Source organism: Dendronephthya gigantea, unplaced genomic scaffold, assembly GCF_004324835.1.
Source record: "Dendronephthya gigantea isolate DGI-Jeju-01 unplaced genomic scaffold, DenGig_1.0 000224F, whole genome shotgun sequence".
Lineage (NCBI taxonomy): Eukaryota > Metazoa > Cnidaria > Anthozoa > Malacalcyonacea > Nephtheidae > Dendronephthya > Dendronephthya gigantea.
In genome coordinates, this window is record NW_021163234.1 from 1 (window position 1) to 272,353 (window position 272,353).

Sequence of the window (272,353 nt, forward strand, 5' to 3'; positions counted from 1 at the left end):
TAATTTCGAATGAAATTGAGAAACGGATGCAGCATCACGAATGCCAGCATCCAAGGAGTTGTAAAAACAAGGACCCTGATAATTTACGGAAAATTTTCTAATATTGGTTCGACAGCTTGGAACATAAAATAATCTAGAGGCACGAGTTATAATTGTGAATTTGATTGGTTCTTATAAATGAGTTAGCTAGATTTGTAGGCAATAGGTTGTTTTCACATTTATACATAAAAATTCCTAATTGAAATAGGTAAATATTATTCAATTTTAAGATACCTAGATTCCTAAAAATAGCATCGGTATGTGCATCATATGTTTCCCTGTTGATGATTCTAATGACACGCTTTTGTAGTAGATTAATTCGATGTAAGCAAGATGGATACGTGGATCCCCAAATTATTATACAATACTGGAGATACGGATATATGAGAGCATAATAAAGAGTACGCAATGCAGATCTAGAAAGGAAAAAGCTTGATTTGTATATAATTCCTATAGACTTTGATATTTTACTTGCAATATGTGATATGTGACTTTTCCAAGTTATATGTTCATCCAATATTACCCCCAGAAACATAGTTTCCTTAACTTGATCTATCTTTCGACTATTTATCTTTAAAAGTTATCTGTTTGCACCGTTCTTTCAGCTAGTCCGTTCCTTCTAGGATACCCTGGGCTTGATGTAACGTGTTTGAAGTCCCATGCATTCGCAAATTCTTGGAACTCTCGAGAGGCATATTGTGGCCCATTGTCAGACATTATTTCTTCTGGAATCCCATGACGGGAAAATATCTTTCTCAATTCAGTTATGACATATTCTGCCTTCATATTTGTGAGTTTCACCACTTCCCAATATCGGCTATAATAGTCCACCACTAATAGATAGTCCTTATCCTGCCAATGAAATATGTCCGTTCCGACAACTTGCCATGGGTACTGTGGAACTACATGTGGTTTCATTGGTTCTTTCGGATTAGCATTTCTTAGTTCTTGACAATAAGAACACTTTGATACCAAATCTTCTATATCGTTGTTAATACGTGGCCAAAAAACTGTTTGTCTCACCCGTTGCTTAGTCTTTTCAATCCCTTGATGACCCTGATGCAACTTCTCTAGAATTTTTCTTCTTAAGGCTAATGGTACCACTATTTTCTGATCTTTAAGAATGATGCCTTGGTTTTCATTAAGTTCTAACTTGTGGTTCCAATATTCTTTTAGATCTTTAGGTAAATCTTTCTTCGACTGCGGCCAACCGACTCTGTGTAACTGAATAACCTTCTGTAAAACAGGATCTCGTGCTGTCTCATGGCGCATTTCCTCAATTATTCTACTCGAACATGGTAGATTCGCGTAAATGAGATGAACCTGGGATTTCATCTCTTGTTCACTGATTTCTTCTGCAGTTTCAGCCAGCTGAGCTCTTGATAATGTGTCTGCAACCTTTAGAAGTTTTCCTTGTTTGTAAATTAAGTTTATGTCATATTTCTGCAGGCGTAAGAGCATTCTTTGCAATCTCGCCGGAGCCGCACCCAATGGTTTCTTTAGGATACTTTCCAGCGGTTTATGGTCAGAGTGAACTTCAACTGTTTTTCCATAAATATATTGATGGAATCTCTCACATGCGAAAACCACAGCCAACAGCTCTTTTTCTATCTGTGCGTATCTCTCTTGTGTCGTTGTCATCGTTCTGGAGGCATAGGCCACAGGAAACCCGTCTTGCAGTAAAACTGCCCCAAGCCCTTTTTTTGAAGCATCTGTTTGTAGAACCACCGGTTTCGTGACGTCATAGTATCTCAGAACGCGATCTGTCGACAGGATTTCTTTTATCTTCTGGAAAGCTGTTGCATGTTTCGTTGTCCAGTGCCAAGGAACGTTTATCTTCAAAAGTTCTCTCAATGGTGCAGTTATCTCGGACATTTCTGGGATAAACTTTGCCAAGTAATTCACCATCCCAAGTAGCCTTTGTACACCAGCCTTGTCTTGCGGGGCTGGCATGTTGATAATTGCCTCGATCTTCGTCTGATCTGGTCGTATACCCTCTGCCGTAAGTTTGTGTCCAAAGTAAGTTACCTCTGTCACACGAAACGTGCACTTGTCAGGGTTGAGGGTCATTCCGATACTCTTAGTTCGGTCTAGGGCTGCTTGTAACCTCTGATCATGTTCTTCGATCGTTCTCCCCCAAACCAGTATATCATCTATATCGGTCTCAACTCCTTCCAGATCCTCATATAGACGGTTGACTCTCTTATGAAACACCTCTTGAGCTGAGTGGATGCCAAAAGGCATTCTCAGGAAACGGTACCGTCCAAACGGAGTGTTGAATGTCGTCAGCCTTGAGCTTTCATGATCAAGTGATATCTGCCAATACCCTTGATTAGCATCTAACGTGCTGAAGAATCTTGCACCATACAATCTGCTTGAAATCTCTTCCCACATAGGTAACTGGTATTGCTCTCTCTTTAAATATTTGTTCAGCTCCCTCGGATCCAGACAGACTCTGAACTTTCCATTGGGCTTTTCAACAATAACAGGATTATGTACCCAATCTGTAGGCTCATCGACTTTAACAATGACTTGTTCTTCTTCCATCTGATCGAGTTCTTGCTTCAACTTGACACGTAACGTAGCTGGAATCTTTCTTGGAGCTTGTGCAACTGGAACTGCTTTAGGATCCAACTGCATCTGATAACACTCCTCCAGCTTCCCAAGACCGTGAAAAACTTTGCTGTAATTTTCTTTAATCTGCTCTGTTGAACAACCGCTGACTAAGTTGTCCACCACTAGGCTGTGCATTACCCTGATAAGATTCAATTGCTTGCATGTTTCTAAACTGAGGACTGTTCTGTAATTAGTTTCGACTACGAAGAACTTCGACATTATTTGTTGCGTCTTGTACGTACAGGGCAATATGCATGTCCCTTTTACAGGTATCTCTGCTCCTCCGTAACCCGTTAATTTAATTGCTGTGTTTTTAAGTTGCACACTTTTTGTACCATCGTTTTTTTCTACCAACTGTTGATAAACTCTGTCGGGCATAACATTGACTTCTGCTCCTGTGTCTAACTTCACACGAACGTTACCATCCCATATGTTAACAACAGCCAGAGCTTCCTTGTCTTTTCCCACGTTGTTTTCCTCACCGTACACTGCCTCAATAACAAAATCATCGTTCGAATGTGCTGCGATCCCTCTAACTCTTCTGTTTGACATCTCATTTTGCTTTGGCACCGAACGACACATCTTCGCAAAATGACCCTTCTTTTGGCATTTGTAACACTCTTTGCTGTACGCAGGGCATTTTCTCACCTCATGGATTCTGCCATAATTCCTACAAGCTAAATTTGACCTGTCCGTTTTCCCGTCTTTGTTCTGGTCATTTCTGAGAATTTTACCGCCCTTTGTTGAAGACTGATTCGCTCTTTTATCGTCTTGCTTCAGCCCTTTGTTTACGGCATCGATTTCGCATTCCCCATGGAATAATTTCATCTGTTGCTTAGTGACTTCATGCGAGCGACAAATACCCACAGCTTTATCTAACGATAGTTCAGATCCTTCTCCTAAAAGTCTATCTCTTACTTTGTCTGAATGGATTCCTGCAACTATCTGACTTGTTATCAAATCGTTTTGGAGATTGCCATATTCACACGATGCTGCCAAAGTTTTTAAATCTGTTATGTAATGGTCGACTGATTCCCCAGGATTCTGGCGTCTTGTATTAAATTTGTGTCGCTCTACAATTAGATTTCGTTTGGGCTTACAATATTCATCAAACTTTTTAAACAGAGCCGCTACTGTTATCTCGTCTTCGTCTGTTGGTTCGCCCCTGTCATCGACAACTTTTGGGCAGATCCACGTGTTAAATATTTCTCGTCCTGCTTCGCCGATCGAGAACAGAAAAAACGAATATTTCTCTTTCTCGGTTTTCTTTGCCATCGTGGCGTCTATATACAACTGCATGTTTTTTCTCCATCTTCGCCATGTCCCTGCAACGTTGGTTGCTGCGAAATTCATTTCACTCGGACCTTTTCCCGAGAAACTAAATTCCATCATAAGTTACTCACACCTGACACCATGTCATATTATGTGTACGCAATCGGACTTACAAACAACTGACTTTGACTTTATTGTAGTTCGGGCTTATATACAATCAATTAGAAATTCAACTAATTTGAATATACTACAATGGCAACCATCATTTATAATGATTAATATGCTAATTATGATCAAGATTATCATAATGATCATTATAGTTGCCTTGGCAACTATCATTTATTATGATTAATATGCTAATTATGATCAAAATCATCATAATGATCCTCATGGTTGCCAATAAAACCATAATTTATTATGTTTAATATGCTAATTATGATCATGATCACCATAATTATCATCATAGTTGCCATAGCAACTCTAATTTACTATGATTAATAGGTTAATTATGATCAAAATCATCATAATGATCATCACAGTTGCCATGGCAACCACCAATTAATATCATTAATATGCTAATTATGATCAAAATCATCATAATGAGCATCATTGTTGCCATGGCAAATATCATTTATTATATGCTAAATATGATCAAGATGATCATATTGATCATCATATTTGCCATGGCAACCATAATTTATAATGATTAATATGCTAATTATGGTCAAAATCATCATAATGATCATCATTATTGCGATGGCAACCATCATTTATTATGATTAATATGCTAATTATGATCAACATCATCATAATGATCATCATAGTTGCCATGGCAACTATCATTTATTATGATTAATATGCTAATTATGATCAAAATCATCATAATGATCATCATGGTTGCCATAGGAACCATAACTTATTATGATTAATATGCTAATTATGATCAAAATCATCATAATGGTCATCATGGTTGCCATGGCAACCATCATTTATTATGATTAATATGCTAAATATGATCAAGATCATCATAATGATCATCATAGTTGCCATAGCGACTATCTTTTATTATGATTAATGTGCTAATTATGGTCAAAATCATCATAATGATCATCATGGTTGCCATAGCAACCATAATTTATTAGGAATAATATGCTAATTATGATCAAGATCATCATAATGATCATCATAGTTGCCATGGCAACCATCATTTATTATGATTAATATGCTAAATATGATCAAAATCATCATAATGAGGATCATGGTTGCCATGGCAACCATCATTTATTATGATTAATATGCTAATTATGATCAAGATCATCATAATGAACATCATAGTTGCCACAACAACCATCATTTATTATGATTAATATGCTAATTATGATCAAAATCATCATAATGATCATCATGGTTGCCATAGCAAACCTCATTTATTATGATTAATATGCTAATTATGATCAAGATCATCATAATGATCATCATATTTGCCATAGCAACCATCATTTATTATGATTAATATGCTAATTATGATCAAAATCATAATAATGAGCATCATGGTTGCCAGGGCAACCATCATTTATTAGGATTAATATGCTAATTATGATAGAGATCATCATAATGATCATCATGGTTGCCATGGCAACCATAATTTATTATGATTAATATGGTAATTATATAAATTATAATGAGCATCATGGTTGCCATGGCAACCATAATTTATTAAGATTAATATGCTAATTATGATCAAAATCATCATAATGAGCATCATGGTTGCCAGGGCAACCAACATTTATTAGGATTAATATGCTAATTATGATCGAGATCATCATAATGATCATCATGGTTGCCATGGCAACCATAATTTATTATGATTAATATGCAAATTATATAAATCATACTGAGCATCATGGTTGCCATGGCAACCATAATTTGTTAAGATTAATATGGTAATTATGATCAAAATCATCATAATGAGCATCATGGTTGCCATGGAAACCACCATTTATTATGATTAATATGCTAATTATGATGAAAATCATCATAATGATCAAAATGGTTGCCATAGTAACCATAATTTATTATGATTAATATGCTAATTATGATCAAAATCATCATAATGAGCATCATAGTTGCCATTGCAACCATCATTTATTATGATTAATATGCTATTTATGTTCAAAGTCATCATAATAGTCATCATGGTTGCCATGGCAACCATCATTTAATATTAATAATAGGCTAATTAATATCAAGATCATCATATTGACCATCATTGTTGCGATAGCAACCATCATTTATTATGATTAATATGCTACCTATGATCAAGATCATCATAATGATCATCATAGTTGCCATGGCAACCATAATTTATTATGATTAATATGCTAATTGTGATGAAAATGATCATAATGAGCATCATGGTTGCCATGGCAACCATCATTTATTATGATTAATATGCTAATTATCATCAAAATCATAATAATGAGCATCATGGTTGCCAGGACAACCATCATTTATTAGGATTAATATGCTAATTATGATAGAGATCATCATAATGATCATCATGGTTGCCATGGCAACCATAATTTATTATGATTAATATGCAAATTATATAAATCATACTGAGCATTATGGTTGCCATGGCAACCATAATTTATTAAGATTAATATGGTAATTATGATCAAAATCATCAATTGTACGTATAAGAGAAAAAATCAATAAAGTTTTCATATTTATTATTATTATTATTATTATTTAATTATTATTATTATTATTATTATTATTATTATTATTATTATTATTATTATTATTATTATTATTATTATTATTATTATTATTATTATTATTATTATTATTATTATTATATTATTATTATTATTATTATTATTATTATTATTATTATTATTATTATTATTATTATTATTATTATTATTTATTACCCAAAATATAAAATTCTTTTATACAGCCGTTATGTACTTTCAAAACTCTCGTGGCATCTCACAGTAGCATCCATTCAAAAAACCTGGATTTTAGAAAACCTGGACTCAGTTTTCAAACAGTACATCCGAAAATGGCTTGAACTCCCTATCTCTGGATCGCTTAGTTACGTTTACCTAACTAGAAACAAATTTGGTCTTAACATCATTCCTCCTTCTACTAAATTCAACCAATGTCAAACAACTATCCGCAGTGTCTTGAAATCTTCTCCTAACGAATCAATAAAACACCTATGGAAATCTTCTTCTAATCATACTAACACTCAATATGATCAATATAATTCAACGAAAGAAGTTGTTAAGTCATTCAGAAAAAGTCAAGAAGATAAATTAGAAAATCAACTGAAATGTCAAGGTTCGTTCTTTTCCAGCATAACAAAATTCTCTCTACCCAAAGTAAACTGTATTTGGTCAACGTGTCAATCGAAACTACCAAGAAATATTTTCAACTTCAGCATTCGGTACATCAACAATTCACTACCAACCCGGAAAAATCTACATAAGTGGGGACTCTCGTCGTCTTCTGAATGTTCATTCTGCCTTAACCCTGAATCATTGTTGCACGTTGTCTCTGGTTGCAGTTCCTACCTAGAACGATTTACTTGGAGACACGATTCAATCCTAAATTTTCTTGCCAATAACCTTCCCAAGGAATATATTCAAAACATCTATGCTGACTTGCCATCATTCCCGAATCCCTCAATAATTACTGGTGAAGAATATCGTCCTGATCTACTAATTATGACCAAAGACAATTGTCTTTATATCCTTGAACTAACCGTCGGGTACGAAACTAATCTAAGAAAAAATGCGCAGCGAAAACACGTGAAATATAAAGATACGATTACGGAACAGCAGAAATATTTTAAAACAGTAAAGTTCGTCAATCTGTCGATTAGTGCCCTTGGTGTCTTTGAGAAAGAATGCTCAGTCTTCATTGATATGTTGGAAAGTTTAAAATCCGACAAGGCTGGTGTACGATATATAATCAGAAAGATCATTAATATCGCAATAAGGTCAACATATTACGTTTTTTGTTGTAGAAACAAGGATTGGACAAACCCAGATTTACTAAAATTTTAATCTGCTTGTTATACTGTGTACTTGTGTATATATCAAGTAGCCAATTGTAAATTACCTTTAACAGTGAGATTTGCAATTGTAAGTATGTATTAAAGAAAATAAAGTTTCCATTATTATTATTATTATTATTATTATTATTATTATTATTATTATTATTATTATTATTATTATTATTACTTAAATCTTTATTATTATTATTATTATTATTAAATCTTTATTATTATTATTATTATTATTATTATTATTATTATTATTATTATTATTTATATTATTATTATTATTATTATTATTTATTATTATTAAATCTTTATTATTATTATTATTATTACTTGAATCTTTTATATTCAATGTTTATGAGCAGTATTAATATTTGGAATAATGTTTCGCTCAAGTTTTTTGCTTATGCTTTCGGCTTTTGTGTTTTGCCAATTCTGTGAGAACGATTTTGAATCTTTGGGTCGGCACTCTTGGCGTTGCAAACAACGAATACATCGAGAGAATGAAAGGCACGCCGAGAGTACAAGTGTACTAGGCCAGCAATCTCCTGTATCAAATCCTCCGAAGCTGGTAATTCCAAAGAAATGCGGTTTGAAATGTTGCTGTGGCAAGATTTGCAAAGGAGAACGCGGTTTAAAGATGCATCAACGGAGTTGTAGACTGATTCATGATCTAGATGCAGAATTACAACATGATCTGGCAGAGCAAAATGATTCAAATGTCGAAGTTGTTAACGAGGTGAATGAGAATGGTGCGAATAATATCATATCTGTAACAAATAATGAAATTTCAAGTTTAAAGAAAGGTATACGGCTTCCAAAAAGAGATTTTGAATGGGCAACGGCCAACGAATATTTTAAATTTACCTTACAACCAATCACAACGCAGGATTTAAATGCTAGTATACAACGATTTAATAATACAGTTTATGGCTATTTTGCTGAAAACTGTGGTTATAACAATCATATACCTGATACATCGTTTGTCAACAAGTACAAAAGCTGCAGCGTAAAAGAATTGAAAAAATCTCTAAAGGAACTTAAATTAGCCAAGAATCACACAAAAGAAATCAAGTATGTTGCGCATTTACTGCGAGACAAACTCAAATCCCCTAGCAACGACAACTTAACAACCGATGTATGTCTAGACGTATGTGACACATCTAATAATATTAACCACGATAAATATATTCAAAGAAACTTCTGGGGTTATGTAAAAAATGTTCTGAACAAAAGTGACTTGGTACTACCATCTTTTAATCATAACCAGTGTTTTGAATATTTTACTAAAACCTTAGCTGCACTTAATCCAAGCAAAATTTTTACCATTCCAAGTTGGATACCGTCGTTATCTGATCCTGAAATACAATTTGACCTTCAGCCTCCGACCTATCAGCAAATTACAAACATCATACGTAGAATGAAAGCCTCTGGTTCTCCTTGTCCTTTAGACCAAATCTCCATCATTTGTTTTAAACTCTGCCCTTTCCTCCGATCATACCTTACTGATCTAATTCGTGCCGTATGGTCATCTGGTTCTATCCCATCTGAATGGAAGAAAGCTTGTACAGTATTAATTCACAAGAAAGGTGGTACCAACGAGCCGTCTAATTTCCGACCAATTACACTTCAAAGTATTCCTTTAAAAGTGTTTACCTCATACCTCCGTAATTCCATGTATTGTTTTCTCTACGCTAATAACTATATAGAACAACGTATACAAAAAGGTTTTACTCCCAACTTATCTGGAACTCTTGAACACACTGCACAAATGGCCAACATCATTAACAAGGCGAGAATCAAACAACGTTCACTCGTCATAACATTACTTGACCTCAAGAATGCTTTTGGCGAAGTTCATCACAACTTAATAACATCTGTTCTCGATTATCATCACATACCGGAACACATTAAATTGATAATTAATAGCCTATACACGGATTTTAAAACCTCAATTATCACATCAAATTTTCAAACCCCATTTATCTCAGTGGGTAGAGGTGTGTTGCAAGGTGACTGCCTTAGCCCACTACTATTCAATATGTGCTTTAATACTTTTATCCAGCACATTAAAGCAGAAAAATATCGACAATTTGGATTCTCGTTTCAATTACTTAACCCTGTTCACTGGTTCCAATTTGCAGACGATGCTGCAGTTGTTACTACTCAAGAATCAGAAAATCAACACCTCCTTAATCGCTTCTCTGTATGGTGCCAATGGTCTGACATGTTTATTCGTGTTGAGAAGTGCAGTACCTTTGGCATCAAGAAATCCCTGACAAAATCTATCCAATACCTTCCTAAGCTGATTATAACTAATAAACTGATTCCCACAGTCAAATCCGGCAACTCTTTCAAATACTTGGGACGATATTTTAATTTCCATATGTCAGACGAAGAACATAAGCTTGAACTAACCTCACTAACCGAAGATCTAATGTCAGTTATTGACTCTAAGCCACTTCATCCAAAAAATAAACTAACACTCTACAGTCGCTATGTCCTTTCAAAAGTATCTTGGCATTTTACAGTGTCCAACATATCTCAAACATGGGTTAAAGAAAACATTGATTCCATCGTTAACAAGTACATACGTCGATGGCTTGAAATACCAATCTCAGGAACACTCAGTACAGTTTTCATGTCTAGAAATAAATTTGGCCTCGATATTTGTCCCATTTCTATTAAATTTGTTCAATGCCAAACGGTTGTGAGAAACGCCTTAAAAAATTCCCCAAACACAGAAATAAATGAACTTTGGAAAACCACGAGTACCAATAAAAATATCCAATATGACGCTTATACCTGTACAAAAGAAGTTCTCCGAGATTTCCGCACAAACCAAGAGGACAAGCTGCAAAACAAGCTACTAACTCAAGGACTTTTCTTTAGTTGTGTTGATAAATTCGCCTTATCACACTAACAATTATGGTCAGTGGCTCAGTCAAATCTTCCAAAAAATATCTTCAATTTTAGTATCAGATATATCAATAACTCACTTCCAACTGGTCAAAATCTTAAAAGGTGGAATATATCTTCCATCTCTAGTTGTTCCAACTGTTTGTCACCCGAAACCCTGCTACACGTTGTTGCTGGTTGCAAGTCTTACCTTGACAGATTCACTTGGCGCCACGACTCGATTTTAAATTTCTAGCTAAAACCCTTCATTGTGTTAAAAATACCAGCCTGTACGTCGATATTCCTGGATACAAGTGTCCATCAATAATCACTGGGGACCAATATCGTCCTGACATTCTCCTCGTTACTTCAGACAACACATTATATATTGCAGAATTGACCGTCGGTTATGAATCTAACCTTCGAAACAACAGCAACCGCAAAAAACAAAAGTATTCTGAACTTGTAAAAGAGCAAACAAGAATTTATAGAGATGTAGTATTTGTAAATATATCCATGAGTTGTTTAGGTATTTTTGCTGACGAAAGTAGATCCCTTTTTAAAATGCTCGATAAACTTGGCGTAGACCAGAAACAACAGGATTACTGTGTGAAACGTATGGCGACGATTGCGATTCGAACTACATATTATATATTTTGCCGTAGAAATAAAGAGTGGGAAATCCTGAACTTTTAGTGTATAATGTTTATAATGTATTATAAATAGCTTACATAAATGTATAATCGTATTTTGATCCTAATTTTTCGTTCCATATATACATAGTATTGATATATAAGTAGATTCAAGTAGCCGATTGTAAGTTACCTAAAGTATTAGTGAGATTTACAATTGTGTATATATACTATTAAGAAAATCAATAAAGTTTTCCATTATTATTATTATATTATTATTATTATTATATATTATTATTATTATTATTATTATTATTATATTATTTTATTATTATATATTATTATTATTATATTATTATTATTAATTATTATTATTATTTATTATTATTATTATTATTTATTATTATATATTATATTATTATTATTATTATTATTATTATTATTATTATATTATTATTATTATTATTATTATTATTATTATTATTATTATTATTACGGCGCGACTCTCTTTGCCGATCTACCAAATTACAAGAGCCCATCAATCATCACTGGAAACTCCCACCGTCCTGACTTGCTTCTATTAACCTCTAAAGAATGTCTCTATATTGTTGAACTAACTGTTGGTTTTGAATCAAATCTTGAAAATAATAAGCGCAAAAAATGCAATACTTAGAATTAATTAGAGAACAACGCAAACATTACCAAGCAGTAAAATTTATTAATCTATCAATTAGCTCTCTTGGTGTCTTTTCAAAAGAATGTTCGACATTCTTAGAAATGCTTAAAGATATTGGCTTTGAAAGAAACCACCATGAATACCTTATTAAACGAATGACGACAATTGCAATTCGAACAACCTATTACATATTTTGTTGCCGGAATAAAGATTGGTCCAATCCTGAACTTTTAACATTTTGACCTATATTTTATAACGTTTTTATAGATGATGTATTGTAGTTAATTGTAAAATTGTAGTTATTGATTGATTCAAGTAGCCGATTGTAAATTACCTTATATAAGTGAGATTACAATTGTATATACCCTAAAAATTTATTAATAAAGTTTTCATATTATTATTATTATATATATTATTATTATTATTATTATTATTATTATTATTATTATTATTATTATTATTATTATTATTAATCTATCAATTAGCTCTCTTGGTGTCTTTTCAAAAGAATGTTCGACATTCTTAGAAATGCTTAAAGATATTGGCTTTGAAAGGAACCACCATGAATACCTTATTAAACGAATGACGACGATTGCAATTCGAACAACCTATTACATATTTTGTTGCCGGAATAAAGATTGGTCCAATCCTGAACTTTTAACATTTGACCTATTATTTTATAACGTTTTTATAGATGATGTATTGTAGTTAATTGTAAAATTGTAGTTATTGATTGATTCAAGTAGCCGATTGTAAATTACCTTATATAAGTGAGATTTACAATTGTATATACCCTAAAAATTTATTAATAAAGTTTTCATTATTATTATTATTATTATCAGTGCCAAACAGTAGCTCGAAGAGCCTTAAAAACTTCTCCAAATGATTGCATAAAGTATTTATAGAAATCCACCTCTGACAATGTTAACATACAGTACGACGTGTATAACTCAACCAAGGAAGTCTTGAAACGTTTTAACTCCGAACAACAAAAAAAACTTCAAAACCATCTGCCTCTGCAAGGTGCCTTTTTCTCTAACGTCATCAAATTCTCACTGTCTACTTTAAACAACTTGTGGTCCAAAGCGCAGTCAGGTATGCCAAAGAACATCTATAACTTCTCCATTCGCTACATTAACAACACTCTACCTACACGAAAAAATCTAACAAAGTGGGGGATTTTGTCTAACTCGGATTGCTCTTACTGTTTGAGTCCTGAAACCCTTATGCATGTGGTCGCTGGATGCCAGTCATACCTCCCACGATTTACCTGGAGACATGACTCCGTTCTGAATTTTATCGCGAAAACATTTCAACCCATTCAAAACTCAAACTTGTTTGTCGATCTACCTGGATACAAGAGCCCATCAATAATAACCGGTGAAACATATCGCCCAGATTTGCTTCTTTCTATTTCAAATGATTGTTTGTACATCCTGGAACTCTCTGTCGGATACGAATCAAATCTCAAAAATAACGTAGACCGCAAAAAGGGAAGGTACAAGGACTTAATTTCACAGCAAAGAGATCATTTTAAAACTGTTAGATTTATTAATTTGTCAGTTAGTGCCCTAGGTGTTTTCTCGAAAGAATGTAGCACTTTCATCAAAATGTTAAACGAAGTTGGTCTCGATAAGAAAGAACAGAATTTTTGTGTTAAGAAAATTACGTCTATCGCCATAAGAACAACATACTATATATTTTGTTGTAGAAACAAAGTTTGGTCCGATCCAGACTTAATGAATATTTAGTGCTATAAGCAAGTACTTTTTTTCATATATTATATCTTTATTAGGTTCAAGTAGCCAATTATAAATTACCTTCATTAGTGAGATTTATAATTGTATATGTAAATGTAAAAATGTTTAAATAAAGTTTCCATTATTATTATATTATTATTATTATTATTTATTATTATATTATTATTATTATTATTTTATTATTATATTATTATTATTATTATTATTATTATTATTATTATTATTTATTATTATTATTATCATTATTATTATTATTATTATTATTATTATTATTATTATTATTATTAGACAAAACATGGGGCCATTCGTTGCTCATACCATCTATATTATGATAATTAGACCAATTGCTCTCTACTGTTATCCGGTTTTGATGGGTATCTCTAATACTTTGAATGACAAGTTAGAATTAATCCAGGGACGAGCATCAAGGATTATTACCCAACCCGGTAACATCCAATTACATATGGACAGTCTTAAAGTATTACGAAAACGTCGTTCAGTAGTGGATGTTTTTAAATCTCTTAACCATATTAGAACACAATCAAATAAAATTATGTTTGAGAGACTTGTACATGGAAAAAACACTCGCGGAAATGGGTCATTCGCAAAACTCCCAAAAATCCATACGGCAATTGGAAAGAAGTCATTTGCCTATCAGGGGGCACTGATGTTTACACTTAAATATACTGTCTTTTAATATTTTCAATATTTTAGCGTTAAACTTTAATTTTAGGTAATATAGACACAAGTCCTTCATTGATACCAGAAAATAACTGACGAAGTCAACCTGTATAATTGTAAATAGTCATTATTATTATTATTATATATATATTTTTTGCTGGTATAATGACTTGCATTACCGCGAGAACACAAATATGTGGGGAATGTTGGCAGACAATGCCACTTTGTCTACCGAAAAGCTTAACAAACTCCTTAATGGCATTCAGTTTATCACTCAAGCGAGCGGGCATGCATAAAATAGGGCAGAAACAGGGTTTTTTCACACTTTTGCTACGAAAGCCAGCCAGCGGACTTAAGGAGCAATACGGTTGCCCCACCCACCTTCCCTCAGCTGCGACAACTCTTTTCCATGGCGCACAGTGCTCTAAGCTGAAAATAATTTTTCCCTCATTCTTAGTTATTTCGGCAAAGGGCATTGTTTGGCAAGGAGGAGCAGTGAGAATATGATACTAGGCTAATTGATAGCAGAAAAAATTCTGATTGGTCGTTTACGCCTGTATTATCCCAATTAATATGCATCTAAAGTCAGGCACAACGTGATTTATTAAATACAGTCAGCGAGTTTCATCCTTCTGACATGTCAGTCATTACAGATTGCCTTCAAAGGACGCGATGAAAAAAGCCCTGGGTTATAGTCTTTAAAGTTACTCAATGCGCTTTTTATTGGCGGATTTTCTATCACTATTAGTGCAAATTACCCAATTTCTTTCCTCAAAATTATTTCCATATCATAGTCCTTGTTATGTAACTGAACTTAATTAAGGTGAAGCTTTGCGAAAGGAGCAAGACATGCATATAACTTACGTTAATTGATATAAAGTGCTTAAAGAAAGTTTGTGAATCAGTATCTGGTTTGCTGATGTCGCAGTTTGTGAGTTTGCTGATGTCGCAGTTTGCCGAGTTTGGGCATCAGTATCTGGTTTGCTGATGTCGCAGTTTAAATCTCCAACCAAAATTAGTTCCTTACTTCCTATATCGCATTTAGAAAGAAACAATTCAAATCAGTAAATCTATCGAGTTCACAATGGACCTTTTTAATAATGACGTCAAACGCGGAATGTCACGAAGTTTGATTGGTTGGATAGTTTTGTAGAACCAATCAAATTTCGTTTAACATCAGACTTTCCGCGTCTGACGTCATTATAAGAAAGGTCTGTAACTGTAACTTACTTAAGGTGGCGCTTTGCGACAGGCAGCAGACAGTTGCTATAATTGTCACCGATAATATCACAAGATTAAATACAATTCCGTTGAGGTATTTTTGGGCAAAGAATGTCTCGAAGATGAACGGTCCTAGAATTGTCCCAATGCTTCCACACACACACAAGCTCCAACTCCAATGCTACGATTTTCTGTCGGGTAAACCAGCGATGCGAATAACGACATTAAGGCGGATTTCCACTTACAGCGAAATCGTTCGCTAGCGAAATATTTGCATATTTTCTTTTGAATTGAGAACAGTCAAGTCGAACTAATTTATTTATGCTGTTAAAATTCAAAAGAAAATATGCAAATATTTCGCTGGCAACGAATTTCGCTGTAAGTGGAAATCAGCCTTTAGACACGTGTTTGTCGCGAGGAAACTTCGAGATAACATTGTGGCTATGAGTAATGGCATTCTATGGTTTTACGACAAACAAAGCGATAATCTGTGATAAAATTGCCAAGACTATAATAATTAGGGTTAAAATTTTTACTCTAAAAACGTAGCAACTTAAACCAGTTATGAAAACCACCACAATCTCAGGCAAGTTCACCCAGGCCCATAATTAAATGCATATTTTCGCTGTTTCGCGTGCCATTCGTTGAAGATGTTGAATTTTGACTGCCTGCAACGTCAGACGCGGTGTATATTAAACCGTCATACGTCACCAGGGTTCCAAAATAGGCGATACAAGCGCATATTGTGATTTTCTAATAACCTGATCGAAATAGCTGTGTGAAATCTGCCCTCTGTGTCTCGGGATTGTTTTTCCGAAGTCTTGTGTCGCTGAAATCCATTTCAGGCGCCAAATCTTGTAGAATGTTCAAAGCTTTCTGCTCGTTCCCAGCTGCAAGGTGATAATAGGGAGTGTCCGGGAGAATATCATACCGATAAGAAAAATTGCAGTCGGAAAACACACGGTAGCCAGAGCCCAATGATAACCGATCACCGAAAGCTTCGTGGAAACAACAGCCGAAAGTAGAAATCCCAAAGTCCAGAACAGCGTGGGTTAATACTGAAAACATATTTCGATAATTCAGCGGGAAAAATTCCACTATTACAAACATAACTCAGATCTACAGTCGTAACTCCGAATCCGACAAGACTTATCTAAAGCCAGTAATAGTTTGTTGAAAACGCGCTCATCAATGCGAAGACAAATATGAACATTCCACTCCCGATGAATGAGCACTTTCTGCCGTATTTGTCCGACAGCCACGCCCAAAAAGGTGATCCTACCAGGCATACCGACAGACATCGAGAGAGTCAATACCCCAGCCATGATTGGAGACATTTTCCAATCTGATTTAGACTCGGGAGTACAATGGATAAAATGGAATATTCAATCGCATTTGCCATAAGTTGAACGCACATCAACAGGAAAACTTTCCAATGAAAAAAATCTCAATCCTGTTCATCCAGAATTTCGTCGATTGAACGAAATGTAAGAAAGTCAGCATTCAAAATATGTGGTTTTTTCGTCGACGTCTGAGATTTCATCCGAAATACGTTGATTTTGCTTTCGGCTTCTCAGAACTCGTTCCACAAATCGACATAGTCTGTAAGAACTGCTTGAAATTGGTCCGTTACTGTATTTCCAATCAAGTCGTTGATTCCAGTTCGATCTGTATTGGAAAAAATTTGGTAGTATGCTTGTCCGCTGACCAGAAAGGATAATATTTGCGACCAAACTGGTCACGTGCAGTCACTGATCATCCCCGCTGATCTCATAGCACATGGAGTGGCTGGACATGGCCATTATACCTGTTCAAAAACTGAAATCTGAGCATGATTTCACAATGCAAACCACATGCAACTATTGGAAATTGCAACAAGCTATCTCAATGCAGGCTACAAAGGCTGTAAAGGCTACTTTACTCCGTGCGTTATTTGCTGTAACAATTTTTGCGTTGTCGCAAAGTGAATTAGATCATGAATATTTCGTTACGATGAAAAGTTACAGATATCTCGCCGCTGCGACCGCGACCAGGATGAACAGATGACTCTGCGCTACTTGTATTCATGTAACCAATATTTCACGGCAACTCACTTTTGAAATCCGGGTCCTCGATGTAAATCTGCCTAATATGTTTGCAGCGCTATTTTTCTCAGATGTTTTTTTACATACATCACAAACTGGATTTGTGCGACTAAATTTCCTATGTTCAAAATTTTCTCTGCTCGGTTCTCGTTCATATTCATTTGAACCGATAGGAAAGCAATATTGTGCGAGTCACACAGACAGTTCGTCGTATTTCAAAACAACAGTTGAAAATGTAATAAACAAAGCCTTTGTTTACATTACATCAGGAGCAAGCAGCAAGACAGTTGCTATAAATATTACCGATAATATTGCACCATTAAATCAGTAGCATAGCCAGCTTGTCGATTTGTCCCGCTATGCTAATATTTTGGTATTCACTGACTGTGAAAACAATAGATTTCTAAAGACATGAATAATTATAATAACTCGAAATTTACATACCGGGACAAAATCGTCAGCCTGGCTACGCCACTGCATTAAATACGATTCCATTGAGATATTTCTGGGCAAAGAATGTCTCGAATATGAACGGTCCGAGAATTGTCTTAATGCTGCCGATATACCGGAAATTTCCAGTAGCATTTCTACGCGATTTTTGTCCGGTAAATGAAAGATGCAAATATCGCTGCGAGAGTTAACCACTGGAGTAAACTGTATCGCGAGAAAACTTATTCATCAGAATTCCAGAAATTTAACCTAACGTTGCGAACAGCTGGGCATTTTGTTGTCGCTGTCTAAAAATTGCGGGCGCATTTCTTCAAGAAAAATTTTAATTCTTCAAACGCCAAAAACATGTATTTTGAGGAGCTTTTTCTCCATTTTTACTGGTTTGTTCACGGAAATAAAAGGGTTTATTCAAAGATTACGTTCCCGTGCTTGCATACAAGGGTATAACGACATTCTCACGTAAATATTTGCGAAAGATTTTTATTTGCAAATGGGCGACAAGTTGAAGTATTTCACTCATTGTCAAAGTTTCAGGACCAGGTTACAGCAGTATGCAAACAACGAATTTTACTCTTGACAGAAGCTGACATATTGTTGTTTCCACTGGCGTGCTCATTAATCTATTTGTCCCTTCTCACGCGAAATAATAAGTACCTTAACATGCATTTTTCTATAGAAATAACACCTTTTCCTCTTTCGATTTCGTGAAAACTGACCTTTGCCTTCAGTTATAAAGTATATTTTATGAAAGTTAAATCATGTTTTGTTTTATTGAAACATTAGCCACTCATGGAAAAAATGCTCTAGATGTTGTAATTTCACAAACCACTTATGCTCTGAAAATGCCATGTTGTAACATACTTACGAACTTCCTTCTGTATGAGTTTGTTATGATGTAAAAATTGCTGCAAAGTGATTTTAATATGTCCAAGTATTGGTTGTTATGAATTATGAAAAGTCCTATTGATTTGGTAAGTTTTAAGAAACTAACCACAAACTTTAATGTATGGGCATACTTGCTTTGTGAAATTATGTGATGCTGTGGCACATATATAAAAATATTTTAAAATTTTTACCAGTGCCTCTCTCCGAAACATGGCTTAAAACTATCCATATTGTTCAAACTTCATAAAAAAGTTAGTGGGCATGCTGAGAAAAATGCGCACAATACTTATTTTTGTCTGTAAACAAACATATAAATTAGCCTGTGGGATATGTTACTTCCTATTTCTGATCATTTAACTAGAGTATAATAAAATTATTTGAGCAAAAATTTAGTATAACATTGCTTGCATCAAAATACAATAATGGGGATCTTTAGAACCTTTCATTTTCCTAATGGAGGTGGAAATATATATGTTTGAGCTCAATTTGGCCTGAGACTGTTGCTATAGCTGTCCATATTTCACTTTATTTTATAAAAATTATTAAATAAATGATGTAGAGGAGTCGAGATTGTTTGCATAGCACAGTTGTATATATTTATAAATTGATTAATATGGAAAGATCAACATCTGATAAAATGAACATAACATTTTGGTTTCAATACTCTCATCAGTCTCATGCCATAGTTCCACTGTGAAGATTCTGGTGGCTTTTTTAAGTTAATGTCCAGCTGAAAGCTGACAAATGACTGAAAGCTTCCTGCAATAAATGCTTCCTTAACTGCTAACTAACCAACGACGACCACATTGTGACTGAAATTCTTAATTTCCACACGAAAGTGACGAACAAAGTTGTGAGTGTGACAAACCAACGTATTGTTTGCTAATTTAGATCATTCGGATGCTTTCTCAATGCCATGTTTTGTACCACAAGATACAACAAAACCAGCAGTTACACGTACATGATATTCTTCTTTTCGTTAAGTGCCGAATTCTTTCTTTTACTGCAAAAGTTTCAACTATCTTCACTCCTATCAGCCGCCATTTTTTAAATATACGATGTGCGTGGATGCCAAGTTCGCGCATGCTCCGTACAAAATACCCAGCTGTTAACGTTGCGTAGGTCAGTCAGTATTTCATGAATGATAACTCTCGAACCTTTAAGTATCGATAAAAACGTGCCTACGATCAATAAAAAATACAATAGAAACTAAATGAATCTTAAACTTACTTCTGTTTACATAGCGACAGTATATTTCAGGATAGCAAATTTTCGTCTTAACTATAGACGAATATATTCCGTCGTAATGTGATATCATATTACTACGGACATAAACAGACACTGAGAAGAGAGATATCAGTATGGCGTTTTATTGTTTACGACGGACTGAGCGTCGGGATTGTACTTGTTTACAGGGATTGTACTTTTCAGAATGTACGCGATCTTTTGTTTTACATTTTTACATTTTCAACCTTTTATTTTACATTTTTACATTTTCAAACTTTTATTTTGCATTTTCACATTTTCAAACTTTTATTTTGCATTTTTAACATTTTCAAACTTTTATTTTGCATTTTTAGTGCAAACTTTGCAGTATTGTGATGAGTAGGGAAATTCACATCAGTCATTCATACAGTCATAGTGTAAACTTTCCGGGGGGTAGTTTATTTTATGCTTTTAGTAACTTTTTGTACATGATCTGTAATTTAAAATTTTTAAATCAGTTTAACTTGCTTTATTTATTAATGCACTATCCCTTTTGCTAATTTCACCAAAATATTGATGAATTTTGACCGTTACTGTAAATTTTGAAGCATTGTTTTTTCGTGTTTGGGTTTTGTTTTAAAGAGATTTGCCCCCGGAACACCCGATTTTTTCTTATACGTCGCAACTGCGCATGGGCCGTCGAGCCTTGAATATTATTCACAATGTGAAGAAGCCAGGAGCGACGAGCATTGCTTCAAAACATTCGGGCGTAAAAATCGAGCAATTCTTTGAGAATCTACGCAATTTATCAACTTATGTTATGAATTACGAGCATTCAATTCAACACAAGTATAATTTGGAAGGTTTATTCCATAAATAGAGCTAAGAGGATAGAACGAAATGACGCTGTGTTGTTTATGTATTAATAATTTGATAGATCTCTTACACGAATATATATTATGTCAATAGCAAGTCGGTCCTGATATTCTGCATACAGTACATAAATGATACTATACAAAACCGACATTTTGTGCAGTAATTAGATCATTTTAGCGGTATACAGTATTGATTATAAGTATATTGTTTTGTATCGATTTACGCGTCGACGTTCCACATCATAGATATAATATGCAATGCGGTTTATTTACATTACAACGCAACTATTTTTGCTGTTCTTATGAAATGACGAATAAATTGTTGCCATCATATAAATGTAGTGAATGTACACTTCGTCACAGTTGTTTGACGAAGAAAAGAGACTAAACTGAGAAAATCGTGCCCGGTTTACATGAGCAACTAAAATATATCCTAAGGTAGGCAACTTCAATCACAATATTGAATATTCACATGGACACATGCAAACAATCCGAAAATACTTCAATTTATCCCTAAAACTCAGCTAAAATAACAAGAGAAATGAAATCTACGATAATTTTACTATACACTGACTATATTTTAATAATGAAAATAAGTTATGGAAGCGAGAAAAATGCGAAAAGTTTTTGATATTTTATCATAGGCGGCCCAGAACTGATCTTGCTGACCTCGCGCGACGCTCATATGTTGTCTGAACAGTCATAATAAAAGACTGTTCAGACAACATGAGCGTCGCGCAAGGTCAGCGAGATCAGTTCTGGGCCGCCTATGATTTTATACTCATTTTTTGAATAGGCCGATGCTGGACCCGCGCTGTTGACTTTTTGAGAACGTTTGAAAATGACGAGTTTGTAATCTCATTGCCTGTTTTTGTTCTCGCTGTTGTGACAGCCAATCAGATAGCAAATTCGTCATTTTCAAACGTTCTCAAAAGTCAACAAACTTTTCGCATTTTTCTCGCTTCCATTAGTTCCATAACTTGTTTTAATTATTAAAATATAGTCAGTATAGTAAAATTATCGTAGATTTCATTTCTCTTGTTATTTTAGCTTAGTTTTAGGGATAAATTGACGTATTTTCGGACTGTTTGCATGTGTGCATGTGAATATTGTGATTGAAGTTGCCTACCTTAGGATTATTATACTATATAATGGCTACCTACATTGCCTTGTCAGACAAGCAAGTCGCCTGTTGTAAGTAACAAGATTTAAGTATATTAGCATGTAAATAAATGACATATGTGTGAATTTCATGAAAGTGTACATTTTTAAATCAAATAAAACCATTCGCCATTGCATGGGCTGCCTATGCTGCGATTAACGTAACTTCACTAACTTGAGTACTTTGAGTAATTTCCTTTTCATTAATGTTTAACCTAGTTCATTATATTTTACTGGCATAAATCAAAATGTTTGGGCATGGAAACTTTGCACTATCCTTGGATCCCTAGTTACATTTTCAAACTTTTATTTTGCATTTTCACATTTTCAAACTTTTATTTTGCATTTTTAACATTTTCAAACTTTTATTTTGCATTTTTACATTTTCAAACTTTTATTTTGCATTTTCACATTTTCAAACATTAACAAACCGCACACTGCCCGCAGTCAACAAAGAACCGCAGCAAAATGGATGTTGCAGGAAATTTGAGAGGCGGATGTAAACGCCATGGAGCAATGTGCAAATCCTATAAAAGAAAAAGTGCGTCATCGCACAATTGTACTTGCGGGTGCCCTGCATTCGAACACGTAAGTCAAAGATGTGACTATTATTGAAACTTGTAAGCATGCATGTATACATAATTTTGCGTTGCCAGTTGTTTCGAATAAATTAACGAAATATAATAAAATCATAGCTTGTTATTATAGCATATGAGAAGTGCATAATACAGGGTGTCCCAAAAAAAACGAAAACTATTGAAATCACCCATAACAATGCCATTGTTAGAGTTTGAATGCCTAAGCACTCTGTTGGGCCCACAAGTGTATAAATCGAGGTTGCCATAAGCATTTTTATGCATGCATCATGATGCAGTCAAATTTGCTTGTTCGCAAAAATGATATTTATTAAGAATATTTACAATTTACAAATATGGATAACATTATTTAAATGTGCATCTCAAGGACCATGTCCTTCGACATGTCCCCTTTCTCTAGCAGCAAAAAGCATTTAGCATTTTATAAGCTGCATTAAATCCCCACGGGCTGAAATTCGTGAACACGGCATTCAAATTTTAACAATGAGTGATTTCAATAGTTTTCGGGGTTTTGGGACACCCTGTAGAATTCTTATCGATTGTGTTACTGTATAGGAACATTTTGGGCATAGAATATCCCATAAAGTAGGAACATTGGCTTGGATATAGGCTATTGTTTATCAGTTTCTTTATAATTTGCAGCAGAGAATGTGGCAATTGGGAATTTACATTTTAAACTAAATTTAGTAGAATTAACTAATTAAAAGTATCGCCTCATAGGAACTGGAAATAGCAAATTCTGTATAAGTTATCGACACACCTTGTTGTTGAAATTTCCATGATTATAAATTTGCGTGAACTATTTTTAGAAATGCCTGTCGGTGTGGAAAATATAGCTCTGCGAAATTGCGCGAAATGGTTTACGGCATTTCTAAAAATAGTTCACACAAATTTATAATCATGGAAATTTCAACAACAAGATGTGTCGATAACTTATACAGAATTTGCTATTTCCAGTTCCTATGAGGCGATACTTTTAATTCGTTAATTCTACTAAATTTAGTTTAAAATGTAAATTCCCAATTGCCACATTCTCTACTGCAAATTATAAAGAAACTGATAAACAATAGCCTATATCCAAGCCAATGTTCCTATTTTATGGGATATTCTATGCCCAAAATATTCCTATACAGTAACATAATCGATAACAATTCTATTATGCACTTCTCATATGCTATAATAACAAACTATGATTTTATTATATTTCGTTAATTTATTCGAAACAATCGATATAGTGTTCTACGGTCGTTGGACTGACAACGAAAATTATGTATACATGCATGCTTACAAGTTGCAATAATAGTCACATCTTTGACTTACGTGTTCGAATGCAGGGCACCCGCAAGTACAATTGTGCGATGACGCACTTTTTCTTTTATAGGTTTTGCACATTGCTCCATGGCGTTTACATCCGCCTCTCAAATTTCCTGCAACATCCATTTTGCTGCGGTTCTTTGTTGACTGCGGGCAGTGTGCGGTTTGTTAATGTTTGAAAATGTGAAAATGCAAATAAAAGTTTGAAAATGTAAAAATGCAAAATAAAAGTTTGAAAATGTAAAAATGCAAAATAAAAGTTTGAAAATTTGAAAATGCAAAATAAAAGTTTGAAAATGTGAAAATGTAAAACAAGAGATCGAAAATGTAAAAAAAAAATCAAAAATGTAAAATAAAAGTTCGAAAATGTAAAATAAAAATTCGAAAATGCAAAAATCAAAAATAATAAATCGTTGTCGCGTCTGGGCTTCCGTACAACTGCACAAATGAAAGCAAACGATGTTGAAATATTAGAAAGATCTATATGCTATATAATCGAACATTTACGCAAGTATTTATAGGGTAAAATGTAGGATTGATGTTTTAAAACGCAATTAAAGGCATGTACCGTGCGATATGGGTCTCAAATACTTTTATTTTCTGCATGCAGTTAGAAGAAAAGCATTTTTCAACAGTATCCGGTGGAATGCGCCAACAAGCAGGTACAGGAGTACTCTCTGTGTACAATAACAGAGATTTATGAGTCTCAGGCTAAGGTACGTGGCCATGTAGTCCCTCTTTTCTCCAAAGGAGTAAATTTAGAATTAAATGCAGGGGACACTAAAGATTGAGGCATTAGAGTTATTAGTTATTATTATTAGTCATTTTTTCAGGCAGAAGACTGCTATCCCCCTCTTTCATCAGTAAATGTTTTTCACTTTTCACTCCAAAATTGCTGATATGACTATGCTGGTGTACATTAATTATTAGGTTACATGTCTGTAATTAAAAAACGTTGTATTAGACTAATTCTGAATAATCAAGAACTATTCCAATAATTCAAACTCATGCCATTCTTGGGCAAAATGTTAAGCTCACATTGTAAATCAGATAATAAAAATGTTGCTAATTATATACTGTTATAAAGATTTACACACACAACATTAAATTTACTCAAATTTATTTCTTCAAATCACAAATTGTCATTGAACCCTAGGTAGCCCAAAGGTATTTGTGTTTTAATCTAAAGCGTCCATCCAGTTTAATATCGCGGTCTGTGACGTAAACACCAATTGCTATATTTGTATTATAATAAGATAAGGTTGGCAACTAAATATAAATTAACCACGTACACCCTCAAAACTATCGACAAAAAACATTGAAAATATGAAACATAACTCACAAAAAACATCATAACAATAAAATTTGATGTTTTTAATTGCTCCCCAGTACATTTTCTTGTTGAAAACAACTCTAGAAATGCGAAAAATTTTGCGATACTTTTCGTATTGCCATGAATTTTTTCGCCGTAACGATGCGGGATGTCTTTTGCCTAGCGCTGGTTTTCGATTCAAATGGCGAAGCAGCGACCTCGTTGGCTCTTAAAATTGGAGAACACCAATTTAATTATTCGCCAATTTTAAGAGCCAATGAGGTCGCTGCTTCGCCATTTGAATCGAAAACCAGTGCTAGGCAAAAGACATCCCGCATCGTTACGGCGAAAAAATTCATGGCAACACGAAAAGTATCGCTAAATTTTTCGTATTTCTAGAGTTGTTTTCAACACGAAAATGTACTGGGGAGCAATTAAAAACATCAAATTTTATTGTTATGATGTTTTTTGTGAGTTATGTTGCATATTTTCAATGTTTTTTGTCGATAGTTTTGAGGGTGTACGTGGTTAATTTATATTTAGTTGCCAACCTTATCTTATTATAATACAAATATAGCAATTGGTGTTTACGTCACAGACCGCGATATTAAACTGGATGGACGCTTTAGATTAAAACACAAATACCTTTGGGCTACCTAGGATTGAACAAGGTTTCTATTGAACAAGGTTTCTATTTATTTCTCTTGTTATACTAATTACAGACATGTAACCTCGTAATTAATTAATGTAAACCAGCATAGTCATATTAGCAATTTTTGAGTGAAAAGTAAAAAACATTTACTAGGGAAAGATGGGAATAGCAGTCTTCTGCCTGAAATAATGACTAATAATAGTAACTAATAACTATGATGCCACAATCTTTAATGTCCCCAGGATGCATTTCATTTTTAATTAACTCCTTTGGAGAAAAGAGGGACTACTTGCCCACATACCATAGCCTGAGATTCATAAATCTATCTTATTGTGATACAGACAGTACTCCTGTGCCTGCTTGTTGGTACATTCCACTTAATGGGGTTGAGAGGCTGGGAGCTTATTTATTTTGTGTGGATTTATTTAACTATGAAATGATTTGGCACACTGCCATACATACACAGAATGTGTTATTGTAAAGAAAACCATTAGATGTTACAAAAGTACTTGTCTTTTATGTGAAGGAAGGACTTAATAACTTAAAAAATTATATTCTGATGGGGGTGGGAGCTATATATTTAGGAGACAAGACTGGTGTTATGGTAAATCTTTACATGTAATAAACAATTAGTTTCAGCACTGTGCCACTTTGTACTATAATGCAAATCGTTTTACCATTATAAAGGTGGATACAGTTGAAAAAAGTTTTACTTCTAACTGCATGCAGAAAATAATATAATCACCACAGCATAATCACCACAGCAATAGCATGTGCTTGTTTGATGTCCTAATGGAACAGGGCTCTCACATTTGGGGAAATTTCCCCAAAACGGGGAAATTGGTGGATTTTTGGGGAGCGATCTGGGGAATCACTCTTTTCGGGGAAATTTTTGGGGAATTTTTCAAATGTTGCTGAAACTCGTGCTTCAGTTGTTTTTGCCTGGTTTTTATGTTAAATATGATTATTTTGGTCTAATTGGTCACATGTGGCGAGCAGCATTGTTTTATTCGTGACTTGAGAGTATTTTACAAATTGGCACAAAAGGTGTAATGTTATGTTATGCAATTACATAGTAAAACATGTTTTAAATATTTTGACGCCAAGATACTTTTCGTTATTTCACTGTAGTAGCAATATAACTGCCAATGTAAAATTTTGTATGAATTATTTTTTTTTAAACAATTTAAAGTGTATTTTCTGGAAAATAATTGAAAAGGTGTAAATAACGCAATAGCTATACTTGTGTTATACCATATATACTACGTTATTTGTGAATTCTTTGGAAATCTGGGGAAATTTTTAGAAATTTTTGAGGAATTCATCAATTTCGTTGTGAGAGCCCTGTAAAGGCTGTAATGGATCAAGATCCATCCGACCATCATGGCGGTCATGTCATTATGTGCTCCGCTTATAGTCTTTCTTTTGGCGATTATCGTCAAGCAAAAAGTCGCATATTTCTCTAAAACTGACAATGCAAATGTCCTCAAAGTTCTAAACCCAAATCCGTGTCGTTTATCCAAGAGGAACACTTTCGCTCGTATCCAAGCTGGGCGAAATTATTACGCTGTGCTCGCTGGCCGAGCACAACATCAAACCGAAGTCAATTCAACAAAAATCTGACGATCAACTGTTTACTTCTGCTACTTGGTGGTGACATCGAATTAAACCCTGGCGACAAGTGTGATTTATGCTCTAAACCGGTGAAATCAAACCAACGGGGTGTTCAGTGTGACGAATGCGACAGTTGGTATCATGCAAAGTGCTGCGAAGTGTCGAAGGATTTGTACAACGTCCTTGCAAATACATCCTGCATTTGGTTATGTCCACGCTGTGCACTGCCTAACTTCTCCGACTCGCTCTTTGAAGACCCTTTGGACACGATACTCACACCAATTCTTTCGATTCGCTGCAAGAATTAGACAACAATGATGGCCAGCAAAATTCAAGCTCGTCACGTTGCCACAAGCTCGTCAAAACTGGAAGCCGAGGAAACGCCGAACTGAACTAAAATGTCTATTGATCAACTGCCAAAGCATCAAAAATAAAATACCAGATTTTGCTGCTATTGTTGAAGAACACAAACCAGACGTAATATTTGGAAATGAATCATGGTTGCATCCCGAAATCTTAAATAGCGAAGTCTTCTCCGAAAACTACAACGTGTTTAGAAAAGATCGGAGAACTGATAACCACGGCGGGGTGTTTCAAGCGATCAGGAAGGATATAATTGCTACAGAACGTAATGACCTGGACGCAGAGTGCGAAATAATTTGGACGCAATGCCAACTTAAAGGTAGGAAGGCCAAGTCCATTTTGTTAGGCTCAATACTATCGCTCACATGTATCTGACGAAAACAGTCTGCATGAACTGGAGGCTTCCTTGCTTAAGATGGGAAATTCAATTAACAGTAATAATGTAGTACTTGCCGGAGATTTCAATGCCCCAAATATTAACTGGGTAAACAATGAAATAAATGGTGGCGTCGCTACGTCTGGAAAACTACTTGATATTTTAGATGAGCATGAACTAAATCAAGTTGTTCAGGAACCGACTAGACGCCAGGGAAACTCTCAATCCCTCTTGGACTTGGTACTAACTAACAATACTAGAAATACATGCATGCAGCAACCCCTCGCTATTTCAAACCAAGTACACAATTTCCTGAGTTAACCTGACCTAAACTTATATTATGAAATGACACAAAACTCAAATCAGTCCTTTATATTTTACCGAGTATATTATAGCTAATGTTTCCATCATTCAATACAAAAATAATCATAAAGCTAGTGTAAACATTGCCCGTTCAATTTTGCTGCATTATACCATGCCAGCAATTAAGTAACGGTTTAAAATCGAAGTTTCAAAAGATTAAAACAGTACAAAATCTTCACAGACAAAGAAAAAACATCAAATGTTATTTATTCTGTAATTGCAGTCGACGCCAGCGGCTAAAAGTTTTATACTTTATAAATATAGTGTGTATTTTTGATACCAAAATTCAAAGAGAACCGGCGCCTGTTTTGTGAGTCAAATGAGTCTATGAGTTGTGAGTCAATGAGTTATGAGTCAGCTGAAACTTTTTTTTTCGTTAAATGGAATAAAATATTGAACAAAAGACAACGGAAGTGGTTTTTGGATTTTTCGAACTTATGGTTTACGAATTTACGTTGTTATTTTCATACTTTCAGTTGGTTAGTACGTTACTGGTACGCGGTGTTTCAAACCACCCTTAAGATTTATATTACAGATTTGTGAACTTTTCATTGTCTGTATGAACTTTCATTTGCATTTGTCTGGTTAGAAGTATTCTTCAATAACTATCCAGTATTAATATACAATAGTACTTCAAGGGTTCATATGTACATGCAAGGTAGGACATTGCAGTCACCGCAGTAAGTCGCTTTTGAACATTTGCGACTGATTCCGATATTTTTTGACAGCTTACATGAACTTTTTGTGAACATTTGAAATTGGTTTATATGAATATTTACAACTTTGATCTTGAATCCTGACGTGATAGCTGTGTTTAAAACCCGTCCGAACTTGTATATCAGTTAATAAATTGAACGTTAGTGAAGACCTGCTTATCCCATGCATCCCATTTTTTTTTATCAGTAGATACAAACCCGAGCCGAAGGCGAGTGTTTTTATCTCTGATACAACATCGACGCGAATGTTGTATAGTACTTATCAAACGAATAGATGTATCTAACCTTCTTTAAGAGTTATGTTGGCCATAATGTAAAATGTAGCCGAGAAATTCGAAGGTAAATTTTATGCAAATCAGGCAAAATCTTTATCCGCAGTTACAAAACTGTGGTTAGGAAAATGCAGCAAAATTTTTTGACTCATAACTCATTGACTCATAACTCATTGACTCGTTAGACTCATTTCAACATTAATCTCAAATTCAAATTACACTTTCAAAAACACTTTTTGAAGTTAAAGCAAAGGTGTAATAGCCTTTCACAGGTTTATGCGTTTGCATAAAAGCTGAAAATTTAACAAATAAACGGCATACAAAGCTGAAAAGTATACAAATACGGCTCATTCTTATCGCGTAACAAATACGAAATAAACGGCATGTTGTAAAACATGGACTGGACTGGACTTGTAAACAATGGACTGGACTGGACTGGACTTAAAACATGGACTTGTAAAACATGGACTTGTAAAACATGGACTTGTAAAACATGGACTTGTAAAACATGGACTTGTAAAACATGGACTTGTAAAACATGGACTTGTAAAACATGGACTTGTAAAACATGGACTTGTAAAACATGGACTTGTAAAACATGGACTTGTAAAACATGGACTTGTAAAACATGGACTTGTAAAACATGGACTTGTAAAACATGGACTTGTAAAACATGGACTTGTAAAACATGGACTTGTAAAACATGGACTTGTAAAACATGGACTTGTAAAACATGGACTTGTAAAACATGGACTTGTAAATGGACTTGTAAAGCATGGACTTGTAAAACATGGACTTGTAAAACATGGACTTGTAAAACATGGACTTGTAAAACATGGACTTGTAAAACATGGACTTGTAAAACATGGACTTGTAAAACATGCACTTGTAAAACATGCACTTGTAAAACATGCACTTGTAAAACATGGACTTGTAAAGCATGTACTTGTAAAGCATGGACTTGTAAAACATGGACTTGTAAAACATGGACTTGAACTTGTAAGACAAAGAAGAAACTTGGGTAATTCTGTTACTTATATATATTTCAATGTGCAATGCTTAAAACATTATATTACACCCTCCCTTGCTTGCTACCTCAGCATGTTAATGGGATTAAGTCTAAAGTCTTATGGTAGTATTTTACTTCATAAGGAGCAAGCCATTAAATTCATATATCAGATATTCAAATATAGATGTATTCAAACACAACAATTAGTGCATTGATTTTTTTATTGTCTTAAATTACTTGTTTATTTTTGATACACTAAAAATTAAAGCTTGAGGGTACTATATGTCTGGGTAACTCTGAAGCAACATTTATCTACTAATACAATTTGGATAGTTCAGTTTAGGATTGTAAAATTTACTTTCTCTTTTAAGTGGAGTACCTTTCAGAGCTTATAAGTTCCGCCTACTCAGAGTCATAGTTTCTAAATGATGCACACTTGCATGTCTGTAGTCTACTTGACTCAGTTCTAATTAAAGGTGGAAGGACTTCAGGATATGTTTGCTGTGAATTTTGCTTCTGTTGTAACTTGTAAAACCAATCTTTCTATTAAAATTGTTCCCAACTATAGCCCTTAAAAACTGGAACTAAAGAAGAATTATAATTATTAGTCTCATTCCAATATATAATTAAAAATATAATAAACATATAGTATATTGTTGAAAAATAATAATTTCACATATAGTCACTTTGATTTATTTTCCACTATATAAATTTGAAATTTTACAATGCATGTTACCTTTATTATAAAAATATGGAAGATAACAATGCAGCTTAATACAAGCAGTGAATATCATTTATTTACCAAGAGATTTTTTTACATTAGTTTATGGTGAGTGGTGATCCCATATGACTCATATATGGTTGTTATATAAGCTGATTTCTTGCAGATGTATTAGATAAAAGTTAATATGTAGTTAAAAACCATCAATCCACAAGTACTGTACCTTCACGTTTAGTTCCATCAAGGAAGATACATACTTTTTTACTTTTCATGACTTATTGGAACTGTTCCGTACATTCAGACTAGCCTGCGAAGAATTTATATTATTAACATTTTTCACTCCCGTGCGTCGGCCATCTTGCCTGAATTGTGAACACTATATATTGCGCAATGTTTTCAAATTGCAAGAGTCAAAACAAAGCAAAACAAAGTGTGAGCACACTTCGCACATGCGCAGAAGCGACTGTAACCTGTCCTTTAATCTCTGTCAGTCTCCAACAATGTAAAGGTCTGTAAACCAAAATGTTCAGTAGTTTCAAGCTTCCCAAACTGATGCAAAAGCCAAACGATAAGCCTGTTTTACCAAAATTTGAATGGGCTAATATAATAAAGCAGAAAAAGCTCGGTTCTGGTAGTTTTGGTTCCGTACACCTGGCAAAATACGTTCACGACGCTACCAGCCAACAGGATGTCGTAGTAAAAAACTAAAGAATGTTTCTCTGGATTCTGCAGCTCGATTTGTTAAAGAAGCGACTATTTTGAATAGTATTAAAGGGCACAGAAACATCACAGAATTTTTGGGGCTGTGTACCAAACTATATGCAATCATGATGCAGTATTCCTGTTTCAACTTTGGCATATTTGGAGTTGATAACAGCGTCAGTTCTCTAGCCGATTTTCTCCAGTTTGTAGACGCGGAGTATAATTTTTCATCATTTTCGGAGGTTTTTCCTGTATGCATGAAAGATGTCATTACTGGCCTGGACTATCTTCACAGCCATAATATAGCGCATCGTGATTTAAAACCTGGGAACATCTTGGTATGTAATCAACATATGTGCAATAGCAGTGATGATACTTCTCTTGGTAGAGCTTATCACGCTTGTCCAATTGTCTGCCGTTTGAGTGACTTTGGTCTTAGTCGGAGTGTCGACGTACAAACCAAGTCAGTTCTAACATCGAAGACAGCGTCGATTAGTTGTGGCACGCCGGTGTACATGGCTCCAGAGATTCATTTGAATCAACTTGCTATGGCTGAACAAGAGGATCTCAGACGGGCGGATATGTGGTCTCTCGGTCTTGTAATGCATTCCATGCTTAATCCAGATCTCGGTAGCCCGTATCGGAATGAGTTGACGCAGACTGTTGCTGTAAACCCCCAAGAGGCGCTTAGAAATATTATGGCGAAACAACAACTGCCGCAACATTCTTTAAAAATGAACAGTTGCGAGTTTCAACATGGTGGCAATTAGAGGATATTTTTCTTTCCTGTGCCGATTTTAATCCCTTGTCAAGGCCATCCACCGCACAGTTGCTTTGCAGTATTCGTGAGAATTTTGAAGAATATTTCAACTGTATTCCTTTGTCAGTTAGCCAAAGTACTGTCTTGGAACAATTCGATACACATATCGCTGCAAGTTTTTCCCAATCTACACCGAAACACATCACAGCTCCTGAAAATGACGGAACCAACAGTTGTGCGTTTCTTTCTCTTGGGATTTCCGATCGAGTTTTACACGATATAGAAACTTTGCAACTGAATGCTTTGGAAAATATTCGCGAAATAGCTGAAGATGTAAAATGTGGTCTTCCTTCGAAAGTAAATAAGCATCGAGATATTGGCCAATTTTATGACGTCGCGGAAGCCTATTCCATCATGTCAGACAACGGCATACTTTCAAAAAATACGAAATCTTCGAGTCATGCGTCTCAGCCAATACCGTATTTTCGTCGGACGGAAGAGAAGAATTAATAACTACCTTAACCTCAAAGATTGCCCATAGGAAAACGTCTGTCGCAATTTATACCTGTAGTCCATTCATCTTCAGAATTGGAGTTTGTCTTGATGCTCTTTTTGTCGTCGACACTCACCCGGTAAGCCACGAGCTTGGAGGAAATGGCAATGGACTTCTTCTGATCACCTCCTGATTCAAGTCCTCGATCGTGTAAAATGGTTGTTCAGTGGGTTATTAAGCGATTGAAGATGGCCGGAATAGAAACAACCATGAGACAAAGCATGACATGGCTGAATCCGTATCAAGGTTGGTAAAATAATACACACACCTATGTCGCAGCTTAGTATACACTAGTGCTTAAAACTGTAAATATAGGCACACTACAGGCTTCTACATAGATAAGTAGCTAAGGTGAGCAGAGGCTGTATGTAAAACCCATAAAGATTATAAATAAGTGTAATTCGTCACAAAAATGGCGTCATTTCAGACATTGGCAGGGGGGTGACTGCCTCAAATTAATGCACTTGCCAAGTGACGAATCACACTTACGAAAAAATAGTATAGAGTTCTCCTTCTGATAGGGTATTCTGTGTCGATGCCCCATCTAGTGTTATTTATAATCTCTATAGTAAAACCCTGTAGTGTGCTTATATCTATAGTCTTTTAAAGCCCCTGCTAAACGGGTGATTTTGACGTCTTCTCCTGGTGTATGCTATTAAGTAATTTTAACAGAGTTAAAATACAGAGTTATTGGTCACTTTACATCGCCTTGCTAATACAACTGCGTACATACGTAATTCACACATTAACATAGTCTGGAAAGACAAAATCGCCGATGAAAATCACCCGTGTAGCCGCGGCTTTAAGCGCACGTTTACGAGGCTGCTTTTGTTGATAAAGAAACATTCGACCATTTTCCAGACCAAGAACGAGACTCAAGGGGTATAAAAATGTAATGTAGCAATTCCACTTTTTATGTACAGTCAGCTTGGACCTTGGTCTTTTTGACTCGCATCTATTTGTATTAAAGTTAAAGTCTTGTGGTATACACCATGTAATTCATTTTACAATAATTTTACAATAAACTTTTAGAAAATATTGAAGAACATGATGGATTAAGGAAAAGGCGAAAAAGAACACTTGAAGCTGATGGCCTTGAGATTTTATGTGTTGTGCCTTGTACGCAAGCCATGAACACCGATGAGGAGGATAATGTGATATTTGTAAAGGAAGAACAGAGCAATTTCATATCTAAATTTCCCCAACAGATCTACTTCATGAAAGTAGTTTGGAAGGTATGTAGTTTTAGCTAAACCAAATAGAAATCACTGTGTCGGAAATTTATCGGAGTAAATACCCTAACATATGATGGGTATGCATAATATATGGTATTGCATGGAAATGTTGCCTTATACAATTTTTTTATATTTTGCAATTTCACTCCCGAAATAAAATGATCCGGGCCATCGCTAGAAGCTTAATTGGGAGTGTATATTCATATATTCATGCTCATATAGCAGTAAAAACAGTAGCTAACAACAGAAATCAGTCGAGTTATGTTGATTAGTTCATTCAGTGAGTATAAGTGAAATCAGTTCTAACTGCACGACTATAATTCAACATTTAAGGACATACCAACGAGCTGTTGGGTGCACCATACGAAAATTTTCTCTTATCCACTGGAGTGGAAGACGACAACGATTCAACAGAGGGGGGTATTGAAGAAACACAGCTGTATGACAATGACCCAGCCCTTCCTGTATTTCGGGGTGGGTTGACCAAAGGTGTATCAACAGATGAGGTAGCGGCGATACTTCTGAGAGAGAATGTTGATCAAGCAAAGATAGCCACAAAGGTTCCAACAAACGTGAGTAAAAACACTTCGTTTATTGTTGATACCACGAAGCTTCGGAGTGATCAAGATGTGAAGTGTGACGATCTTGGTGCGTGGAATTATACTGGAACCAAAAGGTTTGGCTACTCATTGGACAACGCAGGAGTGATCCACAGGGAAGATGACTTGGCAAACAAGCCACAATATCAACTAAGTCGTCAATTCTTCAAAAACAAAAGTCTGCCATCACTTCGCAAAATCGTTGTCATGGCCCGTAATATGGTTTCCAGTCTCCCTAAAGACTTATGCTTTATTCAATATATTTTTGAAGATGGAGAACAAGAAGTGGACGTCAAAGCTCATGGGAATTGCAAAAATAACAATTTTGGAAAAACTGGCTTCAAACGAACAATGAAAAGCACAAAGGATATGATTGCGGAAAAGCTTACAGTATATCCACCACGAGAGGCGTCCCACGAAGGTATAATGAGTATTGGCCAGTCTGGTGAATTTCCTCGCAATCGCACCCAAGTGTATAACATCAATAGAAAACTAAATAGAGAAAAGACAATGACACAAAGTAACGATCCATTGCTACAGGTCATCACACAAGCGAAAGAGGACCAGAAAGGAAGGGTAGAAAATGCTTTCATTAGAGAGATTCCACTGTTTCCAGAGCCGATAGTCTTTCTTGCGTCTGAACAACAACTGAGAGACATCGAACGTTTTTGTACCAACCCGGAAAAATTCTGTATTGTTGGTGTGGACGCAACTTTTCAAATTGCAGGTTTCTACTTTACTTTCACCACATATAGGAATCTCATGTTGACAACAAAAAGAGGAAACCATCCTGTTTTTATTGGTCCGGGGATTCTCCACAAGCAAAAGCTTTACACGTCGTACAAGACACTTCCCCTTCTAATGTCTAAATACTGCGCTGGAACAAGTGGGATTTTAGTTTACGGAACTGACGGGGAGGAAAACATGGCCAAAGCCTTCTCAGATGCTTATCCAACTGCAAAGCATCTGCAATGCGACATTCATATGAAGGACAATGTCAAACGAAAGCTGCGTGAGATTGGAATCACAGGCGAAGCTGCTTCTGAGATAGTGTTCGACATTTTTCGCAAGAAAGTGCACGGTGGGATTCAGGGAGGTTTGGTAGACTGTACATCGTCTGAAGAATTTGATACAGCTCTCGAGGTAGTCGTAAAAAGGTGGAATACCCAACATAATCATGGTGCAAAGTTCGTGGAATACTTTCTCAAGGAGAAAGCTGGCGTCATTCGAGAAGCAGCTGGAGCTGATATTCGGTCTGTGTGCGGTCTTGGCTACCCTCCCAAAGTTTACACTCAGAACGCCAATGAACGTGTGAATAGGCTCATCAAAGCGGAAGAGAATTCCAGCTATTCCAAGAAAGAAGCTTCGCTGCTTCCTTATGTCGAGAAAATTAGAAATGAAATCAAACGGCAACAGAACGAACAGTTTCTCGCGGTTCTTGGAAGAAGACAGTACAGGCTAACCGAAGAGTTCTCATTTCTAGGAGTTCAGGAACGTAACTTCTACTCAATGACAGATGGCCAGAAGACTTCCCTGCGGAAGAAATTTTTTTCCATCCATGTTACGGAAACACCAGATGTCCATACCAAACGGCCAAACGAGACGAAAGCAATGTCAATAACTCCTGAAGACTCGGGGAACATCGACGTCCCATTCCCAATTCTCAAAGGAATGTTTGACAAAGCTTCCACTTTGGTAAAAAACCCTTCTTATATCTGACAGACGCCCAAGATAAACCTGGATTCATGGTTCACAGCACCTCGTCCGAGAACCCGCACAGAGTATTGGTATGTTTAAAAAGTGGCAAAGTGATGTGTGACAAAGCGTGTGTAAATTGGTCAACTTATAGCTTGTGCTCGCATACATTGGTCGTAGCTGAAAATGTAGAACGCCTAAAAGAATTTCTAGCATGGTTCAAGAAGCAGAAACGCGTTCCAAACTTGACTAATTAGCAACATTAATATGCCGCAGAATAAAGGCCGTAAATCTGGAACGCGAAAGAGAAAAGGAGCCGCTAATACAACACCAACTGAAGGAATGCCCGTTGTTTCGAGTCGCGTAGTTCAATCACAGCCACATTGACAACCTGGAGCCACAAATACTGCGTTTTTTCAGACTGGCGTAACATCAACAAGCGTGGGCGGCTTTCATCGTGGAGTAACATCGGCATGTGGTCCCCTTCGGCATTTACCGTCAAACATTTCCTTTCAACCTACAATGGCGTCATTATCAAGTGCCTCATTTCTGCCTACAATTGCGTCATCGTTAAGTGACCCCTTTCGCCCTGGAGAAACGTCAACAAGTGTTCCTTTACGGCATGCAATGACATCAGCAAATGTCTCTTTCCACCCTGCAGTACCATCGACAAACGTTGTCTTCCCACCTGGAATGGCGTCGCCCGTAAACGCTGTTGAATCTCAAGCCAATGAAACACATCCTCGTTATCCCGTACGTCCAAAACCTAACCCTGGTGTATTCGTTTTTGGAAGGTTACCATTTCTTGATAGCAGAGTATCGCGTTGCTATGGATGCGGGGATCCGCTAAAACCTATATGCCTTCTCCACCACACGATCTTGTTCTTATTACCAGACCCCACCGAAAATATATTAAGGACGGGGTAACGCAAGTGTCCCCATCGATCTCACCGGTATATATTCACGTTAGCCAGTATTGTGCAAAAAATGCACTACCAGAATTTACACCTGCATCCTGTCACTTGCCTGACGATCTGATCCCATTTCTTCATCAAGAACATTATAATCTTATAATTGTTCAATTGGGACTTAATTTTCAACAACTTAACTGAAGGTACAGCATAAATTCTTAAGAAATAAGTGACTTTATTAGTGATACAGAAGCGTATAGGAACGTTGTCGATGTTACGGGGTCATTTAGATATTTATCGTAAGAAGTCATTCAGTATTCAGACCATTAACAGGCCTTGTCATACATCTTGATTGACAGTGTTGCAGATCTCCTTTTACAGATACAATTCAGTGAATATTTATGATGGATACCAGTAATATTTGTTCAGAACTATCATGACAGTGAAATATTTTGTTAGAAGTTTCGTTTTGTTAGTAAACTGTTCCCATTGCAGCTCATGTTTTGCAAATTGGGCTTAATTAAAAAGCCTTTGTCACACCGCTATATTACGGGTGCCTTTTGGCTAATCCTGCGACTGTAGTGTCGTAACACCATTTAATGGCATGGCAACATTTTATAATTTTATGGGTGTATGATGGTTAATTTACTTCTTGAATAGGTATAGTTTGTTCTGAAATATTGCTTTTCACATTATAATCGTCTACAAAAAATCACAGTACCCCAAACGTAGCAGCGTGAGAAAGGCTAATTACCGCAATCTAACTATATATGATACAAATGTATGCCTGTAAATAGTAGACGTTTTCTATTTCGTTATCGCCGTCCAATTTCGACGACAAATAAAGGTTGGGGCAGAGAGTGGCAAGATATTTTGTAATGTGTTTTTGTGTGTTTAATGAGCTGAAACCAACGAATTCGAAGATTGTTGTTCATGTTTTACCGAAGTGCATGTTTTACGCATGTTTTACAAGTGCATGTTTTACAAGTGCATGTTTTACAAGTCCATGTTTTACAAGTCCATGTTTTACAAGTCCATGTTTTACAAGTCCATGTTTTACAAGTCCATGTTTTACAAGTCCATGTTTTACAAGTCCATGTTTTACAAGTCCATGTTTTACAAGTCCATGTTTTACAAGTCCATGTTTTACAAGTCCATGTTTTACAAGTCCAGTCCAGTCCATAGTTTACAAGTCCAGTCCAGTCCATGTTTTACAACATGCCGAAATAAACAAAGTAAACACGTACCCTTTGTCTTTGAAAGCATTTATAAGTTTGCAGATTATGAATTATTCCTCTTAAACAGCTTTGTCTTGACCGTATCCACGTTCATCTTTGCTAACTGTCATGCTTCATATATCTTGTTTCTTCTCGTTTTACTTTCTTTGCACAAAGTTTATGAAACGCTTTTACAAATTACAAAAATGTTTACGAAATGACAGTTAATTTAAATTGCTAACGTTCTCATTGAAATACAAACTTTCTGTCTTAGCCAATCAGAACGTTCGTTGATTACCAGACGTTACTCGCGCATGCGCATAACTTACAAAACCACCCAACGTCGACCATCCATGACAAAGAATTTGGACAACTTTGGATTCGGCTATGTTCTACCGGGTTCCGGGTGTAAGTCCTAATCTCCGAGCGGAATTAGTACCCTCGCAGGCGCTCCGCGCCCGCTCGGGGACAAATTCTATATGTAAGGTGAAAGTCGTACCCGGTATAAGTGATCACGATATAGTTTCTTTCAATTTGAAAGTACAATGCCAAAGGAAACGTCCAGTTAAAAGAAAAATTTACATCAGGAAGAAAGCTGATCATGATAAAATCAAACACGAATTGAATAAATTCTCAGAGTATTACGCACATTTTTAATAGATGAGCCCATCGACGTTAAATGGGATAAATTTGAATCAACAGTAAAACACACAATGAATACTTTTATACCAAATAAGTCAACTAGCTCACGTTATAATCTCCCCTGGTTTAATCGCCCACTTAGGCGATTGTCCAGGGCAAAACAAAGAGCAACAAAGCAAAAAAATCTGGTAAAGACTCCGACTGGTCAAAGTTTAGAAATATGAGGAAATCCATGCACAATCAACTGAAATCAGATTTTGGACATTCATAAAACAATTAAATCAAGATTACCTAGGGGTAGCAGACCTTGAGGTAAACAACGAAATTATTCATGAAGCTCAAAATAAATCTGAGGTACTGAATAACTATTTTTTCCAGCGTGTATACTGATGAAAATTTAAATTAAGTCCCAGATGTTGGAGAAAACCCTACCCCAGGAATAAACCCGCTGATAATAACTGTCCAAGGTGTCCTGAAACAACTAGACTCACTTAAACCAAACAAGGCAGGTGGCCCAGATGAAATACCTGCTTGGTTTCTGAAAGAATATTGCACAGAAATTGCCCCGGTCTTAACGAATATATTTCAAAGCTCAATTGAGTTGGGTATTGTACCAAACAAATGGAAGAAGGCAAATGTCTGTGCAATTTGGAAAAAGGGGAAAAAGTCAGATCCGACTAACTACCGACCGATATCATTAACATGTATATCGAGCAAAATCCTTGAGCATATTATCCATAGCCACATAATGAAACATCTTGAAAGTTACGGCGTATTAAACGACACGCAACACGGCTGTAGAGCTAAACGATCAACCGAAACACAATTAATCCTAACAATCCACGACATTGCTAGCGCAATTCAACGGAATCAATCTATACATGCTATCGTGCTTGATTTTACTAAAGCTTTTGACAAAGTGCCGCACAACCGACTTCTAAAGAAACTGGAGTACTATGGAATCCGGGGTCAACCGTTAAATTGGTTTACGTCGTTTTTACTCGGAAGACAACAAACTGTAATCTGCGAGGGTATGTCGTCTACGCCAGCTGCCGTGTCATCTGGGGTGCCCCAAGGAACAGTACTTGCGCCCTTACTTTTTCTTCTATACATCAACGACCACCCAGATAGCATCAACTCGACAGTTCGCTTGTTCGCCGACGACGCATTGTTGTATGTTGTTATTTCCAATGATGCAAACGGGGACCAAATACAAAACGATCTAATTCACTTGGAGCAGTGGCAAACCATATGGCAAATGAACTTTAATCCTTCCAAATGTAAAGTCATTTGTTTCTCTACAAAACGAGACCCGCCCAAGAAAACATACAAACTGTGTGGAGCCATATTGGAAGAAGTGAAATCTATTCCATACCTCGGTCTCACCTTAGTTGAAAAGTTGAAAAGTTGAAATGGTCCAGTCATGTTCAAGATATCACAACTAAAGCAAACAGAACACTTGGGTTAATGAAACGAAATTTCTGGAATTGTCCCCATGAAATAAAGGAGATATCATATAAAACAATCATCAGACCTAAACTCGAGTATGCCAGTGCGGCGTGTGACCCATATCTTAAGAAAAACATGTGGAGAAAGTACAAAGGAAAGCGGCGAGATTCTCTACAGAGAACTACAATCAAAGAGCCAGTGTTACGTACATGATAAAAGATTTGGACTGGGATACCTTAGAGTTAAGGAGAAAAAAGTCTCGATTAAATATGATGTATAAATTGAGCCATAAGATAGTTAACCTTGACACAAGTGAACACCTTATGTTCAATAGCGAACAACGGACACACGGCAGCCATAATTTTAAATATGTTTTACATAGAAAAAATAAAGACGTTTTTAAATACTCATTTTTTCCTCGAACGATTAAAGATTGGAACCTTTTACCTTGCAAATTAGTCAATATGAACTCATATGAGTCTTTTAAATTGGAACTTGAAGGTTTTTATGTGAAGGCAAAGTAGTTATATCTACTTTACCATTTTTGGACTATTGTAATTATTAATTAGTATAGTTGGTGTGATACCCTTCACGGTTTTTCACCGACTTAACTTATGTAGATGTAGAAAAGCATTTGAAACCCCATATCGTACGGTACATGCCTTTAATTGTGTGTTAAAACATTAATAACTTTTAATTTTTACCCTATAAATACTTGTGTAAATGTTCGATTATATAGCATATAGATCTTCTAATATTTCAACATCGTTTGGTTTCATTTTTGCAGTTGAACCTAATGAATCTTTGCCTTTGTGATTTGTGAAGTTTGACTTTGAAAATACAGGGTGTCGCAAAAAAAGCAACCACTTAAATATGCAGAACATCAATACAGCTCTAAAGCGCAATAGATAAGCACCTCTGGGAATTGAAAATGGCTCTTAATCCTTCATTTAGGGGCTGTTTACATGAGCCCGGTTACCCGAGATTCAACGAAGCGTGAGAGGACTTTGAGGTATTGAAATAAGTCTTTATGACACCAAACAAGCACATGCTATTGTTGTGGTGATTATAAGACTGCCAGGATCATGTTATCTGCTCATTTTAATACCTCAAAATCATCTCACGCTTCGTTGAATCTCGGGTAACCGGGCTCATGTAAACAGCCCCTTACAATGCTAAAAGTCATTTTAGCTGAACTATGGTGCAAACCCGAACAATAATAATATTCTTGCATATTTAAGTGTTGCGTTTTTTTTGGGACACCCTGTATATCCCAAAATTACAAAATTTCCATTCATTGAGATGTTCTCGCGCTTACCACGAACACACAATAAACACGCAACTAGACCCAGACCTCTCACAGTCACCTACCTCTCGTCCATCCCACTGAGCTATGTTAAATTCCTGGAGGACCGGCCCGTTATTTTTCGGTAAATTCGCCGCCATCTTTTTGTCCGCAAAAACATGGCGGACTTCGCCCTTCTGCGCAACCGCAGAAGCTCTGCTGACGCCACATGGTTCCTTTTGGCCATGGTATTTACCACTGACCGGGCTCAATTATGAGCCCGCTACATGGGTGTTCTCCCCCCTGGATTTAGTAAACAACAGGTTCTCCCCCTGGCCTTTATAAAAAAAAATTGCCGTGAAAACTTTTTTTGTTTTTTTGAAATATAAAGTCATGAAAACAACATTAATTGCATTTTTTTGAAATATAAAGCGTTTTTTTAAGATGAATACAAGTTGTAGACGCTGTTATTGCCAACGCAAGAACAAATATATATTAAAACGTCAAAAAATTGTGGACAAAATTGAAGATTTTAATTCTGACACGAACTGACAGGTGTTTTTTTTATATTTTCATAATTTATACATTCCTATAACAAATGCTTGAACTTTTTGGCACTATTGTCGGACATTTTGGGGACAACTGGATATTTATGGACATCAATTAGACTTTTTTGAACCCTGCATGAACTGCAGAATTACTGAAAGTATGAAATTAATAATGTTTTCTTGAATGTCTTCAGGGCAATATATCTAGGTATATAATCCAAAGAAACAGAGGCCAAAGCTGAGGGGTAAGATGCTTGGCAGCTGACTAAGTGCAAGAATATAGTTTCAACCATGAGTCATACTTGCATAAGTATCATAATATACTTTTCATTAAGGTCATCAGCTTAATTGTACCTCAATGGGCTATAAAAGTTTTCAATATTATCTAATTGCACCCATGGACCCCTGGTCTTATTAGATAACTTTCACCGTAGAACGAGAACGAACGAATATGCAGGAATTTTAATTACTTGTGCATAGAATTTTATGCTCTTTATGCACATATGAACGAGATAAGACAAATACGAACGAGAATACCGACAACAGGAGACAATAGAATGGGCCATTGCATGTGTACCGAATAAATCTGAGTAATATGCATTATTTAACTTTGAATGCCTTTGGCATATTAAAAGGCATATTAAATTACTATCTTCATAGTTCTTCTTGTTGCCAAACCACGTACACGCTATTTTTGACGTTACCACGTATCTATGGTTAACCCTACTAACTATACATAAGCTTATTTACAACTGGCCCTATAGAAGTATTTATCGCTGTATAACACATTAACATGCACTATTTATAATTGAATGCCAGGCTGATTTGTCATGCAATTTTTGGCTATGTGTACTGATGTCCATGCTTTAACAGCTGTGCTTATTTTCATTTGATCACATAACAAAAGCCAACCTCTGGGGAATGAGGATTTCACAATTCTTCTCGCGTTAATGATATTAATGATATTAATGAAGCTATTCGTTCGTTCTCGTGCTACGGTGAAAGTTATCTATTAAATGAATAATATTCATCCCTCCATAGACTCAATTACTCCTGATTAGCCTATTGAATTTAGCCCTCTTGAAGTTTGATAACATGCATAAACAAAAAATTATGAAAGTGGCTGCAGATTGAGGATACACTGCTCCAGTGGCGTAGCCAGCCTGACGATTTTGTACCGCTACGTAAATTTCGAGTTATTATAATTATTCATGCCTTTAGAAATTTACTGTTTTCACAGTCAGTGAACACTAAAATATTAGCATAGCGGGAAAAGAAACAGGCATTTTATGTATAAGACAGCATTTTATTTCCTTTTATTTAAAAGTCACAGCACAGGGTATCTCTTATTCAATGTTCTTTCATTCGTCTTTACTGTACAGGACAAGCGAATAGCTCGGCAATATGGATAGAGTGTTCGAGGAACGAGACCTGTTGTTAGCGATTACAGCTATTCGGCATAACTATAGAATACCCCGCACATCGAAGCTGCGATTTGATGTGGCTACTGGCTACGTGGCTACATTATACAATGATTTTTTACTGTGGACACCAAACGAGTAAATAAAACGACGCAAGTACTTTACACACTATAAATTGGTTTCATGGTATAGGTTCAGGTTTGGGTTGTCAGTTTGTTATGTCTGGTTAGGGTGTACGTTATTAGGATTAGACTTTGGGTTAGGGTTAGGGTTAGGGTTAGGGTTAGGGTTAGGGTTAGGGTTAGGGTTAGGGTTAGGGTTAGGGTTAGGGTTAGGGTTAGGGTTAGGGTTAGGGTTAGGTATGAGTATAGTGGTAGGTTTAGGAGTACGGTTACGTTTTAATTTGGATAGCTTTGGAGCTTTAGTTCATGGGTTGGCGTTTAGATTATGCACCAAGGAACTAATTATTGTTACCTACACTATTATTAGAATAATAAACGTTTTGTCAAATTTCATATTTTTATTTCTTATTTAAATTGATATATTTTTTTCACATCACGCAAAAAAGCCCGAAACAAATCTTCTTCTTTGTGAGTGTACCTCCAAACAAATTCAGCCAAATATGACGAATAGTGATATTTCCTTCTTCCGTGGGTTGGTAAGGAGACTTTCATTTGTTTCCAATGTCCTTCGATTTTATTTGTATGATCACCGTCTATATTCTTAAATTCCTCGGAATGGTTGACGGTCTTGTGAATATAACCGTGTTTTTCCAGGTTGATATAACCTTTCCAGCAGTCGGAAATAATTATTGATTCTGGTGCAATCCATTTCTTTATTAGGGCCAAAAGTGTTTTCTCTGTTCTATCTTCAACTGTTGCGAGGAAACATTTGCGCGAGTCCTCTTCAATGCCCCCGAAAATCCATTGACCTTCTACGTAATGGCCTTAATGGTATTTGCGCTTGCCTACTTTCGATTCATCTATTTGTACGCGCTTGTTTTTGCCTCCTATTTGCTCGCTTTCTCGTTCGATTGTAACTTCGCACCCTTCTCGGGAAAACATAGACCAATCTACCACTGTATTAGTTGAAATTCGTACTTGCGTCATTATTTGTTCCTGTCAAATTATTGCACCACATAGTAAATTGATCACTCTTCTAGAGGAGATTCTTTTTTCAAACCAGCTGTTTTGTCTTATGCTTCTTTCTATTCTATGACGCTTTGGCCCTTTTCCACCACGGCATTCAAACTTGTTGCCATCTGATCTATCTGTACATCTTGTCCAGTTCATAGCGTTTCCGCAATTTGGACAAAACGCGTGTTCGGCGATTAGAGCGAAGTCTTTTAGCCATTCTATTGTCGTTTCGTGGTCTTTCAAATATTTGTCATTAAGTTCATCGTACGTTAATCTTGCTTGTATCGTTTCAGTTCGGTTGTAACTACTCTTGCTTGATGGCGGCTGCGAATATTGGGTGCTTTTAGTGCTCAATGATATTTGTGATTTCGTAGTTTGTGTTGAAGCGTTTCGTGTTCTTTTTACTGTGTACATCTCTATGACTATGCTGTTGTAATTTTTGAGATGCCCAATGGGCAATGGTTTAACAAGCAAATCAAACATCACATTGCATGCACTACAGTATAAATCTATTTAAATTAATTACACTGTAGTGAAATGAATTTATCTGCGGTGATTTGGAACGAGGATAATGACTCAATACGGCGATAAACTAAGTGACGTCAAGCATGATTTTTGATCTAGGACTAGGGAGAGCTAAGCCACAAGAGACCTTCTCTTCGTGATTCTTTCATTGATTTGACTATCCCAAACTGAATTCATTGCATAACTAAATTGATGATTCTAAAAGATTGATCTGAAATCAAATTAGTTCCAGCTGATCGGGGCATAAGAGCCTTAAGAAATTTATTATCCAGTTGACTTTAATGTTGACAATAGTGTGTAGGTGTGCTTTGTTTATCACTGGTATAAATAATCGATATCATTTCGAAATTCAGTTGTTTTTGTGCGCTGAAGTAGTGGTAAAATGTCTTGTTCAAAACTTTCAAAAGTTAGCAAACAGCATCAGAATACATGGGCCCAGCTACATCGTCGCCTTATTTCTATTCCTTTCTCATACGAGAATATGTTCCCGCGAGAAGTCGACTACGAGTTTGTAAAGAATCAAGCATTATCAACAAGCTCTTGCATTGGTTATATGGTTCCTTGCTTGCTAACCACCACTGCATTTGTTGCTGGTATGAACAATTCAGTAATCGCGTTATCGACGGACCACAACATTCCTTTAAATTTATATACTATGGTAGTTGGGCCACCAACAACAGGAAAGTCCCAGTCAATGAGACAATGTTCGGTTGAACCACTAGTCGCAGTACGAGACAACTACGATTTGGGTAATTTTGTGGTTGAGCGATCGACTTCATCTGGTTTAATCAAGTGTATTGCTCAGCAAAGAAAAGCTTTTTTGTGCTCTCCAGAAATTTACGATGTTTTAAACAAGCTTCTCAAGAGTGATGAGGACAGTGGAACGGGAGATGTCCAGCTGTTGTGTAGCTTGTTTTCTGGAGAAAGAACGTCGTTTAGGTATGCAACAGAATCGACAAGGGAAATCTCATCAAATGTCCCATTCTGCATAATGGGATCTACTCAGGTACCATTTGCAGCTCGCTTGATTTGCCGACTAGATCAAGGACACGGTTTGTTGGATCGGTTTCTGGTTTGCTTTCCTGTTTGCTTTCGTCCAACACCGACGGAAACAGAAGATGCAAAGGCGGCACTTGATCGGTTACCCTTAAAGTCATTTACGGACCTTTTTATTGAAATGTATAACTTGCATTTAGAAAAAAAGGTTTTCGACTTCTCTGCTGGTGCTAAAGAAATGCTGGATTCCTTGAATGCGGATTTCATCAAAGCAGTAAATGAGGCGATAGCAGAGGGTGTACCCCCTCCAAAGTCCAAGCGTGTGGAGTTATTACAGAGAATATCGGTTTGTTTACATGTTCTGACGCATACGTTAAATTCACTCGTACGAGGTCGAAAGCCACGAGCTACACCGAAGGAAGTGAGCCTCGATACGGTGAAGAAAGCAATATTATTTTTGGATTATGTAGAATCACAAAAGCAGATAATAATTGATGTAAGTGATCTGTAAGAATTTTTTCGGTCGAATTCCTTGACATCCTTCTGGCATTGGATCATTCTGTTACAGTATTTTCTCTACCGTTAGTAAAACGACTGATATTAACGGGTTGACGACTTAACGTACTTTAACACAAGCTCACATTTTCATTCATATTTATCAGTTTATAGATGAAATAACAACAAGCTGTGTTGATGGAGAGAAACCTCAACCAACAATCCAAAATATAAAGGTAGCTATTCTTCTTTTCCCTGGCAGTGTCGTCACAAAGCGTGCCTTTAAACAGTCAGCGCCAAGACAAGTCCGAGGGATTTCAGACTCGGAGTATGTGAGTGCACTCGAGGCGTTAGAGAGTGAAAGTTGTGGTGTTCTAGTGAAGCTGTGTGCAAAACGAAATTCGAAGAGGGAAACGATTGTGTTTGTGAAGAACAAGGATCTTCCAGAGGCAGTGAATTTGGTTGACCGTGAACAATACGACAAAAAATATGCCCAGTCTCTTCATCGCGGAATCTCAGAATCGACAAAAATGCAGTTACAAGAAAAACAACTTCTATCGTGTGATTAATCATAATCTCAGTCTGGTTTAAATGATTAATTGACTTATTGAGTGACTATTGTTGGTATAAGACGGTTCTTTGCAATTAAGTTTGTCTATTTTCGTGTATCTGTATAACAGCTATATTTAAGCTACAAGTTTAAGCTAAAATATATTTAATTTATATAAGTAAAAATAAACTACTGTTGGCAATACCCTTGGAAATTCCCATATTTTTACGTAAGCACGTAGGCATCAGGAAGGCATCACGTAGCCACGGAGCCACGTGTATTCATGTAGCTTGTAGCCACGTAGCCACGTAGCCACGTAGCCACGTAGCCACGTAGCCACGTAGCCAAGTAGCCACGTAGCCAAGTAGCCACGTAGCCACGTAGGCAAGTAGCCAAGTAGCCACGTAGCAATAAGCCGAAAGAAAAAGGCAAAGGAAACAGGACATGGCGATGTCGACCTCATGTACGTATGTAGCCAGGTAGCCTGGTGGCTGAAGACGACAACAGGTAAGTGTGGCGGGGCATTCTATAGTTATTCCCATTTGACGGGGAAAACCTGCAGTCCGTTATCGTCATGGATAAGCAAATTTGTGTAATATATCAAATTTTACATATTATTTCCAAGCGTATTCTAATTTGCATGTAAATGTTTATGATAATATATTTAAACAGATAACCAGCCAGCGCATCACGTTCAAGATGTTTTCGATCAGGTGTACAACTCTGGGGCCTTGGTTCGTTTTCTACCACCATATAGTCCTGACCTTAATCCAATCGAGGAGGTGTTCGCTAAAGTTAAGCATTACTCGAGGCAGAATGACCTAGTATTGCAATCAGTAAGAGATCCAAGTCCGCTCATCTTTAATGCATTTGGACAAATAACTTCCACGGACTGCAAAAAACATAATTCTCAAATTCAAGACATTTTCACATTAAGCAAATTATAAAATCTTTCAGAAAGAATATCTAAATTCTATTTAACAAAATTACAAAGAAACTGAAGGGTAATAAATATGTTTTGATACATAAAATTTAGATTTTTGTTGCTCGCTGTTTTTTTGTATATTAAAAACGTGTCGTTGTGCTACGTGGCGCTACGCTCACTCGTTCGTTTTGCGATCCTGTGCAACTTGTGCATAAAAATCGTACGCATTCGCCGACCATCAAGTAATATAGCACCCCACTTTTAGACTACCATGTGACGGCTTACGGAAAGAAGTAGGTGTGATACTCAAAAGCTTTTTGAGACGATCAAAAGGTTTAAAATTTCACAAATTATCCCGTTTAGCGCTAACCCAGCATGGTGGCGCCTCCTGAATATGCGCCCCCCCCCCCCCACCCCTCTCTACAGGTATCTCCGTAAGTTACAAAACGATTAGGTCACACCGAACGGTGCAAATTAATATTGCCCCGGAGCAGTCACGACAGCACTACATCTCACATGGCAGCAAAAATTGCAAGAGCAAATTGAGCCCTACGGGCAAGTCAACAATAAAACAGATATCCTTGTCGATTATAAAGAGTCTTAGAGCGAAATATTTCAATCTAAGCACGATTTATCATTCTTCTTTGAAGAAGAATAGTTATCCAGATTTGTAGTTATCGTCAAATCGGGCGAACATCAGAATTTTCTTCTCGGTTGAGCTATTTTCTTTTCCTGTTCAGGGGGATTAAACGTTACCATTACCGTATATGATCGATTAGGCGCCGCTGTCGAATAAGCGCCACACCTCAATAAAAAAATTTAACAAGCGCCGCTGTTGAATAAGTGCCGCGGCGCCTATTTAGAAAGATATAAATAAACGCTAAGAAATGTAGAAATAAACGATTCTTTATTTAAATGCGTTAATCCTAACATTTAAACTATTGAGAACGACGGCCAGTATTGAAACTTTAAAGTTTTATTGTCGAATATCTTTTACAACCGGGCTCATATGACAGTTCTGATATATAGTGTAAAATTTTCCTTCTTCCTAATTAACTCCGTGTCTAACACTTGGGCATGTCGTCGATTCGCCGTATATGCTGTGAACTTAGCGTGAATCACCAGCCCAACTTCACCCTTTTTTTTTCCTGTAACCTCTACCAAAAGTTTATTCGATTCATCGGCCTTCAGAAAAATAATCTATTTGCTCACTTTGAAATAAGCGCCGCTGCCGAATAAGCGCCGCTGTCAAATAAGCTGTCTTTAAATCAATATTTCCAATAAGCGCCGCGGCGTTATGTTTAATTGCAATTAGTTAATTATAATATTTAAGTAATCTGGTCAAAGTAGCTAAATAATGGTGGGAAACTTCATCGTTCCTGAGGTGTATTTCTGTTTTTGGTAAGTTGTTTTGGTGGGCACTACTGCAATTCTAGAAGATGATTGGTTCATAACAATGACGATACTCGACCTCCTTAGGTATCGACGAAACGAAGATTACAAAGATCTTTATTTCAAATATTTGTGAGCTTATTTTCGAATGGTGTATCGTCGATGTTGTAGTTCATATTTAAACCACCAAAGGAAGGAAATTAACAAATGTCTTTTCCTCATCATAGTAATTCGCTCCATTCAGAACCATGAAGCGACTAGAAATCATTCGCTGATCGAGTAACAGATTTTTGCGAGGTATTGTGCATTTTCGTATGTTTATAATTATTTTGATTAACACAGGCCTGAATGACTGCCACACTACGCGAATTTTTATCATGCAGTGACTTTAGAATTACCAACATTAGAGGCCAATACGATGTCTGGAATACAACCCAAGGTAGAAGCATAGTAGCCCAATAATCGTCAAGCGTACTACTTACTAATACCTAAAAATCCTAAGTTTGGCAACTTTATGACGAATATTCAATGATATACTAATACATGCCTATCAAACTTGGAAGTATCCGAGTATCTTCAGCAAATTTCGCTATCTTTAAAATTGGGTGACCGGGGAACTGGGGACAGGGGAACCAAGGAACCGAGGAACGGGAGAACCGGGCCGGGGAGCAGGGGAATGGAGGAACGTGGGAGGCAAGGACTGTGGAACAGGGGAATGGGGGAACTTGGGAGCGGAAGAACTGGAAACAAAAGCACCGGGGAATTCCCCCGCTTCTCGTCGCTGGTTCCTTCGTTCTCTTGTTCCCCTGTTGCCCTGTTCCTAGTCGGTTCCCCAGTTCCCTGGTTCCCTATTTTAAAGATAGCTGCCAACTCAATGAAGAAATACGTCCTCAGTTGTAGTTTGCCGTTGATATTCGAATAATGACACATGTCAAAAAAATTAAATCCTGTAAGAGGAGCTATATCTTTAAAAGCGGAAATGAGACTCATTATTTAAATTAAACCGAATTAAATTTCTTTGTTTTTAAAGGGTATTGGCAATGAAAATTTAGTTTACTTCATTTGAAAGAACACCTTAAACCACATAGCTATCTAAGAGTACTTTTATATTTTAAAGGTGGTCGTTTATTTTGTTCTAAAAATTCCAAGGGATGCAAACTTTAATGTATCCCTGAGCGATCCTGAATATTTTTTCTCCAAAAAATATACAAAGAACGCGAGAATTAATCAAAAAGTTTTATTAAGTTAGGGTTTTCCCCGAAGCAAGCAAAACGGCTTGATTGACTTATTCTATGGTCACGTCATTGTTCTACACAGTTTTGTATTGTTCTCTATAATTTATGAATATATGCAAAACATTTTCGTCGCTTTTCTTATCAAACTAACTTGATAAATTTTTATGGTTGACTTTAGAGACAATGAACCTAAAAGTGTTGCATTCCGTTCAGTCTAAATAAAATAGCGACTGTTTACTTTAGATAGATCGTAGAAGTTTTATGTTTCCAGCCGGCAAAACGTTTAATACTGGACAAGTTTTATTTATTCGAAGTTCAGCTCCGAGACTTAGCTCCAGCTTACAACGAAATAAAACCAATTCCGTTGTTCTAGCTTTAAAACCTAGTTAGTTATCGTGTTTACAAAATTCGTCCATTTCCCACCATTGGGCATGTCTGGTCTTGGTAACTATGGTGATTTAAAATTCATATAGAAGTATTTTTTCATTCGCAGCAACTTGACTTGCAATATTGCATGAACAGATTTTTATATTTCTCAAAATTAAAGAAAAAATTTTTTGTAGTGCACCACCTTAATCACGCTTGTGGCGTCATCAAAATCACACATGAGAGAAACCCGAGATGGCGACCAGCTCATCGATTTCGGTTAAGACTGAGGCATTTCAAAAGCTAGGCAATGATTTTTAACAATTAATTACAACTGTCAAATGACCAGTAATTGATACTTTTGTGAAAAACGCGTTACACCTTTTAATATTATTGATAATTAAAAACAGCACTATTTAACAGCACTATTTAACGCGACGAATTTCATCGACTGAACAGGGAAATTGAAGCCAAAACGTTCCTGCTCCGATGAAAATTTGTCACGGCGACACGTCGCACAGAATCAAGCCAGTTTGATTTTGTGCAAGAAGATATTATATAATTATAATAATTATGGATAATATAGATAATTATAATAATGATTATTATTATATTATAGATAACTATAATAATTATAGCTCTTGCGTACAACGCTATCATCATTGTAGTATAAATCCCGGTCGGTAGTACATGAAAAAAGAGCATTTTCAGTTGGAGTAAACGTACACTCTTTCACATCCTTTAAACGTTACGAACAACATAATTTTTACTTATAAGCAAAAAGTATATAGCCTTTGTCGGGGGATTCCCCGATCTTTTCTAATCGAAAACGTTTCTAAAATTTCCAATATAAGCAGAAAGATAAACTAAAAAGATATTATTAGATATGCATTATGCAGCATATGCATACTACATACAAATAAACCACATAAAAAAACGGGGGGAGAGCAACAGAGGAAAAATAATTGCATTACAGATATAACTCAAGAAGTCATTATAGTTTGTAAAGTTTATTAATATTCGTTTTTTGTAAACTTACGTTCTGATTGGTCGATTTGTACCATGTGAGTAAATGCTATATAACAACAACGCCACGGCAGTGCCGTTATAGGATTTATTGCACTACCAAAATGGCGGCAACAAACAAAAAATTTGCCGAACTTAGCGAAGAGAACGAAGAGGAAAATAATGTAATTATAGCTGAATCCACACCGAAAAATACTAAACGGGAAACCGCTTGGGATGTTTTAGTATTTAAAGATAAGCATGTGTTGTTTAGTTAACTTTAATAATGATACAAAGTCTTTACGAGTTTACTCAAAATGAATATTAAGAGCATTAAAGCACTCTTTGTTTGTGCATTATCGGGTTTTACATGCACTCGTTCACAAACAAGGAACTCGAAATTCAATACTGCACGAGGCTTCGCCTCACAGAGTGCATTAATCGTTAAATATATTATATGTGTATGTAATATAGAATGCGCCGTAAACTTTCAAATGCAAAAAAAACGTAGAGGAGTTCTACGCCTGTAGTACAATGAAACCCTTTTAGATCGCAAAAAGCAATCTCGAGCCAGGCGTAAAAATTTTAAATAAAGCATTCAGGACATGCCAAACTTTTTGCTGATCCCTGTCAGAACTTGTGCAAGGAAAATTTACACAGTCTGAAAAAGAACTCATTTTGCTCAATATTCTCATTTTAGAAATATTTTAAACTGATCATTGACCGAGCGTGAAGTCCGTGTGAAATATCAAATCAAACAAGCATGGTCAATAATCAGTTTATTATTTGCATGAGGTGGATGAGACATCCGGGATACTGGTCCAGATACAAAATATACGGACTACGTGTAATGTATGGGATTTAGTACCATTTGGTGTATGTGATATAGTTAGCTTTAGGTTAAATACCAGGCTGAAGTTAGAGTTGGAGGATGTCCATTGTATATGATTATTGACTCTGGTGCCAGTGTTAACATCGTTGATAGGCAAACTTGGGAATGGCTGAAAAAGAACCGAGTCGTGTGTACGTCAACTCGTTCAGAAAAGAAACTTTATACCTATGCTTCACAGGAACCATTGGAGATAATTGGGACATTTAATTGCAAAGTTTCTGTTGGTCATCGTACCTCTGATGCAGAGATTTGTGTCATTTCTGGGAAAGGAGAGTCACTCCTTGGTAAAGATACAGCCATGAAACTTGGAGTTCTAAAGATGGGCATGGATATTGCTTCAGTGAGGTCAAAACCACAGAATGTCGTTAAAGCCGTTAGTAAGTTGAAAGGTCGGACAGTACAACTTCATATTAATTCAGCAGTAAAGCCAGTAGCCCAGCCAGTTCGAAGGATTCCGTTCAGTTTGCGACCCAAAGTTGAAGAAAAGATTAATGAACTAATAAATCTAGATATTATTGAACCAGTGGAAGGTCCAACATCATGGGTAATACTGTAGTTCCGAAACCAAACGGGGAGATAAGACTTTGCGTTGATATATGCGCAGAGCAAACGAGGCTGTTATGCGTGAAAGGCATCCCATTCCCACAGTTGATGAGATTACACAAGGCATGAATGGAAGCAGTATCTTTAGTAAGCTTGATTTTAAGTGGGGGAAGTATCAGAACCCTTAAGATGTCTGACAAAGAAGGGAGTACCATTTAGTTTTGGGCCGAAGCAAAATAAATCTAAAGGATCTGTTATCAAGTTCCACAACACTTGGTTATTTTGACAAAGATGCACCAACTCAAGTAGTTGCTGATGCAAGTCCAGTTGGATTAGGGGCGGTGTTGACACAGACCCAGAAAGATGGTTCACGAGTCGTAAGCTACGCAAGTCGCAGCCTTACTGAAACCGAAAAGAGATATTCGCAGACCGAGAAAGAGGCTTTGGCTCTGGTATGGGCCTGTGAGAAGTTCCACCAGTATGTATATGGGATTCAATTTGAATTGATCACAGATCACAAGCCGTTAGAGGTCATCTATGGGCCAAAATCGAAGCCTTGTGCACGTATAGAGCGGTGGGTGCTGCGAATGCAACCATAGCAATTTAAAGTAAAATATGCCCCGGGATCAAAGAATATTGCTGATCCGCTATCAAGATTGATAAATGGCCGTCAAACCTTCAGCGAGTATGAAGAAGAAGTTGAAAGTTATGTGCGGTTCGTAACAGTGATGGCGACGCTAGCGTGATGACAACTCAAGAAGTTGAAGAGGCCTCTGCGGATATCGAAGAACTTGCGACGGTCAGAAAGTCTATAAATGATAGTTCATGGGACAAAATGGCCTACAAACAATACATTCCGTGTTGTGATGAGTTATGTGTAATTGGTCAACTGGTACTGAGGGGAACTAGAGTGGTTATCCCGAGGAAATTGAGACCTATGGTGCTGAGTTTGGCTCACGAGGGGCATCTCTGTATTGTGGGAACCAAACAAAAGCTTCGAAGTAAAGTTTGGTAGCCAGGAATGGAAAAGGATGCAGAGAAGTATTGTAAGGCGTGCCATGGGTGACAATTGGTTAGTCGACCTGATTTTGTGGAACCCATTAGAACAACTACTCTTCCTAGTTGCCCATGGAGAGTTTTAGCTGTTACCTGTTAGGACCTTTGCCGACAGGAGAATCAATATTGGTTATTATCGATTATTACAGTCGTTATTACGAGGTTGTTATCATGAGATCAACTGTTACTGATAAGATAATCGAGAGTCTTGAAGAAATCTTTTGTAGATGTGGTCTTCCAGAAAGTATTACATCAGATAACGGACCTCAATTTATCTCTTCTGAGTTCAAAGCATATATGGATTATCAAAGAATTCGACACCGAAGAGTTACTGCGAAGTGGCCCAAAGCAAACGGCGAGGTGGAACGACAAGATCGGTCACTGTTGAAGAGAATCCAGATCGCACAGGCAGAGAAGAAAGATTGGAGGAAAGAAATAAATGTATATCTGTCCTCTCATCGTAGTTTACCCCATCCCACTACGGGAGTGAGCCCTGCAGAGTTGTTGTTTGGGCCGGAAATACGAACGCGTTTGCCAGAACTTCGGGATGTGTACGTTGATCTGGAAGATCGAGATCATGAGCAGAAGAATAAAAGTAAAGAGTATGCTGATGACAAACGAAGGGCTTGTTACTCCGATATTTGTCCAGGTGATAAAGTCTTGGTTCAGCAAGAGAGGAGGAATAAATTCTCAACCCGATTCAATCCTGTTCCTTTTACAGTGGTGAGGAAACATGGGAATAGTTTGGTAGTCCAATCGAAAGATGGAGTACAATATTCACGCAATACCTCACATTGTAAAAAGTTTCTAGAAGATTTTGAAGGAGAGTGTCAGTCAGAAATTGATACGGAACAAGTGGAGTCACCTACCAGTATAGGAAATAACGATATTCAACAAACGACCATTGAGACAGAGGTGCGAGATTTCGTGTCAACGCAGCAAGGAACAGCAGGTGAAGACAGAAGAATTCCAGAAGAGGGAGGGACAATCGGAGTAGTACAGGCGAGTATCGCTAAGAAAAACGTTCCGTTAAGACGATCAGAAAGGATTAAAAAGAAACCTAGTTATTTAAACGATTATGAACATTGAAATTACTTCTAGTTAGTAGGATATTGTAATTTCTAGTTATGTTGTATGATAAATAAGTACATTTGAAATGATGAACTTTTAGGACAATCTTAAACTTTGAAAAAAAAGAGAACAAAACTTTAAATGAACTCAAAAAGAGATAGAAACTTTTTCTGGAAAAGGAGGGATGTAATGTATGGGATTTAGTACCATTTGGTGTATGTGATATAGTTAGCGTTAGGTTAAATACCAGGCTCCTACAGCTCGGTGGTGGCTGTTAACGAAGCCAAAATGGCGAGTATTTATATTATAAAATTACACGTTTAATCGAGAAGAATCCGTGTCATTTACTGACCATCACGGCATATAACACTACGGTCCGGATATGGGTTTTACGGACCGCTCGTTAACGAATCAGAATAGAGGATTCTTAAAAGCCATATAATAATGATCCCCGAGCGGGCGCGGAGCGCCTGCGAGGGTACTAATTCCGCTCGGAGATTAGGAATTACACCCGGAACCCGGTAGAACATAGGCGAACCCAAAGTTGTCCAGATTCTATGTCATGGACGGTCGACGTTGAGTGGTTTTGTATGTTATGCGCATGCGCGAGTAACGTCTGGTAATCAACGAACGTTCTGATTGGCTAAGACAGAAAGTTTGTATTTCAATGAGAACGTCAGCAATTTAACATTTTTGTAAAAGCGTTTCATAAATAAACTTTGTGCAAAGAAAATACAGCGAGAAGAAAAAAGATACATGAAGCATGACAGATAGATAGCAAAGATGAACATGGATACAGGCAAGATAAAGCCGTGTAAAAGGAATAATTCATAATCTGCAAGCTTATAAATTTTTTTAAAGGGTACGGGTTTACTTTGTTTATTTCGTATTTGTTTCGCCGTAAGGATGAGCTGTATTTTTATACTTCTCAGCTTTGTATGCCGTTTATTTGTTAAATTTTCACCTTTGTATAATTTTCAGCCTTTTATGCAAACGCCTAAACCTGTGAAAGGCTATTACACCTTTGCTTTAACTTCAAAAATTGTTTATGAAAGTGTAATTTGAATTTTGGTATCAAAAATACACACTATATCATAGGAACCCCAATAAATATTGTTGAAAGAAAAAGTAAATAGTCCAGTTACGTTGCGAGTTCAGTGACGTCAGTAATCGCGAAGCAGCGCATATAAATATATAACTATATATTTATATGCTTCGCGATCACTGACGTCACTGAACTCGCAACGAAACTGGACTATTTACTTTTTCTTTCAACAATATTTTTTTGGGGTTCCTATGACTATATTTATAAAGTATAAAACTTTTAGCCGCCGGCGTCGACTGCAATTACAGAATAAGATTACATTTGAAGTTTTTTCTTGTCTTGTGAAGATTTTGTACTGTTTTAATCGTTTGAAACTTCGATTTTAAAGCGTTACTTAATTGCTGGCATGGTATAATGAGGCAAAATTGAACGGGCAATGTTTACACTCGCTTTATGATTATTTTTGTATTGAATGATGGAAACATTAGCTATAATATACTCGATAAAATATAATAAGACTGATTTGAGTTTTGTGTCATTTCATAATATAAGATTAGGTCAGGTTAACTCAGGAAATTGTGTACTTGGTTTGAAATAGCGACGGGTTGCTGCATGCATTTATTTCTAGCATAATATAATAATCGACCTCGCTTGTTCGATCTGTACTGTGAAATATCAGACCGAGGATTTTTCCATGAACCTCGCCCCTTCGTCCCTCGGTCCATACTAAAGAGCCTCGGTCTGATATTTCAAAGTACAGACTTCACTCTCGGTCAATAATCAGTTATTACAAACTAGATCTAATTTTGCTTTTTAATTAAGGGTGCGCAGTAAAGAGTGTGGCTTTGCACGAAATCACAATTGTTTAACAGCGTAGACGTTTTACTCAAAAATGGCAGCTTTTGCAAGTGATGATGTTATTACACCCCAGGTCAAGGAGAGTGACATAAATTCAGGTTTTGATGAACCAAATAGCCCGAATACTGACGGGTGGACTGTGCTGCGCGACGCTGTTACTGAAGACGCGCTAGACGTCGTAAAATATCTTGTTGAAACAGGCGCTGATGTAAATGGAAAAAATGTTGATGAGAGGACAGTTCTGCACGATGCTGTCACAGAAAGTACCCTTGAGATGGTTAGATATCTTGTAGAAAACGGTGCTGATGTGAATACCAAGTTTACAGACGGGTGGACAGTGCTGCACTCAGCTGTTAATAAAGATAGGCTAGAAATTGTGAAACATCTTGTTGAAAACGGCGCTGATGTAAACGGGAAGGATACTTACGGGTGGACTGTGCTTCACAGTGCAGTTACTAATGGGTCGTTAGAAATGATAAAGTATCTTATTAAAAACGGCGCAGATGTAAATGGTAAGGAAAATAACGGGTGGACAGTGCTCTACTACGCCGTCACTGAAGGTTCGCCTGAAATTGCAAAACATCTCGTTGAAAACGGCGCTGATGTCAATGGGAAGAGTATTGATGAGACTACAGTGCTTCACGATGCTGTTTTGGAAAGTACACTGGAAATGGCAAAATATCTTGTTGAAAATGGCGCAGATGTAAATAGCAAGAATGCTTGCGGGTGGACAGTGCTACACAGCGCTATTACTACTAAAGGTACGCTAGAGATGCTTAAATATCTTGTTGAAAAGGGAGCTGATGTGAATAGCAAGATGGCTAATGGTTGGACAGTGCTGCACTCTGCTGTTACTGAAGGTTCTCTGAAAATAGTAAAATATCTTATTGAAGAAGGCGCCGATGTAAATGGAAAGGATTCTGACGGGTGCACAGTGCTGCACATTGCGGTCACTAAAGGTACGTTTGAAATCGTAAAATATCTTGTTGAAAAAGGCGCTGGTGTAAATGAAAAGGATACTGACGGGTGGACAGTGCTGCACAGTGCTTGTAGTAAAGGTACGCTAGAAATAGTGGAATACCTTGTCAGAAGAGGGGCTGATGTAAATGGCAAAAATTCTAATGGTTCGACAGTGCTCCATTGTGCTTGTACAAAAAGTACTCAAGAAATAGTGAAATATATTGTTGAAAAGGGCGCTGATGTAAATGGTAAGAAAGATAACAGGGGGGGAGTGCCGCACAATCCTACCACTGGAAATGCGCTGGAAATGGTAAAATTTCTTGTAGAAAATGGCGCTGATGTAAATGGCAAGAATACTACCGGCTGGACAGTGCTGCACACTGCTGTTGCAAACGGTTCCCTAGAAATGGTGGAATACCTTGTTGAAAAAGGTGCTGATGTGAATGGAAAGAATGCTAACGGCTGTACAGTACTGCACTGTGCTGTTTCTGAAGGTACAATGGGAACGGTGAAATATCTTGTTGAAAAAGGCGCTGATGCAAATGGAAACGATAATGACAGATGGTCAGTGCTGTACTGTGCTGTTACTGAAGGTACACTAGAAATGGTGAAATATCTGGTTGAAAAAGGCGCTGATGTAAATGGTAATAAAACTAACTGTTGGACTATACTGCACGCTGCTGTTACGAATGGTAACCTGGAAATGGTGAAATGTCTTGTTGAAAGCAGAGCCGATGTAAATAGTAAAAATGCATACGGGTGGACAGTGTTGCACTTCGCTGTTACTAGAGGTACGCTAGAAATTGTAAAGTATCTTGTTGAAAACGGCGCTGATGTAAATGGTGAAAGCATTAACGCTTTGACAGTGCTGAACGCCGCTGTTTCAGAGGGTACCCAAGAAATCGTAAAATATCTCGTTGAAAAAAAAGCTGAAGTGAATGGAAAGAAGACTGCCGGTTGCACAGTGCTTCACAATGCTGTTACGAATAGTACGCTTGATATGGTAGAATATCTTGTTCAAAACGGCGCTGATGTAAATGGAGAGAAAACTGACGGGAGTACAGTGCTTCAAAGTGCTGTTACTAAAGGCACGCTGGAAATAGTAAAATATCTCGTGGAAAAAGGTGCTGATGTTAATGGTAAGAATGCTTCTGGTTGGACAGTGCTTCACAATGCTGTTACGAATGGTATGCCAGAAATGGCGAAATATCTCGTTGAAAACGGCGCTGATGTAAATGGAACGAATGTGCATGGTTGGACAGTGCTTCATCATGCTGTAACGAATGGTACGCTGGAAATGGTGAAATATCTCCTTGAAAACGGCGCTAATGTAAATGGAAAGAGTGCTTACGGTTGGACAGCGCTGCACGCTGCTGTTACTAAAGGTACGCTGGAAATAGTAAAATGTCTTGTGGGAAAAGGTGGTGATGTAAATGCAAAGGATACTAGCAGGTGGACAGTGCTGCACGGTGCTGTTGCTGAAGGTACGCTAGAAATGGTGAAATATCTTGTTGATAAGGGTGCTGATATGAATAGCGAAAACAACAACGGGTGGACTGTATTGCACAGTGCTGTTTCTAGAGGGACGTTAGAAATAGAAAAATATCTTGTTGAAATGGGCGTTGAAGTAAAAGGAAAGAGTTCTGCTGATGGATGGGCAGTCTTGCACGTTGCTGTCATTGGTGGTGGATTTGAAATTGTCAAGTATTTAGTTGAACAGGGCGCTGACATAACTCTGAAAAGTAAAACCAGCGTTCATACTCTTGGCATTGATATCCTCAAGATGGCTGTTGTAAACAATTCAATTGTTTTGGTAAATCGTTTGTTGCAAAAGAAGATTGCTGTGTGGAGAGCGAGAACATTTCTTGTTGAAGGAAGGCAATTGAGTCTTCTTGAATGGAGTACTCACCTTGGTCATGAAGAAATTACTAATATCCTCAAAACGTCCGTAAAACATCGTGAGAAGATTCACATGTTGAAAACAATGAATTGCAACGAGTTAGGCAAGGTAATAGTTAGAAGATATTTCAAAATATATGATTCGATTATTTTAATATCTGAGATATTGTGTCCAGCCTTTGGCCGGCTGCATATTACCATATGCGTTGTGGTATGAATCATGAACTATTTCATGTGTTTGTTTACGTGTCAAAAATAGTCAATGAATTGTGATTAATTGTTATCTTTTAAACACACAAGTTCACACATGAACCACAAAAAAACAATAAGGATGCTACGCAAACTTTAGTCCTACAAAACTGAACGTTTAAAGTGCACTTTTGCTTGTTTTTCGATGGATACGACACGTTTCGTACAATTGACAATTTTGTGTTTTCCCCATAGACTGAAATACCGATACAGGCTTTTGTTGCAAAGAATCAATTCAAAATTGGCGGTGGTGGTTTTTCTTCTGTCTATGTTGGTCTCATGAAGGATGGAAGTGAAGTTGCAGTTAAGAGAATTTTGGTACAAAGTGAGGACAAAACAATTGAAAACGAAAAGGAGATCATGAATCTTATTGACACAAACAACTCTCCTTTTATAGTCAAATATCGATATTTTCATCGTGACAATGACTTCATGTATCTTTTTGTTGATCTTTGCGAAGAAACCTTGAGGGAACTTGTTCATGCATGCAGTATTGACTATCTACAGGAGCATGGTCCACGAATGATTTGGGAGATTCTATCTGGAATTGAATTTCTTCACGGTAAAGGAATATTGCACAGAGATCTAAAACCATCAAATGTCCTGGTTGATATCGAAGGCCGCATGAAATTGGGTGATCTTGGAATAAGCCGCGTTCTAAATTACGATAAAACGACAGTTGTTACATTCGCTAAAGGAACTCCCGGATGGATGCCACCGGAAGTAATTAAGGCAATCGACAGAAATGAAAAGGGTCCTTTTAAAAAGAAATCGGATGTCCAGGTGGCGGGTATGATTGCTTTCTTTATCTTAACTAAGGGTAAACACCCTTTTGGAGCTAGCATAGATCGAATGAGAAATATTCTACACGGGAAACCCAACAATTTGTGGAAACTTGGTCATGGTAGAGCTAGAAGGTTTGTGTCGTGCCTTATTGATCACAAAATTGACGATAGACCTTACGCTCACGAAGCACTGAGAGATCCATTTGTTAATGGTGACGAATGAAATTGAAAAATCGTGGTAAACACCGGGGGGCGGTTGTTCAAAAGCTGATTAAATCTTTAACCCTAGGTTAGTTAAACGTCGGTTAAAACTGCGTTGTTCACAGCAGGGTTATTAGTGGTAAGGTTAGTTAACCCAGGGTTAAAATATTTAACCTAGGATTATATATTTTAAGGACTAAATTGGATATAAGAACGCTATTGGTAAATAAACGAGCGTCAAAACTTCAACCGATAAGGCAATAATTTATTGTCAATCGAAAAATTATATGCCGTGAGGGCAGTAACGATGTATTGAACTGCAATTTCCGTGCATGGAATTTTGGAAAGTTTCGGAGTGAAAGGCCATTTTGTATGATAAACGATGTGAAATAAAATCAAGCAAATTAAAAACAATCGATTTTAGATTCAGGAGCAACCTCGTACCACTGCCAATCAGGAGAATCGAGATTTTGAGGTTTGAAATACAATGATCAGCTAAGATACCTGATACCATGGCATCCGGGACAAATATTGCCATTACGATGTTTCAAATCCATTTCATTTCATTTAAAATCTTGTGACGTAGTTACCGAAAAGGTCTATTAATTAATTAATGCTCCTCTTGGAGCAACAGGCCTAAGTAAGTAAGTAAGTCTATTAATTAGTCACAAATGCAGTGAACTCAAATAAGACTGGAACGCTAACCGCTGAAAGTTTGAAGTTTGATGGCGGACACTGAAGCCTTTCTTGTAGGTATAATCCAGGCCTCCACACGAAAATTTCGTAGCTAAAATGGCGGCAATTATGATTTACTTTTGAAATTTCCGCGCCAGGGGCCTGGATCGTACCTACGATAAAGGCTTCACAGTGAACTCAAATAAGACTGAAACGCTCACTCTCTGATTTGGCCTCATTAATGAGTGAAGCTAAGTATTATCATGTAATGCATTGAAGCGAAGATAAATAAATCAATTACGTGTTTCCGCTCCTTATTCATCCATTTTGGACCGAAGTTAACCCAGGATTAAAAAGTCAGTAAACCACCTAGCTAGCAGGGTTAATGCATCAATTTAAAAAGCTAGCTGGTTTAAAAAACTCGAATTGCTGTACAGTTCACCATTCTTCACAATTCCTCATTGCTAAAATAGTCACCAGTTGTAATAGAGTTTATACTTGTATTAGTAGGTCTACATTCTTTCACGCCCTCAAAGTTATATATAAAATAAATACTAACTTAGTTTTACAAATGAACTACCATCTAAAAATGAATCACAATATTCTATATTAGTAATATTACAGATATTAAAATAAATCTTTCTTCCTGCATACCCAGTGTACTGGCACGGCCCGTACTCTTTGATGCAAAGATTGGAATGTATTCTCGACTTGAATGTGACTCGATTGATAGTGGTTTTATTCTGACAACAGATTACAACATATTACTAATAGGCGCTTTTACAAATTACGCATTTTAACATTAATTGAATACACTAATACATTAGTACAAACTTACCAAATGTCGAGGTACATTGATAGAAACAACTAGTTAACGCACGGGCGTTTAGGATCCAATAACGCTGTCGTACTAAGGATAACACATGCTCACGACCGGAATGTCCCGAAACATGATGGTAATAAGAGATGATCATTTCCGCGATGTGATGTTGGTTGGGCCGTGCCAGTACACCCAGAGAATTAATGCCAAACTCTGCGTATAGTCCGTTCCTTCAAGGGTCAGGACGGCGAAATTTCACAGATCGTCTAATTAACAGTGGTTTCCCCTCATGCACCCATCACGGCTCTGACGGTGTCAAGATGGTTAAAGAGCGCTCTAGGACTTGCGGGGATTAAACCTTGTTTATATACGAGACATTCCACTCGAAGTGCATCAAGGGTGCATCAACATCCGTTGGCTCAATCTGGAATTCCGCTCGAGATTCAGACTAGTCCATAGTCCTCCTTAGCGCGCCTTGCATTCTTGTGACGTCACCAGTTTGAACGCGCGGGAGAGGACTAGCACAAAATGTTGTTTATTCTTAATTCAAAATGGGGGCAAGAAAATTTTTTCTTGGGACAAAATCAGGGACAATTTTTGAAATCTCAAAATTTTGTGCTAGGTCTCTCAGCGTGGGCTGCCCTTACATAATTAAAGTGCGTGGGACTAGGCTGCTCTCTAGATAGTGCAGGCAGAAGATGGGTATAAGCTGAGCCTTTCATAAGTTTTTTTCATAGACCAGATTCCAAAGATATGTTTGCAAAGACTGTCCTTTCTGGTTAGTTGTATATATACTGCATTACTTCCCCCATTTCCCCGATTCCCTGTTCCCCCTTTTAAAGATAGCCGGTAGGTACCACCACACTGTGGTAAGTACCCTCTGGGGAACTTCATTTCCTCGACTGCTGGGAGGATCTCGGGAGTATTCGGAATATGCTCGGAATTCTTGACGAGTTACGAATGTCTCGCGCATGTCCGTTCTTGACACCGACGTGGCTGACTTGTAAGAGCAAGAGAACATTGTTTTCATATGAAATAAACTGAGAAAACTGATTTAAAAATGTCTACGTACCAAGAATTTATCCAGCAGAATGAGGATAGAGATGGAGTACGATTCAGTTGGAATGTCTGGCCTTCAAGCAGGCTTGAAGCCACTAGAATGGTAGGAAACATCAAATGTTGTATTTGGTCTTGTCAAACACGTTGTTTCATGATATATATATCCTACACAAGGACCTGCTAAACTTTGAATAAATTCTGTGTAGAAAATACATTTAAATTAGAAAGATTCGTGTATATGATTTGGAAGAATAACATTTTGTTTAAATTTTCCATTTAAAAAGACCACAACTTTGAACTCCAAAAGCATGGAACATGTTTGAGATGCCATACTATAAATTTCTGAGATTTGCATTACTACAATTTCCTTCACTTGCATAGTGGTATAGATAATTTAGTATCTTATGTGCATTCCTTTGTGCATTCTGGGTTACAGATTTGCTCTAATTCTAGGAGCATTGTAATGAGACGTTTACTCAAAAAGAAAGTAATTAGAATGGCTGTGCATAATTCAAGATAAGATGGTTTTGCCAAAATAAAGGCTACCATGATGAAATATTTCACCAGAATGATTTTAAATGTTAATGTATCTGAGAGTCAATCCATTACGATTTTGTGGCACAGGATACAGTAATTTCTCAGCGATTAAAGGGTCTCAATTGCAAGTGGAATTCATACACTTTTCAAATTTAAGCCAGGAACAGTCAGAGGGATGTGTAAACTATCTGTTCCCAACAGGAATTGAATGTAATTGCCTTTGCTTGAGTTTGAAAGATTCCATCCATAATTAAGACCCTCTACCCATTAGAAATTGCTCATGTTTCTGTAGCTTAGTGCTTGGTGCATCCTGGATCAGAACTAGTCAGTTTCCTTTTCTTACGTTATAGGTGGTTCCAGTAGGATGTATGTACACACCATTGAAGGAAAGGCCAGATTTACCTCCAATATGTTATGATCCAGTTGTCTGTAGTCGTAACAGTTGCAAAGCAATTCTGAATCCTTTCTGGTGAGTTATCAAGCACATAGTATGTAGTGGATCTAAGTTTTCTATTTTCTCATAATCTTAAAATTATAGATGCATGTATTTTCAGTACGTAACTTGACTGCAGAAATCATGGCTATGTACACAGACATGATTGCCATAATATTGTAATTTATATATGGGGCTGTTGCAGTATTTTGCGATATCAATAAATGTTTTTTTAATATCAGTCCGATGTGAATGACTGTTTCTGAAACAATGCATTGATTGCAATATCTTTTCATATATTACAACACTCCTGTTCATAAGTTTGGTATTTGACTATTCTTCCTGATTAATTGTGTCAATTTACTCTTTATTTAATAGCCAAGTGGACTACAGAGCTAAACTCTGGCATTGCAATTTTTGTTTTCAAAGAAATGCGGTGAGTTTTTTGGAATAATGCATTTGTCATTCCAAGTAACTATGCAATATTTTTGCTTATTTCACTGTTAGCAAAATTTGAAATATGTATATATGATATTTGTATACTACATGTATCACACACAGTAAAATTTCTATTGGTACATGAAAAATCACATAGTGCACCTAAATGGGCCTTAATTGATTCCATTTTTAATTAACTGGAAATGAAACCAAATGCATTTGTTGCTGAAACTGATATCTGGCATTGTTTCTCATCCTTCTTGAGTTGATCAATGTTTAAACCTAAAGCTACAGCAGATAGAGGATTAGTACATAATTAAATTAGCTTGTGGTTAGACCCTATAAGTGCCTTTTCAATGTTGCAATATTAAAAATTATGAGTAGTTGCACTCATGAAGGCCTGGGTTAACAGACTGGAACTTGCAATATTACAAATACTTTTGTGGTGTACCGGCCTATACAAGCTAATTTAGTATAGTGATTTTAATTTAGTATAGTGATTTTAATTTAGTATAGTGATTTTAATTTAGAATAATGATTTTAAGATGTCACCATGCAAATTAAATTACAAGAATATTAATTATTAAGTAGAGAACTAGTTGAAGACATATTTGTAAGCAGCTGCCCTCTTATCTTGTTTCAATGAATTGCCTTTAAATTTTCTGTACTTTATTTCATGCAATTTATTTATGAATATTTTCAAGAAAAAACTAAAAACACAGGACAGTTTCTGATTAAAAATCCTCTACCATTATGTAACAAAAAGAAAACATGATGAGGCAATGTTCATTTTAAGAAGCATTAGTTATATTTATGAAGCATTCCTTGTATAACAAAATACCCTTCACTGAAAATCCTTACCTTTCCATTCCTCTGTCATTCCTTTATTTCCAGACAAAGTAATCCAATGTAGTGATTTTGACTGTGTTTTCTATTATTTCTACAGTTTCCTCCACAATATGCTGGTATCAGTGAGCAACATCAACCTGCTGAACTGATTCCCCAGTTTTCCACCATTGAGTACACTGTTCAGGTAAATTTCTTTATCTATTTGATCTACCACTATATATGCAGCTAAAATTGACCTGGTAATAATGGTTGTCACTTGTTTCCAACCGTCAAAATGACACAGCATTATTATATTACTATACTAGTTTCACCAGCTTCTGGGTTGGCATATTAAAATAATTTTAACTCTTGGTTACAGTTAGGAAGTGGTTAGGGTTAGGGCATTTTCCATGCAAGGCCGAGGATATTCAGTCAAGAGAAATGATGTTATGTCATTATTTTTTTTGGAAAGTGACAACCCCTGGTATTGGCTGGTAATACTCTAAATAAACTGAATAAACTTTATACAGTATGCACATAAAAATCAAAGCAAAAATAAATAAATGAACTGTCTAGATAACTAAGAAAAGTATTTATGTGTTTCACAATCAACACAATATGTCAATACACTAACACAGTATTTAGATCCCTAATCTAACCAATCCTAAAGCATGATTCTCTGGTCACACATGTGACATTGCTGTTTCTTCAGGCTTCATATTTTGCATGTAACAAAATAGAATAGCATTGTCACATGTGTGAGAAGAGGATCACCCTAAAGCTAAAACTTGGACGTATTAGGAAATTACATACCATGCAATGATACTCAAAAAGAAGGTCTGCGGGCATTCATTATTTTAGCTTTGTTTTTAATAGCTACTGAATATATACATCTAGAGTGTTATTTGGACACTAGGTTTTTCATTCAGATCATTAATGGTACTTAATTACTCATAATAACTCTGATTAATAAGTACTTTATGTTTCAACTTGTGTAATTTTCATAGCGTGGCAATCCAGGACCATTGATATTCTTACTTGTTGTTGATACTTGTATGGATGAAGAGGATCTGCAGGCGGTGAAGGTGAGTGACAGCTCTCTCCTTGTATCAGGTTTCCTTGTGAACTCTTATCCAAATGCAACTGCAGGTTAAGGTGGCTCTATACCCTTTCCAAGCAAAGAGGACTAGGTTTGAGAGTGATACATCTCGCACAAGTTTTAAATCTCTCATAAAAATTATATCCATTTATACTGCAAAACTCTATGGAGCCTCCTTAAAATGGTTCGGCAACCTGCATTGTGGCCATATTTGTTCCCTTTGCCCAATGAAAATATGAAGTTCTTTCAAATGTAGCTCATCAGAAGAGGTTAACCTGTTATTTGGAAACAGTGTTTTCGCTGCCCAGTACAATCTGGCATTAGCCAAAAATTGAACTTTTTTTATTTTTTAACATTTGCGCTTGGTTATTTTTATAAGACCAAGTTCCAGTTCATTTTAATATTTCACGTGTAGAACTAATTTAACAAACGGGAAAATAACATTCATGTTAATAGCATGTAGAATTATATTTGCATTTGGAAATATTTCCATGATAAAGATAGAAAACATTTCTTTGGTTGAAGTCTATTTTGGCATCAAATTTTTCATCTTTACACTTTATTAAGACTGTCGCTATTTAAATATTGTGTAAATGGAAAAGGTTACTTTTTTATTTCTTTTGTTTAGGAATCTCTGCAGATGTCTTTGAGTTTAATGCCACCAAATGCCCTGGTGGGGTTGATCACTTTTGGAAAGATGGTAATAATGGCCTTTGTCATTAAACTATATTCCTATTCTGCGTAATGATTAATGTCTATATACTGAATTTTCTAATTCATCATGGTTTCAGGTTCAAGTTCATGAGTTGGGTTGCGAAGGTTGTTCGAAGAGTTATGTATTCCGAGGAAGCAAGGACTTAAACTCGAAGCAAATACAGGTGAGAATCAAGTGTACTGTCACATCGGTGTTCAGTCATTCTGCAACCTGAGTCGATTTAGAGCCGTTATAGGGTATGACGCCGCGTTTAGAGTGTGCCGGAATTGCTAGTTTTAACGTCAATGTCCCCCGTTAGAAGTCATGTTTATCTAAAATAAGGTTAATCTGATGTTAATGTACAATTTCAGCTCTTCAACTCTGGCTCACTGTGCCGGTGCTTGTATCAATAATATCAACGTAAAACTTCAATAAATAATTTTTTGGGGCCGGTTGTACGATAGCCGGATAGTGCTATCCACCAAATAGTGAATTTTTCAACGGTTTTAAAATGCCAGAGAAAAAATGAAATTACAGATTTGGAGCTAGCCATTGTTAAACTGAATTATTAATCTAGGAATTAAACCAGGTTGGGTTATACCTAACCACGGGCAATTTTGAAGCGATCAAAAAACACACTATCCGGCTTTAGTACAACTGACCCCTGTAGTACATGTATATAGTACATGCATGTATATCCTTAAACTATAGTAGTATCAATACTGTAGAGAGAGTACACGCTATTTAGGCTATTTAGAGCTGCGGTAACGATTTATACTGTGGTTTCTGCTGTGCTTTCCTGCCCGGGACAACCTTCTGTCCTCCTCCCCCCCCTGTGAAATCTCTGTTTGCGTCTGTCAGAGTGTAAAATGGTGAAGTTATTCAGATAGTTAAAGTTTATTGTATTCAATATCCTCACCGTTCGTTGTATTTCTGTAGCAAATGCTTGGTTTAGGTGGTGGTGCCCGCCAACCGAATGCCCAGCCTGGTGCTCGAGGCCAGATGCCGTCACAAGGCAGTGATATTTTCAACAGGTTAGACGTTGGTGTAAAATACAAACACATGCGTGCACGTTACTTGTGCATCACCCGAACACGTTGTGCATCATGCACGTACACCCACAGCTAAAAGTTGAGTTCTGCTATTGTAAAGTCCGAGTGTCAAGTGTCATTTCACTCATTTTGGCCCAACGAAATCATTTTCTGACTTCGAAAGTCTCCTCGTAGGCATGATCGCTCCTTGCGTCTTTGATATATGTTTTTTTTAATACAGTCTGTCATTATACTGTAAAATGTTTATGAGACCCCTCACCAGTGAACGAAAATATTCCCTTCAGACATTCAATTTTTTGCTCTAAAGAGAACACGTGCGAATCTTGTCCCTATAGGTTTTTGCAACCGGTACATAAATGCGACATGAGTCTGACAGATCTGCTGGGTGAACTACAGCGAGATCCCTGGCCTGTGGGCACTGGTAAACGACCATTGCGATCAACTGGCGTGGCCATGTCTATCGCAGTTGGACTGCTTGAGGTAAAAACACAATCACAGTCAATATACGCATGAATGGTTGGGACACATGGCAAAATTTAAAGTAATAATATTGAACTAGGATTGAATGTCGGGACGGCTTCACCATGCAAAATCTATTCTTATATTCTTGCACGTTTGCATAGTGACATCAATTATAAGTAAATTAGCTTGTAGGTACACCACGTAAGTATTTAATAGTGCAAAGCTTTCGGTCCGTTAACCCTGGTCTTCATCAGTGCAATTACTTGAAAAACATTTACACGTCACTTAAAATAAATAAAGAAAAGGGCTCAAAATTGATATGAGCGAAAATCTCTTCATATACTCTCAGAGTTGCAAAAAGAGTTCAGCCTTCCTCCGGTAGGATTTCAAGTTTTGAAAACCTTCCTCAAAATGAGGTTACGTGACCGAGTCAAGTGGCAACCAGCATAAAGAAATGTTTGGTTTTTTGGTACATGCATGTGATCAATTAGAGTGTTCAACTTTGAACCTTCCTCACAAACCTAATTCAAAGCAAACCTTCCTCCGGGTGGCACCCGCGTACCCGCAACTTTTTTGCAACTCTGTATATTCTATGAGCGAATAGCTACGAATTACTCTTTTTAATTCTTTACTGAATTTTGGCTAATAAAAGCAGTGAATTATTTAACGTACAAAATTTGAAAAACTCAACTACAGTTGCATTCCCCCCAAATTTGTTATCTTACCCCAACATGGTTCGTGTTCCGTGCATTGTGATACTGGCAAATAAAGATGGAAAAACACCATGTTCCTTTGAGGTGTGTTTAAATGATAAGTAAAATGTGTTTTCAAGCAATTGCACTGATGAAGGCCAGGGTTGACGGACCGAAAGCTTTGCAGTATTAGAAAAAATACTTACGTGGTGTTCCTACATGCTAATTTATTTACTTAAAATCTATTCTAATCTATTTTATTTCTAATATTCACCAGTATCTACATATACATGTATACGCGCTTGTGACTAAACGAAATACTTTTATTGTAAAAAAATAGGAGCAATAGGGTGATGATCTGAAATGGCGGGAAGGACTGGAACTAGTTGTGAAATAAAAATCCATTTCCCGTTTGAAACAACTTGAGTTCTCTTACGATTTCAGTGCTATAGTTCTTATGTTAAACATAATCACAAAACTTCGCCTAGTTTCATAAAGAATAACGAGAGATATAATCGATTAATAACTGCAGAATGGATTTCTATTTTGACAACCCTTTTGGCGCTGATTTGCTAAAATATGAGCCCGTGATTAGCCATATCAGTTCATACAGCTTGTTTACCTCTCGTGGAAATGTTGAAGACTCTGACCATTGTTTGTGATTGTTGGAAAATATTGGGAGTAGAGATATACTCAGGCTACTGTTATATGTTGATCAGTGCTTCCTTCGCGTCATGTACAATTAGGTACTGTTCTGTGTTCATATCATGCAAATTATGTTTCTTGTATAATTTCAGTGCACCTATCCAAACACTGGTGCACGAATCATGACCTTCATTGGTGGTTCTTGTACTCAGGTAAGAATATTTATTACATTACATCATGTTGGAGTCGTTAAACAGCAGTTTAGTTTCAGTTGAGAAAATTAGCGCCGGAATTCAGGAGACGTTTTTAATTGTTTGTAAAATTATTTCATGGTTTTCCTTTTTTTAGGTAAAATATTTTTTGTATTATACAATATGTAATACATCAATGTGATTGTTTATCCGCGTAGGTAGCGTACGAATTTCCAAGGTTCCATGTCAACATGTTTGTTTTTGTTCAGGGTCCAGGCATGGTCGTTGATAACGAATTGAAGAATCCAATCAGATCACATCATGATTTGGAGAAAGACAACGCACCATTTGTGAGAAAGGCGTGCAAGGTAAAATATCGTATGAACATAAAGTATTATATATCAATTCAGATTCCCCCATTTGAGAAATCGGAGCTAATTTAATGTGTTGGGCATTTTGCTCCTTTGGACCATGTGAACAAGGCGTCAAAACGTCAAAAAATTACACTCGTCTGAACATAGCCTTGGTTTTCCTTATACCTGCATCTACAGTACTTCTAGTATATCTTAGTGCTGTTTTCTAATCTTTGCGAGGTTTTGCTTTTTAACTGCAATGCTTGAAGATTGATTATTCAAACAGATTTCTAGAAAATTACCGGCAAGCCTAACTTACATTAACGGGTGACTATAGTGAAAAGGAATGATTCGTGATTTTCCTTCTTTAATGTAGCACTTTGAAACCCTCGCCAATAGAGCTGCAGAGAATGGTCACGTGATTGATATATTTTCGTGTGCCTTGGACCAAACGGGTCTTTACGAGATGAAATATTGTCCTAATCTTACAGGGTAAATATTGGACACATTAATCTTGAGGCCCTTAAACTTTCTCTCTGTTTAAACAACTGAGTTTATCTCAATTCAATTCCTGATATTTAACTTCAATTTAACTTCGAGGTGTGAGAATCCCGATGGAGGCCATTGTCAAGAAACGATTTAATATTTGGAGAATAAAATTCCTTAGGTGGTCTTTATTCTCTCTTTGACCATTGCTCCATCTATTGTTCAGCATCGTAGAATAATTCCATCCATCGCATTTCCTTGCAGCGGTCACATGGTGATGGGAGATTCGTTCAATACAGCTCTATTTAAACAAACTTTCCAACGCATGTTTTCGAAAGACGTTCGTGGCGAATACAAAATGGCGTTTGGAGGAACGCTTGAAGTCAAGGTAGGGCTGTGAAGGGATAGCTACTGAACGGGGGAGAACACACCCTTGTAATAATAACCACTGATACGATAGTAACTATAATATCCTCTTCTTTAATAATAATCACCAATACAAATTAGCAAATCCCCGTCTATGTGTTATGTGCTCGCTCCCCTTATATATATTGTTTCTTTCTATCTTCTGTGTATGTCTCTATCTCAAATTACATGGTAACGTAACTATACTACAATAACCACTGATACTGATTGCGGGATATTGCGAAACTTTGGGAAAGCGTGAAAAAGCACGAGCCGTAGGCGATCCTGCTCGCTAGCATGATTTTCATTTGACTTCTTTGTTAGGTAATTTATACTCGTTAACCCCTACATCATGACTTAATAACACTTCCCTAGTGATCCACTTTTCCTTAGAGTTGAGAGCTGTCATGACGCTCATGCTAAGGTGCTAACGTCCCAAGACTACAGCTATGTGATTACGCACCCTCATTCCACCTCATTTTTGTTCTGTGTCTTAGACCTCTAAAGAACTCAATGTCTCAGGTTGCATCGGGCCGTGTATATCTATCGACAGAAAAGGACCGAATGTTTCTGAAACGGTAATTTAAATGCATCATGGTTTGTTGCCTACGACATTTTGTTTCAGTCTTTGCAGTTACACCACTAAAAGCTATCGCTCAATGACACTGATGAAAGCCCGGCTTAGCGGACTAAAAGCAAACCGTATAATAAATATTCGCTGTGTGTTAGTTAATTCTAATATAACAATTTTTCGTAAGATCTCTTAAATAATCTAGGTCGTTTGAGTGTAATGAATAATGATTATGCCTTCCGAAATGCTCTAGGAAATTGGAGTGGGTGGTACTTCGGCTTGGAAACTTTGTGGATTTGATTCAGCCACGACATTGGCCGTTTTCCTGGAAATAGTAATCAAGTGAGTGAAGATTTCTCTGGTATTTCATATACTCGCAATTAAGATAAATTTTTTACACAATAAACTTGGAAGAGACAAAAAAATAAGGTTACAAATAGCGGCCATTTTGAAACATCATTGTTTCCATAGCAACGGCTTTCATAGTTAATCCATCAACAACGGGCTTGATACAACCGGTCCCTGTCATTATAATCAAAAGTATTATTGATCTTTAGCCTACAATATTGGTGTTTAATTCGGTACAACAAACCTGCTATCTAGAATTTTTACAAAACTCTAGGGAGCCACCCTAAGCCATCCATCGTCTTTACAAAGCCCCCGTCGCAACTTTAGAAGTTTTATCAACCTCTTTATGTCATTACAGCCCCAATAAGTAATTATGCACTGGCTGCTCACTATTCACAATAGTTTTTAATTGACTTCTTCTAATGTATTTTTCACTTTTTTAACTTCAGCACACAGCACCGATACCACAAGGTTCACGAGGTTGCGTCCAATTTATAACACAGTACCAACATTCTAGTGGTCAGCGGAGGATACGCGTTACAACATGCGCACGAAATTGGGTAGATGCCGGAGGTTTAGCGCACGTGTCTCTGGGTAAGTGCTGGTATACTTGACGTTCATATGTGCTCCGGGTACATGTGCATGCTTTTTGGTATACAAAAATGCATTTATGGAAATTTTTAAACGAAATTGATTTCAGAGCAATATTTGGAAATTTAATTTGATTGGGGAAATAAATTGATAAAAGGGGAGATAAATTGATCATGTCAGGGATAATTGTGATTGTGTTATTCTAAGTTACCAACCAGACAGGCCTAAAAATTAGCTTCACCAAGTTCGCTTGTTATATAGGCTACTTTTTACAGCTTTTTCAGCTTACTCGTGAGTCGTGTGAGAGTCGTGTCCCGTGCTAGCCTAGCCTATAAAACCCACAAATATAGAAGAGACTAGATTGAGTCCGAAATATCATGCACGTATTCGAAATGTCTTCAACTAGTGGTAGCTCATGTGGAAGAGCGTTGGACAATAGTCGCGGGTACGATTCCCACAATGGTCAAGCCAATTTTTCAGCTTGCCCGTTTGGTAAATCAGAGCAGCACCATCAGAGAAACAAAAATTATGCATTTACAAGATCCAATTCCGACTTTATCCAGGTTTTGATCAAGAAACATCGTCTGTAATGATGAGTCGTATCGCTGTATTCAGAGCAGAGACAGACGAGGGGCCAGATGTGCTCAGGTGGCTTGACAGAATGTTAATCAGACTTTGTCAGAAGTTTGGAGAGTTTAATAAAGAAGACCCGAGTTCATTCCGTTTAGCAGAAAATTTTTCACTTTATCCACAGGTACAAGGATTTCGTTTGTCTCCTTGTTTTGACTTTTATAGATATCGTGTACTCCACTATAATTGCTCTTACTGAAAAAGTTCCCAACAAATTGACTAGATTTTTTGAGGATGTTTTCAAATTAATAGACGTTTTTGACCAATAAGATATCTATTCGCCAGTGCATCGTCTATTGAGGTTTTCATGAAATTTATTCTGTTAACTTTTCAGTTCATGTTCCACTTGAGGCGGTCACAATTTCTACAATACTTCAATAACAGTCCGGATGAAACATCATATTACAGGTCAGTTAACATTAACATTTTGCTTTCAACATGTAGAATAGACCTTTTCGGTAATCACCTCACAACATCATCGTTTTAAATTTAGAACCACTTAAATGAGATAGATTTCAAGTTTTACTCCCACAATCTATATGTTCAAAGGTTCGAAACATCCTTCTACAACCCGTAAATCAAAAATTATTTTTTATTTTGACTAATATGCAAATAAGCCAGAACGCGGGAACGAGGCTCGTGGCCCCTCTCGCTCACGTGTTAGTGTTATGGCTTATTTCCACATTTTTTGGTCAAAAAAACAACTTTTTCATGCATGCGTTGGAAAAGGATGTTTTGCATCCTTGCACATGGCTCGTGAGAGTAAAACTTGAAATCCATTTCATATAAGGTGGTTCTAAATTTAAAACGTTGTGATGTTAAAATTTTATGACGTAATTACTGAAAGGGTCCATTTAAGTGTTAACGAAATGTTTTTCAAAGTTCTCTTTTCATATTTGAATCATGGGTTAATAATAGTCCAGAAACCTTTTCAGCAGAAAATTTTGCAAAATTATTAAGAGAACACCCGGTAAAGTTGTCTTATGGACTAGCTCAAATAATTTAAGAAAATGCAAGGCAAAATACTCATGGAGGTTTTTGACTCTTAAAGCGAGTGCAAAACCTGTTTGTTTCAGAAATATATGTTATTTTCCGGCTGCGAGGTCCGGTTAGAAAAATATTTTCCCGAGGTATCAATTTCCTAATCCTGAGACTCAGCAATGGCGACAAGAACATACGCTTTCGCTCATATTCCGGACTGTGATCAGATATCGTAAAATTCCGCCCGCTGCTACACCCAATCAGATTGCAGGTGATTTGTAAAAAAATAATATTTTATAATGCCTGTTAAAAAGCTGTATTTTCATAGTTATTTTCTATTTTTTTCAGACACGTTCTCAACCGTGAAGATGTTACGAATTCCCTAATCATGATCCAACCCATTCTATATTCCTATACCTTCCATGGACCACCTGAGGTATGTTTTTAAGTTGAAATCTAAACGTCCAATTCAAGCAAACGTCGAACGGATACATGACTTGGAGTAAGCATGTGGGGTTTGCGTATAGGAGTTTTATCAACTATACGGCCTGCATAGTTTTTAGCACTAATTTAGTTACGCTCTTCAAAAGTTTACAAAATTTTGCCGCCAAACTTCGCAATTTTACTAAGTTTAGTAAATTCGGCAATTCCTTTTTTGTCAGCTTAAAACGTTGTAAAAAGTTGGTCTATTAATGCAAGTGGTCCATTGTTTGTGGCCTTAAGTTGAAGTGAAATTCTTGACTTGCCAACCTCGCTTACATATAAATCTTTTTTTATTTCAGCCTGTGTTATTGGACAGCAGCAGTATACAAGGAGATCGTATTTTATTACTTGATACATTCTTCCAATTGTTAATTTACCATGGAGAGGTGAGGCTGACTAAGAGTGTTTCAATGACGCATTCTCGCATGAACTACAATCTGTTATAAATTCAGGTTTAGCTAAAAATTATTTAAAAGATTACCAAATTAAAATTAAGTTAATAATTATTCAACTTCCTATTAATTTGGAGTCTATTTTCATTTCAATTCAGACAATTGACCAGTGGAAAAAGCAAGGTTACCACAACGATCCACAACATGAAAACTTCCGACAGCTGCTGCAAGCGCCGAAAGACGACGCACAGGAAATTCTACAAACACGTTTTCCAATGCCTCGTTATATTGATACACAACATGGCGGAAGTCAGGTACGATAAGGGATTAGTCTTTTATTCCGGGGTATAAGTAAGGATAAATGGGGACACCTAGAAGGATAGACCCTTTTCTTTTACCTTTCAAGCGCGCAATGTGTGACGGTAGTTGATTTATCAAGGTCATTCTGAGTTGTGATAGCGCTGTATATATGTTCAGGAACTTTTTATAAAATATAAAACAATAAAAACTACAGTCATCGTCGGGAGAAGACCTTATTTATTCTTCTGATGAAAACTATAGTATAAGTCGAAGCGCGTTTTTTTATCAATGTTTACCTTTACGAGTTTTATTGTTCTATATTTTAAAGAATCGAAAGCTATAATTTCAAGCGCCGCTTATTTCCTAAAGTTGAGAGCTCGAGCTTCATTTTGAGGGGCAAATTCCTTCCATGCAAAACAGAAATTCGAATTCGTGATTCGTCGTCACAAATTTCTTACAAATGTTTCAATCTTCTTGGGGCCACCTTAAACGAAAGCTTCGTATTAATTAGATTTGGGCTTGCATTCGGATGACGGCTTGATTATATTATAATATTAATAACATCAAGGATTAGATGGAGTGTAGATAACCACCATCAAAACATTCAGACAATTTTATACTCAGAATTACTATATTTACACAGAAACTTTCTATATATGCGAATAAGTACATGGAAACTTTCCATCATTACGATTTAAAAGTTAAAGAACAATTTTTTCACAACAAGTTCTTATCAATAAACTTCAAAGCTTGTAATATTTACCGCAGCGCATGGCCATAAGAAGAATACGTAGAGGTATTCAGAAAAATAACCTGTGTTGTCCCGACCAAAACAAGTGCACCATTTGCGCTGCAGACAAGACGATAAAATACCATATCTTTTGCTACGGTTGGAAGAACCAGTAAATATGAGTACTGAAGTTCACCTGTTTCAACAGACCAATATTCTATCAATATCTTATCACTTGAAGGCCAAACGTAGCTAATAACATTTTTTGAAACGTGGTCGTAAAATATACCGTTATAGCCAACTCCCTTCTCACTTGGAAAAACTCTTATAGACTTTCTTAATTCTTCTTCTGCGAAGATGTGAAACACGTACGAGAAATTTGAAACGGTCTTCTCGCTCGTTGCGACTATAATTTCACTATTGCTCGAAATGGACAATGCTTTTATATCACGGTCATCGTCATTTAGACCTGTGTCGAAGCTGTTTATCAACTCCCCTGTTTTGGTGCATAAATATACCGTGATATACTTTAGCCAACTTCCACAGGCAATGACAATTCCTTTATCGTCGGTGACAGTGATTGCCACATTCTTATAAACGACATTTCCAAGAAATGTCAACACCCAACGATAGATATATTTTCCATCCGCACTATACGCGGATAACGTGCTGTCGCTCGACAGAACATAGAGTACGTCGTTCTTATCGACAGCCATGCCAACAGGAAAAAATATGCCATTTTCTGATGAACAACTGTATGTCTCCATCTGACCTGTAGTTCTATCGAGTTTCTGAGGACAGCGTCGGCTGCATTTAGAAAAACAGACGAGATTTCCATTATTGGTCACTACAGCCAACTGTGGAATCAAGCATGAGTGTTTCTGAAATTTCGGTAAAATGACCCAGGGTGGTGTTATTTTCATCGCCTCCATATTTGGTGAGCACATTTCCTCATGATGAAGTGCCATAAAGTAAACAACACGTTTTCTGTCGCACTTTATCATCGGCCAATCGAAAGCAACCATTCTTTTCTTCGTGAACTTCGAGATAAAATCAGCCAAGATGAAATTCATCATCTCCAGAGTTTTAACGATTTTCTCTCGGGTATCCTTCTTGAAAAGGGCTTTCACTCCTCCTTTGAAGTGCACAGAAACTATTTCTTGTAACGCAGGCATATCGTGTAGTTCTTCCAGGTAATGCAAGCAGTCATTTGCTGCGGCTTCCGGGTCGTCTACGCGTTCCAATATTCCGCTGGCAATCCGTAATTTACTCGCTAAAACTCTTTCTTCGATACTCAATGCTGTGTTATGAAATGCTTCACTCGCTTTTTCCTCAGCTTTTTTAAAAGATTGTTTGGCCGACACGAAACGTTCATTCGATTCAATCTTCAACTTCCTGATGGCATTGGCAAGTACAGCTGCCTCTCGCTCGGTCGTTGAATGTTCCGCTGACTTTGTTTCAGATTTGAATGTTTGTTGAGATTGCTGTCCGCTTGGTAATTCTAGCGTCCATGTTTTTCCATCTTCAAAAGATTCGGCAAACGACGAATGCAAGCGCTTGATCCCTCGCTGTAGACAACTTATGCTCATAAAAAGATCCTTTCTCGAAGTAGCATCAAGTTTCGATTGAATATCGTCCAATTTACCAACGATCAAACCTCGCAACTTCTGATCCGTGAGTCCGCCATCCTTAAGTTTCTCGGCGGCATAAGCACGAGCCTTGTCAAATATTAAACCGAATGCGGCTTTCAAAACGCCAGTGATTATTTCAGACATTGTTAGCCAGCAAAGTTAAGTTCAACTGTGAGGAAATATTTTGCCGGATCACGAGATTGTCGTGGTGAATTTATGCTCAATTAACCCTCATAGATTCAGTTGTGTAAGCCAACAGGGGGTCTCGTGGGGTCATCCTGCATTACCCAAAATATAGAATTTTATGCCGTAGAAACGCTACACTCGAATTTATCATACTTGCAAAGTATTCTGGTCTCTATAGTGATCTCCAAAGGTTCGCGGCCCAGTGTTTCTTACGTCTTAAATTATTGCAAGGTGTGCCTTAGGTTAAAGCTAGACGCCTAATTGGAGGGATATTCATTATTCCTTTACATTAATATATGAAGCCCCCCCCCAAACTTAAGGTTCTAGCCACGCCACTGTTTTTGTGATCCGACCATTAAAATATACGTACACATTTTCAGAACACTGAAACAGTCTGTTTCTATTTCCATTTACTCATGCATCCAAAAAATATCGCGCAACTCCGAATCAGTATATAACATGGTGTCCCAAAAAAAAGCAACCACTTAAATATGCAGAACATCAATACAGCTCTAAAGCGCAATAGATAAGCACCTCTGGGAATTGAAAATGGCTCTTAATCCTTCATTTACAATGCTAAAAGTCATTTTAGCTGAACTATGGTGCAAACCCGAACAATATTAATATTCTTGCATACTTAAGTGGTTGCGTTTTTTTTGGGACACAGCGAAATCGTTCGCTGGCGAAATATTTGCATATTTTCTTTTGAATTGAGAGCACTCAAGTCGCACTAATTTATTTATGCTGTTTAAATTCAAAAGAAAATATGCTAATATTTCGCTAGCGAACGATTTCGCTGTAAGTGGAAATCCGCCTTAACAACTTAAGTAACAGTCGTTCCCAACTTGGCCTTGTAGCTCAGACGGTAGAGCATCGTTCTAGAAATGCGAAGGTCGCGGGTTCGATTCCCACCGCGGTCAAGTAGAATTTTCTGCTTGCCCGGTTGGTTATACTTGTGTAGAAAAAACATATAAAACACATATCACATATAACCCCACAAGGCCACAAGTGAACACATGGCTCAATTAAGAGCAAAAGTACAAATATATATATATATATATATATATATATATATATATATATATATATATATATATATATATATATATATATATATATATATATACACCCATTTGCAAAAACGTTGGCCGCAGATAGATAGATAGATAGATACTCGAAGTCTAATTAGAATTGCATATGATCACATTTGCATGGGATTTCAATCATATTACACAACATATGCAATTCTAATTAGATTTCGGGTATCTATCTATATATCTATCTGCGGCCAACGTTTTTGCAAACGGGTGTATATATATATATATATATATATATATATATATATATATATATATATATATATATATATATATATATATATATATGTATATATATATAAACAAGTTGAAGTGAAAGCGTGATGTGACAAAATGCAGACAATAAATAGACCGAAGGAAAACAACAAGACTGGGTTGAAAGACTTTAGAATGATGTCATAATGCTATTGTTTACGACACAGGCAATATCCTAAACTATTTCCGCAATATAATCCTATTATTATACTATCATATTAATTAGAGGACAATAAGCTTTTCAGCCCGTCCAACACAATAGCTATACCTACTAGTTGAGCAAACAAACTCACGAAGCGTTAGCTCAGCCAGTTCTCTCAAACATCAAGAGTAATTCATGCACCTCGAAATTGGTGGAGTTACGGGTTAAGTTATCTGAATATCATCGGGGTTTGTTAACCAAACCAAGAGTTCTCGTGCGCGCTGGTCTCGACCATTGTCTTCATTGTAATTACCTTAAATAGTCATTAGTATTTGGAAGCTGTTTATATCACGTTCCACGCCTTTCATTCGCACGACATGCAATAAATAACAGTCCAAATCTATTGGCCTATATACTTTAATATACTAACTAAAGAACTACACTAAAGTACTGTATAAATATCATTAAATTTACTTTTATAGTAAAACCGCAAAGTTTGGGTACGAAATTCTGTAAAATGCGAGAAATGTTGGCCTTGCAAAGTTTGCAAATTTTGCTTGTGTACTTTTCACTTACACGCAGAAATTTTTACCAAAATTGGGTTGAAAATGGTAACAATTTACCCACGTGACACTGACAAACTTCGTAGCCAAAGCTTGAACTTAATTTTTGTGTGTCTTTTCTCGTTCAAAAGTTAGTCCACAAGGCAAATGGCCCATTTTTAATACAATTTTAGCTGCTCGTCTGTATTAAATCAGATTTAACGTGACTTTTCTCTGTTTGTGTGTTATTATAGGCACGTTTCTTGTTATCAAAAGTGAACCCGTCTCAAACACACAACAACATGTACGCATGGGGTCAAGATGCCGGTGGGGCACCAGTCTTGACTGATGACGTCAGCTTGCAAGTCTTTATGGATCATCTCAAGAAACTCGCTGTCTCAAACACGTCTTGATGAAGCAGGCGAATTCAAGCAATCAAATCACGAATTTTATTTTGTTCACTGTTATTTTTCTTTATGTTTACACTACAGAGATCAATGATTAAATTAAAAGTTTATTATATGATTGAGTGATACCAAAGGTGTGAACGTCTGATTAAATGGACTGACTGAAAATAAGACCTTCGTGTTTTTAATCCTGGCCCCACGTAGCCTGTGTGCAGACGTCCTGAACCGTAGGCTAGGCCCACGCGACAACGAATTTGGAAACCTGGAAACGAGGATGGCGCAGTCAGGCGCACGAAATATTTTCTCTTTGAACCCAGTCCCTAACCAGTCCCACCCTTTCCTAACCGCAAATCACGAAACCCGTAGCGCAACGATATAGTCCGATTTTGGTTGAACTAGCGACCTTACGGCTTGAATTTTCTTATTAGTAATATAAAATGCGTACTATGTGTGATATCAGTGAGTTTAAAAAGCACCAAATATACGACGCGGACGTGAAATAATACTGCAAGCCTTTACAATAGTTCCAGAACAGAGTTAGCAGCTGTTTTCATGTGACAATTTACATTTGGTACATCTTAAAAACTCGCTAATCAGCAATTAATATATTAGCCAATAGGGGTACGTGTTTTTCTCACGTGGTTGAATATATCCGTAGTATTTATAGTTATGCTTTATTGTGCTTCAGTGCGCATTTTAGCTCAGCCGAAAGGCGAAAGTTCTTGTCTGCGGCGGACATGTATAGAGCTGAGCTGAAGAGAATGCATGGTCAAACAGCTCAATGGTCGAACCTTCAGGCAATCGCTCGCGTGTGCGGCGAGCTAACGCTATGCTGCGTTCATGGGGGACAAAGAGTTATCCCACATGCGGAGATCTCGCTTGTTGACATGCAGGCGGGCCCAGTGGCTGTGGGCGAGACCTCTTGTCTTGGTGACCCTGCATGGTAATGTTTTGGTAATGTTTTCGCAACGTGAAAACAACTTCCCGCTGGATTGGATAATGTTTTGCCGTGTACGTCATAGCCGGAAACATTTACCTGCTATAATGCGATAATGCTCCCCATATGAAAAAAAATGATTATATATAGACTGAATGCATTGCGTTTTCTCGCCAACCTAAATAGCTTTTTCTCTAAGAAAGTTAAACCCGTCTTCATGCTCCCTATCCAATTTCACGATACCGGGTTCACGACATGAAATATCATCGTCGGAAAGCGAATCAAGCATCAATATATATAGAAAATAGGGAATACAAGTAATACATCTAAAATGTTGTAAGATCAGGCGAAAGCGGCAGACGACCGGCCTTTGAATTGATATTGTGACCGTGCGAACCTCGTGCGTTTAACTAAGGTCGAAACCAGAGAAACTCATGATAACATATGCTCACGGCACATGCTAACGTCAGTTCCAATATTATATATCGCTTTCTTTAATCTTTGGTAAGAAGTAAGCAGGATAATATAATCGGGGTTTAGACGACGTGCGATGAAACCTTTTTCTTTCGCTTTTTTTGTTGTCACTTATGACTCATCGGTTGTTAGGGTGTTTGGTCCTGTCTAATCTGCCCTGGTAAAACTGTCAACTTGGGAGCTTACAAACACTCTCACACTTATTAATCATTCTTCGTTATTTCGTAATGACAAACTTGATACTGTTCCTCGATATCGTGTGTGAGTAAACAGTCAACAAATATAAGTTTCTTAAATCAGGTTTCCCAGATACATTTCATAATTTTTTTTTAATCATGATTTTGTTTCGCCCTGCTCGTAAATTGTAATGTTATCATGCATAGAGAAATACGCCTCTGTGTTTAATAATCGGACCCAGACCGGCGTCATTTTAAAATTGTACTCAATTATTCACATAGATTTTTTAGCAGTCTCTACATAGTACAAAATATCAGCCATCCCACAATTCATGACAATGTCGAGGTTGCTGCATCATTATCAGTATAATTATTCGCGTTTGTTTCATTGGAAACATTGAACCGACGAGAAAAAACCAATCCAAAACAGAAAAATAGCCACAAACTCAAGTCTGGTAGTATTGATCCGAAACAAAGATGACTTGGCACATTTTTTTGTGCCAGAGATCCGATTATATATATTTATCAATATAATATATTTTACGCATGTCAAATTTTGCTCCAGATTGTAATACGTTTTTTTGTAATTAGGCCTTGAAGCAAATATCTTCCTCTATATATTATCGCAGTTGTGCAATATTGTATACCTCTTCGTTGAAATTAGTCAGTTAATTCACGCTATGCACGCATAATGAATATTTGGCTGCAAAATTAGGTTAAGGAAACGTTTTTGATCCAGAGTTTCCAGACAATATGCATCCTTTTCCAGCATTAGAAGTATTAAAATTTCCAGCTAAAGTATTGAAAAAATGCCTCTCCCGAGAGAGAGAGTTGTCAATTTAGATTGGCCTATAGAATATGTCCTATTATTTGCCACGAATCTGCCATTGTTCATGTAGGACACATTTAAACAATACTGGTTTCGAATCATTGCGACATCAGTTTACAGCTTAAAGGGATATGGCAATAAGAATTATTTCTGTTTTGTTGAAAAGAAAATTAACACTTCTTATAGAGCCTTTTTACAAAACTTGTTTATCTTACTTCGCAAGATATTGGCCATCAAAAACATCGGATATCGAGATATATCCGCCATCTTGTTTTATAATGAGATCTAATTACGTGACGTCAAAAGCAGGGTTAACGACTTAACGCTTAGAAAATAACAATTATATGTTTACGCGTTAGTTTAGATTAGAACTCTTACAATTCAAACGTTATAATTCGAGAAACGTGCGATTGTAATACCATGGAACTATCACTTCGAGTTATCGTTAATTTGAGTTGAAGTTAAACGAATTTTAAGCAAGAATATACTTATCCAAAATAGCGAATGGAAGATAATTTCATTCAAAAATATCTTGAGAAGTAATAAAGATAAAAAAAATTCGTAAACGAATTTTGTACATAATCATGACGTTCTTTTAAAGTAGACAAAGATAATTTTTATTGCCGTATCCCTTTAAAGCTCAGTTTCGCACTTAATGACTTGAAATTATGATGTTTATTATATTCATTTTGAAATCAATGGTGTTTCTTGCAATCTGATTGGTTAAAAATAGTGTGATTAATTCCCAAATCGCACTATTTTTGAGCATTAATCACACATTTATAAGGGCCAATAAGATTGAAGCTCAGCACCACAATAACCAATCAGATTTAGTATTTCAGTGTAATCATCCAATAAGATTTAGTATTTCAGAGTAATTATCACAAAATTTTATTATTTTGAATTTTTAAATGCCCCGAAAAAATTTCTTTACAAAAATATATTATGAAAATTACTCACATGTTACACCGTTTACGGTTCTTTTAGCCAATAAATCGTTTTGAATTTGTTTAATTTTTTGTACGATTTCAAAATGAATATAATAAAGTGGAAATTGCACTTCGTGTCCAGCAATTTTGGTGTGAAATCAAACAAAGCCTGTCACATTGATTCAGTAAACTGATATTGATAAATTTACCCCGTCAACCTGCCTGGAACCTGCCTGGTGCTTTTCTTGCTAGCAGCCTATATATCGGATTACCTCGGCGTCGAGTCGGCGGGTCACGTAGAGCCCGTTACAAGAACTCGTAGCAAGATTTTTTAGATTTTACCGAAAAATCATAGGACAGGAGCACTGAGCTGGACAAGAGCTATTAAAAAGTATAACAATTTAAACATTGGGATTAAAATCGTAGAGCTCGAGCTTAAAATGTCCATTCCGTTCTACCTGATTCTACCGAATTGTACTTAATTGTGCAGAATGCATGAAATAATGTTGCAAATATCTAGTAATGTCTAGTACACTACGTGTCCTTCAAATGAAGTTGCTTGACTAAAACCCCGCCCCACACTCTTCACTTGTGTGCGAATCGCTCGCCAAATATTTCCATAGTTGTTTTGAAATATTTACCTTGCATAACTAATGTTTTAATTCCAGGAGAAAACTTAGAAATGTTGAAATTTGAAGAAAATTCATTTTCTTCGAATTCAATGAACATTCCGACATTACTATGCTCCTTTCATAACAGAGTTTGCCACGTCTCGTTTCGAGGTTTTAACTTTCGGTGTTGGTTAATTTTCTCCATGCCTATTGGCATTCGAAAAAATCACGAAAGGTGACTTCCACCCTCCTCGATGGAAGGTGCTAAACCACTGACCTGTCTATATGCTGAACTGTTTATATGTTGATTACTGATATATAAAGCCCAGTGCGCTAGACAACAAACGGCTAAATATGGCATATCTAGAATTTCTAGTGCCTTTTGCTGCCGACCTTATGTGGTAATTTTTTATGTGTGTTATATATTTGGCCAATACCATCTGGCCTGCTTCCATACATATTTTTTAACAGTTTTAACAAAAAAGAACAAGCCTTTTCTCGCAAAACCCTTTTACCATCTACCATGCTGGAGACCTGGAGTAACCCTCGAAAATTGTATATAGCATAGTACCACTACTGGTAGTAGGGTTCATAGTCGCATCAAACTTGTTTGTTTTTCTGCGCACTTTCTTGTAGTTTAAGCACTTAATGCTCTCAAATTCTTGAGCAACCCCCACTGCTTTAAATTATACTTTATTGCCTTAAACAATGCCTGGATTTAGCGTGATCAAACAAGAACAAAAATCTTTGAATACCACGAGTGCAAACGTCCGCATCTTACCTTCTATTGGAATATTAAATAGTTATTGATGTCACGTGGTCAGTCTCCCATCCCTCGAGCTGCTGGGCATCTCTAGTCGCGTTTGAGAAGAAGCAGTTTGATATTGCTGAAACCAATTGAATTGTTTCAAGTATGGCGGACGAAGAGCACGAATATTATGGCTATTATTACGGGGACGATGAAGATCGGGGTTTACTGGATACCGCTTGGGAGAATCAACAGAAAAAGGTACGTACGTTGCTTTGCATCGCTGCCACTCTGGCTTCCACTTCAGTGTGTGACTGTATTATAAAAGCGTGTATTATTAATAATAGATATACTCTTAATTCGTGCAACCCCACCGGTATAAACTCAATTAAGTGTACATCGTGTAATCTGCGACAAGCTGTCGTCTTATCAGTGTTTTTGTTTCGATTTTAGACTTTTACGGCTTGGTGTAACTCACATTTACGAAAAGTAGGCGTGCAAATAGAAACTATCGAAGACGACTTTCGTGATGGCCTCAAGCTTATGATTTTACTCGAAGTGATTTCCGGTGAACGATTGCCGAAACCTGAACGGGGCAAGATGAGAGTGCACAAAATTACCAACGTTTTAAAAGCGCTCGACTTCGTTGTCACGAAGGGAGTAAAGTTGGTTTCTATCGGTGCTGAAGGTTTGTAGGGTTGTAATATGTACATATTCACTTAGCACACATTGTATATCATGATATGACAGAAATTTATATTGATATATACACGTACGCTTTGTAGAAATCGTGGATGGTAACTTAAAAATGACTCTGGGCATGATATGGACTATCATTCTACGGTTTGCAATTCAAGATGTCGCTTTCGAAGGTATTTACTAGCAGTACGTGAGTGTTGAAAGAGGGAACTTTGCGTGTAAGAACATATTTTGCATGGCGTTTGTGTTCCTAATCTCTGAATCTCTTTGCAAACAGAGTTATCGTCAAAGGACGGCCTTCTCTTGTGGTGTCAGAAGAAGACAGCACCCTATAAGAATGTCAATGTTCAAAACTTTCACAGAAGGTATTTTGTAACATATACTGCACTGCTTGTAATTAGTTCCCCCCGTGTGTTTTGCATATTCTAATAAACCTAATTTTGGGTTAATTCAGTCCCCATATTAAAGCTTTTGGTTTTGTCCTTAGTTTCAAAGATGGTTTGGCATTTTGCGCGCTTATTCACCGTCACAGGCCTGAGTTGTTAAACTATGCGGAGCTCAGACAGGTCAGTTATTATTTTGATAATTTCATAGCACGCGAACATTACATTGCCTTATATGGCATATAATGTTCCCCAGAGGTGTGTCTTATTCCAAGCTTTTGTTTTGATTTGCGACAATCTGCACAGTATACTATAAAACGACTTCCGCCCACCGCTTAGCAAAATACTTTCATTGGGCTAATTAAAGCGACATATCTAAGTTGTCCGCATCAAGTAAAAGCACTATTGGTGTTTGAGAATAGATTTACTTGTCAACCAAAATAACAGTCTTTTATTGACTCATATTAATTTATAATGAAATTCATTGGCTCATAAAGAGTTACTTAAACATTTGCAAAATGAGCTTCTTTGTCCTAAAATATGTGACAAGTTTGAAATGATATTTGAGGCAAGGTATTTCATTGCTTTTGACAATGCCTAAAGTGTTCATTTTCAGTTTTCACTTACTTCCTCTTCGTTTGTGCAACAAAAATGAGGTCGATTCTTGAAACCGAATAATTCATTCTTCTGATCAGTACTAGCAAGTTATCAGCCTCTTCTTGGCAGGTTGTTGATAATGTGGCTGACTTAGTGAAAAGCTATCTATTATTTGTCCCATAATTAAACAAGGACATTGTGAGCTTATTAGAATGCCAAATGATTCAAAACGTTTCTCTTAGACCATGTAAATGATTGTTGCATATCATTCAAAATATGGGTTGGGTCAGACCAAGTGTAGATGATATTACAACCTTTGGTTAATTGAGAATTGGGTTAATGCTTCCATAACTTTTCAAGGATTTATTTTTGTCTGTGGGGTTAGTTTGCTATTAGTAAGTTACGTAGGTTTTAAAGTAGTTTGTCTGGGGTAAGTTTGGTTAGTTTTCTATTAATAAAAATCTCTTTCATGCCCACATGTAAATGTTTTAGGCCTTAAATTGGAAGATTATGATCGGCTTGTGAATTAAGCATGTCACTCGACTCAGAAACTTAGATATTCTCACCATGTTTATGTCACAGCAGGCATGTTTATGTCACAGCAAAGCAACCTTACTAAAAGGCTGGAAGGAAATATAATTGTTTTTCACATATATGCACCTTCCTAAATTTCAACACTTTTATTTGACAATTAGCATTGTTTAGTTTTCTCAAATTAGCAACCACACCTCAGTGTCAAAAACTGCTACTGCTTTTAAACTTTTTAGTGAGGTAGCATATTGTACAGAAGTGTTGTAAATACAACATATTAATTTGACTTTTACAGCTGATAGTTTTTCCCTGGTTGTAGTATAGAAGATTGTGGGTATGCAAATGTCCAGAACTTTAGGAAGTATGAATTGTAAACTAATTGCTTTAAATGTAAGCACATTAAAAATGTGAAGTCAATAATTTCATATGCAAGTAGAGGTCTGAGATGTGCTGATGTGCACTAATGACATAGAGGATCAAAATGTCAATGGTTCCCAATTTGGCGCTAAGTTTTTCGGTGTCTTTGGAGTGTATTATTTGTGGAAAATGTCTTTGCCACCGTGTTGTACCATGGCAGCTTAGCATTTGCATGAGAGGAAAACACTCAAAGAACGGAGTAGAAGCAACCAGTTTTAAAACATGCATGAGTTCAATGTGGTTTACTAGAACCCGCAAGGGTATGAGTAGGCACTAAGATTTGAAAAACATCTTCGAAATTCAAGATTTTCGCTTGAATAAAACAAGCCAACAACGCTCTTATGTACAGTTTTTGACTGTATTTTAAAATCATTGTGCTAGTAAAGGCTTTTTAGCCTTTCTATTAGCAACAACTTTTACATTGGTGGGAATATATGAAAATATAGACAAGGAATGTAATGAAATTTATGCATCTTAATTAATATAGAGCTAGTTAATCTGCATGAGACCAGAAGACTTACTAGCATGTTGCTAACAGAAACCCTTATAATTAACTGCTGGGTACATTTCCAAATCATGACATGAAAATTAATTACCAAATAAGGTTCAAGATGGAAGATTATAATTATAATTGATGCTTTATGTGAGAATTTGATTGCTTTCTAATTTCCTATACCATTTCCTTCTACAATAATCGTGAATTTTGATTTTTTACCAGAGAATTTTTTTTCATGAAATTCTCCGGAGCCATATGCATGCTAAAAATGCTAAAACTGTGGGTAGCTACATTTTTTCACGTATTGTGAAAGCATATTGGTGAGAAAATTGCATTTTTTAAATACTGAAGCTTGAACGCGTCTTCTAGCATGAAATTTAATATGACTCTGTCTCTGTTTCAGAAATTCTATTTTCATGAATTATTTCATTGTTAGAAACACCGGACGTGATGTCACAGATGTCACATGTTGATTTCTTGCAGGGAAATCCAAAAGGAAACTAATTTAGTTTTGCAATTCTCGTAACGATATCCTATCCGGTGTTTTTGATGTTGAACCTGAAGAAGTCAATGAGAATGGAATTTCCTGTGACGAAAATATATTGCACTAATTTATACGAGCTTAACTTTTGCCGTGTAAGTGGCTCTTTAATGAAGAGAGGATTCAAATATTTTCAAACATGCTTAGACTACCGTTGAGGGCTTCTCCGCTTCATGTATACGATAGGGGCCACCAGCTTTTTACCAAACATTTATGACAGATATTCGGCTATTATGCACATTCTCAGTTTAAAGCCATTTATAGAAGAGAAAGTAAATAGCGACGTGTGAAATGAACTCACGCGTATAAATCAAAAGGTCAAATTCCTTGATTGTTGGAATCTGTTGGATGAAAATTCACTGCTAAGAATACCCAAACATTAATCGTAAACATGTCATGGTTATTTGTCAGACCAAAATCTCCAACTCTGTATTTAAGAGTGATTGAAATATTTATATTTCAAAATGATATAGTTTCTTAATTCTGATTGTGAGTTCCAGACCCGAACTAATGGTTTTAACCCAAATCTTTTCCTGTCATAAGGATGCTGTTTAAACCAGCCCCTTGTTATAAATCGCCTCAGACGCATTTTATGAAAATCGGACTTTATTTCTCCCGCTAGCTGGTTTACAAGGCGAAATAAGCTTTCATTTTAGATTTTTAGTCTAGCCCTGCAGAGAACAGCAAAAAATTCCTTGTGGTTCTGGAATAACTCTAGAAGGAGTTGTATCTGCAAATGTTCTTGAGTATTACATTTTTACGTTACATAATCTTCTTATCTTCTTCCTACAAGTATCTTATACTTGTGTTTCTGTGGGCCGTTATAGTTTAATATGTTTGACCGATCTGTCATATCTTAGCTAAAGGATGAGGACTTTATACACTATTGTGGGTGGTTTTAATTTAGTAACGGTCCATTATAAGCTGGCAGTTAAATTTGTTGTACTTAGTCTTAGTAATGGAGTCGTGGATGCCTAAATATAGACCGCAGACAGCTGCTAAGATCTTGAATATTGGTCAGTCTAGTTTTTTTGTTTCTCTATTTGAGCTCCAAAAACCAGCGAAACATGTCTTATTTTCTTTTAAAAACAAAATAAGTCAGTTATCATGTGGTAAAAGCGAAAACAAAAATTTAAAGTGATTGAAAACGTGTATGTTTGGACCAAACCTTTTCTAAGTGCTTGAATGATTGAATTTAATTCTCGAGAACATCAATATTTGGGCAATTTAACTCTGCCTTTGGCCCAATATGCCACTTACAATGAAAGCTAAAACGTTACTATGGTTTAATATGGTATTTTGTATTCAGCTTTTGGCTTTTTTCGGGGCAAAATTGGCCTATGTTTTGAATGAAAACCTAAAGTTGTTTTGAAAACCTAAAGTCCCTTCTACATCATAGTAAAATAAAGAGCAACTACCAAAGGTGCCAAATTTAGCCGTGCCGTGACAATAAAATTAAGTGTATAGTCTACGTAAACGTGGCAGGATTTTGACAGCTAGCATTTCTACATGCAGTTCAGTTGTTTTGATTAAGCTCAAGTATTTGCTATGTTAGACTGTTTATGCATGTAATAATTGCTTTTCCTTCCACCTTTCAGGATAATCCCGTTCACAATCTCAATCTGGCTTTCGAAGTTGCTGAGAAACACCTTGATATCCCAAAAATGTTGGATGCAGAAGGTAAGAGAATGAACTAGTTAAACCGATTTCGTATGCTGATTATGCGGTTTAGATCAGGATTAATACCAATCCAGGTCAGTTATCTAAAATATAAACACGCCAACCAACAACAACTTTAAACCATCGCATCAACTTTGTTTTCCGAAAACACTATCATCATCTAATTTAATATGATAAGGCAAAACGAAGCACAAAATCTAATGCTATAGGATTGACTTATATATAAGGGGCTGTTTACATGAGCCCGGTTACCCGAGATTCAACGAAGCGTGAGATGATTTTGAGGTATTGAAATGAGCAGATTACATGATCCTGGCAGTCGTATAATCACCACTACAATAGCATGTGCTTGTTTGGTGTCATAAAGACTTATTTCAATACCTTAAAGCCTTCTCACGCTTCGTTAACCGGGCTCATGCAAACAGCCGCTAAGTCATCTGGGTTCGGGTCAGCCCGGCTGGAACCCTGGTTAATTTGCATATATAGTCTGGCTTTCATCATCGTAGTAGACAATGAAGCATAGAAAGAACATAGTGTGTCGAGTTAGACTGATGTAAATCGGACTTAAGCCTATATATTGCATTCATAACATGAATTTTACCAATGATTTTCATCAGAGTTAAATTCGTCCTCTAGCTCACTAGTTCTCTTGATGGTGTTGATTTCAACTGTAGGCTACAAGTTCCATCATATCTAAACCATTTTCCCAAGCACGTTTTGAGAACATAACTGTCAAATTGTCACAGTGGATAGACCTTTCTCGTAATGACGTCAAACGCCGAAAGCCTATTAATAAGTTTGATTGGCTCCGCAAAACTAACGAGCCTATCCAACTTCGTGTAACATCAGGCTTTCCGGAAAATAGGACAGGCAGTCTGGAAAATATTCCACTTTATTATCTAGAGATGGCAAGCATGGAGAAGCCCGACGAACGTGCTGTGATGACGTATGTCTCCTCATATTACCACGCTTTCTCAAGTTCGCAACAGGTAAAATATTTCGTATTGCCGTAGGCTCGTTTCAAATCTCTCCCTTCTCTTGTGCTGAAAAGGATCAGTTGAAATGACTCGTGTATGGTTTTTTATCAACCACTGTTGTGAAACTCTCACAATTTCTTAGGACTGTATAATTCAACTGACTGCGACACAGCGACAGTTAGCGAAACCATCAAATTTTACGTTTAATTCATATATTTCACAATAGCGATACAAATTTACAGAACCATTCTACTTTTACTAACGATTGGGTTATATTTATAGTGTTTCTAAAGGAAGAATATATTTTAGGACCTACGTTAAAGAAAGAACATAATTTAAGACCGCCTAAGCTAAGAACATTGCTTACTTATTTTAGATCTGTTTATGGGATTTAATCAACGTTTATTGCATTCAGAGGAAGAACCTGTCAATTACAATGCATAAGCATTGTTACAACTTGAACTTTGATAATGCTATATAGTTACCATGACTTTTATATACAACCGTTATATTGAATATGCTATTATACTTAACTGGACATAACAATTTACTGGACAACCACGTATATAATTATTTTAAATTTACCATGTGTTGAAACCATAAACTGCTTGAAGTATTATGAATTCTACTATTATGAATTCCTCATGATTTTTCTGCTGGCGATATTTTTGTTATTTTTACTTTTACCTTTGGGTTATTTCTACTTGAAAACGAGTGACGACTCATTTTACAACAATTTCAAATGTAAAGAGTCGAGTCCTTAATTCAAAATAAAATATAGTGCCTTGTAGATATGGCTGGGTGCATGTGAGCTGTTTTCAGTATTGCTAAGTAAGCGAACTTTTTGTGTTTTTCAGGCTGAAACTGCATCTAAACGAATTTGCAAAGTTTTGGACGTGAACCGGGAAAATGAAGGACGAATGGAAGAATACGAGAAGCTCGCCAGTGATGTGAGTAATTCGAGTGTGCATTTGCCATTTTGGCTTATTTTTCATATTAATCTCTTGATTAACCGGAGGATCAGCGTTGGGATTAGGATTAAGGTTGGGATCCGGGTTTCGGTTGAAGGAAAGGAGTAAATCTCATGATTAAGGTTAGGATTAGATTTAAGATTAACTTTGTTAATGAATTCAGTTTTTGAAATCAGTGGAAACTTATCCAGTATTTCAGTATAATCTTATTCCTAATGGAGTCTGGTTTGTATATTATTCTGTAGCTGTTGGATTGGATTAATAAAACGATGCCATGGCTTCAAGATCATACATCTGACGGTACTTTACCAGGAGTTAAGGTAGGTGTGTCTGTGTTTTTTTTTCATTACCGACTATGTCAAATTTTAGAGATAAAAAGATCTTGAAAGTCCTCGCCTCATAATTTTTAATCATACTTGTTATGTAATTTGTAACACATGCATGTTCCTCAGAGTTTATTTAAATTCATTTGATGCCTACGATCTATCTACTTTACTAAGTGAACTCAATGTAAGTCAATTGAAGCCGATTTAATGTACCCATTGTCCAGTCTCTTTCTAAGTTTTTTTCTCTTCACGCTTGATGATCGCGCAGGGAATAGAACTAGTCCTCAAACTGGGAATAAAACTAGTCCTCAAGATCGGCTTAAAATTGACTGCAAAGAAAGCGGCCAATTAACCTTTAGTTATTGTTCCAGTTTAAATAGAGTTCATTGACTTTACTGAAAGATGACAAGTGTGTGATTTAGGCGATTCAATGATTCTTAATGTCAGCTTACAACTCATTCTGTGAATGTTTATAGTGATAGTTCGTTTTTGGGTTTTTTTTAGAAAAAGTTGGAGGAATATCGTAAATATCGTGGCAATGAAAAACCCCCTCGTGTTGAAGACAAAGCTAGCCTGGAAACACTGTTCAACACTCTTCAAACCAAACTGCGATTAAACAATCGTCCAGCATACCTTCCCAGCGAGGGGAAGATGATTAACGTAAGTTTACTTTTGATATTGCTAATTTGCCATTCATCGGCATCTCTGTCGCTACTTTGTTTGTTTTTTCTTCGACTTTCTTCTCTCCTCTCAGTGGTTCTTCTGTTGTTATCGTCCTCTCTGTTGTCTTTCCATTCTTCCTCCGCTACCTTTTCCACCGTTGTTTCTGCATATCTTCCAAGTTGTTGCTGATGTTGTGTTGATGCTGTCGTCCCAGTTGTCTCTTTGTTTTTCCACCTATACTTACGTTTCTTTTCCCGCTATCCTTTCTGCAGTACTTTCTCTAGTCGTCCTTGTGGTCGTGTCGGCCTCGGGCCGCGTTTTGTTTCGTTTTTGTTGCCAATACTTTTATTGGTATCGTCCGGCAGCGTTTCATTTTTCATACGTTTCATTTATAGGACATCAACAACGCCTGGAACCGGCTTGAAGGAGCGGAGAAAGAATTCCAGGACTGGTTATTACAAGAATTACGAAGGTATCCTGGAAATATACAAACCAATGAGATACCAAGAGTATACTTCACTGAGATTTTACTAGTATAGTTGCTGTATCTATATATATTTGTCGGTCGAATATTTGAGCGATAGTAGCTAAATTGGAGTTGTTCCGAAAAAGGCAACTCCACTACAGGAAAATTAAAATGTAGGTGTTTGTGAATGCAAATGTCTTCAGATTAACATTCGTAAATCCCATCTGCTTCAAACACATGGTACTAGACTTAGTGTATCTGCAATCGAACCGTTAGTTAATAGCGAAAACAAAACTTCTTGGATGTGTTCATGAACGCAATTTTTACTTTCCTCGTTTTTGAACATAGAATGGAAAGGTTAGATCATCTTGCGGCGAAATTCAAGCACAAATGCGATATCCACGAAGCCTGGACAGAGGGAAAACCAGAAATGTTACAACTGGATAACTATTCTGATGCCAGCCTCGCTGAAATTTTGGTATGGTTGATCATGAAATATTTAGTCTTTCACAACAAACGACACAGAAGCTGAAATTGGACACTGTGTACCTTGAGTATATATTAAATCATTTTCCAAAGATAGAAACATAATTGAACCCTATGTTAACCCCAAGAAAATGCCGCCATATTTAGTAATTCTGTGTCACGCGAGGATGCATGTCTACGCGTGTATATATGTTTATCTAGAAAAGATCAAATCCACAGTCAATAGTTACGTCAACGGTCAGAATCGTATATCTCAATATAGCTCCAGATATGTTATATTTTGTTTTTTTTTCTCCAGGCTTTGATGAAGAAACACGAAGCATTCGAAAGCGACCTCGCCGCGCATCAAGATCGTGTCGAACAAATTGCCGCTATTGCTCAAGAACTGAAGTGAGTTGGGAATCATTTCTATATAACAAAAATTGAAATACTCCACAATTTCCCCTTTGTAAACAAGTCAACGAAAGTAAAACTGGAATTATCAAAACAGATTCAGTTCATGCAAGCTTTCGACATCTAGTAAGCCTCAAAGCAAGGTTTATGACCTCGCGTAAATTTTTGAGTGGAGGTACTGTTTTTCCACTCCGGTGGAGGGACTCTTCTATTGTTGCATGAGCGTGAACGCAATTTCTCACATTCATTTTGAACGTCGAACTTGTCGGATGCAATAGAAAAAAATGTATAACGAGGCATTTTAGCTCATCCTCGTATAACTGGCAGGCATTTCTCTCCATTCATTTCTTGCCTTGATATTTAGCGCTCTGAAGTACAGTGAGATTGACGGTGTGAACTCGCGTTGCCAGGTAACGTCTTAAAAGCGTGTATATGGGCAGATCTATACCTCGATGAAAATGGTTATCATCTACCAAAGGCCGACCCACGCTCAGATATTTGTCATTGTATTTTTTTAGTCTATTTGCGATGGTTGGGACACACTAGGCCAGCTTGCTGTCGACAGAAGGCAGGCATTGGAGGTAAACGTTTACGTACTCCGATAGACAGGTGCATTTTTTACCATTTTACATGAAGTTTTTAAAAATTTAGGCATTCTGAGATTGGCTTCGCCTGAAAAATGTAAAAAAATCTGCCGATTAGATTCCTTCATGTTCTCTAAGGAATGACAGTAAAATGTGTTTTCGTATGCGAAATATTCGAATTCCTCCAACGATAGGTGAAATTTTAGCTATGTATTCCTTATTTTTTTTTCAATTCCTGTTTCCTCATAGGATGCAAAAGCTCGCCGAGAACAAATAGATATGTTGCGTTTGGAGTTTGCTAAGAAAGCTGCAGTAAGTGTTTTATTGTGGATCTCCATTATCTTGGATAACAATTTCATATCCATTAGTCCCAGTTGGTCCCAATATGCCAATCTGTATCTATATACTGTACTGTAAAAACGTGTTTCGTGGTAGACTTTTAAAGGTGTACATGAGATTGTATTGCCTTTCAATGCAGATTTTTTATTTATTGTTTTGTCTCCTAATAGCCGTTCAATAACTGGTTGGAAGGTGCTAAAGAAGATCTCATGGATATGTTCAGTGTTCATACAATTGATGAAATCCAGGTGCGTTGCTACGGGAGATGTACTTACTTCAAGAATATTGGTTTCCTTCTCACCCCGACTACACCCCTACAACACCACTACCCTATCCCCAACCAACAATCCCCCTAAAGTCTTGTGAAGTAATGATTGATTGCAATTCTTGTTCTAGGAACTGTTGGATGCCCACGAAGCATTCAAGGCAAACATGCAAGCTGCCAACGACGAATTTGATTCAATTATGTCCCTTGTCTCTGAAATGAATGCACTGGGATGTACTGACAATCCCTACACGACGCTTACACCTGAGGTTTGTGGCCTAAGGAAATATCTTACACATGATAATGCAACGCCATTTATCCATGTCATACAACCACTGGCAGTAGATATTCAATGTTGCAACTTCACGCAATTGCGCATAGTTTCTGCATACCTGTATTTAACATTCCTCTCATATGCTGAGATTTTGAGATTAGTGAAATGACCTGAAGTTAAATTGGCTAGTAAATATGTTTCTCTGTTGATCGAGAAATGTTTTTAAAGATATGTTCATGTGTATAAGCCAAACTTAACTTAGATTTGAATAACTTAGCATCAAATGTGGTATAACAAACTGCCTAAAATAGACAAGACACGCTCTCCATGGTATATTGGATCGTATATTAGATCTGAATACTTAAACTTTGTTATCGAATACAACTATCCTGGCATATGACATAGCCTTGTTTTTGATTATGTACAGGATATCCACAACAGGTGGACCGAAGTTTTGGATTTAGTTCCGCAACGTGAAGAACTCTTGAAGAAAGAACTTCATAACCAACAATGTATCCTTTGGAAGAATATTTTAATCATTCGTACCTGCAATAAATATAGTTGTATCTCGCATTGTTTTTGTAATGCAAACTAAAGACGTCTTAAATTGGTCGGATGGTGGGACGAGTGGGTGTCTTATAGTAATTCAAACCAGTGTAATCTCAAACACGCAACATTTCTACGTTAGTACTCTTTAATTTTTACGTGGTATAATTTAAGTATCTATTGTATACGTGATTCTGTTTCGAATGTAGTATTTTCTTAACTGCTGTGTTCAGCTAACGAACAACTACGTCTGAACTTCGCAAATAAAGCGAACGTTTGCGGTCCTTGGATTCAAACACAGACTGAACAGCTCCGAAACATTGGCATACAAAATCACAAAACGTTGGAGGTAATATTTTTTGTCACCATACCTCATAACCCGTAACAACAGCATAGACGAATTTTCATGTTTTCTACTGGGGTGGTGCTAGAAATCTATAAATATAATCTTGCATTATACGTCAAAATTGGAGAGTGATTTTGTCTACACTCTAAATCAGAACTAGAATTTACCTTTTATTTGACTTTTTTGCTGTTTGGTTCTGTTATGCCTAGCACAAATTCATGATTCAGTTAATAGTCTAAATAAACTTATATGAATTTAACTACCATGCATGCTGTAGAAATTCACAAATTTTACATTCCACGTGCGCTTCAGTCGGAAGTGAAGTACTTCATGACGTACTATTGTGAGAACACTTTCTTTTACGTTATTCTTCGTATATGACAAATTTTATTTTTGCGGAAAATTGGGGGGGGTGATTTATTTTTGGAGGGGTGAACAACTTGTTTGGGGGTTATGACCCATACTTGGGGGTCAATCATAACAATCCGCCTATATTAATCAACGTGGTGACGGCAATTTTTGCAACTTAAAAGAGTTTCTAAATTATAAAAATGCAAGAATGTTTCCTAAATGTTATGTTCTCTTGTTTTCTCTAGGATAATCTCAAAGTGTTGCAGAGCTTTGAAAAGACATGTACTGCTTATAAACCGAACATCGATGAGTTGGAAGACATCCACCAGGTATATAACATGCAATCACTTCAGAAAATATACTCCAGAATGCTAGCAGCTGACTGAAATTGGACAGCAAAAATTAAGTTGTCATCTGTTTTCTTGGCTCTATGCCTGCTTGCCTGCCTGCCTGCCTGCCTGTCATAAGACGGACTGAACAAAACTAGCTTCTCTCAAATACCCAGCTTTAGCTTTTATACGCATGCTTGGCGTGATATCTCTATTTTTCTTCCACCTTAGGGAGTTCAACAAGCTTTGATCTTTGAAAATCCTCACACGCAGTATTCAATGGACGTAAGTCAACAATTCATGATCAAAATGATTACAAACGATGATTATCAAAATGATTACAAATGTTTTGAAATTACGGCATTTGAGTAAGACTATTATATAGCGTTTTGTAGGTCCACATTCGTCTTTCTTCAGACGTTAGGAAATACTTAATATGGAGACATAATAGGGATTCATTTCAGGTCGGTTTTACTTTGCAGCCTACGAGCGCTTTCGTTGCTGCAACATCACCAGTGCCTCATAGAATCCTGGAATTAGCAAATCCTAATGCTATTTATAGGACTTATTTTGTAAAAATTTCGAGGTGCCTTTTAGGTACTTCGCGTCGGCTGGGAACAGCTGCTGACTGGAATAGCGAGAAATATCAACGCCGTTGAGAACCAGGTATATATTCTTCTATTTTCAAATGAAAGCAATATTAACTGTCCGAACTGCAAATATTTTATTTACATCCAATTTATATCCAATTATCAACCAATCACAGCAGAATTTCCGTTTTTCTGTGATGATGGTCCAAATTTCTTATTCCCCGAGCACTCCAACATCCTGAAGTGAAATCTCGCGAATTCTTAAGTCACATCATCTTTACCGCTTCCTGGGCTATTTTTGCATACGACGGGATCTTAACATTAAAACTTTTGTTTGTTTCTAGATATTGACCAGAGATTCAAAGGGAATCACCGAAGCACAAATGAAAGAATTTAGAGACACTTTCAATCACTTCGACAGAGTAAGGAATCCTTCAATTGTGGATAGTTATGTTTTGTTAAGAGAACAAAGCCTTTCAGACTATATTTAGACCATGGTAGAACCATCCATGACACTTTCGTAGGCAGTAAACAGCAGTCAATCAACTACAACTAATTTCTGCTAGCGGACTGGAATTCTGCTAATGATTGATAGAAAGGACTGACACATTGCTTTAATTTACAGGACAAGTCGATGACTTTGGAGCCTCATGAGTTCAAGATGTGTCTTATTAGTTTGGGATACAATTTGAAAGAAGGTGAAAGGGTAAGTGAAATGTGACATATCCTTGCCGTTCTAAAAATGTCAAGTTTAGCGGGCGACGAATGGTGTAATCTAATATGGTGGATAGTCCTATTATAGGTCTGTCACTATGTATTAGTCAAACTCGGAAAAATTACACGGTCGAGGAAGTCTTTCAGATCTTTGCATTTTTAAAGAATAGACCTTATCCGTTATGAACTTTAGTATAAAAAATGATTTAACTACAAACATGCACGAATACTTTGGCAATTGCCAAATCTTGCAATTAGCCTTAGTTCTGGCTTTAAGCGTCATGGTCGTAATTGTGAAATGATGATGCCATGGGACGATAGTGGTCTTTGAGGTCTCTGATCCGGAGATTAATCATGTTTGACTAGTTTATAATAACTTTTAGTGATATGCTAATATTCGCATAATAACTTTTAGTGATATACAATCTGTTAGAAATAACCGGAAATCTTATCCCGCACTTATCTACGGCATGCCCGAAACTAGCTTGTTATAACCATTCAGTTATTGTTTTATAAAATAACAAGGTAGTGTTCCAATTTGATTTCAAAAAGCGAATTAAATTTTCGTGTTTGGATGGTCTGATCCAAATACGGGCTTCGACCAATCAGAACACGCGTTATATACGTTATTTTATAATATGCTTTCTCGCATAGGGAGAGGAAGAGTTTGGTCGTCTTATGCAAATCGTGGATCCAAACGAAACAGGCAAAGTCACATTCCAAGCTTTTGTTGACTTCATGACACAAGAAGTGGCAGACACTGACACGGCCGAACAAGTCATGGACTCGTTCAAAATTCTCGCTGGTGATAAGGTAAGAGTTTACCCATTTCCAGAACCAGAGATTGGCGCTATATTAGCCTAATTTTTTTGTTCTACATTCATGTTCACATACTTTTAAAACAATTGCCTTGATAAGAAATCGGTCAGGCAAAAGGTAATTCCATTCATTCAGTCGTAATTGTCGTGAACATGTAATTTCAACCGATGGTCTGATTAACTGATTGTAACCGAAATAGTCCGAAAGTAATGTTCTTTATTTCTGTATTCAAAACAGTCATTGTTGACTGCACGCACATATTAGTGCACCACGAACCATACTATCCCTTCAACCACCATGGTTCACGGCCCTTACGACTTTATGAAAACCAGACATAATACTACGATATTTTTATAGACATGTTCATGACAAAAAGGAAACAAGGCTGAAATGAATATTTTATCTTCGGGTAACAAAATTTATTTTCCTTTCAGCCATACATTACTGCGGACGAACTACGCCGGGAATTGCCGCCCGATCAAGCTGAGTACTGTATTGCCAGAATGGCGCCTTATGAAGGTGAAGATGGCGTGGATGGTGCCTTGGATTACATGTCGTTTTCAACTGCTCTGTACGGGGAGAGTGACTTGTAGACTGAACACTAGAGGTGGTAGTATTCAATCGTGACAAATTATTGGTTTTTATTCGCAAATTGTAATGTGTCAAAGTATAAAATTTAAGTAGCTAGAGAACCTTCGGAATCGATTCCAGGAAATTTGGTAAAATTTAACCGCATAAAGATGTTTTTGTTAAATTCAGATATCGAATGAGTAGATAGCTTAGACCTCGTGTACTTTGAAATGTGATTTGTGAAAATTTATATTTTTGACCATTTTATTATTAAAGAATTCTTATTGTGTTGATGAAGAACTATCACGATCGTAATGAAATTATAAATAAATATCCCGTTGATAATTAAACGCTAAATTTTGCGTTCCCGAATTTCGTGTTCAATGATTGGTATTTCGAGAAAAACCCTGGTTGTAAGATTTGAACGCTAAAAAGACTTATTGAAGAACCTTAACCTTTCTGTTACCTTGTCCAATACATTCACATTTTCAGTTACCCCAGTACCCCACTATTTTCACTTCGGTCCCACCCTGGCCATACTTCAGTCCCGCCCTGATTGTGGCGAAATTGTCACCTATGCTACTTAAAAGTCCAAATAACTATTCTTAACTGATGGCTTCAACTGTTTCCATCCCTCCTGTCCTGTATGTGGCTGTGTTGCGTACCGTTGTGGCTTAAACTGGGTGGTGTTGGTGTAATCTAAAAAGGGAGTGGGAAATCCGTATAATGTATATTTTGAAATTGTCAGTTGTTACATTAATGCATTTGATGCATTCATTGATGGTCCTCACAAGATGATTAGCAATATATATTCCTTATTTCTCGTCTTTATGCCCGTTTTCATCGATTTTATGTGCCATTTTCTTCTTTTGATGTTATCGAGTGAATTAGTTATGTTCAAATAAGAGCTCTTATACATCTAGAGAATTCGTAACTAATTACTCGTTCATATTTATCAAAAGAAGAAAATCGCAGAAGAAGAAATTCTAATTAGCAATCTTAATTAGCAATCCTAAACAATTTTTTCTCTGATTTCCGTGATTTTCAGACCATCTCGACTCCCCAATTTTGGGATACCTCAATTCCTTAATTCGCATTCCCTCTTGCTTCATCCGTCTTAAAGATAGCCATTTCGAACTAGTGATTTCGATCTGTGAATTTCTATGCCCTGCACATAGGAGCCACTGAGCTCTAACATTATTTATAAGAGGTTTTTATAAAGGGTCTTAATTTCGAGTGGTATCATACACAATTCAAGCCAGGAACAGTTGACAAATAATTAGTCAACTATCGGTCCTCCGGCAGGAATCGAACCTATACGCTTATGTTCTTGTCACTCATTTATAAGAGGGCTATCTTATCTTTAAAAGGGGGAATCGGGGAACCGGTGGAACGGTGGAACTATTGACTCGTTGAACAGCTAAACTAAGAGTAATATTGTTGAACCTAATTAAAGAACAACTGTTAGTATATATATTCTCTTATGTTAGTATATAGTATATACTATCCACATCATAGACATGTATACAGTATTATCGCTTTCTGCATTTAAGATCCTAATTTGAAATATATTTATTGTTACTATTTTGCATAATGCCAACCTGGCAAGTGTTATTGTGAACTTAGGCTTTATTGTATTAGATTTTACCCAAGTGAAAAATCATAATATAAATCCCTTTCAGTGGGGCTTTTAATTAAAAGCATGTGGAAACTATAAGCTTGTGTGTTCATTTAGTTGGCATGCAAATTTTCAATTGAATAGTGATATCTATTCAAAATATAATGAAAAATGCAACAGAACATATGTTATATTGCAGTAATAACATTGCTCAAGAAACTGTTCTGTGTATATAATTTTCATTTTGCTTTCTAATATGTTTTATACAATACATTATACACATGTATAATTGTGATCAGATCCATATCCCGCTCCCGAGTTCCTCCATTACCCTGCGTCCCGGTTTCCCTTGTACCCCGGTTTCCCCGATTTCCCGCTCTCCCATTCCCGATCCTTCTATACCCCGATTCCCCCATTCCCCGATTCCCCGTTACCCCTTTTAAATGTTCTGTCATCGCGCAAACATTGGCCAACATACGAAGGCGAGCCGATTGAAGCCGAACTTGGGCGAAGTAAAGCCGAGTGTTATGTGTGCAGCACGTGCAAGGTTTATTAATCAGGATCAAAAAATATTTAGAAGACGGAGAGGATTAATCATTAGAAACCAGATTTAACAGTAAAAGTAAAGTTATGGATACCTCGACCGAAGGTATGAACGAATCAATGGCAGATGAGAGTGCTAGGCTTTCATACAGCGAACTTGCCAAAATGGTGAATGAAATTGCTAAGCCTTTGGCTGCGAGAAAGTTAACCAAGACGTTACGTAAAACGGCTAAGAAAGGTACGTATGCTTAAAAAAACCTGTCTTCTTCGTTTTTCTCAATCGACCAATTTATTTAACCAACGGACATGGTAGATGTATATTAGTGGCGTAGGCCGCAGCCAGTGTTTAGGGGGGAAAACATGTTAGAAAGTCTGGACAGCAAACGTGATGATTTCCTGCATTTTTGAGTTGTTTTAGTCCTCCAAATGTAGAATATTATATGATTCATGCCAGAAATTATTATTCGTGTACCTATTTATATGAATATGCCCAAGTTGCCAATCTGTAGTGTTCAAAAGAGTACAGCAGTGGAGTCATCAATTTTGAGTAGCATGGTGGCTGAGCTATTATTATAATTTGTTGTTTTTCTGCATGTTCCCAATTTGGCCATTTGGCCTGACTATTTGAAACAAATGAGACTTTAAAACCCAGCTGGTGGCAGAATGGGTTTAAAGCTTGATAAATTTCCAAATGGCTGAATGCACAAGTCAAAATGATTCAAATAGCCTCCAAACATCTGTAATGTACTCAGTGAGTCAGTAGTGGTGGATTCGGATAATCTATGAATAATTAACTAAAATTTGGTTTGTGTCTCAAAACTTTTTGAAGCGGGTAATTAGTAGAGCTGGATCTGCCCCTGAATGTACTAAGCTACTTAAACAATACAAAAAATCAGCATTGGACAGTTGGACCCTGCTGAGTTTTATTCTTACATCAGCAATGATATATCTTGCCGGCAAGCTATGAAATAGATATCAATTACCATGAAATACATGTTGAATAATTGATAACAATATACTTTTTATGGACCCTCTCAATCTATATGTTTTGTCTTCATTTAATACCCCCATTCATTAACACCAGACTGTGACTATAACTTAATCCACCAACAGTGCCATTTTACAATGTAGATATTGCAGAAAATTCAGTGATGATCTGGGGGGTGCAAATTTAGGTATCAATAAAAATTTAGGGGATTTGTACGAAAATTAGTGCCCAAGTTATAAGTAATTTTGGAGTATTTGGAAGTTTAGAGACAATCTAGACAATCCACCTTAATGGTTTCATGCTTTTTTAATGCTTCCCTCCTTTCAATGATATTTTGAGTATTCAGTGGCCTGAATTTAAAATTTTAGACCAAGAAGTTGTTGATTAAAAAACTACTGTTAGCAAAATTGTGTTGAGCAAGTTCCTAAATTGTTTAACTTCAGCTGTAAAAGTTAAAGCAGTGAACAGAGGCGTCAAAGAGGTGACAAAAGCCCTTAGGAAGGGTAAAAAAGGGTAGGTTATCCTGCTGAACTCTACATTCTTTGCTGGTCCAAATGATAGGAAATCATTTTCATGTTTATTTTTACCTATAGTTTTCAATTGTCTGTTTGGGTAATTTATTCATAATTTAAACTGAAATATGTCTTAATGTGTCTGTCATTATTTGTCACTTTTTTAAAAGTGAATAAATATTTAAAGCCTGGTGCAAATTGATATTCCCATCAGAGGGCTGTAGTTAAGATATTGCATCCTAAGCCATTTGAATTTTGGAATATGTAGCTACTGCGATAAATACATGTCCACTATCTGAACATTTTCCCTTCTGAATAGAATTGTTATTTTGGCTGGTGATGTGACCCCCATTGATGTGTATTCACATCTGCCAGTGATGTGTGAAAACCGGAGTATACCATATTGTTATGTTCCATCAAGACAAGTAGGTATTGGTAGTAAATACCACATTCAGTTAGTGTTTTGTGTGTTTATTCGTATATTCAGTTCTTGCCCAACGGATTTCTTTTTAAGTGCAATAGCCTACAATAGAGATCCGTCGGACAGTCAAAACTTAATATAAGAGAAAACATACTCCGAAAATAAACATCTAGTAAACTCAAGATATGAGTTATTAAAAAACAAGACACAATATTTAAGGTGATATTTCGCCTCTATTTCAAAGTCATTGTCAAACCTATAATGTCAGCGTTCTTCTCGTTGATAGCATCATTTAGCAATAGTTTGTGGAATCTGTGTTGTCTCTTCTTCCTTCTCAGCTGATTAATGTTCTTCCATCTGACAAACTTGGGATAGACTTCAGAAATAGAGTAATAAAATAGAAATAGAGTATTGAAATAGAGTCGAAATATATATATATATATATATATATATATATATATATATATATATATATATATATATATATATATATATATATATATATATATATATATATACCCCCAATTACCGTTCTAGTTATGCCCCTGCATCAGATAAGTGCCCTGCATTCAGTGCCATTCACAGCTAGAAGAGAAAAGATAGCTTGAAATCCTCTACATGTTTAACTTTGTGTAATTCTGTAATATTCGTTCAAATAGTAATAATAATTTGGGGGTTTTTCCTAAACAAAGTCGTTTTCTCGTATGTAGAATCTTGGACTAGCTGTTAATTCGAAAAGGCCGACATGTACTGTGATGATCCAATGTCACGATGATATCAAAGACGAATATGAGAAATGCTTTGCTGAAGTAAAGTCATTACCGTTACCTTTGTAAATTGGCTCGTGTTGTTCATAACTAGATTGTTTTATTTCGAACGTGCATGTGTATATTTATAGTTTTGTATAAAAGGCGTAAATTCTTAGGAGTGAAATTATTATTGCCCAAAAAAATCGTGTGGTTCCTGTTTTCTGCAGCCTCCTCCGCAGGCATACCTCTTATGTATTTATATTAGTTATATTAGCCCAAGCCAAATATGCATTTTTTTAATACATAAGAGATGCCTGCGGAAGAGACTAGGTTCTTCAATCTCTGTTGGTGACATCAGCCCGTGGACGTAAAATGATTGCCTGTTTGGAAATATTTTCCATCCCACTAGGACCATATCATCAGAAAAATATGGAAAAATTTTTAAATCAGTTGACTCAAAATAATGCTTGGACAGATGGTATTAGTAAAACTACATTAGTGAAACTACATTCCCGGCGTTACCATCCTATACACATTAACCACGCTTGCTCTTGTCAGCTACCTCTGGCTCTGTATCTCAGTGGCAAGAGCATTGCACCGGCATTGCAAAAGCATAGGTTCGATTCCTGCCGGAGGACCGATAGTTGACTCATTTTTCCATCAACTGTTCCTGGCTTGAATTTGATGTGTGTATAATTCCACTCGAAATTAAGACCCGTTTAAGTTTAAACTTTAAACCTCTACATTCAACAAAGGTTGACTTAAGCCCATTTTCCACTAGGCGAATTTATTCGCTTCCTACTTTTATCAGTTCGCAAATAAATTCGCCTAGCCTGAAAACGGGCTTTACAGAATACAAAAGTGCTAATACGATTACCTATACTAGGGTTATTACCTCGGACTAAAGTAAATTTTTTGTCAATGTCTTTTAAGGCAATTCTATCGGATCCAATTCACTTCTGACGTATGGAATGTAGTCTGCATGTGCTCAATGTGCATGTGCTGAATGCATGTGCTGAATGTAGTCAACAAAGCAGTACTGCGTTGGTTTTGGTTTCTTTGCCGCTCATGAATGAACAACCTCGTACCCGGGGTCTTTGCTTTTCGTATAACGCTCATTCCTATTGCTAGCCAACAGACTATAATACATCCATCTGAAGGGAATTGGATTCAACAAAATTGGATCGTGTGAACAGGTCTTTAAAAAGGGTCTTTTTTATGGGGGGGTATTTTATGATGTATTTGTTTTATTTGACCTAGATGGTGAAACAGTTGCAGGAGTACTTACTCCAGCAACATTTATTTTACTGTATTGAATACCTAAATAAGGACTGCGTTAGCGGTAAAACAGGAAAGTAAAATCTTTGTTGGTAAATTCTCACGACCATTTTAACGTATGATATTATACGGTTGCTTATTACATTACAGGCTATTTATGTGATATGATACAATCTTAAAATCAACATTACTTCTATGTATGCACGATACAATATATGACTGCAGTAATATTCGCTGTTTCTGAATAACAAATGAAAACTTCTCTCCATCTGTTGACGATATCACACAAATTGTTCATCTCATCATCTACTGACCATGCAGGTTGAATTGTTTCAGCACTCGTGAACTACGATAAAATTTTATGAATTCAGTGAGTTGTACATCCAATTTTGCATATAGCCATAGCTGGAAATTAACGAAATGCCAAGAGGACACTAATTCCGTTGGGAGGTTTAAATATATGTTACGGACGGTTGATCCTGGGGGGCTCGTTGCCAATTAGCCTTTCTCACCTTTTGCTTTTCATGTTATAATTTTTAAACCCATTGGGAAAATTGAACTCTTCACTACTATAAAGAATTTCGATGGGCGGCGATCTTAAACTCATGTAAGGCCCCGTTTACACTATACTCGATTTATTGGCACGGCTAAAATAGGTACCCGTGCCCGGCCTTTATTTTGGTAGCCTGAGCACGAATAAAATTGTGAGTGTACGTAGTGTAAACGGGGCTTAACACACATTATGTACTTTCAGTACCTCATCAACAACCTTAAGCAATAGGGAGGCCATCTTCAATATCAATTCGGAATCATATAGAGATAGAAACAAGAAAAAGACTGAATTACGTTATAATTACAGTACAATCCTCCCGTTATTACATTATTCAGAAATGAAATTTTAAAATGGCGCCTCTTAGCGCGCGTACGTTTTCCGCTGTACGATTACATCGCTAACTGCAAACTAAATTGTCAAAGTAAACGTGTTGGCACGTTCACACGAACAAATAAAACTTGTCAAAGAAAACATTTCTCATAGAAAATTTGTTGTGCATAACACTGCAATTGCCATAGAAAACTTGCTCTCTGTGATGGGCTTTAACGTATTGCGTGGGACGTTTTACCCTTCCTTAATATTGTACATAGGCGTACGAGACAGGGTGGCAGGGGGGGCAGTTGCCCCCCCAAAAATTTCGAGAATCAAGAAATTCGGGCAAAGTTCAGCCGAAACTTCGGGCAAACTGAAAGCTAAATTACATAGCTAAAATTTTTAAAACCAAATTTTGTAATATATATAACATATTTGTATTCTATTTCGCTATTTTTGTTATACTTTCTTAAAAGTACATCCGCCGCTTTGCCAAATCTATTGTTACAAATCTGGTAAAAGTTATAATTCGGGCACATTGTGTAATTCAAAAATTCGGGCGATTTTTTTTTGCCCCCCCAAACGAAGTTGCGCCCGTACGCCTATGATATTGTACCATATCCCTTACCACTGGCACAGTTCTCCCATGTCGATACATCATCTATGACGTATGTTGTGGTTCCGCACCAGAATACATTATTGTTGGCCACTGTTGTACACGCGCTATACTTTATTCCACGATAATAAAACGGGAAAACACAGCATTTTCCCGATGTTGTTTTCACTTCGCAAGTCGCTCCTTAAAAATAAAAGTATACTATTGGTATGACTAATAGACCTTATCCGTAATTACGTCACAACATTGTCGTTTTAAATTTAGAACCACCTTTTAAAGAGATGGGTATCAAGTTTTACTCTCACAAGCTATGTGCAAAGATGCAAAACATCCTTCTTCAGCACATGCATGAAAAATAATTTTTGATTTGGACAAATTAGTATGGAAGGCTCGCGGTCGTAGCCCCTTATTTCTACATTTTTTGGGTAAAGTAAAAAAAATATTTTTCATGCATGTGTTGAAGAAGGATGTTTTGCATCTTTCCACATAGCTCCATTTCATTTAAGGTGGTTCTAAATTTAAAACGCTGCGACGATAAATGTTGTGACGTAATTACCAAAATGGTCTATTGTAACTATCAACGGGAATTTGGCATTTTACATCATTTTTTTCATTTACCACATCACGTCCACTGATTACATTGATTGAGTTCCCTTTTATTTTATTAACTGATTAGGTGGACGTAAATTAAAAATAAGGTGGTCGTAAAAAAATTAGGACTTAACCAGTTAACCAGCACTCCTGAAATACTTATTTATCGAACCTCCATAGTTTTACTAGCTTTTACATCTAACATATGTATTTCGTTCTTATAAGCAAACGAAAAATCACAGTTCTTAGATTCTCAAGCAGGATAACTCATGAGTTATTGAAGTCAATTAGATAAAAGTTTCAGGACCGACTATACACACATTTTTCTCATTGGGGCACTGAAATAATTGTATTTCGTTAAGTTGTAGTAAAATGGTGACAGTTTTTGTAAGATAAGTAATTCACGTTTTATGTTTGTGGCTTCACTGGCTTGCTAGACTAGTACTATTGCACCAATCTTAACAGTTGTAGATCATCTCATCATGGATGTTATTTAAGGCTATAATTAAAAGCAATTCCATGTTGATATTCTATATTTCGAAAGTTATCATGTTTTGAAAAATCAGCCATTTTTCATCGTTGGGAGTATAACTGGATTTAGTGATTGACGTCATCTTCCATTTAAAGTAATTTGGCTTGCAGTATGGAATGAAAAGATTCTTAATTTTTTTTCAAAGAATAAGAGAAACAATTTTTTGTATATACGCTTTTAGATTTGGTGTATACTACAATGCATCTTGATTCAAATGGTTGGCAAGTGCTGACTAAGTTTATCATGCAGACGGCAAGAAGAAAGCGAACGACTTTTTAGTTAATATTGTACCATATCCCTTACCGGTGGCACAGTTCTCCCATGTCGATACATCATCTATGACGTATGTTGTGATTCCACACCAAAATACATTATTGTTGGCCACTGTTGTACACGCGCTATACTTTATTCCACGATAATAAAACGGGAAAACACAGCATTTTCCCGATGTTGTTTTCACTTCGCAAGTCGCTCCTTAAAAATAAGAGTATACTATTGGTATGACTAATAGACCTTATCCGTAATTACGTCACAACATTGTCGTTTTAAATTTAGAACCACCTTTTAAAGAGATGGGTGTCAAGTTTTACTCTCACAAGCTATGTGCAAAGATGCAAAACATCCTTCTTCAGCACATGCATGAAAAATAATTTTTGATTTGGACAAATTAGTATGGAAGGCTGGCGGTCTTAGCCCCTTATTTCTACATTTTTTTGGTAAAGTGAAAAAATATTTTTCATGCATGTGTTGAAGAAGGATGTTTTGCATCTTTCCACATAGCTCCATTTCATTTAAGGTGGTTCTAAATTTAAAACGCTGCGACGATAAATGTTGTGACGTAATTACCAAAAAGGTCTATTGTAACTATCAACGGGAATTTGGCATTTTACATCATTTTTTTCATTTAACACATTACGTCCACTGATTACATTGATTGAGTTCCCTTTTATTTTATTAACTGATTAGGTGGTCGTAAATTAAAAATAAGGTGGTCGTAAAATAATTAGGACTTAACCAGTTAACCAGTACTCCTGAAATACTTCTTAGTCTTCTTAATCGAACCTCCATAGTTTTACTAGCTTTTACATCTAACATATTTATATTGAAATCACAGTTCTTAAATTCTCAAGCAAGATAACTCATGAGTTATTGAAGTTAGCTAATTAGATAAAAGTTTCAGGACCGACTATACACACATTTTTCTCATTGGGGCACTGAAATAATTGTATTTCGTTAAGTTGTAGTAAAATAGTGTAAGTTTTTGTAAGATATAAGTAATTGACGTTTTATGTTTGTGGCTTGCTAGACTAGTACTATTGCACCAATCTTAACAGTTGTAGATCATCTCATCATGAATGATATTTAAAGCTAATTAAAAGCAATTCCATGTTGATATTCTATATTTCGAAAGTTATCATGTTTTGAAAAATCAGCCATTTTTCATCTTTGAGAGTATAACTGGATTTAGTGATTGACGACATCTTCCATTTAGAGTTATTGAGCTTGCAGTATGGCATGAAAAGATTCTTAATTTTTTTTCAAAGAATATAAGAGAAACAATTTTTTGTATATACGCTTTTAAATTTGGCGTATACTACAATGCATCTTGATTCAAATGGTTGGCAAGTGCTGACTAAGTAAATTGTGCAGACATGCAAGAAGAGTAATAGCGAAGGACTTTTTAGTTAATATTGTACCATATCCCTTACCGGTGGCACAGTTCTCCCATGTCGATACATCATCTATGACGTATGTCGTGATTCCACACCAGAATACATTATTGTTGGCCACTGTTGTACACGCGCTATACTTTATTCCACGATAATAAAACGGGAAAACACAGCATTTCCCTAAACTTGTTTTCACTTCACAGGTCGCCACTTAAAAATAATTATATTATTCCAGCCTGCTAGCTGGTGTGTGGGCGGGTGCTACATCCCCAGTTTTGGCAAAGTGGTCGGTTTAACGCGATGTCGGTCGGTAACAGCACACAAACGTCGGTGAAAAGTAGAACTTTGCTCACCTTGCTAGCGATAATTTGACAAGTCACTCGTCTGTTGATAAATCGACCAAAAGGCTATATGTTTTCTTTAGACGCACTTAAAGTGCCATGTGTGCATCGGTAAAACCTGTGATTGCACCCCCTCCCCAGTTAAGATAGTGTAACATAATACAAAAGTATACACAATTTACCAACTTGCCATGTCAGCCACTTACAGAATTCATATTGTGCTCAACACTTGCCCAATTCATTGGTGTTCAATTCATAATTACACCAGATCGCTTACCTGTAGCACAGTTTCTCGGGGATGTCGAAGTTTGTTCTGTTGGAATTTGTTCTGTTGAAATCTGTTCTGTTGGAATTTGTGTGGCCATTCAAAAAATAATATGAAAAATTTGTGGGTGGCTTATTGTTGATGAAACCTTAGAAGGCTGGGGAGAGAAACGACTAGGGCAGGGGCAAATACCCCTTGACCCCTTCGGTAGTCCGCCACTGGCTCAACCACATTCAATGATCAATAATTATTAAGACATATTATAGTTCAACTCACTAATTTCACAGTGATCTCCCTTGTATTCGTCTAGACATTTACACTTATATGGATCAGATCCTGGCCCATTTTGAAGGTCAATGATAGTTTTTCCACCATTTTTACAATTCTTCATTTTACTGCACGGCACCTGAGGTGTATTTAGACGTATATTTTAATGTAAATAGAACAAACTGTGCCTTTTCCTGTCTGGGAGTAGACGAGATGAAATTGCATGTTCACGTTCTCATTGAAATACAAACTTTTAGTACCCTCACGTCGCGCCGGTTCGGTGATAAACCCTTACCTTTCTTTCCGTGATTAGATAATAGAATATCCATCCCTTTTCATCTACTTCGCAGTTTGAGAAGTTGTGTTCCAGCGTGTATGTTAACTGGCAGTTTTGCTTCGCTTTCTTCTTTTAGAAGTTGTACCCAACACAGAATGGATCTAGCAAACATTTGTGAGCGCAACTATTTTTCAGACCATACGTAGATTCATAGAGCTTGTTTTTTGTTAGAGAACAGACATCTATAAGTTAGTTGGAAATATGAGGTTAAGAAATGTGCGAATTAGGTATTTTACGAATTTTTTATTTACCTGAGAAAGGTAACCTTAATGTAAAAAAATAAAACAACATCGCGAACAATCTTGAAAAAGTCAATAATCTATTTTTATACAATCAATGTAGAAAAAATCGGATTTAGCCGGTTTGCTGGTTGGGATGTTCAAAAGGTTTTCACCACGAACTATGAATTAAGTCAACTAACAAATATTCGTACTATAATTTCTGTATAACTTCTAGACTCATTTCTTGTCGCGGATTAGCGACGGTACAGTTAATAAGATAGAGATCAGTAGGACATGTTAATATAAAGAAAGAGCGGGAATAACAGTTGAAGTTAGACATTGACTCAAGTACGAACAGTAATCTTATACTCGCGTGTATTTTTTTCCTTTTGCTTGATACGTAATAATATTTATAAACTGACGTTCGTCTGTTGTTATTCGAAGAACCTTAGAAGTGCAAGTTCTCGGTTGTTTACGACAAATCACAACGCAATATTCATAACAACAACACTCAACAATCGAGACAATTTCTATTGTAAATTATACAATTACTTAATGGTTTCCGTGTTTGGATGGCCTGATCCAAACACGGGCTTCAACCAATCAGAACACGCGTTATATACATGTTATTTTATAAATACTAAGAACTTACTGACTGAGAGTGAGGTCTGTACGGTAAAATATCAAACCGAGGTCTTGCCGTATTGACCGAGCGATAGCAAGGTCAATACACCAAGACCGAGGTTTGATATTTTACCGTACAGACCGAACAGTCGAAGTTAGTAAGTTTTTTATTATATGGCATATTTCATGCAGACATTGTAATGATTAATTCTTTATGAGTAATTTTAATGATCAATCTCATCCGGGCACACGACACCAAAACATCGGCCTAAAGTGAAAAAAAAACCGCTCTATTTTGTAAAATATAAATTTATTATTTTTATTTCAAATTCATTATTTTCCGTTTAAGAATTTAATCTGTTTTTCAGTTTAAATTTAGTTAGTTTTTGCCGTGAGTTTTGCCTTGTTTTCACAGGGCAATAAGAATTGCGTATTGCCCGTGGGCAATGCGGGGAAATCCGGACCTGTCAGCAGCCAATCAAATTGCAGAATTAACCAAAACAAGCGCTTGCCATATAATAAAATTACTTAATGGTTTCCGTGTTTGGATGGCCTGATCCAAACACGCGGGAATGTTGCGAGAGTTAAGAAAAGCGCGCGAAACAAGAGCCGAAGGCGAGTGTTTTGCGAGCTTTTCTTAACTCGAGCAACATTCCCAAGTGTTTGGATCAGATCATCCAAACACGGAAACCATTAAGTAATTGTTTCATAAAATAACAAACCATAATAAATTTGTTTTTAAATTCCCGCGAAATTTCCGTGTTTGGATGGCCTGATCCAAATACGGGCTTCAACCAATCAGAACACGCGTTATATACATGTTATTTTATAATAATACAGGGTGTATAAAAAAAAACGCAACCACTTAATATTCATGAATATCCTCTTTGTTCTACAACACAAAAGACGTTTGGCCCCTGGAATGCGAGAAAGCTTGTAATCATATTCTAGCGGCACAATCGTCGGTAAACAAAGTCGGGTGGGTAAACCAACGAGCTGAATTGAAAGTATCTAACGAGTAAAATTTTATTTACAATTTATTTTACAAGGTGGAGAGTTAGCATTCAAGTTATCATGCACGACAATAAAAACTCGTTGTTCGGTTGTTAGCTGCACCATTATTAGTTTAGCTGATTTGACTATTAGCAGTTGAACTGTACGATTAGAAGCCATTTTAAAATCCCAGGGGCATAAAATCTATTGAGCTTATGAACAATATGAATTTTAGAATATTAAGTGGTTGCGTTTTTTTTTATACACCCTGTAGTTCTAATCTATTACAGGCAAATCTTTAAAATGTTATTTTACACGGGAGAAGGGAAAAGTAAATTACAGTTATTATAGAATATACATGCATGGTTTGGAGGCTAGATGCATGGAAGTACAATACAACTCATTATCTATGTTATTGTCCAGGGGCCGGTTGTATCAATCCCGTTTAGCTTAAACGGTGGTTAAGTTCAAAATAGAAAGCAAGTCTATCGTTTTATTCGACGAGCAAACTAAATGTTTTTAACCTTAATACAAAGATACTGTTTACAACTACATATTCAGTGCATAATGTTCAAGTTGACTCATTCAAGAGAGATGTAAGAGTGTTATTTAATTTTGACTTTAAGCTAAACGGGCTTGATACAACCGGCCCCTGATTTATGCAAAAAATGGTTCCTTATCGGCGACATGTCTATTGTATTTTTGCCCAACTAACCAATAGCAATGGCTTAGCTTGGCTTGGCTTAGCCCCTCAACCGTGACTTGAACAACATGTTAATTCAGACCTTTATACTATTGGTTTATTTGTTCAAAATACAATGGACACGTGACAATTTTTTGCATAAATGTTTCCCGACATATAGTTATTCCCCAACCATATATATTCTATTAACTGTCCCCGACCATGTATATTCTATTAACTGTAGTTAAATCAGTTGTTTATACATCTGGTATACCCGACGCTGGAGCTGCCGTGCGCAAACCTGTCACCGTAATCATTTTTATCCCGCTAACAGCGCGCATCATATTAAACAAAATCAATCAGTTATCTATTCATACCAATACATCTAGAATTATCGATGGAATTGTAGAAGGTATTTCATAACAAATTCGTATAAACTATTAGAAGCGATGTCATTGGTTGCTTTGCTGATTACCCGTCTGCATGGTAATTGGCTGAAAAATAGTATCAACACACCTGTTTTAAAATACGATATTTTTACGTCTGTTAATACGATTTTTCTCAAAGGCGAAAAACTAAGGCACTTGATTAAACGTATTTTTTTTAAACTTCATTCCACGTATACGATATTTTTGTACAAATGAGCCATCCCTGTAATAATCTATTGATAAATCATCGACAATTCTATATGTATTGGTATTACTTGATGAAATTTAAAGATGCGGTGAAATCCTACAACATCACAGATGTTGCTTCGTAATAGAACTTGTTCCCGACATACATTCCTATTTTCGGATTTTTTTGTACCGAACAAATCCCTTATAGGTTAGATTGTTCAGATTATATTAATATAATAAATTCATATGGCTACGATACACAAACTTATATTAATTGCTTGGCGAACATATAAAATTTGTATTTCACAATGTCATATACCATCTAGAGATCTAGTTCTTTAAAAGTACATGCATTTTTTACATGTCAATAATTTACGTTACGATACCTTTGTACAAGATACGAAAAGGAATGGCAATGTTTGTTGCATCTTCAAAACTGCAGTGCTCTTCCATTTTAACAACCAGTGGCAACAAAATCAAGAAAACAAGCCTTACCGACAATAAAAACATTTCACGAAAGCGTTTCATTTTCATCACAATTTATTAAGAACTATGAATGAAATGATTGAAATCATACAACTTGGTTAATCATTGTTCATGACTATTGCCGGAGAGGAAGACAATATATTATTAATGATCACGACTGCATGATATGAATTTTGAATACGCGTCAGACAGAAATATTTTTTTACTGTTTCATAATACTCTCTAAATGCCGCAGAAGGCGTGTTTTTTGCGAATATGACTCAGTCTTTCTATACCCAAGGAACTTCTTCTTTTTCAACTTTGGGAATTGAAGGAACGGATGAAAATAACTGTATGTTTTCAGTCTTCGCGTGGAAAGTTTTACATTGAGTTTTACTTGCAAATGTTGTGAAGATTTTACATTCGTGACTGAATTCTGCCCAGCTGTTCGGTTTATTTTTGGACGCCAATTTATTCTACACTAACTTTAAAACCGGGCAACAAGAGGGGAATATATAAACAGATGAAGAAATTATATAAATACGTTACTTTGACGAAAATACTGTACCTGAAAGCACAAAAGAAGCGACGAAATTAGGCATAAAATTATTTTCAAGGTAAGTGTTTACTTGCATTGAACGGCTAATGTTCATGATAGAATTTGGGCGACTTTGAATTACACTATGTTTTGTCACATACACGCGGGTGGAATTCCTTATTTCCGGGTGGAATTAGTACCCGCACGGCGCTCCGCACCGGCTCTGGAATTAGTAATTATTGAGTTTCATTCAAAATTTTGTCGCCCTTATTCAATCTCCATTGTCGCCATCCCCCGTTTTATATACGTCATAGCCTCCACGTGGAGCCACGCGCGCGAACTAGAATATTGACTTGAATTTCATTGTCACTTAACTCCACAAATCTTTCCATCATATTGTTTACCTTTCTTTATGTCTGTCTAAACCTTTATATGAGATTGCACATTAGGTCTTATCCCGCGCTTGTCAATTTACAACCTTTCCTACCAGTTCTTTTTGTTTAATGATATGTTAATATGACTGTTATAATTGTTTTATGTGCTGAAACTGAGCTTTAAGCAATAAGCTTTAAGAAATTCGACACCGGTGATGATGCAAATCTGGTATCCTGCAGGAAACATCTCCACACTGTCCGTATATATATATATATATATATATATATATATATATATATATATATATATATATATATATATATAATATATATATATATATATATATAGACCGAATTCTTGATTAAACCAGACCGGTGTCCCAGGAAATTTGGCCCCCCCAAAATTTGGCCCCCCCGGGCCATATTTCCTAGGAAATTTGGCCCCCCTGGGGGTCATATTTCCTAGGAAATATGGCCCCCCTTTCGGAAATTTGGCCCCCTCGAAAACATATACTTTATATCCATGAGTTCGAGAATCGCGAAGCTTCTAAAAGCAAGATCGTAAATGTTTGTTTGTATTCATACTTAGTTTGCTTCATTTATTTGTGTAAAAACTTTTCATCTCGGCGAAGAGCTAAGACGAATATTGTTAATGTGCACGTGGCTAACTTCTAGGATTATCATAACATTACTAGGGGCTTTAATCGAAAAATAAGTAAATAAGTGGTAATTGCCTAAAACAACCTTTCCTATTTATGTATAACCGCTAAGCCTATAATTTATAAGGTCGCCAAATTAAGAATTTCTGGGGAGGACAAATCACGTATTTCACAGTTCGGAAATTTGGTCCCTCTCGATAACACATACTTTATACTCTCAATATATATATAAAATAGATATAGTTTTGAAATCGCGAACTTTTGACTCAATATTCAACAAGTTTCTGAACTTCGTAAGAATATAAAATTCGTCAGAATAACAACCGCACTTTAGCAAGCGATGACAACATGCGTTGGCGAAAGTGTTAATGTGCATGCGGATAACATTTAGGGAGTAATTAATACAAATTTGCATAAAAACGTTTAAAAACAATCGGCAAACACAAAAACAGGTTACATGAACCATATAAAATCCGTCTGTGCTGTTTGTAAGTTGTAACTCAAACCACGGCTAGATAGACTTTTATACACTTAAAACTTTTATACACTTCTCTAGCTTTAAAATGGTAAGGTAAACTATGTTTTTTAGAGGGGGCCAAATTTCCGAAGGGGGGGCCAAATTTCCTAGGATATTTGGCCCGGGGGGGCCATATTTCCTAGGAAATTTGGCCCGGGGGGGCCAAATTTTCGGGGGGGCCAAATTTCCTGTGACACCGGCACCAATATTCCTAATTATTTATACTTTGGCATAAAGGCCCTGTTACAAGGTGCAATATTTCTTGCAAATTGCAATGCAATTCTTCTTTTGAGAGATGTAAATTTGGCAACTACCGAACTTTTGTCTTTGTTACAATCCATTGCTTTTTTTACACTTAAATTTTAAAGCCTCTTCACTAATTTACATCTCTTAAAAAATGGAATTGCATTGCAAGTTGCAAGAAAAATTGCATCGTGTCACATGACCTTAATCTGCATTAACAATTTTTTAGCGAAATGCAATAGAGTGCCGGGGCGCCGAAACTATGGGGCAGCAGGAGCAATTGCCCCCCCCCCTGCCCTTCGCTTATGGGCGCAAGCGGGAGTAATCCTGTGCCCCGTGCGAACATGCATATTATAGTAGGATACATTCATCATTCGATCTTAAAAACTCATTAATAATTCATAAGCATTTTAAGGCCATGTTACAAGTGATGCGGCGAAGTGGTTCAAAGAGGCGCAAGCAAGCGAAAAGTTCAACACTTATCTTGCCCAACAGTCGATCACATGGAAGTTTAGTGGGGCGGTCAATTTGAACGCTTCAAGCCTCATTCGGCTGATCAAGAACGCCTTTTACAAAACCGTTAGCAACACAACTCTTAGTTGGCCAGAACTCGAAGAACTCGTTCTCAATGTGGAAATAACCTTAAATAATAGACCATTGAGCTACCTTGAGGATCCTACTCTTGAGCTACCTACCTCAACTTACATCAAACTCTATGTTGGGTCTAAACCCGAATGATCTACCGAACCTAGAGCGAGCATGGCAGATTCCCGACAAGGATGTGAAAAAAAGAACAAAGTATCTTGCACGGTGCAAGCTAGGAGATGGTTTGGAAGCGGTGGTCTAAGGGACATGTACCTGCCCTTAGAGAACAACACAGAGAGCGGGCAGTGAACAGACCCCACATCCTACGATTGGAGACGTTGTAATCATCAGAGGAGATGCGAAGAACCGTCGTCACTGGAAACTAGGAGTCGTCGAGGAACTTATGGAAGGAAGAGATGGGAAAATCCGGGGAGCAAAGGTCAAAACTGTAAGGACTGGAAACTAGGACATGCGCAGAAACACGCTATTCGCGCGCTTCTATTTTGTCCTGCTTTATCGTTTTGTAAATATCGTGCTGTTCTTGTTGTTTCAATAGATAATTCATATTTATTGCGTGAGTTTACACTGGTGGCAGCATGGGATCAACGAAGATTGTTCTCCCAGACAAGAAGTTTTCTGGGGAGGAAGATATCCGCGAGTATTGCAAAATGTACTGTAGAACAACCAGCCAGACACCAATTACTAATCCAAATGCGAGCAAAAGATCAGACCAGTCGAAATGAGATTTTCGAGTCAGGTAAAACATTTGGGACCGGTTGTTCGAAAGGCGTTTAGCTTAAACGGTGGATAAGCCAAAGTTTAGAATTACTCTCATGCATCTTGTGAATGACTAAATCTGCATCTTAGGCATTAAATATGAACTTCTATCGACAATTAAGCTATTTACATCGAAATATTTCAGCTCAGCTGTTCAATAAATAAATAGTTTTGCTTTCCATTTTGAACTTACCCACCGTTTAAGCTAAACGCCTTTCGAACAACCGGCCCCTGGTGGGGTACTGCTCTAACTAAAACTGTTGCACAACCAAGTAAGGATGGTAGTTTTATGGTAAAGGCAGTAAATCTGAATTTTCATGATGTTAAATTGTTCAAAAATAAAAAAATTGCGAAACTTTCTGAGATTGAAGAGGTATTTAACACGGCTAACGACTACCAGATTCAGGATGATCAACATCCAACTGTCTCTTCTATCCAGACTGAGAATATTACGGTTTTGCAAGATATTGGGATTGAAATAAGTCAGACTGACCTAAAGGCGCAGGAAAAAGAACAACTTGAAAAGCTTCTCATTTCCTACTCAGATGTTTTCTCCAAGAACAAACGAGACCTAGGGTCTCATTGACATGCAAGTCAGGGACAAAACATCACATACACCTGAAACCAGGTACAGTACCAGTCATGCAACCATTACGACGTATGCATAAAGGACGTTTGTATACCAGAAAGAGGTTATAAACGATTTGAGAAATATGTTGAAAGATGGAATAATTGAGAAATCGTGTTCGGAATGGGCAAGTCCTTTAGTCCTAGTTCGAAAATCATCAGGAGACCTGCGGATATGTGTTGATTATCGAAAGTTAAATGAAGCCACAATGTTTCCAAGTTACCCATTACCTAACTTAACTGAAACACTTGATCGTTTAGCTGGAGCATCCTATTTTACATCAATATATATGGTATCTGGGTACCACCAAGTTGAAATTGTGGAAGAGGACAGAGAAAAAACGGCGTTTGTATCTCCATATGGATTATTTCAATACAGTAGGATGCCCTATGGGCTGGCAGGGGCACCGGCAACCTTTCAATCTGTTGTCGAGGACATGGTTCAAGTATTGGAGACTGAGGATATCATAGCATATCTTGACGATGTTATCTCTTTCCACAGATCTTTTGACAAATATTTGCAAGGAGTTCATAAATTGCTTGAGATGGTAAGAAGACCGGGTTTTAAATTATCTGGCAAGAAATGCCAGTTTGCGAAACGTTCCGTAAGATTCCTGGGTCATGTTATCGACAATACTGGTGTTAAACCACTACCTGAGAAACTGGATATAATCAAGAATGGAAAGCCCCGGAAAGCGAGGATGAATTGCGACGGTTCTGGGAGTATGCACGTTCTGGAGGAGATTTGTGAAAGATTTTGCCGAAATAGCCATTCCACTCCACAACCTTTTAAACAAAGAACAATTTCTATGGACAAGGGAATGCCAGGCTGCATTTGACCTTCTAAAAGAACGGTTATGTTCTTCAGTAACATTGAGACTTCCACAACGCGTTGGTCGTTTCTCTGTGACATGTGACGCTTCAGATTATGCTGTTGGTTACTATCTCAAGCAGGCTGATAGATCTGGCCTAAAGCGACTGGTTGCGGCGGAAGAAAACTACATAAAGCCGAAATGAACTACTCCACCACGGAGAAGGAGTGCTTGGCAGTAGTTGAAGCACTGAAAGCGTATCGTCCTTATGTTTTGGGAAATCAGTTCGATTTATACATGGATCACCAATCTCTTAAATGGCTGCTAACGCGAACAAAAGAACATAGTGGCCGCTTGTGGCGGTGGGTTGAAAAAATTCGTGAGTTTCAGTTCTTGGTTAAGCATATCCCTGGATGAAGTAACACAGTGGCGGATGCCTTGAGTAGGATTCGAAATGTTACAATGCGAGAACCAACACCCTGGAATTTAGAATACATTCGCCAGCGACAAGAAGGTTGTGAAAAGATAAACCAAGTGAAATCCATGTTACAATCGGGAATACGACAAATAAATACCATGGACATGGAATTAAAGGCATTCGAGGACGAACTACCGAACTTATATGTACGGAAAGACAATGTTTTGTGCCATTATGACAGTAACGATGGGAAGAGTACAATAGTGATCCCCCGTAGTTTAATTCCTAGAGTACTACACATGATGCATAATGATTTGGGACATTTCGGTTTCAAGAAGACAGTGCAAAGGATCAAGGATAAGTATTTCTGGCCCCTAATGTCATCCGAAATTGAAGATTGGTGCACAAAATGCAAAATGTGTCAACGTAGAAGAAATCCGGTACCAACACAAAGAGCCCCACTTCAATCAATTTCTACATGCCGCCCCGGGGAACTGGTTACTATGGATATCGCTGGGTACGCACAAAGTTTGCGTGGATACTGTTATTGTTTAGTAGTGGTCGATCACTTTACAAAGTGGTTAGAATTATTTCCATTAAGAAATCAAAAGGCCGAAACAATAGCAAAGAAAGTCTTTGATGGTTGGATCCCTCGACATGGAGCACCCGAACAACTCCACCATGATCAAGGGAAGAATCTAACAGCTGAAATTATCCATGAAGTGTGTTCGTTCTTAGAAATTTGGAACACACAAACAACACCTTTCCATCCACAGTCAGATGGGGCGTCAGAAAGGAGCATTCGTACCGTAAATAACATGCTAGCCAAGGTTGTTGCTGAGGACCAACGAAATTGGGACTTGTATGTGTCGTCTACATGTTTTGCATACAATATAGCAGTTCACAGCTCCACCGGTTACATCCCTAGTTACCTCGAATATGGCAGAGAACTCCGTCTACCATGCGACCTTGCTATGAATGATCAACAAACTGTAAACAAAATATCTCACACTGAGTATGCAACGGAACTGAAGAAAAGAATTACTAAAGCGTTTGAATGCAGCAGGGAAACGCTCGAGTCTTCCCACAGAACACAAAAAACTTATTACGCCAGGTGGGCAAAGGGAAATGTTTACAAAAGGAGATTTCGTAATGTGGAAAGATCAGAAAACCAGGAAAGGGAGATGTATGAAGCTGAACAAACCTTGGACGGGTCCATGGAAAGTTATTAAACGCCTAGGGGATGTAGTATACAGAATAAAGTACGTGGGCTCTAGCAAGGTTGGGCTGAAGCCAAGGATTGTCCATCACAATCAGTTAAAACGATTTTACGAGACCACAGGGTTGCAGGAAGAACCGTACAACCAGAACAAACCCCTAGACAACATGTAGCTGAGGACGGTAACTCGGTAAGACAGTCGAGAACAGGAATGACGTTGTCATTGTAGACGGTCCATGCAGATACCGCCGGCGAACGCGAGGTACAACAGCGTCAAGACGAAGCAGAACCAGCGGTGCCGGAACCTGAAGGAAGGCCTCAACGATAGCGAAGACCATCGGGCTGGCTCGCTCCATACGAAACTAACATTTAATTAAACTGTGGGACACAGTTCATTCTTAGGAAAAGGCAGTGTAAGGACTGGAAACTAGGACATGCGCAGAAACACGTTGTTCGCGCGCTTCTATTTTGTCATGCTTTATCGTTTTGTAAATATCGTGCTGTTCTTGTTGTTTCAATAAATAATTCATATTTATTGCGTGAGTTTACAAAACCAACAATGGTATCCTCCGACACAACATCTTAGTCATCTAGAATTATCGTGCGACCGCCCTTGACCTACAATCCTAAACCCCACAGCAACAGAGGTCACCCCGAACCCACGCAGAAACGCGGCGATTGCAGCAGGGTTACGAACTGATTCAGGGCATCCTCGATACACAAGAAAGCGACTAACTTTTAAGAGAAGGGAAACATTATGCGTTACGCAACATTCCTGTTATGTTTGGACATATTGAGAACAAGAACTTAAGTCATTAACAAATGTACAGATAATTCGAAGAATGTAAACAATTTAAACTAAAAATGGAAAATAAACTAACGACTGTTTGAAATGTTTATGCTATGTAAACGTCTATAAGAAATTATGTAGACTTATTTCAGTGGCGTAGTTAACCTGTCGATTTTGCAGCATACTATATTGTTCATTTCTTTAGACTGAATCCATTGATTTCCCAGTCAATTAATGAACATCGAAATACTAGCATAGCAGGATCATTCGTCAGATTGGCTACGCCACTTAGCCCCTACTAAGTCCCTGAGTCAAAAAATAGGCGAATCAAGATTTTGAATATAGTTTAATCCTCGCCGCTCATATAATATATTTGTATTAGTAAATGAAACTTAAACCATATTGTGAGATTAGGAAACAAAATGGTGTCAGATATTCATAAATGAAAGCAAGCCTTTGTTTACATAGCTACGGAAGCAACTTAGCTTCCACGCGCAACTGAATTGACAGGGTGTCTACGCGCATGGGCAAAAATATAATATAGAAAGCAGTCATTTTATCGTTTGACATGGTAAACCTTACTTGATGTGAACGAAGGTTCAATGTACGTTCTGTTGTATTTTTACTGTTTAGAAAGTAGTATAAACATCAGACACAATATATGACAACTATTCACAAAGTTCCTGACACGTGATCACTGCTTGACGTGTCTGGAATTTGTATGGAGAAGCTAGGAGAAACGTAAACCTTATTGAGAAGATCTAGGGAAACTTGAAATTGATGGTGGTGTTCTTAGATGGTGGTGTTCTTAGAGAAGAGAATTGCAGCCATATACTGCGAGGCTTTTCCGCTTTCCCTTTGGGTTACAAGCTATATGCTCACCACTGATAGCAGATCAATATATCCGTCTCCTATGGCATGGTAGAAAACACGGGTAACGGATAACCGGATAACCGCATAGCCGGATAACAGGATAGCCGGATAACCGGATAACGACGAAAAGTAATATAATAACTTTGCAGTCTAGTCGCAAGTATGTGTGCTTGTAATATGAAGAAAGTATCATGCACACACAAACAAGTGCATAAGACGACCGGTATGGATAATTGAGGTGAAATATTCAGTGTCATATTCTCGCCTTTCTTGAAGCACTCCTAACCAAACATATAACAAACCTTTCTATTACATCTACTCTACAATTTTCTATTTGTCCGGTCTTTTTTTGTCTTTTTATTCCTAACATCATCTAGTTTCGCCTTGCTTAGATTAACACACCTTCCGCCCACACTGGATTGACACGTGCGCTCTCCGTCTCTCTGTGTTGTATATGTTTGCGTTGTAAAGTATTGTATTTCATTCTGTCTTAAGATGGCTTTGAAATACAGTCGAAAATTCACAGTTTCTACCTCTGTCTTGTTTCATTCATATTTTCACTCAACCCAACGAATATTTTTAAAGTTATTATATTCTATAGCGCGTAAGACTTAAGGACAATCCAATTTACCGTTCAGAGTAGAAATATTGTCCATAATCTTTATTTTGATATCGAACATTGATATTTATCAATGATCAGTTACTAGGGTTATTGGCTATCCAGCTATCCGGTTATCCGGTTATCCGGCTATCCGGTTATCCGACTATCCGGTTATCCGGCATTCCGGTTATCCGGTTATCCGGCTATCCGGTTATCCGGCTATCCGGCTATCCGGTTATCCGTTACCCGTGTTTTCTACCATGCCGTCTCCTATTACAATTTGAAAGAATATAATCTCTGGAACTGACAGAACAGATAAGCGTTGACACCTTTAAGGCGATCATTTGGCAAGTGGCAACGCACGGTATCGTATAACACGTTAAACAGCAGGGTTTAATTTTGGTTACTTTTGATATGCGAGACGAACGCACGGAGGGATTCTGATCATTTATATTCCATTCGTCAAATTTATAACTGAGGTTTTGTGACTCCTCGGGAACCTCAGCTTGGAGCAGCATTTCCCATACCATGCCTTGCGAAATATTTTATTAAATAAAAGATTTCCGTTGATACTATAACTCTTACGTTGTTTCATACTTCCTGATACTTGATTCGGTCTAACCGAAAAAAAATACTTGATGTTGATTATTGTAGGCACATTGGCCTGATTCATTTTCGCAGGGGAGAGAATTCAGAAAAAATATCCTGACTAAATCAAGTACAAATTGACTAATCACTGATTTCGGCGACAATTGTCTGAATATTATAGCTCAGTTCGCTGGAGTGAATCATCGCAAATTCACCGAAAGTCCGAACGAAATAATCCCATGTCCTCCAGATACACAGATTTTTGATCTGACATTGAAATCTAGGGGTTAATATTGATTGCACAAATTCAATTGGATTGCTATCTTTTCCTATAGGGCCTTAAGATAATATCGTTAACAAATGATAAAAAATTAAAAATATGGAACCAATTCAGAGATGAAAAAAACCCCAAGCCTCGCGAGATGCGTGTTCCCACGCGTGACTGAGCACGCCAAAATCCAGTCTCAATTGCTAATGATTCTTTTAGCAATCCAGTGTATTTCAATCCTACGCAACACTCCTGAATGCCTTGAAAGTTGAAAACTATTATTTCACTTAAATGTGCCGTTTTAACTTTTAACCAATAACTATTGCTAGTTTGCTACATGATATGTAATGCTACAAGATACATGTTATTACCGCAGGACTCTCCCCAAACCAAATGGTAATTTGGCTAACTTCTCATTGCGAGAGCCCCCATTGGACTGTTTCTAATGACGTATTTTTAAATGTTTGGTTTTTCCGTTTTCCGGGCTCCGAGTGGCAATACAAACTGCAAAGTCACGCCCTGTCAGTACTCAGTAGGCATTAATTCATCGACGCAATAGGACATACATTTGAGTGATTCGACATTCGACACGACTGCTAAGTGTGTTTGGAAATATTACAGTTTGCTGCTCTTAAATCGAAAGCGTGTTGAAAAGGTAATTATTTTGTGTCTAATATCGCGATCATTCTGTGCTTGAAGAATGGTTTATTATAGATCAATATTGATCTATAAACCTAATTGCACTGCCTTGAAGTCTAATGGCATGTAATCTTTGTTGGGATATTGCGGTACCGTTTGAGGGAAATTAGTGTATACATCTATAGATTTATGTATAATCTAGTTACTAATGTCAGCGATTGTGGTAAAAGGCGAACCTTGCCGTGAAAATGGCAATTAACGTTCTGTTTTGTAAACAGCTGTGAACTCAAGAGGCGAGCGGAATTCGTTCACCGTTTTAATGGCGACACTTTGCCGATAACTTGGTATATTGCACGTGTATTTAAAATTGAAACTTTTTTAAGCTTTCGCTAAGTTTCTGTTGAACGAGTTAACGAATTGACAAACGAATTTCAATGGGACGGGTTTGGTGGTCGAAGTGCGTCAACAATGCCTTTGCTAATAGGTTTGATTGTTTATTAATCACAAACGAACGGAGACGAAGACTTCGAATGTTTATTGTATCTAAGTAATTTGATACAAATCCTTGATTCTAAATTCTACATTGATTTAGAAATGTTATTGTGCATGTCTAGATTAACAATTTCTCAAAATTAGAGTGTCCTTAAACGAAGGCATCGCAGCATGGCCAATATAAATATAAAATAGAAAGCGTTTTGTTTGTATTGTTGTGAATTCTTTCTAAACTCGAAAATATATCTGGGATGCCAAAAGCTATTTTGAAGACAAAATAGTTTATCTTAAAAGTGGCATTCGTAGTATATTATATAATGCATCAACTCAATGTGTTTCCTGAATTTATAATATGGATTGAAGGAAATGTCCTGTCATGAGAAGTCAATAATTTTGTGTTATCGGACAACACCCTTTTTAAATTTTGATCTATATTATCAATGAATGTTTTGTGGATTTTGTTTGGTTTGATTTTGTGGAGTGTAAATAAACCACTAAGTGACATAAAACAAAATTCTTCTTAAATAAAAACCTGCACATCTGTGCATTGTAACTGATAGGTTAATTATGTAGTAAAGATCAGATAGGTTGGCCAAACTGCATTAATTTCCATTAGTGCTTCCTTTAACAATTGCATAAATGCTAAAATCATGCTGTAATCTTGATGCAAAAGCTATCGTAAACAGATCAATTATAAATGGTAATGGTTTTTTGCTTATGGTAGTACTTTGGACATCTGATAATAATGTAAACATCGGCTCACAGAATCCAATTTTAGTCAAATCTAATTTGCTTCTGAATGTGGTCTGTTTTTGATATAGCAGCGATGAATTGGCTTCAGTTGATTTGTTGCATATATACATTGTAGATAATCCAAGCATAAAACATCGTAGGTGAATTGGATCCAACAAAATTACATTGTGTGAAATTGGCAAGCTTGTATTGGAGAAAAATGAATAAATTATAATTGTTTTGTGAATAATTTACAATATATATATATATATATATATATATATATATATATATATATATATATATATATATATATATATATATATATATATATATATATATATATATATATATATATATATATATACATATATATATATATATATACATATACATATATATATATATATTATATATAATATATATATATATATATATATATATATATATATATATACATGTGCTGCAATTGCTATCTTTTTTATGCCTAGATACAATCCAAAGATGACTTTAGTAGTGACAACTACACAAGCTTTATTCCTTATCAGCTTAATCAGTGTGGTGTATGGTGGCAAATGTACTGATGATAAATGTGAGAAAGCTTGTTATAAAACATGTGATGGATTGGACTGTGGCAATTCAAAGGAGTGTGTACAATTATGTATTGGTAGGTCATGCTCCTCTTTTACGTGTGAGACAGACAGTTGCACTCAAACTTGTATGAATTGCACCAGTAAGATGGTCTGCAACTCAAATAACTGTCTACAAATCTGCAAAGGAAGTTCCTGTGAAATGGAATGTGGTCCTAAAACTAAAGTTTGTAAACAGGTTTGTCAAACAAATTCAACTTGTAAACTAACCTGTGATAAAGCAAAATCAAAATGTGAGAATTCATGTGAGGGTGCTGAATGCACTGGTTTGGAAAAGGAACCAAAACAAGTTAGCAGTTGTGATGAAAGTACCAAGAATTGTACACGAAGCTGCACAGGAAACTGTAAAGGAAGAAAACTTTCTTGCCTTGGTAATCAGTATGAGGAATGTCGTTTAAGCTGTGAAAATGGATGTAACATGAAGTGTGATAGCAAAGTTAAAAATTGCTACCAGACATGTATTGGTGACACTGAATGCAGTAGCATCTGCGATGCTTCAAATTGTGTCATTATTGGAAAAATCAAGTCCTCTGCTATGGTTTGTAAATTGAACTCTCTTGTGTCAGCATTCATTTCCTGTCTAATGATCATCTTGGGTGGAAAACTCTAAATGAAACATTTGCTGCATATTTTACCTATATACTTTGAGATTTTATTCTTAATCTATAGGGGGCTATTTAGTTTTTCTTAAGGGAAAGTAACTCAATACTCTGCCTATTTAACTGACAATGTCTTCCAGCATTTTTAAGCAAAATATCCAACTAGCATTAATAATGCATCAGTGAACTGGTATTAACTTATCTCTAATTAAGTATACAAACCTACCAATGGATTTTTATACTATTACTGTAATTTAGGGTTTAATAGGCTAATGATGCAAGCTTCATCAATTTATATTGATTAATTTAGATTGGGATATCACTACATGGGGAATTTTCACTTTTGTGACCTGTTCTATTACCCTTATTATATTAATAGTTACATTGAACCATGTGTCGGTACAGGCCTTTATACCTACAGTCGGGTTGTATAGAAACTTTTTTGAATGTTCAAGCTAGGCCTATCACTCAAAGATAGTCATACTGTGAGTGATCTTAACCTCAAAATCTTAACGTTTTAGCTTAACTTAGTGCCTAATATATAATTATTGTACCTAGTTTTAACCGCGTGATTTTTAATATTATTTTGGGTAAATCAATAAACAGTTTACTTTTGCGAAGACTTGTTACATTTTTTTTAGCATGAACGTAACCATTATAATGAATTATTCAATCGAAGTCTCATAAAGTAGTTCTCTTAAGTTATTTTTATTCCGATGGTAGCAGGGCCGTAACTAGAACGATAATTGGGGTGGTGTTTATTCATATATTCAGTTCTGCCCGACGGATTTCCATTGTGAGCTATTGCACTTACAAAAGAAATCCGTCGGGCAGAACTGAATATATGAATAAACACCCCCCCCCCCCCAATTATCGTTTTAGTTACGGCCCTGGATGGAAGACGGACTATGCCATGACGTTTTGTCATGCTATCCCATGAGTCTTTTCTGAATTTTTCATTTGGCCTTCGAATCGAGTTGTTTACGACGTGTATCAATTATCCAAATTATCCCGAATAAGACTACGACCCGAACGCCTAGCTTTCCGGGTTTTCCGTAAATAATAGTCCCGAGTCAGTATCATCCTAGAGACCTTATCATTTAACCATGGAGTACACGAGCCTTTTTATTTAATAATGGAGCATGACGATCACAGACCTCAAGAAAATTTATCCCACGCACTGTCAACATCATCGGTAGCGTAAACGTCGTTCCACGACGATCGTTTTAGTTCATCATTAAAGGACACTGCATAATACCTTTTATAATTGCGACATTAAGGGGCTGTTTACATTAGCCCTACAGGGAGGGCTACCTACTAAAGAACAATTTTGTTTGCCTGAGAGGAGCAGGTAGGGCTGAAAATTTTCCTTATAAACGTGACAGGGAGGGCTAGCCCTCTGACGTTGACGTCAGCAACGACGCTTTTGACGGTTCCGGCTAAATTTTCCAAAGCAATAACAGAGTATATTGTTGAAAAATCATTAAGAAAAGTAAAAGATATTTTAATTGAAATAGTCTCTAAAGGCTCTATTACGCGGTGCAATCTTAAAACTTGCAATGCAATTCTGCTTTTAAGAGCTAGATTACACGCGACTAACATAAAAATTTCGGCAGTAATATAAGTGGAAATATAGAACACGGTCCAGTTTTAAAATCGTCATTCGTTCACGACGTCATGATCGTTTTGGGGGTTTGGTTTGCTCGTTCTGGAGGTGTGGTGATCGTTCTGGGGGTTGTTTGGTTTGATTGTTAGTATGAAAACCAGGCATTTTATATCCACAAAACGTCCCTTTTTAAACCTTCTATTTCAGTGCGAACACAATATTTTGTGGCATTCTATTCTAGGAATTTAGCAGACTAGACTGGCATTACGCTTGGAAAGCATAACTAATTTAATAATTCTGGCGGGGGGGGGGGATGGCGGTGATTATTGGCGACGAAAATTGACCTACGGAAATTTTGACTAACGTAAAAAATCCTAGACCCGGTCCTGGAAGAAACATTTATGTAGTGTAATATTAACGTAAAAGTTCGTAGTTACCAAATTTACATCTCTCAAAAGCTGCGTAATGCTTGTCAGTTACAGACTACATTCCATACGTCAAAAATGAATCGACAAAATAGGATTGTGTGATGTCCTGTCGATTTTACGATTTTATCATAGTTGCAAAATGCTTGTATGCTACGTCAGAGTTACTGCCCTTTCCGTTAATACGGTTAATCCGGCCCTTATAGAGTTTTATCAATACCATTCTCCGTCGATGCCATTTCCGTCTGGTTCATGCGGTATTATGCGGCCAAAAATTCTTATGCGGCCAAAAGTTTTCATGATCATGATTTTTCGTGACAGATTAGTGGCAATTCCCTATTCACACGGGCTTACTGCATGCAAGCTATTAACCAAAGAATATTTGGTTATTAAAAAGTCAAAACTGGCCTTCTAAGGGCCTGTTTACATGGGGCGAGTTATCCCGGCTAGGGGAGGTATAAAGCGCATCACATCAAAGGCTTAACCTGATCAGTCTTTCATCATTATATGCAGTTTTCACCTTGCCTAGCATCCTTGTCCCCAGGGCCTAGCTCCGTTGCTCTCCACATAGGCTTGCCTAGCCCCTCGCCCTTTCTCGCCCCTAGTTGTCCGACAAGACATACGTAGATTTTAGACCTGGGAACGAAAGCAGGAATTTCAGAACTTTTTCATAAGGAATCTTCAACTTTGGCTTGCCTTGCATATTTGAAGATAGAAACGCTGATTTGCTCAGTCAACCACAGCCGATCTTAAACTCGTTGCGACTCACACATCATACATCGTACGTTATTTTGGGGCTTCCATACATTCTACGTCAACAGCTGTCAAAAGGCATCAGCGACCAGCTTCCAATTCTACTGGATTATTCCTGGTAAACTGAATGGTTAGTACTTCTTTAGAACAATGCATATAGACTCATATAGTACCAGTGTATTAGTTATATATGGCTGTTTAATATAGCTAATATATTTGAAGATGTCTGTTACAACTTTGCAAGAAACTAAGATCTTATCCCGGTTTGTTAGCCTTAAGTTTTATGATACTGAATTCAACCTATGTAGACCACGGTTGATCGTCTGGGCACATATTCGAATGCGGAAACCCATCGGAAATCGTGCGAGTCAGTAAAACCTATATGAAAACAAAGGTGCCAGTGATTTTATAATAGCATTTGCCAGCATGCATATATAATTTTGAGGTAGCTTGACAATCTTTGTTCGAATTATTCCTTTTTAGCTCGCCTGCACTTTAGTGCAAGAGAGCTATTGCTATAGTCTTGGCGTCCGCGTCCCCATCCCCGTCCCCGTCCCTGTTGCCGTCCGCGTCCACACTACATGATAAGTAGAATGTTAAGATGCCACTTTTATTTTCCCATTATTTTCAAGGAGTCTATTTGTTGCGAAAGAACCATTTACCAGGGGGGGAGTGAAAATTATACAACAAAATATAATGATAAGGTCAATGTTAAAATGCTATATTTTTTCTATACTTTGGCTTTACATCAGAGGAATCATTATCAATATAAGTCATCAATATGCATTGTGACTATTTAGTGCCATTTGGTACACATTTATACAATAATAAAGGGAGTTTTGCTCAAAATGATCAAATGATAAGGTGAATGTTAAGCTAATTAGCATAATGATAAGGTCAATGTTAAGATGTTATATTTTTTAAATATTATGGCTTTGCATCAGAAGATTCATCATAAATATAGCTCATCGATATGTCTTGTGACTATATGGTGACATTTAGTACACATTTGCACAAAAATAATGGGAATTTTGTTCAAAATTATCAAATGATAAGGTGAATGTTAAGTAATTAGCATAATGATAAGGTCAATGTTAAGATGCTATATTTTTTAAATATTATGGCTTTACATCAGAGGAATCATCATAAATATAAGTCATCGATATGCATTGTGACTATTCAGTGCCATTTGGTACACATTTATACAATAATAAAGAGAGCTTTGCTCAAAATTATCAAATGATAAGGCAAATGTTAAGCTTATTAGCATCATGATAAGGTCAATGTTAGAGTTATCCAGAGTTATCACGCTCATTACGATTTTAAGGGCTATTGTGTAGCCCTGTTTTTTTTTAGTTCAAAGTTGTAGCTGAATCATATTTAACGAAAGTATTTGTACAACCCTAAGCCAAATGAGAAACTTTCAAATATTTTCACCTGTATGCTACCTTTTTTTTGTATTGTACATGTACAATTATCCCCGAGCCGGTGCAGAGCATCGTGCGAGGGTACTAATTCCGTTCGGATATTTACACCCCCGATTTGCAAATGCGAAATCAAAGTTGTCCGCCATTATGCAATGGACCTCACGCCATGGACGGTCTTCTACGTTATGCGCATGCGCCAGTGTGAATCACTAAGCTCTTGATTGGTCGAGACAAAAATTTGTATTTTCAAACGTCAATAAATAACTGTCATTTAGCAAAATTTTGATGAAATTTATAAATTTCATGTTTTCATAAAATAAAGAATATATGTATTTTATTAAATTAGAGGGAAACTTGAATGTGGTCAGGACTTTTCACGGTTTAACAAATAACAAAACCAAATTTTTGACCGAATTCACCGTGTATAATAAAGTCGGAAGATTTTATACTTGATAATATTTAAATATAATATGAAAATCCACAGCTTTAAAAAGTAATTTTTTGCGGTAAACACAACTTTAATATTCTCAAATGTATTTCACTATAAATCTGAATGTGTTATGTGATAAACGACATTATAATTTCATTTATAAACTCCGTTTTCATAATGACAAAAAGAAAAGAAAATCAAAACATTCCCGTGCAAAAACCAATCGAGGTGTAACATAAAACTTCGGAAGTTGTATGAGACGTCTGATGTTATATTTCATGGTAATTAATAATTAAAAAAATTTACTATAACACTGACTATAGATGAGTAACTTAACTTCCAGAAAAAGGTAAGAATCTTGTCGTATTTTTGCCATTTTTTCACAAAAATATGAGGGTAAACTTTGATACTTTAAAAATATACGGCCTTTGTGAGTTGCTATGACCACTGAGCTATATAATAATTCCTGGAGGACCGGCTCCTGTCAAAAAAGTGAAGCCACTAAGATGGCGGATTTTGAGCTTTGCTGACGCCACATGGTTCCTTTTGCTCATGGTAGTTACCACTGACATACCGCGATACACAGTGAAAAACTGTGTCCATCACCCTCCCGATTTTTATGAAAATATTTTCAGCTTTCCGTATATATTTTTTTGTTTTTCATATGAAATGGATAAAAGTGTTTCTCTTTTTTCCCTGTTCAACAAATGGAAAGGACACGTAGCTTCGTGCTCTGCGTCTGACGTTGTGAATGGCTTAATTCACTTATCGGTAGAGTGAATTTTCTCATTTTGCTCTTATTTTATAACATCCAGGTAACTGAGGTAAGCCGTTTCCCAACTTTTTTTACTATAAATAATTTCGTTTTTGGCCTTTCGAGTTTGGACTATAGTATAAACTGATTACCAAAGCCTCTGAGACAATAAATCCATCAAAACGTGTGGTACAAACAGCAAAGATACTATTTTCGCCTTTTGATACATTACAGTGCTGTCAGTGCAATGTTATATACCCAAATTTTATCATTTTTTCTTAACTTGTGTGGGGAAAAAATTAAATTCCTGGCACTGTCAATCTTCTGAGTTTGGGCTATGTTGTTTTCATGATAGCAAATATCAATGTTAATAGGTAAACCATATCCCCAGTGAGTCTACTATAGTCACTCTTCTATTGATATCACCCAACATCAATTAACATGATCTGAGTGCTGATACAGAATGATAAGATGCTGTAAACAGTGTAAATTAATTCCAACCTCTGATAGTGAGCCCTGTTAAAGCCTAGTTAATATATTATATTTTTTACCTTACCTCAAAGTGAAATGATCAATTATCACAGCTTTTAATTTATTTTTTAGCTTCTTGCACCTTGTGAATAAATCTTGATCATATCTCCATTTTTATTTTTCAGGATGAAGTTCATGCATTTTATGACTGTGCATTGTTATTCTTCATTACCATGTTATCTGATTTTGTTGTTGGCTGGTGTTTTTATACCATTTGTCATATTTATTAATGAATGAAATAAAAATAAACATGCATTGACTGAGCAGTGTGTCTTCAATCTGCAGCAACTTTTATAACTTTCTGTTTATGGTATCAACCTCCAAGAGGGCTATATTCATTAGGCTAATCAGTGGAGGGATAAATGTTATTCTTTACTATGACCAGGGGTCCAGGGATGCAATTAGAGAATGCTGAAAACTTTTATAGCCTATTAAGGTTAATTAAGGTACAAGTTGATGACTTGAATGAAAAGTATATAATTATGCAAATATAATTCTTGGTTGAAGCTATATTCCTGCACTTAGTATTAGTCAGCTGCCCAGCATTTTGCCTGAACTTTGGATTGTGCATAGATATAAAGTCTTGAAGACAACATCAGATACTGAATACTGATTACATACTTCCTGCAATTCATCATCAGTTCAGGGTTTAGAAAAGTCAAATTGTTGCCCATAAATTCCTAGTTGTCTTCAAAATATGCGAGGATAGTGCCAAAACATTCAAACATTTGTAAACTTTCATGTTGGAAAGTATAAATAGCAAAAATGTTATTACGAAAATAAAATAATAAACCTGTCAGTTCGTGTCAGTATTTAAAATCTTTAGTTTGTCCACATTTTTCCATATTTTAATATATATTTGTTCCCGCACTGGCAAAAACAGCGTGTATGACTTGTATTCATCTTAAAATAAAACTTTATTGTATGTCAGGGCGAAATATATAAAAAAAACAACCTAAAAACATTTCAAAAACAAAAAAGATTTCATGATCACGGCAAAAAAGTATAAAAACCAGGGGGGAGAATAGTTATTTACAAAAACCAGGGGCAGTGCCAGGGGGGAGAATACTGCTGTAACGGGCTCAGAATTGAGCCTGGTCAGTGGTAAATACCATGGTCAAAAGGAACCATGTGGCGTCAGCAGAGCTTCTGCGCACTGCGCAGAAGGCAAAATCCGCCATATTGGTGGCTTCAAAAAGATGGCGGCGAAGTTACTGAAAAATGACGAGCCGGTCCTCCAGGAATTATTATATAGCTCAGTGGCTATGACTACAGTGTTTCCACGTGCAGAAAAATATTTCCACACTTTTCTCAATTTCTTTTTCTCACATCATAAATTTTCTAACAATCATGTTACCATCCCTATGCTTAACTAATTTTGTTAATCCGAGGCGAGGGGTTTCTGCATGCATGTATTTCTAGTAAATTATGAGATTGTGTTGTGACATGCCGTATCAAAATTCAATCGCTCATCAAATATAGAAATCATTCAGGGAGTGAATATATATAAAACATAGTCCAACGTTAAAGTTTAAAGAATATTGTCTGTATTTATAAGTAGAAAGCCGATAGGCTCGGAATGCAAAGGCAAATGGCAACGCATGTGACATCATATATTTGCATATTATTTATGTAGATACACATGCAAATATATTATTAAAGCCAGTTAAATTGTAGACAGGACCCTTTGAACTACCTATAAGATTTATGTACATACTTTTTCGTTGTTTGATGCATAATCCTTTTTTGTGTAGATATAAAAATCCAATCTTGTTTATTTCATAAAGCTAGGCGCACACACGAAGATTTTAGTCTGCCGATTCTTGTCTAGATTGTCTAGATGGATGTTTTCATCAAAATGTGGCGACTGGCGATCTATACACGCGCGAGGCGCGAGCGCCGCGAGAAGGAAAACATGTCTGGGCAAGAGCTGCCTATATGTCTAAACCTGAATGGACCAACTACCGTAAAATCGTTGTGTGTGCGCCCGGCTTAAAGCAGGGACTTTCGCCTGGTCCGTTAACTTACCTGTTGATATCACGTGCGCGGATTGCGAGAAACGGAAGAAATATTGGTCACAAATAAAACTAATGTAATTCCGAGGCCAGTTTTGGCCAGTAATTCTGAGGTCACAACTAATATCTGAAGTTTGTGCTTAATATTACCTTCCAACGCGGATTTTAGCCTTGTAATTTGTAATGAAAAGATCGGTAATTTGTGCTTCATACAGATACCTTTCATACAGAGTTTAGCCTTATTCTAGACAAACAGTGCAGGCGAGCGTTAGGTGATTTCAGCACCTCTCTGGTAATTATTCTATCGATAGGACGAAATGCTTGATTGAAGTATGAGAAGAGACTAAATTTAAGTTGTTCTCCTTTCATACAGTCCTTTGCATTTCACTACGGATAAAATTAATGATTGTTCAGATTGTTGTTGTCGAAGGACAGAGGACTCAAGACTTTGGTTAACCCTTACGTAGTGTAAAAGAGCAGTCATTTCTCTTTCCAATGACACGTACCATTCTTGTTTTTTGACTGCAACCAAACTACTGAATGAAAAGCGTGTTTTCCATTTTGTTGTGACTCCCGTGAACAATTGTTTTTCACCAATGGGAAATATAGTCAGAATTTAAGTTCAGTGTCGATATTAATGTATTCAAACCAGTGATTCAAACAGGTCATTGTTCACTGCACAAAAGTAGAAATATTCCATTGCATTAGCCACCTTGACATATTCACGACAATTACAACAAAAATCTATGTGGAAGACGGGCAACTTTAAATTAATTATCAGCTTGATAGGCCATGGATATAGCCATTGAAAAGCTGTTATTATCGAGATAAAAAAACTTATATAGCTATAGCCTATAGCTACACTTAGATTTAACCACAGTTATATTTACCTGAACCTATTAATGTACGAATTTCTATCTAATAATGATGAATGTGAGAAATATATCTTACGGAATATTTCAATCATACAGCGTGTAAAAAAAATGCAGCACAAAATATTCGCTTTAGTCATTTTCTATTCGAGCACAAAACAGGTAGTGCTTTAAGTCATTACATACAATGAAACCAAAATCAAAGCGTTTCTTTGTTTAAGTGGGCGCATATAAATTCGCGGCGGCTCGCTTCTGTAAGAATTGACATGCCCTTTCATTTTCAATTAGCCATGCCGGGCTTTAAAAAAAAGAAAATGGAAATTTAACAGGTAATGCATTAAATATTGAGACTACTGATTAAATCACAGTAAATAGAATATACATGGTTTAGAGACTACGTAAAAGTACAGTAGAATTCGTTAACTATGTCGGGGAAGATTTATGCAAAAATTGTTCCTTATTCGTCACGTGTCTATTGTATTTTGAACAAATAAACCAATAGTAAAGTCTGAATTAACATATTGTTCAAGTCACGGTTGAGAAGCTAAGCCAAGCCATTGCTATTGGTTAGTTGTGCAAAAATACAACAGACAGTGACGGATAAGGAACCATTTTTGGCATAAACCTGGACGATAACCTCTGGACGATAAGATAGGGGTATCAAAAAAAAGGTAATCCAACTTCGACACGCTATTGTACGTGAACTGCACAGTCTATGAACAAAATTGTTTCACATTCGGAAAGATCAGGCTTTATATGTATATAGCTATCGGATGACATGCTTTTAATACCAAATGGTGAAAAAATGAGCACATACGAGGCTGTTAAAAAACGTTAGTTACAATTGCATTTTTTCACCTTGAGCCTGATTGAAGCAGTGCATAACAAAAGAAACAAGACGCCTACTATAGGCGTTATGGTCGCGTCGTTCACAGCAGCGTAGCCAGCTCAGCTATGCAAATTTTGTGTCGTAAATGTTCTTAATAATAAAAATGAACAATATATCGAACTATATATAGGTCGCATGTTGAAAGCAGGAGAAACACGGAACAGCCCATTTCAAAACCACTCTACATCTTTTACTTAGGGTAGCCGATGTAGGCTTACTGTGCTCGGCGTGTGCGGCTGTATATATGTGTAATGAACGTAAAGATGAGGAAAGCGTTTGCAAGCATTTTGATCGCTTTCTTGATGATAATAACTAGCAACTTACCTGTGCGCAGGTTCCCAATTAGGGTGATATGGCCTGCAGCTAGCGACGCTGGGGGTCGACCCGAGAGGAAAATAATAATAAAAAGAAACCAAGCCGAAACTATAGGTCGCTGTCTCTACGCGACGCGACCAAAAAACAATTAATTACGAACATGTCTCATCTTGCACTGGTTTTTTTCAACATGTTTATTGCAATTATTTACAGTCACAGTTTTTAAAAAGAGATTATGCGCCGATGCTTCAACTTGACCAGCATTGCTTGGAATGTTCTCCTGATGTGATTTATTCCTACTTAATATGCTTATGCGGGTAAATTCTTCAATTAAGTCCCAAAGGGAGTTAATTTTCAATGGTTTTAGTCAAACTCTCAGAGGTGAAAATATGCGATTTTGACTAACACTTTGTATCAGTCTCATATATTCTCATTTTTTTACCATTTGGTATTATAAACATGTCATTTGATAGATAAGAGCCTAAACTTTTCGCATGTGAAAAAATTTTGTTAATGGAATGAGCAGTTCACGTGCAATAGTGCGCCAAGTTGGATTACCTTTTTTTTATACACTCTGTATATTCTAATAAAATCCTACATTTTCAATACAGGGTGAATAAAAAAAGAAGACTTTTAGAAATTAAACTATTGTTATAATTACGTCACTACGCTAAGGTTACGTCACTACGCTAAGGTTACGTCACTATTGTTATAATTACGTCACAAAGCATTTAAATTATAACAATAGTTTGATCTAAAGGTCTTGTTTTTTTATACACCTTTGCATACGACTGAAAGCATTGCCGTCAATCGTATCGAACGTTAATTAAAGGAGACCATATTCTGCTGTGCCTGCATGGATAATTTCTTTTGGAAACAATTTCAGTTTCAATAAAAACCAGCCTGGCATAAAAGAATATATGAATATCGTCTCCCCTCGATTAGCATTCGATTGAGTACGATCGAATACTGAAGGAATTATGAACACCTATTTGTTAAATAGAAATCAATAGTGTACAGGTAAACTGTATCTTGATGTCAAATACCAAAATAGAGATTTATCTAATCATCATGGGTAATTTTCGTTTCAATCACTGGGACTGTTCCTGGGAAATTTTGCCCGCAGGAAAATCAGTTAGGGGGTGGGCTATGGCAGCGAAGCGTAGCGTGGCGTATGTGATTGTTTCTATATGATTGAAATGACAAATATATGCTATTTTTATACGGTAGCAAAGTGTACAGGCAGTGGCGTAACTACAGAGTGTATGAAAAAGTACCCCCTAATAAATCAAGCATATATTGGAATCACATTTTAAATTACAGCTTCATTTCAAATTATCAATTTCAAATTACCAATTTTCTGACACCTAGGTTGAACACGATGATTCGAAATTGAACACTAGCACTAGCTCCAGAAGTGGTACTTAACAAGGTCAGAGGCATTGTTGTCAGCATGTCAGTACCACAGTAAATTGAACCAGTTTTGACTTTGAGCATCGGTGCCGGGTACTTAGTCTGAACCAGGCCTAACGCAATCACAAGCTTTATACTGGGAACTTTGAAGGGAGGGGGGGGGGGGGGGGGCGGGGGGAGCTATGCATTGTGCTCTCTTGCACGGCTAGAACATTAATTAATTTTCCGTCCTTCTTCCATTAATCAAAGATACATTTTGTAGCTCTCATATTTCATATTAAAACAGGTTAGAGCCTCTGGATCATGATTGTTGAAACTGTTTTCTCCTTGTTTCTGGTGTGGTTCGCTTGGTATGCAGTCAATACCAGGGCGCTTATATAGTGGGCGGTGCAACGCGTAACTGCGCGCTGATCGATGTGTGATGCGGAAATGGCCTGGCACGAGCGTGATTGTCGAGCGAAATGTGAATGGAGTGTGTTTTTTACAAATGCTATATATTTTCTATTTTTTTTCTTAAATATGGCATTTTGGAAGAACTTTTAACGGGTTGTTAAGTAATTCTATTTCATTGAAATTCTGGTAACTTCAATTATTTAAAAACCGCCTTTTCAAATATTAAATTTTTGGATAACAACGGGATCGTGTAATGGCTTGAATCGGGGGAAGATTTCAATTTGAACATATTGCATGTAACTGCTTGTCCACGACGAAATATTTCAGGTATGTTGAATATAATAATAATAGAATGACATATTATACTTTTCATTAGAATTGAAGTGGATGGATTTCAGATAAAATAACTAGAACTTGTACTTTAATCGTGAGTTAGTTTTAGTGCATTTCTTCGCTGCTTGACAACAACAAAACGTAACAATTGTTTTCATTTTGTTGTGTTCTGGTCAACAATAGTCCTTTAAAAGAATTTATAACTTTTTCTAAAGAAAATATCATAATGAACTAGAGGCTTGAGTAATTTTACCCTACTAGCCAAGTTAATAAAATACAAATTGCTTGTAAATATGCCCAGCGCTTTCGTTGATAAAAAATTGCCCAGGCCTTGTAAGTTTTTTGTCAGGAAGGCGAGATGATCGTTTGTCTATACGCACCAAAAAAATAACAAATTGAGTAGATGGTTTCCTTATCTATGTACGAAAGAATTATCCGGCCACAGATTCGATGTGCAAACTGTATTCTATCGAAGGTTAAAGCGTAAACATGGTAACATACAATAACGTGAGCAAAGATGATCTCTCAGTTTCGCGTCATTTTCCTGTCGTAAGCAAGTTCATCTTTTTTCTCACCATTGATTTTCGAGCATGTAAACAACAGTTTTGTAAACAAAATGTCTAATTCTTGCGGCAAAAGAGAAGTTGATGACACGTATGTGTCTCAGTACAAACGAGCAAGGGTGTCTGAATCATTGGAAACTACTGCAGGGGAAGCGACACCTCAGGGAAACGACAGGGAGCAACCCGTTGCTGATTATACAAATTGTTTTACAAACACTAAAACAGCGCAAGTACAATACTCTGGTAAAATTACTTTACAACCTGAAGAACTTCTTCTATACTGTTTGTTGAGAATTTCCTCACCATCTGGCAGCATTAATTCTGCAAAGGGATACACTCCCGAAAAGTTTATTGGCATTACAAAAGCAGTTTATAATGTATATGGCATTCGTTTTGATTGTGTCAGCTTACAAAACTATTTCTATCGATCCATTAACAATCTTAGAAAGGGACTTGGAAAGTATAATGGATATCTGAGATGGGTTTTCTATTCAACTTATATTGAAAGGATTGTTACTACACACCAATCACTCCTTTTGAACCTACTCCTAAATTCTGATGCAAGCCACAATAGTTATTATGATGACTTGTGCAGAGATCTAGAAATGGCATGCCTATCCAGTGTGAGGAGGGAAAGCTCTCACAAAGTCTTGCATGGAAGATAAACAAGGGCAGTGCTGATTGCATGAATAGGTTTCCGAAGTGGAAAGTCATTCCTGATGTCAAAGAATCAAAAGTCAATCTCTATTATATGGGTAGAAGTCCTGTGAATGCACAGTATCAAGTAACCGTGTCATCAGATGGGAGTTATTCTTTGTTTTTATGGGACAGCCCAAAGTTTTGAATTTTGATGACAATTTCCTTCCATCATCAGTTTATGACAAGCATCAGCTTTACTCACTCATGAAATCTCTCGAGAAATTGCGATTATGCCCTGGTGCTTCTGTTGAAAATTACCAAGATTTGTTACCTGAGAATGACAGTACACCAGTTTATAGGAGAGCTAGTGGAGAGCCTGCAGCATTTGTAGAATCTTTGTCAGGAAATTGTTGCAAAAGATGTTTAAGATCCACCAATTGTGACATATTTATTAAGGATGGTGAAAGTTGCAAATCTTGCCAACAGTCAGGTCATTACATGAGGACACTTAAATATAGAAGCAAGAACATAGTCATAGGTCAGAATTCTAAGCATACTCGATATGATTATATGTCGAAAGATAAGCTACTCAAATGTACTAGAGAAATGGCAGGAAAACTTCATGTGATGCAGACCAAAATAAAAAGGCTAGAAGAATACCAAAAGGAAATGAGTACTGTTGGAAGTAATACAGATTCAGATTTTAGGAAGTTATTTCAAGAATTGTATAAAGGATTGGATAAAGTGGTTAAAAAGCATGATAACAACACTTGTTATTGGGTTGGTTGTGATTTGGAAACTGAATTTGAAACACCAGAGTTGCTTCTTGGACATTTGAAAACTGTTCATATTAAAACTGTCGATGATGTTGCACCAATCAACAGGCAATATACTTGTGAGTGGTTAGGCTGCGACAAACGTTTTGGGAAAAAGAAGCTTCTCCACAGCCATGTTGTTGAACATACAGGGAGTGAGTCAGATACATTTTTCATTACCCTTTTGAACGATCAGGCAAAGGCTTTGAATATGCCTTCCAAACAAATGAGGTGGCATCCTTTGATATTGAAATGGTGCCTACGAATGTATTGTAAATCCCATAGCATGTACACTGAGCTTCGAGAATCTGGTTTCCTAAAACTTCCTAGTGGAAGAACTCTTTCCGATTACAAAAACTTCTGTTCATCAAAATCTGGTTGGCAGACATCTGTGTTAGAAGCCATGAGAAACAGCTTTGTAGATAAGAAAATTCCAGAAGCTGGAAAATTTGGTTGTCTTTTATTTGATGAAGTCAAAATTAAAGAAGGCTTACTCTTCGACCCATCATCATGGGAATTAATCGGTTTTACTGATTTGGACATTGATGATAAGTCACCCAATCTAAGAGACAGCCTTGCAACACATGTGCTACAATTTTTCTATAAGAGCTTGTTTGCTGGTTTTCAATTTCCATGTTCCTATTTTCTAACAAGAGGAATATCTGCTCAAAACCTAAACAGATTATTTTGGAAAGGAGTTGGTTTGCTACATGGCTATGATTTTAAAGTCATTCTGACATGTTGTGATGGGTGCTGCTGAGAACAGAAAATTTATGACAATGAATGGTTGTAGTGAAACGACAAGCCAAACGATAAACCCATACTCCAAACTCCCTATGTTCTTCATGTCTGATCCACCCCATTTGATTAAGAAACTCCGCAACAACATTTACAAGAGTGGCTTCAAAGAAAATTCCCCAAGATATACTCGATGCTTATTGTTAGATTCTAAAAACATTTTGTGGGATCACATCTATTCTGTTTATCTGAGAGACAAACAGAGGCATTTGTTTTCAACAGACCTAAGAAGTTCCCATGTTCACCTCGATAGCTTAAGTAAGATGCGGGTGAAGCTTGCTGTCCAAGCCCTGAACTCAAAAGTGCAGAAAGATATGGAGACATTTGAGTCAGATGAAACGACGTCAACCCAGAAATTCATTTTAAACTGTGAGAAATTATGGAATGTCTTCAATGATGACAAACCACTTTCATCAATAACCGATTCTAGAATTTTAGATTTGGAAAATGTTATACAGTTTTTCAATAATTGGAAGGATGAACTTGCTTCTAAATTTAAAACTAAAGCTGAGATATCATCACATTTTATTTCTTGGCAAACAATGTTTGACTTGCAGGTGATTTAATTGGTTATTTATTATATGAAAATGAACAAAATCAACCATTCAATAGACCTTTTGCATAATGACTACTTTTTGATCTATGCAAAATAATCGGATTTGATAGTTGATTTGAAAGCCATAATTAACTATAATCAACCCAGTATTTTTAGTTAACTCTTCACATACATATCTAATAAAATTTAAAATTCATATCAAAACCCTTTTGAACTTAAAAGTGAATGTATGAACTTGGGAATGAATATTATTTGACCAACTGTTTTCTTTGACTTTGCAGGTTTCAATTAACGGCTTTAAGGAACTTGTTAAATTCATTGGAAGTCCTGAAATCCAATCCCTCCAAGGAAGCCATTATGTGATTCCAAAGCGACTAAGTCAAGATCTAGTTGAGTCTTTCTTCTCGGTGCAAAGGCAATCATGTGGCGGTACAACCAACATGACTGCAATTGCTTATGGATATAACGTAAACAGTGCTATCACATATTCTGCCACCAAATTGCTAAGGAAGACACAAACAAATGTTTTGGATAATGATGAAATAGAACTTAGTAGTGAGCAGGAGAGTAGCATCACAAGTCTTCCAAGGAGAGGTAATATGGAAAGTATCTTTACCTCGCAACTGTGGCCAGTTTATCTTTGAGAGTTATTTTGCCAACTATATAAAATGATAATATTAAGTTAGGGAGTGGTCACAATTAATGCCGGGGAGGGGGGTGGAAGATATTTACTCGGGCTTCCATTCCTTTTCATGGCCCCTCATTTCTAGACATTTAGGTTTTGTGCCCCCCTTGATCCAATGATAAAATTTTACACCCCCCCTTGCAATGTAGATCCCACAGTGTCAACATACTAGAGTTCTTAGAATAGAACAAGGATACAATTTTCTTATAAAGTCAATATGCAAGTTAACTTTTGTGGGCCCCCTTAAGTGCATCAGAATATTTTCTAGTATTTTCTTAATAGACTCAAAATATCTTTAGGACCCTTTCACAGCATTAATTGTGACCACTCTCATAGGTAAATGAAGACCTTACCTAGAGGCAGTGCCAGATTAGTCTTTTCAGGGCCGGGGGGCAAAACTTTCACAAGAGCCAGTCATGGCTCACAAAAATATGAATAATTTGGTATAAACAAATAGGTGCTTATATATATATATCTTATATATATATATATATATATATATCTTTTTTAATAAATTTTCTATTTATTTTCTATTAGCAATGTGGTATGGTTTTCACCAGGGCGCTTAGACATGTATATATATACATATTTATAAGTGCCCTGGTTTTCACTTTTATAATAAGACTTACCTCTTTGGGAAAATTTATGCATATCTGTCCTCTCTTTATTGTATCCAAGAGGGTCTGTATTTGTTTCTCTTTTTTTTCCCAAAAAATGCTGGCTGTCCCAATGACTTCAATATTTTACCAAGTTCCTTCCCTTTGAATTTTGTCAAAATATTTTCCTGTTCTGAAAAAGGCAGAGTTTGCAAATGAAGTAAAAACACATGTAATGAAGAACTGTTGAAATTGTTTCTCAAGGTGTTGTGATTGATCCACTGTTGTCTGTGATTGATCCACTGTTGTCTGAGTGTGGGATTGATCCACTGTTGTCTGAGTGTGATTGATCCACTGTTGTCATTGATCCACCTGAGTGTGGATTGATCCACTGTTGTGAGTGTGGATTGATCCACTGTTGTCGAGTGTGGGATACAGCAGAGCATTTTTTATTTCGACTTAATTGCTGTCGGTGAGCGATGCTATTTTTCTTCGGCTTAAGGCCTTCTTTTTCACGAATTATTTGCTGCTTCGACTTAAGGAAGAAAGTGACAATTCTTTGCAAAACCACAACAGATGCTACCATGTCTGAATTCGGTGTTATTTCATTCCATCTACCTCTCAATTCCTTATTTGTTGACATTTCATCAAGACAAAATTTCAGTATGTTTTCCTTTTCCCTGAGAATATTATCCGGACTTAATAGAAGTTCAGTCAATTTGTGCAGATAAATAAAAAAAGGATTGACGTGCTCATAAATAATAAAATTGTAGTTGCCATTAGCCTGTTTCGTATCTTCCCCCAATAGTGAGAAAACTGCTAGTGCGGCTGTTTTGCTGCTGAAAATCACTGGCGAATCGTCGTTAACAGTTTCCTTCGCTGGCACTTTATCTTGCCCCTTAAAGATAACATCTCTAGCTCTCTTTACTGCCCACCCAGCATGGCCCCGGACAGTGTCATTGTCCTGGTGTGCATTACTTGTGGAAGATGAATCCCCCGTATCATGAGAGAACGAGAAATGCTCATCATTCCTATCGAAATACTGCTCCTCTGCCTCCTCAAGTCTATCCGCCATATTTTATTATGCAAAAACAACAGACTCGTTACCATACTTCCGCATCACACATCGATCGGCGCGCAATGAGCGCGTTGCACCGCCCTATATATAAGCGCCCTGGTCAATACATACACAAAGCGAAGAAACATGCCTCCTGGACCGTTCCCATATCCGTTCCTTGGCAACCTTCCTCAAATCATCGCTGCAGATCCCGTGATGCCCTTTACCGAACTAGCAAAAAAATATGGAGATATTTACACACTTACACTCCCCGATGGCCGAGATGGTGTGGTTTTGAACACTGCTTCGCTTGCGCGCGACGCAAGACGAGCAGGACGGCAAGAGGACCTTGCAGGAAGATCGGAAAAGATTTCAGACCCTTGGAGGAAGATGTTCGGTAAAGATGTGCTCACGTCCGATTATTCATCCGAATTTCGTTTTCGGAAGAGGGTGTTGTTATCTGCTCTGCATGTTTTTGGCCCCGCGATAGAACAAGTGACCGATCGTGCCAGACATGCTGTTGATACTATGGTCGAAGAGATCGAGTCGAAGCCCGGACATGCATTTTCGCCTAAAGAACTTATGGAATCTGCCATTCTAGTCCAGCTTTGGAAGTGGCTCACATCGAAAGATGTTAGCTTGAATGATCCAACAGTGAAAAAACTGGCCGAGTTTGCAGAACTATTTGCAAAACAAGCTATCCTCAATCCTGTATTTCAGCTTTTTCCATTTTTGACGTATCTTCCAACGTCATTTTCTCGAGATGTCCAACGGCACAAGAGATCCGGGACTCTTTATTCCCACCGGAATATCGAGTTCACCGGGAAAGTTACTGCCCGAGTGTTCTACGCGATCTTACCGATAGCTTCATCAGTGCTTACGAAAAGGAGATTAGTAAGGAGAATTCGAAAGACGTTGGCTCTATAGACGATATACCATACCTAATGCTGAATGTTGCTATGGGCGGATCAGAAACAACCTCAAGTTCGCTTACTTGGTTTTTTCTATTCATCGTCTTGCATCCCCATGTACAGACTAGGATTCAGGAAGAACTTAACGAGATCGTAGGCAGAGATCGTTTGCCCCGTTGGGCGGATTTACCGAACTTGCCATACTTACAAGCTACTTTGTGTGAAACTCAAAGAGCATCCAACGTAATCCCTGTTGTCACGACGGATGCATATCGTGACACAACAATCGCTGGGTATCACATTCCAAAAGGTACGTCCATTTACCTGAATTTGTCAAAAATTCATCACGATGAACGGGAATGGGTCGAACCAGATGAGTTTAGGCCCAAACGATTTCTCGACAGTGATGGAAAGTTTGTAGGCTGGAACAAACTACACAGTTTTTTACCTTTTGGCGTTGGCCGTAGAGAATGTCCTGGCCCATCCTTGGCAAAGGTGATGATGTTCACGTTTGCGTCAGTTTTATTACATCGTTACAACTTTTTGTTGCCTGATGGAGCGGAAAGACCAACCACTAAGGTTTCTTTCCCCGCAGCAATACTTCGTCCAAATTATTATCAAATAGTTGCAAAGCAACGAAGTTTTAGGATATCTTAAATTAATTTTGGACCGAACCAGACTGTTTCTGCCCACCTTAACGAAGTAACATTGCCAACAATTTTCACTTGTGTAAGCGCTGCACTTAAAATAATTTATTTCACTATTAGCCTGATCCAGAGTTACTGGCTATTCTTTTTGGTTGAGAGAAGTACAGTGTTTTCATTCATTGCACATCAGCCCACTTGATGAATTTTCTAAAAATAGACCAAATAGACCAGAATCTTCAATGCATTGGTGGTGTGCCCTCAGCAACTCGGGAGTTCTATTTCGTTCCTACCAGAAGACCGATAGTTGCACATTTTCCCAGCTGCATGTTCCTAGCTTGAATTTGACATGTGTACGGTATCTTATATTTTTCTCGAAGTAACCGTTTTCTGGATGCCTGGATTGCATGGTTGTGATTCGCTAGTTACTGTATATGAGCTGTTCTGCAATCTGATTGGTGGAGATGCTCACCAGATATCAGCTCATAGATTACGAAAATCACTAAGCTGCCGACACTACCGCTATCATTTTCAAAAGGAAGAAGACCTTTGACATTCAAAGTTCAAATTCGGTTAAATCATGTGATCAAATCGGTTCATTTGTTTTAGTTATAAATTTACGCGCGAATCGTACAGTAGGCTACTACAAAAAAATGCATTTTGACGAACATACAGCTAAAAAAGGCCTCGGAGAAGGATGAACGCCCTCTTATTGCAGTTAAATTTGTTATTGTTAAATTTCATATAATGTTCATGAAATGGAATTCATATATAGTAGCTATATTATAAAACAATTACACCACTCACTCTCGTTGTATATGGCTGATAGCCAACTCAGTGGTACGCATCTCGTCGGCTACAGCTATATACGACTCGAGCTACTAGCACTGAATCCCCGAGAATTTGCTTACGCCCGGGAGATTTTGATTACGCCCGGGAATGCAAATGCGAAATGAAAGTTGTCCGCCATTATGTCATGGACGTTGGGCGTTTTTGTAAGTTATGCGCATGTGTGAATTTAAGACGAGTTAAAACTGGTAACCAGCAAACGTTTGCAAGCGTGCGATTGGCTAAATTAAAATTTTGGTTCGCGTCAGCATAACTGATATTTTGAATTATAAAACTTTTTTAAAAATATTTTTCATTTGGATGGTTTTGAAAATATACGGAAAAATTCACTCGTAAAAATGATTAAAATGTAAAGTAGATGATGCTTTCGGATAGAAAAACTTTGATTCAAATAGATGGTGAAAAATCTACGATTTTAAAGCATTTTTGGAGTGTTTTTGAACAGGTAAATAGGTAGATTTTGTATTTTAAAGCATTCAAGTATTTCGTAGTTTAACTTGTAGATTTATGAACAAACGTACGACACCTCTTTGAATTTATTCGTCAATTTCGTTAAAATGATTTTGATTGGGAAAGCATATATTTTTAAGGTCAATCTGTTTAAAAAGGAATTGAAATTTCGCTAAAAATTGTAGTATTTAAAACTATTCGTAGCACAATTTATAATGAATTACGATTATAGTTGAATGTCGACTTTATAATTGTACCAAGATATAGGATTTTACTTCAACGGGTTCGATCATTCAGCAGAAACGAGTGTTATAGAATTTCAGTGATGGAAATATAAGAAATATAAATATCGCTTCAGGCGAGGGGACTTTGCATGCAATGTATTTCTAGTTGTTAATTATTTCACTTCAAAGTTAACTTTTAAAGCAATTTGTAGACAACATTAAAAACTGTGGGACCTCAATGGATTTTTTAAAACGAGATAAGCTATAGCAAGGATTCAGACGCCTTTGCTATGTTAGCTCGAGCACTTCTTACTAAAATGATAAATCATTTATAAAATTTTATACGTTGAGCTAGTGTTTTGCGAGTAGGGCCACATTAAAAAACTGAAAAATAAACAGTTGCGAAAAAGAGGGGTTTTTTTCTCCTGCATGAGAAAAGCCAAAATACATCGTTCATCGTTATGGCCTTCTCGAACTCAACTTGAAATTTATATTTTTATATTTCCGAACTCACCGGTGAATTCCAGATTTTCAAGATGGCCGCGGAAAATTGTTTGGCAAAATCAGCAAACAATGGCAATTTTTTCGCAGAATACGTGCATTTTCTCCTTCGAAAGTAAGGGAGCATTTTAGATTTTTTTTGCTTTAATTCGAGCGTAATAGCGAGTGTTTATGTTGCCGTGTTTGCGACTAGAATATTCGTTTTTTGAACAAGAAATTACGTACTAAAAATTTTACAATGCGTAACTTTCTGAACTCTTTTTCCCGAAAAGGCATGAGAAAAAAACTAAACATACTTGCAGGTTTCACCTCCCTGCAAGTATCCATGCATGTTTATTATAGAGAGCTTTAGATTTGACTACGGCTCCCGCTACGGCTACGAGATTCGTCACTGTGGCGCGAAACAAACGTTGTATGCATACGCCACCTCGTACTGGCATGATAAATCTCTGCAAACACAATAATAAACGCATGTTTATCCCGTCAAATATTTCGGGAATTTTACCCTCAGCATTTCCAAAAATACACGTATTCAAAGGCCACAGTCATGGAAAACATTTCTCAAAATTTTTTTTCTGGAAAAAAACGAAAAAATGTCAACTTTTATTGCTTTTTAAATCACGTAGTCAGGACTACGAAGTTTTGTTAAAATGCCGTAGTCAGATGAGCGAGGGCTACGTGCCTCTGGCATAAGTACGAAGTATCACGAATATCACGTCAATGTGACGAATCTCGTAGCCGTAGCGGGAGCCGTAGTCAAATCTAAAGCTCTCTTATAAAACCCACTTACCGAACCCCGCGCCGAACTTATTATTACTTTAGTAAAATAACCACCGGTCCAGGCTATCATTCCACATTAAGAAGCTGTTTACACGAACCCGCGGTTATACCCGAGTTTCAAAGAAACGTGAGTGGATTTTGAGGTATTTTTTTAATAAGTCTTTATGCCGAAACCAAACAAGCACATGATATTGTCAGGATGATTACATCACTGATAGGATAATGTTATATACTCATCTCGACACCTCAAGCTAATCTCACGCTTCGACGAAGCTCGTCTAAACGGGATCATGTAAACAGCACCTAAAGCCTGGTTTCCAGTCAGGAAAGTTTAAACATGCAGTCCAGTACGGTTTCTTTTCTGCTAAAGACAATTAGTTGAGAAAAAAATGATAAAAGAGACGTTTCTGCCCGATACGGTCCGAAGAATATGATTTTTCTGACTGGAAACTAGCCTAAGAAAGAGTAGAATATAGTTTGGTACTAGATCGGAAGTAAAATTGATCAAATCAGAATAAAGTGAAGCAAATTTATTTATAAACGTAATCACACGGTATTTTCAAAAAAGGTGGTACAACATATTTAGCCGGAAAGTTTTAAAACTTTAATAGCTGTAACCCAGGATGAAGAATTCACTGAAAATAGGTACTTTTCTCCAACTTTCTGGCATTTCGTCTGGCGTCTGCAAGCAATGCTTTTGCCTTTTGCCCCTGGATTTTCAGCGTCAATCAATTGTACAGTAACTTGCCCTGAAGAAAATGTTAAAAGCTTTTAGTGAGCAGACGTTCTACAAGAACCGCGAAGATTGAAAATTACCTACCGTATCCTGAAAAAACAGGAAGCCAAAGGTTGGCGGAATTGAGAGAAACATCCTTGGATGCAGCAACATTCATGTACTGGGTGAAGGACCGCGTGCCATCTGTGGTTTGGATTCTATAGTAATAACGATGAAATTCCTCGTCACTCTGGGTTGTGGCCCAGAGATAAACGAGAATCTCTCTTGCATTCGGAGGGATCTTGGCATCCGAAAGTTCATAAATGATTGAATTACCGCTTATTTCGGGCAATTCACCATAGTTATGCAGCTCGTCTTCAGAGATTGGAGTGTATGCCATTTCGTGACGTTTTACAACAGTTAAATTCTGAAACAAATAACATATAATGAAAACTATTTAAGAAACCACGAAAATCAAAAAGATATTTATTTTATTTATATATTATAAAACAATTACACCACTCACTCTCGTTGTATATGGCTGATAGCCAACTCAGTGGTACGCATCTCGTCGGCTACAGCTCATATACGACTCGAGCTACTAGCATAATCCCCGAGCGGGCGAGGGTACTAATTCCGCCCGGAGATTTTGATTACGCCCGGGAATGCAAATGCGAAATGAAAGTTGTCCGCCATTATGTCATGGACGTTGGGCGTTTTTGTAAGTTATGCGCATGTGTGAATTTAAGACGAGTTAAAACTGGTAACCATGCAGCAAACGTTTGCAAGCGTGCGATTGGCTAAATTAAAATTTTGGTTCGCGTCAGCATAACTGATATTTTGAATTATAAAACTAAAATCAAAAAGATATTTATCACGAAATATTAGCACGATAATTTATCACGATATTTAGCACGAAAATCAAAAAGATATTTATCAAAAACCACAACGATCCGGAACATCTTGTGAACAATTTGTGAGGTAATGAATATCGCATGTATAATTGTGTATACTAACTAATCATTGTGTTTCATGCAAAATAGCTTTCAACTTTTACTATAAAAACAGCCTATTTAGTCGCTGTTGGCCTAGGCCCTGCATGCCCATCACGGTTTGTCTACCTCTCCTGGATCAACAGAACTACGGTTTCACAGTAGTTTCCGCATTGTTGAGCCTTTTTGAACCATCAATAAAACAACTGGCCGCAACAACATTGATGTTCAACAAGGTTTGTTCTCAGGAATATTTTCAACAATACTGCTCCATGAGGTGGCAGGGGTGCAGCCAATGACCTATATTAGATGGACTAAGCGCTCGCCGCTCGAGGCCTAAATGTGTCCCCGCCGTTGCTCACGTCATATAGGTCAACGCGTCGATGAAAATTACCGCAGACTGATTTTTTTTAGTTTGTGGGCGCGCTTAGATTATTAAAAACGTTTTGAGTGAGTGTATTGTGCAAATTTGACGATCTGTAAAAAAGAAGGATATTACTTCTGATATTCGAGGAGTGCTTTTCAAGATGTTCAAGATGCAGTGTTTTCAATAGTTTTGTCACATCTTCGCGTGCAAAAATATTAACAAGGACAGTACACGTACGCAAACGAATAAATAATTCTGCCCAATATCGATTTAAAATGCTTACATATTTGTAAATTTGTGCATTATATTTACTTGTTGTGAAATATTCTAGTCAATTGTCTGAGTGTCCATGATAGAGCATTAAAAATTTTGACTAAAGAATTGTCGTTATATGCATTTGAATACGTTGATATATGATTAATATGAAGCCGGGTTTATAACTATGCCGCTCTGCAGTTATTGTCATTGTATACCTCGGTATTTAAAAAAATGAAATAAACGTTCCGTTCATGTTTTGTTTTTTCATTTTTCGGCTCGAGTTTATATTTATCAACGGCAAAAATGCTTCGAACGCAATCGCTCGTGAGTTTAACGTAACAAACTTGTTCGTGTTCTTTAGAACAGTTCTTTAGAATAGATCGCGCTTTCAGTCAATAATGTAATAATTATAGGTCACTAAGGTCAGTGGGTGCAGCACAACATTGTTGACTCCTAAAATTCTTTGTTGAATTTTGAAACAATTCGCTAACCATATCCGGGTATGAAATTCCTCCCATAAATATAAGCACTTTCTATATCATAGCTACGTTGAGAAAACACAGCGAAGACTTGAGCGATATATATTAAATTTGGCGGATTGCAGAAGTGCCCAATGTAAAAAAAGCTGTAACCAAACAGTTTTAATAAAGCTGTTGGTCTGATAGGTGATATTTCTGAACTCAATCTAGTCCCGGCCTTCCGTGTCTGTGCGTCTTCGAGTTCAAGTGATTTGCATGGGTCGAATACAATTCACAAAAAATAACCCGTCTGAATACGACCATTCAATATTCATATGATCAGGGGCCGGTTGTATCAAGCCCGTTTAGCTTAAATGGTGGATAAGTCAAAATGAAACAACACTCTTACAACTCTCTTGAATGCGTCAACTTGAATATTATGCACTGAATATATGTAGTTGTAAACAGTATCTTTGTATTAATGTCAAAAACATTTAGTTAACTTGTTGAATAAAACGGCAGCCTGTTTTGAACTTAACTTATCGCTTAAGCTAAACGGGCTTGATACAACCGACCCCATGGGGCCGTTTTATTCAACAAGCATGCATGCAATTGAAGCAAACTATAGATGTTTTTAACCTTAATACAACGATACTGTTTACAACTATACATATTCATGCATTGAATAATATTCAAGTTCACTCATTCAAGAAAGATGTAAGAGTGCATGTTATTTAACTTTGACGTATTCCCCGTTCAAGCTAAACGGGCTTGATACAACCGGCCCCAGATGGATAAATTTATATACGTACGATGGGTTGGGTAATGCTAAAAAGGTATCGTAATTCTTATATATACGGGATAATAATTTTGTTTTTTTCTCTAAGCGTTGTTCCGTCTTTGACCCCGTTGGCGTTGATATTTTAGAAACTCGTCTAATTTACCCATCAAAATACGATTTTAAGACGAGTTTCTCGTCTAGACGGGATTCCCGACCAACTCAGTACCCGTCTTTAGACGGGGAAGTTAGACGGGGAAGTTAGACGGGAAAGTTCGGGAAAGATTCACACAGTTTCCCGTCTTCGATGAGTTTCCCATAAATCTAAGACGAGTTTCCGTCTCTAATCATAATGATTTGGCTAATGATAGCAAGGACTTACCTCAGGCTCAGTTTTGGAATAATGTAACTCGCTTCAGCGAAGTCAAGAGATTCGTCTATGATATCGCAAACGGATTTTGTGGGTAGCCCGTTCGCGGGTTAACCACTATGCTACACGCGGAAAAACGATGAGCGATGATGCATCTGTCCGCCGAGTTTGTTTATCTACGAAAGAGACTGGGCGGAGCTGGAATTTTGTCAGCCTGATCGGTGTAAACTGGCCTAAACTTTCAGATAAATTAATCGCAGAAATGGTATTTCATTGGTATTTAATTAATTATTCTTATGTCTACTTTGTTATAACTGTATCCAACTAGCAAACTAGCCCATTTTTGCCTTTACGTATGGCATTAGAACGTAAAACTAAGCATCATGCAGTTGAGTTTATTAGCGTCTATTTCATCGTTGTCGATGATAATAAGCTTTCTGTCAGTAATTTTTAGCTTGTTGTCGGTTGTTGTCGGTTATTAGTAGGACCCTTTCCCCGCGCCATTATTGCGGCCTGTCATTTGACATTGAACAAAACTTGAAAATCTTTGCCAAGTTTGGGGCTACCCACATGTATGCATTGCATACTTATTTTTGAAAAAGACAGCATATCACGCAACAGGGTGCATTTCTTATCGCAGCAAGAGGACACTTCCGCAGACACACCCCATGCAGATTATTCTTCTAAGACCAAGTTTTCGTGACCTGACCTTTCGCAATTGTAAGTTTCTCGACATGAAAGGGCAGGTTTGTAAAACCAAAGCCAAAGAAGATAACAAAACCACGTAATGGTGCCACCGTGGAGCAAGTCTCGGCCAGTCGGAATTGTTTCATTTGGACGAATTAAGCCAATATAGCTTGACAATATTTTTGAAATCGCCATTTTAACTGTAGTTTACTAAAAGTATTTAATGTATGTATATACGCCCTTTTTTGATACGCTAATCTTATTTCAAGTTAAACATAGTTTATTTTGATCCTATTTTGCTAAAAAGCTATTCCATTAAAACATGCCTGAACTTAAATCTCTTTTAATTTTTTTTCTGATATACTTTTATTAAAGGCGTAGATCGAACCTGTGCATGTCATTGCCCGTCGTTACGAATGGAAAATATAATTGACAAAATATAATTGCACTGCATGAAGTGTAGTTTCCACTTTATTATAATCATTTGAAATTTATATCTGACACTGAAGCCCCGTTACGCCACACTCAATTTACCAGCAAAGAATAGCCTAAATGGAGTCATAACCAGAAATTCAGGATATTAATTACCATAAAAGTTCATAATGCCAGATTTTGCAATCAAAGAAAGCTGCCTTGTTATTATAGAATTATATAAAGCACGAGACAAAATTTGAAATGAAAGCAACTTCTATCTTATATATTGCCATTGCAGAGTTCGATATAAGACGGGCAGAAACTTCAGTTGAACATGCTGGTTCCCAGTAATGTAATCTCAGCAACGCGTTAGCTCCTTGAAATAAAATAGTTGGTGAGATGACATCAAGCAAGTTGCTGAGATGACATCACTGGGGAACCTGTTAAAGGTAATTGACTGTAATGCGAACTTTACAGTCTAACATAAATTTTTGAACTTGCAATTGAACAAAAGCGCTTATCTGATTTATTCAGATAAACGCTTTTGTTCAATTGCAAGTTCAAAAATTTATGTTAGACTGTAAAGTTCGCATTACAGTCAATTACCTTTAACAGGTGACAGATGACATCAGTAATCCATATCCGCGTATAGCATAGCAACAAACTGATATATGTAGAATTGTTCAAAAAAGTTAATATGATTTGGTTTCAACCTCAAGGGCAATTTTTTAAGAAATATCGAAAAAATTTTAGTTAGATTAAAAGTCCAATCATATTCATATAGATTTTGTGTTATTTCATGAGGTTTCGGTATTGGTATAATAATTATGCCCGCTAGATTACAACACAAAATACAAGTGTATACGATGATGTATTTCACCGTTTGATCGTCATTTCAAAGATTTTTGCTTTTTTACATGTCTGTTAAAAATGTTAGAATGTTAAAAATTTATTGTCTGAATTGTCTTCCTAATTGCAGAACTTGTGTCTGTTCTTTTGAATCTTTTCATTTTCTGTTTTTTTTAAACTAATTGCATGGCTATTGTTACACAGAGAAAAACTAAGAGCATAAGAGGTTTCTATGCATGACATAAAATATAAACTCGTATTCCTCTGTTTACAGGTTTAATAATTTAATGATGAATTCAATTTGAAATTGCAACAACTTTAAATTATAAGTAAATTGATTCCATACGTGTACTATAATATCGGATATAATTTGTAACATGAAATGTCCAATATTAATCAACCTATAATATTTTTTAAAACCGGCGTATCTATAAAACCTGAATCTAATTCATGTAATAGAATTGTATTGTATAATTCATTTGGAATTTGGATGTCTACATTTTGAAATTACTTTCTGCTAAAGGCCTTTCCTTTTGTCAAAACCACCCCAAGAACCCCCGCTCGCCTTTTTTCAGCTGATCTACATACAATAACTGAAGAAGTTTTGCAAGGGGAGTTCTGTCATGCGCAAAAAGCCCTTTGTACAAGGTTGGCAGCTACTGGTGCAAATAAAGTTAAGCTGACTAAAGTATTTGCACATAAATCAATGACAGCATGATAAACTGCATGCTGGCAAGTATGTTGTACCTAAGGTACCGGTTGAAAATTTCTCATATGTAACAAAATTGATATAAAAACAATACAATTTAAAAATGAACAAAAATACAAGTAGTAACGTGTGCATGTATAACAATTGGTCATTTTAAAACAGGCTTCTCGTCTTAAAAAGTATTATTTTGATAGGCACTTATAGTACGTATTCCATATAAGGTAACTGATTGCACAATATGCAAGAGCAAATACATGACGCTGAACAACTTATACACGACGCTGAGGAGCAAATACATGACGTTCCCCGGTTCGCCTTGAATTGCGCGACGTATTACAATCGCGCCAAATAAACAAGATGGCGCAAAGTAGCGAAGAGCGCACGGGTTTGCATCTCTCAGTCTATCATGAAAGTGAACCCCGAGATTTCCATATCACGCAGTGCAATCAACAAGCCTGTGGAAATGATATTTGCCAAGGACGGCTTTACCATTGCCAGCTTTGTCCACAGAACAAGTTTGCAAAAGATATACCTTGCAGAGTGAGACAACATTTTGAAAAGGTCCATGTGGAAAACCGAATTAGTATCCAAGGTATAATTATTCATTTATGTAAATAGCATTTTTTTTCACAATTTATGCTTCACTGAATACGGGTTACAAAGCGTCATAAAGCAGATGTAAAGGACGGGTGTAATATCATTTTGTCTTGTATTATTTGTTCATTAAAATTAAGTGTGCTGCAGCCACACTGGATACAATCATAGAATTGCCATCCTTTGTATTGGCTTGTTTGCAAAAATTCAGGAAATAATTTTAGGACCGTTATACACCCTTACTGCCTTATTGGGTTAACAAAACATGGTTTGTACTAGTTATCCATTCATTCCATTGACCATTGGTAATTGGTATTTGGTAATGTGCAATATATGAATGTCATGATGGTGCACCCTACTAGTTTGTTATAACCTTTCTAAAGCCAGGCTATTTTAGTCATTAAGGGAAGACCATTACGGCAATGTGCTAATATCTCATGGTAATTAACCTATTTTTATTATAGGCAGTGGCGTATGGGAGATGATAATGGGGGGGAGGCACATTATATAGTCATGTTGTGCAAGATTAATTTCTTTTCAAATCCACTATCTTTACAAGTCTGTTAAAATGAATATATGAATATGTTTCCCCCCCCCCCAATTATCGTCTCCTGTACGCCACTGATTAGGGGCAAATCTACCCTAGTTAGGTGCACCCTACTTTGCTATTTTTCTGTCTAATTATGATAGGGCATTTTAGTTATCATTTATGCCTTCATGTAACTTCACTTTATTCACCGCCTGCCTGATGAGTGAAATAGTAGGGTAGACTACCATATTGCAGGCAGTGGAAATTTATCTATGTAATAATTTTGGTTAAGAGACAGTAATATATTGTGGGCAAAGCTAGGTCTTTCCTTGACAATCAAATTTGCCTGGTTTTAGATTGGAAAACAGGTCTCCCTTTGACAAACAAAAATTGCCTGGCTTTAGACAGGAAATAACCAGGTGATAGGGAGCATGATTATTGGCTTGTGGCATATATAAATTGCATGCACACTGATACTTAACCCATTGAGTTGCATTGCACCCTGATGTGCCTACTTTAGTATTTACTCTGTCCAATGCCAGATGATTTACTTGTCAAGGAGAGAGTGCTGGTGCCGAATGGGTTAAACTGTACACTTCCTAAATGACTGCTTTGAATATTTATGCTGGAGCTGTGATGATAACTCCCACTATTTTACTTGCACTTGTCAGGGTAGCTTTAATCTGCCCTAAACAGACAAGTTGCAGACTTAATCATATGTAATCAACACAGAGTATAAACGGTCTTGAGGTAAAGAGGTCTTGCTCCTCAATTTCTGTAAGAAGTTTATTTTTGTACTCCCATATGGTGTTACATTTTACCCAGGGAGTGCTGTCATTTTTAATGGGTTAATTGTGTTGAAACGTAATGCTTGTATAGGGATAGGCACTTATAGTACGTATTCCATATAAGGTAACTGATTGCACAATATGCAAGAGCAAATACATGACGCTGAACAACTTATACACGACGCTGAGGAGCAAATACATGACGTTCCCCGGTTCGCCTTGAATTGCGCGACGTATTACAATCGCGCCAAATAAACAAGATGGCGCAAAGTAGCGAAGAGCGCACGGGTTTGCATCTCTCAGTCTATCATGAAAGTGAACCCCGAGATTTCCATATCACGCAGTGCAATTGAGTGTTTCGCCGCCTCTAGGTGTTGACCACTCTCCTCTAAAATCAGTTAATTCCTTTTCGATAAATATTTGAAGCGATTCGAAATCTTTACACCATTTTAACTTTCCCCTTTCTGCAGTCTTCAGATGGTTATTTTCCTCACAAGAGTTAAATTCGTTTGCTAATAAGTCAGAGCTCTTAACGATACGTCCGCTCGTAATCGGACGGTATGAGTCATTGCTGGTCGGTCGTTAAATTAAGTTACACCGCGTACGACGTCTTTGTTTTAAAAGATCGTTTTGTTGGTTTTATCGGGGTTTTTTATTCGGTTATCGGTTTCGGGTATTTTCAAAAACCGCCCCAGCCTAATTAGTCGATAATTACTTGGTTCATTCGTTACACCCAACCTTGCTTTCTTCCATTCATTAGGAAATATTCCAGTATAAATGGATTTTGCAAATATTTCTGTCAAAGAAGTTGCAATTACATGTGCTGCAACTTATTTGGTATGGTCCATCGTAGGAATTTGCAGGGTAACAATTGCATTGGTTTGTGTCAAGGTAGGATTCTGGTTCATACTCAGAGACAGGAATTTCAGGAGCTAATTCATCCCCAACATTCGAGAAATAATTATTGAAAGTTTCGGCTATTTCAACAGGTGAGGTTATTAATTGTTCACTAAGTTATCTTAGTTTTTCCCATTTTCGAGAGTATAACTCATTTATACTCCTTATACTCATGTTTGTTTAGGGTCTCCTTTATGTAAAACGAGACTATTAGTAAAATAAAGTCGTTTCGCTTTTTATTTCATTATTGACTTGATTTCTTATACATTTATACTGGTGTGCGAAATTATGATTATCTCGTTAATATATGTTAATTATGTAATTTATGTAAGCAACGTTTTTTTGACGTTTTTTGACAAGCGCATGATCGATTTAAAATCGTTGAGAAGCATTATAGTGATTACACATCAGAAATAGAGAACAAAAACCTTGTGATTTGTTGTGAAAACATTCTATCAAAGAATTTCCAACACCGGCACCAAATTTGTGAATCTTTCGTAGAAATTGCTACTTCTTTAAATAATCTCGTTTAAAAATCAATTGTCTCAATGCGTTTGTAACCCAGGGGAATCTCTTGCTACTGATTCGCCTGGTTCTAAGTGGTGCGTGTCTATCTATTGCTTCCATCAACAGAGTTTGCATGACTTGACTTGTTACAAAGACCGATGACGTAACTTGGAGTTGGACAAAAGGACTTGGAAGAAATGACCTGTTACCAACGCAAGTCAAACGGAAATATCTACCGATGCTGCAGCGGCTCCCAGCAGTGTGTGAGAATCAAGTTTTCGGCCTCTGTAAATCTTTATCAGATTTGATTTATTGTGCGTTGATTTGATCGATCAGCGTGTTGTCTGTAGCATTTTAGGCACCGAGAGAATTTGCGCCGGGTATTTTCCGACAAAGCAGTATTTTTATAGGAAAACTCTCAGCCCTACTTTCCATTTCGGAGATACATTACGTCCCTTTTGTTGTCATTTACAGCAAAACGTGCAATGTACAAACGAAGTTACGAAACCTTCTTGAGTTCCAAAAATTATTCGTCCTAAATTCTTGCAGCCGGTAGTCTAGAGTAGAGCATTATGGGAATCGAACCCATATACTTAGAAAAGAAAACCATTATGCTCCTTTGAACGGCAAGAATATTTTTTACAATATTTTTGTGGTTGTTCTTGGTAATGCTGGCTTATATAAAATACGAATAAAGAATTTGTTGCATCAACTCAATTATTTAGGCCACAGTGTTCTATAGTTCCCACAAGTTGCAAATAGTATTACCATAAAATATTATAGAATGGGGCAATTTTTGGGTGTATTTAGTGCTTATTTAACACATAAATACAGAAGGCATTGTTAACCTCCGAAGTTATTCTGAAGTTATAAGACTGTGAACTTTGACCGATAGAGATCAATAGAAAACAAATATTTAGTCTGATGTATTATAGAGGCTACCGTTTATTAGCTAATAAAAGTGGCAACACATACATGTGATTAGCCCATCGCAGAAAAAATTGTCTGGTGTTCGACAAGGTAAAAAAATAAAAGATGCATTGCTCTGAGGCTAACCCTACTTTTGATCTTCAGTTAGTAGCAATACATGTATAACTCAGCATATTTACAATCTATGCAATATTCAGCCTCTTACCTAGTGTATTATTTACATACCTGCATGTCTTGAGGGTTGTGTCATAAATATTTCCATAATTCATATATATATATATATATATATATATATATATATATATATATATATAATTATATATATATATATATATATATATTTAAGTAGCAAGGGGAGTGTTACTGTAACAGTACAGATATATTATATTCTAAAAGTATAACAAAACTATTTTGTTTAAAATTGCTGTGAAATGTCACCAATAAACTGATCACCGAACTGGTTTTTTGGGTTAATTGTTTACATTTCAGCTTACATGTAACATGACTGCAACTTTACAGCCTGTCATCTAGCAACAATGGGTAATTTCCAGTAAATACTTTGAATAACAATCAACAAGTCAACCTACTATTTCAGAAGGCAGATAGGAGATGCTATCAAGTATAATAATTACAATTTTAAGAAGACATTATTATGGTGTTGTACAGTATTGAATTGTAATCAATCTTATACACAATTTCTGTGTTGCTAAAAAACCATATTGTAAGCAGAGTTGGTAGATATGCAAATATTTGAGGCCAAATTGTCATTAGTGCTATCAAGAAAACAAAGAAAATAAAAGGCAAAGACAAAGGAAACAAAGAACTAGTGTGATGTTGTTTGGCCTCAAACATGCAGCTATCTACCAACACTGATTGTAAGTACCAAATTTGATATTGGCTCTATGTATATATTTATACACAATGGCTTCAGCAAGCAAATAAAGCTTCTTTTAAGGTTTCTGTGTGAGTAGACACAGCTGTGTAGAATATCATTCATATTTGTTATTGTCTTTGGATGTTACAATAGTATTAACAAGTGTGGCTAGTGCCAGCATCTCAATGAGACAGATATCACAAGCATGCATGTCAAGGAATCTCAATCGTTAATTTTAAGATGCCGCTATTCCACAGCCAGTACAGCTGAACTACGCGCATATAAGAAAAGATCATTGATAATTATTTCACCATGAGTGGCATATGATATAAACTCTGATATATCAAGTTGCCATGTTAATCAAATAGTGCAGGGATGTCTCTATTGAGACATTCTTTTAAACTAATATTCCTCTAGCTCTATCTTAAATAACGGTGTTCTTGAATTTCTTTAGAGTAGTATACCAGCTGTGCAGATAAGGTAATAGCCCAACTATTTCATATAGCACTGTGGCTAAATTGCAGAATACCCGTCCACTAGTCATGGAAATGATGTAGCCACTATTTCACTGGATACGCGGATACGCAGTCGAAAATTGTAAAGCAATGAATAGGTCAGCGGTAACTCGTTTTTTTATGATGGGTACTTCATTCTTCCACAGATATATAGAACTAAAACATTTACTGCATAAGTTTATGCAAATGTAGCAGAATACCCCGCAATTTTTTAAGGGACGCGGTAATACAGCATAAGAAATACATGACGTAATATAAATGTAGGTATTAGTTTAAGTGGATACACGGATACGTGGATACGCAGTCGGTTAATATTCTAAAGTTCATCGACCTTAAATCAAAGACGCTCGGTCGAGCATGCCGATTCCTAGTAAAACTTGGGGAATGTCAACAGATAAACAAATTGTGAATGATCATCACAAGACAATAACAATATTAAAGTTTCTATGTATATAATATGCGCTTTCTAGTCTTAACTTCATATAATAATACCAAATTATGAGGTAGTATAAAATATATTAAATTGTAACACTGTCAGTTTTGTAAATTATTGGCTACTCACTATTCCAATCTATTCCAGAAAAAACAGTAAGGATATCAATAAATTATGTTTATCATTCATTTCAATACAGTTATTTCATGCCTGCAATGCGCGGTCACTGCCATCCAAGAAAACGTATTTATTAAAATTCATGTCAAAATAAAACCATTTCTTCGAATGGCTAGTCCACTGAAATAAAATCCACTTAATTTGATTAAGCCGGCGAACGGTCTTGTTTTGCTCCCAATAACACGATGTCATTATCCATTCTGCAGCGAAACAAGGTGGACACCCATTTCCCACAAGAAACAGTAATAACTTAAAACATTCCACGTCGCAAATAGGTTTTTTCCAAAATATTAATTTCATGTCTTGCGGCCACAAAGCCAGCGAATAGAAAATATCGCCGTCTATAAGCTTCAGTAGAGTATGTCTTCTCTCTGATATTGCCTTCGCTGTCGCGGCGCCCACGAAGTCTTTGAACTTGAAAATATCAAAATCCATTTCACTAAATCTACTTAAAAAAGTTTGAAAAACTTCCAGGTCGTTAATTCAAATACTTTGTTTGTGAAGCGGGATCATTTAATTAACACGTTCACAGAAGTGGCAATCACATCAACCGAAACTTCTCCACTTGCCTGTTCCTCAAATTACAAACGACCGCATACCACACGTATCCGCGTATCCACATAAACTAATGCATACATTTATATTACGTCATGTATTTCTTATGCCCTTACTATCATATGCCTCGTTCTTTAAAATATTAACCGACTGCGTATCAACGTATCCGCGTTTCCACTTAAACTAATACCTACTTTTATATTCGCAGTCTTAAATTTATAAATGATCGTGATCACAAACGGTTTGCGGAAATTTGCATATAAGCTTCAGTATCAGTATGAAAAATCTAAACTTTCACTAGTTTTAAATAGAAACTATATACTGAAGCAAAATCAAAATCTCTTTGAATCTACAATGTCTGTAGTCATGCATGCACGTGCACAAATTTTAGATATTCTCATAACTAACTGTTATTTCAATTAGCGATTTTTTTATTCAGAATATATGCATAATATACTTGTTATAGAAGGGGAATAATGACATTATATATTTTCAAACATTATAGTACTATTTACATAATTACAGTATGGATACACTTTTTTTTTAACGTCTACAAGAAATCTTAAAAATAGGTCACTTCCTTTGTGTTCATAACGCCACAAGAACTCTGCCAAGTGGGACGAAAACATGTATTTTCGTGTGCCAAAGTCAGGCATCTTTGTCTTTGCTTGTCGCCAATGACCTTCTATCTTGTTTGTATGATCGCCATCAGTGTTAACAAACTCTTTTGAGTGATTAACACACTTATGAACATATCCATGCTTCTTCAGGTTCACATACGCTTTCCAGCAGTCTGAGACTATCGTGCTACCTTCGGCTATGTGACGCTTTATTAATGGCAACAAGGTCTCCTCGTCACGTTTCTCAACGGCTACCATAAAACTTCTTCGAGATTCTTCTTCGATTCCCCCAAATACCCATTGCCCTTCAACTTTATGTCCTCGATGGTATTTTCTTTTCCAAACTTGCTTTCGTCGATTTGAACAGTCTTTCCTGGTCCGCCGATCTTTTCTTCTCTCTCTAGAAGTGTGACTTCGCAAATCTCTCGGCAAAAGCTATCCCAATCTACTGCCGTATGTTCGCTTATGTTGACTTCGTGCCGAATGTTCTCCTGGCTTACCCCTCTGCACCACCAGTATGTTAATTTCACAATTTCTGCAAGGGTCAGGTTGCTTTCCTCGAACCAACTGTCTTTTCGAATCGACATTTCAACCCTGTGTCGCTTCCCGTCAATTTGCCTCCTGCATTCCCACTTTAAACCGTCCGATCTGTCATTTGCGTTTACTAATTTCATCATCTCATTGCAATGTCCGCATTTTCGACTCCCGGCTATTAACTTCTCATCCATAAGCCAGCCAATCAGTTTATCCTTATTACACAAGATTTCTTCTTTGAGACGGTCATAAGTCCACTTATTATTTGTTTTGTTTTCCCGGTATTTCTCGTAGCTTTTGCCCTCGCCAAGGTGTTGTGTAGCAGCATCTTGTTTTGCAAACGTAGTCCACTCGGTCTGTGATTGTGAACTCGTTCTATTCGTTTTCTGCCTTCTTGCACACACTTGTATTGCCTTATCCATGGATGTGCTTAATTTTTTCGCTGCTTGATCTAAATGTTGTCGTTTCGCTTCGAGTTTGGCGTCCGAATGCTTTCAAAATGCAAGTTATCAAAATTTAAAGCGTCAGTTTACAAGGTATCCGTTTACAACTGATGCACTACACCTACCATGCTCTGATCAATCAGTTTCGTTAAATTTGCGTAATTTCTCATTATTAAGTCGCTCGTATTTTTCTTTTTCACTAAAACTAGACATGATTGCAGAAACCCCAATGCGTGTGGTTAATTAGATAGGTTTAGAGTAGGGTCAAAGTAAACAAACAATTAAGGAGTTATGGTTGACCCGGATAAAACGTATCATCTCAAACCATTAAGCGGCCAAAATCGTCACACCGGTCAAATTTTTATTTCATGCGTATAAAAGAAGCGCACATATAACCACTTTTTAACAATTCCATTCCATCGATTTGCAATAGTTGCTTACCCTATTGTTACAAGAAGTGGGACACTTTGTGATTATTTAACGTCGTCTATATCAATTGTATTTTAAACTATATGCATTGTTCTAATATAGCTTAGATTTTCTCTTTTCAATGTAACTTGCATTTTTCAGCTTGTCTCTGCAGACCGTCATTCAAGTATTATTAATTACTAAATAAGCCGGTAGCTACACCACGTAAGTGTTAAATACTGCAAAGCCCTCATCAGTGTAATAGGAAGCCCAAATGATGAAGGCCCGGTTTAACGGACTCAAAGCTTTGCAGTATTTACGTGGTGTACCTATACAAGCTAATTTACTTATTTTGCAAACTCACAAGAATATCATTTTTAATTATACTATTACTATTCATCTGCGATATTATGTCATCATAGTGTTGCATCAAAATTAAACACAAAGGAATTATCATGTTTCTCAAACTTGACAAAATTCTTCATCCGCGCCTTCAGCCGCTATTGCCGATTTGCCGCCCCCAGGTGTTAATACCAGGCCAGCCGCGGCTGAAGTAATTGTCTTCAAACGTTAACACCTATACAGGCTAATTTACTTATTAATGTCACCGTGCAAACTCACAAAAATATCATTTTTAATTATACTATTACTATATTCATCTGCGATATTATGTCATCATAGTGTTGCATCAAAATTAAACACAAAGGAATTATCATGTTTCTCAAACTTGACAAAATTCTTCATCCGCGCCTTCAGCCGCTATTGCCGATTTGCCGCCCCCAGGTGTTAATACCATGCAGCCGCGGCTGAAGTAAGTGTCTTCAAACGTTTCCGTTTTTGAATGTTTGCCCGACATATATTCGTTTTCATTGATGTTTTTTTAATAGCCCCTTCAAATTGATGCGTTTTTCTTACACTTAGCGTAATCGTTCATTTTCAAACGATTACGCAAATAACGATGAACGCATTGAGATGCATTTCACACCTCTTGTGTGGCTCTTCACATGCAGTTATCCCATTAAATTCAATACACTATATATGTCTATTCACGTTTTTCTTAATTATGATTAACAATGTTACAACACAACGTTCAATTTCGAGTAACAATATTTCTTAATGCTGTGTGTGGCTGAAAAGTCTATTTTTCTTAGCGACGCTAATTACTCATAATCTGTCAAACACCGATGCCGCTTAGGTGGAACATTACACCGTTATACTACACCATGACGGTGCCGCTCCATGCACATAAAATGCGCAAGCAAGACGTGTTTGGTCACTTTGTTTTTACAACCGAACTCTACCCGCGATATCAGAAAATCGAAATGGCAACCTCGAATCCCATCACGAAAATCGGACGTCAGCATGAAAAGACATGGTCCCGTCTTCAGAAAAGATTGTCCGACTGTACCTTCGATTACTCCAGAATCATGCCGGATAATATAATCACTTTCCTGATCCATAAGGCCACAAGTGTCAACAGCTGCCTCGGCTATCTCCTACCGACGATCCTTGCCACTGTCTCCTACCTATTGAGCAGAGCAAAAGTTACCGTTTCAACAGTGAATCGCGATCAATCCACAAGCCTTTACACGATATTCGTCGGCTACCCTGGCACCGGGAAATCTCCTGCTATTGAACATGGCTGTATCAAGCCACTTCAAAGTGTCCTGCGAGACGACGTTAAAAACGGCCTTCTTGACCGAACAACTTCCTCCGGTTTGATCAAACATCTCTCCGTTCACGGGACTGGATTTATCGTTTCTCCTGAGGTTTCTGATGTTTTAAATAAACTCTTGAAATCGGACGAGGAAACCTGTTCAGGAGACGCTATGGTGCTGTGCAAACTTTTCTCGGGCGAACGAATTTCGTTTCATTATGCGACTGAAAATACGAGAGAGATCGACGCAAACACACCCTTTTCCATCCTTGGTTCAACTCAAATGCCTAACGCTGCAAAACTTATTGCCAAGATGGACAAAGGTCAAGGATTACTGGATCGCTTTTTGATTTCGGTTCCAAGCGCACGGTGCCCAAAATCAAAAGAAATTGAACAATCGCTTCAATACCTATCCACCGAGTGTATTGACGACTTTGACAACATTTATCGCTTGATCACCCAGTTTCATACGGATAATGTTGTTAAATACACGTTTGATGACGAGGCTGAAGACGCGATGAGAAACGAACGGGATGCCTTCATCAGTGACATCAACGATGCCATTGCCGACGGCGAAACAACACCTCCCAAGTCTAAGAAATTGGACCTGTTACCGAGAATGGCCGCAACCCTCCATGTTTTACAACATGCTATGGAATGTGCCTTAGCCGCTCAAGAAGACATGTCAACAATCCCTACGACCATACCTAAAGAGACGTTCGAGAAAGCGAAATTGTACGTGGATCATGTTGAGAATCAAAAACACATGCTGTGTGAGGTTAGTAACATATTGTGCCCACAAAATTTTCATACGGCTTTCATAACATATCTTGCGATTATCGTCTCTACACTAATCATAATATATTTATGTATATAAATTGATGGACAGATATATAGCGACCGTTCCCTTCCAAAACTCCCTATATAGGTTATATGTTTAACCTTCCGATATCTATAACTGCACTGTTTAACAATAATCTCAAATGCAAAATTGCTGTTTTTTAAAACGTTTCAGTTCATCAAGTCCATAACTAATGACACCTGTGATGAAGAAAGACCACAGCCGAACGCGGGGAACATTAAGTCGGGAATATTGATATTTCCAGGCCCTGTTGTTACGTACAGGGCTTTCGTTCAAAGCGGCCCCCGTTTGACTAGGGGAATATCGAACGAAGAATTCGTTAATGCGACAGAGCAGCTAAAGGAAGATTATGGCCACACCATTAATGTCAGAGTTGCTAGGTCATCAAAAACGGCGAGTCTGTTTGTCAAGAAAGCACCAAATCAATTCGAAGAATGGCCCAGTGAAATTTTGTGCAAAAGAGAAGAATACGAAAACAGCTACCATCGACCATGTCACAAGGCTATATCGCCAAGCATACGTAGATTGCTTCGCCAACAAAACATTTTGACCGAGGAACAACTGAACATGTAGATTTGGAAAATGTGCGCATAGATGTGTGCTAAGACATTAACATAAATTTTTTAGCTAGTTAGAAACATTAAAAATATTTTCATTACATATATTCGTCAGTTACTTGTTGTCACCTTGACCTGATATTATATTATTACATTAAACATTTTAAATTGGTTGATGAACAATTTGTTGAATTGCTATTATTTATAACAAAATTATCGGCTACTCATTATTCTAATCTATTTCAGTTATCAGTCATTTGAATAGAGCCACTTCATGCATGCTTGCGATCACTGCCGTCCAAGAAAACATATTTATTGAAGTTAATGTCAACTGAATAAAACTATTTTTTCGAATAGCTGTCACAATTCAAAAAATCCATCCTCACAAAACTAACACCTACATTTATCTTACATCATACATTTCTCCTGTCTTATTAACTTATGCCTCGTTCTTTAAAATCTTAAACGACTGCGTATCCACGTATCCGCGTATCCACTAAAAAATAAAACTGACCTCTAGCTTGAGAATCTGATCTCTTTAAACTAACTGTATGCATCGTTCTTTAAAATCTTAAACGACTGCGTATCCACGTATCCGCGTATCCACTAAAAAATAAAGCCTCATCTAGCTTGAGAACCTGATCTCTTTAAACTAACTGTATGCATCGTTCTTTAAAATCTTAAACGACTGCGTATCCACGTATCCGCGTATCCACTAAAAAATAAAACTACCTCTAGCTTGAGAATCTGATCTCTTTAAACTAACTGTATGCATCGTTCTTTAAAATCTTAAACGACTGCGTATCCACGTATCCGCGTATCCACTAAAAAATAAAGCCTCATCTAGCTTGAGAACCTGATCTCTTAAAACAAACTGTATGCATCGTTCTTTAAAATCTTAAACGACTGCGTATCCACGTATCCGCGTATCCACTAAAAAATAAAGCTACCTCTAGCTTGAGAATCTGATCTCTTTAAACTAACTGTATGCATCGTTCTTTAAAATCTTAAACGACTGCGTATCCACGTATCCGCGTATCCACTAAAAAATAAAGCCTCATCTAGCTTGAGAATCTGATCTCTTTAAACTAACTGTATGCCTCGTTCTTTAAAATCTTAAACGACTGCGTATCCACGTATCCGCGTATCCACTAAAAAATAAAGCCTCATCTAGCTTGAGAATCTGATCTCTTAAAACTAACTGTATGCATCGTTCTTTAAAATCTTAAACGACTGCGTATCCACGTATCCGCGTATCCACTAAAAAATAAAGCCTCATCTAGCTTGAGAATCTGATCTCTTTAAACTAACTGTATGCATCGTTCTTTAAAATCTTAAACGACTGCGTATCCACGTATCCGCGTATCCACTAAAAAATAAAGCCTCATCTAGCTTGAGAACCTGATCTCTTAAAACAAACTGTATGCATCGTTCTTTAAAATCTTAAACGACTGCGTATCCACGTATCCGCGTATCCACTAAAAAATAAAGCCTCATCTAGCTTGAGAATCTGATCTCTTTAAACTAACTGTATGCATCGTTCTTTAAAATCTTAAACGACTGCGTATCCACGTATCCGCGTATCCACTAAAAAATAAAGCCTCATCTAGCTTGAGAACCTGATCTCTTAAAAAAACTGTATGCATCGTTCTTTAAAATCTTAAACGACTGCGTATCCACGTATCCGCGTATCCACTAAAAATAAAGCTACCTCTAGCTTGAGAATCTGATCTCTTTAAACTAACTGTATGCATCGTTCTTTAAAATCTTAAACGACTGCGTATCCACGTATCCGCGTATCCACTAAAAAATAAAGCCTCATCTAGCTTGAGAATCTGATCTCTTTAAACTAACTGTATGCCTCGTTCTTTAAAATCTTAAACGACTGCGTATCCACGTATCCGCGTATCCACTAAAAAATAAAGCCTCATCTAGCTTGAGAATCTGATCTCTTAAAACTAACTGTATGCCTCGTTCTTTAAAATCTTAAACGACTGCGTATCCACGTATCCGCGTATCCACTAAAAAATAAAGCTACCTCTAGCTTGAGACTCTGATCTCTGTAAACAAACTGTATGCATCGTTCTTTAAAATCTTAAACGACTGCGTATCCACGTATCCGCGTATCCACTAAAAAATAAAGCCTCATCTAGCTTGAGAATCTGATCTCTTTAAACTAACTGTATGCCTCGTTCTTTAAAATCTTAAACGACTGCTTATCCACGTATCCGCGTATCCACTAAAAAATAAAGCCTCATCTAGCTTGAGAACCTGATCTCTTTAAACCAACTGTATGCATCGTTCTTTAAAATCTTAAACGACTGCGTATCCACGTATCCGTGATATTTAAAAAGCGTGGCTTGAAAAATTGCGGGGTATTCTGCAATCGCTCCAGCACTGTATAATAAAATACGTCTCTTCTATTTAATGGATTTTAGTCCAGGATGGATTTGCAGTAAGAAATATCAAAGGATATTAAATCTTATAGACAGCTTCACACTGTAGATTACTCAGTAATAAACTACTAAAAGCTTTTGTGTTTGAAACCAAATATTTTGCTATTGCATTTGCTGAAGTTGACTAGCCTAATAAAAATTAGTAATGCAATATTTATTTTTCAATCAGTACAATAAATATAATACAGATTTGGTTCTAAGCCGTTCCTACCTTTAAGATTATAAATATCTTGTCATATATATTGAATATACACAAACATACAAAGGTTTTAGTCACCAAACTAAACAAAACTCCATGCCTTTAGCCGCCATCTTGTACATCCGCGAAGTGGGAAGCTTGGACCCAAGACCAAGCACGCGTCATGTATTTGCTCTTCAGCGTCATGTATTTGTTGTTCAGCGTCATCAGTGTTGCCAACTGTAATTTTGTAAAAATCCCAAGTAACCGCCTGAAATATCCCGAGATTCCCCCTAAAATCCCGAGATTCTAATTTCGACCCCAGTCCTCAGCTTTGGCGCACCCTAGTACCAGGTCCGCTCAGTGTGCGTTTATAAAGCGGTACTTCTCTGCATAACCGATTGTACAAATAGTCTTTATTGAGTGACTTTAAGTAACGTTTTTGCCGCAAGTATTAATTTACGCTATATATTATTTCAATACCTTGGATTTTTAATATGTTTATTTATCAATTTAACGAAAACATTTTTTCCCAAATTCCAAACTTCCCTCTCCCAAAAATCCCTAAAAAAATCCCGAGATTACCATTTGAGAAATAAATCCCAAAAAAATCCCAACTGCTTCAAAAAATCCCGAGATCTCGGGATAAAATCCCGAACTTGGCAACACTGAGCGTCATGTATTTGCTCTTGCATAATAAATATATATTGTGCAATCACTGCCATATATGGAATACGTACGGTAACTACAGATGATTATTTTACCACAGTAGGCCACTATTGTGTTGCTTCACATAAAGTATCCCTTTCCTTAAATTAACTGCTGACATATCATCGCAGGCGCCGCAATTTTTTTCAGTGCACTTCACTTTAGTTTAATTGTGTATTATGATGTTCGGACCTTAAAAGTTAGCCTAACATTAGATATTGCATATTAACAATACGTTACAGGTGGCTCCCTACAATTTTTTAAAATATTGAAAACTTGTGGTTTTGATTTAAAATTTTAGCACGAGATTTCTTGCTAAGGAAAAGAAATTTCCCAAATATATAAACCAACATTCTAACAGTCAGAAATTGCCCATAAGCATGACGTCATTACCGTTGTTATGGTAACAATAGCGATTCAATATGGCCGACATTTTACCTATTGACGCATTTTACTCGAAAACAAGTTCGGTTACCCCAATTTTTTATTTTATGAAACGTTTTCTTACAAAAAAATTGAAAATTTGAACCAGTTAAAAAAAATTCTATACAGCCAAATTTATTAAAAATTAAAAAACGTGATTTTTCGTTATAGAGATTTTTTGGCTCTATTGAATTTTTTTAAACTTGCTCAAATTTTCCATTTTTTTGTAAGAAAACTTTTTATAAAATAAAAAATTGGGGTAACCGAACTTGTTTTCGAGTAAAATGCGTTAATAGGCAAAATGGCGGCCATATTGAATCGCCATTGTTACCATAACAACGGTAATGACGTCATGCTTATCGGCAATTTCTGACTGTTAGAATGTTGGTTAATATATCTGGGAAATTTCTTTTCCTTACCAAGAAATCTCGTGCTAAAATTTTAAATCAAAACCAAAAGTTTTCAATATTCTTAAAACTGTAGGGAACCACCTTAATATGAATACATATTATAATAAAAAGTCAGATTACATAAATAGAAATACACCTTAGCTTATGCGTACCATTGCGACATTTTATAAAAGAATAAAGACTATATTTAGTGGAAACAGGCCTTATACAAGAAAAATCAGGTGAGTATTAGAGACACATTTAATATGTCATAATTGCATCATATCGCTTCCTACAGACTTCCACAATGGCGCCTGATATTTAAGGCCCAGGAATTATTTTATTGGTTGGAAATGGCGAGGTGTGCTGCATGCATGTATTTCTAGTCCAGCTAGCTAAATCATAAGCAACTTAGCTAAATCACGATCGAGATTGCCCTGAGACACAGACGAATAATATAAATTAATATTTGCTGCTCGTCTGTCTCTCATTGCGCAAATTCTAGCAGCCACCTTATTAAACTGTGATATTATCCTCCGACCGAACAATATTCACGTGGGATCCACGCGAGACGGTTCGAATCGCGAATTACATCATACATGGTGTCAGGTGGTATTGCAGCACTTCAACTCCTCTCGCCAAAATTTAAATATTAACTTAGGAAAGTTGTTTATTAATATGTTGGCGAAAGCGGAAATTTACCGATCAGATCAGCCAACCGCATCGAACTTCGTCCGAGTTGGTTATATCGAAGTCGCAAGGCAAGAGGACGAAAATTCGATGGAAGAACTACAGTTGCAGAATATCAAACTCCTTGACCAAGGCGACGGGCAGAATTTCCATTCGCCCGAAGAGAAAGCTTTCATTCGCAAGGCTGAAGTCGACACAAACCACGGCAAAATACATGTGACATTACATGGTACCGAAGGCAAACCGGCCATAATAACATTTCACGATATCGGACAGAATCATGTCTCTGCCTTTCAGAGCTTTCTCAACTGCGGCGAAATGGCGCCCATATTGCAGTATTTCACAATCTATCATATTGACGCGCCAGGCCAGCAAGAAGGGGCCTCACAATTTCCCGAAACATTTCAGTATCCCACCATGGACGACCTGGCCGAAATGATCTCGGACGTAGTGGCGCATTTTAAATTGAAATCTTTCGTGGGACTGGGCATTGGCGCTGGAGCTAGCATTCTTTGTCGATATGGCTTGAAATATCCGAAATTGGTCGACGGTTTGATGCTTATCAATTGCTTCTCGGGGAAAAGTGGCTGGGTCGAATGGGGCTACGAGAAGGTACCGTGATACACTGTTCAATATATACCAACTAATTTAATCCGGTTTGAAATCGAACAACCAACTGATATCAGAACTGACCATGATACATTGGTAGTAATATCAATTAAATGTTGACAAATAGGAATATTTTAATGTTGATACAGAATAGATCCATTGAAGGCTTGAAGCGATTTAACTTTTTTTCTATGCCATCGAGAGTATTTTATTTATTTCAACTTAATTTCCAACTCCAAACTACACTGCTTTTATTCTGTTCGGTTTTAATTAATAGGCATTGGTGGTTATTAGGGCCTGTGATTTAGTGTCAGTTGGTTGTGCATATACTGGCAAAGTTCCATTGAGAGCTAAATTCTTGGTTCTTAATGTTCTCAATTTAGTTTAACTTTCCTTCATAAGTAACCTAGCTTCTAAGGCCAGAACAAAAGTTGCTTTTGTTAAATCTCTTAGAGGCAAAAGATAATAGAGTATTTCACTTTTCTGATCATGCATCCATTGTATATTTGTATTCAATGCATTTTAGATGCAGTGAATTGTAAAACAGATCAAAAGTATTAAGAAAGTTTAAATGGGGCATATTACTTTCTATAAAAACTGCATCCAATTGACAATAGAAAGAAATTGAAGCGAGTTTGGACAGATCAAACCATCTTGAATTTTAAAATACCGTGGTACAAAGTTGAATAAGAAACATAAATTTATGTGCAGGTTTTTCACTTTCAAAGCAACTGTTATACACAATGAATATTATTCTGGATTCGCATACACAGTCAGTAAGATGAATATGCATGCAAACTACCATGTGAAAGTGTTATATTTAGTGTTAGTGAAAGTGTGTTATTTATATGACATACAGTGGTGATCAAAAGTCTGAGTCCAGTCGATAATTTTTCTTATATTACGATAATTTGCAATAAATGATATCTTGTGAGTTGGAGATTGGATATGTTGATTTGAACTTGCGTATTTTATGATAGTAATGCCTCGGGCCATAGATTTCACAAAACGTTTCCAACTTTTCGTTTCACACATATAACCGTAAATCTCAATTTCTCTCATTTTTTTGAGACATTCCATTATTGTTGGCCCTCTCTTTGCCATCTTTGGTTCAGAAAAAGCACTTCTTATTAAACTTCAATATCTGATGAGAATTAACCAGAAATCAATGGGAGGCATTACTATATCTAAGCAAGTTCAAATGAACATGTCCAATATCCGTCTTACAAGATATCATTTATTGTTAATTATCGTAATTTAAGAAAAATTATTGACTGGACTCAGGCTCTCGATCACCACTGTGTAGAATTTATATCTCTAGACTAAATGCTTTAGGTTCTGCAGTAGAAGTGTTTAAACACTGACAGACATGTACATTTTCTGGTAAGGCTGAAGCCTTTAATTTAACTTTCATTTGCTCTCAATTGCTTGTGCATGTATGATATACAGGTATTTTGCCTGCATTGGATATTTCTTCCTTAAAGCAAACTTATAAAGAAGACTATTATGTTTTAAAATGTCATTTAACAAATAGTATGAACTTTTGTTTAAGTAAGAATTCAATATGTGCCAAGGTTACTGTTGACAGTGTTATGTACATTGAAATGAAAATAATAATATATTGTAAGATCTGTCATTTATCCAAAAGTTTAGTTGACACTGAGGTTTTGACAAACCTACACTGTACCTACACTTGCAACCTGGTCTTATTAAACAAATGTTTACCCCTTAGCTGAAAGATTAGAAACATAGAACTATCCTTACAGGTGCAAAAATTGGGAAGGATTTGAACCAAGTTTGTATTCAGTGGGTGAGGTTGGACAGGGCTTCTAAAACAAGGGAGGATATGTTGGGTGATTTATCTCAGGGCTAAGAAGGCTAATGATGGGAGACCTCCAGTGTTTCTTATGGACTTCAAGGTGCATAAGACAGGCTAGATTTCAGATGCGGATGAAGCTGATAATTTATTTGTATTAGAATTTTTGCAACTAATTTTGGTTAGGTTTTTATATTTGTTGTTTACTACCCAGCGACAAGGCTAGCTCTGTTAGCTCAGTGGGCGTGCAACATGACTGTGCAAAATGCCCGAAGCTCTGCTGTTGCTATTTGTGCAATTCTCATTGGTTATAAGCAGGCAGTGAGATAGTTATTGCAATTGTTTGCTATTTTAATATCCTTTATTTATTTAATGCTCTATGAACTAAAATAACCGCAAAAAATGGCGATTGATCATTTTTACAGTAAGTTTATTTTATGATCACAAGCATTTAAGTACACTATGTTCAGACAGTAGTTTTCAGTGTCTTATGCATATATACAGTTTTAGCTATTTGGTTCTATAGGTGGCCCTGCATGTTTTGTGTTTCAAATAATGCCAGAAAAAGAAAGTATATGAATTTCTTCTTCTGTTGCACTCTGCTTACGTGGGAATGAACTAGCAATGTTTTTGAGTGAAATGTATTAAGTTTTATATTGGCTTTCTATGGAATATTCAATATCCGTTGTCATTGATACGAAAACGGAAAATGAATAAACAATATAATATAATCGCGAAGCGCATAACAATATGTAAATTCAGTTGACTGTATACCAAAAATAGCAATTTATGTGAAGATTTTTATACATCCTCGCTATAAAACCACAGACACTAAGTCAAGGAAACTGTCGTATTGCCTTATTTTATATAATATATATCCAATTGACATGTTGTTGAAGACAACAGGTGAACTGCCTTCCTTAATAAACGAGGTTATATTAAAGAACGGATGCGAATTAGCGTGTTTATAAAGTTATTTTTTAAAAAATATTCCATACTGCTTTAAATGCTACTTGATTGTAGAAAGGCCAATACCTCATGATGCTGATATATAAATATCAACATGTCATTTCAATTTTTAGCAGCTGCCTGAAGAATTCGTTTAAAATATATTAAATGAATATTTCAAACATCATTCGTATTTTATGGGACATTCAAAGTCAACAAGGATATAAAAGGTGTTTGTCAATGCGAATTCTCCATACGGATATTTTGAGATATTAGGCTGTGTTTCCCCTTACAATTAAGCCTGGTTTTCAAATAACGCCGGCGTTGGCGTGTCCAATACTCCAATTGTCGGTGACAATGTTTGATTGATTGCAGACAATAAATCGTCGTCATATGAAAACTTAAGCCCGGCCTCACAAGTAGGTTGTTCGTAAAATATTTGCCTGTTTGGAAAACACGGGCAGATGTCGTGAATTCATGTTTCTGTCACCGTAGGCGTCGAGGTAGGCGTTTGGAAATTTTGGCAATAATAAGAGGCTCCAGCTACGGTACAGAGTACGTAAACTACCAAAAGTACAACTAGAGTTAGTTTTCGTGCTCTCAAATTCTTAAATCATGCACACGCCATCACATTTGTTAAGGGATAAAACTAAAACATTGGCGGGATAGGTCGCATAGCGAAGGGCATGAAAGCAATGACGTAATATGACGGGAATATCACGCAACCAACACTTGCCAGTCGCAGTTGCCTTAAGGCCCTGTTACACAGTGCATTTTTCCTGCGACTTGCAATGCAATTCTTCTTTTGAGAGATGTAAATTTGGCAACCACCAAACTTTTGTCCTTATTACATTCCATGGTGTTTCTTACACTTAACATTTTGAAGACTCTTCACTAATTAACATCTCGTAAAAGTGGAATTGCATTGCAAGTTGCAAGAAAAATTGCACCGTGTAACATGGCCTTTATACGGGTAGCATTACTTTAACACATAAACCAACGTAACATGTTTAGGGCAATTACGGCTAAGAAAATCCGCCCTAAGCAGCACTAAGTTTGGCGCGAAAATGACAATACCTCGTAGTTGTCACTGATAAAGTTCTCTATGATGTTCCATAAACGGAAAAATATTTTTGCTCGCCGAAGTACTCTTACTGAAATGAAACTAGAAAGGGGTCACCCCTGCCCTTTTATAGGCTTGGCCCCACTGCCCTATTTTAGCACCACTGTTTCCATCTATTTAGCCGACAAACAGGAGGTAAAATGCAATATCAATTCAATTGGTTCAAAAACGATCAATTTTTATCCGTATATTGACAGTGAATTCTTGGTTAACTTGGCCCGTTTGCCATCGAGATTTAAGATCTTTCGCCAAAATGTGATCAATTTGCCTGCTATTTAATAGATATCTTCTCATCAGCTGAAAAGTAAAGGCATGACAGCATTCACAGAAGACTACCTTGTTTGGCATCATTTTGGTAAAAGATCGACAGAGGAAAATCGTGACTTGGTCGCGTCCTACCGCAAGAGCCTGGAGACGGCTTTCAATAATTTCAATCTTGGTTTGTTTGTGGAGTCCTTCAGTAGGCGAAGTGAAATCAACATGAGACGACCTTTGCCAGGCGAAGCATCGAATATCCCTTCATTGAAATGCCAGGTTTGAAATTCATGCACCATTTCACGATTTGTATTTATAGTTTATGATCCATGATGTATAACAATAACAAAAATACGGGTTTTAAGCTTTTCCGTGCAATTGGTGTTTCACTGTTTATGGCTTCTAGCTATGAAACAGTCCACTAGGGGAAAAGCCCGCTATTTTTTATAGAACTAGCCTGAGATCGTTAAGGTTCAGGGTTTTATACGCTGGCGCTGGATGTATTTTCACGTAGTTCATTTACCTAGCGTTTTGTCGGTGCAATCAATAGTGTCTCGTTTCACGTATAAACATTCCTAGCAGACATATTGGATATTCCAATTTTGAATCGTTCTAACAAGGTATAGGTGAATGACTGCTAAATAAACGTCAAATTTGCAACAACGGCAACGTGAAACCGCTAAGGTGAAACCGCGGCAGGGGCGTAAGTAGGGGGGGGGATGAATAGTCATATATTCAGAACTGGATATATGAATATTTAAAGCCCCACCCCCCCCCCCAATTATCGTTCTAGTTACGCCACTGTATAATGACGGATCACGGATGCCACGTGAACATCCCTGATTTAGTCAACACCTGCCTATAATCAACGTTTTCGTATGCACAGGTTATAGACAATTAAGGTCTCAATAATAAGATTGACCCAATCGCAGACAGTGCAAGCCCTAGCTAGTGAACAATGTTCTGATGTTATCGTATTACCTCCTTCGCGTATAGATCATATACTCGTTAGTAATTTACGTTGAAAGGATTTTATATGATTTTATATGGTGATTTCTTATTTCCTAAGGTCTTACTGGTCGCTGGCGATTATTCTCCTCATCTCGAAGAGGTGTTATTAACAAATTCTCATATGGATCCGACCTGTTCATCTTTGATGGAGGTCAGTGACTGCGGTGGAACTCCGCTGGAGGAGCAACCAGCCAAGATGGCTGGCGCATTCAGATTGTTTCTCCAAGGCTTGGGATATGGTAAGACTACCAGATGGCATTTAATCCGAAAGTTATTTATTTGCTTATTCTATTGTTTCATTGTATATCATTGTTTATATAGGTATGTTCGTATATAATGCGGAAAACTTTAAGCGGTTGCAGGCGAAACGAAAAACGCATTTTCTTTATTTTCCGTACATTATATCTAATAAAACTTTGAAGCTAATTTGTTAGTTTAATATATTTCCTTGGCCGACTATATTCCAGTGGCGAAGGGCTTCTCTAAAGGAAAGTCTTCAACCTTTCTCCGGGAGGAATTCAAGTTATAAAAAAACCGTCATAAAAAACTACTAATTATTAGCTACGTTTCTATAGAAAACTCGTTCCTCGCGATTCGGTTATGTCATGTACTTACGACATAAATCTTATCTGTTATGTCATACATACATCCGGCTGAGGCTATTCTATTTTCGACTATTCCATAATTATGCATAAACATTTTGACATTTGATCACTTTTCATGGCAGCGGGAAAAAAACGACCGAAAAAATTTTGATGTGATTATTACCTTAAGTTAGTAAAAATGATTTTCTGCAAAAGATTGTTTTTTATTAACTACCTTTGTAATTATAGCTATACTATCACTTCGTCTCGGCTCTAATTCAGCGATATTCGCGTCGCATGCGGCGGTTAATTGTTAATTAGATGCATCTTTATCTTTAGTGCCAAGTTTAGTGCCATTGAAACCACAGAGGCCGTACGATCCAAGGGACCATCAAGGACCAATAGGAGTCTAAATATGCGTATAAGGACAATATTCTACGTAGATACATGTCCTATATATGGTTGTGTACAATGATTTTAGAATTTAATTCGAAATGGTTGTTGGAGATGTCACAGAGTAGAAAATTGACAGAAAAGTAACTCAGTGGTGGGTCGTATCTCAGTAATGTTGTTTACTGGTCAGAAATTACCCGGGAAAATGGGAGAGTATAATAGTGGTTTTCCGCACAATGCATGCGATAAACTTAAACAATCTCGACAAAGTTGTTTTTCTGTTAATTTCTTATTCTACGTCTACGAAAATGAGTTGAATGTAACATTTATAGTATAAGTAGCCTGGATATATACTGTACCATAAGGTTATTTATAATTAATCTCTATAGGCCAAGCTTGTCTCTTTTAACAATTTTTACATATACGGGAAATTACAAATATAACAAGTTAATATACTTCGTATAAAATGTTTTGAGAGAGCACAAAAATGTTTCGCGAATGATTTAACGTCTGAAAAAAGAGTTCAATTGCCCAATGTTTAAGAATTGTGATGCTGTTTAGATAATAAGCAGTAATCAAACAGTCACGACTGTTTGCGCTCATTTATGAAGCGTGAACTAATTCACGGGTTTGTTTACGTGTTGAAATAATAGTAGACCCTATTTGTTTCAACCTTTCGCCTTTAAACCGCCTATAGAAAAAAATGTATGTTTCCAATTTTTTGATTCTTCGTTTAATAATTTATTTTTCATGTGAAAACATTGATTGTGCCTGGAGTCCTTAAAAAAGGACTGCGTTTATAGTCTGGATGACATAAAATCCTCGCCTACCGTTTGCCGTTTGAAATATAACCTTAAGCTTAAGCCTGAGCAGAAATAAGCTATGGCATTTTACGATATAGGTTATTGTATTGTCTGCACTCAAGGAAATTGTGTGTGGAAATATCGATCCAGAAGCGTGGGAAGGATAGGAATCTCCACTGTCTTTCGCAATTATTTAACTCAGTGGGGTAGGGATAAAATGCGGATACGGATTGCGGATGGCGGATGCGGATGGGAAAATGCGGATGGGAAAATGCGGATGAGGGGATAAAATGCGGATGGAAAAATGCGGATGAGGGGATAAAACGCGGATGGAAAAATGCGGATGAGGGGATAAAACGCGGATGGAAAAATGCGGATGAGGGGATAAAACGCGGATGGGAAAATGCGGATGAGGGGATAAAACGCGGATGGGAAAATGCGGATGAGGGGATAAAACGCGGATGGGAAAATGCGGATGAGGGGATAAAACGCGGATGGGAAAATGCGGATGAGGGGATAAAACGCGGATGGAAAAATGCGGATGTGTCGCGCCTGTTTTCGATTTCGTGCAAGAGAATCAGCGGATTTGTAAAGGCATTTCTGTCCATCGATGTCTGGTTCTTTCGAGCGAGTTCGCCAGAAATGGACAGATGTCAGTCAAGGCATTAATGATGATAAAAATACGTAATAAGACGGCAAGTTGTGAACTAATGCTTTGCGTGAGTTTGCTCGCAGAACATTCGTTAAAGCAGGTGAGTTCGCTTTTTAACTTACGATATTTTCTACTTCTATTTCTACTTCTACTTGTAACATATTTAAATTGCATCTCAAGTTCCATATACTGGAGGTATAGTAGCATAGCCTGAGCAAATGGCCGCGTGTAACCTGTTGCACTAATCGCCTCAGTAAAAACAAAAGTGGCGATTCTGATCGTGAGACCATAGGCAGTCCAAATTTGCGTGATAATTTTAACGCGAAACATTTAATCATATTATACTTGAGAAAATTTCCAAAATATTTCTCAGCTAAAAATTATCGCGGGAATTAGACCCGATGAACTATTGTTTTAAAACTAATATAAAATTCATCATGTTCATGAATTCCCTGTAACCCAAAGGTTCGCTAAGGCAAAAAAATGAAATTTAAGTATTTGTGTCTGGTGCAAGTTTACCTTTATATACAAACTACAATAGTAACATTAAAGATCCAAAATGCTAATAAGGTTTACTCCCTGGGATGAAGAGAATCACGGAATGTGGATTCCAAATGTTGATAAAGCTTGAAAATGTTCTGGTTTTAGGTATTGGACAAGCCAGCGTGGAACAGAGGTAATTTCTGGATGGAAGTAAGGTTGTCTTGCTACGATACAATCCTTATGAACGTGGAAATAGACGTTGCCCTCTCGAAAGGACAATTCGCTATTCGGTGAAACACGATATGCTCTATTCATTCTGGACACAATGACCAAATCGTACGGCGGGGTGCCAATATAACCACCAGGCTTTAAAGGTTGAGAACAGCCATGGCAGGAACGGACAATAGGGTGGCAAAATTGTAACAAATAGATGACGAATTCGCCTATTCTTGGATTTGGTAGTTTAGGGCCACATGTAGATCCTTGAAGGACTTGTATCGATGGCACTTGCGTAGTTGATGTGGTAGTCTGCGCTTGAGTTGGATTTGGCGTTGCATGGTGGAACATACCTGTCAATGGTCGCAAAGGTTGTGATGGTTGCACTTGGACAGTTGTGGAAAGACTTCGCGCTTGTTGTGGATTTTGCTGGACAATCCATGCTTGTGGAGCTTGTACCGACTGGACTTGGGCTGTTGTTGGAACATTCTTACATAGAGATGCTGCATTTGAAAAGCTGTTGAATGGTCGATCAACGACGATTTCTGTCGCCTTGGCTTGGTTACCTGTTCTGCCACCCTTTCTTCGCGCAGTTGACGCTTTCCCACCCTTTCGTCCAGTCCCACTGTTACTATCGAACGTGACGTAAGCGGTCACATTCATTGAAGAAGGGCCTTTTTCGCGATGCCACTTCAGATAACGTACTGTTGCCCCTGCCGTCTCCGCTGCGGCCACTGAATGAGCGCAAATCTTGGCCGATTTCCAGCCCGGGCAATCATCGCATGTTACTTTGCCATTCTTGGATAATGGGACGTAATGCGGTTTTTTTGACGTGTTGCTTTCTACTAAAAACGCGGTTTTGTCAGATGCCCCAGGTGCGACAACGATCGAACCTTCCTTGTTCAAGAGTTTTAGAGCTTTATCGGCGATGGAATCCAAAACGGCTTGTGGCAAAGAAGGTATAGTGGAGGTTGTAAGGTCGGCGGAAAGTTGGACAATTTTTGATTGTCCCAAAGATGTGTTGTTAACACTGGTACTGAGTGGTGATGGAATGCTTTTACTCGTTGATTGTTGTGACATTCCTGCGGCGTGAAACTTTTTATGATACGCATCTCTATTCTCTACGCTCATAGCAAACCATTCTTTGGCTGTCAACTCGAAGCTAATAAAATCTGACGTTAACCGGTAGGGGCCTTTATTGATTATGGCAGATTCGACATCTTCCTTCTGCCGTACCAACAAAATACTCATCTCACGACAAAAGTCAGCAATCTCGTTTTGCTTGAACCCAACAGAGCGCTTAATGAGAGCATTTGCTGACTCAGGCACGTTGGTATAATATGGCACAGTAGGATCACCCAAGCCTGCATTCAAACGAACCTCCGGTAACATGCTCTCACTCATCATATCAACCTGTTTTTAATATTTAAAGAAAAAATTGCATTATTGCAAATTTATATCATTGTCACCTCTGCTCATGTTTAACTTTCTTTTTTCATTGTTTGTTACTTTATTCCATGATTTGGCTGTTTATATTTATTGGCAAGTAATGATTAATTATATTTTAAATGAAATGATATATTTTTAAATAAGCGTTTCACAAATCTTGTGAGGTTTTGAAATTATCTCTTTTAAGGCGTAAATGTTAACCATGTGCGCGAAAAAGACAACACTGACATATCGCGAGCGCCATTTTTGTGACATTTCGGAAATCTGTACAAACAACGATTGTGACAATACAGTATGCGTATATGCGTGTTTACTATTGCATTTTCCACACGTTCAAAGAAGATGAAACATTTGTAGGCAATTACAGTCATGTCTAGTTTCTACTCGCCGTCGCACGAAGCCTGGGTCAGAATAGAATAATGAAGGCAATATAAATAATTAATAAAGTAACTTACCCTATCGAGGATGTACTGGTAAAATTTGGCCTTTCCTCCGCTGGGAAGGTACTTCTGCTCGACAGTATTCCAGACCTCTCTTCTTGTCAGTAACTTTGCTTTTAGGTCTTCTTTGTCATCAGCGTCTAGAAGGCCTGTCACAAGAATTTATAGCAAGAGAATACTCAATGTTAAAAAGCAGAGAACTGCTAGGCCAATCCAGTTCATTTTACGTCTCAAATAGTCATTTGTTTCCATTAGCTATATGATGTAGTGAAACATAATTTATTAAATATTGTTCTTAATATTATGAAATACTAATATATTTAATGCGGACCTTTCTCCCAAGTTGTTCCAATTCTTCGCCCAAAGATATCATACAAGATTTCTTTCTGCGCTTGTTCGGGGATATTGGATAACCTGAGTTGTGCTTTACAGTTGTCCCTAAAGTGACCAAAGCATCGCAGATGAATAGCATGAGGAAAGTTATACTTCATCGCTTTGAACAGCTCCTCCTCGCCATCCGTTCCAAATGCTAAAATTCCACGTGCCCCTTTGTTGAGACTTACAATCTTGCTGAAAAATTGGTTGTAAGAGTCAAATGATTTTGTTTGGCTTAGAAGAATGGGGCCTATCATTGTTGGATGATTACCACCGTCTCGGTTAACCACTTTCAGATTCGTAAAGGAGGTAACTGTTGCGTTAAATTTGCCCAGATTAAATGTTGGGTCTGCCCCAAATACCGTGAAATTCGTTGGATCGGTGCAGAATGTGGCCACATCTTGAAACTGAAAGTCAAACCCTAAAATGCATCGCATTTCTGGAGCTCCGATAACTTCTCGTATGAACGCCTGTTCGTCATTTTGCATTTGTTGTCTCTTACATTGCTCTAATAAGATTAGCAAGGAGTCAATATGGTTAAAGTCTTTTGCTTCTGTATAACCGCGTCTCCTATATTTCGCCTGTGCTCGATTTCGGGGTAGATCGCTAATTGATGCCGCGTTTTTTAGACCACCTTGTTCTTCATTAACTGAATGATACGCGTTTTTTGGAGTCTCCAACGCCGCTTTATGTTTAAGTGTGCACACTGTACTTTCTTCTACCCGAACATAAGGCGTAGAGTGCTTACGTTTGCTGTTCCCATGGGGAACAGGTGTGACTGAATGTTCTTTGTGGTCAAAAACATACTGAATGAAAATCCACCGTGGGAAACCTAGAAAGGAGGATAAATTATAGAAATTACACCTCCAAATACTTCATGATATTGTAGTTTTAGGTTATTCGTTGTGTCTTTTCTGAAATACCGTTCTTTAACATACCTTCTACATAGGAAACTAATTTTTTCAGGTCGGTTGAGTTGCTGTTCTTAAAATACATTCGCTTCAGAACATGGCGGTCTTTGTTTGGAATGTCTTCTTCATTGCCAAGTGGAAATATATCTCCCTCGTGGATTCCGAAGTGATGGCGTTGTACTCCGTTGTTTCTCCACGACCCCATATCGTCACATTTCCAATCACTCTCTGCTTTTAGTTCATTTCGGTCCAATAAAAAGCACACATTGTTCGACACATAGTTTGGAACTTTTTCGCAAACTTTGGCTCTATCCATAGGTTTTAGGAGTATCTCCATGACTTCTAATGGACTCTTGATTTTGTTAGCCCATTCGTACACTGGTAAGCCAGTGTCACCGCTGTAAGGTTCCCCTGCATACCTTAATAATTATACAGAAAATGGACAAAGAAATTTGTTTTCGAAATTCATCAATGTGCGGATAAATTTTTAATGGTAGCAGTTTTTACTATGTTAATGAATTAGATAAGAAATAGCATAACTGGTGTATGACTATATTAGCTACATCTATATATTACCAACATATCATTTTATATTACCAACACGGTTAGTAACTTTTTTGCGTTAACAAATATATATATATCAATAAAATACCTCTGCTTGGATGCTCCAGAGCAGATAACCTCGTTCTTGCTTGATGTTTCGGAATTACTTCTCTTCTTCAACTAAAAGACGGTAACAGGAAAAAATCGAATGAGGTCATGAACGCATTTGCATCATCTGAAAGTAACTCAGACGTATTCAGGCGCCATAATTTTCTGCATAAACATCTAGCTGTTTTATACAATAAATCGCAATAAGTAAAAGATGCGGATTGAAATAAGACGTGAGCTCTTTTTACTACATAAATTCGCACAAAATAATTAGATGATAAAACGACTCACGAAGTTACTCGACACGTGACGATATGAAACAAAACAATACGTGAGAAAGTATCAAATCAAAGGGAAATATAAAAGAATCAAAATTAATGCATTTACTTTCGCTCCTTCATTGTTTCGATCCACGTTCAATGGTATAAAAGGGATCTCTTCAAATCCATCCACCTCCAGACTATATCTTGCTTTTTTATTTTGATCTCTTTCAATATCGTCTGAAAAATTTCAACATTTCATGTTTCTTGAACAGAAGTTAGCTGACAATTATAATATATGCCCTATACCAAGATGCCTATATATATGCCACATACATGCTGTTCCAGTATGAATAGCCACTTTGTAATATATAAGACAAAGCAAAAGAAATCAAACAAGCATCTACAAAACATACCACATTCACTATGATCATTTTCACTACATGTGGATATTTTATCACCACAACTGTCTGCACCCTTTTCCCTATTAAGTGCAGAAATGATTTGATTATTGCAAAGAAAACAACTCAGTAAAACAAGGCAGAAGATTACTAGATTGAAAAGGTTCTCACATTTTGATTATGATAAAAAAAGGGGTAAAAATATAATTTTGATCCTTCACCTTAGTTAGTTAATAAATAATACAAAGATTGCAATTTTGTCTTTAAAGGAATGAATATAAATAACAGCTACTGCATGATTCAAAATATTCAAATATAATATAAAAAATTAAGTTCAGAGTTAAAATTTATAACCATAAATGGTTATATAAATTTTCATCCATATTTCAGTTGGCAAAGAACACTTACTGTACTTCAACCACACTTGTATTATCTTGATCTTTGGGACAACCTGTTATGCTGATGTGGCTATTGTCTGTAAACTGCTACAAAATTAACATTTTGGTTATGATTATAATACTCTCTAGCCAAAAATACAATGAATCCCCACCCACACTATCATTATCCATACTAATTCAGTGACTAAAGTTATACCTTTGGTGACTTGCTCTCAAAACTTTTAGGTGCTTCTTCATTTAATGTTGTCAAAACTTGTGCAGCTGATAATCTTTGACATGGCTCAAATGCAGTACATGCTTCATACAATTTATCCACAAGGGACCATGTTGACAGCCGAAGGAACTTGAAGGTATCAGAGTGCATTGGCTTTTTATGCTGTTTTAAAAGTTCTTCCAAGACATGTCTTGCTTCAGAAGCATTGGCCACTTTATGTTTCTCTAGTTCTTGACAGTATGGGAATTCTAAATTTGGGTTTATTAACACAAAAAAAAGCATTCCCATGGACCAAATATCACCCTTTTTCAGATTCTCCAATGAATAGACCTTGGTTTCTCCTTCACAAGGAAGCACAAATTCTGGGGCATTGTAAACAAGTGTTCCTCTTTGAAGATTGGTTGTGCTGGTGTGGTTTAGGGTTGCAGTTTGATGTAAATTGGATCTGCTCTCCCCAAAGTCTGCTAATTTACAAATAATTGATTCTTGTGCCCATGTATTTTCTATCTCTTGTTGGTTCTTCAAGTGGCAATAATGTTGGTTGGAGACAAGAACATTAGGTGGTTTTATGTCCCTATGCACTATGTCTTCTTGATGGATGAACTCGATTGCTGCCGCAACATCACTGCAAATCTTCATTTGAAGAAATGGCATTTGTTCCACAAAATCACTTTGGGTCATGTACTCCAGAAAATCGGACAAAGATGATACGCAACCACCATCTGGAATCCCAAGGGGGGTAAAATCGAAATATACGTATTCAAGAAATACAGCAACAGGGTAGGAACAATAACCTTCTACGCCAACGATATATTTGCACCTTAAATTATTTAAAATTCGTATTTCTTTCGCGAAAAGATCTCTTTCCTTCTTGTGTTTCTGACGTCTAAGCTTCTTTACCACGACTAGCTTATCTTTCACGTTTGCCAAAGAAACGTCCCCAAAACTGCCTTTACCAATTTTTGATTTTTCTACAACATCTGCCCACGGGATTTGCTTGATGCCAGCAATTAATATTCCGTCGTTCGAGGGCGATGGAGCCGCTTTGAGAATAGGTAGTTTTAACGCCATTTACATACATGCAAATCACATTAATCACATTGCAATTTTCAAACGCAAATTCTCATTTTCCCGCCTTTTTTTGTTCACTGAGCTCTGTAATAACTGGGGTGCGTAGGTTCGGTTGTTTAAATAAAACCGTCAATCAACACGCGTAGCTTTTTTCACCTTGTTTAAGAAGTTTAATAAAATTGAAAATGGTTTTTCATAATCTCTTGTGGGTCAGTGGAACAATGGTCACAAATAGGCATGCAGAAAAACGTAAACCAAAAATACGAATAAACATAAAATTGTTTTGTTTACGTACAATTTATCTATAAATAGCCTACTTGACAGTTTTATTATTTTCGCCAGCGAACGGCTTTGGATGCGTCAGCGAATATTGCTTTTAATATTAAATTATTAACCGAACAATAACCTTCAATAGTGCCAAAAAACCTCAATACTTGTTCGATCGTAAGAAAAATTCGCAAGTTGGACACAGCCATATTTATCCCTTCAGCCGCATTTTCCCATCCGCATTTTATCCCCTCATCCGCATTTTCCCATCCGCGTTTTATCCCCTCATCCGCATTTTCCCATCCGCGTTTTATCCCCTCATCCGCATTTTTCCATCCGCGTTTTATCCCCTCATCCGCATTTTCCCATCCGCGTTTTATCCCCTCATCCGCATTTTCCCATCCGCGTTTTATCCCCTCATCCGCATTTTCCCATCCGCGTTTTATCCCCTCATCCGCATTTTTCCATCCGCGTTTTATCCCCTCATCCGCATTTTCCCATCCGCGTTTTATCCCCTCATCCGCATTTTCCCATCCGCGTTTTATCCCCTCATCCGCAATTTCCCATCCGCGTTTTATCCCCTCATCCGCATTTTCCCATCCGCATTTTCCCATCCGCATCCGCCATCCGCAATCCGTATCCGCATTTTATCCCTACCCAACTCAGTGTCACGGTATTCTATTAACCTTTTGAAGGGTAATGTCACGTTATCTGACTTGAAGGCGAGCAATTCATGATGTTTAAAATGCGTAATTAATCGCATTGCTGCAATAGTTCACATTTCATAGTTAAATGCAAATGTTATCACTTTGCTGTCATGGACATTGGCATTGACCAACTACATTTATTTTCACACGCATGTAATGTTTGCGACTCTTTTGAATCAATTATCATGCAAGCCTTCATCGGCCAACGTGCATCGATGCATGCATGTACTCCGACGTGCGTGCTCTCTTTAGTTCTTGCGATTGCCATTTTCCACTTATTTATTATTAACTTGATTGTAAAGAAAGGTTTATCAATAAACACACATAATAATTATGGACGTTATATTTTTTATAATATCACACTTATTAAATAGAGATTACTTCATGGTTGGCGAGTGCGTACGATTTTTATGCACGAGTTGTGAAGGATCGCAATACGAACGAGTGAGCGCAGCGAACGAGTGGGTTTGCGATCCGTCGCAACGAGTGCATAATAAAAATCGTACAAACGAGCCAACCATGAAGTAATTTGTTTATTAAATGTGTATAGAGATCAATTTGATAACGACACGCTTTTAATATACAAAAACACAGCGAGCAACAAAATCGAAACTTTATGCATGAAAACATATTTATTATCGTTCAGTTTCTTTGTAATTTTGTTCAATAGAAGTTAGACATTCTTTCCGAAAGATTTGAGAATGCTGAATGTAAAAATATCTTGAATATGAGAATTATGTTTTGAATCTCACTCCTATATTTCGACACCATCTTGAGAGAAAATGTAAACAAATTGCCGCCAAAATGACATACGACAATTTTTCACGTGTGAAGAATATCGTACGTCCAATCAAAAGCCGTGTATGGCATTTTTTCACACGTGAAAAACATCGTACGTCCAATCAAATTGCATGAAATTAATTTGCACGGTGAAATACGATTTTTATTTCATCATTCTGCTGTGCATGAATCTCTATACACATATAATAATAAGGGGTATAAGTGAGATTTCCCCTATACTTTCGCTAACGGCTCCATCTTGGGGCAGGGGAAGAAACAAATTAGCTATATGCACACACGATGCATGCAGGTAATTTTCTATGAAATATTAGTCCATCAGGGCGAACCCCGTATCGACTATCATCTCTAATTTATATAGAAATCATGTTCGCTTCAAATGTGGTATGATCAACTCCCTAAAATAGACAACTTCGTATTATAAAACACTTCTCGATGAAACGATTAAAAGTATTTTTGTCTGTGCAGTTGTTATACTACATTTAACCGCTGCTTTATCATAAGTATTGGAGCATAGAAATCAAGAGCGCTTAATAGTACAGCTATCTCGTGATTTCCCACATTCTTCGCCAAATCTTTTGACGTAGATAAGCGTTAATCAAAAGTCGGTTTATTCCAGTTCCAACAAAAGTTATTTAGTGGGTAAGAAGAATCAATCTTGAACGTCGAGTAAAGCATTGTCAAAAGAAGGCCACTTTCAACGCAAGATTGCTAGCAGAGTTGGCTGCAGCCAAGGAAGTGTCAGTGACATACTCAGGAAGAAGAGACTGACTGGAAGCGTTAAAGATTGCAAGATACCGGGCAGGAAAAGAAAGACAACAAGAAGATAAGACAACATTGTGGTTCGAAAAAGCAAAGCTGATCGCTTTAAAACCGCTCTCGAGATTAAAGCAGAGATGTCAAATGAGCATGGAGTCAATATCTCTGTTTCCACCACCCAACGAAGGTTAGAAGAAGCTGGTCTCAATGGCTGCAAACCAAGGAAGAAGCCACGTCTCATCTCTGGTCAAAAGTAATCTTTATTGACCAGTCACGATTTCTACTCCATAGGACTGATGGTCGGGTGTATGTCAGGAGAATGGTTGGCAAGGACCTCAAAGAATATTGTGTACAACCAACGGTAAAGCATGGCGGTGGCGTAATAATGGTATGGGGATGCATGAATTCAAGGGGGACTAGATGTCTCTCTAAGGTGAACGGTAGGCTAAACGGGCCTGGGTCATTGAGCTCAAAAGAACTGGAAGGCTACCTCCTGATTAAAATAGCCAAAATTATTGAAGCCAAATTTGACGTCCAGACACGCGTGTTTTACCTCCAGACACGCGTGTACATGTTGCGAGACATTCTCGCGAGGGCCTGTTCAGGAGTGATTTAGGCTATAATTTTGTAATCAATGCTGATTAAAGCATACCTCGAACCGCGGCGTGGTGAAATTATTAGGAAAATGTAAACAGTTTGTTCGAAAACGATCACTACTTCAAAAAGGTTTGCAGGCAACAAAACGAAAAATATATATTTTGTTGTTATGTGTTAATTTAATTGCGAGTTTGATACAGATAAATTTAGTATACTTTACTCTGTAGTTTTCACGGATGCTTTTATCGTAAAAATACTGTGCAAAACGTACTTTATGATCTCTAAAAGATGTTTTTAGTGCTTGCATGTTGAAGTATTATTTTTGAAGTCTCAAAAAACCGCGTGTTTAGTTGCGTGAAAAGACTGGGCATGACCCCAAAATTTGGCTTCAAATCTCCGGCAGGAGGTAGCCTTCCAGTTCTTTTGAGTTCACTGGCCTGGGTACATTTCTGTCTTGGAGAATGCAATTATTCCCACAACTCACATGTTGCCTGATGCCTGGATATTTCAGCAAGACAATGCCACCTGCCATACCTCCAGGGTAGCAAGGAATTGGTTTGAGGAAGAGGAAATTACAGTCATGGACTGACCAGCACAGTCACCAGATCTCAACCCGATAGAGAATCTGTGGGAACATGTTAAAACTATGGTTCAAGAGAAAAATTCCCAAAATAACGATTAACTGTGAACCAGTGTCCAAACTGCTTGGAGAGAATTCCCTCAAGATAACCTAAGGAACTTGATAGATAGCATGCCTCGCAGGTGTAAAGCCATCATAAAGGCGAGAGGAAGGCCTACCAAATACTAAATACAAAAATTGTACATATTTCATTTAATTTATAGTTTCAAAAGAGTGAATTTATGCATTCCTGTATTTAGTCGTAAAAAGTAACTTTTGAGCAGTTCTTTTTGACTGCCAGTGTATAATGCATCACCAATATCAATAAGCAAACGATATTCTGTCCGCCAACCCCACACGTGCGACATCAGCTGTGTGTTTTAGGCTAAAATCTTTAATTGACATCACCACCATCACCACCATGCAGACTGCATATAACTTGACGGGGAACCAACATTTCAGTCTTCATAGTCGATATTAACTAGCGATCGAAGGCTCCTGCTACATGATAATAAACAATTATTGGATGGAGGTTTTGTGATATGCAGAGCTTAGCGAGACCTTGATAACTCTGCATATCACAAAAACCGAATTTAATAATTGTTTTATTATACGTTTGAAAAATAGTAAACATAGTATTAACGAATGAAAACCTTGTTTAATAACAACATCCAAAAATACATCAATTATTAATACATAAATACATTCAAATGAATACCGCTTGTTAACCACCGTAGGCTCACTTGCAGTCACTATAAGTCAGTTATCTGCCAGCAGATGAAAAAGATGCACGCGCGTTCGAGACGACGTGGAATAGGCTCTAAAAATACATAATTATAGATTGTTGATTCGGACTAAGAATAAATTACAGGTAAAAACCCCGCTGTTTTAGTGTTTTATTAATTATGATAGTGCAACCAGGTAAAATATTCGTGAATGGGGCAGAAATGTGTAGAAAATGGGGAGGACGCGACGGAGCAATCGACGGAGCTTCCTTTCCCGCGTCCTCCCCAAAACTCCTTGCGCGCTCGCTCAGCTTAGCCACTGATCTATGTAAGAACCTGTAGTGTTCCTATATTTATTTTATTTAAAGGGGCCTGGGAACGAGGCTGGGGACTTATAGTTATATGCAAATGTATATAATCACTCGAAACAGAAAGGATTGGACTAGACAGCGATATTGTGGAGGTCATATACGATCGAGTCGTTAATATTGGGTATGAGCAAGAAAAAAAGTTGTCACGAACATGTAAATGCGCTTGTCAACTAAACTTTCGCGAGTGAAATTTAATTTGTCAAAATATATAAGATGAGGGATATTTGCTCGGTGCGCAAGCTTGTCTGTTTCAACATGCATTGAAACTGGAGGAAAGGCAGATTATTGATAACAATTTTTCTAATTGTATTTGCAGAATTTATTGCAAGCGCTTATTCGTGATTGCTCAATTTCACAAATTCTGTCATGAGTCAGACTGGCTTTTCAGAGTCAACGTAGTTTTTACCGCATGAGATATAATTTAAGGCCAAATTTTTCGTAAGTTATGCTTTGCATGGGTTCAGTATTATCTCTTAAATTACCGACCACTTGACCACTTTGGCAAAACGGATCGTGGCCACTTTAAAAAATTCTGCTGAGGTATCATCTAATAGCTATATTTAATGAAATTCACCTCCACTTTAAACTAAAGTTCATGTAGCAAAGTCCTTGTCGCATGAAACTTCTTGAACTTTCTTTCTGTTTATATCCTTAGTATCTATAGAAGCGTTTATATTATTTATGCGCTCGATATATGGTTTGAGAGACACACAATATCACTTATTTAGGTTATAGAGTTGCCATTTATAAGAGAAACTTTCAGAACAATTATTTTTTAATGCCTTTTACATGCAGATTTGATGCGTGCGTTGACGTTTTACCGCAGTGTTAATAAAACTCTTTATGAATTCCCGCAACTTTAGTCGTGCGCCATCCACAATGGTATGTCAACATCAATATTTTTTTGCCTTCCGATCTGCAAACAGCAGTATAAACTGTCGTATAAGAGCACGCGGGTAAAACTAAATCATAATCATTGTCATTTCTAGTATCAAAAACTATAAGACGTATACGTATATATAAAGTTGCAAGGACTGAATCATTTCATTTTGAGATAAAAATCGATTACGCACGTACACTTTAGCCCGCCATGAATATATATTCATCTGGCTTGATACCTCTGGCTTGATATTTCATATGAACGTCAACACCGCGCGTGACGTCAATTACCTGCTAATTATCAATTATCAGGTGCCGCCTATGCTAAAACAACCCAAGAGTTAAGTCCTGCATGTTCGTGAAATAAAAGACGCAGAGCTTGATTGCTTGATTTCTGTACACAGTTCAGCGGAATTCCCAAGTGTGGGTGGGTCATATATATCAAAGGTGAGAGAACTCTTCCCTACCTTTATATAATATGGGATATTTGTCGACAGAACGATATATTATATAATATTGCAAGTTTTAAAGCCAAAGCGGGACATGCATTGAGAGGAAGGCAACTACGCGTTCCTGCAAGAATCGATCAAACTTACGCAACTGCGACTCTGGGACATTATCCTTACTATTAAACTACAAAGAGGATAATGACTACATGCTGACTGTATCGCACTTGCTTTTTAATTATTCGTGTTTAATCTATTTCAACATTATCTCGAAGTTATTTTATGGGTTTGATGCCCAATTTAGAAAGCAATGGAGTATAGCAAATCAAGGTTGACTCGCCGGTATGATTTCAACGGCGGTTAAAAGCATTTTCATATAAGATTCTGCTTGTACAGAAAATTTTTCTCAGAATTTTTATGCAATGTACCTACACTGCAAATTATTGATAAAGGCTACTGCACGTTGTTTACCTATACTTATAACTTTCCACGGAAGTGGAATAGGAAGCATCGATATCGGGTTGGGAGGCGTATTCCTGATTAAGATCCCGCATAACAGACAAAATTAAGAAGCGATTAGAAGTAATGGTAATTGACTGTAATCGATCGCGCACATGCACCCTCTAAAAAAACAAACTTGATCAACTATATGCTATATTATGGTTTATTTAATACAAGTCATTCTCAGTTTATATTTAACATCGGTTAAAAATGACTTATCAGGACACATGCAATAGAAAATTGGCTTAACCGTTGCCTTTCAATTAAACCTGTTCAGAGAATGTCACCGACGAAGAGTGCATGAAATAATGTGCTTCGTCACCCACCACACACAATTAATTGCCGCCTGTCAGTGACATATGAAAACCAAGCTTTAAAGAGGTTTGGCTGCTTTTACACGATCAAGAAATTTCTTGGTGGCTTTTTGAGTGACACAGAATTCTTTTTCAAAATAGCAAACCACTGATATACTATAGGAATCGGAGAGTAAGTGTTCGCAAAAAACAGCCGATCTGGAGTTATTATATCGAATGAAAATAATAAATTGCCTTAATTTCTTAAGATCATGATTGACTGGACACATGCAGGTGGCAATATTCTATTTTCTTAACCGGTACACTTTCAGAGCTCTAAAACTACAACAAAGTGTTGCTTTGCACGAAAAATACCGAATGATAATAACTTTACATTTTAACTTATATGTATACCGCAGACTGAATTGGTGTTTATGGTTCACATTGGTTCACTGGTTCACATTGTGCATTGCTGTGTCGCTATCAAAGAGAAAACTATTGAATAATTCGGTCTTTCTTCCGAGTACGCATTATGCAATCTTTTGATCATCATACACATCTGACCGCTGTGAAATGGCCATTTTGTTGGTTAAAGTATACCCAAGGTTATTAATTCAGATGATTCGTTTTTATCGTGTGCAAGCTTTTTAAAAATCTTTTGTGCAAGACATATTTTGTGTAGTATCTATAATCTTTTTTTTACCAATTTAAAGCCTATAAGTGTTGAGAAGTTTTCTCAATTTTACCAATTTCCGCCGTGTCTACAGGGATGGGACACCGCGGAAATTGGTAGACTTAGCCGTAATTCTCAATACTTAGACTTTAAATTCGGCAAGCTAAAAGATTTATAAATACTCAACAAAATATATCTTGCAGAAAAGATTTGAAGCTTGCACACGGCAAAAACAAATCATCTGAAAATGTCTGAAAATGTCTCAAAATGGCCATTTTACGGTGGCAGATGCATACGAAGAGCCTTCAAAAGTTTCCAAAACCGATATTGGAAGAAAAATTGAACTTGTTTTCAACTTATTTGATAGTATTTTCTTTGACAGCAGTTTCTGAATACTAGGATTCAAATGTGAGCAACTGATGAGATATTTGACTTCCAACACCAATTTCTGCGGTGTCCAGGGATGGTAACATGATAGTTAAAAAAATTTTGTGGGTTGGAGGTTTGGGGAAATGAGGTATGGAAATGTTTTTCTGCGCGTGGAAGCACTGTAGTCATAGCAACTCGCAAGGGCGGTATATTTTCAAAGAATCAAAGTTTACTATAGGTTACCCGAAAATGTGTTTTTCATGACATTAATCCACAATTAGCATTTTGATCCGTTATAATTTGCATTACATGAAGTAGCGCACGCACTCATTAAAAAATGTCAATGATCTCTTATCTATAAAAGAGTATATTACTGATGTTGTTAAAAAGAAAGTGAAAGAAAAGAAGAAGTTGGGTTTAAGGTAACATCTGGTGAAGTAAAGCTAGTGGATGAACAAACTATATTTTGCTACTTGGATGGGTATGTTAATTGTGTTTGGTCTGTATATTACTTGGCAAGTATATTACTGTATACAAATAATATATCAATAAAAAATACATCAAAAACACTTCAATCTGTTAAAAAAACAGCTCAGTATGAGCATGAGTAAATTTTAAACATCTTTCCTGTAATTTTTTGTCTTAAAAAGGCTGAATTTAGCGAAATTTCACAGATTTATGCCCTGTGATTGGCTGACACTGTGTTGACGTGGGCGCTGCTTGGGCGAATCAAGTGTTTTTGATGTATTTGTTTATTGATATATTATTTGTATACAGTAATATACTTGCCAACCTTGTATATATTTTATACATAAGAGATCATTGACATTTTTTAATTATGAGTGCGTGCGCTACTTCTTGTAATGGAAATTATAACGGATTAAAATGCTAATTGTGGATTAATGTCATGAAAAAACACATTTTCGGGTAACCTATGAGTTAACATCATATTTTTGTGAAAAAAATGGCAAAAATATGTAAAGATTCTTTTTTTTCTGGATGTTAAGTTACTCATTTATAGTTAGCGTTAAATTATTTTATTTATTAATTACCATGAAATATCACATCAGACGTTTCATACAACTTCCAAAGTTTTATTTTACGCCTCGACCGGTTTTTGCACGCAAATATTTTGATTTGATTTTCTTTTTGTCATTGGAATTTATAAATCAAATTATAATGTAATCTATCACATAAAACATTCAGATTTATAGTTAAATACATTTGAGAATATTAAATTTTGTTTATACCAAAAAAGAATGATGACTTTTTAAAGCTGTGCCGGGTGAAATATTATCAAGCGTAAAATCATCCGACTTCATTTTACACAATTTTGGTCGAAAATTTGGTCTTGTTAACTTAATTGTTAAAACGAAAAAAGTCCTGACCATTCGAGTTTCCCTCTAATGTAATATAATATATGTTCCATATTTATGAAAATATAAATTTAAAAATTTCATCAAAATTTTGCGAAATGGCAGTTATGCAACCACTATCAGTTATGCACGTTTGAAAAATGAAAAGTGTAGAAGTTCACAGTGACGCATGCGCATAACGTAGAGGACCGCCCATGACATGAGGTCCATTGTGGGTGTAAATATCCTTTGCGCATCGTGGGTGTAAATATCCGAGCGGTATTAGTCCCTCGCACGGTGCTCCCAACGGCTCGGGGATAAAAGTAGATGCTTGTTTTTTTAGTTTACTTGAAGAAGATATTAAAGTCGAAACGTTGATAACGATTTTGTGATTTACTTATAAATGGCTTTTTGGCAGGTGATTGCCTTTGAAAAGTTTTTTGTCCCTCTTCCTGATTCCAGATCGATGGATCAAACACGATAATCGCACATGTGTTATTATCATGAATAATCGCACATGTGTTATTATCATGAATAATCGTACTTGTGTTATTATCGCTTTTCAAAATGGCGGATTCGTCAATAAAACACTGCATATTATAATAAATAGAAATAATTCGGCTAAAATTTTTATACAAAGAACGACTAGGTTCATGTAATTTGTAAATGTTAAAAGGAGTTACCAATGATATTGATATTATTTAGAATCGGCCAGGATTGCCAGTGAGGATGCAAAGTAATTATACAGATTGTAACTACATGAGTCCAACAAAAGACAATTTCATGGAACGAAACGAAACCATAGAATCGGTAATGATATTCGTTGGGACGTTTACCGGCATCTTAATAATTCTGGGAAATGCTTTGGTTTTAGTTGTGACGTGGAAAAAGAAGAGTCTCCATCAACCGAATAAATATTTTGTCGCTGGTCTGGCTGCCGCTGATCTTTTGGTGGGCGCATTCGTGGCTCCTGTGCTAGTACTGTCGCACTTCAAAATTAATGAGCGCAATGTCCATCTGTGTCGTTTCCTAGTGTGGATCAGTATATTTTCCCTTGTGACATCCATTTATACATTAACATTCATTAGTTTCGACCGGTATCTTAAAATCAGCAAACCACTTCAGTATAGAACACGAATGAGGACTTCCACGTCATTGAAGATAATTTGCTTTATTTGGATTATATCCGCTGTCATTGCCTCGTACGCCGCCGCTCCGAATTCAGGAAGCAACGGATTAACAAAAGGCCTCGACTGTTTTACTATGAAGTCGAGTACCTACATTGCTTTTTCTGTAATATCGATATTTTTACCAATCATATTTATGGCGGTCATGTATTGCCTTATCTTCCATGTTGTTCATAAGCGACGACAAATGCTGCAGAATGGTGAATTAGGGCAAGCGAACAGTCAACTCCGGCACAGAAATGGCTTCTTCCAAGATCTTAAAGTTATACGAATGTTTTTAGTCGTCGTTGGCGTCTTCATGCTTTGCTGGATACCAATTGTTGTTCGTCTTTTTGACATGTTAAATAACCCCGACGTTTACGATCCAAAACAAGAAGATTCAACAAGCTCATGGCATCGTCATGTTATCACGAATTACGTAATAGAAGTGCTTCCACTTGTAAATAGTCTATGTAATCCATTTATATATGCTTGTCTTGACCAGACCTATAAAATTGCTTTCAAGAATATGTTCAGAGGGATGATTTGGGGACAAAGTACAAGAGGAGAACTGCAGCAAAAACGGAATAAAATTGCTAACAAGTGCAACCACGGAAATCTAATAATTGAAAAAACTGAATTGTGTAGTAGTGATTCAAGGAAAACTGATATTGAAAGCATGTTTTAGCTCTTCGCCTCGTTTATGTAAATTATGTCGCACTTCTGTGGAACAAATTAGATGAGAATTTTTGTTTTTCTCTGGGGGGCCGAAAGAGAGGCTGCGGGTCCCAGGTATTTATTTTCGATAGTATAAATAAAACAAGGAGGAATTTCGTCTTAAACTAATCGCCATATTTGTTTACATATTTTAGGCAAAGCCAATCAGAATGCCTAAATTTTAAATACTTCATGTAAAATGGTATATATTGTACTTTTTATAAAAATTTATGCATTCTGATTGGGTTATTTAAAATAAAAACAAATTTGCTGATTGGTCTAAAACGAAATTCCCCTTGTTATCAAATAAATCAAACGAAATGTTTTTATTTAAAAATTTTTTTATTCTGCTTCGATGATCCCGTTTAATTAAGTGAAATAAAATCCCATGCACTGTATGTAACATGCAACTTGCTGTGTTTGTCTTGTAATATGCTAAGTATTGAATGTGATATGTCAATTTTGTAAAGCTTGATAAGCGAAGATTAGTAATATGTTGCAATTTGTTTCTTAGAATAAAACCAATTCAAACCAAATTGTCGAGGATATATATCAGCAGCTACCAATAATACCGGCTGAGCCCGTATACATGCGACAACGATTTATTTTGATTGGCCAAAATGAAGATTGGCCGCGTGGGAGAATAAGTTTTGGGCGAAAAATACCCAGATCGAATTTAAGACTCGCTTTAGCTCGAGTAAAAAGCAAGTCGCGCTTGCTGTGTGGAATCTTCCATGCGCGTTATACAGGGAACCTGAAAAAGATAATGCACAGAAAGTACTTGCAGATTGAACATTGCACACCAGTTTCACCCATTCTAATATGCAATGTGTCCCACAACGAAGCATGATACCACGGTTATTTACAGAGCGAAGACAGCATGGCGTCCAAACGAAGCGGTATTTGCTGCGGAAGACAGGAATCTAGTCCGGCTTGTTATTGTCTAGCTTTGTAACCATGTCTGTTTAATCCATTTTCTATGTTGAGCACTGTAAATAGAACTAAATTACTTTCGAATCCAGCAACGTTACGGTGGTCGAAAGGGGCGCTTGCCCTGCATACGGAACATCCCGGTTTGATTCTTGTTAAGGTCTTCACTATTTTCACTTCTTTTTTTTTCAAAATTCTTTAAACCTCTTTTAAATTTGAACCGCTAAAATTATGATGTTGGACAGGTTTATTTTGAAGTGTATTTGTCTGTTGCAACCGGTCCCGGACTGAACACTAAAACGAATGCATGGAACGATAATTGGTCGCGAACCCTGAGGCCAAATTCCAGGCCGCCTAGTTGAAATTACACATCAAAACTACGCCGGTTTTTATACACAAGCCCATGGCATCTGAGCATGAATAAAGCCTAATTCAAACAAGCAATGACACTTTGATTTTACAAGTTTCTTTAACGTAAAGAGGGTTAAACCTATTTTTTTATTGCTAGTTGAATGCGAAGTTCTTTTTCGGTCCGTTCAAATTCTTTAAATATTTCTGATACAAAGCTTTCGTGAAGTACTTAAAGTGTTTGATTCACATTCACAAGATTTACGTGCAAGACAATCAGCATTATGTTACTGCATGTGTTTTAATATCAGTGGAAGGAGTAGAGATATAATTAAAAAGTATTTTCGAATTTTAAGGTGCAGTGGAGCAAATACTGTATGTAATTTGAGTTAGGGAGTGTAAAATTAGTGCATTAATTGTAATAATATGATACAGTTGTATTAAGTGAACAAAACTTGCCCATTTCAGTTTGCCAAGGCTTATAGCTTTATCGCCACCAGGGGCCGGTTGTTCGAAAGGCGTTTAGATTTAAACGGTTAGACAACATCTTTTGCTTTAAATATGTACTTCCATCGAAAATTTAACTATTTACGTCGAAATATTTCAGGTCAGTTGTTCAATAAATTGATAATTTTGTTCTCCTTTTCAAGCTTATCCCGATGTGCGCGTTGCGTACCCATGCATGTTCTCTTTTTTTGCCAGACACTTTTTCCAAGATGTTAAATTTATACTTTCGTCAAGTATTTTTGCTGTTGCGGGAAAATAGCTATAGATTTTTGTCCTGGTGGGGAAAAACTGTACCTCGTTCGTTCGCAGCTAATAATTCTTATAAAAACATCAAATCTATAACGTATCGTACAAGTGTGTCATTTCGTGTACATAAATGATACTGGTTGACATACAAGATGCTTTGCTTTACTGCATGGTTATAAGCTTTATGAAGACGAATGTTCTGCTTCTCACACCCCGAAAACCATCGGCCATGTAAGTATTAACCATGCAGAAGAGCAGGAGAATAAAATTTAACAAATTCAGTAAAGAAAGTTAAACAAATGTATTTATCAACGTCATCACACCTGATATCGGAAAAAAATAAACAATATGCTTAGGACGATGTTTTAGTTTAAAATTAAGTGCGATAACCCAAGACGAAGAATTCACTGAAGGTCATTTCTCCTTGTCCACTTCTTCCGCCTTTCTTCTCGCATCTGTGAGCAATGCATTTACCTGATTTTGCAGCAGGATCAGCGTCCACCAATTTTACGGTAACTACTCCTAAAGAAGATCAGAGCGTATAGTGTGGAAATTTGCACATACATCGATTTAGGTATCCTTACAATTGACATTTTCCCGTCGGATAACAAAACATTTCTAACTCAGGTTTTAAGCAATCCTGTTGGTGAAATTGAACCGTCTAAAATCCTATTTCGGATTCTTTGTTCAAACCATTTTTAGGCCGAAAATCGCTGTATGATTTGTTTAACGCGTAAGGGTCGGTTGACATACATCCATATACATCTATACAGCATGCATTAGAAGCTCCTCGCGAAGCTTTTCAGCTCGAATTTACGCTTCTTCATATTATACTACTGTAGCCTATATCGCATTATTTACAAAGGTTTGAATTAATTTACAAATATGCCGTGATAATACCGAAAAACTCCAGTTTTAAACATTGGCTCAAATTTACATTTACAGAGGATTACTTATCTGAGAAATCCGTGAGAGGAATTTTCTACATATTAAGTTTAAACCTTTGGACTGTCAATCTAGATTTTAGTGAGTCGTCAAGGCTATTTCAAATTGTTGAAGTCCTATATAAAAAGGACCTCTGAGCTTTAGAAGTTTTAAAAACTCGTTCTTGCTAATCAAAGAATGAGTAACAAACTTTTGGCATAGGTAATCAGGTTCGAACTTGTTCATACATTTATACGTCATAACGCAGTCCCGCAGATACAAAATGTCCTCAACGGGAAGCTAAGATATTTCAGTTGCTTTAAAGCAGGTGTTATATGGCCATATTTGCGGGATACGGTCATTATGGCGCAGCAAAGTTTTGCACTGTCTTATATTTAAAAATGTTTTTTTGACTCGTTGAGGATGGAAAAGACATAAGATTGTATTATCATTTCCAGAGTTAATTTGCCTAAAAATGTTCTTAATTCTATTTATTTGATGCAGTTTCTTCATACAACATAATAATGACTGCTTGACATGTGTTTATTAAATGATAGACTTGTGTCCATAATTATAGGCTAAGATCTTTGGCATGTTGGACTGGTTGTATAGGTCTCCCAAAAAACATAAATGAGGTACCGGCCGGAATGTGTTTCAGCATTTGTTGTGTTCCAAGGAACATAATCTTTGTTTTATCCGGGTTAGCAAGAAGGCAATTGTTACTTAAATATATAAGTAGCAGCTGTGAAAAGATCATTACCGTAAATGATCGATTAAGCGCCGCTACTCGAATAAGCGCCGCTGTCGAATAAGCGCCGCACCTCAATAAAAAGAATTTAATAAGCGCCGCTGTTGAATAAGCGCCGCGGCGACCATTTAGGAAGATATAAATAAACGCTAAAAAATGTAGAAATAAACGATTCTTTATTTAAACGCGTTAATCTTAACATTAAACACTATTGAGAACGACTGCCAGTATTAAAACTAAAGTTTTATTGTCGAATATCTTTTACAAACGGGCTCATATGACAGTTCTGATAGTTTAAAATTTTCCTTCTTCCTAATTAACTCCGTGTCTAATACTTGGGCAAGTCGTCGATTCGCCGTAAATGCTGTGAACTTAGCAGGAATCACCAGCCCAACATCGCGCTTTCTTTTTCATGTAACCTCTACCATACGTTTGTTCGATTCATCGGCCTTCAGAAAATAATCTATTTGCTCCCTTTGAAATAAGCGCCTCTGTCGAATAAGCGCCGCTGTCAAATAAGCGCCGCATCTTAAAATCGATATTTGCAATAAGCGCCGCGGCGCTTAATCGATCATTTACGGTATTTACTGTTGTTACTATAGCTACATCTTCAAGTTTCCAGTACAAGATGATAAAAAGAGTTTGGAGTCATCTACATAACTTTCCAGCTTACTTTTTAAGATCATTGATGAACAGATTGAACAATAAGGGAGGGGTCCAGTATACCAGTTTGGGGAAATCTATTCGTTATGTGAAGTTAGTCCTATATTTCAGCGCCAAACCATTCTGGTGTATTTGACGAGATTCCACAGTTCTGCAACTTGTGGAACAGACGGTCGTGGTCGATATTGTCAAATGCTTTGCTCAAATCAAGCAAAACAAGAACAGTCAGAATAATTTTGGACAGTTACCAACAGGTGAACTATTGTTAAAATAACATAAAGCAGAGATGTTGATTCCTTCGTAACTCGGGTTGGTTTTGAGGCAATCTTTTATAGATTTAACACGGCAGCACACCATCTATTCAAATTGTTACTTCTCCTACGCAACTTAAAAATGTTCTGTATAACTTCTGTTGCAAGCCCGGAACTAGCTGCCACCAAGCTTTCGACAGGCTTTATGGCTGCATATTTGAAGCTTGCGAAATCAGCTATGCATGCAAACTTATTGAAACAAATTACATGCAATCAAAAATTAAAATTACTAATTTAAATGCTCCCACTAACTTATATTATTTTTTAAATTCTATTACTTCTTTTTAATCTCAAGAATATTATCTTTATTATTTGGCTGTCGGAAATGATCTTAAAATAACTTCTCATCTCAAAGTAAAACCCAAATGATGAATTTGTTTGCTACATTGTCAAAAACCTACCGTAATCATGTTACTAAAATTTTGAACAAGCAGTGCTTATATTTCAATGCTCGCAGCATCGCAAGGTGTAGAAACTAACGAGTTACCTACCGTTGCCTGGGAAAACAGGCAGCCAGAGATTGGCAATTAAGAGAAACATCTCTCGACGCAGCAACATTCATGTATTGACTGTATTTTTGCGTTCCATCTTTGGTGGACACTTCATAGTAATAACGATGAAATGCCTCATCACCCTTGGTTGTGGCCCACATATAAACGAGAACCTCCTTTACTGTGCCAGGGAGGCCTGCGTCGTGAAGATTATATACAGTCGAATTTCCGCTGGTGTCAGGAAGTTGACCATAACTATAGATTTTTGGAACGTATGCCATTTTTATACGACTTTGGTTTTCCTCTAAAACAATTCGAATGCAAAGCAGCTATTAAAAGAAGCTATTCAGAATTCCGTTCTTTAAGGATCTATTTGAGAGTAGGGAAAAGGGATTCAGAAATAAAACTATCCAAACAATAATATGTGAAAACCAGTTTTTAATAAACAAAATTCTCCTTGGGACGTGATGTGGTAGCAGTAATAACTTGCGATGCTAAAAAAGTTCGGTACATGAAAATAGTTTGTTATTGTTCAAAAAATACAGCATTGAATTTGTGAAATATGTAACGAGAACTTGATTATTTTTGAATATTTCATCTCAGCTAGGGTAGAGTGATAAATATTGAAATTGATGAGGCATTTCATCTCTCCAAATAAATGAAAATCGAGTATTAGTGTATAACTGAATGCAAAGGGGAAGGTAAAATAGGGCTTCTTTGCGTAGGCAAAGGCGCAATAAGCATTACTAAACTCACTAGTACAACCCACAAGTCTTGAAAGTTATCCTGTCTCTTAGGGGATATTTTTTAAACGTAATATTAAACCCATGCAATTTGCATGTCAAAACGCGCGCTCACATGCACACAATTTTTTTGGTGCCGTCTAGTTGACTAACGTATTGCTAACCATGGTGTCGTTACAACCATGCACAATAATCGTACAGTCTATTAACTCATAGCCTTTTTACAAAAACATCGCTGGGATGTTCTTTATTAGCTACCACCGGGTTTTTTACCATAATCGAAGTTTTCTGAGGGTTTACGGCTTTAGCTAAAACCATTAGCTTTCACGTGTATGCTTTTCCATGCACGCGCTGCTGTTGCATACGTTATCGATGCATGTTATAAACGTTTCTGACATGCATGATCAGCAGCCTCGTTCCCAGGCGCTTTAAATAAAATAAAATATAGGAACACTACAGGCTTTTTACATAGATCAGTGGCTAAGCAGAGCGCAAGGAATTTTGGGGAGGACGCAGAGAAAGAAGCGCCTGGCAGAAAATGCATACAACATGGCGGCTCACGATTTATGAGTTCACTTCGCTGCTGTTAATTTATTATTCAAAAGTGCAAAAGAGGAACTTGTTAAAATATTAATTCTGCCGGACTTTTTAAGAGCGATACACAGAATTATATGCATGGGGAAAATTTTATGCACGAGTGTTTAGGTATCGCACTGTCATCATTTCCAAATAAAGAATTTTCAAGCGGGGCAAAAGGCGAATCCATTCGAATTTGCAAAATTCTACATGAAGAAACAAGAAAATGTATGGATAAGATATTTGATTATTGTAGAACAAAGGTATGCACCTCTATATACATTTATTTTAACTCTTATGAAGTTCTAAAATATAACATTTTTGTATTTTTATTAGAATTTGGGAAACGTCCCTTGATAGTATGCTTTTCTCCTCACTGGACAAATCGAGGGAAGCCATCAACAGTGACTGTTCTACATATACATTTGGATCCATATTATATTCCACAATTCATTCCTAATCTGCAGCCAATCTGTGCCTTCTTTTATTGCATTGGCCACTTGACAAATTATATGCTAGAATATAGTAGCCAGTAGGTATAATGCATTAATGCATTAAAAAAGATTCTAAAGATATTTTGTGTTAACACCCAAGTTCATTAGAAATGTGATAAGAGGTTATATATCAAGTTGAATACATATATTACAAAATGCTTACTTACATGCAAACCTATTGGACTTGGATTAAAATTTCAACAACATGCAGAGACAGCGGATGTTTTCCTTTATTAACTGCTGGTCTTTTATTAACTGCTGACTAGTAGCATCAGGCTCTAGATGTCTTTGAAAAGGTGTTTTAAAAACACAAATTTGTATCATAACCTGTTGAACATAACCCATGAGGTTGCATGTAGATGGCAATAACACAAAGAACACTAAATATAATTATTGTCTAGCAATCTCTGTAACCCCCTACTCTCTTTCTATGACAGTGTGCAACACCATACATGAATTATAATTGTAATATGGTATAATATAATTATTATATAGTGTATATATGAATTATATTATAAATTAAGTTTTAATCTCCATGCGTTATGGTGGTTTATTGACCCAGACATCCATCTGCAAGAGAAGATAGCTTTAGTTGGCTGCTAGACTACATTTAGAGTATTCAAGCACACATCTCCAGCAGGAGATAACTATATGAAATAGCTGAAAGTTTCTAACTAGCACACAGTCATAAACAAAAAATAGCAATTGTTGCAGGATTTTCATTTTGGTTAAAATGCTCTCCTAGATTGTCCAGTTATTTTACACATTACACATTTGTATATTACAGTGAACATGTGTACAGTATTTATTGTTAAACACAGGAACATGTTGGGGCATAGTGACGGCATACGAATGAAAGACACACTGTGAGGCAAATCAATGTAAATGTCAACTTCAGGTTTGACTGGCAGAGCTGGCCCAGTTAACATGCATAAAAAGTATTTGAAATATACATACTGTATGACATTTCAAAACATAGAAACATGCGCATACATATATTTTAATGTCAATTGAAAATATACCAGCTTAATGTACTCAGCAGATAGAATAACATTCCAACGCTTATACCAATTGACTTACTTGGAACATTTTGTTCCCCAAGCGACGATAAATCCAAATCATCAGAACTTGAAGATGCTATTGTAAGGATAATTTTATCATCAAAATATGATAACGGTCGACAGATATTATTATTAGCATATTTAAGAACAACACGAAAGATTCACTGACAGTCTACTCTAAAAACGTACTAAATATTATATAAAATGCAACCAAATTCTGTAATAAAATATTACCGTCAAATGAGAACTTCTTCAGTGATTGCTCCAGGTCATTCATATGGTCACAAACCACCAAAAACGCAAGAATGCACGAGTAAAACACCGAAAAGCTCGATTTGTCAGAAATCGTATTTCTGGCAAAAAATATTTGCATTTTCTGCCAGGCGCTCCATTTCTCCGTCGCGTCCTCCCCAAAACTCCTTGCGTGCTCGCTCTGCTTAGCCACTGATCTATGTAAAAAGCCTGTAGTGTTCCTATATTTTATTTTATTTAAAGCGCCTGGGAACGAGGCTGCATGATCAGTGTTTGTATTATATGAGCGAATTCGCGCGAAATAATTTATAAGACCGAAACACTTCGTTTCTGAGCATCCAAAATAATATTTGGAGAATGTCAGCTGAAGAAATCCGTTGAAACAATGGGTTAAGCAAGAACTGAGATATTCCAAAGTGCTATATACTGACAGAGTTTCACACTTAATACGTATACTAAGGAATACAACAAATACACATATTTACACTGATTTTCACATCGAAATACCTTTCTAATATTTTTTTCTTGAAATATAATACACTGTTTTTTTTATGCAGTCAATCGCTAACAGCTGACACGGGAGTTTACCGCCAAATAATAGGGAGGTTAAGATCGACTTCTGCTACGAGTACCGATACCAATATTCAGTCACGCGCATGCGCAGACGTAACAATCGTCCAAAATGTGATAACACCGGAAGTCGCGAGTACCGTTTTGGGGCTGAAAATGGAAGTGGATAGGTAGGCGAAGTACCGAATTATATTTACTGTATTATTGCATTTCCTGCAGTTTTTTCTAATAATATTATTTAGTTTTTAGTTGTGTAATGTTTCTGCTTTGTTTGTTGAGACTTAAGGATTGTGATTAGAGTTTTTGATGTGAATATAGCCGCTATTCTCCGCCGTGTTTATTTACTTCTTACGGAAGTCACAATCTGAACGCTTTAAAGTTTCCGCGCTGCCAAACAGTAATACGTCATGTATTTTTGTATCGGTACTGGTAGTGGAAGTAGATCTTAACCTCCCTAATGTACGCGTGATACCAGTGTTGCTAAAAATGTCGCTACTTAAAGTCTCCAATACCACCGGGACTTCGCCATCAAAATTTACATAAACTTTTCGTTTGAAGTGCACTTTTAAACTTAAAGCTCATTCAATGATGTTGGTAGCTGTTGCCATTTGCGCCTGAAAGAGGCTAATTGTGGAACATTGTATAGCATACTAACCGGTAGTGATCTAGCCTAGTTCTTGCAGTAATGCGTAAGAGCCTTGAGCTGCACTGACCACAATGGCTAGAAATTGCGGACATGGAACATGCAGATTGCCGTAGCAAATTTGCATATCTGTTCAAATATTATTCGTTTGCAGAACTATAAATTATATTGCGCATTCTTAAATTTCGCAAAATTTAAGAAAATCATTCCATCTTTGCAATTTGCCCTGGTTGTTTCTTGTAATTCGTGTCATATTAAAGATCCTGAAGTAATATTTTGCTGGTAAAGGTTTATGTCGGCTCTGCATTTTTATTTTATTTCTACGCTATTACGGTTTTCGTTTTATATGGTATTCAACGTGATAAATGACCAAAACTTTGTTTTAAAAATGCAGGACGAATACTGATAAAACATTTTAAAATACTGACTCAAAATATTAAGATTAACTTGCTCTGCAACGAGCAACTAAGGCAAATTATAATCGACCTACGTAAAGGTGTATTTTTAGCGTTTAGTACTGTGCACATTACAGTTTACTATAAACTCACCAAGCTTTATTTTGACACCATATGCATGCAAATTTAGGCGGAAGTAGAATGTTAATTATGTCCGAATTTTCTGGCCATGCGGTACGCACATACAACAGTCGTTCGTAAAATATATACGTTATTTATGGCCCCAACGACTCAAGCGCAACAAATATCCTTACCCTTTGCTGCAATACGAAATAAAGCGCGTTATATCTACACAGACATGTACACATGCACGACTATCAAACGCGACTGTACCACATGACACCAACAAACTATATTTAACTGTCGTTGAATGTCATAGACATTGTATGTTGTGATTAGTCTACGAGTTCTTGTACATTTTTTATTTTTAGGCGCATACAGATTTGCAACTCCACAGCAAACGACTTGCTTTTTAACTTTATATTATTTAGCAGTAAATTAATAATGCTCTAAAACGAAGAATAAAAAAGACTATCTAATATGCACCATTTGTTAAAAACTTAAGTATAGTTTCATTCGTCAATCAATGTAGTAAACTATATACTTTTGACCGTGTCTGTGAGGCATTTATTTGTATTAATTGCAGCAAATAAAGTCGGAAATGCTCCTAAACCTGGGAGAAAATGGCCGATCTATCCAGCACCATTCAAATAAAAAAGACGGATAATCTTGATAAATCCTAATCCTTGAGGTGATGGTGCTTTATTTACGAGTTACAAGCCCGAATAGAACAGTACAAACATCAAGAAACTGTTGGAAAACAAAACAATATTACAAAGTTAACTTACTTGGTCTTATATCTTCTTGGTTGAATCTTTCTCCTCTCTTGTCGGTTGTCGGAAAGCTATCTGTGACAACAAGCGCTTTTGAACGCTATATATATATTTTTGATTTTGATTTTTTGATTCCCGAACGCTGACCGGAAGTAAATGAAGCCGGCCAAACCTTGTCGATTATTTAACGATTATTTAATTAATTTTTTTTTACATATCTAATATTTTTTTTTCTTGTTGTTCAAATGTTGTTGTCTCCTGCCATCTGATTGGCTACGCGAGTGGTCCGTGGGAAATATTTCCCCACACGGACCGCCAATCTGGTAAATTACATATATAAATATTTATATTAGTGTATATTATATATACAGTTAAATATACAGGTGTATCGAACAGCGAGTAATTACTGCTTGGGATATAATTCTATGAGTCAAACATTGCTATTATTAGCAACAAGGATGAGGCGGCGCTATAATTTCACAACACCGGATATCGACTGCATGCATGCAGTGCGACCTAGGATGTGGCTCAGCAATTTCTGAAGGCCAAGTTACACGGTACAATTTTTCTTGCAACTTGCAATGCAATTCTTCTTTTCAGAGATGGTAATTTGGCAACTACCAAACTTTTGTCTTTATTGTACTCCTTGGTGCTTCTTACACTATATAACATTTTAAACTCTTCACTAATTTACATCTCTTTAAAATAGAATTGCATACAAGTTGCAAGAAAAATTGCACCCTGTAACAAGACCTTTTCTGAATTGATATACCTATACAGAGTTTCTTAATTCTGCGAAGGCGTTGCTCATTGTAGTATTTGAGGCGATCGATGACAAATTAAACCCACAGTAATTTTTTCACTCGCTGCATGCCGCTCGCTGTATGCTAAATGTATTCATAAATATAACATTACATAAAACAAATATTTACGTACAAAGTAAGAAATTCGTTTAATGTGATTTAATAAACAGACGACTAGGCAATATGTACCCCCAAAAGGATACGCCTTGCCGACGACAATGCAAACTCTTATATGACGGGTTTGGTGCTTATCTGAAAGACCGCGATAGGTAATGGAGTGCACGCAATATGGGAAAGGGGTTCAATAGCCAGGTGCTGGCGGTAATTTTCCTCCACCGTTTCAGTCTGAGCATAAATATTTTGAATTTTAATGTATTCATAAATATCTTTTTTTCGACAGAATAAACCGGCTAAGAGAACCATTATTCCTAGCTAAAATTATCCCAAAACGGCGTAAAATTTAATGTGTCATTATTTATGTTCACAAAACTAAGCAGCAGAAGGGGTATGCAAAATTCAAGGATGGCAATATATCTATGCGTAAATAAATCACATTACATAATTGACATTTGTTTTAATCCAATATTAATTTCCTATAGGGCTTGAATATTGATCGATATCTCAGAAATTTCTCTCAACGATATTGTCACATTATCTTTCAAAGATTTAAGTTTAGCCTTTCTTTTCATTCTACCAAAAAAGTCATTTAAGCATAATATAGTTTGAATGCTATACATCATATCAAACACACACCGCGACTTTATTTATATTTTGTAAATATACGTATATTAGCAACAAGGACGAGGCGGGGCTATAATTTCACTCACAACACCGGATGTCGACTGCATGCACGCAGTGCGACCTTGGAAGTGGCTCAGCATTTCTAAGAGGTGAAACCTTAATTAATTAATCATTGTTTTTTCACTCGCTGCATGCTGCAGCAAATGAGATTACAAACGCTTCAACCCAATGCTATGCATATTTCATATGGCATTTTTAGACGTTCTCTGAGAGGTCAAACCTTCAGGTTATTGGGTTGCTATTTATTGACAAGTGCATACATATGACATCCAGTCCGGCAGAAGACAATATGATATTTCGAAGGTTACCTATGATGAATATGAATATGAATGTTACCTATAGATGTTATATTTAAGAAATAGAAAACATTTTTTCCTGTGTTTCTATACAGTTATAGAAACATGCGTGGGAGTTTGGGAGAACGAGAAATAATCAGTGGGAAAACGAGCCCGTAGGGCGAGTTTTTCCACGTTATTTCGAGTTCTCCCAAACTCACACAAGTGTTTCTATAACTGTATAGAAACACAGGAAAAAATGTTTTCTATTTCTTTTATAATCTAGCTCAATAAAAGATTTTGTACAAATATTTTGATTCGATTCAATTACAAATTCTCATTACATCGCTTCGCTGGTCAAGTTCGGCGGGAAAATTCCCGTGTTTCTGTACAGTTATAGAAACACGCTTCTCGACCAATCAGCACGCGCGTACTATAAATGTTATATTATAAATACATATATAAAATATGTTTTCTTAAAACTGGAGCTTTTGAGACGCTTTAAATAGAAGGTTTAATCTTAACACCCTGTGCCTAGATCATGCATGCAAGCGAACAAAATCAGGTAACCACTGCATGGGTTTGAAGCCATGCTATAATCTGGGGCACTGCAACAACGCCTGTTTTGAGCCATTACCACAATAACATTTAATTTTTGGGAACGTTGAATACGGCTTTGAAACCAGCAGCCTTATAGATCTTGGGAATAATTACAAATAGGACTTTTTCCTATGTTGTTGCACGGGTATGATGAATCATCTCGAAGAATGACATCTAGTACTTAATTAATATACTCCTGATTGCGTCGAAGACTTCTTTTCAATATTGTTATTTCAATACAGAGCTATAGAGCCGGATCTTTTAATTCCTGGAACATATAAAGATATAAATTTTCTCAATTAGGTGGTGAGAGAAGTTTAGATATATATACCGGATATCGACTGCATGCATGTAGTGCGCTCTTGGATGTGGCTCAGCATTTCTATGAGGTGAAACGTTATTTGTATATTTCTCAATTGATATACCACAGGGAATTTCTAAATTCCTCGAAGGGGTTGCTTATTGTACTATTTAAGGCGAGTATGGGGTTGCATTTAGTAATTAGGCGATGGCCAATCAAGCACTCTACCGCTGTGACCACGAATACATGACTACAAGTATATCCACCATTTTTCAACAAATAATATCATCTGAAAAAGTCTTTTGAATGCACAAAGAGTAAATATTCTCCGAAAGCAAATTTATACATCTGACAGGAGGACCAGCAGAAGAAAAGATAGAATAAGCGATGACGAAGAAATTACCTTTAGATGTTATAATAAATTTTATGCTCTAAAATAATCACACAAAAACAGGAAAGGCTATGTTAACTCGAAAAACATTAATAAAATAAGTCAGTGGTGGATCTAGGGTTGTGCAGAATAAATTACTATACAGCTTAAAATCTCAAACGCATTTGCAGATTTTAATGTAAAAATATTTTTTTCAAATCTATAGCCAATAGTGTTGTTATTAAGGTGTTTTGAATTTAAAATGAAGCTGTGTAATTTATTCGGCACACCCCGGCCTAGAGCCGCCACTGAAATAAATTAAGCCATTGCTTTTTGAGGCGGTTGTTCCACATGCATGTAGTACCAAAGACTTAGCGAGTCATGTAATCCCCGCATCGTTTGCAAACCACGCTATAAACTGGGGACACTGCACAATGCCTATTTTGTTGAGTCATTCCCACCATGACTTTACGTCTTACAGCACCTTGAATACAGCTTTTAACCCGCCAGCCTTATAGATCTGGAAAATTTTCGTGTCGTAAATCACGAATTAGCTACTTGCAATCCGCTCTTACATGCCTTGGTTACTATGTACATACTATAATTATTGTGAATGCTGCAACTTGGTCTATTTTGGTCTATTTCTACGAGTCAAAGATACAGACCAAATTAAAAATTGATGTGAATGTGAGTAATTCAAGGTCTGTTTGATCACTCTAACGCTAAAATTTATCTGCATCCAAACCTTACACCTGCACATGGGGGATAATATCACATCATATGATATCAACTGTGTGGGTGGTTTGCCACGCGACTTAGCGTTATGTGGACCAATTTTTGAAATTTCTGTGGCGTCAATCCTTGTTGATTATTTATATTTATTGTTAAGGATACTTGCATGTCCGCCGCTTTTACTAGATGATCTCCTCACGAAATCAATAAATCCTAGCTGTCATTTCTCTGCATGGTTGGAATATATTAGTAATTATAAATAATCAACAAGGTTTGACTCCACAGAAATTTAAAAAATTTGTCGACATAACGCTGAGCTGCATGGCAATGCACCCACGCAGTTAATATCATATGTTGTGATACTATTGCGTCTCATTCTGCATGTGCTGATGTGCAGGTGTTATAAGGTTTGGATGCAAATAAATTTTAGCGTTATAGTGATCCACCAGACCTGAATTACTTACATTCCCTTGAATTTTTAATTTTGTCTGTATCTTTGACTCGTAGAAATAGACCAAAATAGGCAACGTTGAAGCATTCACACATATATAGAATATATTAGTAACCATGCAAGGCATGCAAGAGCGGTTGCACGTAATTCGCAAGTTAGGAGGAGTTACTTTGCGAGATATATTTCAATAACGTTACTGAAATTAAGTTGCAACCGCAATCGCAAAAGCCTATATCTCTTTAAAATTCCCCAGATCCATAAGGCTGGCGGACTCAAAGCTGTATTCAACGTCCTGAAAGACGAAATGTTATGCTGGCGATGGCTCAAAAAGCTAGGTGTTGTTGCAGTGCCCCCAGATTATAGCGTCGTTTGCAACCGAAGCGGGGATTGGACTCTTGAAAAAGCAAATGCTTTATTTTACTAATATTGTTCAAGATAATATAGCCTTTCCTATTTTTGTGTTATTATTAAGTTCAAATTCAAAGACGATAAAGTCCGTTCTGCGTATATATTCTGCGCAGCAACACATTCCATCAGTGGGGGAGCAACTTTTGTAATGTTAATAATATGCGATATTAGCGTGTTGTATTACAAACAGTTCGGAAGCACATTTATTTTATTTTATGTCGCAAGGCGAAGAGGCTCGAATTGCGATTGACGAAGATAAGGCTGCTAGAAAAAAAACGTTCTTTTGCTGAAAGGAATGCTTCAAGAATTTATTTGTTGAATGAGGACACGAGATGGCGAGGCTATTTGTCGTCGCTACAGACGCTACTTTCTCGCTTGTCCTATACAATTACAAATATATAAAGTTTTAAATAACGGTTTATTTACAAGCTTCGCTTTATATCTTCTTCAAAATATAATAATATTTTCTTAAAAATATAATATAAGATACACATATTCATCACAGCCGGTCGAGCGAGAACAAGAAGAAAATAAGAAAATTAAAACGACCCATACGTCATGTAAAGATTATATAACAAACATAAACAAACATGGTTACGCGCGAAATATATGCGCAAACCGGACTTATCTTTATTACATTATCTTTAATGATAACGGCATTATATATTCAATAATTTATCATTGAAGCTAACAACATAGCTACCGACGAAACTAATGATTTACTAACGGATCCTCTTGGATCAAACTCTTAAGATCGCCGCAATATTAAAAGGAATTTTTTTGCGCAATAGGAGACATATTAAATATCAGTTGCAATTTGCTTTGAGGTGATTCATCATAAACTTCTGTCACCACCTAATTGAGAAAAATTATCTTTATATGTTCCAGAAATTTAAAAGATTCGGCTCTATAGATTACAATATTGAAAAGACGTTTTCGACGCAATCAGGAGCATATTAATTAAGTACCATGCAGATGTCATTCTTCGAGATGATTCATCATACCCATGCAACAACATAGGAAAAAGTCTTATTTGAAATTATTCCCAGGATCTATAAGGCTGGCAGTTTCAAAGCCGTATTCAACGTCCGTAAAAATGAAATGTCATTGTGGCGATAGCTCGAAACAGGCGTTTTTGCATTGCCCCATGCAAAATTATAGCGTCGATTCCAACCGATGCGGGGATTGCACCCTTAGGTGCTACATGCGTCTGAAAAAGCAATGGCTTTATTTTACTAATGTTGTTCGAAATAATATAACCTTTCCTGTTTTTGCTTCATTACTATAGAGCATAAAATTATTTATAACATCTAAAGATAATTTCCTCGTCATCGCGTATTCTATCTTTTCCTCTGCTGGTCTTCTTGTCAGATGTATAAATTTGCTTGCAGAAAATGTTTACTATTTGCGTATTTAAAATAATTTTTCAGATGATATTATCTGTTCAAAAATGGTGGATATATACTTGTATTCATGTATTGGTGGTCACAGCGGTGAGTGAAAACAACTCTTGCGAGTGTTTAATTGCATGGCCATCGCCTAATTACTAAATGCAACCCAATACTAGCCTTAAATAGTACAATAAGCAACGGCTTCGAGGAATTTTGAAATTCCCTGTGGTATATCAATTGAGAAATAAACAAATAACGTTTCACCTCATAGAAATGCTGAGCCACATCCAAGATCGCACTACATGCATGCAGTCGATATCCGGTGTTATGAAGTTATAGCGACGCCTCTAGCGTTGCTAATAATATAGCGATGTTTGACTCATAGAAATAGATCAACTTGTAATTGCTCGCTGTTCGATACACCTGCATATGTACGTATATATTTACAAGATAGAAAAAAGTCGCCGTGTGTGTGTTTTCCCCGAGCCGGTGCGGAGCACCGTGCGAGGGTACTAATTCCGCTCGGATATTTACACCCACGATGTGCAAATGCGAAATGAAAGTCGTCATTTTACTAAATTAGACGGAAACTCGAATGAGGTTAGGACTTTTCACGGTTTAACAAATAACAAGACCAAATTTTCCACCGAATTCACCGTGCATAATGAAGTCGGAAGATTTCACACTTGATAATATTTCATCCGGCACAGCTTTAAAAAGTTATTCTTTTGTGGTAAACAAAACTTTAATATTCTCAAATGTATTTCACTATAAATCTGAATGTGTTATGTGATAAACGACATTATAATTTCATTTATAAATTCCGTTTTCATAATGACAAAAAGAAAAGAAAATCAAAACATTCCCGTGCAAAAATCAGTCGAGGCGTAAACATAAAACTTCGGAAGTTGTATGAGACGTCTAATGCTATATTTCATGGTATTTAATAATTAAAATAATTTACCATAACACTGACTATAGATGAGTAACTTAACTTCTAGAAAAAGGTAAGAATCTTGTCGTATTTTTGCCATTTTTTTTCACAAAAATGTGAGGGTAAACTTTGATTCTTTAAAAATATACGGCCGTTGCGAGTTGCTATGACTACAGTGTTTCCACGTGTAGAAAAATATTTCCATACTTTTCTCCATTTCCATTTCTCACATACCATGTACCCTCCAAAACCCGCAACCCACTTAAATTTTCTAACAATCATGTTACCATCCATACGCTTAACTATATATATATATATATATATATATATATAATATATTAATATATTATTATATATATAATTATATATATATAATAATATATATAAATATATATATATATATATTATATATATATATATAATATATATATATATATATATATATATATATATATATATATATATATATATATATATATATATATGCTAGTAATATAGCTACCGACGAAACTAACAGATCCTCGTGGATCAAAATCTTAAAATCTTAAGGAAATTTTATGCGCAATGGAGGCATATTAAATACCAGTTGCAATTTACTTTGAGGTGATTCATCATAAACTTCTCTCACCACCTAATTGAGAAAAATTATCTTTATATGTTCCAGGAATTAAAAGATCCGGCTCAATAGCTCGCAATATTGAAGATAAGTTTTCGGTTTAATCAGGAGCATATTTAGCTAATTAAATACCAGATGTCATTCTCCTATTTGTAATTATTCCCAAGATCTATAAGGCTGCCAGTTTCAAAGCCGTATTCAACTTCCACAAAAACTACTGAATGTTATTGTGGGAAAGGCTCAGGGGCGGATCTAGGGTAAGTCCAGTCAGTTGCGCGACTTACGTATTTTTGGCAGTAAAAATGATAATTAAATATTCAAATTTATCTTGAAATATGAATAATTAACCCCTCCAAGATTGTAATAAGAATTAAAATCATAGTCCAGTTAAAGGGTTCAGTTTCAAAAAAGCAATATTCTTTCATCCAGAGCAGCGGTAAAACGCAAAAAACTCGCAGAATCGGGTGGGTCAGCCGGCTCATTTGATTGGTCGATAAGCCATTTGGACTTATCTCGACTGATTTGTGGGGTGGCCGGACTGATTTGCACCTTAACGGGGCCAAATCAGTCCATTTCTTGCATTGCGATTGGTCAGTTTGAATTTACCGGACTTATCTCGACTGATATGCGGGGTGGCCGGACTGACTTGAACTTTAAACGGGGTTCGATCGCTCTGTCTTCAGGGGCCGGTTGTTCAAAAGCCGGTTAACGCTAACCCAGGGTTAAATTTGCTTAACCCTGGGTTAAATTTTAACTCTGGGTTACTTTGCGTTGTTCAAAACTAGGTTATCTTTAACCCTAGGTTAAAGGAAGGGTTAACTTTAACCCTCCTCGCTAGATGGGTTAACTTACTTAACCCTAGGTTAACGTATCAAGTTCGCAAATAAAACATGGCAGGCTTTCCTTTTAATTTGTTTCGAATGAATCATCCTCGTCGGGAAAGACGATATCGTCCACGTGGCATAAATATTGACGGCCTTTACGACGATGAGCTAAGGGCAAGGTATAGGTTTGGCAGAAACACAATAAATTACATTACAAACCTTCTGCATGAAGATTTAATTCGCAATACGCAGCGAGGCCATGCACTTGAGCCACAACAACAAGTCCTAATTGCCTTGAGATTTTATGCCTCCGGCAGTTTCCTACAAGTTGTTGGAGATAGTTTCGGTGTTGACAAATCAACGGTGTCTCGAACGGTCAGAGATGTATCTTTGGCACTGAATAGAAGACGAAATGATTTCATAAAATGGCCGTCTTCAATAAACGAAATCGAGAAAGTAAAGAACCACTTTTTTGCACAAGCTGGCTTTCCGTCTGTGATTGGTTGTGTTGACTGTACACACATCAGAATTCAGGCGCCACATCATAACGAGAATAATTACGTGAACCGGAAGCGCTATCACTCTATCAACGTACAGGGCATTTGTGATCATGAAGGTACATACTGATACTGTATCATAATATATATAATCACACTGCTATTACTTGTACTGGGCGTCCCAAAAGATTAGTCCAGTTTAATTAATAACTTTTTGAATCAGTAAAGCCATTACACCACACGTTTAAATGTACTACATTTTTAATATACTCCTCTGATAGGACGGTTTACAAACATTGTGGCTCGATGGCCTGGCAGCACCCATGATAGCCACATTTTCCACACATCTCAAATATGCCAGCAGCTTGAGAACAACCACAACCACTTGGAGCAAGGAATTTTGCTTGGTGACAGTGGCTATGCATTGAAGCCATACCTTATGACACCATATCATGAGCCAGCCACAGCAAATCAAAGGGGGTTTAACCGAGCCCATAGGAGGACCCGGGTCATAATTGAACAAGTATTTGGTAGATGGAAAAGACGATTCCATCTTCTGCACTCAGAAGTGAGAATGCACCCGGAAAAGGTTTGCCAGCTTATTGGTGCATGCGCAATATTGCATAATATTGCAATTGCATTTAATGAGCCAATGGATGATGATGATGATGAAGATGATGAACTGGAAGTACAGGAATATCAAGGGCATGAAACAGGCCATCTTATCAGAGACCATATAGCAAACACTTTTTTTTAAACAGCTATTAATTGGCATGAATTTGTGTATATTAAACCACAGGCTATTATGGTAAGTTGATTGATGTGTTCAAGCTTGTAAATGACTGAGTGTACACTCTACTTTTTCCACATACCCATTTAATTAATATTAAATATTATCATATCAAATATTATAATTTAATATACAGTGTCAATAAGTATGGGTTATAAATTATATTGCAAATATGTAATTGTGATTAGTTTATGAACAGTTTATGAATGCTATAAATAAAATAAATATATAACATTAATATAAATACTTTACACACAAAATTATATACAGCTAAATGAAATTTATATTAATAAGTTTTTCCTTTAACGTTGGAGGAATAAAGAATGATAAGTACTTGAGAGTGTGTATTTACAATCATGAACATGAAAATTTGTTGCACAAGGCAATCTGTCTGCTTTTAATGTGTAAATGCCTAGTACCTTACAACCCCTATTACCACTTGCATGCATAGAATTTGAGGTTCTGAAAGTCCAACCATAATTAAGCTGTATAGAAATAATTAAGTTATCAAAGAATGAATAGACACAGTACCCTTCAAAGCTTCAGCATACTATTTTGTGCCTCTCTTAAAGCCTGGTTTTTTAGTTTTAGGTTTTCCTTCTTCAATATTAAAACTTCTTTTGGTGTTGTAGAACTTCAGCTTGCAGCTTTAAAACCTCTTGGTTTGTTATTCTCCTTTTTCGTTCTGTTTTGCTTGGTGGAGGGAGGGCGGGATAAGGGTGGTGGGCACAGGTAAACAATTAGGAGTAAAGACTTCTTCCTTATTCAAAGATGGTGGTATCGGACGCTGTTTTTCACGATCATAATTATCTTCATCTGAATCATCTGAGTCGAGTTGTCCTACTTCTGTTAATTCTTGAAGGATACCGTCTCTAAGTGCGGGCGTGCTACAACCCTCCAAGGATTGTCTATCCTGTCCGTCTGAAAAATGAAGAGACATAAAATACCCAAATAATAAAACATAATACATATACAATAAACAAAATATATGCTTTAAAAAAAGGCGAAACTGCAAAATGCAAAGTGTTGACACAAGCATTTATATATAGCAGAGTCTTGGCAAAGTTAGAATTTCAACTAGAAAAAAACTTATCTTAGTTTAGGAAGCCGTTTTCACTAATGGAGTTGAACAAATATTAATAGTTGAAAACTTGGCAATTTCTTTGCAAACATGGCCGCGTTCGTGCAAATATGATGATATGAAATGAATATATGATTACAATTTAATTAAGCGTTGCGCTCTGGAAACTAATTTAGAGACTTGCCCAAACTTGTACCACAGTTCAGCGCAACAAATGCAATCACTTCCCACCGGTACCTGTTTCAAAGCCGCTTAATCCGGTAAAAAGAGAGAGTATCTTCAAATATTTTGATTATCCTCTCTTGCGCTGCAGTGGGTTCTTTAGGTGGAGGACCACCTCCAGTTTTTCGCATCTGCCTATTCACATCGGCAAACGTTTTCTTAGCGGAGCTGGTCAGGTTCTTCCACTTCTCTTTAATTTCGCTTGTTGTGCGGTTTGCCACCCCTATCGCGTTTATTTCTTTTGTGATATTCTCCCAAATTTTATTTTTTTTCTGATTCGTTACCGCATTGGTTAGTTTTGACTGGATTAGTCCTAAATTTTCTTGCACTCTGCTGGTCAAAGTGTCTATTTCGGTCACCGTAAAGTTGAGCTTTCTTCTTTTCTTTTGTCTCCCTCCTTCAACGTCCGCCATTTTGCAAGAATTCGCGCGCTTTTTAACCTAAGGTTAACTGCCTTAACCCTGGGTTAGTTAACCGCAACTTTCACACTGCTTTGAACAACGGAGTTTTAACCTGGGGTTAGCTAACCTTGGGTTAAGGATTTTAACCCAGGTTTAACGCTAACCCAGGGTTAAATTTAACCCGCTTTTGAACAACCGGCCCCAGAATGATAAAATTACAAAATTTATTATTAAACGAAGCCAGGCTCTCCACTTCTAATATTCTGTTATACGAACGATTACAACTTTATTGTTAGAAAATTATTTTAATACGCGGACATTCGAAGCAGGATTTTACAAGATAACTGGCTCTTGATAAGCATTATCGTGGAGCAGCGATTTCATGCGAGCAACTGTGTTGATGTTAGACTTTAATAGACGAGGGAATTAATCACGATATCCCTGCTGAACATGCAAACTAAGACTGTGTTGGTAAGAGAAACGTTTAACATGGATATAATATAACAAATATAGCAATATACCTAAAAATATAATGATTTAGGAGTGTTCCATGCATGCGACAAGTTCGTTCACAGTTATTGATTTCATGCCGCTTTGTTGTGTAACGTGATCAATTATCAATATATAGTTTATATATCATAATCTTCCTAGTAGTTCCTATGCTCAATATTATAGTTATAAAACTCATCCTGTCGTAAAATGTACTAGAATGGATAAGCCTACTTACTCAACACTCGCTAGAGTGTTTGAGAATTTGCATTATACTGAAGTTTGCGATGCATATTATAATATTCGCGTCTATTTATAGCATATCATGTTTGTTATGATTAGCATGGTTTTGTAAAGTTCTTGTACGCCTAATGCATCTTACGCGAAGCAATGGAATATTTCTCTTTATATTATTTGAGGATATTGTTTAATTTGTGTTAAGTCAACTATTGCTATCATAAGGGGATAATATATGGGAAAGTTGTGTGTTTTGAAATATGACCCTCGCCAGCTCTGTTAATAAGCGGAATCTAGTATGTCTTTCCTGGGCATTGTGATGAACCCTAAAATGAGCCGAAATAATCAAAATTCCGATCTGCCGATTTGAAAAATTTTCTTAAAATTTCACAATTTGGACTTATGTTTGAAAAATCCTAGATCCGCCCCTGGAAAGGCTCGAAACAGGCGTAATTGCAGTGCCCTAGATTATAGCATGGCTTCCAACCCATGCAGTGGTTACTAATTTTGTTCGCTTGCATGCATGATCTAGGCACAGGGTGTTAAGATTAAACCTTCTTTTAAAGCGTCTCAAAAGCTCCAGTTTTAAGAAAACATATTTTATACATGTATATATATAACTACTATAGGTAACATCTTTAGATCATACATTCTATCACCGGCTGATCGACCTACGCCAAATGTTACCGTCGAAATATCATCTTGTCTTCTGCCGGACTGGCTGTCAGATGTATGCACTTGTCAATAAATAGTCATGCACCCAATGATCGAAAGGTTTGACCTCTCAGAGAACGTCTAAAAATGCCATATGAAAAATGCATAGTATTGGGTTGAAGCGTTTGTAATCTCATTTGCTGCAGCATACAGCGAGTGAAAAAACATTGATTAATTAATTATGGTTTCACCTCTTAGAAATGCTGAGCCACATCCAAGGTCGCGCTGCGTGCATGCAGTCGATAGCTGGTGTTGTGAAATTATAGCGCCGCCTCGTCCTAGCTTGTTGCTAATACCTGCATTATACGTATATATTTACAAAATAGAAATAAAGTCGCGGTGTGTGTTTGATATGATGTATAGCATTCAAACTATCTTATGCTTAAATGACTTTTTTGGTAGAATTAGAAGAAAGGTTAAACTTAAATGTTTGGAAGATAATGTGACAATATCGTTGAAAGAAATTTCTGAGATATCGATCAATATTCAAGCCCTATAGGAAATTAATATTGGATTAAAACAAATGTCAATTATGTAACGTGATTTACACTGTAAAAAATGAATGGTTGAAACAACCAAAAAAAAAAGGTTCTCCTGGATGCAACCAGGACAACCAATTAAAATTTGGTTATTTTATTACCAAATTCATTTTGGTTAAAATTACCAATATTAATATTGGTTGAATCTACCAATATTTAATAGGTTGATGTAACCTATATTGAATTTAATTAATGTAACCAATGTGCAATGGTTTTTTTGACCAATTATTTCAACCAATTAAAGATTGGTTAAATTATCCTGAAATTCAGAGCACTTCAAATCAAATTTTGTCAAAACACACATATATATTATAAAAGATCTAATATAATAAATAAATTATCCTAATGGTTATTTGCATACATATATACAAATTACTACATTCAAACACTTATCTTACTAGGATTCATCTATCTATACTTAAGTCATTTCCAGGTTCTCAAAGCTGCGGTAAAAAGTTTTTAACTCCAATTGGAATGTTCGTTTTTCCGTCTGTTTGTAGTAATATCTGGTCCAGAAGAAGGAACACATTCTTTGTCTACCCACCTCCATCTTTAGGGTTCTCTGCGTTGGATACATACAATGCAGTCAGCAAACACACAACAGCATTTAAGATGGAAAACTGCTTAAACTTTATTGCTACCATGCCTTCAGCCAAAAGGTCTAGTGAATGGATGTCACCAAGAGATCCAGTTAATAGCAACTTCGGGAATGTTCTTTTTTTACAATGGTCTAAATTTCAACACCACTGTCATCCTAAAATAAAATTTAAAAATTATAAAACTTTATATTCCTAAGCTTGGAAATAAAACATTTACATATGCGAAAAATCCTGGGACACAAAAGAGCAAGACCCTACACTTGACAAGCAGCCACTTGGGCATATTTTTAGTTCTTATGGAGTAACTCTTGAACTATAGTTTAATATTTACAGGGACAATTTCCCAAAATAATTGTCCAGGTCTTTCTCTGCCTCAACTGATGCAGCGGGGCAGTGTAGATGCAATGGTTTTCAATTTCTATTAAATAAGTTTGATTACAAGATTCAGCAGGCAACATAATAAATGTGATTTGCATAGTTCAACATTGTATATTATATACATATATCTGTAGATACCTTTTTCTAGTTCGGGTGACAATCCTCTAATAGACCAATAATTTGTTGGACATCTTTGTTCTTCTTCTTTTCCAGAGCAGCCAGCATTGATGGCTTCTTTGAATCAATGTTTGGGCATCTTAAACATGTGCATCGAAATGATGCTCTACACACAGAAAAAGTAAAAGTCAACAATTAGCTAAACCAAGATATGTATATAAGATATATTAACTTCCACAAATAGTTACTAACAATTACTACTTACCACATATACTCTTAACTTTCTCTGGGTCGAGTTGGGGTTTTGCATCCTTTTCTTTAAGACATTTGAAAGTTTCCCAGGGATGGAATGAGAGCAAAGTTGTTCTTGCATCCTCGACATGCCCATAATTGCATAAACCAAATTTTGACCTTTGGTTAATATGTTTGGATATAAGAAAATCTGTAAATTTTAACAGTAAATATGAAATTTAAACATTTGACACCTTATTCATTCTTAGCATGATGCCATGATATAGCTATAGAATTTATAAATGTACTGCAAAAGCATTGACAGAAATTGTAATGGCCCTATTTATAATGATATAAATAAAAGGTATATTATATTATCTATATGATTCACCAGAAGTAGGATTTGCAGTTGTTGAGTTTTGACAGCATAAATACAATAATACTTGCCATTTCTGATTCAGCATCAGAATTTGAGGATTTCTGATTCAGCATCAGTCACAAGAATCTTGCACTTAAAGGTGATCTTGAAGCCTTGATGGAGTGAATAAAGTAATCTTTTAAATGACTCAGTGCATGGTTATATATAGAGGGCATTTCATATTTAATTAATACTAGTAGGCATGTGACAGCTAGACAAAGTTTTGAAAAAGTGTCCAGCAGCCATACAAAGTCTGATCTGAAAAAATAGTCAATATTTTAAATATAAACATATACTATATACAAACACACTCACCACTGAATTATAATACTTTAGCTGTACACATGTTGTTGTTGAAATTGTAGATAGTTGAATGGAACCTTTGATTATTTTCTTATCAACTTTAGAAATTCCACATGGCCATGACACAATTACTTCTTCCTCGCGATCACAGTCACTATTCACAAATAATCCGGATCTCCTCGCATATTAATCCAGCGTGTTTCACCAATTTCGCATGACTACTCATTGACAAATTCAAATAACGCGTATTTTATGTTAAAATACGAAAGAAAAACTCACTAAATTCTACTATAAAACCTTGAACGATGACAAAGAGTCAAAGACGCGCTCAAAATTTGAAAATAAAGCGTGTCGGTTATACAAGTCCCACATAACCTTGCGGTCCTTTTTGGGCAAAACGCCCGCCACCTAACCTGCGAACAGGTATATTATGAAAACAGTTTACAATAAGTGTGAAATATGTGTGATTTGTCCTTACAAAACGAGTGATTTTTGCTGAGAATTTTAACTTTAAGATTTAATATTCTTTTGGATTTGTAAATTCTATAGAATACGGCAATGGAATTCTATATAGCATAAGATCATACGAAGTCCTATAGAATATTCTATAGCCATAGGATTTAGAATGTGCTATAGCATTCTAGCATATTCTATTGGATTCAATAGAACATAGAACCAGAGGTCTACAAATATACCCCATTGACCACAAAGATTAATTGGTCAATTTAACCAAATTTTATTTGTTGCTACTAAATATATTTGGTTGTTTTTACCAATATGAGCTTTCATATCCATTTTACCAATTTTTTATTGGTTATTTCTACCATTTTAATTTGGTTTTAACCAATTTAATTGGTTGAAACAACCATTTTATATGGTTGCAACCTTTTTTTTTGGTCATTTCAACCATTCAGTTTTTACAGTGTATTTACGCATAGATATATTGCCATCCCTGAATTTTGCATACCCCTTCCGCGGCTTAGTTTTGTGAAAATAAATTATGACACATTAAATTTTACGCCGTTCTGGGATTATTTTAGCTAGGAATTATGGTTCTCCTAGCCGCTTTATTCTGTCGAAAAAAGGATATTTATGAATACATTTAAATTCAAAATATTTATGCTCAGACTGAAAGGGAGGAGGAAAATTACCGCCAGCACCTGGCTATTCAACCCCTTTCCCATATTGCGTGCACTCCATTACCTATCGCGGTCTTTCAGATAAACACCAAACCCGTCATATAAGAGTTTGCATTGTCGTCGGCAAGGCGTATCCTTTTGGGGGTACATATTGCCTAGTCGTCTGTTTATTAAATCACATTAAACGAATTTCTTACTTTGTACGTAAATATTTGTTTTATGTAATGTTATATTTATGAATACATTTAGCATGCAGCGAGCAGCATGCAGCGAGTGAAAAAATTACTGTGGGTTTAATTCGCCATCGATCGCCTCAAATACTACAATGAGCAACGACTTCGCGGAATTAAGAAACTCTGTATAGTTATATCAATTCAGAAATAAACAAATAAGGTTTCACCTCTAAAGGTCTTGTTACACGGTGCAATTTTTCTTGCAACTTGTATGCAATTCTATTTTAAAGAGATGTAAATTAGTGAAGAGTTTAAAATGTTATATAGTGTAGGAAGCGCCAAGGAGTAAAGTTTGGTAGTTGCCAAATTACCATCTCTGAAAAGAAGAATTGCATTGCAAGCTGCAAGAAAAATTGTACCGTGTAACTTGGCCTTTAGAAATTGCTGAGCCACATCCTAGGTCGCACTGCATGCATGCAGTCGATATCCGGTGTTGTGAAATTATAGCGCCGCCTCGTCTTGTTGCTAATAATAGCAATGTTTGACTCATAGAATTATAGCCCAACCTGTAATTACTCGCTGTTCGATACACCTGTATATATAATATACACTAATATAAATATTTATATATGTTATTTACCAGATTGGCGGTCCGTGTGGGGATATATTTCCGCTCGCGTAGCCATTCAGATGGCAGGAGACAACAACACTCGAACAACTAGAAAAAAAAACATTAGATATGTAAAAAAAAATTAATTAAATAATCGACAAGGTTTGGCCGGCTTCATTTACTTCCGGTCAGCGGAATCGAAAAATCAAAATCAAAAATATATAAATAGCGTTCGAAAGCGCTTGTTGTCACAGATAGCTTCCGACAACCGACCAGAGAGGAGAAAAATTCAGCAAAGAAAATATAAGACCAAGTAAGTTAACTTTGTAATATTGTTTTGTAATATTGATGTTGGTACTGTTCTACTCGGGCTTGTAACTCGTAAATAAAGCACCATCACCTCAAGGATTAGGATTTATCAAGATTATCCGTCTTTTTTATTCGAATGGTGCTGGATAGGTCGGCCAATTTCTCCCAGGTTTAGGAGCATTTCCGACTTTATTTGCTGGAATTAATACATATATAGACGCCTCACAGACACGGTCAAAAGTATATATAGTTGACTACATTGATTGACGAATGAAACTATACTTAAGTTTTCAACAAATGGTACATATTAGATAGGCTTTTTTATTCTTCGTTTTAGAGTATTATCAATTTGCTGCTGAATAATATATAATTAAAAAGCAAGTCGTTTGCTGTGGAGTTGCGAATCTGTATGCGCCTAAAAATAAAAAATGTACAAGAACTCGTAGACTAATCATAACATACAATGTCTATGACATTCAACGACAGTTAAATATAGTTTGTTGGTGTCATGTGGTACAGTCGCGTTTGATAGTCGTGCATGTGTACATGTCTGTGTGTAGATAATAACGTGCTTTATTTCGTATTGCAGCAAAGGGTAAGGATATTTTTTGCGTTTGAGTCGTTGGGGCCATAAATAACGTGTATATTTTACGCACGACTGTTGTATGTTCGTTCCGTGGTCGGTGCAGCTCAAGGCCCTTACGCATGCATTACTGCAAGAACTAGGCTAGATCACTACCGGTTAGTATGCTACAATGTTCCACAATTAGCCTCTTTCAGGCGCAAATGGCAACAGCTACCAACAGCATTGAATGAGCTTTACGTTTAAAAGTGCACTTCAAACGAGAAGTTTATGTAAATTTTGAAGGCGAAGTCCCGGTGGTATTGGAGACTTTAGGTAGCGACGTTTTTAGCAACACTGGTATCAGGCGTACATTATTTGGCGGTAAATACCCGTGTCAGCTGTTAGCGATTCACTGCATAAAAACAGTGTATTATATTTCAAGAAAAAAAATATTAGAAAGGTATTTCGACGTGAAAATCAGTGTAAATATGTGTATATGTTGTATTCCTTAGTATACGTATTAAGTGTGAAACTCTGTCAGTATACAGTATAGCACTTTGGAATATCTCACTTCTTGCTTAACCCATTGTTTCAACGGATTTCGTCAGCTGACATTCTCCAAATATTATTTTGGATGCTCAGAAACGAAGTGTTTCGGTCTTATAAATTATTTCGCGCGAATTCGCTCATATAATACAAAAATTGATCATGCATGTTAGAAAGGTTTATAACATGCATCGATAACGTATGCATGCAGTAGCGTGCATGGAAAAGCATGTATATGAGAAAGCCAATGGTTTTAGCTAAAGCCGTAAACCCTCAGAAAACTTCGATTATGGTAAAAAACCCGGTGGTAGCTAATAAAGAACATCCCAGCGATGTTTTTGTAAAAAGGCTATGCGTTAATAGACTGTTTTTGTGCATGGTTGTAACGACACCATGGTTAGCAATAAGTTAGTCAACTATACGGCACAAAAAAAATCATGTGTGCATGTGAGCGTTTTGACATGCAAATTGCATGGGTTTAATATTACGTTTAAAATATATCCCCTAAGAGACAGGATAACTTTCAAGACTTGTGGGTTGTACTAGTGGGTTTAGTAATGCTAATTGCGCCTTTGCCTACGCAAAGAAGCCCTATTTTACCTTCCTCTTTGCATACAGTTATACACGAATACTCGATTTTCATTTATTTGGAGAGATGAAATGCCTCATCAATTTCAATATTTATCACTCTACCCTAGCTGAGATGAAATATTCAGAAATAATCAAGTTCTCGTCACATATTTTACAAATTTGATGGTGTATTTTTTGAACAATAACAAACTATTTTCATGTACCAAACTTTTTAGCATCGCAAGTTATTACTGCTACCACATTACGTCCCAAGGAGAATTTTGTTTATTAAAAACTGGTTTTCACATATTGTTTTGGATAGTTTTATTTCTGAATCCCTTTTCCCTACTCTGAAATAGATCCTTAACAAGTGCAGAACGGAATTCTGAATAGCTTCTTTTAAATTTATTATATCATTCGAATTGTTTTAGAGAAAAACCAAAGTAGTATAAAAATGGCATACGTCCCAAAAGTCTATAGTTATATGGTCAACTTCCTGACACCAGCGGAAATTCGACCAAATATAATCTTTCCGACGCAGGCCTCCCTGACCCAGTAAAGGAGGTTCTCGTTTATATGTGGGCCACAACCAAGGGTGATGAGGCATTTCATCGTTATTACTATGAAGTGTCCACCAAAGATGGAACGCAAACATACAGTCAATACATGAATGTTGCTGCGTCGAGAGATGTTTCTCTTAATTCCGCCAATCTTTGGCTGCCTGTTTTCCCAGGCAACGGTAGGTAACTCGTTAGTTTCTACACCTTGCGATGCTGCGAGCATTGAAATATGTTGTCACAATTTTTTTTACAAGCTGCGAGAAACCTGCTAAGCACTGCTTGTTCAAAATTTTAGTAACATGATTACGGTAGGTTTTTGACAATGTAGCAAACAAATTCATCATTTGGGTTTTACTTTGAGATGAGAAGTTATTTTAAGATAATTTCCGTCAGCCAAATAATTAAGATAACATTCTTGAGGTTAAAAAGAAGTAATAGAATTTAAAAAAAATAATATAAGTTAGTGGGAGTATTTAAATTAGTAATTTTAATTTGTGATTGCATGTAATTTGTTTCAATACGTTTGCATGCATAGCTGATTTCGCAGGCTTCAAATATGCAGCCATAAAGCCAGTCGAAAGCTTGGTAGCAGCTAGTTCCGGGCTTGCAACAGAAGTTACAGAACATTTTTAAGTTGCGAAGGAGAAGTAACAATTTGAATAGAGGGTGTGCTGCCGTGTTAAATCTATGAAAGATTGTCTCAAAACCAACCCGAGTTACGAAGGAATCAACATCTCTGCTTTATGTTATTTTAACAATAGTTCACCTGTTGGTAACTGTCCATAATTATTTTGACTGTTCTAGTTTTGCTTGATTTGAGCAAAGCATTTGACAATATCGACCACGACCGTTTCTTCCACAAGTTACAGAACTGTGGAATCTCGTCAAATACACCAGAATGGTTTGGCGCTGAAATATAGGACTTACTTCACATAACGAATAGATTTCCCCAAACTGGTATACCGGACCCCTCCCTTATTGTTCAATCTGTTCATCAATGATCTTAAACAGTAAGCTGGAAAGTTATGTAGATGACTCCAAACTGTTTTTATCATCTTGTATTGGAAACTTGAAGATGTAGTACCAACAGTAAATATTGATCTTTTCACGGCTGCTACTTATATATTCAAGTAACAATTGCCTTCTTGCTATCCCGGATAAAACAAAGATTATGTTCTTTGAAACACAACAAATGCTGAAACACATTCCGGCCGGTACCTCATTTATGTTTTTCGGGAAACCTATACAACCAGTCCAACATGCCAAAGATCTTGGCCTAATTATGGACACAAGTCTATCATTTGATGAACACATGTCAAGCAGTCATTATTATGTTGTATGAAGAAACTGCATCAAATAAATAGAATTAAGAACATTTTTAGGCAAATTAACTCTGGAAATGATAATACAATCTTATGTCTTTTCCATCCTCAACGAGTCAAAAAAACATTTTTAAATATAAAACAATGCAAAACTTTGCTGCCCCATAATGACAGTATCTCGCAAATATGGCCATATAACACCTGCTTTAAAGCAACTGAAATATCTTAGCTTCCCGTTGAGGACATTTTGTATCTGCGGAACTGCGTTATGACGTATAAATGTATGAACAAGTTCGAACCTGATTACCTATGCCAAAAGTTTGTTACTCATTCTTTGATTAGCAAGAACGAGTTTTTAAAACTTCTAAAGCCCAGAGGTCCTTTTTATATAGGGCTTCATCAATTTGAAATAGCCTTGACGACTCACTAAAATCTAGATTGACAGTCCAAAGGTTTAAACTTAATAATATGTAGAAAAATCCTCTCACGGATTTCTCAGATAATTAAGTAATCCTCTGTAAATGTAAATTTGAGCCAATGTCTTAAACTGGAGTTTTTCGGTATTATCACGGCATATTTGTAAATTAATTCAAACCTTTGTAAATAATGCGATATAGGCTACATACAGTAGTATAATATAAAGAAACGTAAGTTCGAGCTGAAAAGCTTCTCGAGGAGATTCTAATGCATGCTGTATAGATGTATGGATGTATGTCAACTGACCCTTTCAAATTAAAACCGTTTAAATGGAATTTCGGCGTTAAACAAATTATACAGAAAGCTTGATTTTCGGCCTAGAAACGGTTTGAACAAAGAATCCAAAATAGGATTTTAGACGGTTCAATCTCACCAACAGGATTGCTTAAAACCTGAGTTAGAAATGTTTTGTTATCCGACGAGAAAATGTCAATTGTAAGGATACCTAAATCGATGTATGTGCAAATTTCCACACTATACACTCTGATCTTCTTTAGGAGTAGTTACCGTAAAATTGGTGGACGCTGATCCTGCCCCAAAATCAGGTAAATGCATTGCTCACAGATGCCAGAAAACAGGCGGAAGAAGTGGACAAGGAGAAATGACCTTCAGTGAATTCTTCGTCTTGGGCTATCGCGCTTAACTGTTTTAAACTAAAACATCGTCCTAAGCATATTGTTTAATTTTTAAAACTATCAGGTGTATAATAACGTTAATAAATACATTTGTTTAACTTTCTTTACTGAATTTGTTAAATTTTATTCTCCTGCTCTCCTGCATGGTTAATACTTACATGGCCGATGGTTTTCGGGGTTGAGAAGCATAACATTCGTCTTCATAAAGCTTATAACCAGTAAAGCAAAGCATCTTGTATTTCAACCAGTATAATTTAAGCTATGTATAGGAAATGACACACTTGTACGATAAGTTATAGATTTGATTTTTTATATCAGAATTATTAGCAGCGAACGAACGAGGTACTGTTTTTCTCCACCAGGACACAAAACCAGAAAAAAACCCATAGCTATTTTCCCGCAACAGCAAAAATACTCGACGCATAAAATTGAATATAAAGCATAAATTTAACATATTAGAAAAAAGTGTCTATTTGACTAGCTCAACTTCGAAGAACGAATTTACCCTTTGTAGATAGTTCTATATAAGTTACCCGCAGCATCTAGCTGTAAAATCCGGCAAAGTAGAAGCTTTGTATCAGAAATATTTAAAGAATTGGAACGGACCGAAAACAAACTTCGCATTCGACTAGCAATAAAATAATAGGTTTAACCCTCTCCACGTTCAAGAAACTTGTTTTTCGGAAAAATCAAAGTGTCATTGCTTGCTTCAAGCTTTGATTCATGCTCAGATGCGATGGGCTTGTGTATAAAAACCGGCATAGTTTTGATGGTGTAATTTCAACTCTAGGCGGCCTGGAATTTGGCTTCAGGGTTCGCAGCCAATTTATCATTCCAGTCGTTTTAGTGTTCAGTCCGGGACAGGCTGCAACAGAACCTGTCCAACATCTTAAACCCTTAAACTAACAATACGATGTTTTAAGGGTTCAATTTTGAAAGAGGTTTAAAGAAGTGAAAAGAAAATTAAGTGAAAATAATAAAGACCTTAACAAGAATCGCACCGGGATGTTCCGTATGCAGGGCAAGCGCCCCTTTCGACCACCGTAACGTTGCTCAGTTCCAACGTAATTTACCTCTATTTATAACATAGAAGATTGGACATGGTTAGAGAGCTAGACAATAACAAGCCGGACTAGATTCCTGTCTTCAGCTGCAAAACGCGCTTTCTTTGGACGCCATGCTGTCTTCGCTTTGCAAATAACCTTGGTATCATTATTATTATTATGATTATCATACATAATAAGTATTCCCAATCGGGTTTTTCAATACCTATTTACTTTACAAAATATGAGAGTGAAAAACTAATATATACTGCGTTCGTAAAAATATTACAGGCTGTATGATAATGGTAAAAGGAGAATACAAGTATATTAATACAATATTTACAAGTAATATTAAAAGTTTAATCAGGTTTCAAAGTATTGCCTTAGCATGCATATACCGTTTTAATTTAGTCTTGAGTGATATTTACGGCAGTTATTTTAGTTTTTCTTCCAGACCGTTTCATAATCTCCCAGCTATATATCTGAAACTTCTCTGACCAGTAGTGGTTGAACATAGGGTAATATGTAAAGTATTGTCATTTCTTGTCGTGCGATCTTTTAATTGCATATGTATACGTTTCTGAAATTGGTTAGACAAATATGAGGAGCCAAACCGTTCATACATTTGTACAGTAGATTCTCTTTAACAGGCAGCCAACGAAGGTCATGTAAAACTGGCGTAATGTGGTCAAATTTTTTCCCGTTAGTTATAATTCTGCACGCAAAATTCTAAACAGCTTGTAATTTCTTAATATTTGATGAGCTTGTATTTGACCAGAATGTGGAACAATAATATAATTTGCCCATGACCACAGCACAGATGATATAAGTCAACATATTTCGATCGAAACAATGTTTACGGTCTTCCGTTACCAGAAATTTGCGACATGATAATTTGCATTTATACTAATTTGCATTTAACTTTCAGCATAATGGCCTTCAACTTTTACTATAAAATACATATAGTAAATATACAAAACCTAAAAATGCCGTTGTCCTAGACCGTGCCTACTGTTTGCCGACCTCTGGGTCAATAGAACAGTCGTTTCCCAACGTTTTAATGATCGAATTACTTACCTTAGGTATTTCTACGTTCGGCCAACTGATTGTGAACAAATGTGTATATAGCCTTCGTAATGTTCAAGTTCCTGATAAGACTGATAATATTTTTTAAAGTGATTGCAGGGTACAACTATAGAATACCCCGCATGCGAGAGTACTATGTAAGCTGGCTACGTGGCTACGTGTATATTTTTTGGTTACATTTAGGGTTGTAGGGTATTTAAAGTTTGAGGGTGCTTGTTTAGGAGGCTTTTTAGTGAGTAACACTGTGTTTAAGTTAAAGTAATTCAACTGGTTGTTTTATAGGGGGTTAAATAATAGAGGTTAGCAAATTATTGGATTTAAGGTTCTATTTTAAGAAGTGTGTATTTTAATATTTCGGTATTTTAATGGTTTTGTGCAGAATTAGTAAGTATCGGAATTTTAATTATGTAAGGGGTTGTAGGTTAGGGTTAGGGTGAGGGTTAGGGTTACCAAGTGGTCAAGTAGCCATGTAGCCATATAGCCATGCATGTTGGCAAGTAGCCATAAGGCACGTAGCCACGTAGCCATGTAGCCACGTAGCCATGTAGCCATGTAGCCATGTAGCAACGTAGCCACGTAGCCACGTAGACACGTAGCCATGTAGCCACGTAGCCATGTAGCCATGTAGCCACGTAGCCACGTAGACACGTAGCCATGTAGCAACGTAGCCACGTAGCCACGTAGCCATGTAGCCACGTAGCCATGTAGCCACGTAGCCATGTAGCCATGTAGCCACGTAGCCACGCAGCTATGTGGCCATGTGTTGCCAGGTAGCCACAGGAAAACAACACTTACATGTCGCGGGGTATTCTATAGTTACTCCTTTTTTGGTATATTACACGTCAATTCATCAACTACCTGAATCGAAATATTCGAATCAATGTGAGCGATTTTATAAGTTCGTTGACAGAACACGGATGAAACTTTGAGCAATATATTTTTAAATTTGGCAGATTGCAGAAATGCCCAAGCTAAAAAATTTGGTCACCAAAACGTTTCTAAACAGTTGCTCTACCGATCTAGAGGTCGGCAAACAGTAGGCAAGGTCTAAGGCAACGGTATTTTTAAGTTTTGTATATTTACTCTATGTATTTTATAGTAAAAGTTGAAGGCCATTATGCTGAAAGTTAAATGCAAATTAGTATACATGCAAATTATCATGTCGCAAATTTCTGGTAATGCTTTAGGGTTTACGATGAGCTTATTTAAAGCCAGCAAAGAACTACAACTGTTAACTTAATCTCTCTATATTTTAATTGTCGGGTCTTTCTTATCTTTTCTTTCCTTAATTAAATTAATCTATCTAACATAGTTAATATTCATTTATAAAGGCTATATATATAGCTCAATACCATTACCGGCAGAGCAAGAATATATTTATTTATTGAAAGACTAGCTTAGCTAAGCTAGTATTATATAATATATATATAGGAAGAGATATTCTCAAACAGAAAAAGAGGCGCGTTAGCGATAATTTGGGCAGTTGAACACTTCTATCTATTTTTATTTGGTAGTGAATTTACATTAGTAACAGACCATTTTAGAAATTATAGCTATTAACAGACCCCTTTAGAAATTATAGCTATAAGCACAACGTACAGCTAAAATATCGGCACGTGTCTGAAGATGGGTACTTCGTCTCCAACCATATGCGTTCAAGATACTATAGTTTATAAATCAGGTGCAAATAATCCACCGAATTATCTTCCTCGTCATTCAACTAACGAAAGTAAGCGAAAACAGAAGAAGATGACAGAACCGTACATCAATTTCGTAAATCAGAACAGTGTTCCTAAGGCAACCTAGGGCTTCAAGTTGAGCGCGTTCCGCTCAGATTTCGGCTTGGTGTTCTGCTACAGCTTCTTGTGGTGCGGCATTTGCGTGAACCGCTTTATAAAGGCGTCAATAACTTCTTCAACATTTATATCGGCCGGAACAACTGGGTTATCCATAAGCAAAAGGAAAATAAATCACATTTAATCAGAGCAAGCTAACTGTTTTCTTCTGTCTTCGAATGATGAATTTTAAGTCATTTGACTGGTCCCTATATCGTTTCCTCTTTACATTAATTTAAAATTAAGATTAAGATTAAAGATTAGCAGCTATCATGGCATTATGTGGCCGAAGTCTCAGTGGGAATATGGTACGGGTACCCATTTTTGCCGAGCCGATAAATTGAGCGTAGTGTAAACGGGGCTATAAACTTTGAAATTCTAACAATTTTTGTGACAACTCCGAAATACTGCAAATCGCTGTTGTCTGCTCAAAATAAGTGTATATAGTACTCAATTGTTTTACTCTGACTCTATTTTCAATTTCATAATTTCGTTAATAATTTATTGCTCTATATCATAAAATAGTCGTAAATATTTAGCGAGTTATTCGAGAAGCTTGTAAAATACTCACCTCGGGGACCACGCCTCGGGTTTTACAAGCTTCTCTCGTATGCTCCCAACATTCCCCCATCGTGCATTATTACACCATAAAGGCACAATCAATTGCCAAAACAAATGTGTGTGAATTCAAATGCAACCTATGAGGCATGTTTTGATTTGGATTTCACGAGCGAAAAGGAGTTTAAACTGTGAATACCTAAGTTGCACGATATCATAAAAATTGTGGTTAAAAGGTTGAGTTAAAGTCGATCAAGATGGCAGACAGTTCGTTTCTTTCAGGTAAATTATTTTATAACGACAAAGCAAGACATTTTTCTATCCGGACCTCGCAGCCGGTAAATAACATATATAATTTTTTTCATTATTTAATTCTCACCCGGACCAGAGGGAATTTAAGCATGCAAGATTGATCATGACAATGTCATGTTCATTTCAAACGCGATTAAAACGAATATACAAGCAAAATTCAAGCATGAAGAGAACTAATTCGTTTTTAAGATATATAAATAGTTTAATATAAGGCAAGAAAACGTCAAAAAATTCTATTTAGTCCGATTTATTGTCATCGCTGGGGATTTAAATTTCACGCAGTCCGCACGGCCTCATACGGACCACTCTCGTAGCCAATCGGATTGCAGAAAAGCGTAAGATATGATTTCGGACCGCTAGAAAAAATATGAAAATAGGATATTACACGGTTTCGAGTAGATATGACGCGAAAAAGTGAGATACTACAGCTTTTGACACGTATACAAGAACATAAAATCCATATCTTCGGGCGAACCACGGTTCATTACATGCATGTAATAATTTCTGTTTATTGCTCCCTATTCTTAACAACAGCCTGTGGAAGTACATACAGCCGTGCGAGTTGGGGGTTTGAGCACGTATTGAGTCGATGGCTCGACTTTTGTCATTCGGTAGACGTAGGCGGCTGGGTGTTTCTTACCCGCTTGGCAGGTTCTAGGACCACCGCCCACTGAGCTAAATTAAAATTCCTGGAGGACTTGCTGCCGCCTCCCGGCCAAATCACAGGCCAAATCGTGTCCGCAAAAAGATTGCGGATTTTGAGCTTTGCTGACGCCTCTCATTCAGCTGTTATTTTATAGCATCGAGGTAAGCCGGTTTTTATAACAATTTCAGTTTTTTGCCTTTGGACTCGAATATAAACTGATTACCAAAGGTTCTGAGCCATATAAATCCATCAAGACTTATGGTACAAACAGCAAATATACTATTTTATACCTTTGGTACATGTGCAATGTTATATAGCCAAACGTTATCATTTTTCTTGACTTGTGTGAGGAAGGATTTAGATTCTTGGAAATGTCAATCTTTGAGTTTGGTCTATTTTGTTTTCATGATAGCCAAACAATAATGTAAATAGGTAAACCTTCCCCCCAGTGAGTCTACTAGATTCAAGCATTAATTAACATGATCTGACTGACAAAAGTGCTGAGTGGGTGCTGATACAAAGTAATAAGATTTTTGCTGCAAACAGTGTAAATTTCAACCTCTGATGATGGTGAGTGTTAAAACTTAGTTAATATATTATCTTAGGGTGTATATATATACAGGGTGAGTAAAAAAAACTGACACCTTTGAAATTCAAATTACTGCAATGTGTCTGTAATCGGCTGTGTGTAATGTGACAGAAGTTGCCTACGGAATACGAAGGTATACGAAGCATATATCAAATATAAGTGAACCATTAATTAACCATTAATTAAAAACATAAAGCTTGTTCCCTTTGGAAGTTAAAATGCATTCTAAGCTCTGTAATAAAAAAGAACGTTGAATTAGTTCAATTGGTTTAAGCACATTCGCATTAATCAACCACGTCTTGTTGAATGCACACAATGGGAATTGTCAAATTCCAGCCATAAGTTCGCCGTTAATTTAAATTTCAAAGGTGTCAGTTTTTTTACTCACCCTGTATATATATATAAGACTCGTCAGCACTCCCCTTGTGAAAATAACTACTAGTTAATAGTTATAACGACTAAATTCAGAGTGACAAAAATGCACACAAAGACGACAAAAAAATAGGCCGAAAGCGAATATTTTTAAAGCAAACATTAAAGTAAATAGTGCTTTCGTTTGTATTTCCAACGATAATTTAGTTTTATATACGAACCAAAGAGTCAAAGACTATTTGTATTTTCACTACAACAACAACAATAGAAATAGCGGAAAATTTTTTAAACACGTTATGTAATTCCTAAACGTGACATGCAGAAAATACGAACACCGTATGTAGTGGCGTATGAGTTCTAGGAGTGTTTTAGTTTTCTGTAAAATACCCTCATCCATGTAATAAGCTGAATTATGCGAACATTAAAGATATTGTAAAAAGTAACCGTCTTGGCAATTGTTCCAACCGCCGTTCCTATGAGAGTGATTTTGAGATGGTCACGATGATGAAATTAGGAGGAAATTTATAGAACAGGCCTGTTTGTAGTTGCATGATCTGTAGTTTGATGTAGCTATAACGCCCTTTTAAATTCTATATCAAACTTACGATCCATGCCCTCTTATCGATCAGAATAAAAAATATTGTTTTCCGCCTGTCCTTGGTGTGCTTTGGCTTCTTAATTAAGACAGCCTGGACAATCTCGAGCCACACAGTTCAATTCTCGAATCTCAATGGGTCTTAACTTCGAGCGGAATTTTGCACACTTCAAATTCAAGCCAAGAACATTTGATGAAAAAATGAGTCAACCATCGGACTTCTGTAGCTCAGTCAGTGGCTAGAGCATTGCACCGGCACAGAATACCTATCAGAAGATAAACTCTATACTATTTTTTCGTAAGTGTGATTCGTCATGATTCGTCACTTAGCAAGTGCATTTTTTTGAAGCAGTCACCCCCTGCCAAAATTGAGCAATATGGCGCGCGCCATATTGCTAAGTTTTGGCAGGGGGGTGACATCACAATAATTAATCAAGTGACGCCACAATCCGGAATGCATGTCATAAATTCATAATTATTAAAAAGTTAATTTAAATCGGCTATAAAAATAATCTTAGCTTCATATTTACCATTTACATAAGCCGACCCAAAATTCGCTTAACGCACAACTCACATGAATCTCGATCAATCGATCTAACCGTGAATTGGAAGTTGAACATGGCTCCTTCACCCCTGTCGTTTTTAGTGCCTATGGTGGATGTGGAAGGGAGACTTCTCACTTCCTCTCGTTCCTAGCAGGCAAACTGGCTGAGAAAAAGAACTTTAGTTCCTCCATCGTTCTCAACTGGTTACGTAAGAAGATAGCTTTTGCTCTTCTTCGCGCTAGGGTTGTGTGTGTTCGTGGTAGTCGTTCCTGGAGAACTTTAAACATTCCTTTAACTACAGATATCTCGTTGTCGGAATGGAACTCTAATATTAGATAAAGTAGTTTTCTCTAGTTTATATTTATATTAAGTTTATATGCGTAATTTTATATTTTTCCTCTTGTATTGTGCATGCATTATAAAAAGTATATGATATCGATTTATTATGTATTTATAGTAATGTTCGAATAAATTTTATTTCTGTTCAAAAAAAAAAAAAAAAAAAAAAAATCGATCTAACCGTTACAATTTTATAATTAAATTTTTTAACTGTAGCTAATTAATTTTTAATAACAGGGAAATTCCGAAAACTGCGAATTTGACACTATATTTTGCAGCTTTAACTGCACTTCAAAAACATCTTACATATATCATTTTGTTTTCCATCCGTATTCCAACTTTGATGGCAATATTTTGCCATATATATCTTACTAGCTGATATAATAATATTAACGCACGAATTTCTTTAAATGGGAAGGCATGCATGCAGTTTTATTTGCAATTCAATTGTTGTTCCATTTCAAATTGCACTGCATTCATTACTTGTCATCATAAAATTTTCCCATCTATATGACTATATCATATTGTTAGTAAAGGTAAAACAACATTGTGCAATGAGGAAAAAACATATGCACTCAGGAGTATTTTTTTTAAGCCAAAAATTCGGACTCATGCATGTTCATTTGTGATTGCATTTGAAAGTATAGCTCCTACTTATACTAAGTTATATTATAAAATTTCGCTTATACTTGCCCCCTCACAATCGAGCAGTAGATAATGGTCATATTCTTCAGCTTTGACGAGCGCGGAAGGTGCTTTCGAAGCAACCTCTGTGAGTAATTCACAATTCTTTACTTCTTCACAACTTCGCAGTTTTTTAAAGTTAGCGGATCTACACCCACTTTTTTTTGCGCATGTAAAGGCGCATTCTGCCCCTGATTTGGCGTAAGTCATTTCGATATGACTGCTGTTTAAGCGATAACCTTAAGAAAGCCGTAAACTATAATTACAACTATGTAGGTAAGGAAGAATGAAGAATATGAAATAACAAAGGATAAAGAACCGAAACGTAATTATTAGTATTACAAAGACCGTTAGCTACCGATATTTGAATGGTATTAATGAATACTGTGCCATTTGATAAACTAATACAGTTCAAATAGGTTCAAAAGTTTAATATCAATCATGCGATGTCCGAAACTCTACCCTCTTTTGATCCATCGAAGCAGAAGTCCAACGCATTAGCGAAAGTCCGTGGATTTGATGATATCAACAACAATATCATGAAAGCTACGAAAGGCAAACTGGCAGTTGGTACCATGAATAAGAGCTTCAAAGTTTAGCTGTTGCTTTGTTGTACCGGCGCTGTTATCATTTACAGCCTGCTGCTTGGTTTTCGCGTGGGGAGAATTGGCATGTGTGTATTGTGTATTGCCTAATAAGCGACTTACGCCTGTATTCTAAAAGCTCACTCACACTCAAACTCATTGAGTGGGAGATCTTAATCTGCTCATTACGTTTCAATGGTGGTATTTCCAGCCGAATAGGAGCTTGATTTTCAGTGATTTACCTTATATCTTTCCATCTATTCAGAGAAAACTTTCTCATTGATCAGCATTAACAAAATTTATATGTCACACTCAATGAGTATGAGTGTGAGTGAGCTTTTTGAATACAGGCGTTAGTCTTTTTGATTAAAAAATGCCACCTGTACCTGTACCTGTAATAACGTAATATTAGACAATATTTTAGGCCATTAGGTATTTTATCAAATAATCTATAATTAATAAAAATTTAGATGTTAATTAAAAATTTAAAAATTTGAAAGACGAATAGGCCATTTCCTTCGTTATGGAAACTACTTTCATGGGAAATAACTGTTGCCAGGGTTCGTGATTTTAAAATTATAAATATTTTTTAGCTACAAATTCCTTAACTCAATCTGAAAAAAAATCTTTTTAAGAAATCTTCCTAATCACGATTACTCAATCGGGCGATGACGATGACAATTTAGGATTAATAGTACGAGTGATGTTTGAAAATTTTATCAAAGGTTTGGCAAAAGCCGCCGGGGCGAGCCCAATTTTGGGAAATGGATAATTATTTCTAATATCACGAGCACTTTTAATCTGTAATTGTACGAGCAACATCGCATGATTATGTGTTTATTAGGATGATATAACTCGTCAAGTTTTCGAAAGCGCTTCGTCGAGATATTTAAGAAATTAAATTTTAATCCAATATTCTAGTAATTCCTCTTACCATCCGGGCCTTATTTATGGGTATCTCTATGAGAGCCGGGATGGGACGTTATTCAACCCGCGTTTTTACGGAAGTTGTTCAACCCGGACATTTACACCCGGACGTTGCTTTGGTAACGCGGGAAAATTTAAATATGGAGGAATATTGACAAAAGCGTTGCAACACTGGTTCTTTTATCTTAAACTCCAGCTTTTCTGCTAATCTTCTGAATACTATGTAGGCAGCAAGTTAGCATTATTTTATCTATTTTTCTAATTCTTATTTGTTTCCAAAATGTCATGTTTGTTGTTCTGCATTTAAACAAGTTAGACGGTTATTAAAACGTGCCGAGCTCCGGATTCTTCCGGCAGGCAGTTTCCGAATGTGAATACTACAAAACGTCCAGGTCCTGGGCCTTACGTTCAGGGCTTTTTTAAAGAACTTCGGGGCCATTGGCAAAAAGGGCCTCCCACTGGGGTAACAAAGTACGAATGCCGTTTGTGGCCAAAGGGGAGCAAAGGAGAAATTTTTGAAATTAGTCGTCAAATGAGAAGCCCCATTTCCCATTATTCAGAGCCGTCAAATTTATTCTTTTTAAACTATCATGGATAAAAATTTAATTATATAAATGTTGTTTATAGCCCTCGGTCACACGTCATTATCTATTGCTTTAATGCGCTCGGGGCTTATGGAGTGACACGATCGAGCTAAATATAAAATAAAATATGTAAACTTTATTTTGATTGACCTGTCGAAGTTTTTCAGTGACCTTCAGTGGAATTGTGCATGAATGCCATCATGATGACAAAGTCGTAGAGATAAAAGAGATAAATGTCGACATAGTGTTTAATAAAATATATGACACTTATGTACAGCCAAAAATTCCGTTGAAGAACGGTATAGTATAGTATACTACAAATAGAAAAGTTATTGGAAAACTAAAATCATTTCTTGTTCGTCCCGTGCATGCAGTGTGACCATATATGAATATTTTATAAACAAAGTTGCTTTAAAAGTTAGATTGCCCCAGAGGCGTAGCCAGGGCTGGGGCCGGGGGACCTTCCCCCCCCTGGCGAAATTTTGGCCCCCCCCCTGATAAAATGTATTGGATTGCATAGATTTATGCTGCCAATATTGCGAAAATTGTAAAGAGTATATGCTTTATTGCACGCGGTATTGTAAATTACAAAATCTTGCTCGCTTAGTTGCAAAAACGCGCTGAAGCACATACCTTTTTTACCGTAATTATTTTTTCAAAATATTAAATGAGGGTTATATGAAGTCTATGCTGATTCGTTTATCTGCCAGTGAATTTTTAACGCGGGCTCTGTTTGACAAAATATTTTATTCCAAATTTGTAAAATCTAAATTGCAAATCAACTACAAAATATGCATACTTTATCACAATCTCCATCACAAAGTGGATCAAGTTCTCGGCAATTTCGTGAACAGTCAAGGCCTTTACTACCACACTACCCGAAAAAAAGGCAAGGGAGTCGAGAAAGATCTTTCCAAAGTTCATGGTACAAGGCTTTTTCTTGGCTGGAGTATTTCGAAGATGTATATAGATTCATGTTTTTGCTATCCTTGTCAAATGTTTTCAAAAGATTCGACTAAAGAAAAAACATTCATAACAAATGGATTCTCTAACTGGAAGACAGCAATGGAAAGTGGGAAAGAATTTAAAAAACATGAACAGTCAGAGGTTCATATGCGAGCAGTAGCATCTTGGAAAGAGAAAGAATTCCGTGAGAAACGTGGTCAGACAGTACGAAACCTCATCCAAGTCAAGCCAGAACACAAAATATGGCTGAAAACAGTATTAAACACTACTTTCACTTGATGCAATGCACTGCACGATGTTTCATAACTGGACTGGTTTTTTTTTCAAAAGCATTTTCTTGGCATTTTTTTGGGGAAATTTACGTAAATCACGTGATCGCTCTGATCACCCATAGATCCGCACCTGCCTACAAGCTAACTCACTTAGTATCCATACTAATTGCCATTTTTATATACTTTGGATATAGCATGGAAAAATATATAATATCCATACTAGTTCGCATTTCCATAGTAGATGTTTAAAAAATAATTGAGTGTTATTAACCAATGCAATTCTCTAACATCACAGCCACTGCTAATTTTTAGAAACACTCATGTCAAGAATTAGATAGCAACCGTTTGACAGTTTCGAAATTCATGGATATTGTTCAGCAATTACAACTTCCACGATAACTTCCAGTGATGAGAAGCCAAGTTTGAGAACAGTTTCGCCATTCTTTCTTATCAAAAGATGTTCAAAAGATGAACTTCATAACATTACTCATACTGGTCAGGATGATTTTTAGGTCTGCAGCAATAGCCGTTTGACCAATATAGATATGATAGCACATGTAAAGCGTAAACTTTATTATAATTAATTGACGTGTCGACGTTTTCTCATTGGAATTTGCATGGGTGCTATCATAGCAAAATAGTAGAGATACACAGAGATTCATGTTGACTTTAATGTGTGTTAAATGAAATACGTATATAACACAGCCAAAAACGTATTAATTTTGAGTAAGTATATTGTAGAACTACAATCCTTTCTTCCATATTAAAACCATTGACTCTTTCGGGATAATCATAAATAACACAAAAAAAATGCAACATAGCTACTTCATTTAGTGCACCCAACTCCTACATGATACATGAATAATTCGTGAATATCAGACGATATTTTCCACTAGTGATCACAGAAGTATATTCTCGTTCTATAGCTACGCCTTTACCCCACAAAATAATTGAAAACTGACCGAAGCTTCTACTTTCGACCATCTTCAAATTGATAAAAGTTGGTGAATACGTTTCTGAAATCGTCTGCATCTCTTTTTTAAAGGTAGGTTACAGATGCTAAAAAATTTGAAAACTATGAAACGCGTTGATTTAAAATTTAAACAATGAAACGACCAGAATATTTGAAACTATTCAGTTGTGTTCGCCATAGTTCTAAATGAGTATAAGCTGGATTTTATTTTCTGATTAGTAAAGAACGTGCTAAATTTCAGCAATTTTAAATCAAGTAGTCTACCCATTGTTATGAGCATAACCGATGCGCACTGCACCCTACCTTTAAACTATTTGCGTTTCTATTCTAATATAACTTTTGAAGCTAATTTCCGCTACCTTCGATCTTAACAAACCCCTGAATGCTACAGTATTTTTCATAGTGTCATTCCCTACCATTATATATACAGATAGCATACTAGTTGATAATTCTAATTTGTGCCAACATTCAAGAAGTTACTAGTTAGATAGCAACCATTTGACAGCATCGAAATTTGTCGATATTGTTCAGCCAATCACCATTTCCACGATTGAGTCCAGCGATGTAATGTCCAGGCTTAGAACAGTTTGACCATCCTGCTTGATTAAAAGATGTTCCAACATCCTCCTCATAACATGATCCATACTGGTCAGGATGATTGTTAGGTTTACAGCAATGGCCATATTCGATAGCATGTAAATTGCTGGCCCCAATAGTGTGTTGTAATCCGTTTAAGAAGTACCCCTCCGGACAATTACTCCAAATGTTTTCTCTACACGAATGGTGATGTGAAAGCCTCTTTTAGTTTTATTAACTATAATTGTCCCGAATTAAGTAGATTTTTATCTGATGCATGCTTCTTTTGGAAAAGCGCCAATCGTTTAAATTAAAAAAGTAAACCTGAGGACAGTTATTCGGCCAAGTGTTGTTACTATATTAATTAATGATGAAAAAATCACAATGATTTAATGGTTTTGTATTCAAGGGTGTATTATATTTACTTGATTTTGATCATTTAATACTTCGCCTGAATTTAATTCCCGCGATACTTTAAAAAAGTAATATTATAGTGGAATCACATTACCCAACGAACACATACTTATCAAGCGAAAACCACCAATTTACTGTTTTACATTGGCCATTCTGACCGCTGCTCGCTGGCGTGGAATTACAACATCTTGCTTCTTCAAGTAAAATGATGGGAACTCTATTACTGTTGGGGGAACTTCGGTAAAATCCCGTGATGAAAAGATTTTCTTCGCCACATGTTGCCCAGCCCCATTTATTAGAACTTTTCAACCACCATTTTGCAACTGAACATGTTGGAGTTGTTGCTAAAAGTTGAGATTCACAATGATTTTTAGGTCTAAGGACATTAGAGACGTGCTATCAGCCTCTCACGGTAAGCAAGAGCTCTATTTAAGACGCCGTGATGGTTAATCCGTAAACTCTGATCGGATATATTAATGAAATTTTTACCGCCTGCCTTAGCTGTCGACTTGTCGTATTCCAAATCAATGGTAATAGGGAATCGCATCTACTCTTCTCTGTTGCACTAGCCTCATACTATCATAGACTTCAGTTATATATGTTCTCTGGTTTTGTAAATGCATGAACACACTGTACAAAAAACTAATATTGAAATGCTCTGCAAACCTGTTGATTGCAAATTTAAAGCACGATGATTGCCGTATTTGCACAAACGATCAGCGCAAGTTTGGCAGTTGGCAACTTAAAAATCTGGCATGACAATTGTATCAGAAAATAATTCATATTTTCAACTTGAGCCTCTAGGGCAAACTATGTTAAAGTTTGAATTTGCATTAAGTTTGCATGCAGCAAAATTTATTGCAAATCTAAGGCCTAGGCTATGGCCTACCACTTATATACGTCGCATGCATTTTGGTCGCGGGGAATGCAATTCAAACAATTGATGATGAGATGATAAACTTCATTATTGCGTCGACTAAAATATGACGTATAACCTGGGCCTAAGTTTTCATCCAGTGACGGTTGGTATATCTGTGTTTTGAAGTGCTGTTGCCTGATGAACGCGACGTTTTGATTTTAATGATAAATTGCATTGCCTGCCGTGCTCTAACTAGCCCGGAAACACGTGTTAGGTTTTTTTTATTGCCCAGCAAAGTTCAAGTAGTTGTAGTAAAATAAGATAAGGAGCCAGTTGACAGTTGCCGTATATATTAAAATGGCAGAAGTGGTCAATAAGATTCCTGTATTTTGGAGTTAACTACGATTCAGTAACTACAAAAGCGTCGTTAAAAGCTATATACAGCCTGGTCAAGTTTAACATGACTGCATGATTAACCATAACTTTGGTATCCGTGCAATTGCAAATATTGTTTTTCCAAGTAAGGTGATGGCAAAAAACTTAAGCCAAAGCATTTTTGCCCTGTAAGAGCCCACTCAGTTACAGGAAACCATGCAGATTTAAAAGTTAAAACGCAAAATACAGTTAGCCAATTATACCCAATCTTTTAACCTTGCGTACACGCTTACTTGACCTGTCATATATATGGCTATATTGTCGGTGATCACTGATGAATTAAGTGCTTTGTTATTTTGAATAAATTTTCTTCGACAATGGCCACATGCAATACTTCGCCGACTGTCATGCAGCGACATATGCGAACCAAGCTTTAATCATCAATTAACCAATGGCAAATCCTGTTCGCGGTACCTTGTGCTAAGCCGTTTTTTAATGACTGTTAAGAATAGCGTTTCTTCACTCGCAAAACACTATTTTTCACAAATATTTCTATACAGGTGGTATCCGCAGAGCTCAAAATACCACTAGATTTCCCTAACGATTCGTGCGTGTACGCCTTGAAGACATTTACGAAGTGTGCACTTTTTTATACACCCTGTATATTGCCAATCACCCTCGTTTGTGGGGTATACATGCAAGCATTAATTAATTTGTAAGGCTTACTTGTTGATTGTGTTGGAGAGCTTGATGACGTAGGGTCTAATGGTTTCTAAAAACAATTGAGCGAAACAAAATTTAGACTACACATGGTAACGTTTTCGAGCGTTTTCACATTCGTCTTCATACCAAAACGGTTTGAAGTCGAATCGTGTGGACAAGGGCGTTTAAACAATAAAATAGACAAAAACGATTTTGAAAACGCTAAAAAACGACGCTCGTGCGCACATGCATAGCGTGAGAATCTACTTCGGTGACTTTTACTTGTACAAGAAAAAGCATAATCTAACGATTAACATCTTCAAATCCGACATATTATTTGTCTTGTTGTTTGAGGTTTTCGGCTGGTATTATAGTTTTTGTACACTACGCTATATATATATATATATATATATTCTTGTAACTAAGTTAGATTATAGGCAAATGCCATATGCCTCTCGACTCTGACACCAGGAACGCTTAATTATTTTATTTGCTATAGCTACAAGACGTCTCTGCCTAATTTATAGACACATCAACAAAACTAATACCCTATTAAATTCGAATACGTTTATAAATATTTCCATTTTTCTCTTGTATAACGGAAATAAAAGCTATATAAACCTTGCGAAGCACGCGTACGCATTCTAATAATGTGAAAATGCATGTTTCTCGCCATTGTACATGTTATTCAGTTGATGGCCTCAAATTTGCGTTTAACCTATTCTTTAACTCGGTTCTCTACGCGTTGCGTATTTTTTTACTGCGTGAAACAGAAATTTTTGTTCAATTTTTAAACCAAGCGAAACTATTCGACTATTATCACAATTGAATAACAAATGAAGGTAGAGAATTCAAAAAATTTACTGCGTAGAAATGACCTGTCTTGACTCTTGAGGTTACAAATTTTCGCTATGTTTGCAGTCTATTTCAATTGTGATAAGTTTACTTTTAAAAAACGACATATGTACGTGTAAGACCTGCCTCCATCTCAAATTACACTCTATAAATCAAGTAACTTTATTCGTTATTAATTATCACATTTTTTTTACTTAGATCAATTTAGTTACATACAAGCTGCATGAGGAGCTTTTAGTTTTATTGCCCCTCATTTATTACACACGAAGTAGAGGAATTAGTAGCAGAATATATAAAATAAAACAGACTCTTGCAAGTAAAAACATCTTGCCAACTCCAGATATAAAACGTCTTGTTTTGTATTTGCATAAGCTATATATATAGCTAGTGATGTTGAAAAAGTGCATGTCTTTTTTTTTTGAAGGTTGGTTTTACTTTATACTTTCTGAATTTGTCTCCCTCCAAAAAATGGCAAGTTAAGCAGAGCATTTTGAGCAAATTATAAGCAGACATCCACAGCGTACTATAAGATGCAAATTCACGACTGTTTAAGGAATAATTATACTTGTATCTGTGTTTTTACAATTTTGAGCTATTCTCGGTATACATGCGATAATGCATGTAGCAGCTTTTTTGGCATTCTTTTATTCTATACGAGCATTTTTGTAAAAAGCCGGGAAATTTTTCTTTACTATAACTGAACGAGATTGTTACTCACCCCGTCACAATTGAGCAATAGATAATGGTCATAATCTTTATCTTTGATGAGTGGGGAAGTGTTTGATTCAACTTCTGCGAGCAATTCACAGTTTTCCATTTCTTCACAACTTCGCTGTTTTTTGTAGTTAACGGATCTGCAACCTTTCGTCCCCGCACATTTGAAGGCGCACTCCGCTCCTGACTTTGCGTGAATATTCTCTATATGCCCGTGGTTGAAACGATAACCTTATAGAAAGCGCGAAAACTAGGTAAGGAATAATGTGGAACCAAAACTGTGAAGTACTTAAGCAGAGTTCCACTTATGCCTTAATTACGAATAACCTTTAACTAACTATGATGAAATTTCAAATTAGGCCGCTTTAAAAAAGTCACAAACCTTCCTTTGATCCGTCGAAGCAAAAGTCCAACCCATCTCCAAAATTTTGAACAATCAAAAATATCAACATCAGAAGACTGAATCTCAAACATGCCAAAGATAAACCGACAGCCGGTATCATAAATAAAGGTTTCGAAGCCTTATCACGAATCGCATTTATTCTTCTCCGTTGTAAAAGCGCCATATCATTGTTATATAACTATCCCGTTACATGTTCTCGTCAAGGAACAGCCTGTTTTGAAGTGCTTTTGCCGGATGAACGACGTTTTAATGTTAATGAAAAATTGCAATTGCCACCTGTGCCCTAATTGTCCCGGACGTGTCCATCTCGTGTTTTTTATCACGGTTTATGACGCAGCAAGGGCCTAGAAGTAGCACTTCAGTTCGCTTCCGAACGGAATTTTATGAAAAGCTGAGAACGACAACACAATAATCAGATCGAAAACATCTTAAGAAATGTCTGTGAGACCGAGTTCGACCGAGAATAGACATTGGTCTCACCGCGGTTCGACCTCGGTCTGTCTTTGTTAGGTTATTTCTGGACAAAACTGTACTTTTTACCATGCATTGTTACAGAAGTAGTTCTATATAAACCCCTAGCTGTATTTTGTTGTTAACTATATACAATTTAACTACGAAAACGAATTTAAAGTACTTTATACTACCTGCTAAAGTTTGACAGGTGAAGTTTGACAAGCAAATTTTAATTTCAAACACTGAGTTCAACACAATGTACACAAAAAGTTTAAAATATATATTAATATTTAGGACGGTTTCAGTCGACTATATAAAGTATTTGAAATATACATATTGGAGTTCAACTGCCACCACCATCTTAATGACTTCACTTGGTTGAGTTTGGGCTAACCGTTCCAGTATTTGTGTAATTCACTGGGCAGTCTGGGTGCCCTGGAAAATATTGGTCAAAAATTTTTTCCCAGTAGACAATTTAAGAGAATGAAAATGCAAGGTGTCATATTACAAATCACAACTTTGCGGAACTAGTAAGACTTTAGACGCTTTGTGTCCACTGTTCCCCGGTTTTAAGTATCATCTAAGAAGTGGTTAGAGAAAGAAAATTGTTTATTTAAGAATTGTTAAGAAATGGCGTTAGTATCGATAGCAAATATATTGTCGTAGATGTTGTTAAGGGTATAAGAATAAAATTGACGTGTTTAAACTCTGTTACATGTTTGGCGACGACGCAAATTTCGATTCCGTAGACAGTCAAACATTGATACTCCTTCTTATCATTTAACTCGGTGGCACTCCAGCCTCGTACCCAGGCGCTTTATTGGAAAACATAAAGGCTGCATTCAGCGTAATATAGAGATCTGTGGCTGAGATGTGCGAGCGCGCAGGGGTGCTTGGGGAGGACGCGACAAATGAAGCGCCTGGCAGAATATGCAACAAATATGGCGCCGGCGGACGATTTATTCATATATTTCATAGATGCAAATGAGCAAATTGCCGTACACCCTATCACTGGGCGGTACATTTGGGAAAGTTTTTGTGCAAAAATTATCACTGCGTTGTATTATTCATCATTTTCGAATATTAAGGCGCAAACAGTTATTTACGAGCGCTGAAAGAAGAGTATCTACTCGAATATGCAATGATTTACATCAGATTTAGGTTGCACATTTCTTCCATCTGTTTGACTTCTTTATTAATTTGGTTTTCTTGGGAATCTGTTATTTTAACACCTCCAGAATCACTAAGAATTTTGACTTTGACCTGGTACGTTTTTATCAATGCTGAGTTCAATTTGAATATAAGTTTGTTAAGCTCATTAGCCAGTTCCATCTTCCATGTTTCCATCATCTAATGCAGTAATAGCAGCAGTTGATTCTGTTTATCTAAGCCATTTTCCATTACATTAAGTTCATTCTGCATTACAGAAATATTATCATTCTGCATTACAAAAATATTATGGTTTACTACCATGTGGTTTCATTAACAAATTAGTACAAATTACTGTATTAAATGTTAAGAAAAATTAACTATTGATATGTAGAGAGTAATTCATTAATATTCCTTTATAACACCAACACTCTTTGGTATACTGTACTGTACATGAAATTCAACTGGTGTACCACAAAGCAAACAATAGACTTAATTCATCCCTACAGCAATATACTTATATACATCACACAATGTAGATGAAGGTTGTGTACAGTATTCCAAGAAATTACTATAATACATGTATAAATTATATTGTTCCATAGTCCTATTTACTACATTATACTCTCAAAAGGAGATACATATTTTCACATCCAACAACTATTTTCTTTTTTGGAGAATGTGGGAAAATTTCTTTAATTCCCCGAGTCAAAGTATTCTTTTTATTATCAGAATGCCATGTAAACTCATTAATAATGTCTGTTTTTCATGGACATTGGAGTCTTCACAATAGTCCAACAACCTTTCTAATTCAGAGCATAAATTTGGTGATTTATATCTTCCACTACCTATGAAAAGCACAAATATGTATAATTTATGAATAACAGCCCCAATCTCTGACAATTGAGTCTTGATATATAATATGTACTTATGCTTATTCTTAAATTCACACAAACTCCAAGCATTGGGGTTAAAGCATATTTCCCTGCTGAAATGATTCTTTTCCTTCCTCTTTCTGTGGGGTGCTGGTAACAATCTGACCTGGAGTTTGTTATTGTATATTACTAGCAACAGGCATATAAATTGCAACTTGATAGCATATTTGATATAGAATGAAAATAAAAATGTATTATTGTTTAATTAATATCAATAGAGGAAATATTTAAATCCCAAGGCAACTAAGCACTCACCTCTAACACTCAATTCTTCGATACCAAACGTATACCTTTCCTCCTCCAAGCTTGATGATACTTTGGTAAGGAAATTAAGATGAATTTAAATGGTGTTAAATACTGCGCGACTGTGTTTACGAAACGAGATTTGTCAAAATAGTCGTATTAAAATAAAAAAATCAGTATAAAGCTACCTTCAAATGATAGTTCTTGAAACGATCGTTCCAAATCATCCATAATTTTGATCGCAGGTTCAATTCTTCTTCAAAATATATCTACATATTGTAGTCTTCACGCATTTCTCACTTTTTGCAAAAATGGGAGCCGGAAATCTGCATATTCTGCCAGGCGCTTCGTTCTCCCGTCGCGTCCTCCCCAAGCACCCCTGCGCGCTCGCACATCTCAGCCACAGATCTCTATATTACGCTGAATGCAGCCTTTATGTTTTCCAATAAAGCGCCTGGGTACGAGGCTGGTGGCACTCACACTCTTATTAACGACAAATGCGCAAAGAAAATGTACCATACCCTAACTAACCAGAACTAACCAAAAGATATCAGTGCCACTGATTTAATTCGAAATTTGCGGCGACGTCACTTTTCTCTATAATATATGCTTCGAACAGCACAACCTTAGCACGTAAACTTGTTAATGACGTTTCTGCGCGAATAGTCTAGAAACCTATCCTTTTTAGACAAAACAAGACGCCTGTTCTGGCGTTAACTCCGGCGTGCCGCGCACTCCCCAGTCTTCAATACAAAGCTTCAGAACACAAACAATACAGTTCATATTCATTTAGATGCCTTGCGAACCGAATGTTTTTTGATCGCGACATTCAGAAGCACATCGTACTCTAAAAAGTATAGAAGTTCAGTTGTTTAAAATGTAAATAAAGCGCATGATACGTTCACTCTGTCTTACATGTACACTTTGGAATTCGTGCTTCTATTAAATCTTCAATCCTGTGCAAATTAATTGCGACGTGTCAACGCGCCCCTAAACGACCACATCTTTTAAAACGGCGAAATAGCAGCGACCAGAATTAAAATAGGACCAGAATTTACATGTGTTAAATATATTCTTACCCCAAATAAATCTAAACTTAATCGAACAGCATCAAAGAACCGTTTATTTGTTACTCCTGTAGGAATTGCCGTATCATGCGAGCGAAATCAAATCGCGCATCGGAAAATTAGCCAAAGCAAAGCTGTGCACCACAACTCTTGGAAGATAAGACTGTGACGTAGATAAATACGGTAACATACACATTTTAAATACTAGTATATTTCGCGCCAAAACACTCTTGCAACGACGAAAAATAATAAAAGTAATATACAGGGTGTCCCAAAAAAAACGAAAACTATTGAAATCACTCATTGTTAAAATTTGAATGCCGTGTTCACGAATTTCAGCTCGTGGGGATTTAATGCAACCTATAAAATGCTAAATGCTTTGTGTTGCTAGAGAAAGGGGACATGTCGAAGGTCATGGTCCTTGAGATGCACATTTAAATAATGTTATCCATATTTGTAAATTGTAAATATTGTTAATAAATATCATTTTTGCGAACAAGCAAATTTGACTGCATCATATGCATGCATAAAAATTCTTATGGCAACCCCGATTTATAAACTTGTGGGCCCAACAGAGTGCTTAGGCATTCAAACTCTAACAATTACATTGTTATGGGTGATTTCAATAGTTTTCGTTTTTTTTGGGACACCCTGTATAAAAAAACAAGAACAAAACAAAACTGGGGCGAATTTTCAACTCCGTCGTTGGCGCAGGTGTGACGCGAAATCTCTGACCTGCGAAATCTTTGACTTTTGCGTTTCTGCACATGCGCAATGATATGCATAATTTATTTTTGGACAGTGGACATTGAGCATGTACATACATGTGCACATGTTGACATACCTATGTGGTCATGTGGACAAATATATAAGCTATTTAGGTATAATATCACATATGAAAGTTGCAGTTCACACACGACTCATATTGAATATACAATATACATGTAGGTGGCCAAATATAGACTATAGTCACATTAATTTCAAACATTTATTTGCCAAATATTTCCTAAACCAAAGCTGAAAATTACATTGTCTTACATATTTTTTGAGAACAAAGTAATACTTTATAAATAGAAATACTTTATACCTACTACCTTAGAACATATAACATTTAATATGAAATATAAATGTAATATAAATTATAAAGATCGGCCGAGGTCGGTAATTTCGCGAAGGTCAGAGATTTCGCGTGTACACGCGCGAAATCTCTGACCGGTCACGCGAGGTCAGAGATTTCGCACTGGTCAGAGATTTCGCTTGACACCGGAGTAATAAAGTATAAGGCGATTTACGTTGATAAGTGACAATTAGTGACTGGTTGTGTCATATATATGACTCAGCAGTGCTCTTTCAACGGAGTTTTAAATCTTATACCTTCACAGTCATTTGTCCTTAAGTTTGTTTAGTTCTCACATGAGCTTTTAAGTTCGAATATAAGCGAATTTCTCTGAAAGCCAATTTCATAGGCCCGTTTACACTGAACTCAACTTATCAGAACGGCACGGCATAATTTGTGCCTGTGCCTAGTTTTGTCAATGTACAGGTTACCAATACAAAGACCGAGCACGGATGAATATGGTACGGGTACCCATTTTTACCGGGCCGATAAATTGAGTGTAGTGTAAACGGGGCTATAAGCTTTGAGATTGTAACAATTTGCATATTTATATGTAGAAACTCAGAAATACTGTAAATTCCTGTTGTCTGCTCAAAATGAGTGTATAGTACTCAATTGCTTTACTGTGACATTATTTTTCAATTTCATAATTTCGTTAATATTGTTCTATCATGAAATATAGTCGTATAGACAGTGCAATTGCACTGATGAAGGCCCGGGTTAACGGACCGAAAGCTTTGCAGTATTAAATACTTACGTGGTGTGATCGTGACTAAAACACCACACGAGTAACACGAGTTACATACGAGTACATACGAGTGACATACGAGTACATACGAGTGACATACAAGTACATACGAGTGACATACGAGTACATACGAGTGACAAACGAGTACATACAAGTGACATACGAGCACATACGAGTGACATACGAGCATATACGAATGACATACGAGTCACATACGAGTACATACGTTGGATATACGACCAAAATGAGAATGGCACTTGTTCTTTGGCTATCTTTTAAATGGGGAACGGGGGACCTACAAGTTTAATTACTAATCCATTGTCACCATGCAAACATACAAAAATATCATTATTTAGTATGCCTTTCAAGTGTATCGTTTGTATTTCCGAGGTTAATTTAGTTTTATATACGAACCAAAGAGTCAAAGACCATTTGTATTTTCGCAACAACAACAATGAAAATGTCAAAAAATTTTTAATGTAACAATACTCTAAAACGTAACATACGGAAACACGAACAATGTACCCCTGATCTAGTGGCGTATGAGTTCTAGGAGTGTTTTAGTTTTCTGTAGAATATCCCAATCCATATAATTATAATAAGCTAAATTATGCGAATATTGAAGATATTGCAGCTACATAGCAACCATTCGACAGCATCGAAATTTATCGATATTGTTCAGCCAATTTCCAAATCCACGATAGGGTCCAGTGATGTAATACCCAGGTTGAGAACATTTGACCATCCTTTCTGATCAATTGCAAAAGATGTTCGAACATCTTCTTCATAACATGATCCATACTTGTCAGGATGATTACTAGGTTTACAGCATTTGCCTCCTTCGATGTTATGTAAATTATCGCCCCCCAGTGCGTTCTAATCCGTTTAAAAAGTAACAGTCTTGGCAATTGTTCCAACCGCCGTTCCTATGAGAGTGATGTTGAGATGGTCACGATGATTAAATTAGAAGGCAATGTATAAAATAGGCCTGTTTCTAGCCGCATGATCTGTAATTTTGATGTCCTCTTATCAATCAGAATAAAAAATATTGTTTTCCGCCTGTCGTTGATGTGCTTTGCCTTCTTAATTAGGACGGCCTGGACAATCACGAGCCACACAGTTTAATTCTAGAATCTCAAAGGGTCTTAATTTCGAGCGGAATTATACACACTTCAAAATCAAGCCAGGAACAGTTGATGAAAAAATGAGTCGGACCTCTGTAGCGCAGTGGCTAAAGCATTCCACCGGCATCGCAAAAGCGTAGGTTCGGATTCCTGGCGGAAGACCGATAGTTGACTCATTTTCTATCAACTGTTCCTGGTTTGAATTTGAAGTGTGTATAATTCCACTCGAAAGACCCTTTGAACCCCTAGAATTTATACCTGCGTCTAGTGAAGTGCCAAAAATCATAATCGATTTACCCTCACCTATATATTTTAATTAGCTAATAGCCGCGGCACTTTATATTCAATTTAGCTATATTAAGCTATTGTCAATACAAATTTGTATCTAATAACGTCTACCATATTGACATGTATGTATATGAACAAATTTATACGATTTCTGCGACACTAATATTGAAATGATGTTACAGATGGATCATCCGTCTGGACCCGTCTGAACGAACTTGGACAAGGAAAAGATAATTCGTCTTCTAGTTCGTCTGTGTGTGACCACGGGCAAAAGACGGATCATCCGTTAACATAGTTCGTTCACTTAGACGAATTTGAATGGGTACTGCCATTTTAGTATAAAATACGGGGTAAGGACGAACTACGAAAATTTTCGTAAAAAACGAATTTTGCCATGGAATCGGGCCATTGATTATACTTACTCATTCAAAGAACGGCGCCAATTTGCTTTGTTACACCGACCCTCCTCACTGCTGTACGTCTGAATCGAATTACAACATGTTATTTCTTCAAGTAACCTGATGGGATCCCTAGTCGTACTGTGTAGGGCACCTCTATAGAATCCCGATATGAAAAGATTTTCTTTGCCACAGGTTGACCAACCAGTCTTGTTAAAACTCCCCCGCCAGTTCCCAACTAAAAATGTTGGAGGTGCCTCTACAGAATAGTGTTATCGGGAATTTAATATATTTCATAGGGATGCACGAAGCCTGTAAACTTATGCCGCCAAGAGCCTGAATTGATAAATCTTAAAGCGTCCACGTGTTCAATGCATGATTTTTGATAAAAATTGTGCGTTTAAGCTATCAATGCAACCAAAATGATGTATGTCAGTTTTACGGCCTGTTTAATTTGAACAATTGGCAGATTGAATTACTGTTGATAATGACAATAACGTGAAAGAATCTTGCGGTTAAATTTGGCGATGATTAAACACATTAATCATTAAAATATTTTACACACCAAAAGCTTGAGAAAAAATAGGCACTCAAAGAGTGCATAAGGATTTGCAAAACGCATATTATTGCGAATGGCGATTGCATGAACATAGGCAGCCCAATGTTATGGTTGCCTGCGCACGGGCACATATGGCGTAGTGATAGTTATATAAAAGTATGTAAAACCAATTCCCAAACATTCAAAGCCATTTCCTCAACGTTTAACCTGCTTGTATTCTTCAGTTACATTAAAATTGTTGAAGATATTTTAGCGTTTTTAAAGACAAACGCAGTATATATTGATAAACGCACGACGAAATTGTTTCAATGCTTCCGCTACAAGCAATTATATTTTCTAAAGTTCCATGAGTGAAAAATGGAACTATTAAGTGGAGACACCACCTTCAATTTTGTATAAAATCCCGCTCCTTTAGTTTAGCGAATTTGGCTTTTAGGACCTTTCCCACATTTATTCCCAGCACAAAATAGCCATTTACCCTTCGCTTAGCTCTAAAAAATTGGCTAAATCCTTAGTTGTTCGTGCATTTACGAAAATAAGCAGTATTTTTTGCCCAAAAGATCGCAAATATTCACAAACTGATTCAACGGTAATGGCGGATAATAGTTTCCGACGGTTCGCGAATCTTTGAGTCCTCGGAAGATATCGTAGCAACTTGCAACGCAATGCTACTTTTAAGATATGTAAATTAGTGAAGAGTCTTCAAATGTACTTGTAAGAAACGCCATGAAGTGTAATAAAGACAAACGTTTGGTAGTTGCCAAATTTACATCTCTCAAAAGAAGAATTGCATTGCAAGTTGTAGGAAAAATTGCACCGTGTAACAGGGCCTTTAGTGTTGCCGCCGGCCACAGGGCGACAAGTTGTTATATTATTTGTAGTACATTAATTACGTAAGGCTTACTTGTTGATTGTTGTTTGTTCGGATTGCTTGAAGAGATTGGTTTCTAAAGGAAAATGATCAATGTAAAGATTAAGCATCTAAATGTTTGGCTAGAAGAATAAAAATTAATCTGCTTAATCTTTTAAATGTTTGGCTAGAAGACTAAATTAAAGTTAATCTGCTTAATCTTTTAAATGTTTCGCTAGAAGACTAAATCTTTTCAGCACCTGTGCCTGGCAACGCTTGGTCATGCTATTCTGTAATGGACAATTCACTTTAAAAGTTAATAATATTAATATAACGTTTATATAAAAATGGCCCACTATAGAATTATTTGAAACTTTTTCGATCCATAAAGCATTTGTTGGTGTAAAATTTTGATGAAAAAAAAGGGAGTCGTGGAACTCGCTTACGATATAAACGCGATAAGAACATTTAACGGCATTTTTGAAACATCGCACTCGCGCACTGCGCCTATCTAATGAATAATGATGCTGGCATAACCGGTCATATTTACAGAGTTTATTTGCTGTGAATTTAAGGAAAAATTGTGCATATTTACCCTGGTGGGACTGAGTAATGTGTAGTAATCATAGTCTTAATCTTTGTGTAAATAATCTTGCGACATTTCTGACGCGGTATCTTTGAGGAATTTGCAATTTCCTTTAGACGTCCAGGATTTATTGAAGTTAATTGCTCTACACGACTCATCGTCACGCATGCAAAATAAAATACATTCTGCTCCCGTCAAAGCCAAGCCATATTTTGCCACAGTGGTGTTCAAACGATGATCTGTGTGACGAAAAAATAGTTCATTGTATCTGTTAAAATGAAATAGGATTATAATTTATTTCTTTTATGGAAAGCCGACATGTTAGTTTAGGTTGTTCAGCTGTTCTAAGTATCATAGCCGAACGGCGTCGTTCTAACTTGATGGAAATCTTATTTCGTGAATTTCGAACAATTCGTTTGAAAAATCGCCGTATAACAGTATAAAACATCGTTTCACAGCCACAGGCACAATAATTGAATGATTAACCGAACCATACTACATTGAATCGAATTGACTTGTCACATCGTGCGAACGATTCGGTTCACTAGTCGAATAGAATTAACAACTTTGAACAAACACATGCAATACAACATTCTCACGACTTAATTATTTTAATCATATGAATCCTGTCTTACGACCAGCTGCACAATTGCTTCGAAAGACTAACTTGAGGCGATATGTAACTTGTACTTCGTGTCGCACAGTCTTAAACGAAACCTACCTTAAGTAAATAAGCTTCTAGGTACACCGTGTAAGTATTTAATTAAATTTAAAGCTTTCGGTCAGTTAACCCGGGCCTTCATCAGTGACAGTGCATTCAATAGCATTATCTTAGCAGTATATCATTATAGATACCTACAAGCTATAATTTACTTATTTTATGTCACCATGCAAACGTACAAGAATATTGAATAAACCTACCTTGTTTTGGTCCTTCATAGCACAAACTTTGCTTTTGTCCAAAAGCATAAAGATTCAAAAATAGCATTAAAAAAAACCCGAATCTCAAAAGCACAGAACCTAATTCGCATAAACGCGTAGCTGGCATGACCAATTTCAACTCAAGAGTCTTGCAAATGTATGAAAATTACTTTTCCTTCTACAAGCTTTAGAAAAATACACTGATGAACACTTTCTTGATGTCGACAGACAGTTTGTGTTATGTGCATGATAAATTATGTCTGTATATATGTTGCGTGTAACGGTCGTTTGATACCTGTTAATTAAAATTGTTGATCAGTTCACATCTTAAAGGCTTAATTAAGTTAGTGTTATGCTAGTTAGTAAATGATTATGTTATTGCTTAGTTCTCAGTATTATTGAAAATGATGCATTCTTATTGGCTACGCCAGTCGCTATCTTGCAGGGGCCGCTTGTAGGAACACCGCGGAAAAACGTCTGCGCACGCGTCAACTCTGCCTGTAAGTGAGATTAAAAAAAATTAAAAAGCGGTTCCGAACGTTTCCGAAGGCTAAAAATGGTGGCAAAAAGGGGTGATTTCATTCGTGTCTTCAAATCCATATTTCGAGGGCATAGCCATAAATATACACTGCATTATAGAAACTAAGAGAAAAAACGTCCGGAAAGTCCTAGAAGTGGCATTCTACAAAAACACCTGTAAAAGGTGACTGTTAACAAATTTTTCGTTTCAAACATTTTGTTTATCAAATAAGCAACGACAGTTTCCGAACTTCTAATTGAGACACGTTTTATTAAGAAAAAATATGTCGCCAGAGACGTTTGCGTGTTTTCAATGATTGAAAATTAAGATGTATTTTACAATTTAGATAGATTAGAAAGCTTAACTTTCCGCGGGTTTTCTTAACTTTTAGGTTTAAACTTTTGTTTTCGAAAAATATTCTAAAGCCACCCCGTAAAAAAAGGAAAATTTACCGTGAATTCCAGTTCGTTCGATACTCTAAATGCTAGAAGGCTTTTAATTTATGTTCTGTCTGGCCGTCTTGTATATTTTTGCCTTTTCTTAACTTATATTTTATCAAATAATCGGCATGTTTTGTTCCAAAAGTTGATATTTAGATTTACCATCATATTTTGATATTTCAGCGCGTGCGCAGACATTTTTCCGCGGTGTTGCTTGTAGGCTATCAAGCGCGTTTATAGCTTAAATCGTTGGATAAGTGAAAATTAAATAACACTCTTACAACTCTCTTGAATTGAATGAGTCAACTTGAATATTATGCACTGAATATGCAGGTGTAAATATTATCTTTGTATATTATAAGGTCAAAAACATTTAGTTTGCTTGTTGAAAAAACGGCAGAATTGCTTTCATTGAACAGTTAAACGTTAGTTTAATATAGTTAAATATCTAATTCATTCAATTCATTGCATTTAAAAGTTTTTTCTTTCTTTCAAATCCTTATAAATATATAATTCATTTCAATCTCACGAGCTACGAAATAAAGTTGTGCAAAATTCAAACAAATTCATCATAGCATGAAAGTAACTGTGGTGGCATAAGAAACCATGACCGCAGGACATTTGTAACCACTAATCAGTAGTGTAGCCAGCCTGCCGATTTGTCCCGCTATGCTAATATTTTGGTGTTCATTGACTGTGAAAACAATAAATTTTTAAAGAAATGAATAATTATAATAACTCGAAATTCACATAGCGGGACAAAATTGTCAGGCTGTCTACGCCACTGCCACTAATTCTAAGTGTGGCGTTATAATCTGAAAGTTAAATTAAGTATCATGTAACTACTTGCTCTTTCAAACGCACAGAAATGGCTTCTTCCAAGATCTTAAAGTTTTACGTATGTTTTTAGTCGTCGTTGGCGTCTTTATGCTTTGCCGGATACCAATTGTTGTTCATCTTTTTCACATCTTGAATAACCCCCACGTTTACAATGCAAAACAAGAAGATTCAACAAGCTCATGGCATCGTCATGTTGTCACGAATTACGTAATAGAAGTGCTTCCACTTGTAAATAGTCTATGTAAACCATTTATATATGCTTGTCTTGACCAGACCCAGGGCCGTAGCTAGACCGCTTAATTGGGGGGGGTGTATATTCATATATTCATGTTTATATACCGTATATTCATGTTTCCGTGTATTCATATATTCATGTTTATAATTGAAAAAACTGAACTGGGCAGTAGTGATTCAAGGAAAACTGATATTGAAAGCATGTTTTAGCTCTTCCCCTCGTTTATGTAAATTATGTCGCACTTCTGTGGAACAAATTAGATGAGAATTTTTGTTTTTCCCTGGGGGGCCGAAAGAGAGGCTGCGGGTCCCAGGTATATTGTTAACAGGCTTCAGGGGTGGATCCAGCACTAGTTTCGAGGACTTAAAAACAGTAAAAACAAGTGGAATGATTTATGATTTTGTACAGTTGCAAGTTTAAATATAAAAGTTTCGATAGTCTCGAAAAAACCTTTTGCCTCATTGTGTATTCATATTTTAGATGAAAGGATTCAGAAATCCGAACTAATTTTACCGTGCTTATATATACTGGATGGGCATGCATCGCGGGGACAAAGTTAGATAAATGTTACAGCTAGACTTACGATTTAAAGGATTCAACAAGCTCTTGATACTGCCATAAACACTGTCCCAAAGAAGTCTCAAAGAAATCGTTAAACGCACGCTTTCCACTTTTGGGGATTCACATACGGAAGAGGAAAATATAGAATTATGTCCAATTGCAAATTCAATGCAGTACGCCACATGCAAACATAAACAAATGGCGGAATTTTAAAATGAAATGAGAGTAAAATGAGAGAATCTATTGAAATCTATAAACATCAAACTATCTTCCAAGAGGGTAAGCCGTTCAATAGTACCTGGCGTGCTCTTTTCAATGTCTGGTAGCTAAATACTTGTTTAGGACACGCGCATTAATTAGAACTATTTTTTTTCATAATTATTTGGTAAGTGAAACCGTTTAATTAATGTTGCGATCTAACAAATCAGGACTAAAGTGATATTTAAGTGACGTGTGAATGTGTATTCAGGTAATAGCACTGATGAAGACTCGGGTTTACGGACCGAAAGCTTTGCAGTATTAAATACTTACGTGGTGTACCTACAAGCTGAATACTTCTGGTGATTTAGTTTTTAATCCGTTACCCGACTACCTTCCTAAAAGTTTACAAAGGATTCAGTACTCGGCGGCCAGTTTTGTTACTGGAAGATATGTTAATACTGCGGAACAATGGCTCGGACTTAACTGGCTGTCGATGCGCGAGTGACGAGATGTTAACAGAGTATGCCATAAAAATTAACGAGGAGGTAGCAACGAGTATAGTTGTGATCCCTAATTGACGATCCTCTTTTTTTGCCCACGACCAAGAAGACGTTGTTGTTATCCAGACCAAATCAGCTACACCCATTATACAAAAAATTTTGTAAAGCTTGATAAGCGAAGATTAATAAATAATATGTTGCAATTTGTTTCTTAGAATAAAACCAATTCAAACCAAATTGTGTAACATTCAGTCGAGGATATCAGCAGCTAACAATGATACCGGCTGAGCCCGTATACATGCATGCGACAACGATTTATTTTGATTGGCCAAAATGAAGATTGGCCGCGTGGGGGAATAAGTTTTGGGCGAAAAATACCCAGATCGAATTTAAGACTCTCGCTTTTATAGCCTCGGCTTTAGCTCGAGTAAAAAGAAAGTCGCGCTTGCTGTGTGGAATCTTCCATGCGCGTTATACAGAGAGCCTCAAAAAAATAATGCACAGGAAGTACTTGCAGATTGAACATTACACACCACATTCACCCATTCTAATATGCAATGTGTCCCACAACGAAAGCATGATACCAAAGTTATTTACAGAGCGAAGACAGCATGGCGTCCAAACGAAACGGTATAATTTGGTAATTGAACCAGGGGCGGATCTAGGGTTGTCAGATGAGTCACGCGACTAAGTCAAAAAATACACAAGTCCAGGTCGAAATATTTAAACTTCAGTCAGCGAAAATAAATAATCATTCGATAAATTAACAGTCCAGTTAAAAATTATGAAGCTTCATGCAGTTGCTGGTAACTGACTTTTGAGCCCTCGGCAAATGAGTCATAATAGCGGATACCCGCTTGAATTTTGCCTCATCGACTTCTGATTCTAGGCATTTGATTGGCTTAGAATGAGTTTGACTCATCTTTGCGGGGGTCTGACTCATCTGCGCAATTTAAGCGTTTCCGATTGGCTGGTGGAGGGCGAATACTGGTTCTTCATTGGCTTGCCTTATCTTTGCGGGGGTCTGACTCATTCGCCAAATTTAAGCTTTCCCATTGGCTGGTGAAAGAAAAATATTGATTTCTTATTGGTTTGCTTTATTTGACTTAAAAGAAAAAAATATATCCTTCTCAAGTAAATAAGGAATATTGAAAAATTTCTGGATGTTTGACAGCGGATATTTTTAAAAATCTGTTGGATTCTACTGCTCGATCTCGCCATTTATACGAATTCGTATATTTTATGCATTGGGCCATCCTGATGAGCTTGGCAATTAATACAAAGTCGAAATAACACTCCATTTTCATACCATGATGTTGCATTTCCGCAGCTTGTTACTGGGCATGAAATTGGTAATTACTAATAAGACTCCCTACATGAGTTTGGGATATTTTGGGCTAGGGGTAAAACTTCCCCTAGCTAGTTTATTATTCAAAATATTAATTTTAACAAAAATTCTTCATATATATATTAATTGTTCATATGCGTCAAAAGTGTTTTGCCCAGTAAGGTGAGGGCACAAATTGCGCCACAGCATCTTAGCGGAGCAAAGATGCGCCCCACCCAAGGAAAATGCAACATCTAAGCCTGGAAGAATAAAGCGTGAAAGCTCGATAACCGCCCTTGCTAGTGAATCGAGCTATCATTAACAAATAAAAAATTCCTTAAATGCACATTTATACTACACAAAGAGGTGTAAGCGACAACAAGCGCCCTTGCAAATTGGAGGTGTATCGACGTACCGGGGCTGGGGCAGTCAGTTAAGTATGGAACCTACGGAAAATAAACAGTCCAACACGGCGGTCGCCCTTGCTAACCGTTCGAGAAAGACTGACCTTCCAATAGGAACTGAATGGAGGAAATGTACGCCAAAGTGTGGAAATGAATGCGTATCGAGAACACGTGTAATAATCGCCCAACATTGCCCTTGCTAATGGCGTGCGACCATTCACGTATCCTGCAATACCAGTATCGCTAGACCGGGTAGCGACTTAGCACCCGTGCAAGCGCGTCGAATGATGAAGGAGCGTGACCAACGCACTCCCCGCCAGTGGTCAGCCACGCAACCAAATATAATATGCAATCGAGGTAATGAAAGAGCGCCTTAGCATGTTGACAATGAAGAAACGCGAATGTACTTGTGAAAAGCATTTGACTTCCAACGACCAATGGTACGAATTTGAGAGTCGGACATCCCCTGCGCTGCCGCGTACGAAGCCGCACCGATGCGAAAATTATGACCTTTATAGCGAGTAGAATCAAGACCACACAAGTGAATTGTTGCGGACAGCTGATTAGCGAATGCCTCACGTGTCACTGAATTTCCTTGTGGCGTTACAAACAGAGCACCTTCTCGACTACCCCGCATGGCAAGATAATCTAGAAGCAATGCAATGGGGCAACACGTGGGCTGACGGTTGATCGTCAACGTGAAGGGACGTTGATTGTAACAATGCTTATAGTTTTGGAAGGTTAATTTCATACCAACAACCCGGTTGCTCGAATCACGAATGGTCGCGAGCTGATTGAATTGCAAAGTCTGAGGTCCACCTCTTTTGTGGGTAGTAATTTCTCCAACCCTCAGAAAAGCAAAAAATGCCAGTGAGCACATGGCTTTAAATTGCGTGATCTGATAGTGCGATCCCGCTGTGCGAGGTGTGATATCGATGATGCTCTTGAGGATTGGTAATGTGATAGGCAAGCGACTATCTAATCGCGCGCCTGTCTTCCCATAGCCTTTTAACATTTGTATTACAAAAAACAATCGCGTTGGGTCAGGCAGTCCTGACAATTTGTGAGAGTAACCCAAGGCTGAAACGTATGTATTAACCGTTGACGCAGCGTAATTGCGTTCAAAAAGGTATGCGATAAATAACGCTAACGTTGCCGGCATGATTGGTAAGCTAAAAGAAGCCGTCTGAAACAATACACCGGGGAATTGCGTAAATAATTTCCATGCACGAGTATAGGTAGGAATTGAGGATAGTTGCAAACTAGAGGTTGTCAAATATGCAACTATATCGGCCAGAGGCTGCAAGCGCTAGGGGATGTCCGTGGGGAAACGACGCATGTTCGCTGGTGCCATTTGCTGGAAAGTGTGAACCTGCAAGCGAGACAGACAATCAGCTAATTTGTTTTTCACACCTGGGATATGTTTGGCCTTGAAAAGGATATTGTTTTCGAGACACACAAGCACCAGTTGACGGACAAAGACCATTAAAGTTTTATCGCGACACGTTTGTTTATTAATAACATGCACGAGTGCCTCATTGTCAGTAAAAAACAAAATTGAGTGATTGCGCATCTTTTCGCCCCATAAACACAAACTCAGAACGATAGGAAAAAATTCTAAGATAGCAATATTACGATGTCGCCAACTGTCCGGCCAGCGCCCATAGCACCACGCAGTGCCAAAGATTGCACCGAAACCAATTGCGCCCGCCGCATCAGTATATAAATTTAATTTGATCGAATTACACCACTTCTCGTCGCGGAAAAAGGAGACCCCATTAAAAGAAGACAAAAAGGTGTGCCAAATGCGTAAATCAGCCTTAACCTCGGAACGTAATTTTATAAAATGCGAGGGGCGTTTTACCCCCTTTGTTAGATCGTAGAGTCGCCGTAGAAATGCGGTTCCTGGCGTCACTACGGTAGTCGCGAAATTGAGCAGGCCAATCAAGTACTGAAGTTCCTTAAGTTGAACTTTCTTACGCAGTAAAAATCCGTTAATAACATCCACGCATTTGGCAATTTTGTCCCGGGGTAGCCGGGCTTCCGAGCGAATTGAGTCGAGTTCGATGCCGGCAAATGTTAAAATGTTGGATGGCCCAAAGGTTTTGTTTGGTGCGATGGGAATGCCGAGTTGGCTACATAAATATATAAATCGATCTTAAATTGCGTTTACACTGGTCATAAGAAAAGGAAACAAAAAGAAAATCGTCCAACAAATGGAGAAGGTCGTCGATTTTAAGTTTGTTACGAGCGATCCATTCAATTGATGTGCTAAACATCTCAAATGTTTTACATGAACTGGAACAACCCATTGGCATGCAACGGTCGTAATAGTAAAGGCCACGCCATTGAAACCCGAGCAGCGGGTAGTCATTGGGGTGGATAGGTATAATTCAAAAAGCGCTTTTAACGTCGGTTTTCGCCAGAAAACAGCCAGGCCCAGCACGCTTGATTAGGCGAATTGCATCCGCAACAGTAGCGTATTGGACATGAGTGTTTTCAGCGGCGATTCCATCATTTATCGAGAAACCTTGAGGATAAGACAAATGATGAATCAGCCG

The 272,353-nt window shown here is 36.7% G+C and overlaps 13 protein-coding genes, 4 long non-coding RNA genes and 1 pseudogene across 17 annotated transcripts; 12 read left to right on the forward strand and 6 right to left on the reverse strand.

Moving 5' to 3' along the window:
- Positions 1 to 612: 612 nt before the first annotated feature.
- On the reverse strand, positions 613 to 3,282 carry LOC114540195 (uncharacterized protein K02A2.6-like). The gene has a single exon (XM_028560468.1). The coding sequence runs from the start codon at positions 3,235 to 3,237 to the stop codon at positions 613 to 615; it is 2,625 nt and encodes an 874-aa protein (XP_028416269.1). The 5' UTR covers positions 3,238 to 3,282.
- Positions 3,283 to 34,006: 30,724 nt separating this feature from the next.
- Positions 34,007 to 36,025, forward strand: LOC114540205. Its single transcript, XM_028560476.1, has 3 exons — positions 34,007 to 34,097; positions 34,884 to 35,086; positions 35,420 to 36,025. Exons 1-3 carry the CDS (start codon positions 34,007 to 34,009, stop codon positions 35,567 to 35,569), a joined length of 444 nt encoding a protein of 147 aa, XP_028416277.1. The 3' UTR covers positions 35,570 to 36,025.
- Positions 36,026 to 58,977: 22,952 nt separating this feature from the next.
- On the forward strand, positions 58,978 to 63,059 carry LOC114540206 (serine/threonine-protein phosphatase 6 regulatory ankyrin repeat subunit A-like). The gene is made up of 2 exons (XM_028560477.1): positions 58,978 to 61,911; positions 62,247 to 63,059. The coding sequence occupies exons 1-2, from the start codon at positions 58,978 to 58,980 to the stop codon at positions 63,057 to 63,059; spliced, it is 3,747 nt and encodes a 1,248-aa protein (XP_028416278.1).
- Positions 63,060 to 65,532: 2,473 nt separating this feature from the next.
- On the forward strand, positions 65,533 to 83,221 carry LOC114540196 (protein transport protein Sec23A-like). Its single transcript, XM_028560469.1, is given in 22 exon segments — positions 65,533 to 65,694; positions 66,479 to 66,597; positions 66,940 to 66,997; positions 67,946 to 68,032; positions 68,835 to 68,912; positions 69,555 to 69,626; positions 69,718 to 69,804; positions 70,560 to 70,654; positions 71,008 to 71,152; positions 72,624 to 72,683; positions 72,932 to 73,030; positions 73,392 to 73,507; positions 73,766 to 73,889; positions 74,404 to 74,484; positions 74,731 to 74,823; positions 75,275 to 75,419; positions 75,980 to 76,170; positions 76,381 to 76,454; positions 77,376 to 77,463; positions 77,810 to 77,896; positions 78,061 to 78,216; positions 83,040 to 83,221. Coding segments are annotated over 22 exon segments (2,316 nt in total). The 5' UTR covers positions 65,533 to 65,592; the 3' UTR covers positions 83,199 to 83,221.
- Positions 83,222 to 87,988: 4,767 nt separating this feature from the next.
- On the forward strand, positions 87,989 to 103,546 carry LOC114540197 (alpha-actinin-like). Its single transcript, XM_028560470.1, has 27 exons — positions 87,989 to 88,157; positions 88,350 to 88,584; positions 88,682 to 88,768; positions 88,873 to 88,960; positions 89,083 to 89,161; positions 93,159 to 93,240; positions 94,144 to 94,229; positions 95,075 to 95,167; positions 95,434 to 95,508; positions 96,019 to 96,174; positions 96,573 to 96,649; positions 96,992 to 97,121; positions 97,428 to 97,519; positions 97,887 to 97,932; positions 98,041 to 98,103; positions 98,356 to 98,418; positions 98,616 to 98,693; positions 98,842 to 98,979; positions 99,412 to 99,496; positions 99,764 to 99,879; positions 100,473 to 100,556; positions 100,788 to 100,841; positions 101,154 to 101,222; positions 101,491 to 101,568; positions 101,772 to 101,852; positions 102,515 to 102,673; positions 103,114 to 103,546. The coding sequence occupies exons 1-27, from the start codon at positions 88,062 to 88,064 to the stop codon at positions 103,270 to 103,272; spliced, it is 2,649 nt and encodes an 882-aa protein (XP_028416271.1). The 5' UTR covers positions 87,989 to 88,061; the 3' UTR covers positions 103,273 to 103,546.
- Positions 103,547 to 105,387: 1,841 nt separating this feature from the next.
- On the forward strand, positions 105,388 to 108,655 carry LOC114540199 (H/ACA ribonucleoprotein complex subunit 2-like protein). Its single transcript, XM_028560472.1, has 4 exons — positions 105,388 to 105,648; positions 106,842 to 106,911; positions 107,230 to 107,335; positions 108,042 to 108,655. The coding sequence occupies exons 1-4, from the start codon at positions 105,498 to 105,500 to the stop codon at positions 108,165 to 108,167; spliced, it is 453 nt and encodes a 150-aa protein (XP_028416273.1). The 5' UTR covers positions 105,388 to 105,497; the 3' UTR covers positions 108,168 to 108,655.
- Positions 108,656 to 128,876: 20,221 nt separating this feature from the next.
- Positions 128,877 to 132,065, forward strand: LOC114540201 (keratin-associated protein 10-2-like). The gene is made up of 2 exons (XM_028560473.1): positions 128,877 to 128,988; positions 130,688 to 132,065. The coding sequence occupies exon 2, from the start codon at positions 130,701 to 130,703 to the stop codon at positions 131,454 to 131,456; it is 756 nt and encodes a 251-aa protein (XP_028416274.1). The 5' UTR covers positions 128,877 to 128,988; positions 130,688 to 130,700; the 3' UTR covers positions 131,457 to 132,065.
- A 2,137-nt stretch (positions 132,066 to 134,202) lies between these two features.
- Positions 134,203 to 151,463, forward strand: LOC114540207 (cytochrome P450 2D3-like). Its single transcript, XM_028560478.1, has 4 exons — positions 134,203 to 134,359; positions 143,162 to 143,232; positions 149,431 to 150,075; positions 150,108 to 151,463. The coding sequence occupies exons 2-4, from the start codon at positions 143,179 to 143,181 to the stop codon at positions 150,876 to 150,878; spliced, it is 1,470 nt and encodes a 489-aa protein (XP_028416279.1). The 5' UTR covers positions 134,203 to 134,359; positions 143,162 to 143,178; the 3' UTR covers positions 150,879 to 151,463.
- LOC114540202 lies at positions 147,226 to 148,469 on the reverse strand. Its single transcript, XR_003689010.1, has 3 exons — positions 148,287 to 148,469; positions 147,589 to 147,631; positions 147,226 to 147,475 (listed from the first exon to the last, which is right to left on the reverse strand). It is a non-coding gene; the product is annotated as an uncharacterized LOC114540202 (long non-coding RNA).
- Positions 151,464 to 167,547: 16,084 nt separating the features above from the next.
- Positions 167,548 to 168,830, reverse strand: LOC114540208 (annotated as a pseudogene).
- A 1,105-nt stretch (positions 168,831 to 169,935) lies between these two features.
- On the forward strand, positions 169,936 to 172,162 carry LOC114540209. The gene is made up of 2 exons (XM_028560479.1): positions 169,936 to 171,505; positions 171,743 to 172,162. Exons 1-2 carry the CDS (start codon positions 170,255 to 170,257, stop codon positions 172,160 to 172,162), a joined length of 1,671 nt encoding a protein of 556 aa, XP_028416280.1. The 5' UTR covers positions 169,936 to 170,254.
- A 4,787-nt stretch (positions 172,163 to 176,949) lies between these two features.
- LOC114540198 (protein NDRG3-like) lies at positions 176,950 to 184,503 on the forward strand. The gene is made up of 4 exons (XM_028560471.1): positions 176,950 to 177,602; positions 181,769 to 182,020; positions 182,811 to 182,991; positions 183,676 to 184,503. The coding sequence occupies exons 1-4, from the start codon at positions 176,979 to 176,981 to the stop codon at positions 183,747 to 183,749; spliced, it is 1,131 nt and encodes a 376-aa protein (XP_028416272.1). The 5' UTR covers positions 176,950 to 176,978; the 3' UTR covers positions 183,750 to 184,503.
- Positions 184,504 to 202,218: 17,715 nt separating this feature from the next.
- On the forward strand, positions 202,219 to 203,357 carry LOC114540210 (beta-2 adrenergic receptor-like). The gene has a single exon (XM_028560480.1). It carries the CDS (start codon positions 202,226 to 202,228, stop codon positions 203,264 to 203,266), a length of 1,041 nt encoding a protein of 346 aa, XP_028416281.1. The 5' UTR covers positions 202,219 to 202,225; the 3' UTR covers positions 203,267 to 203,357.
- Positions 203,358 to 222,464: 19,107 nt separating this feature from the next.
- LOC114540192 (putative nuclease HARBI1) lies at positions 222,465 to 223,994 on the forward strand. The gene is made up of 2 exons (XM_028560465.1): positions 222,465 to 223,212; positions 223,375 to 223,994. Exons 1-2 carry the CDS (start codon positions 222,663 to 222,665, stop codon positions 223,848 to 223,850), a joined length of 1,026 nt encoding a protein of 341 aa, XP_028416266.1. The 5' UTR covers positions 222,465 to 222,662; the 3' UTR covers positions 223,851 to 223,994.
- Positions 223,995 to 225,812: 1,818 nt separating this feature from the next.
- LOC114540194 lies at positions 225,813 to 234,084 on the forward strand. The gene is made up of 3 exons (XR_003689009.1): positions 225,813 to 226,058; positions 231,568 to 231,847; positions 233,956 to 234,084. It is a non-coding gene; the product is annotated as an uncharacterized LOC114540194 (long non-coding RNA).
- On the reverse strand, positions 227,592 to 228,978 carry LOC114540193. Its single transcript, XR_003689008.1, has 3 exons — positions 228,926 to 228,978; positions 228,682 to 228,826; positions 227,592 to 228,320 (listed from the first exon to the last, which is right to left on the reverse strand). It is a non-coding gene; the product is annotated as an uncharacterized LOC114540193 (long non-coding RNA).
- Positions 234,085 to 249,243: 15,159 nt separating the features above from the next.
- LOC114540203 lies at positions 249,244 to 254,519 on the reverse strand. Its single transcript, XM_028560474.1, has 5 exons — positions 254,306 to 254,519; positions 253,928 to 254,154; positions 252,379 to 252,424; positions 250,528 to 250,762; positions 249,244 to 250,200 (listed from the first exon to the last, which is right to left on the reverse strand). Exons 1-5 carry the CDS (start codon positions 254,487 to 254,489, stop codon positions 249,912 to 249,914), a joined length of 981 nt encoding a protein of 326 aa, XP_028416275.1. The 5' UTR covers positions 254,490 to 254,519; the 3' UTR covers positions 249,244 to 249,911.
- A 1,808-nt stretch (positions 254,520 to 256,327) lies between these two features.
- On the reverse strand, positions 256,328 to 257,506 carry LOC114540204. The gene is made up of 3 exons (XR_003689011.1): positions 257,295 to 257,506; positions 257,119 to 257,178; positions 256,328 to 256,776 (listed from the first exon to the last, which is right to left on the reverse strand). It is a non-coding gene; the product is annotated as an uncharacterized LOC114540204 (long non-coding RNA).
- Positions 257,507 to 272,353: the final 14,847 nt, after the last annotated feature.

Excerpts from the sequence above, each read along its gene's own strand:
- LOC114540199 (XM_028560472.1), top strand. The coding sequence starts at position 105,498 with ATGGATACCTCGACCGAAGGTATGAACGAATCAATGGCAGATGAGAGT. Across the intron at positions 106,912-107,229 it reads CTTAGGAAGGGTAAAAAAGG|AATTGTTATTTTGGCTGGTG; the intron begins GTAGGTTATCCT and ends CCTTCTGAATAG. Across the intron at positions 107,336-108,041 it reads GTTATGTTCCATCAAGACAA|AATCTTGGACTAGCTGTTAA; the intron begins GTAGGTATTGGT and ends TCTCGTATGTAG.
- LOC114540209 (XM_028560479.1), top strand. The coding sequence starts at position 170,255 with ATGCCGCTTAGGTGGAACATTACACCGTTATACTACACCATGACGGTG. Across the intron at positions 171,506-171,742 it reads AAAAACACATGCTGTGTGAG|TTCATCAAGTCCATAACTAA; the intron begins GTTAGTAACATA and ends AAAACGTTTCAG.
- LOC114540192 (XM_028560465.1), top strand. The coding sequence starts at position 222,663 with ATGGCAGGCTTTCCTTTTAATTTGTTTCGAATGAATCATCCTCGTCGG. Across the intron at positions 223,213-223,374 it reads GGGCATTTGTGATCATGAAG|GACGGTTTACAAACATTGTG; the intron begins GTACATACTGAT and ends CTCCTCTGATAG.
- LOC114540195 (XM_028560468.1), bottom strand. The coding sequence starts at position 3,237 with ATGTGTCGTTCGGTGCCAAAGCAAAATGAGATGTCAAACAGAAGAGTT.
- LOC114540207 (XM_028560478.1), top strand. The coding sequence starts at position 143,179 with ATGATTGTTGAAACTGTTTTCTCCTTGTTTCTGGTGTGGTTCGCTTGG. Across the intron at positions 143,233-149,430 it reads TGTGGTTCGCTTGGTATGCA|GTCAATACATACACAAAGCG; the intron begins GTCAATACCAGG and ends ATAAGCGCCCTG. Across the intron at positions 150,076-150,107 it reads CAACGTCATTTTCTCGAGAT|TTCCCACCGGAATATCGAGT; the intron begins GTCCAACGGCAC and ends CGGGACTCTTTA.
- LOC114540206 (XM_028560477.1), top strand. The coding sequence starts at position 58,978 with ATGGCAGCTTTTGCAAGTGATGATGTTATTACACCCCAGGTCAAGGAG. Across the intron at positions 61,912-62,246 it reads ATTGCAACGAGTTAGGCAAG|ACTGAAATACCGATACAGGC; the intron begins GTAATAGTTAGA and ends TTTTCCCCATAG.
- LOC114540203 (XM_028560474.1), bottom strand. The coding sequence starts at position 254,489 with ATGGCGCTTTTACAACGGAGAAGAATAAATGCGATTCGTGATAAGGCT. Across the intron at positions 254,155-254,305 it reads CTTCGACGGATCAAAGGAAG|GTTATCGTTTCAACCACGGG; the intron begins GTTTGTGACTTT and ends GCTTTCTATAAG. Across the intron at positions 250,763-252,378 it reads CTCTCCAACACAATCAACAA|CAACAACTCCAACATGTTCA; the intron begins GTAAGCCTTACA and ends CTCAACTTTTAG.
- LOC114540210 (XM_028560480.1), top strand. The coding sequence starts at position 202,226 with ATGATATTCGTTGGGACGTTTACCGGCATCTTAATAATTCTGGGAAAT.
- LOC114540198 (XM_028560471.1), top strand. The coding sequence starts at position 176,979 with ATGTTGGCGAAAGCGGAAATTTACCGATCAGATCAGCCAACCGCATCG. Across the intron at positions 177,603-181,768 it reads TCGAATGGGGCTACGAGAAG|ATATCTTCTCATCAGCTGAA; the intron begins GTACCGTGATAC and ends GCTATTTAATAG. Across the intron at positions 182,992-183,675 it reads TCTCCAAGGCTTGGGATATG|TGCCAAGTTTAGTGCCATTG; the intron begins GTAAGACTACCA and ends CTTTATCTTTAG.
- LOC114540201 (XM_028560473.1), top strand. The coding sequence starts at position 130,701 with ATGACTTTAGTAGTGACAACTACACAAGCTTTATTCCTTATCAGCTTA.
- LOC114540205 (XM_028560476.1), top strand. The coding sequence starts at position 34,007 with ATGGTTGTTCAGTGGGTTATTAAGCGATTGAAGATGGCCGGAATAGAA. Across the intron at positions 34,098-34,883 it reads ATGGCTGAATCCGTATCAAG|AAAATATTGAAGAACATGAT; the intron begins GTTGGTAAAATA and ends ATAAACTTTTAG. Across the intron at positions 35,087-35,419 it reads TCATGAAAGTAGTTTGGAAG|GACATACCAACGAGCTGTTG; the intron begins GTATGTAGTTTT and ends TCAACATTTAAG.
- LOC114540197 (XM_028560470.1), top strand. The coding sequence starts at position 88,062 with ATGGCGGACGAAGAGCACGAATATTATGGCTATTATTACGGGGACGAT. Across the intron at positions 100,557-100,787 it reads AGTTGGAAGACATCCACCAG|GGAGTTCAACAAGCTTTGAT; the intron begins GTATATAACATG and ends CTTCCACCTTAG. Across the intron at positions 102,674-103,113 it reads AAATTCTCGCTGGTGATAAG|CCATACATTACTGCGGACGA; the intron begins GTAAGAGTTTAC and ends TTTTCCTTTCAG.